The sequence below is a fragment of the Chiloscyllium plagiosum genome, unplaced genomic scaffold, assembly GCF_037043375.1.
Source record: "Chiloscyllium plagiosum isolate Xiang-an unplaced genomic scaffold, Cpla_swu_hap1 HiC_scaffold_25, whole genome shotgun sequence".
Classification (NCBI taxonomy): domain Eukaryota; kingdom Metazoa; phylum Chordata; class Chondrichthyes; order Orectolobiformes; family Hemiscylliidae; genus Chiloscyllium; species Chiloscyllium plagiosum.
Genome location: NW_028270163.1, coordinates 2,561,228 through 2,772,353, shown reverse-complemented (window position 1 = coordinate 2,772,353; position 211,126 = coordinate 2,561,228). Strand labels below are relative to the sequence as shown.

The following is a 211,126-nucleotide window of genomic DNA, read 5'->3' as shown; positions in this document are numbered from 1 at the left end:
TCTGTCTGTGATGGCTATTATGTCAGTGTTCCATTCTTTAAATTGTTAATGTCACTCTGAGACCATGATAGGATTTTATAGGTGAAAACCTGACTGGACAGTCCACTTTCAGTTTCTGTGGACCATTGGCAGATTTACCCCATTATCCTGTGAACAAGATGTGAGTAGGGGTGGTTTCTATGTGCCTATTGTCATACTGACTTTCAAATTTAAATCTTTGTTCCAGCAATATTCATAGTCAAGCAGCTTTGTCCCCATGCAGAAACAAGCCCAAAGATGTGCAGGTCAGGTGAATTGACCATGGTAAATTGCCCATAGTGTTAGGTGCATTAGTCAGAGGGAAATGGGTCTGGGTGGGTTATTCTTTGGAGGGTCTTGTAGACTTGTTGGGCCAAAGGGCCTGTTTCCACACTGTAGGGAATCTAATCTAATCTAATTTGAATGGATTCTGGGTAATCCAAGATGTAGGACGAGAGAAAATTGTGGCTGTAAATGTTACTGCTTTTTTGAGATTTTTTTTCAGTGTTGGAGCTGATTTCCTCGATTCCTTAGAGCAGTAGTTACTATTTTATAAGCTATTGCATTGTTTTGGAACTTTTGGAAAAAACAGATTAAAACAACAGTACTTTAAAGAGAGCAGCTACCACATGGGAGGTGAAAAAAGGGAGCAGTGAACCTGCACAGCTGACTGCCTGTACTGTGTTGTTTCAAACATCTCTGGACATCAGAATTTGGTCGAAGAAATATAAGCAAACAGTAAATTTCACAACTGATCTTAGAGAAACCTCAGTACATATATTCGGAGCTGCTCACAGCAGGGAACAACTAATTTTTTTTAAGTCTAACCATTCTTGTGTTTTATTTTGTAAGTCTGTAATAATGAATAGGGTGGTTTTTTTTGTTTATTTGCTTTAGGAGATCTGTCTCTAAAGTATTTTTGGAATATAAAACATAGGCACATAGTTAACTTTGAGTGGTGTTTTTAAAGCAGAACGACTGCTATTTTCTGGATTTGCAGATTGTTAAGATGCAAAAATGGCCTGTAGTGGAGTGATGTGCTCTATCTGATGTGGGAGATTTGGGAGAATTTCAATGTTACAAATGATTATGTCTACAGGAAGTATGTTTGGTTGCGAATCCAATCAGATCGCATAGACAGGTTAGAGCGGCAGTTAGAGGCAATGAGGAATTTACAGAAGCTGGGGTGTGATGGATGGCAGTTTCAGGAAGGTAGAAAAACTGCAGATACAGTCAGGTAGATGAGTTACTTTTAGGAAAGGCAAGAGAGGGTAGGCAGAAAGTGCAGGAGTTTCCTTTGGCTATCCCCATCTCAAACAAGTATGCTGTTTTGGAAAACATAGGGAGTGATGGACTCTCAGAAGAGTGTAGCACCAACAGCAAAGTTTCTGGTCCCAAGACTAGCTCTAATGTAATGAGGATTATATCAGTTTACAAGTGATTTGATTGTGACAGGGACTCTCTAGTCAGAGGCACAGACAGATGTTTCTGCAGCCAGCAACAAGATATCAGATTGATGTGTTGTCTCCTCGGTGTCAGGATCAAGGATGTCTCGGAGAGAGTGCAGAATATTCTCACAGAGGAGGGAGACCAACAGGTGGTTGTTATACACATTGGAACCAAAGACATAGAGTCATAGAGATGGAAACAGACCCTTCAGTCCAACCTGTCCATGCCAACCAGATATCCCAACCCAATCTAGTCCCACCTGCCATCACCCGGCCCATATCCCTCCAAACCCTTCCTATTCATATACCCATCCAAATGCCTCCTAAATGTTGCAATTGTACCAGACTCCACCACATCCTCAGGTAGCCCATTCCATACACGTACCACCCTCTGCGTGAAAAAGTTGCCCCGTAGATCTCTTTTATATCTTTCCCCTCTCACCCTAAACCTATGCCCTCTAGTTCTGGACTCCCTGACCCCAGGGAAAAGGCTTTGTCTATTTATCCTATCCATGCCCCTCATAATTTTGTAAACCTCTATAAGGTCACCCTTCAGCCTCCGACGGTCCAGGGAAAACAGCCCCAGCCTGTTCAGCCTCTCCCTATAGTTCAAATCCTCCAACCCTGGCAACATCCTTGTAAATCTTTTCTGAACCCTTTCAAGTTTCACAACATCTTTCTGATACGAAGGAGACCAGAATTGCACGCAATATTCCAACAGTGGCCTAACCGATGTCCTGTACAGCCGCAGCATCACCTCCCAACTCCTGTACTCAATACTCTGACCAATAAAGGAAAGCATACCAAACGCCTTCTTCACTATCCTATCTACCTGCGACTCCAGTTTCAAGGAGCTATGAACCTGCACTCCAAGGTCTCTTTGTTCAACAACACTCCCTCGGACCTTACCATTAAGTGTATAAGTCCTGCTAATATTTGCTTTCCCAAAATGCAGCACCTTGCATTTATCTGAATTAAACTCATAGAAGGTGAAAAGGACAAGATTCTGAGGCGAGAATATAGGAAAGTAGACTGAAGGGTTAAAATAAGTAGGTCCTTGAGGGTTGTAATATCTGAATTACTTCTGTTGCCCTGTGCTAGTGAGAGTAGGAATAGGAGCGTAGAGCAGAAAAGGATATACCTGATCTGAAAGTTAAAGTTATAAATTGGAGGAAGGCAAATTTCAATGGTATTAGGCAAGCACTTTCAAAAGTTTTTAAGGGTGGATATTCATAGGTAAAGGGATGACTGGAAAGTGGAAAGCCTTAAAAAATGAAGTTCCTTTTAGGGTGAAAGGCAAGACTGGTAGGTGTAGGGCATGCTGGATGACTAGAGAAATTGAGATTCTGGTCAAGAAAAAGAAACAAACTTATGTCAGGTATAGACAGCAGGGATCGAGTGAATCCTGAGAGAAGTGTGAGGACAGTAGGAGTATACATAAGAGAAATCAGGAGGCAATAAGTGGACATGAGATAGCTCTGGCATATAGGGTTAGGGAGAATCCAAAGGGTTTTTACAAATACATTAAGGGTAAAAGAGTAACTGGGGAGAGACTAGGGCCCCTTAAAAATCAGTGAGATCATCAATGTGTGGAAGCAAATTACTGCAGATGCTGGAACCTGAACTGAAAACCAAAGATGCTGAAGGTCACAATGGGTCAGGCAGCATCCATGGAAAGAAAGTAAGCTAATGTTTCGAATATAGATGACTTCATCAGAGCTGAAGCCTATGTGTGCTACCGCAGGGGTTGGGTGAGATACTGAATGAGGTTTTTGCATCAGTGTGGAGAAGTATATGGAAGCTAGAGAACTTGGGGAAAGAAATAGCGATATCTTGAAAAGCATCCATAATACAGAGGGGGAAGTGCTGGACAACTTAAAATGCATAAAGATGGATAAATCCCTGGAATGGATCAGGTGTACCCTGGAACTCCGTGGGAAGCTAGGGAAGTGATTGCTGGGTCCCTTGCTGAGATTTTTGTATCATTGATAGCCACAGGTGTGGTGTGAGAAGATTGGAGGTTGGCTAATATGGTGCCTTTATGTCAGAAAGGTGGTAAGGAAAAGACCAGTGAGCCTAACATCAGTGGTCGGCAAGTTGTTGAAAGGAATCCAGATGGACAGGATTTACGTGTATTTGGAAAGGCAAGGGGTTTAATCTACATAGACGTGAGGTGCTATATTTTGGTAAGACTAATCAGGACAAGACTTACACATTTAATAGTAAGGTCCTGGGGAGAGTTGCCTAATAGAGATCTAGGATTACAGTTTCATAGTGCCTTGAAAGTGGAGTCACAGGTAGATAGGGTTTTGAAGAAAGTGTTTGGTATGTTTGCCATTATTGGTCAGTGCATTGAGTGTAGGAATTGGGAGGTCATATTGCAGTTGTACTGGACATTGGTTTGGCCTCTTTTTGAATACTGCATTTAATTCTGGCCTCCCTTCCAAAGGAATGATATTGCATTTGAAAGGGTTCAGAAAAGATTTGCAGAAAGGATGGTGCCGTGATTGGAGGGTTTGAACTATAGGGAGAGCCTGCTTAGGCTGGGGCTATTTTCTCTGGAGCATTGGAGGCTGAGGGGTAATAGAGGTTTATAAAATTATGAGAGGCATGAAAAGAGTGACTAGTCAAGGTCTTTTCCACAGAGTAAGGGAATTCAAAACTAGAGGGCATAGGTTTAAGCAGAAGAGGGAAAGATGTAAAAGGGACCTAACGGGCAACTTTTTGTGCCCGGTATGGAATGAGCTGCCAGACGAAGTGGTGGAGGCTCGTAAAATTACAGCATTAAAAAGACATCTGGATGTGTATATGAATAGGAAGGATTTGATGGGATATGGGCCAAATGCTAGCAAATGGGACTTGTAATTTAGGCTGGTTGGCAAGAAAGAGTTGGACCGAAGGGTCTATTTCGATGATATACTTCTCTCTATGACTCTATGGTCTCAATGTGAGCCATACGGTTATAGAATGATGAATTTTAATTCTAGGTAACTACCAATTTGGATAGCCTTTTCCAGATATGATTGTCTGTAATAGACATTAGGTATTCCTTTGTATAATCCTGGAATTTGGATACTTTCAGGCAGATTACTTTATTTTAGTAACTTTTTAAAAGTGATTAGCTCATTTCTAACTTTTATTTCCTCTCAACCTCAAAGTCCATTATATTAGGATTCTGGATAATCCAAACTAGAGAACTGGAAAAGAAAATTATGGCTGTTAGAACTGCTCCGTTTTTGAGATATTTTAACTGTTGGAGGTGATTTCCTTGAATTCCAGGAGCAGCAGTTACCGTTTTATATGCTGTTGCATTGTTTTGGAACTTTGGAGGAAAAAAATCAAAACAACAGCACTTTTAAAAGGGAGAAGGACAGACAAAAAGCAGCAGATGGTCAGTGAAGGAGAGAAAGAAAGTAACCTACACTGCTAACTAACACAGCAGTAAATCTGTGCAGTTACTGCCTTTGCTGTTTGAATTCATGTATCTCTGGACTTCAAAGTGCGTCGAGGAAAACGTAACAAACAGCAAAATTCACAACTGATCTTGGGAGAGCTCACAGCGTAGGAACAGATAAGTGCATAGATTTTAAGTGTAGCCTTGCTGTAAATCTACAATAGTGAGTACAGTGAGTTCTTTCTTGATTATATTGTTTTATTGAGATCTGTCTCTTGATTTTAAAAATATAAGCCATAAGTATTAAGTTAGCCTGGAGCAGTGTTTTTTTTTAAGAGCATTAAGGTGGTGCTATTTTCTGGATTAGTAGATTGTGAAGGAGCAATGTTGGCCTTTGTCTTCTTGTCGGATGTGGGAGTTTTGGGAGTGTTTACATGTTACTGAGGATTACATTTGCAGGAAATGTTTTTGGTTCAAATCTTATCAGATCAAATGGATCAATTGGAGCCACAGCTAGAGGCAATGAGGAATTTACAAGAGCTAGGGGGTATGATGGATGGCAGTTATAGGAAGGGAAAAAAGCCGCAGATACAGTCAGATGGGTTAACTACAAGAAAGGTAGGATGGGTAGGCAGGTCATGCAGGAGTCTTCTCAAAGGTAGAAGACAGGGTGGTGGTGGAGGGTTATTTTTCAGACTGGAGGCCTGTGACCAGTGGAGTGCCACAAGGATCGGTGCTGGGTCCTCTACTTTTTGTCATTTACATAAATGATTTGGATGTGAACATAAGAGGTTCAGTTAGTAGGTTTGCAGATGACACCAAAGTGGAGCCAGGGAACTACAGACCACTACAACAGTGGGAGAGAAACTAATTGAGAAAGCAGTGAAGGAGAGGCAGGCTTTGATCAGGAATAGACAATATGGCTTTGTCAGAGGGAAGTCATGACTAACAAATCTAGTGGAATTTTCCGACGAGGTTGTCAAATGTTTGGATGAAGGTATTGCAGTTGATGTAGTTTACATGGATTTCAGCAAGATGTTTCCCACATGGGAAATTGAAAAAGAAGGTAAAAGCTCCTGGGATCCAGGCTAGCTTAGCAAAATGAATGTGCAGTGGTGTTACACAGGGATCAATAATGGGTCCCTTTATTGTTCGTGATATTTGTAAAACATGTAGATGAGAATGTGGGAGGGATGATAAGTTTGTGGATGTAACAAACGTTGGGGGACGGTTGATGGAAGGAAGGTCTTGGGTTACAGGAGAATACAAACTTAAGTGGGCAGATCAATGGCACATGAAACTTAACACTGGTAAATGTGAAGTGATACACTTTAGAAGAAGCAACAAGATAAGGGAACACTGAATGAATGGCAAGACACCAGGAAGCTCAGAGGAATAGAGACATCTTGGGGTGCTTGTCCACAGATCACTGAAGGTGATAGGACAGGTTAAGGAGTTAAGAAGGCATGTGGGAAGTTTGCCTTGGCAGTCTTGGCATAGATTATAAGAGTAAGGATGTTATGTTGGACCTGTACAGAACTTAGTTTAAGCCATAGCTGGAGTAATGTGTGCAATTTTGGTCACCACATTGATAGGAAAGATGTGATTGCATCGAAACGGGTGCAAACTAAATTCACCAGAAAAAGAAATGAAACTGGATTTTGGAAATCAGAAACAAAAACAGAAATTGCTAGGAAAAATTCAACAGGTCTGGCAGCAGCTGTGGAGAGGAACATTTTGGGTTTAGTGATCCTTCTTCAGACCTGTTCTGGCCAGATTCACCAGCATATTGCCTGGAATGGAGCATTTAGCTATAAAAAGCTGGCTAAGCTTGGGTTGTGTGATTTTTGGTGTAGTGAAGATTGAGGGGAACCTGATTGAGATATATAAAGTACTGAACGGTTTGGATAAGGTAAATAGAAAGTAGCTGTTCCCCATAGTTGAACGGTCAATATCAAGGGACATAATTTTAAAGTAAAAGGTGGGAAGTTCAGAGGGGATTTGAGGACAAACATTTTCACCCAGAGGCTGGCGGAGGTCCAGATTGAACCACCAGGGAGGAGAGTTGAGATGGGAAACCTCACAACTACTCAGATGAGCACTTGAAATTTCATAACATTCACGACTATGGGCCCGAAGCAGGAAGTTTAAGTACTACTATATTTTGAGTACAGACTTGATGGGATAAGGGGTCTCTTCTCTACTGTCTGCTTCTAGAAAATAGAATCTTATATGCCAGGGCTGGATTAGAACAATACTGAAACCTGGCAAATTGAGGAGTTGCTGCATAAATTTGGTACCAAGGGAATTATCTTGTTGAAAATGTGTTGCTGGAAAAGCGCAGCAGGTCAGGCAGCATCCAAGGAGCAGGAGAATCGACGTTTCGGGCATGAGCCCTTCTTCAGGACCTGAAGACGTTCCTGAAGAAGGGCTCATGCCTGAAACGTCGATTCTCCTGCTCCTTGGATGCTGCCTGACCTGCTGTGCTTTTCCAGCAACACATTTTCAGCTCTGATCTCCAGCATCTGCAGTGCTCACTTTCTCCTAGAATTATCTTGTTGACCAATCTAAGAATACTCCCAAGAGGACAACTTGTCTGGCAATTGGCAACCACACTTTATGCTGCATGTTTCCCTGGAGACACTGCAGAATTTTAAGGCACTACTAAGCTAAGTATACCACCATTTACCTTGTATATATCTCACATATATCATTTTAGATTTTGTGTACAGAACCTCAATATTAGTCACTTGCTCTCTTGACTATTAACCTTGTCCACAAGACACTGCCTTTTGACCCTGTGCCACTGAAATGTTGACCATCCAGCTTTCCTCCGTGTTCCCATGTTAGTTGATATTGTTAATATTTCCCTCTTCAGATGTTATCTGCCACTTTCCATAGAGCACTGTGCTTATAAATTACTGCTACCTTCCTTTCCTCTCCAAAGTCCATGAATACCACCTCCTAAATCAGTGCCCAGTGTTAGTATCCCTCCAATCAGATTTGTACCAGTCACAAATGACATGCAGCATTAAGTTTGAATGATAATGGAATAGTGTAGGTTAGATGGGCTTTAGATTGGTTTCACAGGGTGGCGCAACAGTGAGGGCCGAAGGGACTGTACTACGCTGTAATATTCTATGTTCTATGTCTGCCTGTTGCAAACTAACCCTCCTCCTCCTCCTCAGACTGTCTGCAGCTTTGACATGGATATTCACACCTACCTGCTTCACTGCCTCTCCACTGTCATCCTGCTGGGCCAGATGGCACTCACTTGGTCTCATCAATCTAATCAACCAGAAAATCATCTCAATTTGCTGTTGTTCCTACTCCTACATCCATGTTGTTCCCAAGGATCTATCCTTGGTTGCTTCTTTCTTCTCATTCACATGGCACCTCTTGGTTATATGATCTGAAAACCCAGCATCATAACAACATTGACAATATCCAGCTCTATAACTCTTGATTCTTTTTTGATGGGTCAACCATTTGGCATTTATTGAGCAGAAATTTCCACCAATTAAATGCTGGAAAGACTGAAACCATTATCTTTAGCCCCAGTTCAAACTGCATTCTGTAGACACTGTTTCTACCTCTCTTCCTGCCAACTGAGCTGAATCTAACTGTTCATAACTTTGTGTCCTATTTGATCCTAAGATGGCCTTCTAATCACTTATTCGCACCATCAATTGCACCAGGTCTCATCACCCTGTACTTATTGACCCACATTGGATCCCACATAAGCAAAGCCTCAATTCCCAGCCTGGTTTTCAAATCTCTTCTAGGTCATGACTGCTCCCTATCTTGAGAATGTCAAGTTCTACAAACAGCTTATCTTCTGAGCTGCTCAGGTACATTGTCCACTCTGGGCTGTGCGGGGAGCAAACAGGCCACACATAAGCAGCAGCCCCTTCTGGTACACACATGTATGGCCATGTAATAAACTAAGTGGACTGACCGTACAGAATTAACAGGAATGTTCCTTTAACCTTCTGAGATATCTTTATTCCTCCAATTCTGGCCCCCTGAGCATTTTATTAACAGCTTTAACATTGGTTACTATGCTTTAGTTGTTTTGGCTCAAGCTCTAAAATTGCTTTCCTGTAGGCACGGCACAGTGACTCAGTGGTTAGCCCTGCTGTCTCACAGCACCAGGGACCTGGGTTTGATTCCAGCCTCAGCGACTGTCTATGTGGAGTTTGCACAGTCTCCCTGTGTGTGTGCGAGTTTCCTTTAGGTTCTCCGGTTTCCTCCAACAATCCAAAGATGTGCAAGTTAGGTGAATTGGCTATGCTAAATTGCCCAGAGCGTTTAGAGATGTGTAGGTTAGGTGCATTAGTCAGGGGTAAATACAGAGGAATGGGTCTGGGTGGGTTACTCTTCGAAAGGTTGGTGTGGACTTGTGGGCCGAATAGTTTGTTTCCACAGCAGAGGGATTGTATGAAATCTCTTTTCTCTTTTATCCTCCTTGACTGTGCACTTACTCATCTGCCACTTTCCATAAAGCACTGTGCTACTAAATTACTGCTACCTTTTTTTTCCTCTTCAAAGTCCATGTATACCACCTCCTAAATCTGTGCCCACATATCACCCTCTTGTGGCTTAGTGTCCAACTTTGTTTATAATGCTGCTATGAAGTATTTTGCACATTGATTTTATGCCACACCTTTAATGAAATGCAAATTGTGTTGTTTCTCTCAACTGCTGATTTTATGTTGGTTGCTGTGTTAAGTATGTGCTAAAATGTTATATAAATACAAGTTCTGTTAAGCAAATAAATCAAGGGATTATGGAACTAAATTCAGATGATGGAGTTTATATATGGACTAATCATAATGTAAATGAATGGCAGAGCCAACACACAGGGCTGAATTCTAATAGAAGCTTCTGTTTCTGTGCTTATCTTGTTTTAACAAAATGCACACTTTGAGCTTCTAGAAAGTGTACATTTGCCATTTTGAAAATGTTCCACAGAGTATGAAAAGCTTGCCTCTAGTATTCTGGTTGGATCTGTTGGATTGATATGATCTAGTTTTAAAACCATACTGTGTGCATTATTGGGACAAAGACAATGAAGGACCATCTACATGGTTATATAAATGCAGAAGAAGCATTTTATTACAAGTACAAAAACCCAAAAGCAGTGTTTACAGGGTGAGGTCCACTGGATAAGCCACATGATAACAATCTAAGGCCATTTCCATCCTGGACATAGCTGCTGCTCAATTTATATCGAATTTTGTGTCACCTCTGTTCTGACAGTGCTGACTCTTGTTTGGGGAAAAGTCCCAGTGGTGGCTGGCACTTCGAGCCAACTGTGCAGTCTTCTGCCTGATCCTGACCTCACCCTTGTCCGGGATCTCTGTCTGTAACAGGATCCACGGCTGATTTCCCCTTGTCCTTACTGCAGGTTGTAACTCCCAATGTAGCTGCTCGAGCTGAGATTAGGCTGAGAATTACACTTGGGTCTGTCAGGTTCTGTACAACACAATCTTCTCAAAATTAATCTTTGCTGGAGCAGGCAATTGAAATCTTCAGCTGCAATGTGGAACCCAAATCTATGGCATTTGGCTCACATACCATACTGTATGAAAATTCCAAAAATACAATCCAGTAAAATTACAATATACATACATATTTAGTATCTAAAATGTAAGCTTTTTAGGAGATACAATAGCATTTTGGTTGCAGAATATAAAAAAAATGACGAGTAGTTGGAAGACAGTGCAGGAGATTTGCTATGTTTCTATCCAGTATGGAGGATATAAGAAACATATGTTGCAGTTCAATACCTCAGTAGACAGGTGATAAATAAGAAGAAGTATTTGGCTTTTTGGGTCAAGATTAGATAGGTTTTTTTAGATTAGATTACTTACAGTGTGGAAACAGGCCCTTTGGCCCAACAAGTCCACACCGACCCTCCAAAGAGCAACCCACCCAGACCCATTCCCCTACATTTACCCCTTGACCTAACACTACAGGCAATTTAGCATGGCCAATTCACCTAACCTGCACATTTTTGGACTGTGGGAGGAAACCCATGCAGACACCGGGAGAATGTGCAAACTCCACACAGACAGTTGCCTGAGGCAGGAACTGAACCCAGGTCTCTGGCGCTGTGAGGCAGCAATGCTAACCACTGTGCCACCCAAGAAGCCATGTATGCAGCTCATTCTGTGTAAATACCTACATTCCTGTGGAAATCACCACCACAGAAAGCAGCCAAGGCCAAAACATATTGTTTCAAGAAGGAATTTGAATAAGCACTTATGGCGAAGGGGATCAAAGAATTTAAGGAAAAAGCAGGAATGACTGTTGAGTTGAAATGATCAGCCATAATTACAATAAATGGTAGAGCAGGCTTGACAGGCCGAAGAGCCTACTCCTGCTCCTATTTTCTGTGTTTGTCTTTTTACATTTCTTAAATCCAAATCTCACTAGCTCTCAGTGAAACCAATTGCATAGGACAAATGTCTCCACAGTATTGAGGTGTTTCTGCTAAATTGAACAAATCCAGTCATCATTGTGGATTCTGAGAGTTATGGGCTCTTTTACACTAGCGGGAATTCGGTACCTGAAATGTGAGAGTCAACAATGCTTGACAGGATTAAGTTATTAAAATGAAAACAGCAGGAAAACAATGCAGGGCAGGTTGAGGTGCTGATGGGGATGTGGAAGAAGTGACATAATTAAAGAAGACTGAGTTACATTCAGAGAACAAAAGAAATTACTCACACCTGTTGATGAATGTATAGACCCCAGATAATTGCTCCCACCCACAGAGTAAATTACTCTTCACATATTGCATCAAATACACTTTGAAAGTTATCTGTACATTCTACAAGGATTAGTTGCTTATATCTGAAAGAAAAAATAAATATGAATGAATAGAAGTAATGTGACCCAAAGTGTAAAACAAGTGGTGCAGTGGCTAAGGGAGGTTTCTGTTTGTGATAACAAGCACCAAATAACTGCAGAAAGAGTGAAGTATGCACACAAGAATCTCCTGTGTCCTTGTCTGCTTCTAGGCGAGGCCTGGATTCAAGGTAATTGGATTGAGAGGGAAGTAAAATTTAGAGGCAGTTAAAATTTGGACAGATTTCATGATATGGTGAATGCAGAGTCTTTCTTAATCAAAGCTCACCATAAACACGCTAGAAAACATTACAGCACTATGTAACAATGCCAAGTGACCAAGCCTAATGAACAAATGGGAGCAAGCATCCATCACAACTCTCCAGCAGGTCTCTTTTAATGCAGGTACTGACAAGCTTAGAGGCAGCCAGAGATCAGGGCTTCAGAGATCACTCATTGGTATGGTTCATCAGAAAGAATCTGCAGCAGTCTGTACAGAGAGCAGGACTTTGCAGAAGCTAGTCCATTGATCAAGCCTCGTAGAACTTCCTTTCCATCTGTTTGGTGACTGTTCCACTCATCATCGTTCGAGTTATCTGTTGAGTGATTGATGTCGCACCTTCCATTCGTTGTGTCGTGACGGTCATTCCCTCTGGAACCAAACCAGTTAATTAGAGCTTCATAGCAAAGCTGATGACCTTCAATGTCAGTAGTGGCTGAGCCAGAAGAGAGCATAGTGCTACTCTGTCTGATGTACTGTCAGCTTGGTACCATCCCCACAAGGTACAACCCCTGGCTTGGTGTCACGCCCAGTAGGGTACAACCTGGCTCAGTACCATTCCTGGCTGGTACACCCCTTGCTTGATACCACTCCTAGCTCAGTACCACTCTGGTTGGTAAAACCTCTGGCTCAGTATCATTTCCATCTCAGTACCAGGCTGAGATCTGAAGCAGATGGAGTATTGCTAACAGAGATTGGGTACTGCAGCAGACCGAATGCTTTTATTCATAGGCTAGTAGAGGACTTGGTTTTGAAAATGCTCGGGTAAATTAAGTAAATGCTGTCAAGACGTACCTGAGAACATGGGGTCGATGGTGGATTGCAATAGAGTGGTCTGTGTGCTCATATTCCCAGGTATCATATACCCCTCTTGCCTCGTTACCATCTGTTTATTGTAGTCAGTAAAGTTTGCTAGGAAGTAAAAGTCAAAGCATAGCTTTAACAACTTGGAACAAGAAAAGACCACTGCAATCCATCGATCTCTTTCATGTCTACTTCACAAATCACTTTTATATATTGAGAAAGATTCTCAGCTGATCCTTAGCAGGTTCCATCTCATAATATCCCTCAATCTCTCCAATTACTCCTGACAATACAAAAACTGCCTACTACATTGTGCTCACCTGATCGTTTCAATGTTCTTTGGTGAAATAGTTTTCCCAATTTTATAATCTAATTTTTAAATATTACCTTTACAGGTTCAGTATTATCAAGAATTAGAATATCACCTGCACTTCCACAAATGTCATTTATTGTATCTGTTGCTCCCAAGTGGTCTCCTTTACATTGGGGAGACTGGACACCTTCTCGCAGAGCGCTTCAGGGAACATCCCTGGGACACCTGCACCAATCAACCCCACTGCCCCGTGGCCGAACATTTTAATATCCCCTCCCACTCTGCCGAGGACATACAGATCCTGGGCCTCCTCCACCGCCGCTCCCTCACCACCCGATGCCTGGAGGAAGAACGCCTCTTCTTCTGCCTCAGAGCCCTTCAACCCCAAGGTATCAATGTGGACTTCACCAGTTTCCTCATTTCCTCTCCCTCAATCTTACCGCAGTTCCAAACTTGCAGCTCAGCACCATCCTCATGATCTGTCCCATCTGTCAATCTTCCTTCCCACCTATCCGCTCCACCCTCCTCTCCGACCCATAACTTTAACCTCTTCTTCCATCCACCTATTGCACTCTCAGCTGCCTTCTCCCCAGCCCCACCCCTCCCATTTATCTCTCCACCCCCCGAGGCTTCCAGCCTCATTCCTGATGAAGGGCTCCTGCCTGAAACGTTGATTTTCCTGCTCCTCGGGTGCGGCCTGACTTGCTGTGCTTTTTCAGCACCACTCTAATCCTGATCACAATTCAAATCAATTGGCTGCACAAGGGCTCAACTGCTTAAGTCAGTGATTAACAGACTCAGACACACCAGGAATATTTCAGTGTGTGAGATACAGTAATATATGATCTGTTCGTTGGTAATGACTGATTCTTTCTTATAGAGTTGACTCCTACCTCCATCTTGTGACTCGATAGTAATGATGCCTTCACGCTCTGGACCATAACCTTGGGTTGTTTTTGCTTGAACTTTGAACTTATATGGAACATTTTCACTGAGGTGAGGTACCATCAGTGTCATCTCTGCATCATCACCCTCCACTTGATAAGTCTTGATCTCACCTACAAAAGGAATCAAGATACAGTGTGGACAAGGTTGAATGAGGTATTTTTGCTGACCACAGTCTTAAGTGATACATATCGCACCGTGATTGTGAAGGGTGGGTGGGGGGAAGTATAGGGGGTAGGGAGGTGTATCAAAACAGAATGATACCCACAGAACCACACTAAACATTATAGAGAGTGATGCCGACAGGAAAAGATTTTAAAAGAGGTCATCTTGTAACATAGATTGGAAAATGGTGTGAAATAGAGTGGAGGGGTAAAGAGTGCAGACTCTGACTGGCACAGTGATGTTCCCCAGGGATTTATGCTAAGATTCAGCTTTCCATTATATTTATTAATGACTTGGATGAAGGAATAGGTATTTGTATGTTTATTTGCTCGCAATGCTGTTAGTTTGAACAACATGTTGTGTACCTGAGAGCAGGGCGGCACGGTGGGCGGCACGGTGGCACAGTGGTTAGCACTGCTGCCTCACAGCGCCAGAGACCCGGGTTCAATTCCCGCCTCAGGCGACTGACTGTGTGGAGTTTGCACATTCTCCCCGTGTCTGCGTGGGTTTCCTCCGGGTGCTCCGGTTTCCTCCCACAGTCCAAAGATGTGCAGGTTAGGTGAATTGGCCATGCTAAATTGCCCGTAGTGTTAGGTTAAAAGGGGTAAATGTAGGGGAATGGGTGGGTTACGCTTCGGCGGGTCGGTGTGGACTTGTTGGGCTGAAGGGCCTGTTTCCATACTGTAAGTAATCTAAATCTAAATCTAGAATATCATAAAGGGATACAGACAGATTAAGTGACCAGGCAAAACTATGGCAAACAGAGTTCCTTATGAGAAGTGTGAGGTCATCTACTTTGTATCCTACTTTGGAATATTTTCTGAATGGCAAGGTAATGGACAACAGTAGAGCAGAGACGTTTAAGGGTTTATATTCATAAATCACTAAAAGCTGATGGACACATACAAAAACCAATCACAAAGGCTAATGAAATGCAGTCCTTCAACCAGCGAGAACTGGGGGCAAAGGAGAGGAGGTTGTGCTTTAGTTATACACCCCAACATGAGTATTGCATTCACCCCTCTGGTAACTTCACTTGCTTTGAGGAGATATAACATAGATTCACTAAAATTATACCAAGATACAAAAGCACAAAGACAATTTACCTAAATTTGAGTTGCATACTCCCAGTTTACAAAGTTGAGAGGTCACCAAATAGAGGTGTTTAAAATGATAAAGGCATTAAATAGGGCAGGACAAGAGAAACAATTTCCTCTGCAGGAGGTGCTTCTGAACAAGAGGCTTAATCTTAAATTAGAATTAGACTATTAGGAATGAAACCATAAAGCACTTCTTCACACAAAATATTGGACACCTGGAATCACTGTTCTAAAAAAGTGTCAGTGCTTGGAGGAGTGAGAGTTTTGATGAATTAAGTATTGAAGGATTGGAGCAAAAACAGTTGGTGGACTTATGATACAGCTCCGCCATGATTTAACAGAATGCTGGAGCAGATTTGATGAGATAAATCACATCCTACTGTTGCTATGTAGAACTTTCATCCTATTAGTCAAGCCAGTATGAAGCTGCTGAACTTAACTGCAATTGAGTATAAATGGGAGAGGCATATTGCAAATGTGACTGTCCAAGCTCTTCACTACTGATGCCTTTGAGGGTGGCAAGGTCAGGGAAGGGCATTTAATTTTAATGGCAAAGGCTGGTGCTTGTGCTCTGAGGTTGTGAATTGTGACTCGTCCGGAAAAATAGTTTGAAATGATCCCGGCAGTCCCTTTTTATAAAGGTAACTATATTTAAATATAATGAAAGAAATTCTTTTTTTTCGGTGTCCTTGCCACAATCCTATTTCTGTCAGCCAGTGATCTGCCATTACCAAGCATTTTCCTGCCGACGATGTCCCAAGGAGCTGATATCACAGGAGCCCTTCACATTGGGAGGACCTGCCCTTCCTGGTTTGTTCCAAAACTATTGTTAGAGGTGGCAAAATTTCATCGTTAACAGACTGTCAAGGACCCTGCCACATTATGTTAGGCATATTTGGATTGACATAATTTCCAGACCTTCTGTCATGAGTTTGAGTTTGACTTATTGTTGTCCCATGTATCAAGAAACAGTGAAACATTTTGTTTTACATGTTACACAAAGTGCATTGGGGTAGCAGAACAGTGTTACAGACTACAGAGAAGGTGCAGAGAGCGTGATCAGAATTAGTATTTGACAGGTCTGTTCAAAAGTCCAAGAACAATGAGGAAGAGGCTGTTCGTAAATGTATTCAAACTTTTATATCTTCTGCTCAATGAAAGAGGGTGGATAGGTAACGCATTTCAGCCAGTGAAGCACAGCTAAAAGGTAAGCCCATTGACAACCCTCTGAGAATGCTCTGGCGCAGTTCAACCTTTGACGAAGCAACCTTATTCAATACAGTGTGTGTCCATATTACCTGAGGATAGCAGGAGATTGAATCTAGAAGCCTTTAATATGAGCATTGTCTCTTACCCCCTACTTGACTGATCTTCATTTGCAATGAAATTCTTTGGAGTATTTATATAGTGTCTCTTGTAGCTGTGTTTAGAAGCAGAGGCTTTGGCCTGGACCTGAAGGTCAATCGAGTAGGGGATAAGAGACATTGCTCAGATTAAAGGCTCTAGGTTCAATCTCCTGCTATCCTCAGCTAATTTCATTTGCAATGAAATTCAGTCACTGTTAATATTTGAGTTAGTGGAACAACTCATTGTTTGTTAATAAATTCCAACAGAACTGTTGAGCACTGGTCATTGGAACTTCCTGCTTTACTATGAATAGTGCTACCGGACTTTTTTTTGTTTATTTCTGAGTGTTTACTGAAATGGGAACAGGAGAAAGTGAGGACTACAGATGCTGGAGATGAGAGTCGGGAGTGTGGTGCTGGAAAGGCACTGCAGATCAGGCAGCATCCGAGGAGCAGGAGAATCGACGTTTTGGGCCTCAGCTTGAATTCCTGATGAAGGGCTTATGCCCGAAATGTCGATTCCCTGCTCCTCAGATGCTGCCTGATCTGCTATGATTTTCCAGCACCAAACTCTTGACTCTTATAAAAAACTGGTTGTTAAAAGATTACTGCAGTTTTGAAAAGCTGACACTAATTGTAAGTACTTTTTGCTGCTGGTTCAAGCAGCAGTGGGACGAGATTAGCAGATGAGTTGGAGCCAGGGTGAGAGGTATGTCAGTATATTTGTGTGTGCATGTACAAATCGTGATTCATTTGGAAACACATAGCTCATTTGACCACTTATGAGTCATAGCCATAGAGTTGTACAGCAGAGAAACAGACCCTTTAGTCCAACTTGTCCATGCTGACCAGATACCCTAAATTAATCCAGTCCCATTTGCCAGCATTTGGCCCATATCCCTCTAAACTCTTCCTATTCATGTACCCAACCAGGTGCTTTTTAAATGTTGTTATTTTACCAGCCCTGCACCACTTTCTCTTGCAGCTTGTTCCATACATGCACCACCCTCTGTGTAAAAAAAAAATGCCCCTTAGGTCCCTTTTAAATCTTTCTTCTTGCACCTTAAATCTATGCCCTCTAGTTTTGGACTCCCCCATTCTGGGGACTGTTCACCCTATCCATGCCCCTCATTTTTTAATAAACCTCCGTAAGGTCACCTCTCAGCCTCCGACACTCCAGTCTCAGCCTGTCCTGTAGCACAAATCCACTCGTTGATGGCAAAGGCCTTGTGCCTGCCAACGACTATGTGATTGGTTCCCAAGAAGCAGAACAGTTTGTACTGTTAATAGGATATTGAAAAATCATCAGATCTCTGCAGGCATAGGAGCTGTCCCTGTACTCTGCAATAAAAATCATGTTAATCCCAAGAAAACCATTATTTTTCTTTCATCAATTATCATAAACTATGACATTTGATAAGTCAGATACCTTTCATGAGTGTGAGCCACTTACCCAAAGCTGAACCACTGAACTACTTCGCCACTAATTCCTGATGAGGGGCTTTTTCCTGAAAAGTTGATTTTCCTGCTCCTCGGATGCTGCCTGACCTGCTGTGCTTTTCCAGCACCACTCTAATCTTGCCATTGAACTACTTGCCCAGTTTTCCTCTTTGCCCATTACACCTTTGTATCTGTTTTATCAGTCTCTGTGTGTGGAAGGAGGGAGATAATGGGGGTGGGGGGAGGGTGTAGATTTTTAACCAGTAGAGTTATATGCTGACTGTTCATTATTATTTACTTAAAGCTGGAGTCTCTATGTTTGTAAGAAATAGTGACTTTTGTTAAGCACAAAAACCTGGTCCATGCTTTCTGGCAACCTGGGTCTGAAAGACTGGTTAATTAGGGAATAGTGTACTTTTCAAAATCCTTAAATTTTGTGATGACTCCAGGAATAATGACACCTGATCATGTGTACTACCTCAGTGAATCGTAACAACATTCATCTGCGAAGACAGGCAGGGCTTAATTTTAATTTATGATTTGAACATGGCACCTCTGATAGTACTACACCCTCACAGTATGCACCTGGATAGTGTGCTAACATCTCTGCAATGGACCTTGAGACTGCAACCTTACAGACTTAGAGGTGAGGATTCTGCCATTAGCTGAACAAGTAACTTGCTGTGGGGAGAAATGGTTGATCGCTTTGGTGCTTACCATGTCCATCCAGTGGTTCACAAGTTACAAGGTAGCCCATGATGTCTCCGTTTGGTTTGCGGGGTTTTTCCCAGCTTAGTTTGAGCAGTTCAGAGTTAATGGCTGTAAATACAAGGGGCCCTGGAGCACTTGGTGTACTCAGTGTGAAAGGAGAGCCTGTGGAACAAAGAACAGGGGGTTTAGGATGTTTCAATTTCTCCAACAGTGTTGGACTACACTCACCATTCAGTCAGCAATAATTATTAACAACCACCGCCTGAAAATCAAAACTCTTTACACAAGGCCCCAGCTCTGAATGCTGAATGAAGTGAGTCACACAGGCCTATTTGGTCCCTGGTTCAACTCTTGGTCTATCCTGAGTCAACTCAGCAAGGATGGACAACACAGTCATTACAGATAATAATCTGTTCTCATCTCCAACACACCAGAATTTTCTTTCCAAACCTCTGTCCAATGACTCTGTTTGCCTGGAACATGAGTAGGTAATGATTGATGACAAGATCATATTTAGCTGTGAAACAGACTGCCAATTCTCAACCTCTAGGCTGCAGTGACTGTGCAAACTAACCTGAGCAAGAAGTGGATGCCTTCAGCAGAGAAAAATCAAAGAGAGATGGAAGACATTTTTACATTGTCCCCTGGCTAACTTATTCATGGAACCTCAAAGCTATAAGCAGGAATAAAAATTTCCATTTGGAAACTGTCTTTCAAACCGCTTTTTTCTTTTTATTCATTCAGGTCATACGGGCACAACTGCTCAGTCGGAACTTATTGTGCTTCCCTAGTTCGTTGAATCCCTACAGTGTGAAAGCAGGCCATTTGGCCCGTCAAGTTCGTACCGACCCTCTGAAGAGCATCCCACCCAGATGACTGTGTTGTCCATCCTTGCTCCTACCCTATCCATGTATCCCTGCATTTCCCATTGCTAATCCACTCAGCCTGCACATCCCTGCACACTGTGGACAATTTAGCATGGCCAATCCACCTAACCTGCACATCTTTGTACTGTGGAAGGAAACTAGAGCACCGGGAGGAAACTCACGCAGATATGGGGAGAATGTGCAAACGCCATACAAACAGTCACCCAACTGAATTGAACCTGCTGTCCAAGTTGCCTTTAAGAAAGTGGTGGTGAGCTGCCTTCTTGAATTGCTGTAGGTAAATGAACTAAGTCATTAGAAAATTGACCCACTGATACTGAAGAAGTAGCAATATATTTCCAAGTCAGGGTGATGAGTAGTTTGGAAGAAAATTTGCAAGTGGTAGTTCCCATATAAGTGCTGCACTTGTCCATCTACATGAAAGTTGCTTTGGGTTTAGCAGATTTTGCTAAGGAGCCTTGGTGAATTTCTGCAGAGTATCTTGTAGATAATGCACATGCTGTTATGAGCGTCGATGGTGGACAGAGTGAATATTTGTGTATGTAGTGCCAATCAAGCGGGTTGCTTTGTCTTAAATGGTGTCAAGCTTCTTCAGTATGATTGGAACTGTATTCATCCAGGCAAGTGGGGAATTTTCTAGTTTTGTGTGGCACAAATGTCACTTGCCACTTTTCAGCCCAAAACCTGCTGTGAATGGTCATAGAATCATAGTACATTGAAACAGGCCCTTCAGCCCACCATGTCTACGCCAACCAACAAACACCAAACAATATTAAGGTATTTTGTCTGCAACAAGGACAGAACCCCCCCCCCCCCACGGTCTTCACCTTCCACTTCACCAAACTCCGTATACATCACATCATCCTCCGTCACTTCCACCACTTACAAACAGACCCCACCACTAGGGATATATTTCCTTCCCCACCCTATCAGCGGTTCATAGAGACCATTCCCTCCACAACTCCCTTGTCAGATCCATGCCCCCCACCAACCCACCCCCCACCCCCGGCACCTTCCCCTGCCACCGCAAGAAGTGCAAAACCTACACCCACACCTCCCCCCTCACCTCTGTCCAAGGCCCCAAAGGATTCTTCCACATCCAACAGAAATTTACCTGTACTTCCTCAAATGTCATCTACTTTATCCATTGCACCTGATGTGGCTCCTCTACATCGGGGAGACAGGACACCAACTTGCAAATCATTTCAGTGAACATCTCTGGGACATCCGCACCAACCAACCCCACCGGCCTGTGGCTGAACATTTTAACTCCCCCTCCTACTCCACCAAGGACTTGCAGATCCTGGGCTACCACCATCGCCAAACTCTCACTACCCGACGCCTGGACGAAGAATGCTGCATCTTACACGTTGGGACCCTGCAACCACATGGGATTGATGTGGATTTTACCAGTTTCCTCATTTCCCCTTCCCCCCATTATCCCAGTCCCAAGCCTCCAACTCAGCACTGCCCTGCTGACCTGTCCATTGTCTTTGTCATCTATCCACTCCGCCTTCCTCTCCAACCTATCACCTTCTCCACCATCTTCATCTACCTATCGCATTCTCAGCTACCCTTCCCCCCAGCCTCAACCTTCTCCCAATTATCTCTCAGCCCCCCCGGCCCACAAGCCTCATTCTTGTTGAAGAGCTTATGCCCAAAATGTCGATTCTCCTGCTCCTCGAATGCTGCTTTTCCAGCACCACACTCTCGACACCAAATAATATTAATCCCATTTACCTGGACTTGGTGCATACGCTACAGTGCCCTAGCATTTTAAGTGCTCAAACATATACTTCTTACATGTTGCAAGAGTATCTGCCTCCATCACCCTCTCAAACAGCATGTTCCATATTTCTACCATCTTCTGAGTGAAAATGTTTTCTCAGATCCTCTCTAAACCTCTTACTCCTCACTTTAAACTTATATCCTCAGGTCTTAAGACACTTGTGCCACTGGGAAAAGATTCTCATGATCTGCCTTGTCTTCACCATTCATACCTTTGTAACTTCAATCAGATACCCCCCCCCTCAACATCTTCTACTCCAAGGAAAACAAACCCAGCCTACCCAGTCTCTCCTCATAATTGAGATTTCCATCCCAAGCAACATTCTGGTGAATCTCCTCTGCATCCTCTCCAGTGTAAATAAGTCCTACAACATTGTGGTAACCAGGACTGCACATACTGTTTTATCTGTGGCCTAACCAATGAATATTATGTAACCAATAGTGTACGTCCTCACTTCTGACCTTATGATGGAGGGAAGGTGATGAAGCAGCTGAAGATAGTTCCACCTAGGACTCCAATCAACAGAGAGCTTTTCCGCAGACTCCCATTGATTGCAAATTGATAGGGCTCCTTAATGCAATACTTAGTCAAATCAAGGGCAGTCCACTCTCACCTCAGTTCTGGAATTCAGCTTTTTGTCCAGACCTGAACCAAGGCTGTAATGAGGTTAGGAGTTGAGTGGCCTTTGTGGAAGCCAAACTGGACATCAGTGAACAGATTATTGTTAAGCAACTGCAACTTGATAGCACTATTGATGAATCTTTTTATCGTTTTTCTAGTGATTGAGAGTTATCTAATGAGAGGGTAATTGGCCGGTTTTGGATTTGGGACAGGACATATCTGGGTGATTTTCCACATTGTTGGATAGACACCAGAGTTGTAGCTGTATTGGAACACCTTGACTAGGGAAACAGCTGTTCTGGAACACAAGTGTTCAGTATTATTGCTGGAATATTGACAGGGTTCATAGTCTTTGCAATATGCAGTGTGTCCAGCTGTTCTTGATCATGTGGAGTGAATCAAATTGGCTGAAGACTGACATCTGTGATATTCAGGGTTTTCACAGAAGGCCGAGATGAACCATTACTCACCATTTCAAGCTTCTTGAGCACCATCCACGCGATTAGGGTCGCTCACATGATTCTTAGTTAGGGTTTGGATCTTTTGAACATTAAACAATGGGTTTGAAAGACTTATATTGATATAGCAACTTTCCTAACCTCAGAATGCTTCAAAATAATTTATCACTAATTAAAAACAATAGAAGTGTAGTCACTGTTGTAATCTCTGTGTAGTTGTCAGTATGTGACTTTGATATACATTATAAATTATTCATCCTCAAGCTTCTCGAGCTGTCTACAAGTCATTAACACTGATGAACAAGCCATCTTTCACTAGGTAAGACTGTAACCATTATCTTTAGTCCCTACTACAAATTCTGTTCCCTGAATAACGCCTCAGCCATCTCTCGTCAATTTTTTTTAGATTAGATTAGATTACTTACAGTGTGGAAACAGGCCCTTCGGCCCAACAAGTCCACACCGCCCCGCCGAAGCGCAACCCACCATAACCCTACATTTACCCCTTATCTAACACTATGGGCAATTTAGCATGGCCAATTCACCTGACCTGCACATCTTTGGACTGTGGGAGGAAACCGGAGCACCCGGAGGAAACACGGGGAGAACGTGCAAACTCCACACAGTCAGACGCCTGAGGCGGGAATTGAACCTGGGTCTCTGGCGCTGTGAGGCAGCAGTGCTAACCACTGTGCCACCGTGCCGCCCAGTGCAGCAATTTAAATTGAGCTGTAACATGTCAGGTTTTCTAAACCTAAGTTAGACCATTCACAGCTTTGATCATTTTACATAGAGACGAGCTGTCACCTACGTATCTCCATATCTATAACAGCATTAGACTGTCCTGCCTCAGCTCATCTGCTGGTGAAATTCTAGAGATTAGCCATCCTAGTGTTCTCATGGCCAGCTTCCCATCTTCCATCCACGAGACACTAATACACGTACAAAAGTCAGCAACCCATAATCTTTGTGTCAAACCCCATTCACCCATCAGCTTGCACTTGTTGGGCTTCATTAGCTCCTGGTTCTACAGTACTTCAGTGTGAAAATTCTCATTCTCAAGTCCCACCACAGTCTTGCCTCTGTCTAGGTTTGTAACCTCCTCCATTCTTCCAAGCTATTGACATTTCTGTAATTCTCCAATTCTGACATGTTACAGCTCAATTTAAATTGCTGCACTGTGCTGTATTGTTCTATGTTCTATGGCGGTGCCAGATCTTCAGCTGCCAATGTCACACAGTACCCACTTAATTGACACTCAAAACCTCTCCATTTCTCTATGTCTTTTTCCTTCTTTAAGATGCTCTGGGCATCTGTCCTAATATCTCCCTTTGTAGCATGGTGTCAGATCTTAATGAAGCAGATTGTGATATTTTACCATGTAGATGTGCTCTGTAAGTGCAAATTTTGTTGCAGTCATATAGAAATATATGCACTGTAAGGTCCCACAGATAGCAAAACTGTAATCGTGTTGGTCAAGGGATAAATAAAGATAAATATCCATTTTTAAATAGCTTTTTCCCAATCCTTGCTGACTTAAATATCTTGAATTCAGTCAACTTTGTCATACAGTGTAAGACCGTAAGTTATTTTAGGAGATTACACTCCAATCAATTAGGTATTCAAAATCATCATTTGGCTTTTCTCATGGAATTAGCCCCTTAACAACAAAACTAACTGGGTGTAGATTACAGGCAATATTCCAAGATCCCAGACTGAACTCCTTATCCATAGTAATATTTGCAATGCTTCACTTCTAACTAGTAGCAACATACAGAATATGTCCAGCGCAAGATCTCAAGCTTTTCAGTCCAACAATTACCTGGAACTGGGCTCAGAGGGCTTAACGGGTCCACCTTTGATTCAATGGTGATAACGCCTTCTCGCTCTGGACCCCAGCCCTTATCACTCAAAGCCATGACCTTGAACAAGTAGGAGTAGTTGGGTAGAAGATCGTTGATGATAATGGAGTTCTCTTCGGGGTCTGAGATGTCAATTATTTTCGTCTCACCTGGAAAATCATGAGACACTGATTAAAATTCAACTTAATCATTTTGTGGTTAGACCAGAATCAGAGTTCAATAACAATTACCTTCCCTCTTCTCATATTCCTTCTCAGCAGGTATAGTACCTTCTCAGTAGGATAGTCTGTTATACAAGATGTAAGTTTCCCTAACTCCTGTCAGCTCCTGTTTGTGCAAAATACTTTGCCTTCATGGATTTCATTTTGCCTAGCTTCAGTCAATATAACCATATGAAAAAGGAGCAGAATTAGACTACTTGGCCCCTCAAGCCTGTTCTGCCATTCATAACGACATAATAAGCAATTCAGCCCCTCGAGACTGCTTCGCAATTTGATATGATCGTAGCTGATCTCATCTTGGCCTCAATTTCACTTTTCTGCCTGCTTTAATCCCTTACTAGTTAAAAATCTGTCTGTCTCCTCCTTAAATTTATTCAGTGTTCTGCGGTCCACCACGCTCTAAAGAGAATTTGAGAGAATTAATTCCTCATCTCTGTTTTAAATCTGCCATCCCTTACATTCAATAACATCATGAATGATCTCTTTGTGTTTTGGATTCCATGTTGCCATCTGCCCCAATAACCCTTGATTCCCCCGGCCTTAAAATGTATTCTGTGACCCCTGGCATTATTACTTTCAAAGATAGAGAGTTCCAAAATCACACAACCTTCTGAGAGAATTGACTTCATCTCTGTTCTAAAAGCGTGACCCCTAATTTTAAAACAGTGGCCCCTGGTTCTGGATTTGCCTAAAGCATTCTTTCCACAAGAACAATAACAGTTCACCTCAGCTCCCTCTGCCCTAAATACATGGCCCTGGTGGGGGCATCATCTCCATGCCTTTGTCTCTGGTTAGATGTTAGTCTTTTTGTGTATATAATCCTTTTGTGAATGCTGTCCCTTCTGTGCATGTATTTGATTAGATTAGATTCCCTACAGTGTGGAAACTGGCCCTTTGGCCGAACAAGTCCACACCGACCCTCCGAAGAGCAACCCACTCAGACCCATCCCCCTACACTTAGCCCTGCATCTAACACTATGGGCAATTTAGCATGGCCAATTCACCTAACCTGCACATCTTTGGACTGTGGGAAGAAACTGGAGCACCCAGAGGAAACCCACGCAGACACGGGGAGAATGTGCAAACTCCACACAGACAGTTGCCTGAGGTGGGAATTGAACCCGTGTCCCTGGCACTGTGAGGCAGCAGTGCTAACCACTGGGTCACCGTGCCGCCATAAATTTGTCTGCCTCTGCCAATGTACAATCAATCTGAAACACAAGCAGAAAAGAAACAGCAAGCCTGGCAACATCAGTGGAGGAGGAAACACAGATAACCTTTGTTCAACAGTCACTAATTGCAACTGGAGAAATTCTTAGGCTACCCATCAAACTGTGAGGGAACAAGTTCAGATATTGAGAGGAATTGGTGAGGCGTGGAACTCTCAGTGACGGCTGTGGTTCATGAAGTTCAGAGAGACAGCACTGACCTCCCAGAAGAGGCTGGTATGTGACCCGATAGCCCAGGACCTCACGGTCACATTGAGGTTTCTGCCAGCTGACTTTCAACGAGGTTGCTCCAAGGGCAGAGAACACGAGGCGAGTCGGAGTGTCTGGGATCCCAGGAGATCGGCTTTCTGGGGAGGAAAACAGGAATCAATTGAATAAGTCTTGGATTAATTGAAGTTAGAACACAAGCTAAAGTTCTTCACAAGCAACAACTTCCTTCACTGGACTTTGTCTGATGTCCTATAACATGTAACCAGCGCCAAATGTACAGGAGGTTCAATGTTGGCAAAATTAATGTCACTTTAGCAGATTGGAGCAGGTCCATTTACAATTCCTGCATTTCTCTCTGTCAAGCAGACAAAGGGTGGGCATAGAATAAGTTGTACATAATGTCAGCCAAAACCTTTTCCATTTTCACCGGTTATTGTGGTTGATGCTAGAAATCTGTCATTGGCAAGGGAGTGATGGGGAGGGTGTTTGTTTTTGAGGTTGGTAAGATTAATATATTTTGGGAAGTAGCTTTAAATCGAGGATACATGAAGGGGTAATTATGTCTTCTGCAATAAGTTTGTGAGATATCAATTGTTTTGCACGGGAAAAAAAGTGACAAATGCATGATTGAAGACAGTGGCAGCAATCTCTGAGTTTATTATGTGCAGACCTTGAGTCTCCCAAAATCCCAGAAGGGAGTATAGATATTGGGATCTAAATAACTATGCTGTAGACTGTTCTAAAATGAAAGGCTATTGAATCAAATCTAGCTATTTAACAGTTCTATCTGAATAGAGGATTATTGTTTTTCACACTACTATTGGGAATGCCATTAAAGCAGGAGTGAAAGTAAGCCATTTGGCCCATCGAATCTGCTATGCCATTCAATGAGCTTTTAAGCAGATCCGATAATTTTCAGCTCCACTTTGCTGAAATATTTATGATTCCTTGCTCTAAGATTATACCCTCTGGTCCCCAACTTTCCCACAAGGGGAAACAACCTCTCATAAAGACCCTTTCTTTTTAGTTTTCTATATTTTAAATTATGGACTGAAATTGGAAAAGAACTGTTTTAAAATCAAGTATTGCTGAAAGATTACTGGAGTTGTTGAAAGCAAATAACCTGAACACTCATTATAAATGCTGTTTATACACCTGCTTATTCAAGCAATAATTGAAGTATAGTTTGCAGATGAGCAGGAGCTGAGGGATGTGAGCAAGGTAAAGAGAAATCATCAAACCTCCACAACTCAGGAGTTCTCCATTCTCTGCAGTAAAACCCATTATAAGCCTGAAGAAAACTAGTTTATTCTTCCTTCAGCAGTTGGTGTAACTTGTGACTTTAAATTGGCAAGTCAGATGTCTTTTATCAGTGTGAACCAATCTCTTGCAAACCAGTGTCAGCACCCAGAGAAGAAAGACTGAGAAGCAGAGCTTTGACCAACACAAGAGCCACCTGAGCAGATTCTTTGACTACTGAACTGTTTTCCTGGTTTTTGCCTTCATCCATAATATCCATGTCATTTTCCTGTCTGTGTGTGTAAGGGGGATGTTTACGCTAGTGGAGTTATTTGATGATAATTATATATCATTAATGATTATTTATCCATAGTTAGAGCCTATTTATTTTTAGTAAATATAAAATGTTAAGTGAAGAAAGTCCTTAAAAGGGCTGTCAATCTACAGGGAGTGCAATATGTGGTAGCTATACAAAGGAATGAGAGTTTATATAGTTAAATTATAAGCTGCTGACAGAAATTATGTTGAAGAACCACCAGACTTGAAACATTAACTCTGCTTTCTCTCCACAGATGCTGTCAGACCTGCTGAGTTTTACCAGCAATTTTGGTTTCTTTTTTGAAAAGAAAATAGCCTTTGGTCAATCATGCATTTTTAGTCAATTGCCATGGAAATCATTAAACCTTGCTGCGTCCTTCTTACAGCTAATAACTGTTTGAATCTCTTTTTAAAAGTTAACAGTTTTCACATAATCATAACACAGGGTAGATTTGAATTCAAGGTCCAGAATTACAGGGCATTTCTTTAAATTGAGTATTTAATTTCAAACTAATACTATTTTATACATTAGGATAGAAAGTACATAAGGTGATGCAGTTGAGCAGGATAAACAAAGCAGTGGAATACATGATGAATAGTGGGACCCTGGGAAGCACCATAGAATAAACGACCTTGATGTGCATGCCCACTGGTCACTTAAGGTATCAGGACAGGTGGATAAAGTGGTTACGAAGGCATATGGGATATTTGCCTCCATTAGCCACAGGGAGGTTATATTGGAAAAAGTATGTAAAAGGTTGGTTAGGCTACAGTTACAGTATTGTGTGCAGTTCTGGAATCCACATTTTAGAAGGGATGTGATTGCACTGGAGAGGGTGCAGAGATTTTCTTGGATGTTGCCAGAGCTGGAGAGTTTCAGTTATGAAGAGACATTAGACAGACTGAGGTTGTTTTGCTTGGAGAAGAGGAGATTGAGAGGGGACATGACTGAGATGTAAAATATTATGAGGGCATAGAGAGGGTGGGGAGAAAGAAACCTTTCCTCTTGATGGAGGAATTAATGACTGAGGACATAGATCTAAGGGAAGGGGAAGGAAGATTAGAGGGGATGTGAGGAAAAATATTTTCACATAGAGGGTGGTGAGAATCTGGAACTCACTGCTTGTAAGGGTGGTAGAGACAAATTCTCATAACAGGAATGAAGTAGTAGATGCAGGTACAGTTACAATGTTTAAAAGACATTTGGATGGATACATGAATAGGAAAGATCTGGAGAGATATGGGCCAGGAGCAGGCAGATGGGACTAGTTCAGTTTGGGATTATGTTCAGCATGGACTGGTTTGTTTCCGTGAAGGTCTGTTTCCGTGCTGGATGACTCTATAACTCTGTATGTCTTTAGACGTATACTTGTGATGCCAAGGTATATGACCTAAGCACTGGAAATTGGGATTAGAATAGTTAGATGTTTGTTTTTGACTAGCACAGACTTGATGGGGCAAATGACCTTTCTCTGCTCCGTAGACCTTTATAACTCCATTTATACCTTCCCAAATAACCTTTCACAGTCTGGCTTATCAGGAATGTATTTACCTCGGCCTTCAAATATTCAAGGACTTTGCTACCTCCACATTTTGAGGAATCAATTGAACCAGAACATTACCTTCTAGCTTAAACTTCTGATAAACATGACCTTCCAACAAAAAAATCTCCTTATCTCTGTCTTAAATGTACAACAAAGCAGGATTTTATGCTTTAAAACATTTTGAAACAAGTTTAATGATATCCTTCCCATAGCAGGGCAACCAGAATTGAATACAATATTCCAAAAGTGGCCGAACCAATGTCTTGTACAGCTGCAACATGACCTCCCAACTCCTATACTCAATGCACTGACCAATAAAAGCAAGCGTATCAAACGCCTTTTTCACCACCCTGTTTACCTGCGACTCCACTTTCAAGGAACTATGAACCTCCACTCCAAAATCCCTTGTTCGGCAACACTCACCAGGACTTTACCATTAAGTGTGTAAGTTCTGCTCTGATTTGCGATATCAAAATATAGCACCTCACATTTATCTAGATTAAACTCCATTTGCCACTCCTCAGCCCATTGGCCCATCTGATTAAGGTTCCGTTGTACTCTGAGGTACTGTTCGGCACACCTCCAATGTTGGTGTCATCTGCAAATTTACAAACCATGCCTCCGATATTCACATCCAAATCATTTATATAATTGACAAAAAGCAGTGGACCTAGCATCAATCCCTGAGGCACACGGCTAGTCATAGGCCTCCAGTCTGAAAAGCAACCTGCCACCACCACCCTCTACCTCCTATCTTCTAGCCAGTTTGTATCCAATGACTAGTTCTTCCTGTACTCAATGTGATCGAACCTTGTTAATCAGTCTACCATGTGGAACCTTGTTGAATGCCTTACTGAAATCCATATAGACAACGCCCATCGCTCTGCCATCATCAATCCTATTTGTCACTTCAAAAACTTCAATGAAGTTAGTGAGACATGATTTCCCATGCACACAGCCATGTGACTATCCCGAATCTGTCCTTTCCAAATGCATGTTAATCCTGTCCCTCAGAATTCTCTCCAACAACTTGCACACCACGGAATCAGGCTCAGTGGTATATAGTTCCCTGGCTTTTCCTTACCGTCTTTCTTAGATAGTGGCACCATGTTAGCCAACCTCCAGTCTTTCAGCACCTCACCTGTAGCTATCGATGATAGAAAAAGGCCCAGCAATCACTTCCCTAGCTCCCCCCAAAGTTCTAGGGAACACCTGATCCAGTCCCAGGGATTTATCCACCTTTATGTGTTTGACGATGTCGAGCATGTCTCCTCTGTAATATGAACACTTTTCAAGTTATCACTATTTATTTCCCTAAGTTCTCTAGCTTCCATATCCTTCTCCATGGTAAACACTAATGCGAAATACTCAGTTAGTACCTCCCCCATCTCCTGCGGTTACACACATAGGTGGCCTTGCTGATCTTTAAGGGGCCCAATTCTGTCCCTAGTTATTCTTTTGTCCTTAATGTATTCGTAGAAACTGTTTGCCAAAGCTATCTCTTGATCTCTTTTTGTCCTCCTGAGTTTTCTTTTAAGTATAGGAGAAAGTGAGGACTGCAGATGCTGGAGATCAGAGCTGAAAAAGTGTTCCTGGAAAAGCGCAGCAGGCCAGGCAGCATCCAAGGAGCAGGAGAATCGACATTTCGGGCATGAGCCCGAAGAAGGGCCCTATGAAGTCCTGAAGAAGTCCTGTTGAATGTCTTGTAAAGAGGAAGAAGGAGGCTTACATAAGGTTGAGGAAACAAAGTTCAGACAGAGCATTGAAGGGATACAGGATAGCCAGAAAGGAGCTGAAGAAAGGAATTAGGAGAGCTAAGAGAGGGCATGAAAAATCTTTGGCGGATAGGATCAAGGATAACCCCAAGGCATTTTATGTGTATGTGAGAAACATGAGAATGACGAGAACAAGGGTAGGTCCAATCAAGGACAGTAGTGGGAGACTGTATTGAGTCGGAAGAGATAGGAGAGGTCTTGAATGAGTACTTTTCTTCAGTATTTACAAACGAGAGGGACCGTACTGTTGAAGAGGAGAGTGTGAAACGGACTGGTAAGCTAGAAGAGATACTTGTTGGGAAGGAAGATGTGTTGGACATTTTGAACAACTTGAGGATAGACAAGTTCCCCAGGCCTGATGGGATATATCCTAGGATTATGTGGGAAGCAAGAGAGGAAATTGCAGAAAATCCCCTAACCCTATCGCAATGATCTTTTCGTCTTCGCTGTCAACGGGGGTGGTACCAGGGGACTGGAGAGTGGCAAATGTTGTGCCCTTGTTCAAAAAAGGGAATAGGGATAATCCCGGGAATTACCGGCCAGTTAGTCTTACTTCGGTGGTAGGCAAAGTAATGGAAAGGGTACTGAGGGATAGGATTTATGAGTATCTGAAAAGACACTGCTTGATTAGGGACAGCCAGCACGGATTTGTGAAGGGTAGGTCTTGCCTTACAAGTCTTATTGAATTCTTTGAGGAGGTGACCAAGCATGTGGATGAGGGTAGAGCAGTGGATGTAGTATACATGGATTTTAGTAAGGCATTTGATAAGGTTCCCCATGGTAGGCTTATGCGGAAAGTCAGGGGGCATGAGATAGAGGGAAATTTGGCCAGTTGGATAGAAAACTGGCTAACCGGTCGAAGTCAGAGAGTGGTGGTAGATGGTAAATATTCAGCCTGGAGCCCAGTTACAAGTGGAGTTCCGCAGGGATCAGTTCTGGGTCCTCTGCTGTTTGTAATTTTTATTAATGACTTGGAAGAGGGAGTCAAAGGATGGGTCAGTAAATTTGCAGATGATACGAAGATTGGAGGAGTTGTGGATAGTGAGGAGGGCTGTTGTCGGCTGCAAAGGGACTTAGATATGATGCAGAGCTGGGCTGAGGAGTGGCAGATGGAGTTCAACCCTGTCAAGTGTGAGGTTGTCCATTTTGGAAGGACAAATAAGAATGCGGAATACAGGGTTAACGGTAGGGTTCTTAGTAAGGTGGGGGAGCAGAGGGATCTTGGGGTCTATGTTCATAGATCTTTGAAAGTTGCCACTCAGGTGGATAGAGCTTGTAAGAAGGCCTATGGTGTATTAGTGTTCATTAGCAGAGGGATTGAATTCAAGAGTCGTGAAGTGATGTTGCAGCTGTACAGGACCTTGGTAAGGCCACATTTGGAGTACTGTGTGCAGTCTGGTCGTCTCACTTTCGGAAAGATGTGGAAGCTTTGGAGAGGGTGCAGATAAGATTTACCAGGATGTTGCCTGGAATGGAGAATAGGTCGTACGAGGATAGGTTGAGAGTGCTAGGCCTTTTCTCATTGGAACGGCGAAGGTTGAGTGATGACCTGCTAGAGGTTTATAAGATAATCAGAGGAATAGATAGAGTAGACAGTCAGAAACTTTTTCCCCAGGTACAACAGAGTGTTACAAGGGGACATAAATTTAAGGTGAAGGGTGGAAGGTATAGGGGGGATGTCAGGGGTAGGTTCTTTACCCAGAGAGTGGTGGGAGCATGGAATGCGCAGCCTGTGGGAGTGGTAGAGTCAGAATCATTGGAGACCTTTAAGCGGCAATTGGATTGGTACATGGATGGGTGCTTAAGCTAGGACAAATGTTCGGCACAACATCGTGGGCCGAAGGGCCTGTTCTCTGCTGTATTGTTCTATGTTCTAATATTAAATTTTCCTTACAATAAACATTAACATTTCTTATTACTATCTGCATATTAAAGTTTGCAATTTATGGACAACAGATCCTTTTGCTCCTGAGAGCTCCTCAATCACTCACCATTTAGACAAATATACTTTTTTGTTCCTGCCAAAATTAACAATATTTTCTTCAATTTTCCAAATTTTCTCCACTTGCCAGATCTTCATCCACTTTGTAGCTTTCTTATGTTCTCTTCACAACTTACTTTTCTGCCTATCTTGTTTCATTTGCAAATTTAGCAACCTTACCTTCATCCTCTTGATTCAATATCATTTATATAATTGTTTAAATATGAACCAATTTGAATCCGAAACTGCATCAGAATCTCAATATGAATCTAAATCAGTCTGAACTGGCATAATTCCCAATGTGAACCTGAATCGATCTGAATTGCAATCATTTGGAATATCAGTCTGAACCAGAATCATTCTGAAAGTGATCCTGAATCAACCTGAATCTCAATCGGAATCGCAATCATTTTGAATATGGACTGGAATGTAAATTATTCTGAATGTGGATGTAATAATTGTGATTAAGAATCAGAGTTTATGGAAATGAGGTCTAACCATGTAGAACCATCTCCAGGTTCTCAAGAGCAGCATTTATATCCTCAGATTCAGTGCGTCTCCTCCCTCCAATCATCTGCTGTATGTTCGTGTAGTTAACCCCTTTCTTTCCATACATTCGTGATTCTGCACAAACAAACATCTATCAGGAACTCAGAACAACATGACTGCAGCAGTCTGTACCTCTACCTCAATTAACCAAGATTTCCAATCAGTACTGCATTTGACTGGGGTATAGTTTTACAGCTTCTGCCTTGTGGTTGTCCTTCCTGTATGATTGACTCTGAAACCCGATGTCAGATAGACACTGCACCTTTTCACTCGTTTCCAAACAGGATTTTGGCCCCTCCTTAGTTCCAGGCTCACCCGGAACTGTCCACCTGAGATGAACTAACTCAGTTCAAGTTAGAATCTGAGCATTTTCAAGAACAGGAGCAAAGCCATGCAGACCCTTGAGCCTGTATTGTCATGCAGTTCGACCATGACCAGTCTGTATCTTAATTCCATTTGCCCAACATGGTTCTGTTATCCATAAACCACTTGACAAACAAAACAATCAACAGCAGTTTTGAAATTTTCAATTAATCCTCAGTCTCAAATGTTTTTGAGGAAGACTAGTAATTTTAACAAGGTCAGCCAGATAGAGCTCATAGAATATGAGTTTCCTGATTGGACCAGATTAATAGCTCCGATCAGGGAGCCCTGGCTGACAGATAAGAACAGGAGTGTCAGACATCCTGCTGATTCTGAGAGCTGGCTCTGAGAAAGCTGGATCAGTGTCAAGGACTCACCACATGTAAATGGAATTGGAATACTGACCTTTTGTGGAGTTATTTCAGTGGAGACAAGAGAAAACCATGCTCCTGAAGGAATGTGCTTGCAACAGTTGTCTTTGAGTTGGGGTAAGCATTTCTGGTGTCAAGTCGTTAATTGGGAAGCTTGACTCATTTGATCCTGCCATCGAAGTCTGGACTCAGTGTGTGGGAGCAATTGCAGGTTGACTAGGGAGAAATTCCATGATTCTGCAGGGCCTGCCCAGTGCCCTTTGCCACATGGACAAATGAAGAGGCAGAAATCAGAAGAGTGGAAAGCGAAGGAATCATCAGAGCAGTCCAGTTTGTGGAATGGGCAGGACCGGTCAGACTGACTGTGAAACCTGACAGGTCAGTTTGCCTTTGTGGGGATTTTAAACAAATGGTAAATCTCTAGCAGACATGACTTTCAGGGAAATGAAGAAACTGTTATTGTCCTCTAAGACGTCGTGGAAATGTGGAACTTTTTCAAGGAACAGATACGACGTGTCCTTGATATGTATGTACCTGTCAGGCAGGAAAGAGATGGTTGTGTGAGGGAACCTTGGTTGACGAGGGAGGTTGAATGTCTTGTAAAGAGGAAGAAGGAGGCTTACATAAGGTTGAGGAAACAAGGTTCAGACAGAGCATTGGAGGGATACAGGATAGCCAGAAGGGAGCTGAAGAAAGGGATTAGGAGAGCTAAGAGAGGGCATGAAAAATCTTTGGCGGATAGGATCAAGGATAACCCCAAGGCATTTTATGCGTATGTGAGAAACATGAGAATGACGAGAACGAGGGTAGGTCCGATCAAGGACAGTAGTGGGAGACTGTGTATTGAGTCGGAAGAGATAAGAGAGGTCTTGAATGAGTACTTTTCTTCAGTATTTACAAATGAGAGGGACCGTATTGTTGAAGAGGAGAGTGTGAAACAGACTGGTAAGCTAGAAGAGATACTTGTTAGGAAGGAAGATGTGTTGGACATTTTGAACAACTTGAGGATAGACAAGTCCCCCGGGTCTGACGGGATATATCCTAGGATTATGTGGGAAGCAAGAGAGGAAATTGCAGAACTGTTGGCAATGATGGTACCAGAGGACTGGAGAGTGGTGAATGTTGTGCCCCTGTTCAAAAAAGGGAATAGGGATAACCCCGGGAATTACAGGCCAGTTGTCTTACTTCGGTGGTAGGCAAAGCAATGGAAAGTGTACTGAGGGTTAGGATTTATGAGTATCTGGAAAGACACTGCTTGATTAGGGACAGCCAGCACGGATTTGTGAAGGGTAGGTCTTGCCTTACAAGTCTTATTGAATTCTTTGAGGAGGTGACCAAGCATGTGGATGAGGGTAGAGCAGTGGATGTAGTGTACATGGATTTTAGTAAGGCATTTGATAAGGTTCCCCATGGTAGGCTTATGCGGAAAGTCAGGGGGCATGAGATAGAGGGAAATTTGGCCAGTTGGATAGAAAACTGGCTAACCGGTCGAAGTCAGAGAGTGGTGGTAGATGGTAAATATTCAGCCTGGAGCCCAGTTACAAGTGGAGTTCCGCAGGGATCAGTTCTGGGTCCTCTGCTGTTTGTAATTTTTATTAATGACTTGGAAGAGGGAGTCAAAGGGTGGGTCAGTAAATTTGCAGATGATACGAAGATTGGAGGAGTTGTGGATAGTGAGGAGGGCTGTTGTCGGCTGCAAAGGGACTTAGATATGATGCAGAGCTGGGCTGAGGAGTGGCAGATGGAGTTCAACCCTGTCAAGTGTGAGGTTGTCCATTTTGGAAGGACAAATAAGAATGCGGAATACAGGGTTAACGGTAGGGTTCTTAGTAAGGTGGAGGAGCAGAGGGATCTTGGGGTCTATGTTCATAGATCTTTGAAAGTTGCCACTCAGGTGGATAGAGCTTGTAAGAAGGCCTATGGTGTATTAGCGTTCATTAGCAGAGGGATTGAATTCAAGAGTCGTGAAGTGATGTTGCAGCTGTACAGGACCTTGGTTAGGCCACATTTGGAGTACTGTGTGCAGTTCTGGTCGCCTCACTTTAGGAAAGATGTACGAGGATAGGTTGAGAGTGCTAGGCCTTTTCTCATTGGAACGGCGAAGGATGAGGGGTGACTTGCTCGAGGTTTATAAGATGATCAGAGGAATAGATAGAGTAGACAGTCAGAAACGTTTTCCCCACGTACAACAGAGTGTTACAAGGGGACATAAATTTAAGGTGAAGGGTGGAAGGTATAGGGGGGGGGATGTCAGGGAAAGGTTCTTTACCCAGAGAGGGGTGGGGGCATGGAATGCGCAGCCTGTGGGAGTGGCAGAGTCAGAATCATTGGCGACCTTTAAGCGGCAATTGGATAGGTACATGGATGGGTGCTTAAGCTAGGACAAATGTTCGGCACAACATCGTGGGCCGAAGGGCCTGTTCTGTGCTGTATTGTTCTATGTTGGCAATCTATGATCCCAAGTGAGATCTGGTGTTGATATGCAGTGCCTCCCCATATGGTATCAGGGTAGTATTAACTCATAGGTGGCCCAATAGCGTATGCATCCAGGACTTTTGGCTAATGTAGAGTGAGATAGAGAAGGAGGATTTGATAATCATATCTGGAGTCAGGATGTTCCACCAATACCTTTATGGTGTATATAAAGAGGACACAAGGCAGTGCCGTCCATTGCTTCAGATTGATTTCAGTGATGGGCTAATACTAGGTGCGCATATTACAAGTTGGAACACTATCTGGAAGGCCAAGTAACAAATGCCAATGCATTGAGCTGCCTCCTGCTAGCAGATACGCCACCAGTGGTACCGCCACTGGAAGAGTCGGTAGTGGCTTTAAAGTTTCAGGACATGCTTCCAGTTACAGCTGACAATATCAGACTTTGGATGCAGAAAGATCAGGTTCTGGCAAAACTGAAGCAGCTGATGGTGATGGGAAACCAAAAAGCCATCACAACCAGAATTGAAGCCTTTTCGGACCTGGAGAAATCACGTCACGGTAGAGAATGGCATATTATTATGGAGAGCAAGAATGATTGTACCAAGCAAAGGTTTCCTCCAGATACTGGCTGAACATCAGGGATTTCCAAAATAAAGATGTTTGTGAGAAGTTATGTCTGGTGGTCAGGATTCAATGCAGTATTGATCGTGTCATGCCTAGTGCCAACAAGGACAAAAATATTGGCAGCAGCTCCCCCACATTTGTGGGAATGGCCAGCTAAGCTCTGGACTCAGTTAAAGGACAATGTTATATGCTCTTTCATGACCTGAATGTCCTTAGTCATTGTGGATACCACACAAAGCTGTGTGTAGAATTCCTTCATGGGGACGATGAGAGAAAAACTGTGTGCATCTTTTGCAACATATAGACTCTCTGAAGTGTTGGTCTTAGATAACAGGCCATCATCTACCAGGAGGGAGTTTGAGTATTTCCTGAAGTTGAATGGTATTCGACTTGTAAGGACAGCTCTATACCATCCATCATCCAATGGTCTGGCAAAAAGAACAGTCCAAAGTTTGAAGGCAGGCTTAGAGAAACAGGCTACAGCTTCACTAGATATCAAATTGTCCCATTTCCTATTTGATTATAGGATAGCTCCAGCAGATTTTCTAATGGGGCAAAGATTCTGCACCAGATTGAATCTGACCTTCCTGGACCTGGGATGGGTGGAGAGGGTGGGAACACCAATGCCAGACTCAAGATTCCACTAACTGAGAGAGGCAGTTTACTTCAGGAGATGGAGTTTGGTAATGGAACCACGGGAATGGCCCTTGCATGGGTAAGAGGCATGGTCGATGCAAGGTCAGATCCAGTGATGTATAAAGTTTGGGTAGGTGCAATGGTCCCAAACAAGCACGTGGACTATATGAAAGCTGCAAAATTGCAAACAGTGTGAGAGCAACACATGCCTGACCCCTTGACAGCCTTTTCAACCATTCAGAAACTGGAGGTTCTCCCTTTCCAACAATCATTGAAGATACCTTGAAATCTGAGGTGGACACGGCAGATGTTGCTACCATGATGTCTTTGTGGCCTGAAGATGACACTCTGGCATAGGAGGTGAGCTACTGTGTGTTACACACTACCCATATCAGAGGCAGAATTGGAGGAACCTGACCCAGTGCTAAAACACTCCAGGAGGTGCTACATAAAAAAAACAGCCTATATCCTTGAACTCAGAGGGGGAGGGATGCAGTGATTATAATGAGGTCAGCCAGGTGGAGAATAGGAGTTCCCTGATTGGAGTTGTTAACCTGATCCAATTAGGGTGCCCTGGCTGACAGATATAAACAAGAATGTCCACCCGGGTGTTTTCCTATCTTCCTGGTGGTGGAAATTGAATAAAGATTCGTGCACCTTGTGTCTCTCACTGTGTCTCACACTTGCGCACACACACCATGGGTGCTGGGGATAAAATAATAAGCACTACTGCACTTAGGTGGTAGTGTGGGGGTTAAAATAAAGAAAAAAAAAAGAAAAAAAAAATAAACAAGAATGTCCACCCGGGTGTTTTCCTATCTTCCTGGTGGTGGAAATTGAATAAAGATTGGTGCACTTTGTGTCTTCCACTGTGTCTCCCACCTGCACACACACACCGTGGGTGCTGGGGATAAAATAAGCACTACCGCACTTAGGTGGTAGTGTGGGGGTTAAAAAAGAAAGGGAAAAAATAAAAAATAAAAATAAAGTGCTATACCCACCTGGGTGTTTTCCTATCTTCCTGGTGGTGGAATTTCAATAAAGATTCGTGCACTTTGTGTCTTCCACTGTGTCTCCCACCTGCACACACACACCATGGGTGCTGGGGATAAAATAAGCACTACCGCACTTAGGTGGTAGTGTGGGGGGTTAAAAAAGAAAAAAAAGAAGAGAAAAAAAAATAAACAAGAATGTCCACCCGGGTGTTTTCCTATCTTCCTGGTGGTGGAAATTGAATAAAGATTCGCGCACTTTGTCTTTCACTGTGTCTCCCACCTGCACACACACACCATGGGTGCTGGGGAAAATAAATAAGCACTACCGCACTTAGGTGGTAGTGTGGGGGTTAAAGGGGAAAAAAATAAATAAATAAAAAAATAAAGAGGGGACTAATGTACAACTGTCAAAAAAGAAATAAAAAAAAATAAACAAGAATGTCCGCAGGGAGTGGAGTGCATCATTTCTCCCTCCAACTCTATTTTGATTTAGTCCCTACCCTCCCCTTCACTGTTTTGATCACACAGCACTGTCCCTTGATGTGAAGGGCAGTGCTTGTCACTGGCCACCCGGGTGTTTTCCTATCTTCCTGGTGGTGGAAATTGAATAAAGATTCGTGCACTTTGTCTTTCACTGTGTCTCACACCTGCACACACACACCATGGGTTCTGGGGATAAAATAAGCACTACCGCACTTAGGTGGTAGTGTGGGGGTTAAAATAAAACAAAATAAACAGGAGATTCTGTTTAAAAAAAAGATAGAAAAAAGAAAAAAAAAAGAGGAAAAAAAAGAAAAATAAAAGGAACCTTTCCTGGCCAAACTAGAAAGAAAAAAAAGAATAAACAAGAATGTCCGCAGGGAGTGGAGTGCATCATTTCTCCCTCCAACTCTATTTTGATTTAGTCCCTACCCTCCCCTTCACTGTTTTGATCACACAGCACTGTCCTTTGATGTGAAGGGCAGTGTTTGTCACTGGCCACCCGGGTGTTTTCCTATCTTCCTGGTGGTGGAGTTTGAATAAAGATTGGTGCACTTTGTGTCTTTCACTGTGTCTCACACCTGCACACACACACCATGGGTGCTGGGGATAAAATAAGCACTACCGCACTTAGGTGGTAGTGTGGGGGTTAAATAAAAGAAAAAAAAAAGAAAAAATAAACAAGAATGTCCCTCCCCTTCACTGTTTTGATCACACAGCACTGCCCTTTGATGTGAAGGGCAGTGTTTGTCACTGGCCACCCGGGTGTTTTCCTATCTTCCTGGTGGTGGAATTTGAATAAAGATTTGTGCATTTTGTGTCTTTCACTGTGTCTCACACCTGCGCACAAACACACCATGGGTGCTGGGGAAAAAAAAATATATAATAAGCACTACCGCACTTAGGTGGTAGTGTGGGGGAAAAAAAAGAAGAAAAAAGAAAAAATAAACAAGAATGTCCTGCCCCTCTTCCGGGGTTACATTAGTACCTGGGTGTCTCTGGAGAAGGAGCACGCAGTGTCCACCAACACCCTTGAGCTGTTCAGGGAGAGGTGGGCGCCGCAGGGAGTGGAGTGTATTATTTCCCCCTCCAACTCTATTTTGACTTAATCCCTGCCCTCCCCTTCACTGTTTAATCACACAGCATTGCCCTTTTGTGAAGGGCACTGCTTGTCACTGGCCACGCGGGTGTTTTCCTATCTTCCTGGTGGTGGAAATTGAATAAAGATTCCTGCACCTTGTGTCTCTCACTGTGTCTCACACCTGCACACACACACCATGGGTGCTGGGAAAAAAAATAAGCACTACCGCAGTTAGGCAAAAAAATAAAAAAAACAAGAATGTCCTGCCCCTCTTTCGCGGTTACGTGAGTACCTGGGTGTCTCTGGAGAAGGAGCACGCGGTGTCCACCAACACCCTTGAGCTGTTCAGGGAGTGGAGTGCATTATTTCCCCCTCCAACTCTATTTTGATTTAATCCCTGCCCTCCCCTTCACTGTTTAATCACACAGCATTGCCCTTTGATGTGAAGGGAACTGCTTATTACTGGCCACTTGGGTGTTTCTTTTCTTCCTGGTGGTGAAAACTAAAGAAAGATTCGTGCACCTTGTGTCTTTTACTGTGTCTCACACTTGCACACACAAACATGGGTGCAGGGGGAAAATAAGCACTACCGCAGTTAGGCGGTAGTGTGGGGGTAATAAAAGAAAGAGGAAAAAAAAGAAAAGAAAAAAATGAGAATGTCCGTTTATTTTGTTCAGTCTGAGAGCTATCTCTGAGGGAGCTGGATAAGGGTCAAGGATTCTCCATGTGTGAACAAAGGATGACTTGGTGATGGGATACTGGTGTCTCTGGAGTTATTTCAGAGACAGTTCCAGATTTCTACCACCCTTGCTGTCACTGAAAATATCCTCGGTTTAGATATTTTGTTTCATGAGTCGACAAGATAGCCCACTTAGAAAAATTCAAGCCTCATATTAATAAATTGAGCATTTTGATTTGCCCTCAAATCAATTCCTTTGCATGCCAGACAATTTAGGCCTGAGGCCTGTGTTGAAGTCAGTGTCAAGTCTCTTTGGAATTGAATGTGCTAGTCAGGATCATTCCCATTCCATCTGGCTCCATTGATAAGTCAGCTCACAGGTCTGTGGCTGTAATGTGGGGCAGGGGAGCGGAAGGAAGCTGAGGGGAGGCTGTCAAGTCAAAGGGAGGAATGAAGGCCAGGGGTGGGGAATAGGTGGGTAATGGGCTGTCAACAGTGAGCCACGATATTTGATTGGTGCCAAACCAGCTCCTTGTGACTTCACGAAATTGTAACTTTCAAACATTTAGTTGGCCATTGCTTTGAACTGGATAAACTGAAATGCAGTTGCTACAGACAGGGGACATTGAAAAATGTACTAAGAAAATGGGAGTGGGGGGTCAAGAGAAGAGTCTTCTGACAAACAGCCATTGAGTGAAAGTATAGAGAGTGGCATGCTGGAACTACTGACTGGCACTAACACCTCACAGGTATGGTGTTTGGAGGAGAAAAACGTGTTACAGCCAAGAAACGCTCAGGGCTGATGTAACATGTGACACTGGTTGCATATTATCTCCATCAGCTGTGTTCAGCCACCCAATCCAGTGGAGATGCTGGAAAAGCAGAACTGTCTATGCGTGGAGTCTGCATTTACCAGTATTGGTATAAAACAGATATAAAGGTGTTAACTTCCACAGGACAATGACTATAATATCAATGTGATTTTCTGGGTTAGTGTCAGAATGGAATCTTACAGACTTTATTTTTAAAATTTGGCTTTTTATCTGTGGTTTGTATTTTCCTGGAGATGAAATGATCCTGAAAATCTGGACAGTGTTGTAATCAATGCCGTTAAGGCATTGTGACTGTGTGAGGATAGACAGGATAGCTTATTCATCTTTTATTTAGCATTTCCTGGGTATTTATGTATATAGTGGAGCCTTACATGCTTTTCCAACACCAGCTGAGGAAGCATTTCTCTGCCCACTAGTACAGTACAATTGGCTCAGGTGCCTGTTTCCCATCCATGGGAGGGTAATATCTACCAGAGTTCCAACTCCTGATCACACTGCAGGATAACACAGCACAGCAGGAAGCTATTTTGCCTGTCTTGGTGGTGCTGGCTCTTTGGAAGTAATCCAATTAGACCCAATCCCCATCTCTTTCTCTCTAGTCCTCCTTCAGGCAAATTTACCCTTCTCCCTAAAACACTCTGTCAACATCCTTCATAATTTTGCTCACCTCGAGTCTCCCCATTTTTTTTCTGCTTTAAGGAGAACAATCCCAGTTTTATAACTGAAATCTTTTAATTCCTGGTAAAAGTCTCTTTTCCAGCCACTCCAGTCTTGACACTTTTTGAAGTGTAATGACCATAGTCTGTCACAGGTTTAACAGTGACAGAAGGTATTCTCATGTGGTTGTTGGCTGATGCCTACCGTGGTTGAATGTACAGTCAGGATTAACTGCTGGGGTTCACATACGAATAATGGTCTCTGAACTGGAGGGGTGCTGGCATATACTTTACTCCTCAAGGTAACACTGCATATATCAACAGACTTATGTTTCAACAAACCCAGTAGCTATGGAATGCAAAGTTGGTGTGGAAGGCACTGGGTGAATGCCTGCTCATTATTTATGAGGCGGCAAAAGTCAATGTCTTTAGGATGTAAAATGTATGGAATTCTTATATAAATGATTCATTTACATTAGCTTTCTTTCAAAAGTTACAACAAATCAAATTCCAAAAGTCAGCATGAGTCATGTTACACTTTAGCTGTGGACTTGGTTTAGTTTGTGAGTGATGCCCATCTCTATGAGTTAGAAGATGGAAGTGAGAGGATTTCAACACACAGTGGGTTACACACTGGCATAGTTCATACTGACCCTGTCCCAACATCATAGTAGTGTGAGTCTTTGAGGACATGGAAGAGTCTTCTATCAACCTGGTGTATTGGTGGTTGTAGTTGGTGGTGGTGCTCCTACTGAGGGTGCTGTTGGCACTGCCTGGGAAGAGAGAGTTCATCTCCCATTTCCCGTTCATCGACATATCTGTGGGGGAAAGAAAAAATGTGTTCAGTAAAGAAATTCCAAATTCTACCCAGGAGCAGGCATCTGCAAATATCCACCCAGCATCAAAGTCACTGCACCAGCATCTGGGCACCCCGCACTACTGCAAAGTGAGGGCTACCAAGAGGTAAACCTTGTGCCAATGCCTTTTCTAAACTTAGTGAAAACCTATTATCATGAAGGCCTTTGCAGTTTGTGTTTTCAGAGTTGGAACTCACTGTTCCACTGGAGGATGGTAACATTGGACTCTCATGATTTGGGAGTACGGAGGACAGTGGGAGGAAGAGTGAACTTGCTGATTTTGAGAGATTAGGCCATGGATCGGAGTGTAGACACATTGCTAAATGTGCGCAGACACCAATCAAACTGATGATGTGGCATCAAACTCTCCTTTCAGTCAAAAGAGGGGAAAAACAGGAAAGAAAATTCAACGACTAGGGCTAATGAGATTGCACTAAAGAAGCACAGTCCACTTCGTTCACCGTCGACATGAGTTAAGGTTGGGAGTCATGCTGGGTAAACTGCTTGCAACATACAGTGCTCAGACCACCTTATTTAATTCCCAATTATCCTTCTAGGCATGTATTTTTAAAAAATACATTTTTGGGATGTAGGTGTCACTGGCTGGACCAGTATTTATTGGCGATCACTAATTCTCAATCCCTTGAGAAAGTGGTGGTGAGCTTTCTTCTTGAATGCAGCAGTCCAAATGGTGTAGGGAGACCCAAAATGTAGTTTGGGAGGGAATTCCAAGACTTTTGACCTAGCAACACTGAAGGAACGATGATATATTTCCAAGTCAGGATATGGTGAATGGCTTGGAGGGCAGTATGCCCATGAATTTACTGCCCTTGTCCTTCCAAATGGAAGTGGCTGTGGGTTTGGAAAGTGCCAACAAAGAAATCTCACCAATATCTGTTACCTGTGTGACCTGAATACTAGCTTAATAGTCAGGAGGAAAAGTAAAGAAAAAGAAACCTTGCATTTTACATAGCATCTTCCACAACCTCAGGCCTTGCCAAAGATTGTCCCAGCAAACGAAGCACTTTTGAAGTGTACACACTATGCACTGTTGTACAAAGAACACGGCAACCTAAACAAAGAGGTAGCACAACAGCTAACACAGATTGAAGAGAGCCTGTAAACTGGCAAAGTATTTCTGACAGAGGAAAACGTGCAGAAAGGAGTAGGCTGGTTGCCTAAGGATATTGATTATTGAGGTACATCTCTGGCTACAAACATTTACTTTGCATTTTAATAAATGCTTTACAACTGTATTATTAAGGCAAGACCTTACATGTGTTGTCAAGTATATTTCCAGACAACAATAGCCACTTGAGTCTCAAAGTCACACCCAGGTGAATTTGACTCTTCCTGATCAGTGAGAAAGAGTGTGGCTCCATTTGCCACTTGAACCGTCAGTTTCTCATTTCTGTTGGCAAATGCCACACATGGGTCACCTGCATGTCCCTCCTACACTGTCAGGTAAAACAACACTGAAGTCAACTTAAAAATCAGGGCAGGAGTGCTCTTCTGGGCAATACAATGCCCTAAACTAGCTCACGCAGTCACAGGATCCTCGCAGCAGTTTCCTTCTTCTTCTAGCCTGTCCTCTCACCTATCTCACTGCCTCCAGCTCAATCTTGCTGCCTCCGAACCACTCGGTGATCACTACCACTCTTCTGGCTGCCAACCGACAGTTATTGGTTTCTCTCTGGGGCAGATGACCAGTTGTTAAAGATTACCACCCGGACCCTCCCATTTGGGATTGCCATCTGCTCCCACCAGGAGTTGATGTCAGCCCTTCTACCTCACAACATTTATTCAGAGGCTGCAGTTCCTGCCTCCAAGAGACTCTCTATGTAGCTTGCACTTTGTAAGCAGCAGTAACAATGTCTTATTTGGTACGAGATGCCACATTTGCATTTGCACAATATTAAATAACTGACCCCATCAGCATGCATTAAAGTGCTAACAGATTCCTAACCCCTTCAGCATGCATCTCTGTTCAGTTAACAGGATTGTACCCAGTAAAGGTGGGAGGCAGGTTTCCCAGATCACTGAGAAGTTTGCGCAGAAATACAAGTATGTTAATGAAAGAAGCATTGTGAGATCTTCACCTTGACCTTCCCATGGTTGGGGCGTAGCCTTCCTCCTCATGGTGTCTGAATACTCAGTGTCTTCGGAGAGGAGGCTCTCAATGTCTGAGGAAGCATGCGTCAGGGAAGAGCTACAGGAAAGGCGGGGTATCACTTCCACCGGTAGCTGCCACGTTACCTTCCGCCCATCGAAACCATCGCCCAGCAGTTGGACATGTTGCCATTTGGAGCCTTGCAGAACAAGTTAATGACTCGTATTGGTATATAATCCCAGAAAATGGTTCAGTATCAGACCAGCAAGGCCACACCAACAAATCCAACCTACCTATGTCCGATGGGAAACACTCAACAGACTGACTTAAATAGAGAGAGGCACCTAATTACTACACAGAACTGCATGGCATGTGTACACACATGTATCTATACATACAGGAATGCATGCACATGACTGCGCACATACACATGTACACCTTCCTACATATGCATGACCCCAAATACTCAGAATTAAGAAGGATCAATGGTCATTATGAAGGAGTCAATAAATGAGGAAGCCTGTGCACATTCCATATAGGTAATATGTTATCCATTTCAAGAAGAAGGATAACAAAGCCAGGTAATGACTGAAATAGCAACAGACAATGCTGGAAATACTCATCATGTCTGGCGTATCTGCAGAAGCAACAGAGTAATGAAGGACCATTAAGCTGAAATGTTAATTCTGTTTCTCCACATAGACTGTCAGACGTACAGACTATTTCTAGCACTTTCTGCTTTTAGTTCCGATTTATAATATCCATAGCATTTTGCTTCTGTGCAAGGTCACCACTGACCCCCAGTTATTTTGCTTCAGTACAGTCGATGTTAATAGAATCAATTATGAGGAATAAACATGAAGATGAGAAACAGGAATCAACATATATTCAGAACCTACTTTAACAACCACCTTGATTCTTTGAGAAAGTGTCATTCTAATCAGATTGTTCACTTGCAAAGTAATGTAGCAAAACTTAGTACCAGAGACTATTAAAATTTAAAGCTGTGGTGATTCCAGGGATAATAAAAGCAGGAACTGGTGAAGGAACTATCTGGAAATTTGAAGAATTTTTTTTAATAGGAATTCTGATGAGTCAGAACAAGGAGCTGAATGCAGTGGCCGAGCCTCAGTGTTTTCAGACGGTTCCAATTACCTGGACAGCAAAGCTCAATGCAAACTGTTCAAACTCACAAGTGACTACGTTGTCCAAGGAATAAACTGAGCCAACTCTCAGAATTTTTAAAAGAATATTCAGTTCCCAGGTTGGGATGTCAATGATGAACAACTGTCTTAACCATCCATTCCCATATCTGTTTGAACCATCAGGCTCTGCACTCCACTGCTTAGACTAAACTGTTGAAAATGGTTGCCCTGAAATGTAAAAATAACCCCTAGTTTCACTTCTATTAGACCATAAAACATAGGAGCAGAAGCAGGCCATTAGGCTCATTATGTCTGTTCCATCATTCAGTGAGATAATGGCTGACCTGAAAAGGCTGTACTACACTTCCTTGCCTTTTCCCCATAACTCTTGATTCCCTTATTAATTAAAAATTTGTTTATCTCAGCTTTGAACATCCTTAATGACCCAGCCTCTACAGCCCTTCTGTGGTAAAGAATTCCATAGATTTACTTTCCTCTGAGGGAAGACATTCTTTTTCAGCTCTGTCTTAAATAGATGACCACTTACTGTGAGATTATGCCCTCTGGTCCTAGACACTTCCACAAGGGGTACATTAGAAATAGGAACAGGAGTAGGCAATTCAGCCTTCAAGCCATTTAATATGGTCATGACTGGTCTCACTTAGTATTAAATGCTGGAGCAACAGCCTACTCCTGTTTCTAGTTCTTACTTTTCCTCTTTGGAACAGTCTAGAAACAAAAGAAGCAACCTCTCAGCAACTACCCTGTCAAGACACCGAAGCTGTTATATCAAAGCCATTTTGAAGTACTCTCCCCTCCTCCTCCAACCTCGTGTCCAATAATGCGAGGAATTGTGGGTAATGTTTTATCACAAAGGTGGTTGACACGTGTTCAGTTGGCTCTGCCACTTTCCTCGTTTCTTCTAGTCAATGTGCCCTACCCTATTACTCTACATTTTCCCTGACTAATGCAACTAACCTACATATCGCTGGACACTATGTGCAATTTAGCATGCTAATTCACCTAACTGCACACCTTTGTATTGTGGGAAGAAACCAGAGCACCCGGAGGAAACCCACGTAGACACAGGGAGAATGTGCAAACTCCACACAGACTGTTATCTGATGCTGGAATCCCTCATGCTGTGAGGCAGCAGTGCTAACTACTGAGCCATGTAGCCACCCCTTTCTGGGCTCTATGCCAGTTAATTTCCCTCTTCTTAAGTACTGCCCTTCCCCTTCAAATCTAGATCCTTGAGCAAGCTTTTAATCATCTGTCCAGATGTCTCATTTTGTGATTCAGTGATGAATTTAAAATCAATAACTCATGAAGTTTGGTTGTGTTAAAGTGTTACATAAATGGAATAGCTGTTGTGCTCTGCTCTTGAGCTGTATTGTAATTCACAAACAAGGAACTGAACCCTGTGATCCATATGGTGCTATACAAGACTGGGGAGCTCTGGGTCAGCCTGTCCAGAGCTCTGCTCGGACTGTACCTTAGCTACTATGGCCATTTCAGGTTAAATAAAAATACAAAAGAGATATTCAAATGCTAGAAGTGATGCACAGAGGAATAATAACCTTAATCCCAAGTGAGAAAGGGAGAAAGCTGAGAGCTGACCTTGTAGAAGGCATGTAATGAACTGCACAATAAAGTAAACACAAACATGACTTCAAACTGAAACACTTGAGAAGTACAAGCTCCAAGAGCAAGACACAAATTTAGGATTGATGCTAGAAGGTTCCACCTCTAAAAATGCTGGCAAGATACAAGTCTTTAACATAGAAGGATTATGGATAAAATTGAAAATAGCAAGCTCTTTAAGTTGGACAATGAACATAACACCAGATAATATATATTAGCTGTCAAAAGATCCAAGCAAGGCCTATTCCTATTAGGATTATAGAGCAGACTCCCCCCAGAGAAGTAAGCTTGAAAGAAAAAAGAAATTTACAAATAACATAACACTTTGTTATTCCATCAAGCTATCCTAGCAATATCCTACATTTAATTAATTACTTTTCAAGGTGTCCCATGTTGAAACGTGCAACCAATTAGCACTAAGCTTGGTGCTGGATGCCCTTGTTGTTGATACAACAAATGAGATCCATGAGCAGAAAATGAATCTGTTTTCATGGTGCCACTTAAAGGAGGAATGTTGGCCAGAACACCAGGAGAGGTCTCTGTCAGAGGGAGTGGTATTAGTGATGATGATATTGGACTATTAATCCAGAGGCTAAGGCTAATGCTTTTTTTTAGATTAATTACAGTGTGGAAACAGGCCCTTCGGCCCAACAAGTTCACACCGACCCGCCGAAGCGTAACCCACCCAGACCCATTCCCCTACATTTACTCCTTCACCTAACACTACGGGCAATTTAGCATGGCCAATTCACCTAACCTGCACATTTTTGGATTGTGGGAGGAAACTGGAGCACCCAGAGGAAACCCACACAGACACGGGGAGAATGTGCAAACTCCACACAGAGAGTCGCCTGAGGCGGGAATTGAACCCGGTCTCAGGCGCTGTGAGGCAGCAGTGCTAACCACTGTGCCACTGTGCCACCGTGCTGCCCACTGTATCATGCTCTCGAGTCATGAGTCTAAATTACATTTAAATTCAATAGTAAAATCCGAGTTTGAAATTCAATATTGGCAACGGGGACTATTAATCATCAATTATTGTAAAAACAAATCTGGTTCACAAATATCCTTTCAGGAAGGAAATCTGCCGTGCTTATGTGGCCCTGCCTGTGACTCCAGACCTGTGGCAGTGTGGCTGACTCCAAACTGTCGGCTGCAATGGCACAACAAGACACTCAGTTTAAAGGTAATTAGGGAGTGGCAACAAATGCTGACCTTACTCGTGACACCGTATTCCAAGAAATAATTTTTCTTTGCTGATAACTAGCACTGCTGTCATCTGTACAAGGGAGCTTGGTTTTTTTTTAAATGTATCTGCTAAGAAAAAGATTGCGAGTTGTGGGAATATTAACAGCACCATTTGTTTTTTTCTGCTTGGAACTCAGGAAAAGAATCTTCTAAACTTTAAGGTAGCAGACTACAAGGAGTGATGATGAAAATGCCAGGTACTTAACCATCAACGTTCTCATTGTCAACAGCAATATTAGCACAAGGATTATCAACATCATCATCGGCAACTGAAAGATCCAGTATCTATCGGCAGGATGGGAATGGAGTAAGTGGCAAATGATATATAACATGGTAAGTGTTAAAGATGTTTTTAGAAAGTTGATGGAATTAAGAATTCCAAGGTGGTAAAAAACTGTGCCACCAGAAACAGAGCAGAGAGAGTGGAGACACAGAGGAGTGAAGGGAGCAGTCGAGGTATGAAGCCGGAGCAGGTTACAGTAGCAGAATGCAGCATGGCTATCAGAGGGTTTGTAGATAAGAGCAAGAATTTTAGAGCCCTGCAATAGAGTAAACCTACTGAGTTTCTCAGGCTGTTAGGAAAAAAATTACAATCTTACTTCAAGTAGCTAAAGGAATAGGAAAAAAAGGGTCATAAATCACTGAAGGCCTCAATAAGTTCCAAAATTGCTAAAAACACAAGAAAATCAAAGAATGGGTAGGTATGTTGAAGATAAGTGGGTGAAACTGTTCCAATCTGGCTCTGGACAGGGATATGTAAAGTTTCACAAAAGGCTGGAGTCAGCCAGAATGATTGAACTGAGAGATCCTGAGCTCATGTAACAGTTAATGGAGAATGTGTAAACTTGAAACAAGAAGCACTGAAGACACACCAGGCTCCCAGGTGAGTTAGGATGCAGCTTGGATTGGAGAGTTCTAGTTAAGCTTTGGATCAGAGACTGACACTGGAGGAAGATGGAATGTCAGTTCCTCCATGGGAATAGGATCCAAAACTGAGAATTACAGGTTTGTCTCAAAACCAGAGTGGAGAAAATCTGGAGTTCCTTCACCAGAAAGCTAACAATAAAGATTCAACTATGTCATTGGAAGCAACCGGCAATGTGTAGAGAAGCAACAGATTGTATCTTACAAAGCTATGAAAATTCTCTGAGTGGGAAACTAAGCTCAAGATAGGGTAATTGAGAGAAGTCTATGTAGATTTTTAAGAAAGCATTTGATTAATTTCATCAAATCAGCTGGAAAGGTTAATGCCTTTGGAATTTACAAATTTGTTTAAATGGATTGAGAACTGGTTCAGCCCAGATGATGTAACAAGTGACCACACTTCCAAAAATAATATTTCATATTGAAATGGCTTTGGGATATTGTGAAGGAGGCGATATAGTACAGTATCAATGAATATCCTAAACAGTATAAGAAAAAGACGAGTAGTGAATGGGAAATGTTTTTACAGTGAAAATGTATTGAAAGATTACTCTCTGGGGATCTGATCAGGGGGTCTGATGCATATACTGTGAATATTATTGGAGCAGAAATTCTGGAACAATGGTTAAATATTCTGAATGCACACCTTTCTCTGTACATAGGTAATAAATAGAAAAGAGAAATGTTATCTTTAGGGAGATTTAGACTCTACATAAGTGGAACATGACTTTAGTGGTTGGGATTTCAAACTGTATAAACATTAAAACCTGAAGAGTGTCTGTTTCAAATTTGAAGAGGAGGAGGATCCATTATTGCTTAAAGTAGGGAAGGTACAAATGTCAAGTAGTGGGTGTCCATGATAGAACAGCCATGTATGGGCTAGACTTGACGTATTTTCCTTGTCCTGATTTATTTATGGCCTGGTCTTGACACTGCTGGTTCAGACGGTTGCCTTTTTGTTGTAATGTGATTTTGTTAAAGCAGACAGGTGCTGGGAATGAAAGTCATACCTATGTCATCAGAAGTGCTCGGTCTGGGCGATCGCATTACATCTGAGCTGTACATCAGGAAGTTCTCATACTCATCGTGTGCTTCGGCGTCAATAATTGGAACATCTGGAATGATGGGAACTGTGGGTGGCAAAGACAGAAAATTAAACAGATTCCTTGCTTCACTTTGGCAGAGATGTTCAATGTTATGGCCACAAGCCTTTAGAAGAATTTCTCATTTTAGTTTTGGAACAAATACGATTGGCAAATGCAATTTTGAATCTTAAAATGTATTTTCAGAATTATCAGCATCAGACAACCTTGTGCGTAGCATCACAGCACAGAACTATGCCATTTCACTTCACTGGCTCTCTCTTGGTCATTGGGAAGAATTACAGGATTCCCATATTCAATGAAAATGAGGCAGACACAGTATCGGCTTTCATTTTGTAGAACATGTAGCTGGACTGAAGTCATAGCTTGAGGGGCATCGCTACATCAAGCATTTCTGACCAGGAGACTCTCCTGCTCTTACTGTGTGATAATCAACCTGTATGACTGCATTACAGACAGCATGCATGGCCGTCAGTACCAGCACGGGATTTTATGTTTACAGCAGTATCCAAGATAATACATTTTAAAAGTGGCTAAAATATCCTTCCTTCTAAATTACAATGTTTTTTCTGTGATTTCTGTCATGTGGGTGAGCAGGGAATGGTGGCTCCCAATGGGGATGGGTGAAGACTCAAACACCTGACCAAGAGGTTGTGAGAGAGACTGGTCAGAATTTAGAAGGAAGGTGGCCCCACATTCTCAAGTTGTGTCAAGGCAGATTTTAGTGAATGCAAGAAGGTGGTTCTTTGTCTGTGATGAACAGATGTGGGGAATGGCTGCTGGCTTATGGGCTGAATGACGATTCACTGTGAGAATTGGATCTGTTTCTTGCCGTAAGTTGAGATTAACTCACACACAAGGAGGCACCTAGCAATATCACTCAGTGGGATCTAGTGTCCATTATCTCCCTGCTGTGTGTGATGATTCTGTGACCGAGTGTTTAATACTCTCCATGGGACCCTTCGCTTACTGGACATTGGTCGTTTTGGCTGCGTGGAGAGGTTCATTGTGGCTTCTCGGACAGGTCCCCAACCAGCACCATTCTTGGCTCGTACTGTGTACAGATATGGCTGCTCCGCTTTCAGATTCTCGATCATTACCATCCGCTTCTTTGGCTTATCAATTTTCACTGTCTTTTTAGGTCCAATGGGCTCTGTCAACACAGTAAACAAAACAATCAGAAACATCGGCGTTCTAGCCTCTCCTGTTGCTCAGGGTCACAGTGGATAGAAATGCACTCTGAGTGTTTCATGAAAGTGTGCAAAGCCCAGACCCATTCATCACGAGGCACCTAGAAATTTGAGTATGCGTATACTTCTGAATATACGTTTGGAGTGTTTCCCTGTTTTGAGAGGTACTTACGATTCTCATCAGTCACCACAGTGTAAGTGACTTCATACTCTGTGATTTCCCCGTTGGTTTCTGAAGGTTCAGCCCAGCTCAGTTGTGTCACGGTTGGTGAAATGACATTGAACGCCAATCTTCCTGGCTGATTTGGTACTAAAAGGAACAATAAGACTATCAATGTAAGTTTTCCTCGTATTGTACTCCCCAATGACTGTCCACTATCTACAAGTGTGATGGAATGCTAAGTGCAGCTCCAACAACAGCTCAAGAAGCTTGACATCATCCAGATCAAAGCAGCCCACTCAATTGACACCCCATTCACCAACTTCAACATTCCCTCCCTTCACCAGTGATGTATAGAGGCAGCAGTGTGTTCAATCCATATGCTGCACTGTGAAACTCTTCAAAGCTTTTTGATTGCGCTTTGCAAATCTTTGACCTGTACGACCTGGATGAACAAAGGGAGCAGATGCATAGAAAGACCACCTTCTCCACCAAGTCACACACTATTCTGATGTGCAAGTGTATTTCCATTACCTCATCAATACTGGCTCAAAATACTGGAGCCCCCACCTTAACAGTATGTTGGGAATGCCTTTTACCTCATAAACTACAGCAACTCATGAAAAAGCTCACCAACAGTTTTTTAATAGAATTTAAGGCTGGGTTTAAATGCTGCCCTTAATGACATTCACAATCCATGAATAAATTTTAAAAAAAGAGTCTTAAGGCAAAGTAAGAGTTGCCATGGTGATGGTTTTCCAGATTGTGATCTGAACAGTTGTAAGCACAACTGCACATTTAATTAGACAACATTAGATTAGATTAGATTAGATTACAGTGTGGAAACAGGCCCTTCGGCCCAACAAGTCCACACCGACCCGCCGAAGCGAAACCCACCCATACCCCTACATTTACCCCTTACCTAACACTACAGGCAATTTAGTGTGGCCAATTCACCTGACCCTGCACATCTTTGGACTGTGGGAGGAAACCGGAGCACCCGGAGGAAACCCACGCAGACACAGGGAGAACGTGCAAACTCCACACAGTCAGTCGCCTGAGGCGGGAATTGAACCCGGGTCTCTGGCGCTGTGAGGCAGCAGTGCTAACCACTGTGCCACCGTGCCGCCCAACAGAGAGGTTGAAGGTACAACTTTGAGATGCTCTTGCTAGTTATCTTAAAAGGGAATGCACAATAACCAGCGGGAGACACAATTTATAATATTAGATGTCACAGGATGAAGAAGGAAAGTTGAGTAGCCAGAACTTTAAAGGGGATGAGGAATCAAGAATTAGATGAGGTTGGACAGAGTAAGAAAGGGAGCAGAAGGAAAATGAGATGGAGGATTAATAGTTAACATTGCTGGGGGACCAATGGATGGGAGGGAAATGTGGCTTATGGGGTGAGGGGGTAAATGGGAAGCCATTCAGCTTATTGAGCCTATTCCGCCATTCAGTATGATCATGGCTGATCATCTATTTCAGAGTCTTTCTCCCATACTGTCTGCATATTCCTCTTAGCGAGTTTTGAGAAGATTTATAACCCAGATTGAGGTTCTGGATGTAGGTTTGCTTGCTGAACTGGAAGGTTTGTTTTCAGAAATTTTGTCACCATACTAGGTAACATCTTCATTGAGCCTCCAGGTGAAGCACTGCTGGTGTTTCCTGCTTTCTATTCATATTCCTCTACATCACTGGTATTTAGAAATCAGTCAGTCAATCTCTAATCAAAAACACTCCACAGCCCTCTGGGATAGAGGGTTCTAAAGATACACAATCTTCTGAGTTGTTTCCAGACTTCACAGCCAGAAAAAAACATCCTATCTGCACCTACCCAGTCTATTGCTTCAAGTATTTTGTAGTTTTCAATGAGATTACCTCTTGTCTTCAAAATTCCAGAGAATACAGCCACAGTTTGCCTATAGCTCATAGCTCAGTTTTGCCATGCCAGGTAAGGAAACCAAAACTATATACACTATACCAGCTGCAGTCTAACCAAATCCTATACAATTGAAGCTATAAAGAGATGAATGAATATTCCTAGCATAATGATGAAATTCAGAAACTCTTTGCACTTGTTTCTAGAGCTGACGTTAGAGACAGCAGAGACAAGGGACTGAAGCAGAAAACACCAAGACACATACACACCCTTGGTAGATTGTGAGGAAAGAGCAGTAACTCTTGTCTTAGGAAAATCTGTCACACTGCACAGCAGAGCTTTTATCCTGTCCCACACAGGCAGTGCAGAATCTACAAGAAACATAATCATTTCCTGTATGCCAACAGAATCCCCTTGTAATGTCCAGATGAATGGTAAATAAATGTCAGGCCGAGAGTTAATTTTATCTTTCTGATGTGATGTTAAACTGAGGGCCTAACTGAGATCCTAACTGCCCTTCCAACTGTGGAACATCTAATGGCCTCTGTTTTGAGGAAGAGCTGGGGTGTTATGCCCCAGAGGTACTGTCTAATATTTATCCCTCAACTCACATCACTAAAACTGGTTATTTCACACTGCAGCATGTGGGAGCTTGCTGTGCAAAGGTTGGAAGCCACATTTCTAAAATCACTACTGATTTTATTGGCATCAAAGCACTTTGATGACTAAGATCATGAAAGACATGACAGAAATACATGCTCTTTTTTTCTTAATAATAATAATTCCGAGGTAACTTACAGTCTTCAAGTGTGCGACATTGAACAACGTCTGAGTAGGGCCCAAAACCTTGTGAGTTGTAGGCACAGACATTCATCTCGTAGTCACAGTATGGGTAGAGATTGGTCAGGTCAGCAGAAGGAGTCATCGTTTTTATGACCTGAGAAGAATTCTCATCCCCCTCAATCCAGTAGGTCACCTGCACATGAAAGAGCTCTAGTTAATTTACCTAATCCATTCAACTTCCCAGGGAAGAAGGTGCTGACAATTGGAAAATAATTGTACAGAATATACTGCACAGAAACAGCGCAGTCAGCCTGACCACTTTATGTTGGTGTTATTGTTCCAAACAAGTCTCTTCCCATTCTATCTATCACATCTCAACCTTCCAATATATCGTTTCTTCCCCTTTGCTTCATGATTTTCCTCTCCTTTTATTTGCCCAAATGACTTTCTATGTTTACAAGTGTCACCTTCAAACACTCTCTGTGCAAAGAAACTTGTTCCTAATGCTATCTTGATTTAGTAGTGACTATCCTGTAATTTCGCAAAGTTCTCTCCCCCTCTATTCATTTATCATTTTAAAGATGGTCTAAAGACTTAAAGGTCACTTTTCAAGAAATTAAAAAACATATTTTGTGATAGCTGCACTCACTTGGCTCTGATATCACAATTGTAAATGTTTTCACTTTCGCCAGGCCTTGTATGTTTTGTGGTGTGGAGACCATACAATTCCACACACCTGAGCATAGTTTCACTTTAGAATTCTGTACCCTCAGAAATAAATCCCAATGCTTTGTTAGCACTTTTAATTGCTTTGCTGACCTATATCAGTATTTTAAATTGGTATCTTGGATACTCATATCCCTAGATCTCTTGGATGTTTTACCCATTTATTACTTATTTTCGAAGGCACAGATATCATTTCTGTTTTCCTACCGAAGTGCAACGCTTTATCATTGTCTATGCCAAAGTTTATTCGTCCCTTAACTACCCAGTCTTCATGTTTTCTAACTTTTCACTGCTTTTTGTGGAACATTTCCCCAGTTTAGTATCATTAGTAAATTTCATATTGAGTCCAGTTATTGACTTAAGTCTAAATTTTTAATATAAATTTTAACTAACAGTGGGCCCTGTACTGATAGTTGTAGAGCACCACATTCTACTATCCTCTATGCTGAGTAACTATCCTTTACCTAAACTCACTGCCTTCTCTTCTGTTAACCAATTTATTATCCACTTAGCTACTTCCCCTGACTCCAGATGTCAAACGTCTTTCATGAACTTGTTACGTGGAACTCATTGAAAATGCTGGCTATTCAATTGATCACAGCAGCAATCAAGCTGTTCATACAATTAGAGGAATAACATAGAGTCATAGAGTGGAGAAGGGGGTAATTCTTCCCATTGTGTATGCACTGACTTTTTGAAGGAACTGACTAGTTATTGCCAATGACCGGCATAACTTTCTTTTTCAAATATTCCTTTAGAGGCTATTATTGAATCTGCTCCCCTCACCCTTTCAGGCACCAGCTCATAAAAGGTCAATGCATAAAAATAATTCTCGTCATTGCCTCCCAGGACTTTTTCTGTCAAATATCTTAATTTGGTGCCCTTTGTTGACTCATTAGATTAGATTACTTTACAGTGTGGAAACAGGCCCTTCGGCCCAACAAGTCCACACTGACCCGCCGAAGCGCAACCCACCCATACCCCTACATTTACCCCTTACCTAACACTACGGACAATTTAGCATGGCCAATTCACCTGACCTGCACATCTTTGGACTGTGGGAGGAAACCGGAGCACCCGGAGGAAACCTACGCAGACACAGGGAGAACGTGCAAACTCCACACAGTCAGTCGCCTGAGGCGGGAATTGAACCCGGGTCTCTGGCACTGTGAGGCAGCCGTGCTAACCACTGTGCCACCGTGCCACCTCATCTGTTGGTGGAACCAGTTTCTCCCTATCTATCTTATCAAAGCCTTCATTGAGTCACCATTTAAGATTAAAATTTACAGAGTCATTCTTTGCTTGAATGAGAATAATCATAGTTTCTCTCGTCAACATCTTTTGAGAAGGAGGTAAAAACAATGACTGCAGATGCTGGAAACCAGATTCTGGATCAGTGGTGCTGGAAGAGCACAGCAATTCAGGCAGCATCCGACGAGCAGCAAAATCGACGTTTCAGGCAAAAGCCCTTCATCAGGAATAATCAGGTTCAGGAGATCTTTTGAGAAGGAGACATGTGCTTTAACGTGAGCCATCAGTCATGTTCTATTGGGATTCAATAGGCACCAGTGTTGGATGGAAACCAGGAAACATAAACCTATTCATATGGAATACACCATTGAATCTCGAGGAGGAGTGGGTTGTTGTGGAGAAGCCATACTGATGTACCATGGAACCGCAAGAGAAAGAAATGTGTAGGATGTACCATGGAACTTCAATGAGTGAAACCAGGAGAGTAGCATTCAGTCTCAGCAGGGTCTCATATGGAACTTTAGGAGAGAAATAGAAAATATGTCATGTGTAAAATTTAAATTCCTCATCCTGTTTATTTATTATTTGTTTATGGTGAGTTCAACATAGAGCTTTCAGCCTTTGGCATCACAGAGAAAGGCTGTTAAGCTAGCTAACAAAGGGTAACAGTTATGAAAAGGATTTGGGTAATAAGCTATAGCTAGCAATATAATTTATTATTCCAGAAGGTTCAGGAGATCAAACCTGCCATTGAATTTATCCATGTGGATGTTCTGTATCATTTCCTTTAATAATGTCTCTGGAACTCTCAGTCCTAATGTAGGAGTCAACAACTCTGTTGCTGTAGAGTATTCCCCAATGATTGATGAGTCTAGTACTTCACAGAATCAATGCACTCACAGCCTAGCCAGAAAGCCTGATGTTGATTTTCAGAGATCCATTACCTTATATTCTGTTGGTTGGCCTGGTGGAGGTGTCCAATTCAGACGGATCCTTCTGCTGTCAATTGGATGAGCTTTCAAATTGGTTGGTGCAGACTTAATGGGGTTGGAACCCTTCAGAAGAATTGGTGCTTGATTGACTGTAATAGCAGATTAGCATGACATGTTAATGAATTGCCTTTTTTTTTGCTGACTACAGAAGGATGGGAAGCAATCCTTTATTAGACAACTAGACAAAAAAATTAAAAAAAAGAGTGAAACATTAGAGAAGAAACATCATTTAGGATGTGAGGCTTAAATGTGGTGTTTATCACATATGTATACACTGAATATATGAAGCAAATTTAATCAATTCAAGTACAAATTCAACTTGTATGTAATGACATGGTGATCATTAGATTGATTGCACACCAACCAGGATTGCGAACCAAATAGACCAGTTTATAAGCTGCACAGAAAAATGAGAAAAATAGGATGAAACAGCTGTAAAGAGAGAAGAGAATATACTGAGAGGTCAGTAGACAGTGGAGGCTTTATAAATGGGATTAATAAATAGAAAGGGATTATGGGGTTAGTGTAAAGGCCTCCAGCAGCAGCTCGGAAATGATAGATTGTTTCAATGGAGAGATCAGACAAGTATGAGGCAAAGACAGGGTGGTTTTATTCTGAGTTTTTATCTGTTGTATATAGATTGGAGTAAGGCTACCATGTGAGAGAAAGGTCGTGAATTTCTTCAGTGTATTCAGGATAGTTAATTGCAACAATGTGTGCTAGAATCAAGAAGACATGCTATATTAGGTTTTACAACAGGTTTAGTTGAAATGTGAACACATAGTTAAAAGTGGCCATAATATGATCAAATCCAACCTGATGTTTGGAAAGGAAAAACACAAAACAATGACTAAGTTTCTAGATTTAGCTAAGGATGGCTTCAAAAGGTCAAGACAAAGACTGTCCACAATAACCTGGTAAATCTACTGCAGAAAATTGGAAGACAGAATTCAGAAAGTATTTGTGATGCAGAGCTTTTTACTTCGAACAAGCAAAGGCTTTACTTGCTAACAAAAAGAAATATGGATGACTAATGACGTGAGAGGCAATATCAAACTATGAAATAAAACACAAATTGCAAAACTAAAATTCTGGTATCTGGGAGAGATACAAAAAACAAGAAAGGGTGATAAAGTTGATAGTAATCACTACAAAAGGAATACCAAAATAAATGTGCAAAGGACATGATATTCACCACAAAAAGATTATTACCTTATTAGAAAAAGGTAGTATAAGTAATGTCCTCCATTTGAAAGCATGTTATTTCAATGAAAGTAAGGGAATGGTGGAAGTGTTGGATGTTATTGTGTCCGCATTTGCAATAAAGGAAGAGTTCAGCATGATAGAGACCACAAGGAAGCCAATACTGCATTGAATCAGGGAAAGGGACTCACCAAAGTTAACAGTGACGAGCATTGATACAGTGATTCTAATGTAACTAAACATGTCAAGGTACTTTACAGGAGCATCATGAACTTGATACTGAGCTACACAAGATTTTAGTCCACACGACTGAAAGCTTGATTAATGAAGCTGAACGTAAGGAGCACCTTAGAGGAGGATGTCGAGGTTGAGGGATACAGGGTTGAACTTCAGAGGTCAATGTCGAGGCAGATGATGACACTGCACTCAATGATGGAGCAATTGAAAAGGCCAGAATTCGCACAGTATAGAGATCCACAAACTACTGTGGGGCTGGAACGGACAACAGAGACAGGGAAAGGCAAGGCCATAATGGATTAAAAATGGAGATATTGCTTGACCAGAGAAAATTTGAAAACATTGGAATTGAAGAGTGATAAATCTCTAAACTAGATGCATTCCACCACAGATTTAAATGGACACGGGTGAGAATTTTGTAGATTCTCTAAATATAACCTTTCAAAGTTGTCTCAGTTCAGGAACTATTCCTATAGAATGAAAAATTTGCCATTGCGCTCTTCAAGAAGAGTAAGAAAGAAGCAAAACAGAGTTATAGACTCGTTAAACTCACATTTGACGTCAGAGCAGCTTAGTTACTGTGTATGAGCGGACAGTCATAGGAAAGAGAGACCATCGACCCTTGGAAACACTGGCATTGCCCCGTGTTCTTATGTCAACTGTTGTACAGTGGCAGTTCTATCACAACCGAGTCAGAAGATTGTTTTTATAAATGACACACAAATAAAATCAGAGAATCACAGAATCCCTACAGTGTGGAAACAGGCCATTCAGCCCAACAAGTCCACACTGATCCTCTGAAGAGTATCCCACCCAGACCTATTCCCTTATCCTATTAATCTGCATTTCCCATGACTATTGCATCTAATCTACACATCCCTGATAACTATGGGGAATTTAGCACGACTAATTCACCTAACCTGCACATCGTTCGACTGTGGAAGGAAACAGGAGCACCTGGAGGAAACCTACGCAAACATGGGGAGAATATGCAAACTCCACACCGACAGTCACCCAAGGGTGATTTTGAACTGTGAGGCAGCAGAGCTAAAAACCGAGCCACCGTGCTGCCCCACCACTGATCCACTGTGAAAAACAAATGGTGAGAATGATGGAAAGAGTCTGCAAAGGGATATGGAAAGGTAAATAGATAGTAAGTAGAGAATAAAAGATTTTTTTAGCTAAAATATACAAGGTGTTGGTCAGACCATGGCTGCAATACTGTGAACACTTTTGGGCCTTTTACGTAGGAAAAGAAATTGCAGGCAGTCCAGAGAAGGTTCACTAGGCTGATACCAGGTATGGAGGGACTCTCTTGTGAGGAGAGTTTGAGAAGATTCTTAGGGGCCTACATTGAATGGAATTTAGAAGAATGAGATTAGATTACTTACAGTGTGGAAACAGGCCCTTCGGCCCAACAAGTCCACACCGACTCACCGAAGCGCAACCCACCCAGACCCATTCCTCTACATTTACCCCTTCACTCAACACTACGGGCAATTTAGCATGGCCAATTCACCTAACCTGCATATTTTTTGGATAGTGGGAGGAAACCAGAGCACCTGGAGGAAACCCACACAGACATGGGGAGAATGTGCAAACTCCAAACAGAGAGTCGCCTGAGGTGGGAATTGAACCCGGGTCTCTGGTGCTGTGAGGCAGCAGTGCTAACCACTGTGCCGCCCATTGAACAACATGAGATTCTTAGGGGACTCAACGGGGCAGATGCAGTAAAGTATTATGGGACAGTCTGAGAATAGAGGGCATAATCTCAGAAATCCCACGTTTAAGACAGACATGAGGAGGAATTTTGTCTTTCAGAGGATTGTGAATCAGTGGAAATCTTCACCACAGAGGGCTGTTAAGAATGGGTCATTAAATATATTCAAGGCTCAGATAGGTTTGACAAAGATAGATATTTAATCAGTAAAGAAATCAAGGATTATGGGTAAAAAGCTGTAAAGTGGAGATGAGGATTATCAGAGTAGCCATTGAAAGATGGAGCAGCCGAAATAGACCAACTTCTGCTCCTATATCTTACAATCTTAGTAAGTCACACTTCAGAGTTGTAAGCACATAATCCAGGCATTTGTGAATCTCAGAAGATATGGGAGTATGTCAGTGAGAGACCACACGACATTGATAAGAGCCATAATCCAGATTCCACCTGCAACAAGCTACAGACAATAGACAATAGACAATAGGTGCAGGAGTAGGCTATTCTGCCCTTCGAGCCTGCACCGCTATTCAATATAATCATGGCTGATCATTCCTAATCAGTATCCTGTTCCTGCCTTATCTCCATAACCCTTGATTCCACTATCTTTGAGAGCTCTATCCAACTCCTTCTTAAATGAATCCAGAGAGTGGGCCTCCACTGTCCTCTGGGGCAGAGCATTCCACACAGCCACCACTCTCTGGGTGAAGAAGTTTCTCCTGAGCTCTGTCCTAAATGGTCTACCCCGTATTTTTAAGCTGTGTCCTCTGGTTCGGCACTCACCCATCAGTGGAAATATGTTTCCTACTGCCAGAGTGTCCAATCCTTTCATAATCTTATACGTCTCAATCAGATCCCCTCTCAATCTTCGAAACTCAAGGGTATACAAGCCCAGTCACTTCAGTCTTTCAGTGTAAGATAATCCTGCCATTCCAGGAATTGACCTCGTGAACCTACGCTGCACTCCCTCAATAGCCAGAATGTCTTTTCTCAAATTTGGAAACCAGAACTGCACACAGTACTCCAGGTGTGGTCTCACCAGGGCCCTGTACAGCTGCAGAAGCACCTCTTTGCTTCTATACTCAATTCCTCTTGTTATGAAGGCCAGCATGCTATTAGCCTTCTTCACTACCTGCTGTACCTGCATGCTTGCCTTCATTGACTGGTGTACAAGAACACCCAGATCTCTCTGTTCTGCCCCTTTACATAAATTGATTCCATTGAGGTAGTAGTCTGCCTTCCTGTTCTTGCTACCAAAGTAGATAACCATACATTTATCCACATTAAACTGCATCTGCCATGCATCTGCCCACTCACCTAACTTGTCCAGGTCACCCTGTAATCTCCTAACATCCTCATCACTTTTCACCCTGCCACCCAGCTTTGTATCATCAGCAAATTTGCTAATGTTATTGCTGATACCATCTTCTATATCATTAACATATATTGTAAAAAGCTGTGGTCCCAGCACGGATCCCTGTGGTACCCCACTGGTCACCGCCTGCCATTCCGAAATGGAGCCGTTTATCACTACCCTTTGCTTCCTATTAGCCAACCAATTTTCAATCCAATCTAGTACTTTGCCCCCAATACCATGCACCCTAATTTTACTCACTAACCTCCTGTGTGGGACTTTATCAAAGTCGAGGTACACTACATCTACTGGATTTCCCTCATCCAACTTCATAGTTACATCCTCAAAAAATTCAAGAAGATTAGTCAAGCATGATTTCCCCTTCATAAATCCATGCTGACTCTGTCCTATCCTGTTACTACTATCCAGATGTGCAGTAATTTCATCCTTTATAATAGACTCCAGCATCTTTCCCACCACTGAGGTCAGACTAACTGGTCTATAATTTCCTGCTTTCTCTCGCCCACCTTTCTTAAAAAGTGGTATAACATTAGCCACCCTCCAATCCTCAGGAACCGACCCCGAATCTATTGAACTCTGGAAAATAATCACCAATGCATCCACGATTTCCCGAGCCACCTCCTTCAGTACCCTGGGATGCAGACCATCAGGCCCTGGAGACTTGTCAGCACTTGCTTTCTCACACTTTCTAGTTACCTTTTCTCCTCCCCCCCTACCCGTTCCCCAGTTCTTGACTTCCCAGTTTCTTATGGAAAATTTCCTGTCTGTTTTTGAGGAATATAGTCATGTTGTCATGGATGGAGTAGCATAACTATCAATGTACAATTATAAAGATCATGCTGTTTCAATGTAACAACTCAAAAACCAGCTCCCAGTGTATAGTGAGGTATTTTATTTATTGAGGGTATTGCTTGGCTAGACCAACATTTATTGCCCATTGCTGTTTGCACTGGCAAGCTGCCTTCTTAAACTGCTGCCATCCAAGGCATAAAAGTAAACCCACAGTGATGTTAGAGAGACAGTATCAGGATTTTGACCCAGCACCAATGAAGGAACAGTCATACAGTTCCAAACCAGGATGGTGTGTGACGTGGAGGAATGGCTGGGTTAGGAGAAAGAGATGAGGAAATTTGAGAATTGTAAGATTGGTTAGGTGCTGGAAATTTTGCAGCAATCATAACTCACCTCCTGACTCCCTAAAGCCTGCCAAGCAAGGCACAGTCAGGAGGTGGATAAGTGCATCTCCCTCAACACTCAAAATGCATGACACCATCCAGGACAAAGCAGCCTCCTTAATGTGCACCTTATCCAGTACCTTCAATATTCACTCCTTTTGTCACTATTCTACAGCAGCAGTGCTATGAACCATCTACAGTATAAATCTGATATATTGCAGATGTTGGGGTGTAAGAAGTGAAATCAAGTTATTGCTGAACCACAATTTGGCTGAATTTCAGTTATGTTGAGTGCAGTTGTATTTCCTCAGAGCACTGCAAGCTTTTAAGCTGAGACCCCTTCTCAGTGCCATGTTGGATTATAGCTGTGGCCTTGACACTGCCACAGGGGAGATGTCAGGGGTGGGTTCTTTACCCAGAGAGTGGTGGGGGCATGGAATGCGCTGCCTGTGGGAGTGGTAGAGTCAGAATCTTTGGTGACCTTTAAGCGGCAATTGGCTATGGGGATGATCACTTCTGGCCACAAAGAGGCAGCTGCTGTCTGACTGAGATGTTCAGAAGGAGATCAGAGGCTGTGTAAATCTGGAATGCATAAAGCCCCTGCACCATAAGTGAATTCACATTATAATAATTCATGTTGTGACAGATGTTCACTGAATAAGATACTTTGCAGCAATTCATTCAGGCTCCTTCAACAGCACTTTACAAACCCATAACCTCTACTAGAAGGAAAGAGCAGCAGATACATGAGAATGCCAGCTCCTGTAAGTCCCCTCCAAGTCACACACCATTCCTTTTACTGTCATATCCCATATAAGGATAAAAAAAGCTCATTATTTATGAGGAGCTGGTTTCTAAGTTGTCACGTGGCCCATACACTGAAATAGCAAGACAGTTAGAATTATTCAGTGGTGTTTATGTTACAATATTCATGATCACTACACTACCATATGTCCAAGAAAACCAAAGGGGCATTTTCCAAAGGAAGCAGAGAGGTTGAAAATGGTAACAGAGAAAATAAATGGCTGAAGCAATGGTGTGTAAGATCAGAGGTTTGATACATGAATAAGAATCATGTAGACAAGAGTCAACTTTTTGTTCTCAGAGGCACTGCTGCCAGTCCATGTACAGAGTTCAGATCCATTCCACGATATCCACTAATATAAAATGAGTTTTATAAATATAAATTGACTTACCCTCATCCAGAGTATGACAGTAAGTGATAGCAGATTGGGGACCATCACCAAGATCATTATAGGCCAGCACATTCATTGCATAGTAAGAGTCTGGCTGGAGATTGATGAGCTCAGCAGAAGTATTCCTTGTCTCTATAATCTGAGAGGCAAGCCTGTCATCTTCAGGCCAATACTCCACCTGGGAGAAAAAAAAAGCATGCTCAGTTATTTACATTGCCCAGTTAGTTACAGCCTATGGCACTGAAGGAAACCATTTGACACATTGTGTCTGTGCCAACTAATAAAAAATTATCCAGTCAAATCCAACTTCCAGCTTTTGGCCCACAGCCCTGTGGACTGTAACATTTTATATCCAAGTCCAAGAGTTCTTCATTAAATGTGGTGAGGATTCTTCTCTTAACCCCTCCTTTCAGACAAGGAATTCCAAGACTTCCACCACCATCTTTTGGGCAAACAAACTCCCCATCAACTCCCCTTCTTCTGTTTCTTTAAATTCATACCCCTGCTAAAGGTTGATAAGTGAGTATTCAGATGAATGTTGACGGGGTGGTAAATAGTGAGGATTACAAGAGGATTTAGATGATCTGGTCATGTGGGCTCATCTCTGCTAAGTGGATAAAATTGTTAACAAGGTATAGAATATAGAACATAGAACAATACAGCACAGAACAGGCCCTTCGGCCCACGATGTTGTGCCGAACATTTGTCCTAGCTTAAGCACCCATCCATGTACCTATCCAATTGCCGCTTAAAGGTCACCAAAGATTCTGACTCTACCACTCCCACAGGCAGCGCATTCCATGCCCCCACCACTCTCTGGGTAAAGAACCCACCCCTGACATCTCCCCTATACCTTCCACCCTTCACCTTAAATTTATGTCCTCTTGTAACACTCTGTTGCACCCGGGGAAAAAGTTTCTGACTGTCTACTCTATCTATTCCTCTGATCATCTTATAAACCTCTATCAAGTCACCCCTCATCCTTCGCCGTTAAACGAGAAAAGGCCTAGCACTCTCAACCTATCCTCATACGACCTATTCTCCATTCCAGGCAACATCCATGTAAATCTTCTCTGCACCCTCTCCAAAGCTTCCACATCTTTCCTAAAGTGAGGCGACCAGAACTGCACACAGTACTCCAAATGTGGCCTAACCAAAGTCCTGTACAGTTGCAACATCACTTCACGACTCTTGAATTCAATCCCTCTGCTAATGAACGCTAATACACCATAGGCCTTCTTACAAGCTCTATCCACCTGAGTGGCAACTTTCAAAGATCTATGAACATAGACCCCAAGTTCCCTCTGTTCCTCCACCTCACTAAGAACCCTACCGTTAACCCTGTATTCCGCATTCTTATTTGTCTTTCCAAAATGGACAACCTCACACTTGGCAGGGTTGAACTCCATCTGCCACTCCTCATCCCAGCTCTGCATCATATCTAAGTCTCTTTGCAGCCGACAACAGCCCTCCTCACTATCCACAAATCCACCAATCTCCGTATCATCTGCAAATGTACTGACCCACACTTCGACTCCCTCATCCAAGTCATTAATAAAAATTACAAACAGCAGAGGACCCAGAACTGATCCCTGTGGAACTCCACTTGTAACTGGGCTCCAGGCTGAATATTTGCCATCTACCACCACTCTCTGACTTCGACCGGTTAGCCAGTTTTCTATCAATTGGCCAAATTTCCCTCTATCCCATGCCTCCTGACTTTCCGCATAAGCCTACCATGGGGAACCTTATCAAATGCCTTACTAAAATCCATGTATACTACATCCACTGCTCTACCCTCATCCACATGCTTGGTCACCTCCTCAAAGAATTCAATAAGATCTGTCAGGCAAGACCTACCCTTCACAAATCCGTGCTGGCTGTCCCTAATCAAGCAGTGTCTTTCCAGATACTCATAAATTCTATCCCTCAGTACCCTTTCCATTACTTTGCCTACCACCGAAGTAAGACTAACTGGCCTGTAATTCCCGGGGTTATCCCTATTCCCTTTTTTGAACAGGGGCACAACATTCGCCACTCTCCAGTCCCCTGGTACCACCCCTGTTGACAGTGAAGACGAAAAGAGCATTGCCAACGGTACTGCAATTTCCTCTCTTGCTTCCCACATAATCCTAGGATATATCCCGTCAGGCCCGGGGGACTTGTCTATCCTCCAGTTGTTCAAAATGTCCAACACATCTTCCTTCCTAACAAGTATCTCCTCTAGCTTATCAGTCCGTTTCACACTCTCCTCTTCAACAATACGGTCCCTCTCGTTCATAAATACTGAAGAAAAGTACTCATTCAAGACCTCTCCTATCTCTTCCGACTCAATACACAGTCTCCCACTACTGTCCTTGATCAGACCTACCCTCGTTCTCGTCATTCTCATGTTTCTCACATACGCATAAAATGCCTTTGGGTTATCCTTGATCCTATCCGTCAAAGATTTTTCATGCCCTCTCTTAGCTCTCCTAATCCCTTTCTTCAGCTCCCTTCTGGCTATCCTGTATCCCTCCACTGCTCTGTCTGAACCCTGTTTCCTCAACCTTATGTAAGCCTCCTTCTTCCTCTTTACAAGACATTCAACCTCCCTTGTCAACCAAGGTTCCCTCACACGACCATTTCTTTCCTGCCTGACAGGTACATACATATCAAGGACACGTCGTATCTGTTCCTTGAAAAAGTTCCACATTTCCACGACATCCTTCCCTGACAGCCTATGCTCCCCAGATCCTGTCTTACAGCATCGTAATTACCCTTCCCCCAATTGTAAAACCTACCCTGTTGCACGCACCTATCTCTCTCCATAATCAAGGTGAAAGTCACAGAATTGTGGTCACCATCACCAAAATGTTCACCCACTAACAAGCCCATCACTTGTCCTGGTTCATTACCGAGTACCAAATCCAATATGGCCTCCCCTCTGGTCGGACAATCTACATACTGAGTTAGAAAAGCTTCCTGGACACACTGCGCAAACACCGCCCCATCCAATCTATGTGATCTAAAGAGCTTCCAATCAATATTTGGGAAATTGAAATCGCCCATGACTACTACCCTGTGGCTTCTGCACCTTTCCAAAATCTGTTTCCCAATCTGTTTCTCCATATCTCTGCTGCTATTGGGGGGCCTATAGTAAACACCCAACCAGGTGACTGCACCTTTCCTATTTCTGACTTCAGCCCATACTACCTCCAAAGGCAGATCCCCCTCGAACTGCCTTTCTGCAGCCGTTATACCATTTCTAATTAGCAACGCCACCCCCCCCTCCTTTTTTACCACCCTCCCTAATCTTACTGAAACATCTGTAACCAGGAACCTCCAACAACCATTCCTGTCCCTCTTCTATCCACGTTTCCGTGATGGCCACAACATCGTAGTCCCAGGTACCGATCCACGCCTTAAGTTCACCCACCTTATTTCTGATACTCCTTGCGTTGAAGTGTACGCACTTGAACCCATCTCTGTGTCCACAAGTATTCCCTGTCAGTGCTACCTTCTTCACAGCCTCCCTACATTCTTGGACATCCTGACAAACAGCTAGCCTACTTGCTGGACTACAAGTCTGGATCCCATCCCCCTGCCAAATTAGTTTAAACCCCCCCAAAGAGTGCTAGTATATCGGAGACTTATCTTTATTTACTGAAGCTTAGAGTTTAAGAGCAGAGAGGTTATGCTGGAACTTTATGAAATGTTGATTAGGCCACAACTAGAATATTGTGTACAGTTCTGGAATCCACATTATAGAAGTGATGTGGTTGCACTTGAGTGCACATTATAGGTGAATGTGATAGCACTGGAGATGGTGCAGAGGAGATTTACCAGGATGTTGTATGGGATGGAGAGTTTCAGTTATGAAGAGAGATTGGACAGACTGAGGTTGTTTTCCTTAGAAAGGAGGAGACTAAGAGGGGATATGATTGAGATGTATCAAATAATGAGGAGCATAGATAGGGTAGACAATATTTCCAGAGGCTGCTGGGAATTTGGAACTCCCTGGCTATAAAGGTGGAAGAGGCAGGAACCCTCAGAACATTTAAGAAGCATTTAATTGTGTGCACTTGTGATATCAAGACATACAAGGGTATGTGCCAAGTGCTGGAAAATAGAACACATTAGGTGCTTGTTTTCAACAGGTGCAGATATGATGGGCCTAAGGACCTTTTTTCTGTGTTACAAATCTCTATGATTCTAAGGACAATAGGTCCTTGTGTCCACTCTGTTTAAACCCTTTGTGATTTCATAAGGTTTTCTCAAGTCTGACCTGTTGTAAACAACCAATGCTAATTCAATCATTCCTCGTTGCTAAAATTCTACAGTCGTGCAACATCCTCAGAAATCTCCTCTGTACCTTTTCCAAAAGACTGCATCCTTCCTGTTTTGTAGTGATGAGAACCTTATGCAGTGGTTTATCTGCTGATTAACTATATTTTTATGCAGTTTCAGCATAACCCCCTGCCTCCTCATACTTTAGACTATTGCTAAGTATCTTGTGTCCCTTCTTAACCACTTCTACCTGTCTCCTACCATTAGGGTTTATTGGACTTTCACTCCAAGATCCCTCACTTCCACTACACCTATCAGTGTCCCAGAATTTTGTGTATTCCTTTGCTTTGTTTTCCTTCTGTAAACACACTCTTCTCCAGACTGAATTTTATTTGTCACTTTTCTACCCATCCAACCAATCCATTGTAATTTTTCTGCAGTCTTCAACTTTGTTCCTCATGATTAATCACACAGTCAATTATTACATAATTTGCAACCTTGCATTTAAGTCTAAATCATTGATATGTACCATGAGCAGCAAGGATGAGTACTAAGCCCTTCAGGATCCAATTGGAAGCAGTCTTCCAGTCACTAAAGGACTCATTGTTTCTTGGTATTGAGCCAGTTTTGGATCCAACTTGTTACCTTAGCTTTTAGTTTTCTGACCAGTCTGCCAGAGATGGGTCTTTGTCAAAAGTGTTGTTAAAATCTGTGAAGACTATGTCAAACCTGCAACCTTCATTGATCTTCCTTTGAAAAATTCAATTAAGATAGTCTTGCAGGTATTCTTTATCAAATCCACACTAACTGATCTTGATTGATCCATATATCTCTCACTGATGATCGATATTCTCAATTTCTTTCCCAGTAGTTGATCACTATAAAGGTGTAGCTAACTGTGTTCTAAGTGTCCATCACCACCTGCAAGTTCTCCTCCAAGCCCCTCAGCATCACCATTCCTTCACTGTTGCTGTGTAAAATCCTGGAACACCCTCCCTCACTGCCTTGTGTGTCAACCTACAGCATTTAGACTGCAGTGTTTCAAGAAGGGAGCTCACCACCACCTCCTCAAAGGCAAGTAGAGATGGGCAATAACTGATAGCCAGCCAGCAACACTCACATCCCAGTAATGAATTACAAAAAAAATTCCCCATTTATCCCTATCTGCCCTGTTAAGTAACAGTACTTCTGAGTCTTCTGATGCCACTCCTGTAGCCAGAAAGGAATGGAGAATAAAAGCCAAAGTTTTTCATTTAAACTTTACCTTTTGTACCAGTCTACCATGAGGGACCTTGTCAAAAGCTTTACTGAAATCCATGTAGACAATATCAACTTCTTTTCCCTCATCAATCATCTTTGTTACCTCCTCAAAAAACTCAATCAAGTTAGTGAGGCATGACCACCCCTCTCGCCCAAAGACCATGCTGTCTATCACTAGTAAGTCCATTCGCTTCTCAGTGCATATAGATCTTCTCCCTGAGAACCTTTTCCAATAGTTTCCCCACCACCAACTTCAGTCTCACAGGCCTGTAATTCCATGATTATCCCTGTTACCCTTCTTAAACAATAGGACAACATTGGCTATTCTCCAGTTCTCTGGGATCTCACATATGGTCAAAGAGGATACAAAGATGTCTGTTAATGTTCCAGCAATTTGTTCTCTTGCCTCCCTCTCAATATTCAATGATAGATCCATCAGGACCCAGGGACTTATCTACCTTAATACTTTTTAAGACTCATAACACCTCTTCCTTTTTAATAGCAATTTAGTTTAGAAATTTGACACTTCTTTCCTCCTCCATCAATTCCTTCTCTTCAGTGAATACCAACAAAACGTATTCATTTGGGACCTCACCTACTCTTCTGGCTCCTTTGTCCTTGAGTGGACCAGCCCTTTCCCTGGCTACTTGTTTTTATATATGTGTAAAAAGTCTTGAGATTCTCCTTAAATCTGTTTGTTAATGAATTTTCATGACCCCTTTATGCCCTTCTAATTCCATATTTAAGTTTTTTCCTACTTACATACTTCAAGGGCTTTATCAGTTTCCATCCTCCTAGGCCTTATCTATGCCTCCCTTTTCTTTTTGACCAAAGTCATAACATCTCTGGTCATCTAAGGTTCAAGTAACTTGTCATAGCTATTCTTCATTCCCACAGGAACATGCTGCTCCTGAACTCTTATCAACTGTCGTTTGAAATACTACACGTGGATTTACCTTCAAACAATCACATCCAAACAACATTCTCTGAGTTCCTGCCTAATACTGTTGAAAGTGTAGCACTTTCAGCCGAGGACTACTGTTAGCCCTATTCATGAGTATCTTAAAACTCGTGATATTATGGTCACTACTCCTGAAATGCTCCCCCACTGAAACCTCATTCACCTGGTTGGGCTCATTTCCCAAAACTAGATCCAATATAATGCCTTCCCTAGTTGGACTGTTTACATACTGTCAGCATCTGTAGTCCATACTTTCTCCTGTTTACATACTGTGTCAAGAAACCCTTCTGAACGGTCCTTACAAATTCTGCCCCATCCAAGCCCCTAACATGAAGTGAGTCCCAGTCAATAAAGGAAAAGTTAAAATCATCAACCACAACAGCCCTGCTGTTTTTTCATCTTTCCAAAATCAGTCGAGATATTCTCTCTTCAATATCCTGCTGGCTGTTGGGAAGCTTGTAGTTTATCCCTGCATTGTGATTTCATCTTTCCTATCCCTAAGGTCTACACATATTGCCTTGCTGCACGAGTTCTCTGATGTATCCTCCTTCAGTACAGCTGTGAGATACTCCTTTAACAGTAATGGAAGTCCCCATCCTTTTTACATCCCTTTCTATCACATCTGAAATATCTAAATCATTCAGCTGCCAGTCCTGTCCCTTTTTCAACCAGTTCCAAAGCTCTTGAGTTCATCTCTCTTGTCAATTATACTTCTTGCATTGAAACACATGTATTTCAGACCACCTCCCTGTTCTTTTCAGCAGCATTTCCCTGCTTTTTTTGTTCTCAGTTATTGTTTGCCTTGGTTTCTACATTTCTACATCTATTGCCCTACGCCACTGATTCCCATTCCCCTGCCACACTAGTTTAAACCCTCCCAACTATTCTATTAAGTATTCCCCCCATAGGACATCAGTCCTGGTCCTGCCCAGGTGTAACTTGTCCAGTTTGTGCTGGTCCCATCTTCCCCACAGACCCAATACCCCATGAATCTGAATCCCCCCACCCCCACACCATCTTTTCAGCCATGTGTTCATCCTATATATCCTGCTGTTTCTACTCTGACTAACTCATGGCACTAGTAGTAATCCTAAGATTACTTTGAGATCCTACATTTCAACTTTCTTCCTAGTTCTCTATATTCTGCTTTTAGGACGTCATCCCTTTTTTTCACCTATGTCATTAGTAACAATGTGTACCACAATCACTGGCTGTTCGCTCACCCCCTCCAGAATGTCCTGCAACCGCACTGTGACATCCAGAGAGGCAACACACCATCCTGGACTCTCATTTGCAGCCACGAAAATGCCTGACAATTCCCCTTACAACTGAATCCCCTAGAACTATAGCATTTCTATGCCTATTTCTCCCTCTCTGCAACAGAGCCAATCGTGGTGCCATGAATTTTGTTGCTTCTGTTATTCCCTGAGAGACCATTCCCTTCAACAGTATCCAAAATGGTTTACCTGTTTTGCAATGGAATAGTCACTGTGATGATGCTGTTCCTTTAACAAGGTTATGTTGTCCTTGGTACTTTTCAAAAGGGGTTGTGAAAGACAGAGGTGCCGACATGCCTACCAGTGACTGTTGAAGTTCACAATCAGGGGAGACCTTTAGGTTTTTTTTAAGAACTATTGTACAATGAAAGGGGAGTGGCCAGTTCTCCCAGTTAAGGGATTTTTCTAGTTTGGCTGAGTTATAGCAGTTAGAAACTGCTGGGGACTGCAGCTACAGTAAAAAGAAGTTTCATGCTTCAGCAAATGATCCCTGGCTGATCCTCTCTCTTTACCATCTCTCCTGTAAGAATCTGGGTTCAAATTTACCTTTTCTACCAAAGGGTGTGTTTATGGAGATGTTGCAGGAAAATGGAACAGCATCATCAAGTTGTGAAAGAGTTGGTTGGGTTTTCAGATAGGCTAAGTTATTCTATATTCTGTTGTCTTTAGTTGGTGTTTCATTCGGTAGCCTGTAAATTAGTTCTGTTTTGTTCAAAACTGAGTGGTTTGACCAGCTGCATCATTCCTGGAATATCTACATTACATCTGCCTAGAACTAAAAAAATTAGGGTCTGGGCTACTTTCTTAAAAACGTTTTGAAGGAGTCTGGCCTGGTCCATCTCGCCACAGAAGATTCCTGCACTGCCTGCTTAGCCCTCCTGCTCTACCTGGTTGTCACCCATTCCCTTCCTGTCGGTGGTATCTGAATCTGCATATTGTTGCCCATTTTGTTATGTTAACCACTTAGTTATATTGCTCAGTTAGTCATATTATCCAGTTAGTTACGTTATTGCTCAGTTAGTTATAATGCTAGTCAATTATGTTATTGCTCAGTTAGTTATATTGCTCAGTTAATGTCTGTACATAGGGGGTTATCTGTCAAAGTTACTTTTGTTGATTCTAATTTTTCATGCCCATATGTCCCATATCTTCTTTGTGTTACTACACTGCCCATCCTCTCATTCCTGATGAAGAGCTTATGCCTGAAACATCGACTCTCCTTGGATGCTGTGTAACCTGCTGTGCTTTTCCAGCGCCATACTTTTCAACTAATTAAATCCAGTGTCAGTTATGGCCATATTGTGTCACCACATCTGGGTCTTTCCCTCCCCCTCTTCATCCTTGCTGTGTTGCTTTGTGTTTAACCAGCTATAGATTGTAATCCCTTCCAAAGGTCTCTTTTAACCTTGAATATGTGATGGATACCTAAAAGGTTTTCAATGGTGACACTAAATGTCATAACTATCACTGGATTTGATGGGCAGTGTAATATTCAGCAGGTCTGGAGAGAAGAACAAGAGTTAAAGTTTCAAGTCCACTGACCTGCTAGACTTGAAACATTAGCTTTGTTTACGCTTCACAGATATTGCTGGACTTGCTGAATTTCTCCAGCAATTTCCGTTTTTGATGGGCAGTGTGTTAAACTGATGGTTCAGTTAGCCCTGGAACAGTGTGAGTCTTACCCTATATCCTGATGGCTCACCCAGGGGTGGGTTCCAATTCAGCTGGATTCTTCTGCTGTCAATTGGATGAGCTTTCAGATTGAATGGTGGGGTGTCAATCGGGATTTGCCTCTCTGTGACATGAAACAGTGGTATTAAAAAATATCATCAGCACGCACCCTCTGAGTCAATCAGGCATCAGATTACAGAACAATGAACCACTTGGTTTTGCACTCTGTGAGTTGTTCAAGTTGTGCCCTCAAACTATTTATATCTAATTATGTGGGGCACATAAAACAACCAATGTAGCCATCTTCCACTTAGTGACTCATGTTCACAAAGGTAGCTTGTGCTAAGGATTAAATAACAGACACAAAAGAGAACATAGGAATAAACAAGTCTAATTTGGCAGGCTGTAATCAGCAGGGAATCACAAATAACACTGCCTTGACCTGAGCCATTTACAATCTATATCAATGACTTGGATGAGGAGACTAAATGGAACATACCCATTTGCTGGCAATACAAAGCTAGTTAAAAGAAGTTGGAAGCTTTGAGGACGGTTTAAGACATATAAGATTCATAAGCAAAATGTGGGAAACATGTAGAATATCTATTTCAGTAAAAAACTAGAAAAACAGAATGTTTTTTAAATGGTGAAATAGTGGAAAATGATAAAATTCATAGGAATCCGGGATCCTTTAAGAATCACACAAGATTAATATGCAGGTACAAGAGCTAACAGGAAAGCAAATATTGGCCTTTATTATCCGGGGAATTATATTAATGAAGTCTTACTGTGACTATTTAGGGTGAGGTTACATCTGAAATACTGTGTACGATTTGGATCTCTGTACATAGGGAAGGACAAACTTGTCTTCAATAGACTGCAGTGTATGGCCACAAAACTGATTTGTGAGATGTAGGGTTACTTGATCCGAAACGTTAACTCTTATTTCTCTCCATATATTCTGCCAGACCTGTTGAGCTTTTCCAGCAATTTCTGGTTTTGTTCATAAAATGTAGGGATTGTCTTATGAGGAGATGTCGAGTAGACAGACGTAGAGTTGCTGGAGTTTAGATGAATGGGAAGTAATCTCACTGAAGCATATAAAATCCTTAAGGGATTGGCAGGGAGCATGGGAGTTGGAAGATTTTTCCCCTGTCTAGACTGCCTAGAATTAGTGTTCATTGTCTTATTTAGGACTGAGGTAAAATTCCATTTTTTCACTCAAAGTGTTATTACAATTGGTAATTCATAAGATTACGATATTTTGGAGTGGGTTATTAATTTTTGGGTAAAAAGAAGGGAGTCATCTGACCTGTACTGAAGTTTGCCTGATAACAGGTATGGATGATAGGACACCCAAAAATTAAATGATGATTTTTAAAGTGTTAAGTGTTAAGCCAGTAAGAGTTAAGAGTGTCAGGTTGTAAAAGGCTTTACTCAAAATGCCATTTGGTTCCACGATAATTTGGATTTGGTGTCTATTAGCATTACTACCTGGATACAAGGTCCATGTCATTCATGTTGCCATGAGGATGGGTTCACCAGAAGCCATTGTAAAGGATTAGGTTACAGGCTTTCCTAAAAATCATTAAATGTCACAAACAGGTGGGTTAGATCCACATGACAAAAAGCAGCTAGAGATAAGAAGTCTCAATGGCTCATTGTGCCAGAATGCAAGTGGAAGCTTGGACATGATTGAAAAGACCAAATTAATGAGGAGTTAAGATGAAGCTGCAAGCTTTCCCTGAATAATGCTGGAGAGGTAGGATCCCCAGTAAGACTTCCAAAGTAAAGAACAATTCTGGGCGTAGAAGTTACCAGGGGCTGAGAAAGGAACAGAACAGAAGCAAACCTTCAGGAACGATGAATTATTATAAACTGATTCTGGGAAAATTGCATGTCTAAGTAAAGGTCAGTATAAAGAATAGACATGAAATGTGTTTTATCAGCTGCATTGAAAGAAAAGATGAAAAGCTTCTGTTTTGTGATTTAAAGAATAATTTGCCGACAAAAAACTTTAGTCAATATTGATTTTAGTTTTATATTGTAGTAAAAACCTTAAAATGTAAAATCAATTTTTAACAACTAACTTAAAGTTCAAATGCTTCTGTTATTATTGCTCTCTCAAAGGAATGTAATAATTGCAAATTATTTAGATTGTCTACTCCAGTGAGTGGTGGAAATTCAATTGTTGAATATACTCAAGACTCAAGGAAGAGCAAAATTAGATTAGATTACAGAAACAGGCCCTTCAGCCCAACAAGTCCACACTGACCCGCCGAAGCGCAACCCACCCATACCCTTACCTAACACTACAGGCAATTTAGTATGGCCAATTCACCTGACCTGCACATCTTTGGACTGTGGGAGGAAACCTACGCAGACACGGGGAGAATGTGCAAACTCCACACAGTCAGTCGCCTAAGGCGGGAATTGAACCTGGGTTTCTGGCGCTGTGAGGCAGCAGTGCTAACCACTTTGCCACCGTGCCACCCAAAATAGAGCTCAAAACTCAGATATTACTGGATGGTAGAACAGGTTTAAAGGAGCATATGTCTTACACTCTTATGTCTTCTTATGTACACCTTTACAGACTCTCACTCACAAACATACGCAGTCTCATTCACACATAAACACACACATGCACTCTCACTCACACATACACATACATGTACGCACATGCACACACACTCTCGAATGCACACACACACAGTCATAGAGTCATAGAGATGTACAGCACAGAAACAGACCCTTCGGTCTAACTCATCCATGCCAACCAGATATCCCAACCCAATCTAGTCCCACCTGCCAGCACCCGGCCCATAATCCCTCCATACCCTTCCTATTCATATACCCATTTCAAATGTTGCAATTGTACCAGCCTCCACCACTTCCTCTAGCAGCTCATTCCATACACGTACCACCCTCCGTGAAAAAGTTGCCCCTCAGGTTCTTTTATGTCTTTCCCCTCTCACCCTTAACCTATGCCCTCTTGTTCTGGACTCCCCCACCCCAGGGAAGAGACTTTGTCTATTGATCCTTTCCATTGCCCACATGATTTTACCCCTCAAACTCCAACACTCCAGGGAAAACAGCCCCAGCCTAATCAACGTCTCCCTATAGCTCAAATCCTCCAACCCTGGTAACATCCTTGTAAACCTTTTCTGAACCCTTTCAAGTTTCACAACATCCTTCTGATAGGAAGGAGACCAGAATTGCATGCAATATTTCCAACGGTGGCCTAACCAATGTCCTGTACAACCGCAACATGACCTCCCAATTCCTGTACTCAATACTCTGACCAATAAACGAAAGCATACCAAACGCCTTCTTCTCTATCTTATCTACCTGCGATTCTACTTTCAAGGAGCTATGAACCTGCACTCCAAGGTTTCTTTGTTCAGCAACACTCCCTATGACCTTACCGCTAAGTGTATAAGTCCAGCTAAGATTTGCTTTCCCAAAATGCAGCACCTCGCATTTATCTGAATTAAACTCCACCTTGCCACTTCTCAGCCCATTGGCCCATCTGATCAAGGTCCCGTTGTAATCTGAGGTAACTGTCTTCGCTGTCCACTACACATTCAATTTTGGCGTCATCTGCAAACTTACTAACTATACCGCTTCTGGTCACATCCAAATCGTTTATACAAATGATGAAAAGTAGTGGACCCATACGCAGTCTCATTCATACATAAACACCGATCCTTGTGGCACTCCACTGGTCACAGGCCTCCAGTCTGATAAACAATCCTCCACCACCACTCTCCGTCTTCTACCTTTGAGCCAGTTCTGTATCCAAAAGGCTAGTTCTCCCTGTATTCCATGAGACCTAACTTTGCTAACCAGTCTCCCATGGGGAACTTTGTCGAACACCTTACTGAAGTCCATATAGATCACATCCACCATTCTGCCCTCATCAACCTTTTTGCTACTTCTTCAAAAAAACTCAAGCAACTTTGTGAGACGTGCCATGGTGACTATCCCTAATCAGTCCTTGCCTTTCCAAATACATGTACATCCTGTCCCTCAGGATTCCCTCCAATAACTTGCCTACCACTAATGTCAGGCTCACTGGTCTATAGTTCCCTGGGTTGTCCTTATGACTCTTCTTAAACAGCGGCACCGCGTTAGCCAACCTCCGCCTTCCGGCACCTCATCTATGACTATCGATGATACAAATATCTCAGCAAGGGGTCCAGCGATCACTTTCCTAGCTTCCCACAGAGTTCTAGAGTATACCTGATCAGGTCCTAGGGTTTTATCCACTGTTATGCATTTCAAGACATTCAGCACTTCTTCCTCTGTAATATGGACATTTTTCAAGATATCACCATCTATTTCCCTACATTCTATATGTTCCACACCTTTTTCCACACTAAACACTGATGCAAAATACTTGTTTAGTATCTCTCCCAGTCCTGTGGTTCCTCACAAGGCTGCCTTTGCTGATCTTTGAGGGGCCTTATTCTTTTCCCAGTTATCCTTTTGTAAAAATGTATTTGTAAAAACCCTTCAGAATCTCTTTAATCTATTTGCCAAAGCTATTCTCATATCCCCTTTTAGCCCTCTTGATTTCCCTCTTAAATAAACTCCTACTGCCTCTATACTCAGCTAAGGATTTATTTGATGTATCTTGTCTATACCTGACAAAGGCTTGCTTCTTTTTCTTAACTAAATCCTCAATTTCTTTAGTCATCCAGCATTCCCTACATTTACAAGCATTTCCTAACACCCTAACAGGAATATAATGTCTCTGGACTCTCATTATTTCATTTGTGATGGCTTCCCATTTTCCAGCTGTCCCTTTACCTGCAAATCTCTTCCTCCAATCAGCTTTTGAAGGTTCTTGCCTAATACCGTCAAAATTATCCTTCCTCCAATTTAGAACTTCAACTTTTAGACCTGGTCTATCCTTTTCCATCATTATTTTAAAACTAATAGAATTATGGTCGCTGGCCCCAAAGTACTCCCCCACTGACACCTCAGTCACCTGCCCTGCCTTATTTCCCAAGAATAAGTCAAGTTTTGCACCTTCTCTAGTCGGTGCATCCATATATTGAATCAGAAAATTTTCTTGTACACACTTAACAAATTCTTCTCCATCTAAATCCTTAACACTATGGCAGTGTCAGTCTACATTTGGAAAGTTAAAATCCCCTACCATAACCACCTTATTATTCTTACAGGTAACTGAGATCTCTTTACAAATTTGTTACTCAATTTCCCTCTGACTATTAGGAGATCTATAATACAACCCCAATAAGGTGATCATCCCTTTCTTATTTCTCAGTTCCACCCAAATAACTTCCCTGGATGTATTTCCAGGAATATCCTCCCTCCCTCAGTACAACTGTAATTCTATCCCTTATCAAAAACGCCACACTCTTGCCTCCCTTTCTATCCTTCCTGTAGCATTTGTAACCTGGAACATTAAGCTGCCAGTCCTGCTCATCCCTGAGCCACGTTTCTTAACTGGTATGATATCCCAGTCCCATGTTCCTAACCATGCCCTGAGATCATCTGCCTTCCCTGTTAAACCTCTTGCATTTAAATAAATGCAGTTTAATTTATCAGTCCTACCTTGTTCTCTGCTTTGTCTCTGCCTGCCCTGACTGTTTGACTTGCCTCCGTTCTCAACTGTACCAGTCTCAGATTGATCTCTTTCCTCACTATTTCCCTGGGTCCTACCTTACTTGTATAAATCCTCCTGAGCAGTCCTCGCAAATCTCCCTGCCAGTATATTAGTTCCCTTCCAATTCAGGTGAAATTTGTCCTTCTTGTACAGGTACCTCTCCCCCTTGAGAAATTCTGCACCCTTTGAGACATCTTTAATCCTCACACCAGGGAGAAAACACACCATTCTGATTTTTCACTGCTGGCCACAGAAATGTCTCGGACTAGAGAGTCCCCTAACACAATTGATCTCTTGGAACCCAATGTACCCCTCATTGCATTAGAGCCAGTCTCAATGCCAGAAACTTGGCTGTTCATGCTACATTCCCCTGAGAATCCATCACCCCCTACATTTTCCAAAACAGCATACTTGTATGAAATGGGATAGCCACAGAAGACTGCTGCACTACCTGCTTACCTCTCTTACCTTTCCTGGAGTTATGTGACTGTATCTGCAAATTTTTTTCCCTTCCTATAACTGCCATCCATCACATTCCCTTGCTCTCATAAATTCCTCATTGCTTCTAACTGTCTCTCTAATTGATCCATTCAAACTGATAGGATTCACAACCAATGGCATTTATTGCAGATATAATCCTCAGTAACACATAAGCTCTCCCTAAACTCCCACATCTGACAAGAAAAGCATATCACTTTACTAAGGGCCATTTTTGCTTCTTCCAATCTACAGACCCAGAAAATAGCACTATCTTATTCCTCTACAAAACACTTCTCCAGGCTAACTAATACTTACGGCTTATACTTTAAGTTAAATCAAGAGACATAGCTCAGTAAAACATATAATCAAGAAAGAACCGACTCTACTCACTACTGCAGACTTTCTGTAAGCTACATTTAAAAATATTCAGTTATCTGTTTCTGTGCTGTGACCTCTCCCAAACAGGTTCCTCCAAGATCAATTGTGAATTTTATTGTTTGTTAATTTTCCCAGACGCACTCTGATGTCCAGCGATCCATGAATTCAAACAGCAAAGGCAGTAACTGTGCAGGTTCACTGCTGAGTCAGTTAGGACTGTGGGTTTTTTTTCTCTCTGTCTCTCCCTCTCTCCTGCACTGACCTCACCATGTGCTACCTTTATCTGTTCTTCTGCCTCGTAAAAGTGCTGTTGTTTTGACTTTTTTTTTCTCCAAAGTTCCAAAACAATGCAACAGTAATTGCTGCTCCTGGAATTAGAGGAAATCATCTCTAACACCTAAAATAACTCAAAAAAGGAACAGCCTGTTACAGTCAGAAATTTTTCCCATCCTCCATCTTGGATACCCAGAATCTAATATCAGTTACATGTTTACACACATACACATGTAAACATAGATGCACACATAAAAACATTTACACATAATCACACAGACACACACAAACCTACACACATATACATACATGCACACAGACTTGCATGTGCTGTCAGTTACACATATACACACACACGCACAAAGACCCAGGCACACACTCAGGCATACGGCCACACACACAGCCTCATAGAAACACATGCCCATATGCACACAGACATATGCTTGAATAAAGACACAGATAATCATTCACGCGCACATATCTGTCACCCTGAGCAGGATTACAGTTTCATCAAATGATTCAAAAACTGCAAATGCAACATGTGTCATCCATCTGAGCTGTTTAGTTGGTCATGTGCTGTTGTTGTCCATCCATTTCTGATGAGTTTTGTGTTGTGACAATCTGAGCAGAAGTAGCCTTGTGTAATATGCTGAAGACCCCATACAGAGCTCCTTAGCCACTAATTGTGACACCCTTCGGAAATTTACCCAGGATTTCCAGTAGACTCTGGGAGGAGCAGGAGCCAGGACAACGTTAATGTAATGTTTATGTGTTACTTTCCTGGGACTTCTGAATTGGTGTGAAATTATAGTAATGCAAGTTTGAATCTTGTATTACTGTTAGTGTAATAAAAAGTGGAATTCAGCTGTCTTCCCATGATCACTTGATCACTGATCAACTGGAAGAAGTTTCCAGGATCAGTTCTAGACAATTTGTAGCAGGATACTTTGCCTCAGCACCTTTGAGCTATAAGAGGAATGAATACCCTCTTATGGAAAATCTGTAAATGCTGTATGTAGACATGTAGGATGTGACTGTGTGCCAACATGAGGATGTTTAATTGTGGTCCTTGCATGTGGTGTGGGGGAGAGGGTGCTGGAATGGGTAGAGTTTGCATGTGGATGTGGGTGAGTGTGGGTGGATGTGAGTGTGTGTCTTTGGGAGGGCTGTGTATGGGTGCATGTGGGTGGGCGTGTATGGGTGTGTGTCTGTGGGAGAGCTGTGTATGGGTGTGTGTCTGTGGGAGGGCTGTGTGCTGGGAGTGTGTCTGTGGGAAGGCTATGTATGTGTGTGTGTATCTGTGGAAGGGCTGTGTGCTGGGTGTGTGTCTCTGGGAGTGCAGTGTGTCTGTGGGAGGGCTGTGTATGTGTGTGTATCTGTGGGAGGGTTGTGTGCTGGGTGTGTGTCTGGGGGAGGGCTGTGTGCTGGGTGTGTGTCTCTGGGAATGCAATGTGTCTGTGGGAGGGCTGAATATGGATGTGTGTCTGTGTGAGGATTGTGTGCTGGGTGTGTGTCTGTGGGAGGGCTGTGTATGTGTGTATATCTGTGGGAGGGCTGTTTGTTGGGTGTGTGTCTATGGGAGGGCTGTTTGTTGAGTGTGTGTCTGTGGGAGGGCTGTGTGCTGGGTGTGTCTGTGGGAGGGCTGTGTATGGGTGTGTCTGTGGGAGGGCTGTGTATGGGTGTGTGTCTGTGGGAGGGCTGTGTATGTGTGTGTATCTGTGGGAGGGCTGTTTGTTGGATGTGTGTCTATGGGAGGGCTGTGTGCTGGGTTTGTGTCTGTGGGAGGGCATTTTGGAAGGTGTGTGCCTGGATGTGGGTTGCCTGGTCGGTGTGTCTGTGGGAGGACTGTCTGTGTCTGTGGGAGGTGACACAGTTCAGTTCACACACAAGATCTGCTTGAACAGTGGCCTGTATCAGAGCCCACGTGATCAGGAACAATCTGGTTTTGGGTCATTCTGTTTTGGGGGAGGAGGTGATGGTCAGTGACCAAGTGGGAACATAAAAAGTTATGCAACAAACAAGGCAAAAGTTAAACACACCATTATCATCAGTGATGATGACATTCGTTTCAGGATACTTCCCAATCTTTGCTCCATTTTGGGGATTGTAGAGCTCCATACAGAATTTTTTCTCCTGCTCATTTCCCAGCAAGGTATCAATCTCGGTCTGCTCCAACAGAACAACAGGAATCTCCTTGCGAGTCTCTCCGGGTTGGAATGTGACATGGTTCTCTGTTGCTATGTAATCCTACAAGGGACAGAAAAGCAAGATCTAAGAGGTGGAAGCGTAGGAATTTATATTTCACTGGTTAGGCCTCAGCTACAGTATTTTGTCCACACTCCAAGAAGAATGTTAAGGCCTTGGAGAGGTATAAAGAGATTGAGAAGGATCTGTTATCACCATTCATGATTTTTATTTAGCAATGTTGAGTTTGGGGTTGCTAGAGATTGTAGGAGTCCTGATTGTTGAAAACTTTATCTTTTTTTGTGAATATTTTATCGAGAAAAAAATTTTGAATTTTTTACAAAATTATAAAATTACTACAGAATAGTATAACAATCTTATAATAAACAGCAATAACAGTAAACAAACTACTACTCTACTCCACAAACAATTGAGAAAAAAGAACAAAGAGAAAAAAAACTACGCAAGCTACAATTCAATAAATAACTAAATAGAAAAAACTAAATTAAACCGAGTTGAACCAAGGCAAATTAAATTAAATTAAGTTACCACACCAAAGCTCTCCATCACATGGAGCATCTGTAGGCATATACGTATTTGTTCGGAATTCTTCCTTCCAGGGGCCCCCGACCCGCCAGACACAGGCCTCATGACTACACAAAAGCCCTGACCAATATGGCTGATAAATCTGCATCTATATAGTTCAAAAAGGGCAGCCACGTCCTATAAACTTTATCTTTTAGTGAACATTTTCTAAAAAGTGGCATCCTCACACAGACAGACCAGACTTGACATGTGCTTTAATTAAAACCTACAAGATTCTGAAGGGCCTGACAGGGTCAACACTGAGAAGTTACTTCCCCTGGCAAGAGAATCTCAAACACAGGGGCACAGTCTTAGGGTAGGGATCAATCATTTAAGACTGAGGCAAGGAGAAATCTTCAATTTGAGACCTCTGGATCTTAGGAATGACCTACACTAAATGCTTGTGGAAACTCGGTTGTTGATTAAGGCTGAGATAGATTTTTTCAAACTTGAGGGAGTGAGGAATGTAGGAAGCAGATGGGGAACTGGGGATGAAAGAGAAGATCAGTTATGATCATATGGAAGGCTAATACAGAAGAACTCCTGCATTTCACGATGGCATCAAAAATATTCTGGGCTCCTTCACAGCTATTACAGACAACAAAGCAATTCCTGAATGGTAGCCACTATTATAAAGCAGGAAACACAACAGTCAATTAGTGCATAGCAAGCTCCCAAAAATTTAGCAATATGATTGTGACCAAATCGCTTGCATTTTTATGATGTTACTTGAAGGATAAACTTTAGCTGGGACACTGGCAGAATTTCCCAACTCATCTGTGAATTTGTGATCAGAGATCTTTTACAGTCAGTGGAAAGGCAGGTTTGATGTCTCATTCCCAAAACATCGTATCTGCAGAATTGTTTCGTATAGAATTTACAGCACAAAAAAAATATTTGGCATATCAGTTCTATATTGATATTTGTGCTCTAAAGTAGACTTCTCCTACACTACTTTAACCACCTCAGTGTAACCTTCTATTCCTGTCTCCCTCAGCTGTTTATCTAGCTACCACTTAAATAATCTTTGGGGCCAAATGGCTCAGTTGGCTGGACTGCTAGTTTGTGATACAGCATGACAGGACAATTCCTACATTGGCTGAGGTCACCATGAAGACCTCAACCTTACCCTTTGCCCCTTGCCTGAGCTATGGTGACCCTCAGGTTAAACTACCACCAGTGATGTCTCTCTGATGAGATAGCAGCCTTATGGACTATGTTGACTTCACCTAAAGCCATCTTATATTATTCACTCTCAATGTGGTAGCAAGCACTCTCTCAGAAAAGTTTCTCCTAAATTTTCATCGGATTTGTTAGTGATTATCCTTTATAATGGCCCCTAATTTTGGACTCCCTCAAATGTGGAACCAACCCACATGCCTTGAAAAAAATTTAGAAACCGGCCCAACTCACCTCTCGCTCCCCTAGCCATACTTTAGCCATATTATGCATCACTAGTGAAATTTGAAGATGTCAATATATTTAACACTTGACTTCATTGAATCCCTACAGTATGGAAGCAGGCCATTCTGCCCATACCAGCCCCCCAAAGACCATCCCTACCTTCACATCCCTGGATACTTTAGCATGGCCAGTTCACCTAACCTGGAGAGGAAACCCGCACAGGGAGAATGTGCAAATTCCACACAGACAGTCACCCAAGGCTGGAAACAAACCCAGGTCTCTGGTGCTGAGGCAGCAATGCTAGCCACTGAGCCACCGTGCTATCAGGTCGTTCTCATGAGATGGTAGAATTGACTTATGAGGAGAGATGAGCGTCTGGATATGTATACCGTAGAGTTTCAAGGAGAATGAGAAAAGGGTTGACTTCATTGAAACTTAGAAATTCTGGCAGAGGTAGGAAGAATTTCTTTATTAAAAGGATAATTCATCTTTGGAATTGTCCACGCCCGAGGACTATGTCAACTCAATCTTTGAATAGATTCTGGACAGAGCTCGACAGGATATGAGGATAGCACAGGGAAGTAGTGTTGAGATAGATGATCAGAAAATGACTTTTTTTATGCATTCACAGGATATCGGTGTCACTGGCTGGACTAGTGTTTATTGCTCATCCCTGAAGGGCAGTTAAGAGGCAACCACCTTGCTGTGGAGCTGGAGATTAATGTAGGCCAGATCAATTGAGGACAGCGGTTTCCTTTCTTAAATAATGTTAGTGAGCCACATGGGTCAACAACTGACAAGGGGTTTGTGGTCATAATTAGACTCTTAACTCCAGATTTTTATTCAATTCAAATACCACCATCTTCTGTGGCAGGATTTGAACTGAGATCCCCAGAATATTACCTGGGTTTCTGGATTAATAATCTAGTCATTGCCTCCCTTATCCTAATTGACTTAATTGAATGGCATAGCAGGCTCAGTGGGCTGAATAGCCTCCTCCTGTTCCATTTCCCAATGGTCACAAACTGTCTGACCTGGTGGGTTTGCTTTAGGGGTATAAGGCTTGAACTGACACATGAGAATAAAATGGAAGGAGATTCAGAAGCTGGTGATCCCCACAGTGGCATCTCCAACCTCAGGAGAATAGGCGAGTGGCATTTACACTCACGGCCTGCCTGACCTGTGAGGAGACCATACACAAATTGTGCTGGGTCAGAAAGTCATTTGCTTTTGCTGCGAGAGAAATCAGAATTTAAAGGTTTTCTAGTTGGTTCCCAGTTCGTGAAATGCTGGCCTCAGGGCTATGCAAGCTAGACTGTATGATCGATACAGGCAATGGCTGGTGAGAACTGTGCCTATCTTGGACAGCCCCAACTACACGTGTCAGCCATACCTTGCCATCCTTGGCGGTGCGATCTTTTGTCCTGTAAGAGACCTGTGTGCGTCCATCCTCCTGTATCTCCCGGATAAGGGGAATTTTGGCCACTTTGTCTTGCCTTTGGTATCTGTATGATGGGTGCATGAAGGTGATAATGCTTTTGGCTACTGGAAAGACAGAAACGTACACATGTCAAACAATGCCAGGAAAGACTAGCACCGAGAATTCACCGATGTTGTGATACCTCCCCCTGCCAGTATTCCACTAGAATTACATCAGTCAATCTCCAGCATGGGAGCATGTACAATAATGCCAGGGTGAGAACATGTTGGGGTTCAGATGCCTACAGCACTCGAATGTCTTCCTGTCACTCAATGTATAAATTTATCTATTGCAAATGGCCACTGCCTGGACTGGGGAAAAGGAGAGAAGATGGCACTAGAAGTGGGGAGGCAATGGCTTAGTGGTATTATACTAGACTAGTCCAGTGACCCAGATGACGTTCTGGGGGCCTAACCAGAGGAGGCACTGGGTTGAATCCCTAGGCTTACAAACATAACAGAGCATTAGGAAAATTGCAATCAACCTTGTTCCTCCTGGCTCAGTCAGGGGTTAACAAATAATAATTGGACTAAGATCCCCACTGTGGGTCACAGTGCATCAACATACACATGCATCATTACGCAAGGAATACCTTCACAGTTCACTTGCTGTGACCAGACAACAACTACATGCACCATCAGTTTAACTCTGCCCGAGAGTAATGCCATTTCCAGTTGAAAAGAGTGCCAAAAAGCTTTCAACCCTTCAAAAACAAATAGTGGGCAAAGTAACCCTGAGAATATTATATATCAATATGAAGATGGAACTGAGAGCACTATATTGGGGTTTAGGGGCTGAATGACAGGGGCCACACTGAACTGGAATCATCTGGTTCCATCTGAGATTCCTAAAGACGTACAGGCCTGTTTGATCATGGTGATGTACACAAATGGCTGGTCAATCTCTGCATTCCCCTTTGGAACATCAACAGCCTCCACTTGCAATTGCTTCTCATCGTCATCTTCATCCTTCACAAAGAGTGGGACCCGCACATCAATGGACTCGACACCATCCTGGAATTCCACCTGCCCGTGAGCATCTGCCAAGACAGCAAGGAACACAGATGGCGGCTTTCAGATTTGCTCCATACACTCAGCTACTTCCTCTTACACCCTAGGTCCCTCACGTAGGGAGAGACCTGAGAGGAGACTGAAATCCATTCAGCTTACACAGTTCTCACCACTATTGGGAGAAAGTGAGGTCTGCAGATGCTGGGGATCAGAGCTGGAAATGTGTTGCTGGAAAAGCGCAGCAGGTCAGGCAGCATCCAGGGAACAGGAGAATCGACGTTTCGGGCATAAGCCCTTCTTCAGGAAAGGGCTTTCCTGAAGAAGGGCTTATGCCCGAAACGTCGATTCTCCTGTTCCCTGGATGCTGCCTGACCTGCTGCGCTTTTCCAGCAACACATTTCCAGCTCTCACCACTATTGCCACAATCATGGTATGGTGTACTTAATGGCAAATCTTAAGATCCATTCCATCTAGTAAACTCCAGTCTTAGTGACCCACTCCATACGCCATGTTCCCAAATTGCTCAGTGAGCCACTCCATACAGTCAACTCCAGTGCAAGTGATCCACTCCACATAGCCAATCCCACTATTAGTGATCCACTCCACATAGTCAGTTTACTAGTCCTAGTAAACCACGGTGTACAATTCCCTCCAGTCTGGCAGTCCACTCCATGCTATCACCTCCAGTCCTAGCAAACCACTCCACACTGTCAATGACAATCTGGAGATCCACACCATGGAGTCAACTACAGTCCTGGGAATCCACTCCATACAGTCAGCTGCATTCATAGAATCATTGAGATGCACATCACAGAAGCAGACCCTTCAGTCCAACTCGTCAATGCCAAACAGACATCCTAAATTAATCTAGTCCCATTTGCTAGCACTTGGTTCATTTTCCTCTAAACCCTTCCTATTCTTGTACCCATCCAGATGCCTTTTAAATGTTGTAATTGTACCAGCCTCCACCACTTCCTCTGCCAGCTTGTTCCATACATGTACCACCCTCTGCATGAAAAAAACTTCCCTTTGGGTCCCTTTTAAATCTTTTCCCCTTACCTTAAATGTTATTCCTCTAGTTTTGGACTTCCCCATCCTGAGGAAAAGACCTTGTCTATTTAGTCTATCTGTGACCATTATGATTTTATAAACCTCTATAAGGTCACCCCTAAGCCTCTGATCTGCAGGGGAAATAGCTCCAGCCTATTCAGCCTCTCCCTATAACTCAAATCCTCCAAACCTGGCAACATACTTGTAAATCTTTTATGAACCCTTTCAAGTTTCATAACATCCTTGCTCCAGCAAGGAGACCAGACTCCATGCAGTATTCGAAAAGTGGCCTAACCAATGTCCTGTACAACCAAAACATGACCTCCCAACTCCCATACTCAATGCACTGACCAATAAAGGTAAGCATACCAAACACCTTCACTATTCTATCTATCTGTGATTTTACTTTCAAGGATCTATAGTCTTTTTGTTCAGCAACAGTCCTCAGGACATTATCAATAAGTGTATGTCTTGCCCTGATTTGCCTTTTTAAAATGCAGTACCTCACATTTATCTGAACTAAACTCTATCTGCCATCCCTCAACCCATTGACCCATTTGATCAAGATCCTGTTGTACTTTGAGGCAACATTCTTCACTTCCCTACATTTCCAATATTGGTGTCATCTGCAAACTTACTAACCATGCCACTTACATTCACATCCAAATCATTTATATAAATTATGAAAAGCACTGGACCCAGCACCAAACCCTGTGGCACACCACTGGTCACAGGCCTCCAGTCTGAAAAGCAACCCTCCACCACCACCCTCTTTCTTCTACCTTTGAGCCAGGTCTGTATCCAAATGGCTAGTTCTCCCTGTAGTCCTGGAGGGATCCATTTCATAGAGCCAACTATAATCATGGGGACCCACAGCATACAGTCAGCTACAGTCCTCGGAATCAACTCTACATGGTCAGCTGCAGTCCTCAGGATTGATTCTATACAGTCAGCTACATTCTTGGGGGGATCCACTTCATACAGTCAGCTCAGTCCTGGAGATGATCCACATTACACAGTCAGCTACAATCCTGGGGATCCACTTTATACAGTCAGCTGTAGTCATTGTGATGAACAATCCATGAAGAACCAGGCTGAGCAAGCTTTCCTGTTTGAGACTCACCTCGATCAGATGCAACAGTATAGTAGCCAGGCATAACCTTCAAATTGCTGAAGGCACCCATGGACACCATGTCTTCAGTTATATTGACAATCTGTTTCTCTGCTGAGCGAAGGGCAGGTATTTGTGTATCGAAGATGGTCAGGTCCTCCCTATGGTAAACACAATCAGACTTATTAAGCCCATTGCAGATAACCAGACAGACTGGAGATGTTGGATGAAAGTTGACTTTAAGTGCTGGAAACTTTAACAGGCAAGTTTAAAAGCAAATTGGACAAAAAACTTGAAATGGGAACAAACATGGTGTGGGGGTTGAAGAAGAGAATCATCAAGGTCCACAGCATGAAATCAGATCCTTCGCTTAACTTGTCCATGCTGCCCAGTCTCACAATTTAAACTAGTCCCATTTGTTTGTGTTTTGTCCATTTCCCTCCACACCTATCCCATCCATGTACCTGTCCAAATGTTTCTTAAATGACAAAATTGTATTTGCCTCCACCCTACCTCTGGCAGTCTGTTCCAGACACTCACCACCCTCTGTAAAAACATTGCCCCTCTGGACTCTTTTGTATCTCTCCTCTCTCACCTTAAACATATGACCTCTAGTTTTAGACTCCCCTATCATGGACAAAAGCTCTCTACTATCTACCTTATCTATGCCTCTCATGATTTTATGCACCTCTATAAGGTCACCCTGCAGTCTACTATGCTCCAGTGAAAAAAGTCCAGTATCCAACCTCTCCTTATAGCTCAAACCTTCCAGTTCAGGCAGCATCTCAGTAAATCTTTTCTGTATGCTTTCTAGTTTAATAATATTCTTTCTATGGTAGGGTGACCAGAACTGTCAGCCAGAGAGTAGTGGGCCTGTGGAATTCATTGCCGCGGAGTGCAGTGGAGGCCGGGACCTTAAATGTCTTCAAGGCAGAGATTGATAAATTCTTGATGTCACAAGGAATTAAGGGCTACGGGGAGAATGTGGGTAAGTGGAGTTGAAATGCCCATCAGCCATGATTGAATGGCGGAGTGGACTCGATGGGCCGAATGGCCTTACTTCCTCTCCTATGACTTATGGTCTTATGCGCACAATACTGCAAATGTGGCCTCACCAATGTCTTGTACAGCTGCAACACGACATTTTCTATACTCAAACTCTGACTGATCAAGGCTAGCATGCTGAAAGCCTTCTTCACTACTCTGTCTACCTGTGACTCCATTTTCAAGGAGCTATAAACCTGTAACCCTAATCTCTGTTCTATAACACTCGCTAGGGCCCTACCAATGACTGTACGTCTTGCCCTAGCTTGAGCCACCAAGATGCAATACACTGCATTTATCTAAATTAAACTCCACCTGCCATTCCTCAGCCCACTGGCCCAGTTGATCAAGATCTCGCTGCATTCCCACAAATCCTTCTGCACTGTCTACTATAACACCAATCTCCTAAATTCTCATCCAAATCATTTATATGAATGATGAATAACAGAGGACACAGCACCGATCGCTGTGGCACACTGCTGGTCACAGGCCACCTGACTGAAAGACAACTCTTATCCACCACCCTCTGTCTTCTTCTGTCAAGCCAATTTTGTATCCAGTTGGCTAGCTCTACATGGATCCCGTGTTATTTAATCTTACTTAACAATCGACCATGCAGTTCCTTGTCAAAGGCCTTGCTAAAGTCCATGTAGACAATGTCTACAACACTGGCCTTATCTACCTCCTTGGTCATCCCTTCATAAAACTCAATCAAATTCATGAGACATGATTTTCCATGCACAAAACCATGCGGACTATCCCAAATGATTCCTTGCCTCTCTAAATGCCAGTAGATCCTAACTCTCAGAATCCCCTCTAACATTTTATCCTCCATGGATGTTAGACTCACCGGTCTACAGTTCCCAGGCATTTCCCTGCAACCTTTCTTAAATAATGACACAACATTAGCCACCTTCCACTATTCGGGCACTCCTTTCAAAGAGCTGGTGGCTGAATGACCTTTTGTGCCATAGGATTCTGTGTAAATATTGATGCTGTAACCCAGAACTACACATTCTCTACACTTGAGGTTGTACAACAGTGTTAATAAGGCCCAACAACTCTCCAACAAGACCCTGGGCAATACACAATATCAAGTATCAATAGGAATTTGCAGCCTTGATATCTGTCCAGTTTAATTTATCAAGGCATGGTATAATTTGGTGGACAGAATTCATGAGATAATGAAAAACTGGGCCTGAAATGTCTAGAGTTTCAAATACTTAAAGGGATAGACAGGGTAAATGCCGGTAAAATGGTCCCCTGTATGGCCCCCCCAGAAACCAGAGGTTACTGTTTCAAAGTAAGGGGAAACCAGTTAGGCAGAGGTGAAGAGAATTTGGCTTTGCTCAGAGGGTTGTAAATCTTTGACATCCTTTACTCCAGAGGGTGTGGAAGCTCAATCTTTAGATAGAGATTGAGCATTCTAAATAACATAAAGGTAGTGTGGAAGAAATGCATTGAAGTGGTGAGCAGCCGTGATCGTACTGAATGGTAGAACAAACATGATGGAATGAATGGCCCGACCCTGTGAAGGCACTAAGATTTACTCACAGGTAGGTCACAATTTCAGATCTAGCTCATTCTAACAAATATAAAATGCTCATGTTTTCCACTCCAGAGCATGTGATTCAGGGGAGAACTGCATTCCACAAACGCAGTCCTTCTGATGAGATATTCACACATGAAGAAAGGTGCCAATACGTCAAACCCACAGCAGCACATCAACAATTAATGTTGAAGAAAAGGTCATTTTAAAATATCTATTAACCTTTGCGAACAAGGAAGGTAAAGACAGTGTTCCAAAGTGAGCTGTACAGGAGGGATGTTGACTGTGTCAGCTGCAGGTTAGTCAATGGACTGCGATCATTCATAAACAGCTGGGCAAAAACATTACAAGTGTGCATTACAGGCTGGAGTGTGTACAGAAAAAAATCACTTACCTTTTTCCTGCCTTTTGTTGAACCCTAAAAATAGGAAACACAGTTTCAAATGATGGATCAGAGAAATTCTCAATTCCAAGCATCTATAAAAATCACCAGAAAGACATTAAACCATGAGAGAGAGAGTGCGAGAGAACAGGGAGATAGAAAGACACAGAAAGAGGGCAAAGAAAAAGGCGCAGAGAGAGAAAAGTGCACAGGGGGAGGAGCACAGAGGAAGAGGGGGAAGGGACAATGCATGAGGAGGCACGGGGAGAGGGGGTACAGGGAGAGAGGGGCATGGAGGAGAGAGGGTATAGGGAGAGAGGGGCATGGAGGAGAGAGGGTACAGGGAGAGAGGGGCATGGGGGAGAGGGAGCACAGAGGGGAGAAGGGTTATAGGAGGAGGTTTGTGTCCGTCGAACATTAACATGAGACTGGAATCATGGCCAAAATTCCGGAGAGCAAGACTTTTCTCTTGAAGGATGCTGATGAATCTTTTGCATTTCTGCAACAATCACAGTTACGTTAAACTATTCTAACCAAATTGAAATTCCCCAAATACTATGGTGAAGTTTTAAACTTCTATACTCTAGTTTATTATTCTGTGTCTAATTAACTAATTTAAGATATGGCAAATGAAAATAATCATTCAAACTAATTATTGAAATTAATTCTTTAAATCTTGACCGACATGGATGGGGTGTCATGATAGATAAGGTATCAGAATTCTGGGGGACAGACTGGATGATCAGAAGGCTCTGAACTATCTGTTGTAATGTGATGACTACTGTCATAGAACATAGAACATAGAAGAATACAGCGCAGTACAGGCCCTTTGGCCCTCGATGTTGCGCCGATCCAAGCCCACCTAACCTACACTAGCCCACTATCCTCCATATGCCTATCCAATGCCCGCTTAAATGACCATAAAGATGGAGAGCTGAAAATGTGTTGCTGGAAAAGCGCAGCAGGTCAGGCAGCATCCAGGGAACAGGAGAATCGACGTTTCGGGCATAAGCCCTTCTTCCTGAAGAAGGGCTTATGCCCGAAACGTCGATTCTCCTGTTCCCTGGATGCTGCCTGACCTGCTGCGCTTTTCCAGCAACACATTTTCAGCTCTGATCTCCAGCATCTGCAGACCTCACTTTCTCCATAAAGATGGAGAGTCCACCACTGCTACTGGCAGGGCATTCCATGAACTCACGACTCGCTGAGTAAAGAACCTACCCCTAACATCTGTCCTATACCTACCACCCCTTAATTTAAAGCTATGCCCCCTTGTAATAGCTGACTCCATATGTGGAAAAAGGTTCTCACGGTCAACCCTATCTAAACCCCTAATCATCCTGTACACCTCTATCAAGTCATCTCTAAACCTTCTTTTCTCCAATGAAAACAACCCCAAGTGCCTCAGCCTTTCCTCATATGATCTTCCTACCATACCAGGCAACATCCTGGTAAACCTCCTCTGCACCCGTTCCAGTGCCTCCACATCCATCCTATAGTATGGCGACCAAAACTGCACACAATACTCCAGATGCGGCCGCACCAGAGTCTTATACAACTGCAACATGACCTCAGGACTCCGGAACTCAATTCCTCTACCAATAAAAGCCAGTACGCCATATGCCTTCTTCACCGCACTATTTACCTGGGTGGCAACTTTCAAAGATCTGTGTATATGGACACCAAGATCCCTCTGCTCATCCACACTACCAAGTATCCGACCATTAGCCCAGTACCCCATCTTTTTTTACTCTTACCAAAGTGAATCACCTCACACTTAGCTACATTGAACTCCATTTGCCACCTTTCTGCCCAGTTCTGCAGCTTATCTATATCCCGCTGTAACCTGCCACATCCTTCCTCACTGTCAACAACTCCTCCGACTTTCGTATCATCCGCAAACTTGCTCATCCAACCTTCTAGCACCTCCTCCAGGTCATTTATAAAAATGACAAACAGCAATGGTCCCAAAACAGATCCTTGCGGAACACCGCTAGTAACTGCACTCCAAGATGAACCTTTACCATCAACTACTACCCTCTGTCTTCTTCCAGCCAGCCAATTCCTAATCCAACTCACCCTCAATGCCATACCTCCATATTTTTTGAAGTAGCCTACCATGGGGAACCTTATCAAACGCCTTACTAAAATCCATATACACCACATCTACCGTTTTCCCCTCGTCCACCTCCTTAGTCACCTTCTCAAAGAATTCAATAAGGTTTGTGAGGCACGACCTGCCCTTCACAAAACCATGCTGACTATCCTTGATCACATTATTCCTATCCAGATGTTCATAAATCCTATCCCTTACAATTCTCTCTAAGACTTTGCCCACAACAGAAGTGAGACTCACTGGCCTATAGTTACTAGGGTTATCCCTACTCCCCTTCTTGAACAAGGGAACCACATTTGCTAGCCTCCAGTCTTCTGGCACTACTCCTGTAGACAACGAGGACATAAAAATCAAGGCCAATGGCTCTGCAATCTCCTCCCTTGCTTCCCAGAGAATCCTAGGATAAATGCCATCAGGCCCAGGGGACTTATCTATTTTCACCCTTTCCAGAATTTCCAACACCTCTTCCCTACATACCTCAAAGTCATTCATTCTACTTAATTGTGACTCAGTATTCACATCGGCAACAATGTCCTGTTCCTGAGTGAATACTGATGAAAAGTATTCATTCAGTGTCTCCCCAATCTCTTCAGCCTCCACACTCAACTTCCCACTATATCCTTGACTGGACCTATTCCTACCCTAGTCATTCTTTTATTCCTGACATACCTATAGAAAGCCTTAGAGTTTTCCCTAATCCTACCAACTAAGGACCTTTTATGTCCCCTCCTTGCTGCTCTTAGCTCTCTCTTCAGGTCCTTCCTGGCTACCTTATAACTCTCAATCGCCCCAATTGAACCTTCATGCCTCATCTTTACATAGGCCGCCCTCTTCCATTTAACAGGGGATTCCAATTCCTTATTAAACCACAGCTCCCTCACACGACCCTTTTCTCCCTGCCTCATATTTTAATAACTCAAATTTGAAGGTGCTAATAGTTACTCCTCAGTAGATAGAAGCATTTTTAATGTGTTTTTGTATGTTTCAATGTCTTAAGTTTTTGGTTCATCTGTTAGCTTTCATTTCATAAGGAGGCAGCTGTTTCAACCAATAGTGGCCACAATGAGAGGGAAGATGCTGCTTTAACACATGTGGGGATAAGAAGTTGGAATTTTAAAAGTTATCGTGTAAAGCATTTACAGATGAAGAAATATATAGTTCTTGTTAAGAGGTAGCAATTAAATAATTCAGTAGGGAGCTTTAGCAACAAACAGAAATCATTGTTGGTTTAAATGTTGAAAGAGAGATTGTGGTTGACATTTGAGAGAGAAAACACAAAAAGAAAAATAGGAATGAACACACACACACACCACTTACCTAAACGTGGTCTTCCGTGCCCCCTGGAAACCTGGCACAATTTTGAACACGTCATTCAGCTAAAGTCATACAAGTCAGAAGTTAGTCGTCATATTAAACATTTATTCAAATATACAGTCTTTTCAGAGCAGAAACTACTCATTTATCCAACTGTTTGCACACATCCTTCCTCATCTCACCCAATATTGTATCCTCCTATTCCTTTCTCCTTCGTGTGATATCCGACTTCCCTTTAGAAAGTAACATGAACAATCACATCAGCCTATCGCTGTCACCCCAGGATATTGATTATGAATACGACACTGCATAGACACAGCCTGACTCTTGTGAATCTTCCTGAATCCACAACTCTGGGTAGAATCAGCCATCATTATTGTGTAGCAGTATTTCTCAGTGGTTCCAATCCATTGATAAAACATTGTAAGTCACATCTTAGAGTATTTGAACTTTTTCACCTCCTAATTCTCCTGCTAAGTATCTCTGATGGATTCTAGACTTGGTTTAACATCTCATGCTCATTTTTCACGAGATTGTCCTGAACCTCTTGGTCTCAGTGGGTATTAGGGGTGAGCCCCATCTTGTCCTAACCACTGACAAAACAACCTGGAAGTTGATCAGAGACCAGAATCTCAGTTCATTATTTCTCACCTGTAGCTTGAACCTAAAGAAGGCAAACTGAATGGACTCAAATAACTGCATTAGACCAGCCCAGGAGCTATTGTCTCAGCCTTTCTGTTCTACTTAGTGCTACACTAACCAAGAAAGGTGAAGCTCATATTCGAGGGATTTTTTAATGCTGTTACTTTATTAAATAGAAATCCATACAGAATATTAAAACTCAAGCATATTCCTACCAGTGTCTGCTATGATAAATTACAATGTCTGCATTTACAATGGAAACTAACTTTGTGAACACATCAGGCTACCACTGACAAAAGTTTGCATCAGCAATTTTTGTTATAAATTGGAATTGAAGATACAATTGAAGAACCCTGTGTAATTCTGAAATCGGAGTTAAGTCATTGTGGGTAAGTTCAAATGGGATTGACTAGTATTAGAGAATAAAACTGAATTGGAATATACCGTAAGGTAATGTGAAAGAAACATTTTGTGCTGTCTTTGGATTAGCTGTGAAAGAAGTTTTGGGTAGGAGATCATGCATGGAGGATGGGGAAGTAAAATAATACCCAGGTAGCAAAATGAGAGCACACAGTCTGCACTGTCCTGGTGAATGCATTCACACTTACATTCTCCTCCACCTCCAGGCGGAGCTGCCTAAACTCTGCTGAGTCAGGATTCTTCAGCGCATCATTGAATATTCTGGCGGCTCGCAGTGACAGGTTGTACAGAACTAAGAATGAAAAGTGGAACAGGATCAGAAAGTACCCACTACAATATTAAAAATCCACTACAGTATTAAAAATCTTACCTTTAGTCATTTGCTTAAATGTTATACTTTATCCCTATCATAGTTCCCTAACATAACAATATTGACTTGGTGAGTTAACTTTGTACTCTATTATTCACCTATTTGTGTACAATACCAGGAATGAGTTAGACACAAAGCCAAATTTAAAGGTAGCCATTCTGTACAACCACAAACATTCCAATATGGCCAACAGAAGTTAAAAATCTTACTCTTATTTGGAAATTAAAAATGAGGTAGCTATAAAACAAAAGTGGTGGCTGTTGACTGTGGCATAAGAATTACATTGCATGGATCCCACAGTCCTGATCTTTGGAATTCCATTGGCTGTGTAATATTGAAAGATCTTTGCCTATCCCAATCTATTTCTCTTCCTAGGCTCTTTAGATTCTGGCCTCTTGTTCCACTCTTGGTGACTGTACTTTCAGCTGTCTAGGCCCAAGACTGTCCACTGTTCTTTTAAGATTGTCTTTAAAAATTAACGCCTTGACCGAACTTTTGACTGTGTCTTTATTAAAATGAGCTTTTTACATGATTGTGTTCCTTGTGAAGGAACCTATGTTCTTAGGGCAGAAGGGATCAGGTTATGGGGAGAAAGTGGAAAACAGGGTATTGAGTTGGCTGATTAGCCATGATCATGCTGGATTGAGGAGCAGGTTCGAAGGGCCAAATAGCCTCTTTCTGCTCCTATTTTCTGTGGTTTCTATGAGATTTTTTATTCTCTTAAAGCGCAATATAAATTTAAACAGCCGTTATTGCATGAGTCGGACCAGCACAGAAATTTCAAAGGTTGTTTAAACAAAGAAAATCAAGATGCCACTTTTCAAACTATGAAGTAGCTTTTGCACTCCTTTCTGTTCACACGTGCTGAACGCCTCTCTCAAGACTCACCAGTGTCGTTAGAGTTTGTTCCCTGATACCGTTTCGAAGGTTCTTTGTGAACATTGTCCATCACCTTCCACCTGACAACGTCTGTGCCAACAAGTTTGTTTTTCCGTACCATTGGTGTGTCAAGGTAGGTGAGCTTGCTTTGATTTAACATGTGGCGGTTTTCCTTAAACCCAACCTTGGTACCTGGAAATAGAAGAAAGACAGATTAAATAAAAGTAGAAGCTCAAATTGGAAGAGTTGGGGTGAAGTGAATGAAATGTCTAATTTCCTTGAAGGAATTGACTGGGTAGAATTACACAGCACCAGGCCATTCAGTTCAAGCAGCCAATGCCAACAAGAAAAACAATTTCTTCTAGTAGAGGAGTCCAGAATATGGGAAAATAATCTATAAATTAAAGCCAGACCATTCAGGAATGCTGTCAAGAGCACTTCTTCACAAAAATGGGACCTTTTCCCTCAAAGGGGGTCAATTCTTGTTTTCAAGACTGAGACAGATAGATTTTTGTGAGTAAGGGCGTTGTGAATTAAGTGGCAAATGCAGATAAATATGTTGACATATGGGTCAGCCACGATCTGCTTGAATGGTGGAACTGACTTAAGGAACTGAGTGACTTTCTTTAGGTTCATGAAAAATATGTTACTGGACTGGGCTGTGTTCAAACTCTGTATAATTTCTTGCAGTCTTGGGCAGAGCAGTTGCCATACCAAGCTGTGATAGAAAGCTTTCCATGGTGCATCTACAAAACTTGATAAGAATCCTTGTGGACCTGCTGAATTTCATAAGCCTTCTGAGGAAGCAGATGTGTTGGTGTGCTTTCTCAATTCGAGGACAGCTTCTTCGCCACTCTTATCAGATTTTTGAATCAACCTCTCATAAAGTTGATCTTTCTCTGCAAGTTCTCTGTAGCTGTAACACTATATTCTACATTCTGTTCCAATACCCTGATGCACTTATGTCAGGTATGGTTTGCATGGATAGCACGCAAAATGAAACTTTTCACTGTGACTTGGAACATGTGACAATAATAAATCAAGTCAAATCAAAACAAAAACTAGTTGTTCTGAATGATTGGGTGCTGAGTTTGGTTTTCGTGGGTTTTTGCTGCAGTCTATTGAGCTCCAGTATTAGATCAAGGCTTGAGCTGGTCTGTAGTTTGCCAGACTAAAGCCATCAGCAGGACATCCAAACCAATATGGTCTGTTGCAGTGCAGAATGTCACATGTCATATTGAACTCTCAGCACCCATTTCACACCCAATCGATTTCTAAGTCTATGATTCTTCCCAATTTGATTGATTTGAGAAATCAAATATAGTGTAGAGATTGCACAAGACCGAGATTACCTGCAGCACAGCACGGCAGCATCGCACAGCATGGGAGTCTTGCGCAGCAGGCCTGTGAAAACAGAGAGGCACGTGAGCATCCCCAGGTTCTCAGTAATTATATTGTGGTCACAGTGTTTTTCATTTGGTAGCAATTTAAACAAAAACTCCCTGCAACCTCTGTCAGGCGAGTAACAAATAGAACTGGGGTAGTAACACAAAGTCCAATCTGGGACAATCTCCATATAAAAACCAGCACTCAAACCCAATTCTGATGCCCTATCTTCAAATGAGCACTTTGTTACCCAACACAACTTGACCCGAGGCCCAATCCTCAATCCAAGGTCAGTGTCTAATGTGACAATTCATGAGCAAGACCAACCAGCAGCTCCATTTTATGAAGTTTGCTTGCATTTCCGTGACTGACACAATAGAGTCGTTTCTCTGAGACTGCAGTCAGTTCGATATGGGATGTATCGAAATATGTGGTGCCTATGCAGAGGTTCTCAACATTTAATTCTGAAAAGCCAATGATAGTTGGCCCGTAACAAGCCAGGTTGGTACAGTTTATACGCTCGTCCTTCTCCTTTCTGTACAATAGTGCCAATGGAAAATGAGCACTCACCCGAAAGCAGGCACAGTACTTCCAGCAGAGCAACAACAGGAGACCCAACAACAGCATCAGGAATATGATGAGTGGAATGAGCCAGAGGAAGCCTCCTGGGGGACAATCTAGAGATGGAGAATGACATCATCTTAGCAGACATGAGGGATAATTCGAATACCAAAATGCACCTTCTAAATCCACAAGCACTTCTATCTAGAAGGATCCATAGAAACACCACCACCTGCAAGTTCCCCTCCGGGCCACTTATCATCCTGCCTTGGAAATATATCACTGTTCCTTCACTGTCACTGGGTCAAAATTCTGGAATTCCCTCCCTAAGGGCATTCTGATCAATCTACAGCATATGGACTGCAGCAGTTCAAGAAGGCAACTTACCACCACCTTCTCAAAGACAACTAGGGATGGGCAATAAATGCTGGCCGAGTTAGCAATGATTACACCCCATTAGTGAATCAGAAAATAAGAGATCATAAGGAGATGTATTAATGCAAGTCTAATATTGGATGGAAATTGGAAGAAAACTGATTCAATTTTCCAGTCATGTATGAGAGCAAGAAGCAGCACCGATGATATTAATGCTACAACATTTAAATCCTGCTAAATTTACCTCTATTATGCACTTGCTTTGTTTGAGTTGAGCTTTTATAGCTTTGTTAAATCGATAAATGCAAGAGCGTAAATGAAAGAATTATCCATTTGGAATGTTATATACTTTTTGTTCTAAGTTTTTGATGATAAGGACTTGTATTTTCAAAACCATTGTAAAATAAATTTCCATTATTCTTCTAAGGGGAAAGGTGTGACAAAATTCTTTTTTTTGTCTATCTATTTTATACAGTGCAAGCCAGCAATCTATGAATTGGGCGGCACGGTGGCACAGTGGTTAGCACTGCTGCTTCACAGCGCCAGAGACCCGGGTTCAATTCCCGCCTCAGGCGACTGACTGTGTGGAGTTTGCACATTCTCCCTGTGTCTGCGTGGGTTTCCTCCGGGTGCTCCGGCTTCCTCCCACAGTCCAAAAATGTGCAGGTCAGGTGAATTGGCCATACTAAATTGCCTGTAGTGTTAGGTAAGGGGTAGATGTAGGGGTATGGGTGGGTTGTGCTTCGGCAGGTCGGTGTGGACTTATTGGGCCGAAGGGCCTGTTTCCACACTGTAAGTAATCTAATCTAATGAATACTATAACATTCAGGGAACACAGTATTCCAAAGGGTTGCTACTTTTGACTGTTCCAAAATATAATTAAATCTATACTACCTACGAACAAAAGTGGGTTTTTTGCAAGGTTTTCAATAGATTATACAAAACATTTGTATAATTTATTCAAAAACATACAAGATAATCAGAGGGTTAGATAAGATGGACAATGGCAGCCTTTTTCATTGGTTGGTTGCTAACACAAGAAGACATAGCTTTAAATTAGGGGTGATAGATATAGGACAAATGTCAAAGGTAGTTTCCTTACTCAGAGCATAGTAGGGGCTTGGAATGCACTGCATGAAACAGTAGTAGACTCGCCAATTTTAAGGGCATTTAAATGGTCATTGGATAGACATATGGATGAAAACGGTATTGTGTAGGTTAGATGGGCTTCAGATTGGTTCCATAGGTCGGCGCAATATCGAGGGCCGAAGGGCCTGTACTGTGCTGTAATGTTCTATGTTCTACATTTCAAGTGTCACTCAGAACAGTTCAAAGGTTATATGTAGAGTTAGAAACAGTAAGACAGTGTCTGAAAGGGGGAGACAGAAGGAGGCTGCATGTGAAGTGATGCTACTGTTTAGCTGTACGACAGAAAGGACATTGTTTCTGTGTGGTTCTGGCTCAGAGAAGGCTCGAGAGCAGCTGGAAAGCTTTGTGCAGGTAGGACTCAGGGAAATCCTTGGAGAAAGTTGATATAAGTGGGCAAGATTAGAACTCAGGGGAAAAAGAACTAGTGGAAGTATTGGCTTGTTGAAGCTTGCTGACTGTGGAAAAGCCACCATTGTAATTATGAGTAGGTGCTAGAATGCCATTTTCAGAATCTAGGGGAGTGTAGATCCTGGAAAACAAGGTGAAATATCAGAATATCGATGATTAAGTGGTTTTTGAGGGAATTTTGGAGCTAGGTCTTCAAAAGAGAAGAATTGAAATCCCATTGATAGTCCACAGAGTATATTGCTGCAAGACTCATGACACCTAACCTGACTGCGTTTACTAATTGATGTCTTCTGTGGAGTGTTCAACCATACTTTAATTGTAGGCCATGTTTGTTTCTGGTTAATTCTGGACTTAATAGAATATAAATTGTAAATACATATATATAGTAGATTGTATTAATATTCTAACTTTATGTATTAAAGTTTAATTTTGTTGTTCTTAACCTTGAAGTCTTAAGGGTACTTCTAAGTACCTGACTTCTCATACTTTGATTAGATTAGATTACTTACAGTGTGGAAACAGGCCCTTCGGCCCAACAAGTCCACACCGCCCCGCCAAAGCGCAACCCACCCATACCCCTACATCTACCCCTTACCTAACACTACTGGCAATTTAGCATGGCCAATTCACCTGACTTGCACATCTTTGGACTGTGGGAGGAAACCGGAGCACCCGGAGGAAACCCACACAGACACGGGGAGAATGTGCAAACTCCACACAGTCAGTCGCCTGAGGCGATAATTGAACCCGGGTCTCTGGCGCTGTGAGGCAGCAGTGCTAACCACTGTGCCACCGTGCCGCCCTTTGCCTACTTTAAAAATAAAGTCCCTAACCAGGTCATTACATAAATTTGACAGCCTGATCTGGAATAACAACAGAGTGCAAGGTAGAGCTCTGGAAAATGCCCCATTCTTCTTCCTATATCTTTTCATAAAGAAGTAGGAATTGTTAAACAAGGGCACAGCAAGATCCCAACTCTCCAGAATCCAGCAGTAATGGAGCTGTTGATCATGACTCTATAAAAGAGCCACACAGAAGTGGAAGAGAAATCTTCAAGCAGTCTTCCCAAGCCAAAATTATCATCCATGTAATCTCTCCAAACACGCATATACTTCTCAATTTATCAGAAGCAATGGAAGCCAATCAACAAAAGTCAGATTTCCAGTTTTATTTTCCACGTACCTTTCTTTTTCAGCACCTCTACTTGAGTTTGGTTGCCACCTGGGAGCACTGTCACTGTGTAATAAAATGTACAATCATCTTCCTCATCGCGGAACTCACAGTGTTCTGTCACTTCCTTTTCTGTAACAACAAAATAAGATTCTTTGTAATTGTCAGGATACCTCATTTTGCAGATCTTCCGTCTGGCGGTTTCTGCATTGAAGCCCATTTCCAGAGATTTGAGTTTACAATCTAAGTCAATGCTCCCTTGTAGAACTGAAGGAGTAGTGCACTATCAAATATGTCATTCAATCAAAACTCTGCCTTCCCTCTCGGGAGAATATTAAAGGCTCACAGCACTTTGAGGTGAGCAGGTAGCTCTGCTGATTTGACAGCATGCAGTATGCAAATTGCTAAGTCATTGGTTGGTCTTCAGCCATCAATGTCTGTAAATGTGGCTTCATTGTTCGACCACATGACAACATGAGTGCACTTTGCAGTATTTTAAATCAGAGTCATGTTGAAGATTACAAAGAGATTTGGGAAAACTGGTCAGAGAACATTGTCTACTCATGAAGCAGCCTCAAATCCAACAGAGCACAAGTTCATAAATGAAGAGTTTATGAGTAGGAGGACATTCCAAGAGAGCTTCTTTGAGTTAAGATGGTCATATACCAGAATACATGACCTCAGATTGATATTTAAATGTGGACAGTATAGAGGGTTCAAAAGACAATTCATCAAAGTGGGATTTTTCTTCAGTAATAATTTGCTACTGTTCCAACTGACCTGATTTCAGTTCCTCCACAAAGGTAAAGATTTGCGGGCAATCCTTGCAGTTGTTTCCTTTTTTGTCCCCAGTATTCCAGGCCCAGCATTGGACACAGCTGCGCAAGTCTTCACATATCCCCAGCTGCAACAGGTAGAAAAGGAGAGAGGAACAGTGTCCATTAAAGAGGACACAAACTCATCCCTGAATTGTAATCCCAGTTTCGAGCCCCAGTTGACAATAAAAATTGAACAGGCTGTGGGGTATATGGGAGGGTTTAAATCAGGACAAACTCCCATCCTCTTGGTTCCCCTCATGCTCCTGCCCATTGCCACTGAAAGTAGATGAGGATCTTGTAAAAATGCTGAGGTCAGGATTCTGATACATCAGTCAGACCCTGAGGCAATTTTCACATGGTTTTCTATCTGGTGCTTAAAATCTGGTGACAGGCAGCCCAAGGCCTGAAGAGGCCAGGGGAGGTTGAATTATTGAAAGATCTCCTCATGGGTCCACAAAGAATTCTAAGCCTCCCGTACCCAGTTTCGTGAACTGCAGGGCTTCTCCAAGGACAACAAGGATTTCCTCTGTTGGAGGTGCCATCTTAGGGACGAGATATTAAACCTGTTTCTTTTTCAGCTAAAAGCAAACAATCTGGGTAGCATGGTGGCTCTATGGATAGCGCGGCTGCCTCATAGCGCTAAGAATCTGGGTTTGATTCTGGCTGTCTGTGTGGATTTTGCACATTCTCTCCATGTCTGCATGGGTTTCCTCGAGGTGCTCTTGTTTCCTCCTACAGTCCAAAGATGTGTGGGTTAGGTGGATTGTCCATGCTAAATTGCTGATAGTGTCCAGATTTGTGCAAGCTAGGTGAATTAGCCATGGGGAATGGGAGGTAACAGTGGCTGAAGGACCTGAACTTAAGGGAATTTATATTTGCCAGGAGTTGGTGTTGGAGAGACTGTTAGGTCTGAAGGTTGATAAGTCCCTGGGACCTGATGGTCTACATCCCAGGATACTGAAGGAGGTGGCTCGAGAAATTGTGGATGCGTTGGTGATTATTTTCCAGAGTTCGATAGATTCGGGATCAGTTCCTGTGGATTGGAGGGTGGCTAATGTTGTATCACTTTTTAAGAAAGGTGGGAGAGAGAAAGCAGGAAATTATAGACCAGTTAGTCTGACCTCAGTGGTGGGAAAGATGCTGGAGTCTATTATAAAGGATGAAATTACAACACATCCGGATAGTAGTAACAGGATAGGTCAGACTCAGCATGGATTTATGAAGGGGAAATCATGCTTGACTAATCTTCTGAAATTTTTTGAGGATGTAACTCCGAAGATGGACGAGGGAGATCCAGTAGATGTAGTGTACCTGGACTTTCAGAAAGCTTTTGATAAAGTCCCACATAGGAGGTTAGTGAGCAAAATTAGGGTGCATGGTATTGGGGGAAAAGTACTAACTTGGATTGAAAGTTGGTTGGCTGACAGGAAACAAAGAGTAGTGATAAATGGATCCATTTCGGAATGGCAGGCAGTGACCAGTGGGGTACCGCAGGGATCAGTGCTGGGACCGCAGCTTTTTGCAATGATATAGAAGATGGTATTAGTAATAACATTAGTGAATTTGCTGATGATACTAAGCTGGGTGGCAGGGTGAAATGTGAGGAGGATGTTAGATTACAGGGTCACCTGGAAAGGTTAGGTGAGTGGTCAGGTGCATGGCAGGTGCAGTTTAATGTGGATAAATGTATGGTTATCCACTTTGGTGGCAAGAACAGGAAGGCAGATTACTACTTAAATGGAATCAATTTAGGTAAAGGAGCAGTACAAAGAGATTTGGGTGTTCTTGTACACCAGTCAATGAAGGTAAGCATGCAGGTACAGCAGGTAGTGAAGAAGGCTAATAGTATGCTGGCCTTCATAACAAGAGGGATTGAGTATAGAAGCAAAGAGATTCTTCTGCAGCTGTACAGGCCCCTGGTGAAACCACACCTGGAGTACTGTGTGCAGTTCTGGTTTCCAAATTTGAGGAAAGATGTTCTGGCTATTGAGGGAGTGCAGCGTAAGTTCACGAGGTCAATTCCTGGAATGGCGGGACTACCTTACCTTGAAAGACTGGAGTGACTGGACTTGTATACTCTTGAGTTTAGAAGACTGAGAGGGGATCTGATTGAGACATATAAGATTATTAAAGGATTGGACACTCTGGCAGCAGGAAACATGTTTCTGCTGATGGGTGAGTGCCGGACCAGAGGACACAGCTTAAAAATATGGGATAGACCATTTAGGACAGAGATGAGGAGAAACTTCTTCACCCAGAGAGTGGTGGCAGTGTGGAATGCTCTGCCCCAGAGGGCAGTGGAGGCCCAGTCTCTGGTTTCATTTTAGAAAGAGTTGGATAGAGCCCTCAAGGATAGTGGAATCAAGGGTTATGGAGATAAGGCAGGAACAGGATACTGATTAAGGATGATCAGCCATGATCATATTGAATGGTGGTGCAGGCTCGAAGGGCAGAATGGCCTACTCCTGCACCTATTGTCTATTGTCTATTGATAGAGCGAAAAGTCAGGGAGGTGGGTCTGGGTATGATGCTCTTCGGAGGGACAGTATGGACACGTTGTGCCAAATGATTTTCTTCCACACTGCAGGGATTCTATGATCCCATGACACTGCTCGAAGAAAGGCATTCTGATTAATACCTTGACTATTACAAAACAGATAATCAGCTCATTGATACAAAGCTGTACATGGCAGTCTGATGTGTGTTAATACCTTGCTGCATTTTCTACTGTGGGATGTTTTGAACTTGGGAAGGGAATGGTCTAAATGATTACACACTTACCAAATACTGTAAAGAGTTACAGGTTGGATCAGCATTGTTATCATAACACCGACATCTTCCACAATCACAGTCACCATTACCGTTGCAGAGTCCCTATAATCAGGAAAACAAAGGTGGAAACTCTAGGTTACAGAACATCCTTACACCCAGCTCCTCCCTTGACCATTATCGGTTTTGTTTGCTGGGGTAAGTGGAGATGAATTCTTCCATTCGAACAAAGTAATCAGGGCAGTGCCACAGAACCTGAGAAATGAAGAAGTCCTGCCAAGTTTTTTTTGTGTGACAGTAGAGGGAGCTCTAACACCAACTGTTTGCTCCTGGGCTAATTGCAGGGTTAGTGTGATTTTTAACTTTATACACCCCAGCCCAACACTGGCATCTCCAAATCATAATTGTAGAGTGTTGGTGTAGCAGTCAGAGCTGATCAGGCTCTCCCCAATATCGAATAAACACCTCCATCTAAGTATACTCTGCTGTTTCTATAAATCCTTCCCTCTTATTCATGCCTGAAGATTTCTTTGCTAAATTGAAAATGGGATCACACATTAGAGCAGGGGTTGTTCAGCACCGTGAGTCTGATTGCTTTATCTCAATGCCATTATCCCACCTTTGCTCCACACCCAATGATATTCTTATATCCAAAATCAATCAATCTCAATCTTTAAATTACAATTGAAGCCAAAACAACATTTTGGCGGAGGTAGATCCATAATTTCACCCTAAATGGCTTAGCTCTGAGTTGAAGATTATAAACCCTCTCTTTTATCCTTTATTCCTTCATTGGATGTGGGCATCGCTGGCAAGGCTGGAATTTGTTTCCCATCACTAATTGCCTTTGAACTGAGAGGCTTGTTAGACTATTTCAGAGTACAGTTAAGAGTCAAGCACTTTGCTGTGAGCCTGGAGTCACATCTAGGCCAGAGTGGATAAGGATGGCACTTCTGTAAAGAATATTTATGAGCCAGATCTATGACAGTTTCATGGTCACCATCACTGACATGGCTTTACATTCCTGATTTGTGATGAGTTTGGGTGGCACGGTGACATAGTGGTTAGAACTGCTGCCTCACATCGCCAGAGACCCAGGTTCAATTCATTCCTCAGGCAACTGTGTGGAGTTTGCACATTCTCCCCGTGTCTGCGTGGGTTTCCTCCGGGTGCTCCGGTTTCCTCCCACAGTCCAAAGATGTGCTAATTAGGTGAATTAGCCATGCTAAATTGCCTGTAGTGTTAGGTGAAGGGGTAAATGCAGGGGAATGGGTCTGAATGGGTCTGGGTGGGTTGCTCTTCGAAGGGCCGGTGTGGACTTGTTGTCCCACATGGTAAGTAATCTAATCTAAATTCAGTTGGCTGCAAAGGTGAGATTTGAACCTATAACTGCCCTGGCCCTCTGGATTACTAGTTGAAAGTTGTTACCAAAGTGTCAACACCTCCCCTTATCCTGAAATTAACCCCTCCTTCCTGGAAATATGTTCTCTGAATCTGCTTTATATAATCTTCATAATTAAATCTTTTAAACGCAGAATATCATTTGGTGAGAATGTCATACCAGAGACACAGATTAAGTTGGATCTGAAACAGGAATGGGTGGTAATGTTTTTATGATAGCACAGGCAATGGTTAACTAGTATCCCAAGTTAAAAATCCGCAAAGACATGACCACCCATGTCCATTTTCCACCTGACGGTGTCTGTGATGTTGTGATGTAATTGCAGTCTCACCCCATTGATGTCAATGCATGTGGCGTTGCTGATAGGGCACTCACACGAGTCACCTGTCCACCCTTCTCTACATATGCACTTTTCCTCAAAACATTCACCGTGATCTGTGGACAAACCAGAACCAAAACTGAATCAAACACCAAGTTTAAACTCTCTGAGGGCACAAAACCCAATTGGCCAAAACTCAATGGAGAGCTTATCAAATCAATGCAACTCATACAGCCAACCCAAATGGTCATATTATCCACCCCATCGGTCAATACAACTTATACTGCCAACCACGCTGGTCAATGCAAATAATTTTTAGTTGTAAATTTGTTTAAATACACATAGAGATTACTGGAAATCTACAATTATTTGTCAGCACCTAGAAAGGAAAAGCGGGCTTAACTCAAAGCATTTCCAAATATTGATGCTCCTTTATTCTTTCAATGCCTGATGTCTGTGTTATTTCCATCTTTGTACCCTTTTCTGAAGCCTAACATTGAATAGGCTCATGGTTCTTGCTGAAATCAAAGCTGCAGAGAAGGAGTAACCCCGAAGAGTTCTACATTTACAATGTTCTCATAGCCAACAGAGAAAGGTTAACCCTGAGGAGTTCTACATTTACAATGTTCAGACCAACAGAGGCTTGAATCAATCTGCTTGATTTCTGGAGAGGCTGATCAATTAACTCTCTTTTCAGGAATTCCATGACATTAAGTTCACGGTTAATATTCACCATTGGCCCTGCCCACAGTTGGTTGTTCACTTTCCCTAAAGGTGAAGGTGGACCCATTAACTATCAATAGCCTGCAGTGCCCTACAGTCAACTGTCTGTAACATCACGAGTGATCTACCTGCTCAGTGTTGTTCATTGCCATCCCGAGGTACTGAAACCCAATCATCGTGTTTCAGTGGTGACCTGACAGAACAAACTGAGCAATACTTTTCAAGGTTACAAACTCCATCATATCCTGGCACCCTGCAATTTCTTGTTCACATTGGGTCAGAATCTCATGTGTGTTCCCTGGTCTAAACATCATAAGTTCAAACACAACTGCATAGATGACAGCATACGATCTGAGCTTGATATTCTCAGTGCAGTACTGAGATATTGCTGCACTGTCACAGATTTGGTTTATCAGACGCTCATAACATCTTTTCTCATTGATAGACATTAAAAGAGCCCACGACACTATTGGAGAGAGAACAGTGTGTTCTCCCCAGTACTTAACAGTATTCCTTAAAGAGGGAGAAAGTGAGCACTGCAGATGCTGGAGATCAGAGTCAAAGAGTGTGGTACTGGAAAAGCACAGCCGGTCAGGCAGCATCCGAGCTTATGCTCGGGACATTGACTCTCCTGCTCCTCGGATGCTGCCTGACTGGGGGGGCTGTGCTTTTTGAGCACCAGATTCATTGACTGCATTCCTCAAACAGTACTGGCAGTTTTGTTCCTTGTGTTGTCATACTGTGTTTGACTTGTAAGCTTTCTTCAAAAAGAACCTTGTTAGTTGGAAAGGGCTTTGCATCATTCCATGAATGTGAGCCAAAGGGATATAAATGCTTGTAATCTTCCACTGAAATCCATGAGAGAAGGTCTAATTTCCACATCACCAGCACCGTACCTATAGTGCATGTGTCACTCACCATTACACATAAAGCCGGCAAAACGTGGGCAGTGCAGGGTGCTGTATTGACAATATTTTCCCTCAAATCTTTCCAGGTGGTGTTCCGATGGATGACAGTAACAAACTCCACAGTAACAATCCCCACGACCAGAGCAAATCTGGGAATCGTCAAAGGGATTCTTGCAGGTTTCGACCTCAGTGCCATCCTGATTACGTGTGTCACAGTCACAGGTCTCCCCTTGCCTGAAGAAGGAAATGTACAGTGAAATAACAGCCTCGTTCACTGGCCAGCATGGTATGTTTCAGAAAATAAGTGTTTTTTTCCTGACTACTAGGGGAATTAAAAACAAGCAGTGGCTATCAGCACCTTCAGTCTGTTTCAATGCTCAAGTCAAATCTCAATTTACTCAACTCAATTCCATATCTCTAAATACCTAATTTCTCAATTCCAGTCTCAAAACATCCAATTGATGCATTATTAGGATACAGGGTTGGTCATTTAGGACTGAGATGAGGAGAAATATGTTCAACCAGAGAGCAGTGATCCTGTAGAAGTCTGTGCCACAGAAAGTGGCCGAAGACAAAATAACTGATTGTTCTCAAGAAGGAGTTAGATATAGTTCTTAGGGCTAAAGGAATCAAAGAGTATAGGGACAAAGTGGCAACTGAGTAATGAGCTGACTTGTCTTGAAGAGTTTATTCCAACTCTTCCAATTTCTACTCCTATTTTCTAGGTTTCTATGATCTCCAATCACACTGGCTTTGTGAAGGAGAGCCTCAGGTTTCTCTTTGTGTGAAGATGTGCTTCCTGACAGGACCCCTGAGCAGCCTGACCCTTCGTTTTAAAATTACTTTCCCTCATTCTTGATTACCCAGAGGAAGTAGTTTTTCTGTATCTACCGGCCCCAGCTACAACATGGACAATGTGTATCCTTAACAGTGAGAACAGCGTGCAAGAGACAGAGCTAAGCAATCCCATAACCAGTGGATCAAGTATAAGTCCTGCAGATCTCCTACACCTTGTTGTAAATGGTGGTGGACAGTGGAGGAGATGGAGGAGATATCTCGATCTAGCACATTAGCATGTACAAAAGTTAGAACTACTGAGTGGGTGGAGTCTACCACAGTCTCTGCCGAAGCTCAGTTGAATGACACACCCATGACATCTGTCCAGCATTTAAATTCAAGACTAATAAATGAATTGAATTGAAGCTCCCCAGATGACATGGTGGGATGGATACGCCTTTGGGTTATCAGTCTATTAACATTAGCACCACGCTAATTCCCCATATTACAAGAATGACGATATTCTTCAAATTTACTTAATTTGTTCAAAAGGACAATTGAATTGATGGTTCCTTTGCTGTTCTTTCATGGTCAGTCCCACATGGCTGTGCTCATTTCTTACCAATTATCCTTGCACACGCATTGCCCACAAACAAAGTCACCGTTTCCTTTACATTTTGGAGAGTTCTTCTCTGAATTCTGTTGATGAATTACAGCAGACAGGTTAGAAAATGTGAAACACCAATTGCAATTTTCAAATTAAGATGTGGCAATTGGATCTTACCGTTTCACACAAACATTTTTCACACAACAGGGAGGTATCCACTGTCAAAGCATTTGTGAAAGTGCTAGGCTTAACAATCAGGTTTGCTCTCTGCTCCTTCTCATTGGTACACATAATGGAATCCATAGCTTTCACTTTCAGCTCAAACTCTTTCTGATTATGAACAGATAAAAGAAATAGTATTAACAGCATGACACTCTCTATCTCTGTTACCTCCGGCACCCCCACAACCCACCCATCACTGTCACCTCCTCCAGCCCCTACATTCTTTCCTATCTCTGTAACCCCCTCCGGCCCCCACACCCCTCCCTATCACTGTAACCTCTTCTAGCCCCTACACACCCTCCCTATCACTGTAACCTCCTCCAGCCCCTACACATCCTCCCTATCACTGTAACCTCCTCCAGCCCCTACACATCCTCCCTATCACTGTAACCTCCTCCAGCCCCTACACATCCTCCCTATCACTGTAACCTCCTCCAGCCCCTACACATCCTCCCTATCACTGTAACCTCCTCCAGCCCCTACACATCCTCCCTATCACTGTAACCTCCTCCAGCCCCTACACATCCTCCCTATCACTGTAACCTCCTCCAGCCCCTACACATCCTCCCTATCACTGTAACCTCCTCCAGCCCCTACACATCCTCCCTATCACTGTAACCTCCTCCAGCCCCTACACATCCTCCCTATCACTGTAACCTCCTCCAGCCCTTACACTCCTTCCTATCACTGTAACCTCCTCCAGCCCTTACACTCCTTCCTATCACTGTAACCTCCTCCAGCCCTTACACTCCTTCCTATCACTGTAACCTCCTCCAGCCCTTACACTCCTCCCTATCACTGTAACGTCCTCCAGCCCCTACACATCCTCCCTATCACTGTAACCTCCTCCAGCCCCTACACATCCTCCCTATCACTGTAACCTCCTCCAGCCCCTACACATCCTCCCTATCACTGTAACCTCCTCCAGCCCTTACACTCCTCCCTATCACTGTAACCTCCTCCAGCCCCTACACATCCTCCCTATCACTGTAACCTCCTCCAGCCCCTACACATCCTCCCTATCACTGTAACCTCCTCCAGCCCCTACACATCCTCCCTATCACTGTAACCTCCTCCAGCCCCTACACATCCTCCCTATCACTGTAACCTCCTCCAGCCCCTACACATCCTCCCTATCACTGTAACCTCCTCCAGCCCTTACACTCCTTCCTATCACTGTAACCTCCTCCAGCCCCTAAACATCCTCCCTATCACTGTAACCTCCTCCAGCCCCTACACATCCTCCCTATCACTGTAACCTCCTCCAGCCCTTACACTCCTTCCTATCACAGTAACCTCCTCCAGCCCTTACACTCCTTCCTATCACTGTAACCTCCTCCAGCCCCTACACATCCTCCCTATCACTGTAACCTCCTCCAGCCCTTACATTCCTTCCTATCACTGTAACCTCCTCCAGCCCCTACACTCCTTCCTATCACTGTAACCTCCTCCAGCCCTTACACTCCTTCCTATCACTGTAACCTCCTCCAGCCCTTACACTCCTTCCTATCACTGTAACCTCCTCCAGCCCTTACACTCCTTCCTATCACTGTAACCTCCTCCAGCCCTTACACTCCTTCCTATCACTGTAACCTCCTCCAGCCCCTACACTCCTTCCTATCACTGTAACCTCCTCCAGCCCTTACACTCCTTCCTATCACTGTAACCTCCTCCAGCCCTTACACTCCTTCCTATCACTGTAACCTCCTCCAGCCCTTACACTCCTTCCTATCACTGTAACCTCCTCCAGCCCTTACACTCCTTCCTATCACTGTAACCTCCTCCAGCCCTTACACTCCTCCCTATCACTGTAACCTCCTCCAGCCCTTACACTCCTCCCTATCACTGTAACCTCCTCCAGCCCTTACACTCCTTCCTATCACTGTAACCTCCTCCAGCCCTTACACTCCTCCCTATCACTGTAAACCCCTTCAGTCTATCCACCCCTTATCACTGTAGCCTCTTCCAGTCTCTACCTTCCCAGACCTGACATCGCCTCATGTCTGTAACAACCCTTAAATCCCTCCTAACTTCCTCCAGCTCCTAGACCCCTCCCTACTACTTTAACCTTTGTAACCCCTACACCACTTCCTATTTCTAACCTCATCCAGCCCCTACATTCCCCCCAATTCTGTAAACTTATCCAGCACATACAGCCCTCCCTATCTCTGTAACCTCCTCCTGCACCTACACCACTCCCTATCACTGTAACCTCCTCCAGTCCCTACAACCCTCCCAATCTCTGGAACCTCCTCCAGTCCCGAAATCCCTCCCTATCACTGGAACCTCCTCCAGCCCCTACACCCTCTACCTATCACTTGGACCTCCTCCAGTCCCTACACACTTCCCAATCTCTGGAACCTCCTCCACTCTCTACATTCCTTCCTATCACTGTAATCTCCTCCATGCGCTTTATCCCTTCCTGTCACTGTCACCTCCTCCAGTCCCTATATCCCTTCCTATCACTGTAACCTCTTCCAGCACATACACCCCTATCTATTTCTATAACCTTCTCCAACCCATAAAGCCTTCTCTATCTCTGTAACCTCCTCCAGCCATTACATCCCTTCATATCTCTGTAATCTTGTCCAGCCCCTACACCCACCCTATGACTGGAACTCCTCAAGACCGTATACCCCTCCCTGTCACTGTAACCTCTTCCAGCCCCTATTCTGCTTCTTATTACTGTAACCTCGTCCAGCTCCTATACCCGTACATATCTCTGTAACCTCGTCCGGCCCCTACACCAATCCCTATCACTCTAACCTCCTCCAACTCCTACTACTCTACATTTCTCTATAACCTCCTCCAGCCCCTAACACCTCCCTATTTCAATAACCTTCTCCAGTCTCTACATCCTTCCATATCTCTGTAACCTTGTCCAGCCCCTACATCCATCCCTATCTCTATAACTTCCTCCAGCCCCTACCCTCTTCCATCACTGTAACCTCCTCCAGCTCCTACACTGCTCCCTACCATTGTGACCTCCTACAGCCCCTACTCAACCTCCCCCCCCCCCCACTCCCCCAGTTATCTCTGTAACCTCCTCCAGCCTATACATCTCTCCCAATCTACCTACACCACCTCCTCTGGAGTTCATTCCTCCACGTGAAAATGTCCCTTTTAAATTATTCCCATCTCACCTTAAACATTTGGTGTCCAGTTTTGGATTCCCCTACCCTCTCCATGTTCCTCATGAACCTCTGTAAGGTCACCTCCCATCCTCTGCTGCTCCAGATAAAATAGCCGCAGCCTATTCAACCCCTCCCTGTAGCTCAAACCTTCCATCACAGCAGCATCATTGTAAATCTTTTCTGAAGCCTTTCAAGTTTAACAATATCTTTCCAATAGCAGGGATGCCCGAACTGAACACATCAATGGCCTCATCATTATGTTTTACAGCCACAACATAATGTCCCAATTCCTTTACTATCCTAAACTGACCGTAGAGTTATACAGTTGTAGAGATGTACAGCACGGAAACAGACCCTTCGGTCCAACCCGTCCATGCCGACCAGATATCCCAACCCAATCTAGTCCTACCTGCCAGCACCCGGCCCATATCCCTCCAAACCCTTCCTATTCATATACCCATCCAAATGCCTTTTGAATGTTGCAATTACCACCAATGAAGGTTATTGTGCCAAATGAAGGTATCACTATTTTGATTACCTGGGACTCAACTTGAAGGAACTGTACATCTACTCCCCTGGGACTCTTTGTTGAGCAACACTCCTGAGGCCCCTCCTGGGTGCCATGGTCAGGGATGTCTTGGATCAAGTGTACAGGATTCTTAAGAGGGAGGGGGAGCATCCAGAAGTCGTGGTACACATCAGTAACAATGACATAGATAGGGAAAGGGATGAGGACTTGAAGGTGGGACCTGTACAAGGAGGACGGGTTGCACCTGAACTGGTGGGGTACCAATATCCTGGGCGGGAGGTTTGCTAGAGCTCTTCAGGAGGTTTAAACTAGTTTGGCAAGGGGATGGGAACTGGAGCTATGAACCAGAGAATGGAGTAGGTAGTGAACAGCCAGATACAGTGTGCAGAGAGTCTGTGAGGAGGGATAGGCACTTCACAGAGCAAAGGTACAGTCAGAGTGATGGGTTGAAGTGTGTCTATTTTAATGCAAGGAGTATCAAGAATAAGGGTGGTGAACTAGGAGCATGGATCAATACTTGGAACGATGATGTTGTGGCCATTACAGAGACTTGGATATCACAGGTACAGGAATGGTTGTTGGGCATCCCAGTGTTTAGATGTTTCAAAAGGAATAGAGAGGTAAAAGAGATGGAGGAGTGTCATTGCTAATCAGGGATAGTATCACAACTGCAGAAAGGGAGATTGCTGCGGAGCATTTGTCTATAGAGTCAGTATGGGTGGAAGTCAGAAACAGGAAAGGAGCAGTAACTGTACTGGGAGTTTTCAGCAGGCCCCCCAATAGCAACAGAGACACAGAGGAGCAGATTGGGAGGCAAATTTTGGAAAGGTGCAGAAGTAACAGGATTGTTGTTATAGGTGAATTTAACTTCCCTAATATTGATTGGAACCTACTTAGTTCAAATAGTTTAGATGAAGCAGCTTTTGTCAGGTGTGTCCAGGAAGGGTTCCTGATGCAATATGTAGATAGGTGAAATAGAGAGGAAGCCATTTTGTATTTGGTGCTTGGCAACGAATCAGGCCAGGTGTCAGATCTTTCGCTGGGAGAGCATTTTGGTTACAGTGACCACAACTTCCTGACCTTTACTGTACTCACGCAGAGGGATAGGAATAGACAGTATGGGAATGTTTTTAATTGGGGGAGGAGAAATTACAATGCTCTTAGGCAGGAACTGGGGCGCCTACATTGGGAACAGATTAGATTAGATTAATTACAGTGTGGAAACAGGCCCTTTGGCCCAACAAGTCCACACCAACCCGCCGAAGCGCAACCCACCCATACCGCTACATTTACCCCTTACCTATCACTACGGGCAATTTAGCGTGGCCAATTCACCTGACCTGCACATCTTTGGACTGTGGGAGGAAACCGGAGCACCCGGAGGAAACCCACGCAGACACGGGGAGAACGTGCAAGCTCCACACAGTCAGTCGCCTGAGGCAGGAATTGAACCCGGGTCTCTGGCGCTGTGAGGCAGCAGTGTGCCACCATGCCGCCCAGATGTTCTCAGGGAAATGCATGACAGAAATGTGGAGGTTGTTCAGGAAGCACTTGCTGATAGTGCTGGACAGGGATGGTAGTTTGAAAGAACTTTGGGTGACAAGGAATGTTGAACATTTAGTCAAGGGAAAAAAGGAAGCTTAGTGAAGGTTGAGGAGGCAAGGATCAGACAGGGTTTTAGAGGGTTACAGGGTAAGCAGAAAGGAACTGAAGAATGGACTTAGGAGAGATAGAAGGAGACATGAAAAAGGATTAAGTAGAATTAAGTAGCTAGTAGGATTAAGGAAAACCCTAACGCGTTCTACACTTATCTGAGGAACAACAGGATTCCAGAGTGAGGATACGGCCAATCAGGGACAGTGGAGGGAATTTGTACCTGGAATCGGAGGAGGTGGGGGAGGTTCTTAATGAATACTTTACTTCAGTATTCACTAGTGAGAGAGACGCTTCTGAGGAGAGCGTGTAACAGATTGATATGGTTGAACAGGTTGATGTTAGGAAGGAGGATGTTTTGAAAATTTTGAAAAATATAAGGATAGATAAATCCCTGGACCACACAGGAAAAACCCATGGTTATTGCAGGTAGCAAAGAAAGAGATTGCTGCACATTTGGCAATGATGTTTACATCCTCATTGTCCACTGGAATAGTGCCAGATGATTGGAGGGTGGCCAGTGTTATTCCCTTGTTCAAGAAACAGAATAGGGATATTCCTGGGAATTACAGACCAGGCAGTCTTATGCCAGTGGTGGGTGAAGTATTGGAGAGGATTCTGAGAGACAGGATTTATGATTAGCTGGAAAACTGTAGCTTGATTAGAGATGGTCAACATGGCTTTGTGTGGGGCCTCACAAACTTATTGAATTATTTGAGGATGTGACAAAACACAGCGATGAAGGTAGAGCAGTGGATGTGGTGTACATGGATTTCAGCAAGGTGTTTGATAAGGTGCCCCATGGTAGGCTCATTCAGAAAGTAAGGAGACGTGGAATACAGGGAAATCCAGCTGTCTGGATACAGAATTGGCTGGCCCGTAGAAGACAGAGGGTGGCGGTAGATGGGAAGTATTCAGCCTGGAGCTCGGTGACCAGTGGTGTTCCGCAGTTCTGGGACCGACCCTCTTTGTGACTTTTATAAATGACTTGGGATGAGGAAGTGGAAGGGTGGGTTTATAGGTTTGCCAATGACATGAAGATTGGTGGAGTTGTGGATAGTGTGGAGGGCTGCTGTAGGTTGCAACAGGAAATTGACAGGATGCAGAACTTGGCTTGGAGTTCAGCTTGGAAAAGTGTGAAGTCATTCACTTTGAAAGGTCAAATTTGAATGCATAATACAGGGTTAAAGGCAGGATTCTTGGCAGTGAGAAGGAACAGAGGGATTTTAGGGTCCATGCTCATAGATCTCTCAAAGGATCCAGCTTGATAGGGTTGTTGAGAAGGTTGTAGTGTATTAGCAGGGGATTGAGTTTAAGAGCTGCAAGGTTATTCTGCAGCTCTATAGAGCCCTGGTTAGACCTCTCTTGGAATACTGTGTTCAGTTCTAGTCACCTCATTATAGCAGAGATGTGGAAGCTTTAGAGAGGATGTAGAGGAGATTTACCAGGATGCTGTCTGGACTGGAGGGCATGTCTTATGAAGAAAGGTTGAGGGAGCTAGGACTTTTCTTATTGGAGCGAAGAAGGATGAGATGTGACTTGCTTGAGGTGTACAAGATGTTGAAAGGCATCAATAGATGGATAGCCAGAGACTGTTTCATGTGAGATATGGGAAAAATAGTGTTACTTCTGCAATTCCATTTACAGGAACTCACACCAGTGTTTTAGCCAAGAGCTGAGTCAACAAGAATGGAAACTATGTGGAGGAAATACATAATTGTTTTTGTATTAGCTAAAATTGTATGCCAGAATGAAACGTGACAGCAAAACAATGGTAGATATTACGGGCGAATAGATAAGATGCTGTGAGGGGATGAAGTTAAGCTGGATACGCCTGTATAAACAGTAGGTATAAACATCTGTTTCCCACTTTTACAGAGACACAGGAAAAAACCCCAATTAAAAGGTTCATAAGGATCAGGGAAAAGCAGAGATGGAGGGGGTAGATAATGATGAAGAAAGAATATGCCTAACAATGACCTACAGCGGGATGAGGTCAAACGGCCTTGTGAGACCGGAAATAAGCATTTTATCACAGACAAGGCCGGATAAGGCAAGAGATAAACAGGAGTAATGGGTGCCGGTCTTAGGGAAGTGGAGGATGTAAACAGGGGAGTGTGTGAGCTTTATTTCTCACAATTGGGGGCTCGTCCGGGATGTGCTTCCATCGCCGGGGGGAGTGGCTGGCCTTGGACACTGGGAAGACGCGTCCCGTTCCCCATTGAGGAGCGGTCTTGTGTCCCAGTTTGGTCCGCTCCCTTGGGCGACTGGTACAGATCCCACAAGAGAGACATCTGAATCAGACAGTGATAGGAGGTCGATAGACAATACGGCGAAAAGGGGCCAGGCAACTCTGTGCACAGACTAAGGTAAGGAACCTGACTTTTAAGTATTGCCTTGGTGGCCGGGAAAAGGGATATTTACTTGCTGAGGGACTAGCGAGGGCCCTGGGAAATGGGGGGTAGGCAGAGTAGCTGTCACCGAGTAAAGGAAGAAGAAAAGGTCCCTGGTAACATTCCTCCTGAAAGTCCGTTGGGGAGGATGTTGTGGGAATGGACAAGCAATACTTGTACAAGGGCAAAATCTAAAATGAAAATGATTAAATATTGTTGTTTAGTATGGACCAAAGAACCAATCCTTCGTCCGGCTGTCTTCTGGCCAAAGTACGGCTCGGACGAGAATTGGGTCTGTCAGTATTTAGATTTGTATGTGAATAAAAAACAACCTTTTAGTCAAGAGGAGGCGGACTATGCATCCTGTTGGAAGGGCAGTTTGGGAATGATGGTCGTAAAGACAAAGGATTCCCCCTCTGCCCCACCCAGTCCCTGGGATCCTCTTGGCTGTTTGCCCCCCTCCCCGTACCATAAAATCAGGTTAGGTGAACATGGGGAAGGAGGAGAGAGAGACAGGGACAGGGAACAGATGATTCACCAGAGGAGGACGAAGGGGCGGTGGATGGGGATGTTGTTGTACATGACCCTCAATCCTCAGCAAAAGAAAGGGAAGCTACAGTAGATGTAGAGGAGGCCTCTGGAGGATCTAAATCAAAGCCTAAGGGGGGAAAACAAAAAAAAGGGAAGAACGTAATGACTTATCCCCTTCGGGAGGTACCCATAGGGGACAAAGAGATTGGGTTTGTAAGTGCCCCCCTCACCAGTGGGGAGGTCAGAACATTTAAAAAGGAAATGAAGGTCCTGGTTGAGGATCCGGTGGGATTGTCTGAACAAATTGATCCATTTTTGGGGCCCAGTCTGTATACCTGGGCTGAGTTAATGTGTATTTTGAATATACTATTTACTGGGGAAGAAAGGGGACTTATACGAGGAGCAGCCATTAAAATATGGGACAGGGAACACCCGATTGGAGATGGGGATGCTGGACAGGGAGAGGTGAAGTTTCCCCTCAGAGATCCCCAGTGGGAAAACCAAAACCCGGAGCACAGAGAAGAAATGAGGGAATTGAAAGACCTGATTCTAAAAGGAATAAGAGAGGCAGTTCCGAAGACACAGAATTTGACTAAAGCCTTTGAAGTTAGACAGGAGAAAGATGAGACTCCCTCAGCTTTCTTGCAAAGATTAAGAGACTCAATGCGGAAATATTCTGGAATGAACCCTGAGGACCCAGTGGCACTGGGTCTTTTGAAAGTACATTTTGTGACAAAAGCATGGCCAGACATACAGAGAAAGATATAGAAGATAGAAGGGTGGAGCGAAAAACCATCAGATGAATTGTTAAGAGAGGCACAGAAAGTGTTTGTAAAGAGAGAGCATGAGAGACAAAAACAGAAGGTGAAAATGATGGTAGCTACGATTGATGAGGTAATTAAGAAAAGAATGGAACCAATAGTGAGCAACCGGAGCAGCGGGTGGCAGCATGTAGGACAGAGAGGGAGAGGGAGAGGACAAGGGGGAGCATTTGATAGAGGGTTTGAGTGACAGGGGCAGAGATAGAGGTCTCCACAGGCAGGATGCTATTATTGCGGAAAGATAGGGCATTTTAAGTGGGAGTGTCCTGATCTACAAAGGGAAGAAAGGGCAATTCCGCTTATGAATTTTGATGAAGAATAGGGGTGTCAGGGGTTCCTGCCCTCGGGGGCCCACCAGGAACCCTTGATAAACCTGAAGGTGGGACCCTGTAGGGAGGAGGCAGTCTTCCTAGTAGATACGGGGGCAGCACGGTCATCGCTGAATTTTAAACCAAAGAAAGTAGAAATGTCGACACGGTCAGTTACCGTTTCAGGGGTAAAAGGGGAAGGATTTACTGTTCCACTATTTGAACCTATGATGATAGAAGATCCTAAGAGGAAGTAACTTATTGGGGAGAGACTTAATTATCCTCTTAGGACTAGAGATTGGAATTCAGGAAAAAGAATTAGTTGTACAAATGGCAATGTTGACAGAGGATTTGGAGAGAGAGATAGACCCTATTGTATGGGCTAGAGAAGGGAATCATGGAAAACTACAGATCCCTCCCCTTCTAATAAATTTAAAAAGGAAAGGGGATGTTGTCTGTGAGCGACAATATCCCATTTCCATAGAAGGTAAACGAGGACTGCAGCCAGTAATTGGAGGACTGATTAGAGATGGACTGTTGGAGCCATGTATGTCTCCTTATAATACCCCAATTCTACCAGTGCGGAAATCTGATGGAACTTATCGTTTGGTGCAGGATTTGAGAACATTAAATCGAATAGTACAGATCAGGCACCCAGTGGTGCCAAACTCCTATATGTTATTAAGTAAGATCCCTCATGACCACAAATGGTTTAGTGTGATAGATTTAAAGGATGCCTTTTGAACTTGTCCTTTGGCAGAGGAAAGTAGGAATTTGTTCACCTTTGAATGGGAAGACCCTAAGACAGGACGGAAACAGCAACACCAGTGGACTGTGCTCCCCCAGGGGTTTATGGAATCCCCGAATTTATTTGGACAGATGTTAGAACAAATATTGGAGAAATTTAGCAGCCCCAAGGGAACTACCCTGTTGCAATATGTAGACGACCTCTTAGTAACAGGAAAAAGAAGAGAAAGAGTAGTAGAAGCTACTAACAAATTATTGAATTTCCTGGGCCAGCAAGGACTGCGAATATTTAAAAACAAATTACAATATGTGGAGCAAGAAGTAAAATACTTGGGACATTTAGTGAGTGAGGGTAAGCGAAAGATAAGCCCGGAGCGGATAGAGGGAATAGTGGGGATGCCACTGCCCAGCACTAAACGGGAGTTACGCAAATTTTTGGGTCTAACGGGATATTGCAGATTGTGGATTGATTCCTATGCTCAGAAGACTAAGAAATTATATCTCAAACTATTAGAGGGGGAACCAAAATGTCTAAGTTGGGATGATGAGGAAAAAGTACTAGTTGAGGAACTCAAAAGAGATCTGATCCATGCCCCCGTGTCAGCCTTACCTTCCCTAGATAAACTTTTCCACCTCTTTGCTACTGTAGATAAGGGAGCGGCTTTGGGAGTATTGACCCAGAGGTGGGGAGGAATGAGACAGCCAGTAGCATATCTTTCGAAGCTATTGTATCCAGTATCCTGGGGATGGCCTGAGTGTGTGCAGGCCGTGGCTGCCACTGCACTGTTGGTGGAGGAAAACAGAAAGCTTACATTTGGGGGAGCCCTAATAGTAAGCACCCCACACCAAGTGAGAACGATCCTAAACCAAAAAGCTGGGCGATGGTTGACAGACTCGCGGATTCTGAAATATAAGGCGATATTAATAAAAAAGGATAATCGAGTGTTGGTCACGGACAATTGTTTAAATCCAGCTGCCTTTCTTTGGAAAGGGGAAGGAGACTCTCCTCAGAATCCAGGACATGACTGCCTTGACATTATAGAATACCATGGACCTGAGAGATGTTCCACTTCATGCAGGGGCTAGACTTTTTATAGACGGATCATCCCGGGTGACTGAAGGGAAAAGACATAATGGGTATGCAGTCGTAGACGGGACAAAAGGTCGTGTGGTGGAGGCAGGAAGGTTGCCAAATGGTTGGTCAGCTCAGACCTGCGAACTCTATGCATCGGAAAGAGCCCTTAGGGCATTAGAAAATAAAGAGGGAACAGTATACACTGATTCTAAATATGCATTTGGTGTTGTGCACACTTTCGGAAAGATATGGCAGGAAAGAGGACTGATCAATAGCCGGGGAAGAAATTAGTTCATGAAGAGTTGATTAAACGGGTCTTGGAATCCCTATTACTCCCCCGAGAGATAGCTGTAGTGCACGTAAATGGTAATCAGAAAGGAAATGAACCAGAGGTTAGGGGAAATAGATTAGCCGATGAAGTGGCTAGGGAAGCCGCCCTGAACCCACAAGAAGTGGTGATCCATTCCCTAATACCTACTGTCCCAGGTCCTAGGGAAACTCCTATATTTACTGAAAGCGAAGAAAAAGAATTGAGAGATTTAGGGGCTTCAAAAACAGCAGACGGGCATTGGAGGTTACCTGATGGAAGGGAAATGTTAAACAAAATGATGATGCGAGAGATTATGGCCATCCTACACCAAGGCAGTCATTGGGGAGTACAAGCAATGTGTGATTTAGTTCTTAGGGAATATGGATGTAAAGGAATATATACCATTGCTAAACAAATATGTGAGGGATGTATAATATGCAGAAAGGTAAATAAGAAAGTCTTGAGAAAACAGACCCTGGGAGGAAGAGACCCAGGATTGAGACCTTTCCAGAGTATACAAGTAGATTATACTGAACTACCCAGAGTAGGAAGACTAAAATATATGTTGGTCATAGTAGATCATCTATCTGGTTGGGTTGAGGCATACCCCCCTAGCTACTACCACTGCGAGTGGGGTGTCTAAAACAATATTGGAGCACATAATTCCTCGATATGGGCTCGTGAACCGACCAAGGAACTCATTTTACCTCTAAAGTGTTACAGGGGGTAATGAAAGGGTTGGGAATTTCCTGGGAGTTCCATACTCCATGGCACCCGCCATCATCAGGAAGGGTTGAGAGAATGAACCAAACACTCAAACGACAGCTCTCTAAATTGATAGTAGAAACCAGACTCCCTTGGACCAAATGTTTACCTATAGCTCTCTTGCGAGTACGAACAGCCCCAAGGAAAGATCTGGGACTATCCCCCTATGAAATCTTATTTGGATTACCTTACTTGGGAACGAATGGAGAATTGCCAATTCCCGAAACTAAAGATTTGTTTTTAAAGAAGTATATACTGGGCTTGTCCTCCTCTTTATCTTTCCTCAGGAAACAGGGTTTATTGGCACAGACTCCGCCCATTGAATTCACCGTTCATCCCATCCGGCCGGGCGATTGGATCTTAGTAAAATCATGGACAGAGACTAAACTGCAGCCGGACTGGGAAGGGCCGTATCAGGCTCTTTTGACCGAAACGGCAATAAGGACGGCGGAGAAAGGCTGGACTCATTACACTCGGATCAAAGGGCCAGTGGACCCTCCAGTTGAGGAAGAAGTCTGGACAGCCGAATCAACGCAAGACCCGCTGAAACTCAGACTAAAGAGACTTTGAGTAACTGATTATACAGTAGCGACGCGAGCACGGGATTATTTCTGTAAGATTGTATATTAAGTCTTTTTGTGCTCCAGCATGATGTTTAGAATACTGGGAATGCTTAGAGTTATGATGCTAGCCCTCTTAGTCTTGGGATTTTGTCAAATATCATTTTCATATGTATTATTAACAGTTCCTGAGTCTGATAATCCACAAGTAATAGACGCTGATGCATGCAGCTTAGTAAATTGTGGGGATGTAGATAATCAGAGACAGTACCGCAGCTCAGAGATACATCTTAAGTCCTTTGGGGATGGCCTCGGGGATGGTACCTGGTATAAAGGTCTCGTCACAGTACACCGGGCCCCCTTCCAACCAGCTCGCGATTGTCCCGATAAAAAGTGTAACCCAATATACCTAACAATAAGGAAAACCACATGGCATGAAGCAATTCTTGGAGGTGGGGGGGGGCACCTATGAGATACAATTAAATGAAACATTTGGATAGAAATGAAAGCAAATGGGAAGGATTTCTTGGGCTGTTGTTTTCGAATTAGCATAGGACAGGGAAAACGGGTAGAACTACTGGGTAGTAAGATACAACCCTTCACCCCTCCTGATGATCCTAAAGTAGTAAAAATAATAGAGGTAAAGGACTTGAAACAGACTATTGAAATAGAAACTGGGTACGGGGATACAAATGCCTGGGTTGAATGGGTAAAGTATACTGTAAAAAGTCTGAACAAAAGCAATTGCTGTGCATGTGCCTCCGGTAGGCCAGGGGCCCAGGTGGTTCCCTTTTCGCTCGGTGGAAGCGAGACAGGAAGGGCATGAAATGTATGATAGCCCCGTATCAGGATGAGACTGCATGGAATGATAGGAATTGTACCTCCCTAACTCTGATGTTCCCTCCCTTGGAGAAGAAAGATGCAAAAGTCCCCCCCACATTTTCCGCCGTAGTTGGAAATCACACGTCGTGTGTGCGCAGATGAGGTACAAGTCGGTCGAGAGATTTGGGGGAGCTGAAATTATGTACAGAGATTAAAAATGTTACTGAAACGGAGAAGGGAGGGAACTACTCAGCACTAAAGGTTCCCCGAGCGGATCTGTGGTGGTACTGTGGAGGCAAAATATTGAGACCCACCCTACCTCCGGATTGGAGAGGGATATGTGTAATTGTACAATTGGCAATTCCATTTACCCTGGCATTTGAGAAGGAAAAGATCGTAGGGAAAAAGGGAAGGGGTAAGAGATCACTGTTAGACACTTCTTTCAATGACAGGATTTATCTCGATTCGGTAGGAGTCCCTAGGGGAGTATCTGATGAATTCAAGGCTCGTAACCATATTGCAACAGGCTTTGAGTCAGCTCTCTTTTGGTGGGTAACAATTAATAAATATATAGATTGGATAAATTACATTTTCTATAATCAACAGCGATTTATAAATTATACAAGAGATGCGGTTAAAGGAATATCAGAACAGCTTGATGTGACAAGTAGGATGGCATGGGAAAACATATGATTTTAGCAGAAAAAGGGTGTGTGTGTGTGATGTTAGAAGGAAGCTGTTGTACCTTTATTCCTAATAACACTGCACCTGATGGTTCAATTACTCGGGCCTTAAGGGGATTGACTACTTTAGCAGAGGAACTGGCTGAGAATTCAGGAGTAGATACATCTCTCAGGGGATGGCTTGAATCATGGTTTGGAAAATGGAAGGGGCTGGTGGTTTCTATCTTTACTTCCCTGATAGTAGTAGTCGGGGTATTGGTGGCCATTGGCTGTTGTATCATACCCTGTATACGAGGGTTGACCCAAAGACTGATTGAAACAGCCTTGATGAAACAGATTCCCCCTAAGAGGGAATCAGACAGAGGAACTTTATCGACTAAATCGGCGCAAATCGACTAAATTGGATCGGCGCAACATCGAGGGCCCAAGGGCCTGTACTGCGCTGTATTCTTCTATGTTCTATGTTAAATAGTGAGGGGATGAGCGAGACCAAGATGGATGAAATCTCCGGAATGATGCTTGCGAATTTCGGGGGCGATGCTTAAAAAAAAAATTGCAGAAGATAACAAATGGTAATTAAAGAAAAAGATGAAATTGTGGGATATGGGAAAAATAGTGTTACTTCTGCAATTCCATTTACAGGAACTCACACCAGTGTGTAATTGTTTTAGCCAAGAGCTGAGTCAACAAGAATGGAAACTATGTGGAGGAAATACATAATTGTTTTTGTATTAGCTAAAATTGCATGCCAGAATGAAACGTGACAGCAAAACAATGGTAGATATTACGGGCGAATAGATAAGATGCTGTGAGGGGATGAAGTTAAGCTGGATACGCCTGTATAAACAGTAGGTATAAACATCTGTTTCCCACTTTTACAGAGACACAGGAAAAAACCCCAATTAAAAGGGTCATAAGGATCAGGGAAAGGCAGAGATGGAGGGGGTAGATAAAGATGAAGAAAGAATATACCTAACAATGACCAACGCGGGATGAGGTCAAACGGCCTTGTGAGGCCAGAAATAAGCATTTTGTCACAGACAAGGCCGGATAAGGCAAGAGATAAACAGGAGTAATGGAGCCAGTCTAAGGGAAGTGGAAGATGTAAACAGGGGAGGAGCAATGTAAAACAAAAGAAACCAAATTATATAAATGTTGTGTATTAATTGAATTAGGGGTGTGTATGTCTCTGGACATCACACCCTCTTGCAAGTGTAAAATAAAGGACACTACTGATTCAGATTTTGTCTTGGACTGCAATTATTGAAGTGTGTGAGCTTTGTTTCTCACATTTCCCATGATGGAAATGGCTATCATGAGCGGGCATAATTTTCAGGTGATTGGAGGAAGGTTTAGGGGAAATGTCAGAGGTAAGTTCTTTACACAGACCGTGGTGTGTGTGTGTGTGTGGAATGCACTGCCAGCGGTGGTAGTGGAGTCAGATGTATTAGGGACATTTAAGCGACTCTTGGATTGGCACATGGAAGATATTAAAATGAAGGGTAAGTAGGTTAGTCACACAGCATGGAAAGACATCCTTTGATCCAACGCGTCCATGTTTTAGATGGGGGTTAGTTTTCATTAGTAAAATCATATACTGAGGATTCACAGTCAATTACTTGTGGTTGGAATCTATTTATTTGTAAGAAATAGGTGCTCTTGTTCTTACAGCGCTGGTCCATGTTTTATGTTGGCCTTTGTCTATCCAACAGATAAATTGGTGTCTTAGTGTACTTTGATAAAATCTTTAACATTGTGAAGACTTCAGGAATAACAGGGCTTTGATCCCAGGGCACTATCCAGATTGGGGGGCGGGGTGGGTGTGGGGGTAGGGAGGTGCCATAACTACAAGCAGGGGCCCAATACTGCTTCTAGCCTGGCCTCACCAGTCTCAAATCCAAGCACAGCAAAAGCCTGACGGCTCTGTGCCCTGGGGTTAGTGAGCAAGTTGTTCCCCCTGCCCTGGCCTCAGGTCACAGCAAAGCTCACATGAGAGCAAAGAGCTGTCAGGTACTAGTTGGTGAAGTTGAACTCTCAGGACCAGTCCACAGAAGAGAAGTTAGAACATAGGAATTCACAAAGCTGACAATATTTTTAAAAATGCTTTAACAATTGTGTTATTTCCTGAATTGCCAGAGTGATGTTTTGAGGCTCACAGAGCACACAAGACGCAGTGTAATGAGCCATTGCTGATTGTACAGGATCGAGAGAGACAAGAGATGTTATCATCACAACAGAAAATGATCACTGGCACCAGCCTTGAGAATTATCCATGTAAAGAGAGATAAGGAATGTTGAGTACATGGGAAGCATATGGTTAAATTGGAGATGGTTTGGGTATTTACTGGGATGAGGAATGTGGGTCACGCTGGCTAGACAAGAATTTTTTCCCTATCTGTCCTATGGTAGTGAACCACTGTATTCCATGGTTCATAGGGACTCATCCAGTGTTGTTCAGGAGTTCCAGGATTGTGTTTCAACTCATACACTTGACTGGGTTGATTTTAACTGTGAGTGATAAAGAACTGTCAGCCCTTAATATAATTCTCCTGACTGATGTCAGTAGGGAGGGAGGTGAGGAGTTTGTTCCTCAATCTGACAAAGTGAAGATCTACCCTAAGGAGTCGTGATTCGAACACAGTCAGGATACAGGGCAGAAGATATATCAGAGAATATGTTTTGAGTTTAGGATCAATGAAGACTTCTGGTGGGTTTGATGGTTCCTTACGAGCTAAAAACTAATCAATATCGAGGAAATGGTCGAGTGACATTGATCTGTAGCAAGCAGGTTGCAACCCAGTACAATAGAAGCAATCAAGTCCCTTCTCATATTTCTACTGCTCCTCCTCCTGCTGCTGCCTCACTACTCTAGAGCACTGCAGACTGTTAGAGTTACAACTGAGCTCACCTGGTGAAATTCAGTATCTACACACATGATTGTACACACAAGCACACGCAGGGCCTTACTGGGCAGCAGTTAAGGTGGTGTTCCTGGATTTCCCCCTGCTCTTTAGCATTTGCCAGTTGACACAGACTTGGGTTTCTTACCACTTCTCCTGGGGCCACAGTGAAGACAGAAGAGTCACTCCGAGATGTGGCAGAAGATAACGATGAGACCTTGGCCAACATTGTTACGGGGACATTCTCAGCTCGGATTTCCATCTTGGAGCGAATGTTCTAAAGAAGGAAGGACATAGAATGGTCAAAGTTAAAGCCTGGGGCCTCTGCACTGCTATTGTACCAAATCACAGCACTAGTTCCATGACAATGCAGCAGAACTTGCGTAACTCTATGGTGACACCATGCCATGCAATATACAACATGGTACACATACCAGGCTTGTATTGGCCATTGTGAAGAAATCATTTTGACCTGAAACATTAACTCTGTTTCTCACTTGGCAGATACTACTAGACCCATTGAGTTTTACCATCTCTTCCTGTTTTATATTTCAGTTTCCAGCAGCTACAATAGATTCCTTTGTTCAATGTGGGCAATGCGGTTTGGACAATGGACAAGCTTGTTTTCATGAGTCTGAGCTTGGACGATGTTTTACCTCAAAAGCATTCCGTAACAATTCGATTATATTGGAGGAGTCTTCCTGGAGCTGCCCAATATCAGACACAGGAAAATATTTACTCAATTTCTGTCGAAAAACAAGAAATATGCGAGAGTTAGCACCTTAGTGTATGTAGTGAATAAAAACAAGACAATCTGGAAATGAGACCATTGTAAAAGTCGGACATATAAGATTAGGCTAAGTCATGAAGTTAAATATACACCATATCACATCCCCAATATTACACTGTTACATTCTCGGTTCACAGGCGTCGCCTGTAATATTTAGTGTATCACATTCCGTGTAATATACCACTGTTATACCTCCATATTGTATATCTACCAACACACAGACCAATTAGGAGTACAGATCATTCTGCTATAATGCAAATTGGCTATGATCAGATTGACGTATAGGGGATACTGTTTCTAAAGCGCAAACTTTTAAAACGTGTATTGACTATAATTGACTATAACTTTACAGGTTATTTTTATTGCACAATTTTTATATAGCATGGGGTGACACAGAAGAATGGAACTATCGCGTACCTATTGTAGGACATCTCAAGCTTACTCTGCCATTGAATAAGATTATGGCCGATCTGAATATTTCACAATCCTGCTTACACCAATAACCTTACACCCACTTTTTATCAAGAACCTGCCTTAAAAGTGTTCAAACATTGATTCCACCAAGTTTTCAGGAAGACAATTATAAAGATTCATGACCTTGTGATATGTTGTATCAAACCATCTGTAACAGACCTTATGATAACGTACGTTATGCCACACACTTCATATCATACTCTGTAATATATGCATTATAGCTTTTGTAACACACACTGAATCAAACTAACTGTGACACACAGCATAACACATCCCCTGTCTTTCAGTGTATCACACACTATTATATAGCGTATCGCACCTTATAATATACACTGTAACATTATCTCTAATGTACAGTATATTTCAATCCACCATAACACATCCTCTGGGCTGGATTTATAGCTCTCACCAGCAGGTTTGTAGTGGCAGGCATTTGGGGGAAATGGGCTCATAGAACAGATTGCATGCAGTACATGGCCTTCCCTCCTGCCCCATGACCTGGCTCCTATTTTGAGGAACATTGGGTAGTTCACTCACCCTTGAACTGAATGAGACCAATAAGTGGCCAATTAATGGTCACTGCAGTGCCTCATGCCCCTTGGGGGAGATGGATGGGGGAGGCTACTGCACCTGGGTAGCCAATAGCAATTATAAGCAAAAGGTGTCTGGATGGATATATGAATAGGAAGAAGTTAGAGGGATATGGGCAAAATGATGGCAAATGGGACTAGATTAATTTAGAGTATGGATTATTGGATGAAGGGTGTACGGTGCTGTACAGCTCCATGACTCTATGACTCTAAGTAGACATTGTGAACTCCTTTCAGGTGTCGCTGATGATAACTGAAGACATCCCTCCCATCTCCACTGTCTCCCAACATTGAGGACAGACTCCTCACCATTAACCACCCCCTGACCTCTCCAATTAAGCCTCATCCACCTTCACTCAGCCCCATATATCCCCAACAATGGGCACTGCCCAAACAGGGCATGGCTGAGAATTTTCTTTTTACTGTAGGAACTTTGAGCTCTGAGTGCAGCCCTGACCTCCAGTACCAGAACTCAATTGACCTATTGACCACCTGAGTAACTGCACAGATACAGTTTAGAGGGAAAATTGGTGGGGTCATGGCACCTCATAAATTCAGCCGTATATCATTCCCTCATATAGTGTATCACATCCTCTAAAATATACACTGTATGACATCCTAAGTAGTAGACATTCTATCATACTAATAGTAACATACAATGGATCATATGCCCTGTAATATGCACGATATCACATATTTTGTAATATACACAGTATAACACCATCTGCAATATACATTGTATCACAACCTCTGCAAAATACACTCTGTCACACCTCCTAATATATTTTACATCACACCCCTGTCATATCATAGAATCACATATTTAGAGGCCATTCAGCACTGACTCTCCAAAATCATGCCACCTAGACCCACCCCACATCCTATCTATGTAACACTGCATTTCCCATGGCTAATCCAACCACCTAGCCTGTATTTCCCTACACTGGAATAATTTAGCATGGCCAATCCACCAAACTGGCACATCTTTGGACTGTGAGAGGAAAACAGAGCATCTGGAGGAAACCCACAAGACACAGGGAGAATAACCACCCAAAGCTGGAATCAAACCCTGGTCTCTAGCTGTGCAAGGCAGCAGTGAAAATCAGAAACCCACCATGCCACCCAAATAAACAGTATCACAGCAACTCCACCACCTCCCCACTCCCGCAACATACATTATAACACACTCCCTAACATGATTGAGTTTTTTGAAGGAGTAACAAAGAATATTGATGAGGGCAGAGCGGTAGATGTGATCTGTATGGACTTCAGTAAGGCATTTGACAAGGTTCCCCATGGGAGACTAGTGAGCAAGGTTAGATCTCACGGAATACAGGGAGAACAAGTCATTTGGATACAGAACTGGCTCAAAGGTGGAAGACAGAGGGTGGTGGTAGAGGGTTGTTTTTCAGACTGGAGGCCTGTGACCAGTGGAGTGCCACAAGGATCGATGCTGGGTCCTCTACTTTTTGTCATTTACATAAATGATTTGGATGCAAGCTTAAGAGGTACAGTTAGTAAGTTTGCAGATGACACCAAAATTGGAGGTGTAGTGGACAGTGAAGAGGGTTACCTCAGATTACAACAGGGTCTTGACCAGATGGGTCAATGGGCTGAGAAGTGGCAGATGGAGTTTAATTCAGATAAATGCGAGGTGCTGCATTTTGGGAAAGCAAATCTTAGCAGGACTTATACACTTAATGGTAAGGTCCTAGGGAGTGTTGCTGAACAAAGAGACCTTGGAGTGCAGGTTCATAGCTCCTTGAAAGTGGAGTCGCAGGTAGACAGGATAGTGAAGAAGGCGTTTGGTATGCTTTCTTTTATTAGTCAGAGTATTGAGTACAAGAGTTGGGAGGTCATGTTGCGGCTGTACAGGACATTGGTTAGGGTGGTACGTATATGGAATGAGCTGCCAGAGAAAATGGTGGAGGCTGGTACAATTGCAACATTTAAGAGGCATTTGGATGGGTATATGTATAGGAAGAGTTTGGAGGGATATGGACCAGGTGCTGGCAGGTGGGACTAGATTGGGTTGGGTATCTAGTCGGCATGGACGGGTTGGGCCGAAGGGATGCTGTACATCTCTATGACTCTTATAACACAATACAGGTACATTTCAGGGATTAACCTTAGCAGGTTCATGTAACACTGAAGTACCATGTTCAATCACTAAATAGAATTAGGCCGTTTGGTTAATATGTTTCTCCACTCATTCGATCATGGCTGATATGTTTCTAAACCCCGCTCTCCTGCCTTCTCCATGTAAATCTTTATTATTGACTGTAAATAGCCTATAATGTAGCCTCTTGATTGCGAGTGTCTCACAAACAACTTTGCAATAAGCACGATGTTTTGCAATAAATAATAACTTGTACAATATTCAACATGCCTCATAGTATATACATTGCAATTTATATTCCAAATATACAGAATAGAAAGCCTTTATTGGCATGTGCACTCGAATGAGTGCAGTGAAAAGCTTGTAATGTCTCCTCTCGGCACCATCATAATTCACATATTTTACTACATAACTTTTACTTTAAGGAATTGATGTTTTAGTTCTGCATTATTGGAAGCATCTGTCTGAGAAACTGGTAAATGCAGCTTTGATGTAAATGTAACTGAAACAAGCCTACAATTTAAAGGTTATCCTGTGTTTATTCAATCCATTCAGAGTGAATTATGGGAGCACTTGAAGAAGGGTGACCCTTCTTGTTTATAGTAGTACCAGAAAATCTCATTTTACTTCAATAAAGTATTTAAATTATGCACGTAGTTCCTAATAAAAAGAGGTTGGGGCAGTTGGTCAATAATGGAGTTCTTAATAGGGACAGAAGTCTGTGGAAAGGGTTGCAAACTCCATTAGCAATATAAGTTTCTCAAATGGTGACAGTAATTAAAAGGTGTCAAATAAGGTAAACTATTTAGTTTGTACTCCTGTCTGGGAATATTCACATTGTCAGAGAGACAGAACATAGAATAGAACACAGAACATTACAGCGCATTCCAGGCCCTTCGGCCCTCGATGTTGCACTGACCTGTGAAACGAATCTGAAGCCCATCTAGCCTACAATATTCCATTTTCATCTATATTATGTCTATCCAATGACCATTTAAATGCCCTCAAAGTTGGCGTGTCTACTACTGTTGAAGGCAGTGCGCTCCATGCCCCTATACTCTCTGAGTAAAGAAACTACCTCTGACATCTATATCTATCACCCCTCAATTTAAAGCTGTGCCCCTTTTGCTAGCCATCACCATCTGAGATGATCTGTGGGAATCAGAAGCTTCTTTTGTTTAATTTGTCTAGGCACTTTGCTCACTGAAGGCAGTTCAAGCTGTAGACTGCAGTTGGGAGAACCAAAGGATATGAATGTTAAACGTATACTTAAGAGAGGAAATACAAATGTTATTGTTCAATACATAATGCAGATTGCGCTCAAGCCAAAAGACTAAAAGCTTATGAAAGGGTCCCCATAAAATCCTGGATCTTGGAAAATAACAGGAACACTGGGGAGAATGAAAGTAAATTCCATAGGGCTGTGGCATACCTTTTCTTGGTCCCTAAAAAAAAAGAACCTTGAAGATGTTCTGATAAGGGATCTTTTGTTGGGAGTGTAAAAGTAAAATATAGCATACATAGTTAAAAACTATGTTGTTGATATAGTGATACTTGCTTTGCATAATTTCTTTTTGTATGCAGCTAAGTTTATTTATATTTAAAAAATGAAATGCTTGTGGTCAAATTCTCTTGGTTAATTACTCTGTCCAAATTTCACTTAAAAAGTTCTTGATCCTTGCTTGGATTCTAACACTTACATGTTAGATAATGTATAACACATCCTGCAAAATATCTTGTAGACAGCATTAAAACAAAGTGATCTCTGTTTTTTTCATGCTAAACATCTTACCTGATAATAAGAATAAGAGTGGTTGGTAACTGCAAAGATTGGGATGATGCTTTGCTCCGTAAGGTGACGAACCAGAGTTGGGATCGATGGATAATCTTGCAATGTATGCCAAGTGTAGGACCCATTTGAGTCCAAGTGGCAGTGTTCATCATTCCGTTTCAGAATCCCAGAGAGAACATTGGAGCCATCAGCTTCATAATGAAAGGCAGATTCAGTGGAGAAAACCAATATGTGGGTACTCTGATTCCTCCAGCCAATTTGATTCTGCAAAGAATAGTAGACAGTGCTCAGGAAAGGAAGGGTCAAATAGAAAGGTGTATCATTACTAGGAGAATTGAGTGATGCAGGGCAGAGTATTCAACAATGCAACCTCAGGGCAACAGGCCATCAAATAAAAAAATATTATCAGAAATTCATGGTATATTCACTGTGATCAAAACTCAGTGGTTTAACATTAGACCAGGGCATTGATTCCAGCATTTCACAGGGAAACCCCAGAATGAAGTAAAGTTATCAACATCCCAGAGAACTACAAGGATATGCTCTCATTCAAGAGAGGGAAAGAGCAAGGGAGGAAACTGGTGATGTTTTACCCTTGGGAGGAGAGAGATTAAGAAGGAGAATCCTTCACGGTGACTTTAGCCAGTGCAGAAATTAAACCCACACTTTTAGTGTTACTCTGCATTGCAAACCAGTTGTACAGCCAACTGAGCTAACTAACCCCCTACAATGCAATATAGCCCTATTGTACAATATGCATAGACTGAGTCAGGGGTGCGGTCTTCTCTAGACTGTGAAGACAAATTGAACATTAATAAAACATACATTCTGGATGAGCATTTAAAATGCCAAGGCGAGCAGACTATCGACCAAGGGCAGGGGAATTGGATGAGTGTAGTTTAGTGTTTGTTGGTCAGCATTTACTTGATGGGCTGAAGATCTTGTTTCTATGCTGTTTGACTTAATGACTCTGTCCTGTACTGGTCACCTCCCTTGGGTTAAGTGAGGTGAAGCTTCCAAAGCCATGAACCCTCAAAGCGAACTCCTGTGCAATTTACAGAGGAATGTCTCCAGTTTAATGGAATGAAAGCAAATGAAAGAATAACCTTACATCCAGCAATTAGATGTCCGGATACTCATAGATCCACACTGGTGCAGAACATCACGAAATCTCATTGACCATGTCAATAGTTTAATACCATCTCTACAGCCACAGATTGAATGGATTTGGCAGTAATGCTGGAGCTGCGTATCCTGGTGGGAATAAGTCTGTCACTGTATAACACTGGGGTACAGTACTAGTGGGGACAGGTCTGTCACTGTATAACACTGGGGTACAGTACTAGTGGGGACAGGTCTGTCACTGTATAACACTGGGGTACAGTACTGGTGAGGACACGTCTGTCACTGTATAACATTGGGTTACAGTACTGGTGGGGATAGGTCTGTCACTGTATAACACTGGGGTACAGTACTGGTGGGGACAGGTCTGTCACTGTATAACCCTGGGGTACAGTACTGGTGGGGACAGGTCTGTCCCTGTATAACACTGGGGTACAGTACTGGTGGGGACAGGTCTGTCACTGTATAACACTGGGGTACAGTACCGGTGGGGACAGGTCTGTCACTGTATAACACTGGGGTACAGTACCGGTGGGGACAGGTCTATCACTGTATAACACTGGGGTACAGTACTGATGGGGACAGGTCTGTCACTGTATAACATTGGGGTACAGTACTAGTGGTGACAGATCTGTCACTGTATAACCCTGGGGTACAGTACTGGTGGGGACAGATCTGTCACTGAATAACCCTGGGGTACAGTACTGGTGGGGACAGATCTGTCACTGTATAACCCTGGGGTACAGTACTGGTGGTGACAGTCTGTCACTGGGGTCAGTACTGACTTCAAATTATATTTTTATGTAAATTACCTAAAATGGGTCATATTTCAGGGAATTTAAGATAATTTGAATCCCTCCTAGGATAATTATTTCATTAATTAGTTACAACAAAAACCTGTACAGCAGATGACAAGAGGTTCTCAAAATTCCCTCTGTCTACCTGCACATCATTGACTAGAAATGGCCAGGTCCATTTATGTAAGATTTATCCAACTTACTGAAACCATGCCTATTGAGAAATAAGAACATTTTCCCTTTATCCCCAATGATCTCAGTTAATATGGTTAAATCTATCTCCCAACTGACCACAGCAGGTACAGAGTTAAACCATTTAACTGAAAGGATGTCCACCTGATGATCTGGGCTAGAAATGGAGACAAGGAAATTGGATGGGCACTTGAAAAATAAATTTGTTGAAGTTAGTGGATTGAGTGGTGGAATGGGTTTGACTGAACTGGCAAAGATCTGGCATGGACTCATTGGGGTGAACGGCCAAATTTTGATTCACATTTTGGGGCGGCACAGTGGCTCAGTGGTTAGCACTGCTGCCTCACAGCACCAGGGTACCAGGTTCGATTCCAGCCTCGGATGACTGTCTGTGTCTGTGTGGGTTTCCTCTGGATGCTCCGGTTTCCTCCCACAGTCAAAGATGTGCAGGTCAGGTGAATTGGCCATGCTAAATTGCCTGTAGTGTTAGGTGCATTAGTCAGAGGGAAATGGGTCTGGGCGGGTTACTCTTCGGAGGGTTGTTGTGGACTGGTTGGGCCGAAGGGCCTGTTTCCATGCTGTAGGGAATCTAATCTACATTGACTTGATAACTAAAACAAAATGGATCCCAGAGCAAGTGAACTCACCTGACAAACAGCAACCTGCAGAATGGCATCAAATCCACCTTCAGGAGCATCCACGTTTCCCGAAATTCTCTCTTTCTTCAGCTCATTGGTGAAATACGCAGCATTTGGTGTCAATGGAATAACATTCTTGAAGGAGAATGGAGCATCGCTGTTGGGCCAGGGTTCTCGGAGCCTGGAACAGATGAAAAATCAGGAAGGGTATGACGATGGTGACTTTAACATATTCCACAATCCTGTGAGAGAAACCTGGGCAGCTTTCCAGGTTTGAAGAGGACTTCAGATCAAACAGGTTTTAACCCCTATTCGTAAATTCTAATGAAGAGTTACCGGACTCAATGTTAACTCTGCTTTCTCCCCACAGATACTGCCAGACCTGCTGAGTTTCTCTAGCAATTTCTGTTTCTACTTCAGATCTTCAGCATCTGAAGTTCTTTGTTTTACTTTTGATGAATGTGGTGTATTTAATAGGTTCATGCTGTTACTTAGGTTCAAACCGTCTAACATATACTCTGTTTCAGGGACTGCTGCCCTTTTTTTATTTCAAGGTGAGGAAATACTACGGTTTTAATGAACCTTGTTCATTTCTCATGATGGTGTACTGTGTTCAATTATAAACACTGTGTGCTTTGGTGACTATTCTCTTGCATGGAAGAGACACAGCACAGAATCATCACGTAAATCCTGGGATTCATGAGGCTTAAGTTGTAAGGATAGTTTGTGAAATGTTTAGTACTCCCTTTCTATGCCTTAAAAAGAGATTCTCTGCAATGATTACAAACAATTCAGGGCAAAATGATAAAGCAGAACCATATAGGTGGTGATCCCTAAATTCCTCCTTGAGCCATGTGCTTAAAATAAATAAGATTAGAGAGCGAAAGTATGGCTCAGAGATACTGCTGGGAGAAAGGGGTTTATAACTCAGGAGGCAGTCATTCACTTGTGCTGGACTTCATTTGAACCAGTTGGGACCAATGCCCTGGTGAATCACGTAACTAGAGCTGTAGATTTAGTCATGGAGTGGTGTGGGGGTGTACAGGTGAAGGTAAATTTATAGAATCAAAAAGAAATTAGTTCAAGGCTGCAGGATAGTGAAGAGTGAATGATGATCGGGGTGACAGGAAGGGATTGAAAGTATATGCAGAAGAGTTCAGCTCAAATTAAAACCAGACTAAGTGGTAATGGTAAACCATTTTATAAAAAACCCATAAGAACTGAAGTAGCCAGTGTGGGTCGGGGTGGGCCTGAGCAGGGACCACTTGCCGTCCTCTATTACTCAGTTTACTCTCAAAGTTTATTTTCCTTGTTTGAAAAAACAAAGTTTACCAGTTCTCTAGCTTACGACTAATCATTGCCACATTGCTTATTGTTTTTCCTTCAATTTGCTACAATTCTTGAATGCCCGGGTTAATCTTGGTTGACTCTTCCCAATGAGGAGGAAGAATTCTGCGAAGGGGAGATATCTTGAGCTTATGGCTCTTTTGTCTGAATGTATACAGCATTTCTAACAAGATAGAGGAGTTGAAGGCACATTCAGAATAAATGAGCATGACTTGATTGGTGTTAAAGAGACATAGCTTCAGTATGACTACGAGTGGGAACTTAATATTCAATGTCACTTAACTTTTCAGAAGGATAGGCAAAAAGTACAAGGAGGTGAGGTAGTGTTAATAAAGGAAGGTATCAGTGCAGTGATGAATAGTGATGTAGGTGCAATAGATTGTGATGCTAAATAAATTTGGGTAGAAATAAGGAACAGCAATAAATTATAGGCCAATGAAGAATTGTCTTACTATACAACAAAGGAAAAATCAGTAAATAATGGAGTTGTGTAAGAAAGGTACTGCAGTTGTAATGTGATTTGTTACTTGCGTATTGAGTTGACAAACAGGCAAAGGTAATGTGAAGGATGAATTTCTGGAGTGCATCAGGGATTGTTTCATAGAACTGTATTGGAAAGCCTGCCTGGAACACCTATGTAGATCTGTTAATGTGTAACAAGGTAAGATTTAATAGATCTTGGAGGGTAGTGATCACAAAATGATAGAATTTAAAATTCAACTTGTGGGAAAGTAACTGATGTCAAAGCAGTATCCTCCCTTAAGGGCAATTGAGGTGGGAGGAAAAATATCTAAAGCAGGTTGGAAATATAGATTAAAGGACAAGTCAGTAGATGAGCAGTGGCAGAAATTTATGCAGGTACTTCATAATGCTTAGCAAAAAATTATTCTGGTAAAAAAGAAGGATTTGATGACAAGCATGAACCATCTGTAGCTAACAAAGACAGTCAAGGACAGTCCAGTCAAGGTCTATGGCATTACAACATAGCAAAACAAAGTAGTTGTAGGCCAGGTGACTGGGAACATTTTTAAGGAACCAGAAATGGATGACTAAAAAAAAGGAGAAAGTTGATTACAAAAGCAAGTTAGCAAGAAATATGAAAAGACAAACAGAAAAACATTCTCAAGTAATTAAAAAAAAATGTGAAGTAAATGTGGGACACTTGGAGAAAGCAGCTGGGGAACTAATAATGGGGAGCAGGGTAATGGGGGATAATTTAAAGCAATAGTTTTGCGTCAATCTTCATGATGGAGGACACTATATAAACATCCCAAGGATGATAACAGATAAACGAGGTGCTGATGGAAGGAATACTCTTGCAGCAGTCTCTATCACTTTCTATTGGAAGGATGTTGTGAAAATTGAAAGGGTCCAGAAAAAATTTACAAGAATGTTGCCAGGGTTGGAGGATTTGAGCTACAGGGAGAAGTTGAACAGGCTGGGGCTGTTTTCCCTGGAGCATCGTAGACTTTGGGGAGATCTTTATAGAGGTTTATTAAATCATGAGGGGCATGGATAGGATAAATAGACTAAGCCTTTTCCCTAGGGTGGGGGAGTCTAGAACTAGAGGGCATAGGTTTAGGATGAGAGGGGAAAGATATAAAAGAGACCTAAGGGGCAACTTTTTCACTCAGCGGGTAATGTGTGTATGGAATGAGCTGCCAGAGGATGTGGTGGAGACTGGTACAATTGCAACATTTAAAAGGCATTTGGATGGGTATATGAATAGGAAGGGTTTGGAGGGATATGGGCCGGGTGCTGGCAGGTGGGACTAGATTGGGTTGGGATATCTGGTCGGCATGGATGAGTTGGACCGAAGGGTTTGTTTCCATGCTGTATATCTGTATGACTCTATGACTCTGTGAACATGCCAAATTGGTGGGAGTGGGTGGGGATAACCTCTCTCATCTCAATTACAGAATGATGCAGCAAGGTCAAACTGTTCTTTGTAGCTGTGTCTATTCTTTTGTAGAGATATCCTGTCAGTCATATCTCAATCTCTTTTGGAATCTCCTGTTGAATTGCCTTCTACCATCCTACTAGGCAGTGCAATCCAATCAGAACAACTCAAAGTCAAAATAATTATCTCTCACCCCAAAGCCTCAGATATTTTACTAATCTTGCTGAATCTCTGCCTGCTGCTTATTGAATGTTCTGCAATAGAACACTATCTTCTTGATCACTCAGAATCCTTCAAAATATGAAATCTCCCCTGAACATTCTCTCAAGAGAAAACAATAAGCCCTGTCTCGCTATTCTTATCGGGGTAAAAACAATGACTGCAGATGCTGGAAAACAGATTCTGGATTAGTGGTGGTGGAAAAGCACAGCAGTTCAGACAGCATCCAAGGAGCAGTAAAATCGATGTTTCGGGCAAAAGCCCTTCATCAGGAATACAGGCAGAGCGTCTGAAGGGTGGAGAGATAAGTGAGAGGAGGGTGGGGGTGGGGAGAAAGTAGCATAGAGTACAATAGGTGAGTGGGGGAGGGGATGAAGGTGATAGGGGAGGGGAGGGTGGAGTGGATAGGTGGAAAAGAAGATAGGCAGGTAGGACAAGTCATGGGGACAGTGCTGAGCTGGAAGTTGGGAACTGCGGTGAGGTTGCGGGAAGGGGAAATGAGGAAACTGTTGAAGTCCACATTGATGCCCTGGGTTTGAAGTGTTCCGAGGCGGAAGATGAGGCGTTCTTCCTCCAGGTGTCTGGTGGTGAGAGAGCGGCGGTGAAGGAGGCCCAGGACCTCCATGACCTCGGCAGAGTGGGAGGGAGAGCTGAAATGTTGGGCCACAGGGCGGTGTGGTTGATTGGTGCGGGTGTCCTGGAGATGTTCCCTAAAGCGCTCTGCTAGAAGGCATCCAGTCTCCCCAATGTAGAGGAGACCGCATCGGGAGCAACGGATACAATAAATGATATTGGTGGATGTGCAGGTAAAACTTTGATGGATGTGGAAGGCTCCTTTAGGGCCTTGGATAAAGGTGAGAGAGGAGGTGTGGGCACAGGTTTTGCAATTCCTGCGGTGGCAGGGGAAGTGCCAGGTTGGGAAGGTGGATTGAAGGGGGGCGTGGACCTGACCAGGTAGTCACGGAGGGAACGGTCTTTGCAGAAGGCGGAAAGGGGTGGGGAGAGAAATATATCCCTGGAGATGGCAGAAATGTTTGGAGATGGCAGGAATGTCGGCGGATGATTTGGTTTATGCGAAGGTTGGTAGGGTGCCAGGGGTGTTCTGTCCTTGTTACGGTTGGAGGGGTGGGGTCTGAGGCGGAGGTGTGGGATATGGACGAGATGTGTTGGAGGGCATCTTTCACCACGTGGGAAGGGAAATTGCAGTCTCTAAAGAAGGAGGCCATCTGGTGTGTTCTGTGGTGGAACTGGTCCTCCTGGGAGCAGATACGGCGGAGGCGGAGGAATTGGGAATACGGGATGGCATTTTTGCAGGAGGTAGGGTGGGAAAAGGTGTAATCCAGGTAGCTGTGGGAGTCGGTGGGTTTGTAAAAAATGTCGGTATCAAGTCGGTCATCATTAATGGAGCTGGAGAGGTCTAGGAAAGGGGAGGGAGGTGTCAGAGATGGTCCAGGTAAATTTAAGGTCAGGGTGGAATGTGTTGGTGAAGTTGATGAATTGCTCAACATCCTCATGGGAGCACGAAGTCGCACCGATGCAGTCATCAATGTAGCGGAGGAAGAGGTGGGGAGTGGTGCCGGTGTAATTATGGAAGATCGACTGTTCTACGTAGCCAACAAAGAGACAGGCATAGCTGGGGCCCATACGTGTGCCCATGGCTACCCCTTTGGTCTGGAGGAAGTGGGAGGATTCTAAGGAGAAATTGTTAAGGGTGAGGACCAGTTCGGCCAAACGAATGAGTGTGTCGGTGGAAGGGTACTGTTGGGAACGTCGGCAGAGGAAGAAACGGAGGGCTACAGGGAGAATGCGGGTAAGTGGAGTTGAAATGCCCATCAGCCATGATTGAATGGCGGAGTGGACTCGTTAGGCCGAATGGCCTTACTTCCGCTCCTATGTCTTATGGTCTTATGGCTTGGAGGCCCTGGTCATGGCAGATGGAGGTGTAGAGGGATTAGATATCCATGGTGAAGATGAGGAGTTGGGGCCAGGGAAACGGACGTTTTGGAGGAGGTGGATGGCGTGGGTGGTGTCTTGAACGTATGTGGGGAGTTCCTGGACTAGGGAGGATAGGACAGTAGGTAGAAATGGGTTCAGTGGGGCAGGAGCATGCTGAGACAATGGGTCGGCCAGGGTGGTCAGGCTTGTGGATCTTGGGAAGGAGGTAGAACCGGACAGTGCGGGTTCGCGGACTATGAGGTTGGAAGCTGTGGGTGCGAGATCTGCTATTCTTATCGCCAACAATCTGACACAGCCTCTCTTTCTGAATCCTGTGCTGACACAAATGCTCAGTCACCTCAAAGCATTTAATTCTAGTGCGCTGCAGATTGGGTGAAAATGTCACCGAGCCATTTATTTTATCAAACCTAACTACTGATTGAGCAATGTACATCCCCCATTTTCAGACAGATTCAAATAGCTTGGAACGTAAGTGACTGAGACAAAGGCAAACCAAACATAGAAGCTGAACACAAGAACAAACTACAGAAAGGGAGACACAGGCTCGCACTATTATATAAACAATCCTCTCCATTGCACACCATGCTGTAAAAACGATCCTCACCACTGCTCACCATGCTGCATAAACAATCCTCACCACTGCTCACCAGGGTATATAAACAATACTCACCACTGCTCACCATGCTGTATAAACAATCCTCACCATTGCACACCATGCTGCGTAAACAATCCTCACCATTGCTGACCATGTTGTATAAACAATCCTCACCACTGCTCACTATGCTGTATAAACAATCCTCACCACTGCTCACCATGCTGTATAAACAATTCTCACCACTGCTCACCATGCTGTAAAACGATCCTCACCACTGCTCACCATGCTGCATAAACAATCCTCACCACTGCTCACCAGGGTATATAAACAATCCTCACCACTGATCACCATGCTGCAGAAACAATCCTCACCACTGCTCACCATGCTGTATAAACAATCCTCACCACTGCTCACCATGCTGTATAAACAATCCTCACCACTGCTCACCGTGCTGTATAAACAATCCTCGCTATCCGCACCATGCTGCATATACAATCCGCACCACTGCTCACCATGCGGTATAAAAAATCCTCACAACTGCTCACCATGCTGTATAAACAATCCTCACCACTGCTCACCATGCTGTATGAACAATCCACACCACTGCTCACCATGCTGTAAAAACAACCTACACCACTGCTCACCATGGTGTATAAACAATCCTCACCACTACTCACCATACTATATAAACAATCCTCACCATTGCTCACCATAATGCATAAGCAATCCTCACCACTACTCACCATGCTGTATAAACAATCCTCAACATTGCTCACCATGCTGTATAAACAATCCACACCACTACTCACCATGCTGTATAAACTATCCTCACCAATGCTCACCATGCTGTATAAACAATCCACACCACTACTCACCATGCTGTATAAACTATCCTCACCAATGCTCACCATGCTGTATAAACAATCCTCACCACTGCTCACCGTGTTGTATAAACAATCCTCACCACTGCTCACCATGCTGTATAAACAATCCGCACCACTGCTCATCATGTTGTATAAACAATCCTCACGACTGCTCACCATGCTGCACAAATAATCCTCACCACTGCTCACCATGCTGCATAAACAATTCTCACCACTGCTATCCATGCTGTATAAACAATCCTCGCTATTCCTCACCATGCTGTATAAACAATCCTCACCATTGCTCACCATGCTGTATTAACAATCCTCACCACTGCTCACCATGTTGCATAAACAATTCTCACCACTGCTCACCATGCTGTATAAACAATCCTCGCTATTCCTCACCAGGCTGTATAAACAATCCTCACAACTGCTCACCATGTTGTATAAACAATCCTCACCACTGCTCACCATGCTGTATTAAAAAATCCTCACAACTGCTCACCATGCTGTATAAACAATCCTCGCTATTCCTCACCAGGCTGTATAAACAATCCTCACAACTGCTCACCATGTTGTATAAACAAGCCTCACCATTGCTCACCATGCTGTATTAATACTCCTCACCACTGCTCACCATGCTGTATGAACAATCCTCACCATTGCTCACTATGCTGTATAAACAATCTACACCACTGCTCACCATGCTATGTAAACAATCCTCACCATTGCACACTATGCTGTTTAAACAAACCTCACCATTGTACACCATGATGGAGAAACAATCCTTACCATTGCTTACCATGTTGCATAAACAATCCTCACCATTGTACACCATGCTGTTTGAACACTCCTCGCCACTGCTCACCATGCTGTATAAACAATCCTCACCACTGCTCACCATGCTGTCTAAGAAATCCTCACAACTGCTCACCATGCTGTATAAACAAGCCTCACCACTGCTCACCATGTTGTATAAACAATCCTCACCACTGCTCACCATGCTGTCTAAGAAATCCTCACAACTGCTCACCATGCTGTATAAACAAGCCTCACCACTGCTCACCATGTTGTATAAACAATCCTCACCACTGCTCACCATGCTGTCTAAGAAATCCTCACAACTGCTCACCATGCTGTATAAACAAGCCTCACCACTGCTCACCATGCTGTATGAACAATCCACACCACTGCTCACCATGCTGTAAAAACAACCTAGACCACTGCTTTCCATGCTGTGTAGACAATCCTCACCATTGCTCACCATGCTGTGTAAACAATCCTCACCACTTCTCACCATACTGTATAAACAATCCTCACCACTGCTCACCATGCTGTATGAACAATCCACACCACTACTCAACATGCTGTATAAACAATCTACACCACTGCTCACCATGCTGTGTAAACAATCCTCACCATTGCTCACCATGCTGTATGAACAATCCTCACCATTGCTCACCATGTTGTATAAACAATCCTCACCATTGCTCACCATGCTGTGTAAACAATCCTCACCACTTCTCACCATACTGTATAAACAATCCTCACCACTACTCACCATGCTATATAAACAATCCTCACCACTGCTCACCATACTGTATAAACAATCCTCATCATTGCTCACCATGCTGTATAAACAATCCTCATCACTGCTCACCATGCTATATAAAGAATCCTAACCACTGCTCACCATGCTGTATATACAATCCTCACCATTGCTCACCATGCTGTATGAACAATCCTCACCTCTGCTCACCATGTTATATAGAATCTCCACCACTGCTCACCATGCTGTATAAACAAACTCACCACTGCTCACCATGCTGTATAAACAATTCTCACCAGTGCTCACCATGCTGTATAAACAATCCTCACAACTGCTCACCATGCTGTATAAACAATCCTCACCATTGCTCACCATGCTGTATGAACAGTCCTCAGCATTGCTCACCATGCTGTATAAAAAATCTTCACCACTGCTCACTATGCTATATAAAGAATCCTCAACACTACTCACCATACTATATAAACAATGCTCACCACTGCTCACCATGCTGTATAAACAATCCTCACCATTGCTCACGATGCTGTATGAACAATCCTCACCATTGCTCACTATGCTGTATAAAAAAATCCTCACCACTGCTCAGCATGCTGTATAAACAATCCTCACCATTGCTCACCATGCTGTATGAACAATCCTCACCTCTGCTCACCATGCTATATAAAGTATCCCCACCACTGCTCACCATGATGTATAAATAATCCTCACCACTGCTCACCATGCTGTATAAACAATCCACACCAGTGCTCACCATGCTGTATAAACAATCCTCACCACTGCTCACCATGCTATATAAAGAATCCTCACGACTGCTCACCATGCGGTATAAACAATCCTCACCACTGCTCACCATGCTGTATAAACAATCCTCACCTTTGCTCACCATGCTGTATGAACATTCCTCACCACTGCTCACCATACTGTACAAACAATCCTCAATAAGCAGAGGAGGCTCCACCACTGTGATGCACTAAATGGCTGCAGGAATCCCTGCCAAAGATCCTGTCTGATGAGTTGAGAGTGCGGTGCTGGAAAATCACAGCAGGTCAGTCAGCATCCAAGCAGCAGGAGAATTGATGTTTTGGGTATGATTCCTGCTGAAGGGCTTATGCCCAAAATATTGTTTCTCCTGCTTCTCGGATGCTGCCACCACATTCAGCACCACATTCTCAACTTTGATCACCAGCATCTGCAGTCCTTACTTTCTCCTCCACCATCCTGTCTGATGAGTCAGGAACTGGAGAATGACATCCACATAGTTACCTGTATTAATGGGAGCAAAGGGTGCAGGATTCTCCACACGATTAACATTTAGTTAGTACAATATGGGGAAAGAACAGTGCAGTAGGAGTAATAGGATCATTTTTCTCAAAGGGCCGAACAGCCTTCCTGTGTCCTGTACCTTCCTGAAGAGCTAGCCTTTACAGAGGTTTTGGAAGAAGGGATGTTGGCAGAGGCATTCAGAGTATATTACAACATCTGAGTTAATGTTTCAAAAGAGTCTAAGATTGAGCGGGTCGGGAAAGATGAAGGAAACGAGGGTGGGAAGAATTGGGTTGGAGATTAGACTGAGGGAGAGACGGAGGGGGGTGAGACAGAGGTGGGCAAGAGGCTAGAGTAAGGAACAGCTTTGGAATCTGAGTTGACAGCGACACGATAAGATCTACACCAAGGTAAACAAAGAGGATGGAATGAAAATGTAATAAATGGTAATTATTGAGTGAAAATGAAGTATCTTTGCAGGTGGCTGTCTGTAAAGGTTACTCATTTATTGAAGATAGGCAGCAGCAAAAGCCATTAACTCTAGGTGTGACTGCAGCAACATATAATCGAAAGATAAGGAAACTTTACTCTCTGTTCTTCAGAAGATCACACCCAAATGTTTCCAGTGACATCTGAGAACAAATAGATTTATTATTGTTTCCAAACTACAATAGAGCATGAGGCCAAAGCCAGGCAGGGTGTACACAGATGAATGGCGTTATTGTTCCATTGGCAAGCTGTGAAGACAATGGCTCACAGATCCTTGGGATACAGAGAATACATTCTTTGAGCAAACGCGCCCAGTCTCCTTTCATGCTGATGAGGGGCTGGAATTAATCAGCTATCTGTACATTTATCATTGAAAGGCTTTCAGTAATTGCCTATTTCCGTGGGCTCTCTTACTCAATCTTTCTTCATATGCTTCCCGACCTATCATCTGTCTGTTTAAGTTCATTTTTCTCTCTTTGTTCCTCCCTTTTGCTGTCCTTTAGCTTCTCTCTCCAACGTTGTATTTCTAACTGTTTCTCCGATATCCTTTGTTTCCATCATTCTGTTGTTCACTCACTCTCGGTCTCCCTTTATCTCAGTGCCTCCGACACACTTTCTCTCACTCCATCTCGTTGTCACTGCCTTCCCCTCACACTCTCCCCTTATGTTACCCTATATGAGCACAATTTCTGCAAGGGCAGTGTTATACAAACGTAACTGCTGTGTCTGTATCTGGCCCATATGCTGTAATCTCAACTAAAACCATCATTAAAGGACCAACCATCGTGGGAGTGAACTCCAGGTTTGATTCATTGAGATGGGTGTTGTATAATAGTGTAAGGGCCCAAAAGAGTTAAACTGAGAGGTGTCTTAAGCATCACAATAATGATATCATCCAGATCTGTGGAGATCAGTGTAGCAGCCTGACGGAGTAAGATCCTTATTCTCTGTAAGAATGTTTTACTGATCAGTATCACTAATAAACACATGCTGACATAGAGGTGGGGACTGTTCATACAGCATGGTGAGCAGTGGTGAGGATTGTTTATATACCATGGTGAGCAGTGGTGAGGATTGTTTATATACCATGGTGAGCAGTGGTGAGGATTCTTTACATACCATGTTGAGCAGTGGTGAGGATTCTTTATATACCATGGTGAGCAGTGGTGAGGATTCTTTACATACCATGGTGAGCAGTGGTGAGGATTCTTTATATACCATGGTGAGCAGTGGTGAGGATTGTTTATACAGCATGGTGAGCAGTGGTGAGGATTCTTTATATAGCACGGTGAGCAGTGGTGAGGACTCTTTATATAGCATAGTGAGCAGTGGTGAGGATTGTTAAAACAGCATGGTGAGCAGTGGTGAGGATTGTTTATACAGCATGGTGAGCAGTGGCGAGCATTCTTTATATAGCATGGTGAGCAGTGGTGAGGACTCTTTATATAGCATGGTGAGCAGTGGTGAGGATTGTTTATACAGCATGGTGAGCAGTGGTGAGGATTGTTTATACAGCATGGTGAGCAATGGTGAGGATTGTTTATACAGCATGGTGAGCAGTGGGGAGCATTCTTTATATAGCATGGTGAGCAGTGGTGAGGACTCTTTATATAGCATGGTGAGCAGTGGTGAGGATTGTTTATACAGCAAGGTGAGCATTGGTGAGGACTGTTTACACTGCATGGTGAGCAGTGGTGTGGATTATTTATACAGCATGGTGAGCAGTGGTGAGGATTGTTTATAGAGCACGGTGAGCAGTGGTGAGGATTGTTTATACAGCATGGTGAGGATAGTTTATACAGCATGGTGAGCGGTGATAAGGATTGTTTATACAGCATGGTGAGCAGTGGTGGTGATTGTTTATACAGCATGGTGAGCAGTGGTGAGGATTGTTTGTACAGCATAGTGAACAGTGGTGAGGATTGTTCATATAGCATGGTGAGGATTGGTTACACAACGTGGAGAGCAGTGGTGAGGATTCTTTATATAGCATGGTGAGCACTGATGAGGACTCTTTATATAGCATGGTGAGCAGTGGTGAGGATTATTTATATAGCACGGTGAGCAGTGGTGAGGATTGTTTATACACCATGGTGAGCAGTGGTGATGATTCTTTATATAGCATGGTGAGCAGTGGTGAGGACTCTTTATATAGCATGGTGAGCAGTGGTGAGGATTGTTTAGACAGCATGATGAGCAGTGGTGAGGAATGTTTATACAGCATGGTGAGCAGTGTTGACAACTGTTTACACAGCATGGCGAGCAGTGGTGAGGATTGTTAATACAGCATGGTGAGCAGTGGTGAGGATTGTTCATGCAGCATGGTGAGCAGTGTTGAGGGTTGTTTATACAGTATGACTAGCACTGGTGAGGATAGTTTATACAACATGGTGAACAGTGGTGAGGATTGTTGAAACAGCAAGGTGCGCATTGGTGAGGACTGTTTATACAGCATGGTGAGCGGTGGTGGGGATTGTTTATACAGCATGGTGAGCAGTGGTGTGGATTGTTTATACAGCATGGTGAGCAGTGGTGTGGATTGTTTACACAGCATGGTGAGCAGTGGTGTGGATTGTTTATACAGCATGGTGAGCAGTGGTGTGGATTGTTTATACAGCATGGCGAGCAGTGGTGAGGATTGTTCATGCAGCGTGGTGAGCAGTGGCAAGGATTGTTTATACTGCACGGTGACCAGTGCTGAGGATTGTTTACACAGCATGGTGAGCAGTGGTGAGGATTCTTTATATAGCACAGTGAGAAGTGGTGAGGATTGTTTATATAGCATAGTGAGCAGTGGTGAGGAATGTTTACACAGTATAGTGAACAGTGATGAGGATTGTTCATACAGCATAGTGAGCAGTGGTGAGGATTGTTTATAAAGCATGGCGAGCAGTGGTGAGGATTGTTTATACAGCATGGTGAGCAATGGTGAGGAATGTTTATACAACATGGTGAACAGTGGTGAGGATTGTTTACACAGCATGGTGAGCAGTGGTGAGAACTTTTTATACAGCAAGGTATGCATTAGTGAGGACTGTTTCGACAGCATGGTGAGCGGTGCTGAGGATTGTTTTACAGTGCGGTGAGCCGTGGTGAGGATTGTTTATGCAGCATAGTGAGCAATGATGAGGGTTGTTTATAAAGCATGGTGAACAGTGGTGAGGATTGTCTATACAGCACGGTGAGCCGTGGTGAGGATTGTTTATGCAGCATAGTGAGCAGTGGTGAGGATTGTTTATACAGCATGGTGAGGAGTGGTGAGGATTGTTCATACAGCATGGTGAGCAGTGGTGAGGGTTGTTTATACAGCATGGTGAGCAGTGGTGAGGATTGTTTATACAGCATGGTGAGCGGTGGTGAGGATTGTTTATACAGCAGGGTGAGGAGTGGTGAGGATTGTTCATACAGCATGGTGAGCAGTGGTGAGGATTGTTTATACAGCATGGTGAGGAGTGGTGAGGATTGTTCATACAGCATGGTGAGCAGTGGTGAGGGTTGTTTATACAGCATGGTGAGCAGTGGTGAGGATTGTTTATACAGCATGGTGAGCAGTGGTGAGGATTGTTCATACAGCATGGCGAGTGGTGGCGAGGATTGTTTATACAGCATGGTGAGCAGTCGTGGGGATTGTTTATACCGCATGGCGATCAGTCGTGGGAATTGTTTATACAGCATGGTGAGCAGTGGTGACGATTCTTTATATAGTATGCTAAGCCGTGATGAGTATTGTTTATACAGCATGGTGAGCAGTGATGACGATTCTTTATATAGCATGGAGAGCAATGGTGAGGATTGTTTATACAGCATGGTGAGCAGTGGTGAGGATTGTTTAGGCAGCATGGTGAGCAGTGGTGAGGATTATTTATATAGTATGCTAAGCAGTGGTGAGGATTATTTATCCAGCATGGTGAGCAGTGGTGAGGATTCTTTATATAGCATGGTGAGCAGTGGTGAGGATCGTTTATACAGCATGGTGAGCAGTGGTGAGGATTCTTAAGATAGTATGCTAAGCATTGGTGAGGATTATTTATACAGGATGGTGAGCAGTGGTGGGGATTGTTTATGCAGATGGTGAGCAGTGGTGAGGATTGTTTATACAGCATGGCGAGCAGTGGTGAGGATTGTTTATATAGCATGGTGAGCATTGGTGAGGATAGTTTATCCATCATGGTGAGCAGTGGTAAGGATTGTTTACACAGCATGTTGAGCAGTGGTGAGGATTGTATATACAGCATGGTGACCAGTCGTGAGGATTCTTTATATAGCATGTTGAGCAGTCGTGGGGATTGTTTATACAGCATGGTGAGCAATGGTGAGGATTGTTTATACAGCATGGTCAGCAGTCGTGGGGATTGTATATACAAAATGGTGAGCAGTGGTGTGGATTGTTTAAACAGCATGGTGAGCAGTGGTGAGGATTGTTTATACAGCATGGTGAGCGGTGGTGAGTATTCTTTATACAGCATGGTGAGCAGTGGTGAGGATTGTTCATACAGCATGGTGAGCAATGGTGAGTATTCTTTATACAGCATGGTGAGCAGTGGTGAGGATTGTTCATACAGCATGGTGAGCAGTGGTGAGGATTGTTTATACAACATGGTGAGCAATGGTGAGGATTGTTTATACAGCATGGTGAGCAGTGGTGAGGATTGTTCATACAGCATGGTGAGCAGTGGTGAGGATTGTTTATACAGCATGGTGAGCAACGGTGAGATTTGTTCATACAGCATTTTGAGCACAGACGAGGATTGTTTATACAGCATGGTGAGCAGTTTTGAGGATTCTTTATATAGCATGGTGAGCAGTGGTAAGGATTGTTGATACAGCATGGTGAGCAGTGGTGAGGATTGTTCATACAGCATGGTGAGCAATGGTGAGGATTGTTTATACAGCATGGTGAGCAGTTTTGAGGATTCTTTTTATAGCATGGTGAGCAGTGGTAAGGATTGTTGATACAGCATGGTGAGCAGTGGTGAGGATTGTTCATACAGCATGGTGAGCAATGGTGAGGATTCTTTATACAGCATGGCGAGCAGTGGTGAGGCTTGATAATACAGCATGGTGAGGATTTTTTATACAACATGGAGAGCACTGGTGTGGATTGTTAATACAGCATGGTGAGTATTGGTGAGGATAGTTTATACAGCATGATGAGCGGTGGTGTGGATTGTTTATACAGCATGGTGAGCAGTCGTGAGGATTGTTTATACAGCATGGTGAGCAGTGGTGACGATTGTTTATACAGCATGGTGAGCAGTGGTGAGGATTGTTTATGCAGCATGGTGTGCAATGGTGAGGATTGTATATACAGCATGGTGAGCAGTGGTGAGGATTGTTTATACAGCAGGATGAGCAATGGTGAGCATTGTTTATATAGCAGGGTGAGCAGTGGTGTAGATTGTTTTTACAGCATGGCGAGCGGTGGCGAGGATTGTTTATACAGCATGGCGAGTGGTGGCGAGGATTGTTTATACAGTATGGTGAGCGGTGGTGAGGATTGTTCATACCGCATGGTGAGCATCGGACAGGATTGTTTGTACAGCATGGTGAGCAGTGGTGAGGATTGTTTATACAGCATGGCGAGCGGTGGCGAGGATTGTTTATACAGCATGGTGAGCAGTGGTGAGGATTGTTCATACAGCATGGTGAGCGGTGGTGAGGATTGTTTATACAGCATGGCGAGTGGTGGCGAGGATTGTTTATACAGCATGGTGAGCAATAGTGCGGATTGTTTATACAGCATGGTGAGCAATGGTGAGGATTGTTTATACAATATGGTGAGCAATGATACGGATTGTATATACAGCATGGTGAGCAAAGGTGTGGATTGTTTATACAGCACGGTGAGCAGAGGTGAGAATTGTTTATAGAGCATGGTGAGCAATGGTGAAGAAAGTTTACACAGCATGGTGAGCAGTGGTGAGGATTGTTTATACAGCATGGTGAGCAGTGGTGAGGATTGCTTATACAGCATGGTGAACAATGGTGAGGACTGTTTATGCAGCATGGAGGGCAGTGGTGAGGATTGTTTACAAAGCATAGTGAGCAGTGGTGAGGATTGTTTATGCAGCATGGGGAGCAGTGTTGAGGATTGTTTACACAGCATGGTGAGCAATAGTGCAGATTGTTTATACAGCATGGTGAGCAGTGGTGAGGATTGTTTATGCAGCATGGTGTGCAATGGTGAGGATTGTTTATACAGCATGGTGAGCAGTGGTGAGGATTGTTTATACAGCATGGTGAGCAATGGTGTGGATTGTTTATACAGCATGGTGAGCAGTGGCGAGGATTGTTTATGCAGCATGGTGAGAAATGGTGAGGATTGTTTATAGAGCACAGTGAGCAGTAGTGTGGATTGTTTATACAGAATGGTGAGCAGTGGTGAGGATTTGTTAGACTGCGTGATGAGCAGGGGAGAGTATTGTTTAAACAGCAGGGTGAGCAATGGTGAGGATAGTTTATACAGCACGGTGAGCAGTGGTGATAATTGTTTATGCAGCATGGTGAGCAGTGGTGAGGATTGTTTATACAGCATGGTGAGCAGTGGTGAGGATTGTTTATACAGCATGGTGAGCAATGGTGCGGATTGTTTATACAGCATGGTGAGCAGTGGTGAGGATTGTTTATACAGCATGGTGAGCAATGGTGCGGATTGTTTAGACAGCATGGTGAGCAATGGTGAGGATTGTTTATGCAGCATGGTGAGCAATGGTGAGGATTGTTAATAGAGCATTGTGAACGGTGGTGAGGATTGTTTATACAGCAGGGTGAGCAATGGTTAGGATTGTTTATACAGCATGGTGAGCAGTGGTGAAGAGTGTTTGTACAGCATAGTGAGCGGTGTTGTGGATTGTTTATACAGCATGGTGAGCAATGGTGAGGATTGTTTTCCAGCACGGTGAGCAGAGGTGAGAATTGTTTATACAGCATGGTGAGCAATGGTGACGAATGTTTACACAGCATGGTGAGCAGTGGTGAGGATTGTTTATACAGCAGGTTGAGCAATGGTGAGGGTTGTTGATACAGCACGGTGAGCAATGGTGAGGATTGTTTATACAGCATGGTGAGCGGTGGTGTGGATTGTTTATACAGCATGGTGAGCAGTGGTGAGGATTGTTTATACAGCAGGGTGTGCAATGGTGAGGATTGTTTATACAGCATAGTGATCAGTGGTGAGGATTGTTTACACAGCATGGTGTGCGTAGGTGAGGATTGTTTATACAGCATGGTGAGCAGTAGTGAGGATTGTTTATACAGCATGGTGAGGAATGGTGAGGATTGCTTATACTGCATGGTGAGCGGTCGTGAGGATTGTTTATACAGCAGGGTGAGCAATGGTGAGGATTGTTTATACAGCATGATGACCGGTGGTGAGGATTGTTTATACAGCAGGGTGAGCAATGGTGAGGATTGTTTATACAGCCTGGTGAGCAGTGGTGTAGATTGTTTATACAGCATGGCGAGCGGTGGTGTGGATTGTTTATACAGCATGGTGAGCAATGGTGCGGATTGTTTATACAGCATGGTGAGCAGTGGTGTGGATTGTTTATACAGCATGGTGAGCAATGGTGAGGATTGTTTATACAGCAGGGTGAGCAATGGTGAGGATTGTTTATACAGCATGGTGAGCAATGGTGAGGATTGTTTATACAGCATGGTGAGCAATGGTGAGGATTGTATATACAGCAGGGTGAGCAGTGGTGAGGATTGTTTATACAGCATGGTGAGCAATGGTGAAGACTGTTTATACAGCAGGGTGAGCAATGGTGAGGATTGTTTATACAGCATGGTGAGCAGTGGTGAGGATTGTTTTTCAGCATGGTGAGCAATGGTGAGGATTGTTTATACACTATGGTGAGCAATGGTGAGGATTGTTTATACACTATGGTGAGCAGTGGTGAGGATTGTTTATACAGCATGCTGACCAGTGGTGAGGATTGTTTATACAGCAGGATGAGCAATGGTGAGCATTGTTTATATAGCAGGGTGAGCAGTGGTGTAGATTGTTTTTACAGCATGGCGAGCGGTGGCGAGGATTGTTTATACAGTATGGTGAGCCGTGGTGAGGATTGTTCATACCGCATGGTGAGCATCGGACAGGATTGTTTTACAGCATGGTGAGCAGTGGTGAGGATTGTTCATACAGCATGGCGAGCGGTGGCGAGGATTGTTTATACAGCAGTTTGAGCAATGGTGAGGGTTGTTGATACAGCACGGTGAGCAATGGTGAGGATTGTTTATACAGCATGGTGAGCGGTGGTGTGGATTGTTTATACAGCATGGTGAGCAGTGGTGAGGATTGTTTATACAGCAGGGTGTGCAATGGTGAGGATTGTTTATACAGCATAGTGATCAGTGGTGAGGATTGTTTACACAGCATGGTGTGCGTAGGTGAGGATTGTTTATACAGCATGGTGAGCAGTAGTGAGGATTGTTTATACAGCATGGTGAGCAGTAGTGAGGATTGTTTATACAGCATGGTGAGGAATGGTGAGGATTGCTTATACTGCATGGTGAGCGGTCGTGAGGATTGTTTATACAGCAGGGTGAGCAATGGTGAGGATTGTTTATACAGCATGATGACCGGTGGTGAGGATTGTTTATACAGCAGGGTGAGCAATGGTGAGGATTGTTTATACAGCCTGGTGAGCAGTGGTGTAGATTGTTTAGACAGCATGGCGAGCGGTGGTGTGGATTGTTTATACAGCATGGTGAGCAATGGTGAGGATTGTTTATACAGCATGGTGAGCAGTGGTGTGGATTGTTTATACAGCATGGTGAGCAATGGTGAGGATTGTTTATACAGCAGGGTGAGCAATGGTGAGGATTGTTTATACAGCATGGTGAGCAATGGTGAGGATTGTATATACAGCAGGGTGAGCAGTGGTGAGGATTGTTTATACAGCATGGTGAGCAATGGTGAAGACTGTTTATACAGCAGGGTGAGCAATGGTGAGGATTGTTTATACAGCATGGTGAGCAGTGGTGAGGATTGTTTTTCAGCATGGTGAGCAATGGTGAGGATTGTTTATACACTATGGTGAGCAATGGTGAGGATTGTTTATACACTATGGTGAGCAGTGGTGAGGATTGTTTATACAGCATGCTGACCAGTGGTGAGGATTGTTTATACAGCAGGATGAGCAATGGTGAGCATTGTTTATATAGCAGGGTGAGCAGTGGTGTAGATTGTTTTTACAGCATGGCGAGCGGTGGCGAGGATTGTTTATACAGTATGGTGAGCCGTGGTGAGGATTGTTCATACCGCATGGTGAGCATCGGACAGGATTGTTTGTACAGCATGGTGAGCAGTGGTGAGGATTGTTCATACAGCATGGCGAGCGGTGGCGAGGATTGTTTATACAGCAAGGTGAGCAGTGGTGAGGATTGTTCATACAGCATGGTGAGCGGTGGTGAGGATTGTTCATACAGCATGGTGAGCGGTGGTGAGGATTGTTTATACAGCATGGCGAGTGGTGGCGAGGATTGTTTATACAGCATGGTGAGCAATAGTGCGGATTGTTTATACAGCATGGTGAGCAATGGTGAGGATTGTTTATACAATATGGTGAGCAATGATACGGATTGTATATACAGCATGGTGAGCAAAGGTGTGGATTGTTTATACAGCACGGTGAGTAGAGGTGAGAATTGTTTATAGAGCATGGTGAGCAATGGTGAAGAAAGTTTACACAGCATGGTGAGCAGTGGTGAGGATTGTTTATACAGCAGGGTGAGCAATGGTGTGGATTGTTTTTACAGCATGGTGAGCAGTGGTGAAGATTGTTTATACAGCATGGTGAGCAGTGGTGAGGATTGCTTATACAGCATGGTGAACAATGGTGAGGACTGTTTATGCAGCATGGAGGGCAGTGGTGAGGATTGTTTACAAAGCATAGTGAGCAGTGGTGAGGATTGTTTATGCAGCATGGGGAGCAGTGTTGAGGATTGTTTACACAGCATGGTGAGCAATAGTGCAGATTGTTTATACAGCATGGTGAGCAGTGGTGAGGATTGTTTATGCAGCATGGTGTGCAATGGTGAGGATTGTTTATACAGCATGGTGAGCAGTGGTGAGGATTGTTTATACAGCATGGTGACCAGTGGTGAGGATTGTTTATACAGCAGGATGAGCAATGGTGAGCATTGTTTATATAGCAGGGTGAGCAGTGGTGTAGATTGTTTTTACAGCATGGCGAGCGGTGGCGAGGATTGTTTATACAGTATGGTGAGCGGTGGTGAGGATTGTTCATACCGCATGGTGAGCATCGGACAGGATTGTTTGTACAGCATGGTGAGCAGTGGTGAGGATTGTTTATACAGCATGGCGAGCGGTGGCGAGGATTGTTTATACAGCATGGTGAGCAGTGGTGAGGATTGTTCATACAGCATGGTGAGCGGTGGTGAGGATTGTTTATACAGCATGGCGAGTGGTGGCGAGGATTGTTTATACAGCATGGTGAGCAATAGTGCGGATTGTTTATACAGCATGGTGAGCAATGGTGAGGATTGTTAATACAATATGGTGAGCAATGATACGGATTGTATATACAGCATGGTGAGCAAAGGTGTGGATTGTTTATACAGCACGGTGAGCAGAGGTGAGAATTGTTTATAGAGCATGGTGAGCAATGGTGAAGAAAGTTTACACAGCATGGTGAGCAGTGGTGAGGATTGTTTATACAGCAGGGTGAGCAATGGTGTGGATTGTTTTTACAGCATGGTGAGCAGTGGTGAAGATTGTTTATACAGCATGGTGAGCAGTGGTGAGGATTGCTTATACAGCATGGTGAACAATGGTGAGGACTGTTTATGCAGCATGGAGGGCAGTGGTGAGGATTGTTTACAAAGCATAGTGAGCAGTGGTGAGGATTGTTTATGCAGCATGGGGAGCAGTGTTGAGGATTGTTTACACAGCATGGTGAGCAATAATGCAGATTGTTTATACAGCATGGTGAGCAGTGGTGAGGATTGTTTATGCAGCATGGTGTGCAATGGTGAGGATTGTTTATACAGCATGGTGAGCAGTGGTGAGGATTGTTTATACAGCATGGTGAGCAATGGTGCGGATTGTTTATACAGCATGGTGAGCATTGGTGAGGAGTGTTTATACAATATGGTGAGCAATGATACGGGTTGTATATACAGCATGGTGAGCAAAGGTGTGGATTGTTTATACAGCATGGTGAGCAGTGGCGAGGATTGTTTATGCAGCATGGTGAGAAATGGTGAGGATTGTTTATAGAGCACAGTGAGCAGTAGTGTGGATTGTTTATACAGAATGGTGAGCAGTGGTGAGGATTTGTTAGACTGCGTGATGAGCAGGGGAGAGTATTGTTTAAACAGCAGGGTGAGCAATGGTGAGGATAGTTTATACAGCACGGTGAGCAGTGGTGATAATTGTTTATGCAGCATGGTGAGCAGTGGTGAGGATTGTTTATACAGCATGGTGAGCAATGGTGAGGATTGTTTATACAGCATGGTGAGCAATGTTGCGGATTGTTTATACAGCATGGTGAGCAATGGTGAGGATTGTTTATACAATATAGTGAGCAATGATACGGATTGCATATACAGCATGGTGAGCAAAGGTGTGGATTGGTTATGCAGCATGGTGAGCAGTGGCGAGGATTGTTTATGCAGCATGGTGAGCAATGGTGAGGATTGTTCATAAAGCAAGGTGAGCAATGGTGAGGATTGTTTATGCAGCATGGTGAGAAATGGTGAGGATTGTTTATGCAGCATGGTGAGCAGTAGTGTGGATTGCTTAGACAGCATGGTGAGCAGTGGTGAGGATTGTTTATACAGCACAGTGAGCAGTAATGTGGATTGTTTACACAGCATGGTGAGCAGTGGTGAGGATTTGTTAGACTGCATGATGAGCAGGGGTGAGTATTGTTTATACAGCAGGCTGAGCAGTGGTGTGGATTGTTTATACAGCAAGGTGAGCAGTGGTGAGAATTGTTTATGCAGCATGGTGAGCAGTGGTGAGGATTGTTTACACAGCATGGTGAGCAATGGTGAGGATTATTTATAACGGACGTTGAGCAATGTTGAGGATTGTTTATACAGTGCGGTGAGCATGGTGAGGATTTTTTATGCAGCATGGTGAGCAATGGTGAGGATTGTTAATACAGCATTGTGAGCGGTGGTGTGGATTGTTTATACAGCATGGTGAGCAATGGTGAGGATTGTTTATACAGCACGGTGAGCAGAGGTGAGAATTGTTTATACAGCATGGTGAGGAATGGTGAGGATTGCTTATACTGCATGGTGAGCGGTCGTGAGGATTGTTTATACAGCAGGGTGAGCAATGGTGAGGATTGTTTATACAGCATGATGACCGGTGGTGAGGATTGTTTATACAGCAGGGTGAGCAATGGTGAGGATTGTTTATACAGCCTGGTGAGCAGTGGTGTAGATTGTTTATACAGCATGGCGAGCGGTGGTGTGGATTGTTTATACAGCATGGTGAGCAATGGTGAGGATTGTTTATACAGCAGGGTGAGCAGTGGTGAGGATTGTTTATACAGCATGGTGAGCAATGGTGAGGATTGTTTATACAGCAGGGTGAGCAATGGTGAGGATTGTTTATACAGCATGGTGAGCAATGGTGAGGATTGTTTATACAGCATGGTGAGCAATGGTGAGGATTGTTTATACAGCAGGGTGAGCAGTGGTGAGGATTGTTTATACAGCATGGTGAGCAATGGTGAAGATTGTTTATACAGCAGGGTGAGCAGTGGTGAGGATTGTTTTTCAGCATGGTGAGCAATGGTGAGGATTGTTTATACACTATGGTGAGCAATGGTGAGGATTGTTTATACACTATGGTGAGCAGTGGTGAGGATTGTTTATACAGCATGCTGACCAGTGGTGAGGATTGTTTATACAGCAGGATTAGCAATGGTGAGCATTGTTTATATAGCAGGGTGAGCAGTGGTGTAGATTGTTTTTACAGCATGGCGAGCGGTGGCGAGGATTGTTTATACAGTATGGTGAGCCGTGGTGAGGATTGTTCATACCGCATGGTGAGCATCGGACAGGATTGTTTGTACAGCATGGTGAGCAGTGGTGAGGATTGTTTATACAGCATGGCGAGCGGTGGCAAGGATTGTTTATACAGCATGGTGAGCAGTGGTGAGGATTGTTCATACAGCATGGTGAGCGGTTGTGAGGATTGTTTATACAGCATGGCGAGTGGTGGCGAGGATTGTTTATACAGCATGGTGAGCGGTGGTGAGGATTGTTCATACCGCATGGTGAGCATCGGACAGGATTGTTTGTACAGCATGGTGAGCAGTGGTGAGGATTGTTTATACAGCACGGTGAGCATTGGTGAGGATTGTTCATACCGCATGGTGAGCATCGGACAGGATTGTTTGTACAGCATGGTGAGCAGTGGTGAGGATTGTGTATACAGCATGGTGTGCAATGGTGAGGATTGTTTATACAGCACGGTGAGCAATGGTGAGGATTGTTTATACAGCACCGTTAGCATTTTGAGGATTGTTTCTACAGCACGGTGAGCAATGGTGAGGATTGTTTATGCAGCATGGTGAGCATGGTGAGGATTGTTTATGCAGCATGGTGAGCAATGGTGAGGATTGTTTATACGGTATGGTGAGCAATGATGAGGATTGTTTACACAGCATTCTGAGCAATGGTGAGGATTGTTTATACAGCAGGGTGAGCAGTAGTTAGGATTGTTTATACATGAAGTCAACCTCACTAGTCTGCCTGCTGCAAATACATCTGTCCATGACAGCATTGGTAAGAGTGACCACCATGCACTTGTTGTGCAGACAAAGTTCCACCTTCACATTGAGAATACCTTGCAGAATACCTTGAGAATATCACTGTGCTAAATGGGACAGACTTCAAACAGATTTAGCAACTCAAGACTGGTTCTAGAATGCAGCTCGTCACCTCATCCTCAAGGACAATTAAGAGATGGACAGCAAGTTATGTCTCAGCTAGCTATGCCCACATCCCATGAATGAATAGCAAAAACTATGAGATTTTGCAAGAAGGTGTATGTACACATGTGTCAAACAACCACGCACATTGTATTCAAATACACTTTGTATTCAAATATACACACACACACAAACACACACACACATACCACATGCACACTCAGACAAACACACACACACACACACACACACACACACACACACACACACACACACACACACACACACACACACACACACACACACACACACACACACACACACACACACACACACACACACACACACACACACACACACAAACACTCTGTCTGACACATAACCTATCTTCCCATTCTTACCTTGAAGGTCTCATATCTGTCTGTGGAACAGTTACTTTGTCAACAAACTTCCCGAAGCCGATGGTGTAGTCATTTGACATGTTCCGCACCACAGCAGCTGTCAAATAAAATTAATGAGAATAAGGGACATTTGAATACAAAAGCTCCATCTGTCTAGGATCTGCCATGACCTCAGGACAAGTGAACCACATTTGAAGTGTAGTAGTGTAGGAAATGCATCTGTCAACTGTTCTCACAAACAGCAACATGAAAAGGGTAAATATTGGCCAGGGGTGGCACGGTGCCTCAGTGGTTAGCACTGCTGCCTCACAAACCCGGGACCTGCGTTTGATTCCTGCCTCAGGTGATTATGTGGAGTTTGCACATTCTTCCCGTGTCTGTGTGGGTTTCCTCCGGGTGCTCCGGTTTCCTTCCACAATCCAAAGACGTGCAGGCCAGATGAATTGGCCGTGTTAAATTGCCCGTAGCATTAGATGCATTAGTCAGGGGTAAATATGGGGAATGGGTCCAGGTGAGTTACTCTGCAGAGGGTCGGTGTGGACTTATTGGGCCGAAGGGCCTGTTTCCACACTGTCGGGAATTTAATCTAATCATATTAGGATGAATTCTCCTGAAATTACTCAAAACAACAGAAGCTTTACATCCAGAGGAGAGGGCATACAGGGTCCCAGATCAATAGACTCCTCTGACAATACAACACAGCCTCAGGACTTCCACGCTGGAATAGGTTTTGAACTCACAACCCTCTGCTTCTGAGGCAAGTGGATAAATGCTAAGCTGACACATAACACCGATAAGGTACCAATCCATGTTGGACAGAACCCTCCATCTCCAATGAAGATAGTTTGTTGGCTCCCTCAGATAACTAACAACAAGGTAACAATCCCCAGAATGTGAAGCTTTGCGACATCGGGGCTGCTGTAATGGTGGAGCACTGAAACGATAATGGACAAAACACTCTGGTGCTCACCCAGCTTGAGGCCCAGTTTCTTCAGGTTGTCCAAATCATCCTCCATTGAGTTGGAAAAGTCCATGAGGAAATAAAGATCGACTGGAGTTTCCAGCGGCTGAAAGATATTGAATTTTATCCTCTTCTCCTCTCCTGCTCTCAGGGTCATTGCGACCTGTTGTGGCGAGATCTGGCTATGTTTGCTGCTCGTGTTGATCATTGTATTCTGAGAAGGAAAGAACTGAATTAATATTGCACCTTTCACAGCCTTAATGTGCTTTACAGACAATGAGTAATTGTGAAGTGGAGTTACTGCTGCAATATGGGCATCCACTGTATGCATAGCAAGATCCCACAGTCAGCAATATGATTTTTTAACAGTGGTATTATAGTCAGAGAGTCATAGAGGTCACCAGCATAGAAAAAGGCCCCTCAACCCATTACATATGTGCCAGTCAAAAGCAGCCACCTAATTATTGCACAGTGGCTCAGTGGTTTGCACAGCTGCCTCATAGCAGCAAGGCCCTTGGTTTGATTCTACCCTCAGGCAACTGTCTGTGTGGAGTTTGCACATTGTCCCTGTGTCCTCTGGGTGCTGCAGTTTCTTCCCCAAAGATGTGCAGGTGGATTGGCCATGCTAAGTTGCCCCGTCGTGTACAGGGATATACAGGCTGGGTGGATTAACCATGGGGAATACAGGGATAAGGTAGGGGGCTGAGTCTGTGTAGAATGCTCTTCAGAGGGTCATTGTGGACTCAATGGGCCAAATGGCCTGCTTTCACACTATAGGAGTTTTGTGATTCAATGATTTTGCAACACCCAGCCCATAGCCTTATATGCCTGGGCATCACAAGTGTACATCTAAATACTTCTTCAACATTCTGAGGATTTCTGCATATTCCTTACAGGCAATGAGTTGCAGATTCCCACCACCCTCTGATTTTTTCCTCACATCTCCTCGAAATGTTTTGCTCCTTTTTCCTTAAATCTGTGCCCCTTGGTCAGTGATCCCTCAAGGGGAAAAGATTCTTATCTTACAGTCTTCTTATTTTTATATACCTCAATCATGTCCCCTCTCAATCTCCTCTGCTCTGTCCAATCTCTCTTCATAACTTAAACTACCAGGCCCAGACAACATCCTGGTAAATCTCCTCTGCACCCACTCCAGTATTATTACACACCATCCATCATGTGGATTCCAGAACTGCACACAATATTTACTGAGGGATATGTTTTGCTTGTGACACCAGACAGAAATCTATTTTTTTTTCTTCAAGACAGTGACAAAGGGTTTTTTATGCTCACGTGAGATGGTTGGCGGGACCTCAGTTAAACATCTCATCTAAAAGATTGCACCTCTGAGGATGCAACTTTCCCCTAATGTTTTCAAATCTCAGAAAAGCCAAGAGCAAGGAAGCTAGGGTGAATCATTCTCAATCCCTTGTTTGTCCTCAACTGAAGCATTATGTCCAGTTCTGGGCACTACACTTTAAGAGGGATGTGAAAGTGCAGGAAAGATTCACAAGGATGGTTTCAGGGATGGGAATTTCAGTAAATCGGATTGTTTGCAGGTGTTAATTGGAGATTGGAAGATTGCAAGGAGATATCATCAAGACATTCAAACTTATGCTCTCTCTGGACAGAATAAACAGGGAAAAGCTGTGTTTCCTTGCAGAAGGATCAAGAAGCAGAAAGCACAGATTCATAATGATTTATAAATGAAGCAAGATACATGAGCTACATCCCAACAGATCCAAATTCTAACAAAACCCAATCCCAATAGATTCAAATCTCAATATCCAAATCCCAACAGAACCAAACCTCAACATCCAAATCCTAACAGGATCGAATCCCAACTCAGCTGAATCCCAACAGATCTGAATCACAATAAGGCCAAATCCCAACAATGCCAACACCCAGCAGATCAAAATATCATTAGGCTATTTCCAACAGAGCCAAATCCCAAAAGAGTAGAATCCCAGCCAAAGCAAATCCAAACAGAAACACAAACCAATATAGCCATATTATAGCAGAACCCAACCCCAAAATCACCAAAGTAGGAGAAAGTGAGGACTGCAGATGCTGAAGATCAGAGTCGAGAGTGTGGTGCTAGAAAAGCACAGCAGGTCAGGCAGCATCTGAGGAGCAGTGTGATGTTTTGGGCCTGGAACGTCGCTCCTCAGATGCTGCCTGACCCAATATCACCAAACCCTAAAAGAACAATTCCCACTCATCCACAGCCAAGTAAACATTTAACAGATCAGTTCACCAACTATTCCACATCCCATCAAAACTACTTTCCATAACCCAAGTAAACGATATCCCGGTGAATCCGAATCTGGAGAAACATTTTCAAAGTAGCCACATCTTCATGTAACCAAACTCCACCAGCAGTGCCTTACCCCAACTTAGTATCATGGTTTGCAGAAAAGCGTGAAATGAAAAGGTTCTGCAGGTATATGAGGACCAAGTTATACACAAATGAATATGTTTTACTCAAACCAACTGATTGTGGTAGAAAGAAAATGCAAATATGTCTGCTCCTGGTCAGTAGTCAGGTATGAGTGGAGGACAGTCTACTAAATAGATGCCCACACCTAGAAGGACTGTGACCAGGTCTGGGAGAGGAGAGGCAATTATAAAGCAGGAAAACCATGTCCCAGCCAAAGTCAATACATTTAGGATTGAGAGGAGAACAGAGGTGACAAAGTTTCCTCTTGGCAAGGCTTGGCTTCCTTGCTCATGGTCTGCAGCCTGGACAGCAGCTTGTCAACTGTGGAGAACATACCCTTAGGATTTTCATTGAGCTCTGAAGCCTCATAATGTTTTTGCATTTTGATTGCAGATTGATGTGCAGATCGCATCTTGGGTAATTAATGCCCTGCAAGTCAAGAAGCACTCATTATTGACAGCACACCATTTACCCTCAAACCTTTGCTAACTCTCTGTCTCCTGACTAAAATGTATCATCAACAATTCTGTACACCCTAAGGACTGTGGTGGTTCAAGAAGGCAGCTCCACATCCCCTTCTTAAGGGAAACTAAAGATGGGCAATAATTATTGGCCTGGCCAACAACATGCACATCCCACCAAAGAATAATTTCAGAATCTCTCTTCATCCTCCTCCTAATCATGGAGTTTGATGCTCCACATGTAGTACAAGATCCATTTTCTCTTCCATTCTTGATTTCTTTGAGTTCAGGCAACTGTCAAGTCTGACATTCAAATGTCTCTATCCCCAGTCCTCTCCTCCCGCTTTGCTATAATTTTATTCTCTTTGTAAGATCTCCTCAGAACCTCTCCTTTCATTTGTGCTCTCAGTTCTTGTCCTATTCTCACTCAAAGTCCCCTTCCCCTGCATGCCTCCCTCTGGAACAATGCAAGATATATTTGTGATGTAGAAATTGAACGTAATGTTGTTTGAGTGTAAACAATTTGATTCCTCCACAGGATCCACTGAGCTAGAAGCCTGTGTCCTCCAGTTGCCTCGGCTCAGAGTCTTGCTCTCTGTTACACAATGTAACTTGCTTTTGAATAATAAAAAGACCGATTCTGGTAACCCTCGATGCCTTATCCCTCAGCCCCACCCTCCCTCAATACTTTCCATCAACCACTAAAGTATTGGTGAAGTCTGGGAATACTGTACCATTCCATTTTTAGTTTCAGGGGTGTCTGTGCTTGGGTTTGTCTGTGGGTTCTGGAGGAGGCTTTGTCTTCTGGTTTGGATGTGAGCTTGGAGATGGGGTCAGATTTCAGGTTTGGATGTGAGCTTGGAGATGGGGTTAGAGTTCAGGTTTGGATGTGAGCTTGGAGATGGGGTTAGAGTTCAGGTTTGGATGTGAGCTTGGAGATGGGGTTAGAGTTCAGGTTTGAATGTGAGCTTGGAAATGGGGTTAGAGTTCAGGTTTGGATGTGAGCTTGGAGATGGGGTTAGAGTTCTAGTTTGGATGTGAGCTTGGAGATGGGGTTAGAGTTCAGGTTTGGATGTGAGCTTGGAGATGGGGTTCGAGTTCAGGTTTGGATGTGAGCTTGGAGATGGGGTTAGAGTTCTGGTTTGGATGTGAGCTTGGGGATGGGGTTAGAGTTCAGATTTGGATGTGAGCTTGGAGATGGGGTTAGAGTTCAGAGGGGATGACCGGCGGAGACAATGGGTCGGCCGGGGCAGTCAGGTTTGTGGATTTTGGGCAGGAGGTAAAAGCGGGAGGTGCGGGGTTGTGGGACTATGAGGTTGGAGGCAGTGGATGGGAGATAGACAATGGGTCGGCCGGGGCAGTCAGGTTTGTGGATTTTGGGCAGGAGGTAGAAGCGGGAGGTGCGGGGTTGTGGGACTATGAGGTTGGAGGCGGTGGATGGGAGATAGACAATGGGTCGGCAATGGTTAGAGTTCAGGTTTGGATGTGAGCTTGGAGATGGGGTTAGAGTTCAGGTTTGGATGTGAGCTTGGAGATGGGGTTAGAGTTCAGGTTTGGATGTGAGCTTGGAGATGGGGTCAGAGTTCAGGTTTGGATGTGAGCTTGGAGATGGGGTTAGAGTTCAGGTTTGGATGTGAGCTTGGGGATGGGGTCAGAGTTCAGGTTTGGATGTGAGCTTGGAGATGGGGTCAGAGTTCAGGTTTGGATGTGAGCTTGGAGATGGTGTCAGAGTTCAGGTTTGGATGTGGGTTTCGAAATGGTGTTGGAGTTCAGGTTCAGGTGCGGCTAGGTAGGGGGATTGTGAGGTCTGTGGTCTGTGTTTGGGTTTGTCTATGGGTCTGAATACAGAGGTCTTCTGTTCGGATGTGCATGTGCAGGGTGGGGGTTGGGGGGGGAGTGTGTGGTAAGGGACTGAGGGACAGGGGTGTACTGAGGGTTAAGAATTTACCTCATCAGCACAATAGGAGCAGTCTTTGTCCACTCTCATGCAATCAGAGCAGGTTTGACTTCGTTTGAGAAGGCAGCGATTGCCTGAAACCAACAGAAAGTACAAAAAGCATCAAATTGTCAGCAGTGAGCAATGGGAACAACAAAACAGACACACATTCTGACATCAATATCTAAATCACACATTTGACATTGGATTATTCTATGATTTCTTCAAGCGATCACCAGTGAAACAATGAGCTTGTTTAAAAATCTGACATGATGAGAATCATTATTGTACCTTGCCAATTTTGTCACACCCCCCCATCCCACTCTCCAAGTCTCTCACCTCTATCCTCAAGCATCCCTCCCTCCTGATCACTGCCAAGACTGCAGTTACTCAGAAACCATCTGCTCTTCACACACTGACCACCCTGAAAGGCTCAGCAAGCCTTTGGAACCAGGCCTGTTGAGCACCCAAGAGTTTCTGGATATTTGTGCCTATCCATTCCCACAGGAGATTGTTCCTGACAGAGAATTTCTGTGCCATAAAAAAGGTGAGTTCTTAAATGGGGACATAGTAAAAAAAAAGGACACCCCAAAAATTGAAAAGTAGTAATCTCACTTCTCTGGCCATAACACATGGCTCCCATCAGTACCACGATTGTCAATGAGCTCCATAACATCCACCGCTGCATCTCCTGATAAAACAGAAAGTGTTAATGGTTACTGTTCACATTCAAGGTAAACTGTGTCACAAGTTAATCCTCTATTCATTGCCTTATCTGCTATAATCATGAAATGAGAACTTTTAATATTGGAACATGGCTCTTTTTGACCCAAAGACCAACTCCCCCTCAAAGATTAGTCCTCACCTACCCAACCCAATGCTAAGCCTATATATCAAACCCTTTTCTCTTGAAAAAGGAGCACATCAGCCTGGATTCTGTGATGTGTTATGAATGAGCACGGCCAGCCTTCCATTACACTAACATTTGCCCTAAACTTTCTATGAGTGTTTGCACCAGAACCTACTTCAAGAGGCATTGTAGCTTTCGACAGACAATCAGAGAGCACTGTGAGCAGGACAAGGAAATTGTAACTGTGGCCAATCAGATGAATGAACCATTTATGAGGGAAAGAAAGTCTGAACAAGTTAAATTTGTTAATTCAATAACAAATTGTATGTGGAAAATGACAAGAGGGAACAAGTTAGATTTAAGAAGGAGATAAAAAGGGACAAATTAAAAGTGAAAGAAGATTCTTATTGTGTTTTAAAACCCTAATAATTATGACTTGAGTATTACTGAAAAAAGATGCATTTTATTGAAGCTTTTCATCTAACACCTTCAGGACATTTGGCAAGGATACCAATGTAAAGGGAAAATAATATTTACATATGAACATACAAACAAAGAGCAGGGACAGACCATTCAGCCCCTCAAGCCTGCTCTGTCATTCATTAAGATCATGGCTGATTTTATTGTAACCTCAATTCCACAGTTCCCCTTGTCCCTAATAATCTTTCACCGCTTCATTTACCAATTATCCATTCCATCTCTGTCTTCACTGCTATTTCAGGAAAACCATTTCAAAGACATGACCCTCTGAATAAAAACAATTCAGCTCATCTCTGTTTTAAATGGACAAACTATTGGTTTTATGAACATGAGAGGAGAATACTGACTGGTTGGAAGATTATCTTGGATTGGTAGAGATATTGCCTTGAGGAAAGCATCAGTTGGATGGTCAGGGTTTAGGCCATCGCTCTTGGGTCTGAAGAGTGCCTGGTCTTCTTCAGTATATCTTGGCAGGACAAGGTTTGATCAAGAAGGAGAGCTAAATGTTTCACACTGCTACCAAGCTGTAACAACATGAGTGCTGTTTACCACTAACACGATGCTGTGGTCAAGCCAAAAAAAGGTGTACTGCTTATCTCACAAATGAATAACCTGATAATGAATTTCAGTTACAGTATGATGGAGGTATGATCTATGTAGGTATGCAATAGTACCATAGGTAACAAGCAAGATACCCAACCAGCCCGCCTTTGCACAACTCACAATACAGTGTCCAACAGTGAATTGATTCTGTTATTGGATGACATTTTCTAACGAATCCCATATACATGAATAACTAATCTGAAAACCAATTTAAGATTGTCCATTGGTCTCGTAGTTTGGTATAGTTGCACACATGGAAATTTTATACATTAATACTTGTTCTATTCAGACAGAAAGAACATGTATAATACTGCACCAGTTTCAATTCAACAAAACAGGTGACAGCCATACGCTGGTTCATTTCTCAGGACAATGCCCTGACTAGTCAGAGTTAACTGTTAGTTTCCATGCAACTGCATATAGGTCATGGCAACATCTCTACCACTTGTCAATCAATCAGCACACTCCTATCATCCAATATAAATACTTCTTTCTCTTTACATTGGTATTTTTTGCATATACTCCTGATCAATGGGTCCATGGATATACTGATCAATGGGTCTATGCAGCAGGAAAAATAATCCAAGCAATCATTGGTCCTGCTGAATGCAAGAAGAAAGGCTATGACAAAATGTGTCTTTTTTGGAAATGATGATCTGAAGGAATGAGACTGTACATGTATACAAGTTAATTATTCATGCCAGAGAGGTTGTTTGCAAGTAGTTGAGATTTGCTCCAACATCAAGAAGATAGTTGTGCTGAAATAATCGAATCTGATGGTTACAGGGTAACAAATGAGATTCTGAAAGGGATTGACAAGCGGATGCTGTTTCCTTTCTGACAGTCTAACCTAAGTGGCACAGTTTCGGTCTTCCAATTAAGAGAGAGATGAGGAGGAATTTCTTATGCCTGAGGAACATTAGTCTTTAGGATTCTCTTCCAGACAGATCAGTGCAGGTGGGGGTATATGTGTGTGGTAGCCCCTCATCATGAAAGGTGACGTTACGACATGGGAAGGTCTTTGTAATGTCTTGTAACGTGGAAAGTCTGTTATACAGCGGCTGTCACGTCTTTCTGGCTGTCAGAAAACCCTTCAGCTCTTACCTCCTGCCATAGCATATGGAAGGATGTAGGGATAAGTGATCACCCAAGACACGCCGTCAAGTCCTGCAGTGGGACTGGAGATTCTGGCCCTGAGGTAGGGACATCACTCACTGTGCTACCAGGCTCCCAATCATTGAATATTGTCCAGACTGCACTATACAGATCTTTGGATAACAAGGTAATCAAAGCTTATAGGAAGCAGACATGAAAGTGCACTGAACCCAGAATCAGATCAACTGTAGTCTTACTGAATGGTGGTATAGGCTTGACAGGAGAATACGTTACTCCTGCTCCTAATGGATAAGATCTTACTGAAAAGATGTAAGTGGAAGCTAGGGAACGTGGGGAAATAAATATCAATGCCTTGAAAAGTGTCCATATTATAAAAGAGGAGCTGGAGGTCTTAAAACACATAAGGGTAGATAAACCACTAGGACCTGGTCTGGTGTATCGCCCAACTTTGTGGGAAGCTAGGGAAGAGATTGTTGAGCCCGTTGCTGAGATATTTGTATCATCGGCAGCCTGGGTGAGGCTGGAGAGTGGCTGGTGTGTGGCTATTATTTAAGAAAGATGGTAAGGAAAAACCAGGGAACAACACACCAGTGAGCCTGGCATCATTGGTCGATATGTAGTTGGAGGGGATTCTGACGGGGAGGATTTACATGCATTTGGAAAGGCAAAGACTGATTATGGATAGCCAGCATGGTTCTGTGCATGGGATATCATATCTTACAAACTTGGTTTGAGTTTTTTGAAGAGGTGACAAAGAAGACTGGTAGAGTGGTAGATGTTGTCTATGGACTTTAGCAGACTAGTTAGCAAGGTCAGATCACATGGAATCTAGGTGAAGCTAGCCAATTGGATTCAAAATTGGCTTGAAGGTAGGAGACAGAGATTACATTAGATTACATTACAGTGTGGAAACAGGCCCTTCGGCCCAACAAGTCCACACCAACCCGCCGAAGCAAACCCACCCATACCCCTACATTTACCTAACACTACGGGCAATTTAGTATGGCCAATTCACCTGACCCTGCACATCTTTGGACTGTGGGAGGAAACCGGAGCAGCTGGAGGAAACCCATGCAGACACGGGGAGAACGTGCAAACTCCACACAGTCAGTCGCCTGAGGGTGATGGTAAAGGGTTATTTTTTGAACTGGAGGCTTGTCACCAATGGTGTGCTGCATGGATCAGTTCTGGGTCCACTGCTTTTGGATGTGACTACAGGACCTATAGTTGGTAAGTTTGCAGATGACACCAAAATTGGTGGTGTAGTGGACAGTGAAGAAAGTTATCTCAGAGTACAGCAGGACCTTGATCTAATGGACCAATGGGCTGAGGAATGGCAGATGGAGCTTAATTTAGATAAATGTGAGGTGCTGCCTTTTGGTAAGGCAAATCAGGTCAGGACGTATACAGTTTCTAGTAGGGGAGTGTTGCTGGACAAAGAGACCTAGGATTGCAGGTGCAGAGTTCCTTGAAAGTGGAGTCGCAGGTAAACAGGATAGTGAAGAAGGCGTGAAGTGAGGAAGTGGTGATGTGTGTACAATTAAAATGTTTATGCTTGCCTTTATTGGTCAGTGTGTTGAGTACAGGAGCTGGGCATCATGTTGCAACTGTACAGGGCATTGGTTAGGCCACTTTTAGAATACTGTGTTCAATTCTGGTTTCCCTGCTATAGGAAAGATGCTGTGAAACTTGCAAGTGTTTAGAAAAGATGTACAAGGATGTTCCCAGGATTGGAGAGTTTGAGTTATAGGGAGAGGCTGAATAGGCTGGGGCTTTTTCCCTGGAGCATCAGAGGCTGAGGGGTGACCTTATAGAGGTTTATAAAATCATGAGGGGTATGGATAGGGTGAATAGACAAGATCTGTTCCTCAGGGTAGGGGAGTCCAAAACTAGAAGGCATGGGTTTAAAGTGAGAGGGGAAAAATTTAAAAGGATCTTAGGGGCAACATTTCATGCAGAGAGTGGTGTGTGTATGGAAGAAACTGCAGAGGAAGTGGTAGAGGCTAGTACAATTAGTGGGCGGCATGGTGGCACAGTGGTTAGCACTGCTGCCTTGCAGCGCCAGAGACCCGGGTTCAATTCCCGCCTCAGGCGACTGACTGTGTGGAGTTTGCACATTCTCCCCGTGTCTGCGTGGGTTTCCTCCGGGTGCTCCGGTTTCCTCCCACAGTCCAAAGATGTGCAGGTCAGGTGAATTGGCCATGCTAAATTGCCCGTAGTGTTAGGTAAGGGGCAAATGTAGGGGTATGGGTGAGTTGCGCTTCGGCGGGTCGGTGTGGACTTGTTGGGCCGAAGGGCCTGTTTCCACACTGTAATCTAATCTAATCTAATCTAATCTGTAATCTGTAATGTAAAATCTAATCTAATTACAACATTTAAAAGGCATCTGGATGGGTATGTGAACAGGAAGGGTTTAGAGTTAAAATGGTGTCTGGCACGCTTGCCTTCTCTGCTCAGTCCTTTGAGTACAGGAGTTGGGAGGTCATGTTGAAATTGTACAGGACATTGGTGAGGCCTCTTCTGGAATACTGTGTCCAGTTCTAGTTACCCACATATGAAGGATATGATTAAGCTGGAGAGAGTTTAGATGAGATTTCCCAGATGTTGCTGGGTAGTTTGAGTTATAAAGAAATACTGGGATAGGCTGGGATATTTTTCACTGGAACGTAGGAAATTGAGAGGTGACCTGATAGAAGTTTGTAAAGTAATGAGCGGCATAGATAGAGTTAATAGTAGTTGTCTTTTCCCTAAGGTGGGGGATTTCAACACCATGTGGCACATTTTTAAGGTGAGAGAAGAGAGATTTATAAAAGTCATGAAGGGCAATTTTTTTTATACAGAGGATGGTTTGCATGTGGAATGAACTTCCTGAGGAAGTGGTGGATGTGGGTACAATTACAACATTTAAAAGGCATTTGAATAAGTACACAAATAGGAAAGGTTTAGAGGGATATGGGCCAGGAGCAGGCGGTAGAATTGTTTACTTTGGAATTACGTTCGGCATGGACTGGTTGGACTGAAAGGTTGGTTTCCATGCTGTATGATTCTATGACTCTAAATGGGACTAGATCAGTAGAGGATATCTAGCCAGCGTGGATGAGTTGGTCCGAAGGATCTGTTTCCGTGCTGTATGACTATAACTCTATGACTCTAAATGGGACGAGATCAATTTAGGATATCAGGTCAGCATGGATAAGTTGGACTGAAGGGTCTGTTTCTGTGCTGTACAACTCTATGACTCTATAACTTGGTTTCTCTCTCCACAGATGCTGCCAGACCTGCTGAGTTTCTCCAGCAATTTCTGCCTTTATTTCTATTTTAACTTTGTTGCATTCCATTATAATTTTTAACGTAATCAAATCACTCTACAGCTTCCTCAGTCTCGATGAAATCAGCTTGAATGTTACACATTTTTCATTACATTTATATTTCTTCACACTGAGCTGCAGATTCATGAATCTGCACTGCACTCTGTCCTTCCTACAACCTTCCTGTAGTGTGGAGCCCAAAATTTCACAGTTCTTCCCCAATGTTTGATGAAACTGCACCTTTACATGTTTACCTTTAGATTCTTTCTGTTGCAAATATCTGTTGGTTTTCCTTTATGGGTTTATCTACCTGAGGCACTGCCAATAAGGTTCTGTATCTCTCTCATGCCTGGGTCACCAGATTGAGTTTTCAAGCCTTAATCCAGAGACTGGAGCCGACAATCTTGGACTGACACTCCAGTGCAGTACTGCAGGAGTACAGCATTGTCAGAAATGATGTCCTTCAGATGCGGTGTTCAACCAAGGCCCAGTCTGGTGTCTCAGGTGAAAAGATTCCTCAGCACCAGGCGATTTATCCCTGGTGCACTGGCCATGACTTTTATTGGTCATCTAATCTCTCAAAAGATGATTCCTTGTCATTATCACATTCCTATTCATTAGATCTTGCTTTTAATATTTTGACTGCCATGTTTGCTACATTACAATTGTAATGTAACTTCCAAAGTTTTTTTAAAATTCATTTTTGTGGAATGTGAGTGGTAATGGCTGGGCCAGCATTTATTGCCTGTCCCTAGTTGCCCTTGTGAAGGTGGTGGTGAACTGCCTTCTTGAACTGCTGCAGTCCACCTGCTGTGGGTTGACCCACAATGCCATTAAGGAGGGAATTCCAGGATTTTGACCCAGTGATAGTGAAAGACCAGCGATATTTCAAAGTCTGAATGGTGAGTGGCTTGGAGGTGAACTTGAAGGGGGTGGTGTTCCTATGTATCTATGTCCTTCTGGGTGGAAATGGTGGTGGGTTTAGAAGGCATGTCTGTGGGTTAAGAAGACATGTTTGGTGAATTTCTGCAGTACAACTTGTAGATAGTACACACTGCTGCTACTTTATGTTGAATGTGGAGAGAGTGGATGCTTGTGGATATGGTGCTAATCAGCGGGAACTGCTTTGACCTGGATGGTGTCAAGCTTCTTGAGTGTTGTTGGGACTACACTCATCCAGGTAAGTGGGGAATATTCCATCACACTCCTGACTTGTGCCTTGTAGACCTTTTATCTCAGCTCGCTTGGAAAGAACTCCCCACCTACATTCGGGACACCACCCACGCCCTCCACCCCCTCCATGATTTTCGCTTCCCCGGCCCCCAACGCCTTATCATCACGATGGACATCCAGTCCCTGTACACCTCCATTCCCCATCACGAAGGACTCAAAGCCCTTCGCTTCTTCCTGTCCCGCTGACCCAACCAGTACCCTTCCACTGACACCCTTCTTCAACTGACTGAACTGGTCCTCACTCTTAACAACTTCTCCTTCCAATCCTCCCACTTCCTCCAAACCAAAGGAGTAGCCATGGGCACCCGCATGGGCCTCAGCTATGCCTGCCTCTTCGTCGGATATGTGGAACAGTCCATCTTCCGCAGCTACACTGGCACCAACTCCCACCTTTTCCTCCGCTACATCGATGATTGTATTGGCACTACCCCGTGCTCCCACGAGGAGGTTGAACAGTTCATCCACTTTACTAACACCTTCCACCCCGACCTCAAATTTACCTGGACCGTCTCAGACTCCTCCCTCCCCTTCCTCGACCTCTCCATTTCTATCTCGGGCGACCGACTCAACACATACATTTACTACAAACTGACTGACTCCCACAGCTACCTAGATTACACCTCCTCCCACCCTGCCCCCTGTAAAAATGCCATCCCATATTTCCAATTCCTCCACCTCCGCCGCATCTACTCCCAGGAGGACCAATCCCACTACCGAACAACTCAAATGGCCTCCTTCTTCAAAGACCGCAATTTCCCCTCAGACGTGGTTGACTGTGCTCTCCACCGCATCTCCTCCACTTCCCGCATCTCTGCCCTTAAACCCCGCCCCTCCAATTGCCACCAGGACAGAACCCCACTGGTCCTCACCTTCCACCCCACCAACCTCCAGATACATCGTATCATCCTCTGTCATTTCCGCCCCCTCCAGACAGACCCCACCACCAGGGATATATTTCCGTCTCCACCCCTATCAGCATTCAGGAGAGACCACTCCCTCTGCGACTCCCTCGTCAGGCCCACACCCCCCCACCAACCCAACCTCCACTCCCGGCACCTTCCCCTGCAACCGCAAGAAGTGCAAAACTTGTGCCCACACCTCCCCTCTCACCTCCCTCCAAGGCCCCAATGGATCCTTCTACATCCGTCGCAAATTCATCTGCAGTTCCACACACATCGTTTACTGTATCCGTTGCACCCGATGTGGTCTCCTCTACATTGGGGAGACAGGCCGCCTACTTGCGGAACGTTTCAGGGAACACCTCTGGGACACCCGCACCAACCAACCCAACCGCCCTGTGGCTGAACATTTTAACTCCCCCTCCCACTCCGCCAATGACATGCAGGTCCTTGGCCTCTTCCATCGCCAGACCCTGGCCACACGAAGCCTGGAGGAAGAGCACCTCATCCTGCGCCTAGGAACCCTCCAACCACAAGGGATGAATGCAGATTTCTCCAGCTTTCTCATTTCCCCTCCCCCCACCTTTTCTCAGTCCTAACCCTCAGACTCAGCACCGCCTTCTTGACCTGCAATCTTCTTCCCGACCTCTCCGCCCCCACCCCTTCTCTGGCCTATCACCCTCACCCTCACCTCCTTCCACCTATCGTATTCCCAGCCCCCCTCCCCCAAATTCCAGCCTCACCAGCCTCATTCCTGAAGAAGGGCTTATGTCCGAAACATCGATTCTACTGCTCCTTGGATGCTGCCTGGCCTGCTGTGTTTTTCCAGCATCACATTTTTCAACTCTGGTACTCCAGCATCTGCAGTCCTCACTTTCTCCTTGTAGATAGTGGTCTTGGTCCAGATCTTGTTGCATTTAAACATGGTCTACTTCAGTATCTGAGGAATTGTGATTGGTGCTGAACATTGTACAATCACCAGGAAACATCTGCACTTCTGATCTTACGATGGAGGGGAGGTCATTGATGAAGCAGCTGAAGACGGTTGGGCCGAGGACACTACCCTGAGGAACTCCTGTGGCGTTGTTCTGGAGATGTGTTGTCTGACCTCTAACAACAATGACTGTCTTCCCATGTGCCAGATATGTCTCCAACCAGCAAAGAATTCGCCCCCTGATATCCACTGACTCCAGTTTGGCTAGGGCTGCTTGATATCACACTCAGTTTAGATTCAATTCCCCAGAGTGTGGAAACAGGCCATTCAGCCCAACAAGTCCACACCGACCCTCCGAGAAGAGTAACATACCACACATACTACCCTATATTTACCCCTGACTAATGCACCTAACGCTATCGGCAATTTAGCATGGCCAATCCACCTGACCTAGACATCTTTGGACTGTGGGAAATCGGAGCACCCGGAGGAAACCCATGCAGACACAGAGAGAATGTACAAACTCCATACAGACAGTCATCTGAGGGTGGAATCGAACCCGGGCCCCTGGTACTGTGAGGCAGCAGTGCTAACCACTGAGCCACCGTGCCACTCCAATGCAGCCTCGATATTAAGGGCTGTCCTTCTCACTTCACCTCTGGAATTCAGCTCTTTTGTCCATGTTTGAACCAAGGCTGTAATGAGGTCAGGAGCTGAGTGGCCCTGGTGGACCCCAAACCGGGCATCACTGAGCAGGTTATTGCTGAGCAGGTGCTGCCTGACAGCACTGTTGATGATATCTCCCATCACTTTACTGATGATCAAGAGTAGACTGATGGGACAGTAATTGGCCGGGTTGGATTTGCTCTTTTGTTTTCATGTACAAGACGTACTTGGGAAATTTTCCACGTTGTCAGGTAGATACAAGTGTTGTAACTGTACTGGAGGAGCTTGGCTAGGGGAACGGCAAGTTCTGGAGCACAATTACTATTGCTGACATGTTGTCAGGGCCCATTGATTTCACAATATCCAGGGTCATAGAGTCATAGAGATCACAGCATGGAAACAGACCCTTTGGTCCAACTCATCCATGCCGACCAGATATCCCAACCCAATCTAGTTTCACCTGCCAGCACCTAGACCATATCCCTCCAAACCCTTCCTATTTATATAACCATCCAAATGCCTTTCAAATGTTGCAATTGTACCAGCCTCCACCACTTCCTCTGGCAGCTCATTCCGTACATGTACCACCCTCTGAGTGAAAAAGTTGCCCCTTGGGTCTCTTTTATAACTTTTCCCTCTTACCCTAAATCTATGCCCTCTAGTTCTGGACTCCCTCACCCCAGGGAAAAGACTTTGTCTATTTATCCTAAACATGTCTCTCATGATTTTATAAACCTCAGCCTCTGACGCTCCAGGAAAAACAGCCCCAACCTGTTCAACCTCTCCCTATAGCTCAGATCCTCCAACCCTGGCAACATCCTTGTAAATCTTTTCTGAACCCTTTCAAGTTTCACAACATCTTTCCGATAGGAAGGAGACCATAATCGTATGCAATATTCCAACAGTGGCCTAACCAATGTACAGCCGCAACAGGACCTCCCAACTCCAAATGTTTGCATGTGAGTAGAGTAGTTGATGTAGTTTATATGGAGTTCAGCAATATCTTTGATAAGGTCCCACATGCACAACTGATAAAGAAGTTAAAAGCTCATGGGATCCAGGTTAACTTGGCAGGTTGGATCCAAAATTGGCTTCGTCACAGGAGACAGAGGGTCATGATAGAAGGCTGTTTGTGTGACTGGAACCCATACCATAGGCATCAGTGCTGTTTCCCTTGTTGTTTGCGATGTTCATAAATAATGTAGATCAGGATATGGGAGAGAATGATAAGCAAGTTTGTGGATGATAGGAGGAAGATATTAATTTACAGGAGGATATAAACAGATTGGTCAGATGGCAGTGCAGTGGCAAATGGAATTTAATCCTGATAAATGTGAGATGACGGACTTTGGAAAAAGGGACAAAATAAAGTTAAATAAAAGTTAAAAATCACACAACACCAGGTTATAGTCCAACAGGTTTATTTGGAAGCACTAGCTTTCGGAGCGCGACTCCTTCATCATCAACCACCTGATGAAGGAGCAGTATTCCTATAGCTAGTGCTTCCAAATAAACCTGTTGGACTACAACCTGGTTAACTTTGTACACCCTAGTCCAACTCAGACATCTCCAAATTATTAAATAAAAGGGAGTACTTAATGAATGGCAGGAGACTAGGAAGCTTAGAGGAACAAAGTGATCTTGAGGTACCTGTCCACAAGGTGGCAGGACTGCTTAGTATAGTAGTAAGAAGGAAATGGCACACTTGCCTTTATTAGTCGGGGCATTGATTATAAGAGCAGAGAGGTTATGTTGGAGCTGTACAGGTCTTTGGTAGGGAATACTGTGAGCAGTTCTGGTCTCCACACTATAGGAAGGATGTGATTGCACTGGAGGAGGTGCAGAAGAGATTCACCGGGATGTTGCCTGAGGTGGAGCCTTGAGGAGAGGCTGGATATGCTTGGATTGCTTTCTTTGGAGCAAAGAAGGTTGAAGGGGGACCTGATAGAGGTGTATAAGATTATGAAGGACATTTACAGCATGGATAGAAAGCACTGTTCCCCTTAATTGAACAACAAGGAGGCATAATTTTGAATGTCAGGAAGTTTAGAGGGGATTTGAGGAAAAACTCCTTTGCCCAGAGGTGGTGGTAGTGGGGTCTCGAATGCACTGCCTGGGAGAGTAATTGTGGCAGGAAACCTCACAATCTTTAAAAGTACTTGGATGATCACTTAAAGGGTCATAACATTTAAACCTAGTGCAGAGAAGTGGAACTAGTGGAGGTATTATATATTTTTGGCAGTACACTTATTTTTATTTCTCATATTCTTCTTATTGCTTTTTGTCCTTTTGTATATAGTGAAGAGAGGCCTATCTGTACTACCAAAACCCATTAATCCATTGCAACAGCAGAGTGCATGTTTCTATGATTCATATGATCCTTCTCTGAACAAGTGCAGACAGCAGCAGCTGAACTCTACTCATTGGGAGACAGGATAGAACCTGCCCAAGCACACAGCATGGAGAATCTTTCCAGCTCCCAGAAAGAGGAAGCATATCACACAGATTTAATTCCAGGATGCACAGGTAAGGGTACAGTGTCTTCCCTATCGCCATACTGGACACAGGAAGAGAATAATTTAACACGCACGATAGATGGAATCTTCAACACTTGGAGAGAAAGAAGCTCATACTTGATATCTTCAGCCCTTAGAGAGGAAATCTTCATCAGAGACAGTATTTGTCTCTGTTAGGGAGAAAGATTTTGCTCCTTATATATAGAGAGAGAGATCTTTATTTCTTGGATAGATCTTAACTTCTCACAGAGAGAATATTTATCCCTCAGTGATAGTTTGTCACTGATTAAAAAGACAGAGGGCCAGGAAGAAGTTTTAACCAATCAGAAAAAAAAGAGGAAGACGACCATGATCATTCAAAGAGTGGAAGGGAGTCTTCTTAAGGGATGAAGTGGCAACTTGATTCTAAAACTGAAAAGATACTATACCAAACAAACATATTGACAATGTGTGGACGACACAGTGAGGAGAAACGGTAAACTACAAAGGAAATCATGGAGTATAAAGATTGCCAATAAGCTATAGAATATGGAGTGAGCAGAAAATCAACAGATGCACAGCATCTGAGCTGTTAAAATAGAGAATGAATTTTCAAAATCAGTATTACAGAAGCAGTCACTGATGCAGTTCTAAGTGAGAGAGATGATGACAGTTTCACAATAGACTAGCATTGAAAGATGCAAACCAAAAAGCTCCACGTTCAACCCCAATCTGTGATGAATTTGCTGATCTGGGCCAGCACAGTAACAGGGCAATATGACTGGGCTCAGCCATCACTGTCATGTTCTTGACTCTGAGCCAGAATGTTCTGGATTTTTGCCCCACTAGAACTTCTCAAGAAACGCCCCCAAAATAACTGGTCACTTCGGTGAGGGTTGTTAGTTGCAATGGAACTGGGTCTCAATTTGCTAACTGTGGGATCTTCCTTTCATACGTGTAATTTCAAAGCATTAACTGACTTTGAAATACCTTGATGCACCTGATCTGTTAATAAGAATCACCAGTGAATCCCTCAGCACAGGAGAAGCCCATTTCCCTCACGGTACACAAAAGCTTCCAAAGGCAGCATGGTGGCTAGCACTGCTGCCTCACAGCACCAGGTACCTGGGTTCAATTCCCGCCTCAGGCAACTGTCTGTGTGGAGTGTGCACATTCTCCCTGTGTCTGCGTGGGTTTCCTCCCACAGTCCAAAGATGTGCAGGTTAGGACGATTGGCCATGCTAAATTGCCCATGGTGTTAGGTGGATTAGTCAGGGGTAATTGTAGGGGAATGGGTCTGGGTGGGTTGCTCTTCGGAGGATCAGTGTGGACTTGTTGGGCCAAAGGGCCTGTTTTCACACTGTAGTAATTCTAAGTTTTATCCATTGTTATTGTGAGAAACAAAGCCCACTCACATCAATAATTTCAGTCCGAGACCAAATATCTGAAACAGCAGCGTCGTTTTATTTGTACATCTGCAGGTGGGTGTAATGTCTGATGCCTAGAAAGGCAATGACAAATACACACCAAACCCCAATCAACTCTCGCAATTTTTACATTTTAAATTCCCGTATTTTTGTCTCATTCCATTATTTGTCTCTGCTTCGCTTACGTCACTCATTTCCTTAAGACTGATCCCACAACTTCTGTTTATCCTGTCTTGTCCGTGACAAACTCTTATCTCTGACTCCCATAAGGGTGTTTGACGCCAGTCTACCGTAGGTTATTGATTAAGCATATCTTTTCTTCTATCAGCATCTATTTCTATCCAGAGGCCACTTTAACCTCTTTGATTAGGGTTTGTTCCTGTGTCTCCGTGCAGATGTTTTCCTGTTTGCCTACACATCCACCATTGTTCTGTCATCACGTCTCATGCTAACATATCCTTTCTTTTTGCTGTATATTTTCTCATTTCTGTTCTGTATCAGAATTTATAGTTGCAGAAATAACATTAATTCATTTATATCCCACATTATGGAAAGGAATGATGCCAGTCAAAGTTTGATATCCAGCCCATTGTTCCAACAATGTCCATGAGCAAGTTAAGAATACGATAGGATTCACCTTGGCAGGGAACCATGGGGATATCAAGCCCCCTCGCTAGCACCCATAGTTGGGGAGGGAGCAGTTTGGTGTGCAACACAACCTGGAGAGAAGGCCCAGCCTTATACTGCATTCAATATGTCCAGTTAAAATGCAAACTTTCTGCCAGTTTCAGAAAACATTCACCTTCTGCCAAGAATTCTGAGCCAATGGAAATCTTCAGACAATGGTTAACTTGGTCCATCAATGTGCAGGCACCTTCCCCCTCATATCCCCCGAACCAACATCTTTCTATCCTAGTGAGTGACCCCCGACCCAAGACCCTTGTACCTTCCCCCCAAACCCCATGAAGGACCTACAATCTAACCGCCTCCTGTCCCAGTGAATGGCTCTCCCGATCGATTGCCCTCCCAGTGAGTGGACCCCTCGGAGGGAAGGGGAGGGGGCAAGGCGCTCGAGTCTGCGGGCGGAGGCTTATCCCAACTCACCCCTTCCCGAAATATTCCCGATCCCGTAAACACCTGACCCGGCTCAGAAAAATCCAGGAGAGCTGCCCCAGAGAGGGACCCAACAGGATTTCTCCCCCGGGATCAGCCAGGAATCACCCCCATTCCCCGGGATTAGAAAGGAGCCCCAGGACCAGGGGCTATCCCCCGGGATCAGGGGCGACCCCCCGGGATCAGGATGTGATTTCCCCCCGGGACCAGGGGCTATCCCCCGGGATCAGGATGTGATTTCCCCCCGGGACCAGGGGCTATCCCCCGGGATCAGGATGTGATTTCCCCCCGGGACCAGGGGCTATCCCCCGGGATCAGGATGTGATTTCCCCCCGGGACCAGGGGCTATCCCCCGGGATCAGGATGTGATTTCCCCCCGGGACCAGGGGCTATCCCCCGGGATCAGGGGCGACCCCCCGGGATCAGGATGTGATTTCCCCCCGGGACCAGGGGCTATCCCCCGGGATCAAGGCGCCTCCTGCGGGTGCCTTTGCTCGGCCCCTGGGTCGCTCTGGTCTCTTGCCCCCCCCCCCCGGTGGCTGTCACTGGTCAATATTTAACTCAACCCATTCCGGCTGCAGGAGCGATCCTCCCCCTTGCCCCCAAATCCCTGAGCACCACTTTTCCAGCCCCTTTCCCGGAGGAGCAGCCGAGCCCCCAGATTCCTGCATTCACTTACCTCCAGTGGATGACCGGCGCGGCTGCTGTGTCCTGGTTAAATATTTGGGGCGATCCAGTCAGCTCCTTCCCACTTGTGTCAGTGTCTGCCCCTCCTGGTGGACCGCAGCCCGCAGAGAGTCGGTGCTGGGGTTTGCAGCTTGTTTCTCTGTCTCTGTCCCGGTCTCCCTGTGTGTCGGTGCAGGTATGTACCTGGTGATAAGGGCACAGCGTCACCCTCTGACTAACTGCAGCATTCCTCCCTCCCTCCCTCACCTGCCGGGACAAGGGGAGGTCACAGCGCCTCCCCCACCCCCCGGGACAGACACAAACTCTCAGCCCAAACTCAAGACTGCTCAGAGTGCACACAGACTCGGCCACAGGCTGTTCCGGGGGAAGGTTGGGGCGTCCCGGGGCGGTGCTCAGGGGGTACTGAGCTGTCGGAGAACTCCTGAGGGGCTTCAGAAAGATTCCACCAGGCGCCAGTCAAACAGGGAAGTTCTGCTCAAAATTAATCCATCAACCAATCTCACTGAAGTAGTCAGAAATCACACGGTACACCAGGTTATAGTCCCAGCAGATTTATTTGAAATCACAAAAGCTTTCGGACCGCAGCTCCTTTTCTCAGGTGCAATGACAGAGCGGCGCACACACAGCCACTGTTTCTAGACAGAGAGATCAAAAGATCATGCAACTGGCGTGAGAATACGTCTCTACAGGTAGCCAAAAGTGCTAATAAAGTCAACGTCAGTGCTCTGCTGTCCTGACATGACAATCGGGCAGTGAGAGGAATATACAAAAGGTGTCATCTTAGGTCAGACACTGAATGGTAGATGTGAAGCTTTGTTCAGAATCTGCCTCAGGCTCAACCTAGAATCAGGCTGGTTTTATTCCAAAAGCTGGAATTTATAAGATGTCACATTTACCGATTGTGACTACAAATTGTATTTGTTTTGAACAACATAGAATATATCTACAAATAAACAAACATCTAGGATGAAATGATTCATCATATAGATTTATATGTGTATGTCTGTATGCACCAGCTGTATGATGTTTTGATCTCTCTGTCCTTTATCTCTCTGTCTTTTAGCTCTGGGTTTGTATGCCCTGCTCTCTCACTGGTAAGATGATATCTAATGGTGAAGATGAAGGAGCTGCGCTCCAAAAGCTTGTAATTTCAAATAAACCTGTTGGACTATAGCCTGGTGTCATATGACTTCTGACTTTGTCCACCCCAGTCCAACACCAGCACCTCCACATCATCAATAACACCAAAACATCAGGTTCAAATTTAGTCATAGAATTCAGAGGGTAGCAGTGGAAGGGTATATTTCTGACTAGAGATCTGCGATGAGTTCTGGTAGTCCACAGGGAACAATGCTGGGATCCCAGTTGTTTGTTATATAAATGATTTGAAGGAGAATACCATGTTCTGACTGGTAAGTTTGCTGATGACACAAATATTGGGGGAGCCGTGGAAAATGAGGAGTATTGCCAAAGGATATAGCAGGAGATAGGGAGGCTGGAGACTTGGTTGGAGAAATGGCAGATGAAGTTTAATCCAGACAGATGCGAGGTGATTCATTTTAGAAGATCTAATGCAGGAGGGAAATATACAGTAAATGGCAGAACCTTAGTAGCAACAGCAGAGAGATCTAGCATACAGGTCCACAGTTCCCTGAGAGTGGCAACACAAATAGATAAGGTGATGAAAAAGGCATACAACATGCTTGCCATCATTGGTTGGGGCATAGAATATACACATTGGCAAGTAATATTACAACTGTAGTGAGGCCGCATTTGAATTATTGTGTGCAGTTCTGATCACCACACTACGAGAAGGACATGGATTCTTTGGAGAGGGTGCAGAAACAGTTTACCAGGTTTTGTCAGATTTGAAGGGTATTAGCTACGAGGAGAGATTGGATAAACGGTTCATTTTCACTTGATTGTCAAAGGATGAGGGACAATCTGATAGAAGTTTACAAAATGACGAGTGATATGGATAGTTGGAGTTATTTTCCCAGGGTAGAAGTATCAATTACTAGGGGACAGATGTTTAAGATTAAAGTTTAAAGGAGGTGTGAATGGCAGGCTTTTTACACGGGGGGAGTAAGTGCCTGGAATGCACTGTCAGAAAAGGTGGTGGAGATGGATACAATAGCATGTTTATGAGCATCTTGACTGGTTTATGAGTAGGCAGGGAATAGAGAGATACAGACTGTGTAGAGGAAATAGGTTTTTAGTTCAGAAGGGTTTTGTTGACGTATGCTTGATAGGCTGAAGTACCTGTTTCTGTGCAAACTATTCTTTGATTATCCTTTGTAAGAAATTCTTTTTTGTGGGATCTTGCTTTGCACAAATTGCAAGCTTTCCTAGAAAACACTATACGTCAAGCTAATAAAATGTTGGGGGTATTGTAGCAGGATGATATATTATATATTTAGATATCATCTAAACATTTTTTTCATTACAACTTGCAGTCGATATGACCATTAGGCATCATACTCACTTATTGCAGAACTATGGCGCCAGCACCTTCAGCAACCCAACTGATGCAGCTGTGAAATCCTTGCATCCCTACTAATGCAGCATTGTATTCTGGGAATTTCGTACAGAGGTAAACTTTGCAATGTATTCACTCTGTAGAATCTGTAGAAAATGGTCCATTATTTCTTCAGCGCTCATTTTAATGCAAATATAGATATGAGTAACAAGTGATGAGGAAGTTATTGGAATTGCAGACTGTTTTTGATCAGAGTTAGTCTGAGGTTTGTGTGTTTTAATATATGGATGAACTGACATAATCAAAGAGGAAGTTAAAATGTCAGCACTTCTCTTGCTACTGGTTTGTTGTGGTTTGTTGACCATTTATTTGGACCAGTTCCTCCTGACCACTGGAATTCCCACCTCACCTCACCACTGCCAATGAATCAGCATGAGCTTCCTGCTTCCCATCCTTAGCTGTTTGCCCCACAGTATTCATACTGACAATGGGTATGTTTAAAAAGGTGTCGACAGTGTTATGACACGGGGTAAACCTCCCTACTAATTTAAACCAGCAACACAGAAAAGTTTAATCCCGTGCGGTAATCTGTGAAAATTTGAGAGGCCAAGAACTAATTAAAGTAAAAAGTAACAACTTTATTTCTTAAAGTATAACAGAGAATAATTAACTAACAACTATTTACAACTCCTTCCTCTAACCTATCTTTTACTTTCCTTTCTATAATACTAATCCGATAAAACCCCTGAGTAAGATTTACCAAAAAATTCAAATTTCAAAACCAGCCAGCTGTTGAATCTTCTCTTTGTATCTTCCGCTGTAGATTTGGTCTCCAGGTCAGTGTTGATGTTTTTCTCTGTGTAAACTCCTTCTCTAGACTGGTACCTCTCAGAGAGTTCTTTGATGTTGGTTGTGGAAATTCCTCGATGGCTTTCGTCTTTGCGTTCCATGGGGTCAACCTTCCATGACCGATGTTATGTCCCAAGAACTGCTTTCATGAATTCAGTTTTATTTAAATTTATCACTTGTTTTGCTTCTCATAGTCATTCAAAGAGCTCTGCGAACTGTACCATGTGATTGTTCCAGGACTTATGAAAGGTCACTACATCGTCCAAATAGACTGCACAGTTTGTTGGCCAGCCACAACTCTGTTCATGAGTCTTTGGAAAGTGGTGGGTGTGTTCTTCATTCCAAAGGGCATCATTTTAAACTGATGTAGCCCATTTGGAGTTACAAATGCAGAGATTTCTTTTGCTGTCTCTAATAAAGGTACCTGCCAGTAACCATGCACTAAGTCCAACTTGGTGATGTAACTGGCTTGTCTGACTTTCTCGATACAGTCATCCAATCTAGGAATTGGATATAAGTCTGATTTTGTAACAGCGTTGACTTTCCGATAATCCATACAGAATCGTTCAGTCCTGTCCGGTTTGGGAACTAAGGCAATCAGTGAACTCCACTCGCTCTGGATTGGTTCGATGATATCCTCGTCGAGCATGGCCTCCACCTACTTCTGGACCTGTTTGGCTTTGAAAGGATTAAGCTGATGGGGTGTTGTTTTATTGGAGCAGTATTCCCTATGTCTACTTCATGTACAATAGCATTCGTCCTCCCCATCTGATTCTTACAAATATCCTTATATTGGAGTTACAAATCTTTCAACTGCATTGTATGCTCCTGAGACAGATAGCTTACTAACCTATCCCACTCCTCAAAGACTTCTTCATTTTTTAATCTATTTTGAGGCACATCAAAATCCTCATCATTTGGATTTGATTCCTCACTCTGCAGGGCAGTAACTAAAATCTGTTTCTCCAGTTCTTTCTCTCTCGTATAATACGGTTTGAACATGTTCACATGACATACCTGATATCTTTTTTTTCTATCTGACATGTTTACTAGATAGTTCACCTAACTCAACTTTTTCTTAATTTGATACTAAACCTGGCTTTGTAGGGATCTCCTATCACTGGTAACAGTTCTAAAACATCACCCCCTCGGGAAAATGTCCGAGTGTCAGAACTTTGATCTGCCATTTGCTTCATTCTATACTGTGCCCTCTTTAGGTGCTAACTCACCTACTCAATCTCTCCCTCACCTCTGATACATAATCTAAGTGTGAGATCTCTGACTTTGGTCATGTTAATTTTTCTTTAATTAATTTCAAAGGACCGCTCATTTCAATATTAACTTGAAGGGAGTGAACTGAATAGATTCATTTGTGGCACCTTAATGGCAAACAATATGAATGGGATACCTTTATCCAAATCATTCGGGTAATCTTGACAATATGCTCTCAACATCGTCTTCAAGATCTGATGCCACCTTTCTAAAGCGCCCTGGGATTCAGGATGCTATACACTGGATTTAAAGTGCTGTATACCTAAGCTATCTATAACCTCCTTAAACAGCCTAGCAGTAAAACTTGACCCTCGGTCTGACTGAATCTCTCTGGGTAGCCCGTACTGTGTGAAGAAAGCTACTGACACCTTTACTACTCATTTTGCCTTGATAGTTTGTAATGGAATTGCCTCTGGAAATTTCGTAGACACATCCATTATGGTTAACAAGTACTGGTTCCCACTTCTAGTTCTCGGGAGGGGACCTACACAATCAGTTATAACCCGTGTGAAAGGTTCTTCGAATTGGGAATTGGCAACAAAGGGGCTGGTTTTATTACCTCATGTGGCTTACCTTTCATTTGGTATGTATGACATGTACGGCAAAAGTTAATCACATCCTTGTGCATTCTAGGCCCAAAAAAAATGTTTGTGTACCTTAGTCTGAGTTTTTCGTACCCCAAGGGGGCCTCCTACAGGTAGTTCATGTGCTACCGTAACACTTCCTGTCTGTATGCTACCGGCAACACAATCTGATGCACTTTGGCCCATTTCTCTTTTGCACTAGCCTGCCGTGGTCTCCATTTCTGTCTTAGAATTCTATCTTTCAGATAGTAACCCTCTGGAATATTCACTGTCTCCTTTACGGAGTATGCATCCACATACATATCTTTTATCGTCTTGTTGTTGCAAGTCTCTTTGTCAGGAATTGGTGTTGGAGAGACTGTTAGGTCTGAAGGTTGATAAGTCCCCGGGGCCTGATGGTCTACATCCCAGGGTACTGAAGGAGGTGGCTCGAGAAATCGTGGATGCGTTGGTGATTATTTTCCAGAGTTCGATAGATTCGGGATCAGTTCCTGCGGATTGGAGGGTGGCTAATGTTGTACCACTTTTTAAGAAAGGTGGGAGAGAGAAAGCAGGAAATTATAGACCAGTTAGTCTGACCTCAGTGGTGGGAAAGATGCTGGAGTCTATTATAAAGGATGAAATTATGACACATCTGGATAGTTGTAACAGGATAGGTCAGACTCAGCTTGGATTTATGAAGGGGAAATCATGCTTGACTAATCTTCTGGAATTTTTTGAGGATGTAACTCTGAAGATGGACGAGGGAGATCCAGTAGATGTAGTGTACCTGGACTTTCAGAAAGCTTTTGATAAAATCCCACATAGGAAGTTAGTGAGCAAAATTAGGGTGCATGGTATTGGGGGCAAAGTACTAACTTGGATTGAAAGTTGGTTGGTTGATAGGAAACAAAGAGTAGTGATAAACGGCTCCATTTCGGAATGGCAGGCAGTGACCAATGGGGTACCGCAGGGATCAGTGCTGGGACCGCAGCTTTTTACAATATATGTTAATGATATAGATGATGGTATTAGTAATAACATTAGCAAATTTGCTGATGATACTAAGCTGGGTGGCAGGGTGCAATGTGAGGAGGATGTTAGGAGATTACAGGGTGACCTGGACAGGTTAGGTGAACGGTCAGATGCATGGTAGATGCAGTTTAATGTGGATAAATGTATGGTTTGGTGGCAAGAACAGGAAGGCAGATTACTACCTAAATGGAATCAATTTAGGTAAAGGGGCAGTACAAAGAGATCTGGGTGTTCTTGTACACCAGTCAATGAAGGTAAGCATGCAGGTACAGCAGGTAGTGAAGAAGGCTAATAGTATGCTGGCCTTCATAACAAGAGGGATTGAGTATAGAAGCAAAGAGGTTCTTCTGCAGCTGTACAGGGCCCTGGTGAGACCACACCTGGAGTACTGTGTGCAGTTCTGGTCTCCAAATTTGAGGAAAGACATTCTGGCTATTGAGGGAGTGCAGCGTAGGTCTACGAGGTCAATTCCTGGAATGGCGGGACTACCTTACGCTGAAAGACTGGAGCGATTGGGCTTGTATACCCTTGTGTTTAGAAGACTGAGAGGGGATCTGATTGAGACATATAAGATTATTAAAGGATTGGACACTCTGGAGGCAGGAAACATGTTTCCGCTGATGGGTGAGTGCCGAACCAGAGGACACAGCTTAAAAATACGGGGTAGACCATTTAGGACAGAGATGAGGAGAAACTTCTTCACCCAGAGAGTGGTGAGTGTGTGGAATGCTCTGTCCCAGAGGGCAGTGGATGCCCAGTCTCTGGATTCATTTTAGAAAGAGTTGGATAGAGCTCTCAAGGATAGTGGAATCAAGGGTTATGGAGATAAGGCAGGAACAGGATACTGATTAAGGATGATCAGCCATGATCATATTGAATGGTGGTGCAGGCTCGAAGGGCAGAATGGCCTACTCCAGCACCTATTGTCTATTGTCTTTCAAGACAAAACACTTCTGTCTGACACTCTGCCTGTTCAGGTGTTTCCTGCACTATTATGGCAAACAGGGTATCCGCTAACTGAACCTTACCTCCTTCATCTTTCTCTTTACTTTTCACTACATGCTGTGACTTATGATAGTGGGATCTGGTTGCCACATAGTCCGGGAAAATACCAGGATATTTCTGTTTTAACTCCTCAGCTTCTTGGCCTTTTAAAAATAAAATCCCTACAGTGTGGAAACAGGTCCTTCAGCCCAAAAAGTCCACACCGACCCTCCGAAGGACAACCCACCCAGACCAATTCCTATACCCTATATTTACCCCTGACTAATGCACCTAACCTACACATCCCTGAACACTGGGCAAATTAGCATGGCCAGTTCATCAAACCTGCACATCTTTGGATTGTGGGAGGAAACCGGAGCACCCGGAGGAAACTCACGCAGACACGGGGAGAATGTGCAAACTCCACACAGACAGTTGCCCGAGGCTGGAATCGAACCCAGCAGTGCTAGCCACTGTGCTGCCCCAACAATGGAGCAGGGCTGTTTCTGCCCAGTTGGGCTTCTCCACAACAAAGGGTGTCACTCCCACCTTGGATCCTGCCAAATAATTCCCAAGAACAAACTGAATTCCTGGAACTGACACTTTGTAAATCACTCCCATTGTAACTTCCCCAATCTTGAGTTGGCACTCCAATCTGATCTTACATTGGGGAACTCTAAATTTCTGCCCATATATCTCACAAATGACCACACTCTCGGGTAACAGATCAGAAAAAGTGCATATTTGCTTATCCCTTAATATCAGCAAGTGGTTAGATCCTGAATCTCTCAAAATTGTAACTTCTTGTCCTTCTCCCCCTGTTCATTCTGAGTAAACTTTGCCCACAGAGGCAACTTCTTTGTAGAGATCAGGTACTAACTCCATACCCAGCCCCTGCCTTGGCTGTGCACTCTCCTGCAGCTCATCAGCTTTTCTTGGGGTTTCCTTTACGAACTTTACAAATGCCACTGGCTTAGCTTCTTTTACCACATCGGTTCACACCGTGTCTTTCTTTAACAACCAGTGCTGCGTCCCACTTTAACACAGTGGAATCCTTTTAACACGGTAACACAGTGAAAGTGGCTTTTCAGCTACTTTCCACCCTCTTACGCTTCTTTTTTATACTGTGGTAAATTCTTGCCAGAGTTCTCTATTCTTGGTATCGTAGTGTAGGACCTCCCCTTCTCCCAACTTCTATCCCTCAGAATGAAATTCTGGCCAGAAGCTTGTCTTATGCATCAACATGTACTCATCTGCTAGTTGTGCTGCCTTTCTCAATTCCTGAACTTCTCTTCCTCTACGTGAATTTTTATCATCTCTGGAAGTGAGTTTTTAAACTCCTCCAGCAGAATAATCTTTCTTAGAGCCTCAAAGGTCCTATTTATTTTTAAAGCACGCACTCATCTATCAAAATGATTATGTTTAATTCTTTTGAACTCAACATAAGTCTGATCTTCTTTCTTTATGTTTCTGAACCACTGTCTATATGCTTCTGGTACCAATTCATAAACACTTAAAGCAGCCTGTTTAACCTCTTCATAAACTCTTGACACCCCTCATTTGGTAGTACGGCCCCTCAGTTTAATCTGAACTAACATTATCCGTAAATCCTCATACCAATTTTTCAAATGAAATACAGAAGGCTTCAACATCGTTCTCATCAAAATGTGGCAGAGTTTTCACATTGTTGTATATATCACTAACTTCTCTTTTAATCTCCATCATGTTAACTTGTCTTTGCTGACTAAGTCGCAATCTGTCAAGTTCAAATTCTCGCTTTTATGTCTCTCCCTTTCTTCTCTCTCTCTATCTCTCTCTCTTTCCTCTCTCTCTCTTTGCTCAGCTAAGAACTTCCTCTTTTTCCTCTCTCTTCTGTCACTTTCTTTCTTCTTTCTTTCTCTTTCTCACTCCCTCTCTCTTTCCTCTCTCCCTCTTTATGTCCTAACTCCATTTCTCCAAATGTAATTTAAATTTTTCTACCTCTACTCAATTTGTCTCTTTCTCTGACACATTTAAGTGTTTGAATAATCCCCTCACAATTTCAACTTTAATTTTGTCCTTAGTTAAACCCAAATCTAATTTCTTTGCTAATTCTGAAAATATGGCCTTTTTCTTTCCTTCTAAACTTTCTTGACAAATTTGAGAATTATATTCAAATCCCAGAACCTCTTTGGCAATTTTAAGAGCCATTTCTCTAATTTTTAATTTAATCAACCATAAGCCACCAAAATTAAGCAAATTGTCCCAGCTACGTTTTATTTAAAATCTAGGACCATGACCTGCAAGTATTTAAAGCGACTGGGCTTTTTCATACCCCAAATCTTTTAATTCTGTCTAAATCCATTCAAATCACAAATCCAAGACGCAAACTCTTCAAATCGTGGACAAAAGCCCCCCCCCCACCAAACCATTCAAATCCCAGCAACGAGCCCCCAATCTGTTACGACATGGGGTAAACATCCCTTCTAATTTAAACTAGCAACACAGAAAAGATGTATTCCGTGCAGTAATCTGTGAAAATTCAAGAGACCAAGAACTAATTAAAGTAAAAAGTAACAACTTTATTTCTTAAAGTATAACAGAGAATAAATAACTAAGTTATTTACAACTTTCTCTAACCTATCTTTTGCTTTGTCTTCTGTAATACTAGTCTGATAGAACTCCTGAGTAAGACTTATCAAAAAACTTAAATTTCAAAACCAGCAGCTGTTGAATCTTCTCTTTGTATTTTCCGCTGGAGATTTGCTCTCCAGGTCAGTGTTAATGTTTCTCTCTGTGCAAACTCCTTCTCTAGACAGGCACCTCTCAGAAAGTTTTTACTCGCAGCCTACATTCGTTGGTCTTTTGGCAGTTCTCTCTCAACTATTCATGTTTTCCCAGTCTTATACCTCCAAAGCTTCGGATTGTGTGATTGGCTTTTCATATTGTCAATGTACTAAATTCAAACTTGATTGGAGTTTGGTATTTTTGGGGGTATAATTTAAACTAATTGGTTTAATTCAAATTTGTTTTTGTCACCAGGCAACTAGCTACACTAGCTGCTGGACCAAAAGATTACATTGTAACTTGTTCAGAACACTTGGTGCTGTCAGGTAGTTCTGTAGCTTTTAACTTTCTTAAAGGTACTTCATAACAACAGTTAACATTCAGTGAGTGATGCTATCCTGATTTAGCTGGAGAGTAGTTGTAGATTCTCCGTATTTGAGGGAGCAAATGGTACCTGATGAATAAATGAGTACTTTTACCCATTTGAAACAAAATTAACATTGCATAAATTATTAAAATCATAGAACATCTCAATAACGACATTGAGCAAGCTCAGGAGGCTCTTTCCAAAACAATGATAGCCCAATTTCCTGAACATGCCCGTGCAAATATTTTCTATTTATGCATTTAGTTAATTTTCTTTTTAAATGTACAACTGAATATTCCTCCACAACATCTTCCTCCACATTCAGTACTTTCCTGGTGCTACCTGTTATTTTAAAAGTTTTTCTCATATTCTTGTTGCTTTATTTGCCATTCATCTTAAGTCTGTGTCCTCTTGTTCTTGACTCTTCCATTAATAGCAACAGTTTCTTCCTATCAATTCTGTCCAAATTCCTCATGATTTTTAATACAGGGCATCTTTATTTTAAGTTTCTAAGGGTTTTTAATAAGGTCTTTTCATCACTTTCAAGTTGTTTCTTTTTAATATTCTCTCGCATCATTTAAAGTACCATTCCCTATTTTAATGTCCCTTATTTCCTAGTTGCATCTCATGTCATCTCTTAATTGTTTCAATGAGTCGCAGCATTACATCATTAGTGAGGCTCCTCCTTGTGCTGCTAGAATAGGTGCCATTGTGCCTGCACCATGCAATTGAAGGTCATCGATTTTCCAAACCATTCTTTTCTCAGCTACTGAAATGAATTTTGTTTTTCATGCTTGTATTTTTAATTTCTCTGCTGTTTGTATCTGTTGTGTTTTATTCTCATTAACTATGTAAAGAGAACTCAAATCAACACGTTTATGTGAGAGAATTGTTTCAGTTAGCCACACTCCATATAAACTACCAATTATGAGCACCCTATTTTTACATCCAATTCAAATCCAATTATCCCTTAATTTACATACCCATAATCTGTTCCGTCATTCCATTACATCTCTGGCACCTTTCAGACCTTATTAGATGATAACAGGGAAATCAACTTTTCAAATTCTGTGTAATCCAAGATGGAAGACGGGAAAAATTTCTGGCTGTGAGAGCTGCTCCTTTTTTAAGGTATTTTAGGTGCTGGAGGTGATTTCCTTGAATTCCAGGAGCAGCAATAACTATTTTATACGCTGTTGCATTGTTTTGGAACTTTGAAAAAAAAAAGTCAAAACAGCAGTTTTAAAAGGGAGAAGAACAGACAAAGGAAGCACATGGTGAGGTCCGCGCAGGAGAGAGAGAGAGAAAGAAACTGACACCAGAGTGAACCTGCACAGTTATTGCCATTGCTGTTTGAATTCATGTATCGCTGGACATCGGAGTGTGTTTGGGAAAATTAACAAACAGTGAAATTCATAAATGATCTTGGAGGGACTGTTTGGGCAAAGTTCACAGCACAGGATCAGATAAGTTACTTGTTTTAAGTGGCCTACAGAAAGTCTGCAGTAGTGAGTAGACTGGGTTCTTTCTTGATTGTCTTTTCAGATATGTCTCTTGATTAAACTTAAAATATAAGCTGTAACTATTAATCTAAATTGGGACAGCGTTTTATAGAGGAATAAGATGGTGTTATTTTCTGGATCTGTAGATTGTGAAGGAGCAAAAATGGACTTTAGTAGAGTAATATGTGCTTCTTGTCAGATGTGGGAATTTAAAGAGAGTTTAAGGGTTACTGCGGATTATATCTGCAATAACTGCTGTTGGTTGCGAATCTTATCAGATCAAATGGATCGGTTGGAGAGACAGTTAAAAGCAATGAGGAATTTGCAACAGCAACAGTATGCGATGGATGGCAGTTATAGGAAGGGGGAAGTCTCAGATACAGTCATATAGATGGGTTAACTCCAGAAAAGGTAAGAGAGGTAGGCACTTAGTGCAGGTGTGTTCTGTGGCTATACCCATTTCAAACAGGTATGCTGTTTTGGAAAATGTAGGGGGTGATAGATTCTCAGGGGAACGTAGCATGAACAGCCAAGTTTCTGGTATTGAGACTGACCCTAATGCTTCGAGGGGTACATCGGGTTCCAAAAGATCAATTGTGTGAGGGGATTCTCTAGTCCGAGGTATAGACAGACGTTTCTGTGGCCAGCAGCGAAAAATCAGAATGGTGTGTTGCTTCCCTGGTGCCAGGATCAAGGATGTCTCAGAGAGGGTGCAGAATGTTCTCAAGGGGGAGAGGGGCCAGCAAGAGGTCATTGTCCACATTGGAACCAATGACATAGGAAGAGAAAAGATGAATGCATGGCTGAGGAACTGGTGTATGGGAGAAGGATTCGCATTTTTGGATCATTGGAATCTCTTTTGGGGTAGAAGTGACCTGTACAAGAAGGACGGATTGCATCTAAATTGGAAGGGGACTAATATACTGGCAGGGAGATTTGCTAGAGCTGCTCGGGAGAACTTAAACTAGTTAGGTGTGGGGGGAGTGGGACCCAGGGAGATAGTGAGGAAAGAGATCAATCTGAGACTGGTGCAGTTGAGAACAGAAGAGAGTCAAACAGTCAGGGCAGGCAGGGACAAGGTAGGACTAATAAATTAAACTGCATTTATTTCAATGCAAAGGGCCTAATGGGGAAGGCAGATGATCTCAGGGTATAGTTAGGAACATGGGACTGGGATATCATACAATGAGAGAAACATGACGCAGAGATGGGCAGGACTGGCAGCTTAATGTTCCAGGATACAAATACGCCAGGAAGGATAGAAAGGGAAATCGACGTTTCGGGCATAAGCCCTTCTTCAGGAATGAGGAAAGTGTGTCCAGCAGGCTAAGATAAAAGGTAGGGAGGAGGGACTTGGGAGAGGGGCGTCGGAAATGTGATAGGTGGAAAGAGGTCAAGGTGAGGGTGATAGGTCAGACTGGGGTGGGGGCGGAGAGGTCGGGAAGAAGATTGCAGGTTAGGAAGGCGGTGCTGAATTCGATGGATTTGACTGAGACAGGGTGGGGGGAGGGGAAATGAGGCGAGTCTGTTTGAGGATGTGGCTGAAGAGCTTCTGTGCAGAGGAGATGACCTGGGGGGTGCAGTGAGAGAGGGACTCACTGAAATCTTTGTAGAGGGAGGAAGAGAGCTTCTTCAAGGAAGGCATCCTTGTAAGAGGATTCGCAGTAGGTTGAAATCTTACAAGGATGCCTTCCTTGAAGAAGCTCTCTTCCTCCCTCTACAAGGATTTCAGTGAGTCCCTCTCTCACTGCACCCCCCAGGTCATCTCCTCTGCACAGAAGCTCTTCAGCCACATCCTCAAACAGACTCGCCTCATTTCCCCTCCCCCCACCCTGTCTCAGTCAAATCCATCGAATTCAGCACCGCCTTCCTAACCTGCAATCTTCTTCCCGACCTCTCCGCCCCACCCCAGTCTGACCTATCACCCTCACCTTGACCTCTTTCCACCTATCACATTTCCGACGCCCCTCCCCCAAGTCCCTCCTCCCTACCTTTTATCTTAGCCTGCTGGACAAACTTTCCCCATTCCTGAAGAAGGGCTTATGCCCGAAACGTCGATTCTCCTGTTCCCTGGATGCTGCCTGACCTGCTGCGCTTTTCCAGCAACACATTTCCAGCTCTGATCTCCAGCATCTGCAGACCTCACTTTCTCCTCCAGGATAGAAAGGGAGGCAAGAGAGGAGGGGTGTGTGGAAGTTTTGATAAGGGATAGCATTACAGCTGTACTGAGGGAGGATATTCCCGGAAATACATCCAGGGAAGTTATTTGGGTGGAACTGAGAAATAAGAAAGGGATGATCACCTTATTGGGATTGTATTATATTACAAACCCCCTAATAGTCAGAGGGAAATTGAGGGTTGGATGATTTGAGCTATAGGGAGAGGCTGAACAGGCTGGGACTGTTTTTCCTGGAGTGTCGGAGGCTGAGGGGTGACATTATAGAGGTTTACAAAATTATGAGGGGCATGGATAAGGTAGCCTTTTCCCTGGGGTAGGGGAGTGCAGAACTAGAGGACATAGATTTAGGGTGAGACGGGAAAGATATAAAAGAGACCTCAGGAGCAACGTTTTCAGGCAGAGGGTGGTGCGTGTATGGAATGAGCTGCCAGAGGAAGTGGTGGAGGCTAGTACAATTGCAACATTTAAAAGGCATTTGGATGGGTATATGAATAGGAAGGGTTTGGAAGGATATGGGCCGGGTGCTGGCAGGTGGGGCTAGATTGGGTGGGATATCTGGTCAGCATGGACGGGTTGGACCGAAGGGTCTGTTTCCATGCTGTACGTCTCTATGACTCTCTGACTCTATTTCAATTTTGAGATCTCTTCACTCTCTATTATCTATTTTAAAACTGCAATATCAATCTCAGTCTTTTTCTTTCACATAATGCATTGAGTACATATTCCGTTGTGACTTATTATTGATGGAGCGCTTACTGTATATCACTGCTGAATCCCTTTTTAGATTTCCTATAAATATTTTCATTAAGAAATATGCTATATTTACTACATTACTAAAAGACATAGTGCCACAGCTGAGGTTAAAGCAATGTTTTACAAATAGTCTTCATGCTTGTCTTTCTATTCTGGACCTCTGTTTATGAGTTTTAGATCTTTTATGCCTTTTTTAACCACTTTCCCATTCTGACCTATCATCTTCAATGACCTCTGTCCCTAACATCCCTTTCAATTGAACCTTTATTTTAGTTTGCCTCTCTTCGCATGTTTTACACTGCGTGATATTAAATTTCATCTTCCACATTTTTGTCTATTCCAATAGCGTGACTCTAATCTCTTGACATCTATCACTATCTTCCTCGCAGTTCACAACGCCTCTAAATTTTGTACCACTTGCAAACTTTGAATTTTGTTCTGCATGCCCAAAATAAGACCATTAATACAGATGAAGAAAAGCAATGGCTATTTGATACAATTACTGCAGGTAAGATTCCCTAACTCATTAGTTAGATTACTCCAAACGATTAAGCTCTTGGGTGAGGATGGATGAACTGGCCCCACTCCTTTATTCACTGATGACTTGGCTATTTATTTGTCTAATTTGAATCCTCTTATAGGTTAACTGTGTGTCTCTTCTCATTCATTCTTTTTGCCTCTCCTTTTTCCTATTTTGCTTCAACTCTGTATTTTCTATATTTAACCTTGTTCTTACTCATATTAACAACCGGGCATCTGTCATACATGCAACATCTTACTCTCTATATATTATTTCATCCAGCTTTGATTCCCAACCTTTCTCATTTGACTGTACCTGAAGCAATTCCTCTTTAAATGCAGTCCATTCTTCATTCACAAATTTTGTCTGTTAAGCTCAGATTCCAATTTGCCTGAAGCAATTCCAGTCTCACTCAACCAAACCGGGCCCTTGTCTGATTTCACATTTTTGCTGCAGATAGCTACTTGCCCTTTTCCAAAATAGTAACCTCAACTTTATGATATTATGATCACTGCTCTCTCAATGCTCCAATTCTGAAACTTGACCAAATTAACCTAACTCATTCCCCACAGCCAGATCCAGTAGTGATTCTTCCTCATTGGATCTGAAATTTAAGGTTTAAATACAGGCTGCTGAATACACATCAATAGTCTTCCACTTTCTGCCATTTATCATATTCCTGTCCCACTCCATATTGGACAAATGAAGCCCACCATTATCACTACTTTAGAACATAGAACATAGAACAATACAGCACAGAACAGGCCCTTCGGCCCACTATGTTGTGCCGAACATTTGTCCTAGCTTAAGCACCCATCCATGTACCTATCCAATTGCCGCTTAAAGGTCACCAAAGATTCTGACTCTACCACTCCCATAGGCAGCGCATTCCATGCCCCCACCACTCTCTGGGTAAAGAACCCACCCCTGACATCTCCCCTATACCTTCCACCCTTCACCTTGAATTTATGTCCTCTTGTAACACTCTCTTGTACCCGGGGAAAAAGTTTCTGACTGTCTACTCTATCTAGTCCTCTGATCATCTTATAAACCTCTATCAAGTCACCCCTCATCCTTCGCCGTTCCAATGAGAAAAGGCCTAGCACTCTCAACCTATCCTCGTACGACCTATTCTCCATTCCAGGCAACATCCTGGTAAATCTTCTCTGCAACCTCTCCAAAGCTTCCACATCTTTCCTGAAGTGAGGCGACCAGAACTGCACACAGTACTCCAAATGTGGCCTAACCAAAGTCCTGTACAGTTGCAACATCACTTCACGACTCTTGAATTCAATCCCTCTGCTAATGAACGCTAATACACCATAGGCCTTCTTACAAGCTCTATCCACCTGAGTGGCAACTTTCAAAGACCTATGAACATAGACCCCAAGATCCCTCTGTTCCTCCACCACACTAAGAACCCTACCGTTAACCCTGTATTCCGCATTCTTATTTGTCTTTCCAAAATGGACAACCTCACACTTGGCAGGGTTGAACTCCATCTGCCACTCCTCAGCCCAGCTCTGCATCATATCCAAGTCCCTTTGCAGGCGACAACAGCCCTCCTCACTATCCACAACTCCACCAATCTTCGTATCATCTGCAAATTTATTGACCCACCCTTTGACTCCCTCATCCAAGTCATTAATAAAAATTACGAACAGCAGAGGACCCAGAACTGATCCCTGCGGAACTCCACTTGTAACTGGGCTCCAGGCTGAATATTTACCATCTACTACCACTCTCTGACTTCGACCGGTTAGCCAGTTTTCTATCCACTTGGCCAAATTTCCCTCTATCCCATGCCTCCTGACTTTCCGCATAAGCCTACCATGGGGAATCTTATCAAATGCCTTACTACATCCACTGCTCTACCCTCATCCACATGCTTGGTCACCTCCTCAAAGAATTCAATCAGACTTGTAAGGCAAGACCTACCCTTCACAAATCCGTGCTGGCTGTTCCTAATCAAGCAGTGCCTTTCCAGATACTCATAAATCCTATCCCTCAGTACCCTTTCCATTACTTTACCTACCACCGAAGTAAGACTAACTGGCCTGTAATTCCCGGGGTTATCCCTATTTCCTTTTTTGAACAAGGGCACAACATTTGCCACTCTCCAGTCCCCTGGTACCACCCCCGTTGACAGTGAAGATGAAAAGATCATTGCCAACGGTACTGCAATTTCCTCTCTTGTTTCCCACATAATCCTCGGATATATCCCATTAGGCTCAGGGGACTTGTCTATCCTCAAGTTGTTCAAAATGTCCAACACATCTTCCTTCCTAACAAGTATCTCCTCTAGCTTACCAGTCCGTTTCACACTCACCTCTTCAACAATACGGTTCCTCTCATTCGTAAATACTGAAGAAAAGTACTCATTCAATCACTTTGTGATTGTTGGTTGCTCTGCAGCACAATCATTTCCTTTACACTGGTTCCAGGCAGGGCCTGGGGCTGGGAGATACATCAGAGCCAATAATAGAGTCAGCAAGTCATAGAAATCTACTGCACAGAGAAAGGCACTTCAGCCCATCATGTCCACATCAGTCAAAAACAACCGGCATCATCCGAACAGATGCAATGTAGACGGAGGAACTGGGAGAATGGGACAGAGTCTGCGCAGGACATTGGGTGTGACGAACTGTAGTGAAGGCAGCTTTGGGAGTCTGTGGCTGTGTATTGGACAGTTGTAGACAGTTTAGTCTCCAAAATGGAGAACGAGAAGTCAAGGAAAGGAAGGGAAGTGTCGGAAATGGACAATGTGAAAGTTATAGAAGGATGGAAAATGGAGTCAAATTGAATGAAAATTCCAAGGTCCTGGTGGGAGCATGAAATGGCACTGAAGCAGACATTGATGTACTGAGAAAAGAGTTGTGGGAGGGTGCCAGTGTAAGACTGGAACAAGGATTGTTCCACACTCCCCATAAAGAGACAGGGCATAACTGGGACCCATGTGGGTGCCCATTGTCACATCTTTAACTTGGCAGAAGTGAGATGAATTAAAGGCGAAATTGTTCAGTGAGAGAACAGGTTCAGCCAGGCGGAGGAGAGTGATGGTGGATGGGGATTGTTCAGGCCTCTGGTCGAGGAGGAAGCCGTGAGTTCTCAGACCAACCTGGTGGGGAATGAGGGTATAGAGGGGTTGGACAGGAGGCAGTTAGGGCCAGGGAATTGGAAATTGTCAATATGTTGGAGGGCTTCAGAGGAATCATGGATGTAGGTGGGCAGGGTCTGGACAAGTGGAGAGATGATGGAGTCAAGATAGGAGGAAATGAGCTCAGTGGGGCAGGAACAGGCTGATATGGTGGGCCTTTTGGGGAAGTCTGGCCTGTGGATTTTGAGAAGGAGGAGAAGTGGGCTGTTTGGGGTTGGGAGAATCTGTACTAATTTGTTCCCAGTCTGTCTGATCTCTCTTCATGATTGAAACTCTCCAGACCAGGCAACATCCCTCTGCACCTGCTCCAGTGCTATCACATCCCTCTTATAATGTGGATTCCAGAACTGCACACAATGCTGTCGCTCTAGGCTAACAAATATTTTATACAGTTCCAGAATAACTTTCCTGCTTTTAAACTCTGTGTTTTAACTAGTAAAGGTAAGGATATCAAATGCCTTTTTAACCACTCTGTCCACCTGTCCTGATGCCTTACGGGACCAGTGCAATTCTGTATTCAACTTGCCAAATTTCCTTGGATCCCAAGGGCTCTTACCTTTACTATCAGTCTCCCATGCAGGACCTTATCAAAAGCCTTGCTGCAGTCGAAGTAGGCTACATCAAGGGCATTGTTCTCACCTCTTTGAAAAATTCAATCAAGTTGGTCAGACATGATCTACCCTTAACAATAGCATCCTGACTGTTCATAGAGTCATAGAGTCCTACAGCACGGAGAAAGTCCCTTTGGCCCAAACTGGTCCGTACAAACCAAAATGTCCATCCACGCTAACCCCATTTCCCTGCACTTGGCCTTTATCCTTCTAAATCTTTCCTATCCATGTAGGTCCAAATGTCTTTTAAATGTTGTTTAGGTACCCGCCTCAACCACTTCTGCTGTCAGCTCATTTCACATGCGTACCACCCTGTGTAAATAAGTTGTTCCTCAGATTCCTTTTTATTCTTTCCCCTTTAACCTTAAACTGATGCCTTCTAGTCGATTCCCCAACCCTGGGGAAAAAAAAGAGTGCATTCACCCTTTCCATGCCTCTCATAATCTTATACACTTCTATAAGACTCCCCCCCACTCCCCCCCTCAGTCTCCTGGTATTCCCCCTTTATGGCATTCAAGAAAAAAACAAATTTGCCAGTCCCTACCTTTGAGGGCAGCTACTGTCTTCCTGAATTTTCTGTACCTTTGGGTGGTCACCTCTGGGAATTATGTGATTTCAGCCTCGGTTTGTCCTGGAGTTATTCCAGCCACACGTCAAGTTCAGAAATTATAACATTATGTTTGAACAGAGACAAGTGCTTTCTGCATGCAGGACTGTCTTGTAAAGCACCAGAAATACCATGTGGCTTAGGGTTTGTATTCAATGTTTCGATCCAGTCATTTCACTAAAATTATCAGTTTATTTAATTAAAGTTCTCTTTATTTTGAAAATCTGCTATGCTCCTTATCCACTTTTGACATTGCCCTTTGGTTTTAGTCACTGAGCATCGCCTTACCCATCTATGCTTAATTTCCCCTCATCACATTCCTACTTAAGGTTGTTTACTATATTGACTCCATTTAATTCTTTTGTGTGCCCAAGAAGCACAAGAGAGGACCTAAGCGGAAAAAATCTATTCTGTCCATCACAGCCCATATAAGATAAATTGACTCCACCCAGCAGTTAATGTCCTTCCACCTGCTTGGTGCACTCGACACAACCATGGCCTCATTGGGGAATATTGGACCTATGACAGCACGGCCACAGTTTGACAGAGCAGTTCTGGCAAAGCCACTGCACTAAAGTTGGCTATGCCCATTATTACTCACTGAATTGAATCATCTATTTCCATGACAATGAATTCTCTGTCAGTTGTTATGGGAAGACTTTATAATCTCTGCGTTTTATTTTTGGGAATTCAACTGTTCACAAGCCATGCATTTTTAAACTGCCCCCTCAGATCCCAATACTATCAACAGTTTAGAGGATGGAATGTTCATGTCTAGAATTAAAGTGTTTATATTGTCAGACTTTTGAAGAATATTTATTAGACCATCGCCACAAAATGTTGCACTTTCAGTACATTGAGTTAAAGACTATGTGCTGAATCGTGCTATTCATAATCTCAGGACATCCCAAAGCATGTTACAGCCATTGAGATACTTTTAAAATGCAGTCGCTGTTATTATGTAGAGAACTCATAATCTAATTAACAGCAAGCTCGCACAAACAACAATAAATAAATCTATTTCAGGTTTTTTTATCTCAGAGGGTTGAGTCTTTGGAATTCCCTTCTTCAAAAGCCAATGGTGCAGAATATTTAAATATTTTTAAGGCAGAGGTGGATAGATTCCTGATCGCTAAAGGATGAGAGGTTGTTGGGGAGATATGCAGGAGTGTAGATCAGCCATGATACTATTGAATGACAGAGCAGACATGAGAGCCTGAGTGGCTACTGTTGTCCTTTATTGGTTGAAGGATAAATATTGGTCACAGTATCTGGAGAACTCCCTTTCCCTTCTTTGAATATTCCAAAAGAGAAAAGAAACTGAGGCCTCAATTATTCAGAAAGACAAAACCTCTGAACTGTGCAGAAATGCTTCAGTATGGTATTGAAGTGTCAACAGGATTTTATGCTGAGCTTTTTTGCAGTGGGACTTGAGCACATGTTCAGGTGAGAGATTTGTTTATTTCAAAAATATACTTGATTCATAAAATCATCCATAAGTAGATATAAATGTTCTAAATCAGTTCTGTGCAGTCTTTACAGAAAAAGAAAAAAAAAATTAGAATTTTGACATTTCTCAGAACTTCTCTATAGTTGCAAGAAACAAATATATTTTAGACCTTTGTAGGAAACTATTTACATTCACCTTGAGACAACTGGACAGACCCTCATTAAACTTCAGCAGAAAGATTTTTGACACTGATTTTCTCCACTGCACCTTGGCAGCAGCTGCCCCAAGCTTCAGCGCGTCCCTCAGCACATAGTCCTGGTCCTTGGAATGTGCCAGTCTGGAACACTCAGTCGAGGTCAACTTGTTACACTGGAAGACCAAAGAGCAGTTTTCACTGAGTTGATGGTCGTCCAGGCCCAGTTGATGTTTGTCTTGGTATGCATCCCAGGAACAGACCGTAGAGCACAATTGCACTGTGCGTTTACCTACAGCACTGGATTGTAGCAGGTCAAGAAGCCAAGTCATCACTACCTTCTCAAGGGCAACAATTTTTGGCCCAGGCAGCAACAATGTAACATAAGTTAATACAGAAAAAAAAATAGTATGGTGGTGTCAGATTATTCTGCATACAATAATATAAAAGTGGAGAGTAAGGTTTTTATGACTAAACTTGACTATTTATTTACAAATAAAAATTCAAGAAAGCATCATCAATATAATAAATACCTCAGGCATGTCATAAGAGCATGATGGAGTAAAATTAGATGCCAAGCCATATTGGAATGTTTTAGGGCAGATGGCCAAAAGCTTAGTCAAAGAGATAGGTTTTAAGAGAGTTTTGAAGGAGAGAAGAGAGGCTGAGAAGGCAAGGTGTATATGAGTATTCAGATTCTCCTGCAAGTTGAAGCTGTCTCGAACTGCTCACCTCCAGAGCAAAATGGCTGCAGAATGCTTACTGAAATGATTAATGGTGCCCACAACAGACTCTGTAAATACAACTGGGAAATTTCATGCTAAAAAATTTTACTCACTAACACAACAGACCATGAAAGGACAGACACAGTACAACGAGCCATACACATTGGACAGAGACAAACACAGAAAATGAAAAAAACTAGATCTGCAAAAAAAAAGACAAACTCATACAAAATAACAACACAGACAACACAGAAGCATGGATTAAAAAAACTTATCTGACTGACCCTTAACAGACACTGAAAAAGCTGTCTTCGTAAGAGGATTAAATTAAAACTTCCAGGAAGTGGACAAGAAAGATTTCTTGGCAGCATTAGAAACAACACTGAAAGACATTGTACTGACAGAAGAAACCCAGCAATCCATCAGACAGACAGTCACACCAACTTTAAGCAGGAAAAAGGAAGGTAACACTAAATACACAAGAAAGGAAAGCACTACAAACATCGCTTTCCTATCTGTGGACAAAGGATGCTTGACAGACATTTAAAACCGAAGAGATTACATTGAGAAAGCGAATGCATTGCTTGTAGATACTACACTTACCAACAGGTGGCGATAGACCCAACACCACAACTAGAGAATCAAATCACAGCCCTATTCAAAAAACTTCAGAAATCAGGAGAATTAAACAAGACAGACTTCCAAAAAATGAAACCAGTTGGATCCAGCACAGCACACTTCTATGGATTACCCAAAATTCACAAACCAGGAGCACCCGCTCCCCCCCCCCCCAAACCCATAGTCTCACTACCTGGAACACCAACATAAAGATTAGCCAAGGAGCTACATCAAAGACTAAAACACTTAGTAGAAGACTCACACCACTCCCTCCATTCCACCCAAGAATTCCTGAACACCATCAAAAACACCAAGATAGAAGAGGATGAAATAATGGTCTCCTTTGATGTAACAGCCCTGTTCACATCCATCAACATCAACCTGGCCAAGGAAACACTGTCTACACTATTAGAACAACCAAAGGCGCATATAACAACACCACCAACTTCATCAGCAAGGACATCATCATCAAGCTAGTGGACCTATGCCTTACCACCCACTTCACTTTCAATAATAAAACCTACAGACAAACCAACAGAACACCCATGGGACCTCCAATATCAGGGTTCTTAGCAGAGTCAGTAATGCAGAGACTCAAACAAACAGATCTGCCAACCATCCAACCCAAACTTTGGGTCCGCTACCTTTGTCATCACTAAACGAAACAAATTAGAGGAAACCTTCAAGACCATCAATAATAATCTTATTGGTATAAAATTCACTAAAGAGGAGGAGAACACCAACAAACTGACATTCCGAGATGTTGCAGTGAAGCGAACAGCCAATGGGGAACTTCAAACCAACGACTACAGGAAAACAACACATACGGACCAAATACTGAATTACATAGACAAGCATCTCAACATCCACAAATGAAGCTGTATTAGCACATTATTTCAACAAGCCACCACGCACTGCAGCACAGGGGAACTACGAAGAGCAGAGGAAGAATGGGTACCCAATTAACAAAGGCCGTAAATTTCTCAGCAATAAACTCAAACAAGCAACATCCTGAAACCTTAGCCACACTCCCCTACATCAAAGACATCTCAGAAATGACTGCCAGACTACTCAGAACTCTTCGCATTATGGTAACCCACAAACCAACCAACTCACTAAAACAATAGCTAATGAACTTGAAAGACTCCATACAGACAAGCAAAACTAATGTCATTTACAAACTACCTTGCAAGAACTGTAACAAACACTATATTGGACAAACAAGCAAAAGGCTAGCCACAAAAAGACATGATCCACTCTTACGAGTATCCTTACATACAGATGAGGAAGGACACCTCTTCGACTGGGACAACATGTCCATCCTAGGTCAAGCCAAACAGAGACACTCACAAGAATTCCTAGAAGCATGGCATTCCAACCGGAACTCTATCAACAAACACATCGACTTGGACCCCATTTACTACTCTGAGAGAAAGAACAGGAAATGACATCAGCAACCCAATGCCACTTAAACACACAAAAAGAAAGCAGGTCACTAACACCAGAGGCTTGCTGATGGGGATGGTACCTAGTATGGCGATGAAGCATCTGAAAACGTACCTTAAGGCTCAGTGAGCAAACTTACATCCAGAACCTCAACCTGAGCTACAAATCTTCTCAAAACTCGACAATGAAGAATGCTATCTAAGAGTACAATGGGATCTCGATCAGTTGGGCTAATATGCTGAGAAGTGGCAGATGGATTTTAATTTAAGTGAATGCAAGCAGTTGCATTTTAGTAAGGAAAACCACAGCAGGGTTTGCACAGTTAATGGTAGGGCACTGGGAAGCATTGTTAAACAGAGGGATGCGGGTGCAGGTTCATACTTCCTTGAAAGCATTCTCGCATACAGATGGGGTAGTGAAGGTGTTTGGCACACTTGTCTTCATTGGAATAAATGCTTCAATTGCTCCAAAATTTAACTGGAAGGAATTTCTGTTTATTTGGCATTTGATATCAAATAAGCAGTTTGGTGATTTAACTACGGTACAGGAGTTGAGAGAGTTGGTAGTGGGTAGAGCTGGGTGTTGTGAGTGTGAAAACTCTCTGTATTTTTGGATGATCTTGCTGGGGGTGGGGCAACACATAAATGAGAACTAGGAGGCAGCTAAGGCAGATCTTTGGGGAATGCTAGATATAACGTGACGGAACAAGAAGAGAAATCATTGCAAGTGATTCTCATTGCTGTCATCAGAGTTAGAATGGAACCAGTTGAGAGTACTTTCACCCAAATGGAGATAGAGGAGGATGATGTGGTCAACAATGCTAAAGATTGCAGACAGCTTGGGAATGAAATGTTTACTTTGTTAAAGTCAGAGGTCAATTGTAAGCTTTTAATATTAAACAGCTTTATCCGTATTGTTGCAGGGGTGGAAACTTAATTGGAGAGATTCAAACATGGAGTTCCAGAAAGGATGGGCACAGACCTTTGAGCTGACATCTTCAAAGGTTTAGGAGAGGAAAGGGACATTGGATGGTATGCTGCAAGGACATGGGGTCAATGCCTTTTTTTTTGACAAGCAATTGATGATTACACATTCAAAGGAGAAAATGACAACACCCAAATAATCAAAGCTGTTAACAATATTGGCTAACACGTATGTCCAAAAGGGAAGTTAGGTGGTAAGTAGTTTAGTGACAATGGGGTTGAGTGACCCATTTCAGTGGGTCCCATGGTAAAGATGATCTCAGAAGCAGCTTGAGGGAGGTTGGACAGAAATGAGACGATGATGCAAGTTCAGGATTGGAACTGGGGACCCTTTAAAGGATGCTTAACACATTGGCTAGTGGAAGTGGGGACATGGCAAAATCAACCAATAAAATGGTCTGAATCTTTATGACAACAAAATCCATGAGTTCCTTGTGTTTAATATTGAAATTCTGCATCATTGTTAGTGCTAGTGATTGAGGCGTGACATTAAACAGAGGCCCAGCATGCTTTCCCAGACACAAAGGATCCCATAGCACTATCTGTGGGGTAGGGGAGTTCCTTGTTGTGTCCTGGCCAATATGTATTAATTAACATTATAAAAGAAAACACCCTCTCTGGTCATGACATTGCTGGCTGATGGATCTTGCTGCATTTCTCTACATTATCGCACATTGGCAAACCCGTACATCACGTAAAGCACAATATAAATTATGAAAAAGGGACCATTAATGTCCACATGAGAAAATATGAAGACAGAGCTTTCCAGCATTTTGGAGCTTGGTCAACCCCATTGCATTGCATTCTGGGTTTATATTCCCCTTGTCTGGCACTGCACTGCCTCATCCTGTATACTAAAGATTAAACAAAAAGCACAGGCAATTCAGAAATGATTATAAACTTTAATACTGGCTCAATGATAACATCAAATATCACAAATAAAAACCAGTTTTATTTTTTCCCTTGCATTCCAAGCTGTGCAGGACTGGACCAATCATACAGAGTTGGCGAGCCCACTGCGTAGTCACAGCAGCTACTCCTCCATCATTTGTGGCTGGGTGGTGAGTGTTGAAGATGACTGTACAGCTTCTTAGACCAAGGAAGTGGTCACCTCCTTGCCCAGAAGTGAAGACAACAATGAGCAAGAGCTTTTCAACATAGCTTCATTAACAATTAAACAGGGACCTGATCAAGATGTCCGTTGGCACAAAGATGCACGTCAAACCTCAAACAAACACAGCTGTGTGGAAATGCAGTACCAAAACAGCAATCATAATGATTG

At 43.3% G+C, this 211,126-nt stretch overlaps 1 protein-coding gene and 1 long non-coding RNA gene across 4 annotated transcripts; one reads left to right on the top strand and one right to left on the bottom strand.

Annotated features, from left to right (window-relative positions):
* Positions 1–9,948: 9,948 nt before the first annotated feature.
* On the bottom strand, positions 9,949–184,913 carry itgb4 (integrin, beta 4). Of its 3 annotated transcripts, XM_088000376.1 has the most exons (43): positions 184,778–184,913; positions 169,590–169,665; positions 168,987–169,069; positions 166,914–167,006; positions 164,147–164,351; positions 163,177–163,273; positions 138,664–138,835; positions 135,906–136,169; positions 130,797–130,886; positions 130,289–130,417; positions 112,865–113,017; positions 112,703–112,779; positions 111,314–111,537; positions 109,685–109,788; positions 107,964–108,056; positions 105,145–105,268; positions 104,377–104,496; positions 101,272–101,378; positions 100,668–100,719; positions 99,325–99,507; positions 98,255–98,358; positions 97,008–97,066; positions 93,587–93,610; positions 90,612–90,760; positions 88,288–88,467; positions 87,342–87,493; positions 83,815–84,022; positions 75,021–75,133; positions 65,572–65,749; positions 58,621–58,757; positions 55,715–55,892; positions 53,050–53,187; positions 52,658–52,840; positions 51,595–51,714; positions 45,613–45,822; positions 43,310–43,474; positions 33,452–33,577; positions 26,087–26,233; positions 24,397–24,585; positions 18,826–18,981; positions 14,006–14,170; positions 12,791–12,907; positions 9,949–12,367 (listed from the first exon to the last, which is right to left on the bottom strand). In XM_088000376.1, exons 2-43 carry the CDS (start codon positions 169,660–169,662, stop codon positions 12,246–12,248), a joined length of 5,763 nt encoding a protein of 1,920 aa, XP_087856502.1. In that variant the 5' UTR covers positions 169,663–169,665; positions 184,778–184,913; the 3' UTR covers positions 9,949–12,245. The 3 variants fall into 3 exon arrangements, with proteins under 3 accessions (XP_087856502.1, XP_087856503.1, XP_087856504.1); XM_088000377.1 differs by lacking the exon at positions 33,452–33,577; XM_088000378.1 differs by lacking the exon at positions 45,613–45,822.
* LOC148145267 (uncharacterized) lies at positions 184,826–210,923 on the top strand. The gene is made up of 3 exons (XR_015761362.1): positions 184,826–184,960; positions 187,242–187,378; positions 210,820–210,923. It is a non-coding gene; the product is annotated as an uncharacterized LOC148145267 (long non-coding RNA).
* Positions 210,924–211,126: the final 203 nt, after the last annotated feature.

What these genes read in the sequence shown, in the direction of transcription:
- itgb4 (XM_088000376.1), bottom strand. Translation starts at nt 169,662, where the DNA reads ATGCAGCGGTGGATGTTATGGAGCTCATTGACAATCGTGGTACTGATG. An exon ending in TGCAGGTTGCTGTTTGTCAG is followed by an intron (nt 136,170 to 138,663) that starts GTGAGTTCACTT and finishes TATTCTTTGCAG; the next exon opens with AATCAAATTGGCTGGAGGAA. An exon ending in CCTGGAGATGGTTCTACATG is followed by an intron (nt 26,234 to 33,451) that starts GTTAGACCTCAT and finishes TTTCCTCCCCAG; the next exon opens with AAAGCCGATCTCCTGGGATC.